The sequence below is a fragment of the Barbus barbus genome, assembly GCF_936440315.1.
Source record: "Barbus barbus genome assembly, chromosome: 25".
Classification (NCBI taxonomy): Eukaryota; Metazoa; Chordata; class Actinopteri; order Cypriniformes; family Cyprinidae; genus Barbus; species Barbus barbus.
Genome location: NC_136753.1, coordinates 22,172,896 through 22,431,855, shown reverse-complemented (window position 1 = coordinate 22,431,855; position 258,960 = coordinate 22,172,896). Strand labels below are relative to the sequence as shown.

The 258,960-nt window shown below is 36.6% G+C and overlaps 8 protein-coding genes, 1 long non-coding RNA gene and 1 pseudogene across 12 annotated transcripts in view; 2 read left to right on the top strand and 8 right to left on the bottom strand.

Annotated features, from left to right (window-relative positions):
* Nucleotides 1–16,793: 16,793 nt before the first annotated feature.
* Nucleotides 16,794–101,900, bottom strand: LOC306844479 (SLIT-ROBO Rho GTPase-activating protein 3). Of its 2 annotated transcripts, XM_079376643.1 has the most exons (22): nucleotides 101,353–101,900; nucleotides 79,609–79,786; nucleotides 67,473–67,635; nucleotides 60,009–60,071; nucleotides 52,153–52,338; nucleotides 49,142–49,270; nucleotides 46,617–46,838; nucleotides 45,822–45,923; nucleotides 42,968–43,165; nucleotides 42,334–42,418; nucleotides 39,275–39,302; nucleotides 37,521–37,623; nucleotides 35,840–35,900; nucleotides 35,106–35,183; nucleotides 34,134–34,268; nucleotides 32,919–33,024; nucleotides 32,015–32,242; nucleotides 30,690–30,763; nucleotides 27,154–27,334; nucleotides 24,860–25,009; nucleotides 23,020–23,329; nucleotides 16,794–19,979 (listed from the first exon to the last, which is right to left on the bottom strand). In XM_079376643.1, exons 1-22 carry the CDS (start codon nucleotides 101,417–101,419, stop codon nucleotides 19,542–19,544), a joined length of 3,285 nt encoding a protein of 1,094 aa, XP_079232769.1. In that variant the 5' UTR covers nucleotides 101,420–101,900; the 3' UTR covers nucleotides 16,794–19,541. The 2 variants fall into 2 exon arrangements, with proteins under 2 accessions (XP_079232769.1, XP_079232770.1); XM_079376644.1 differs by lacking the exons at nucleotides 16,794–19,979; nucleotides 23,020–23,329; nucleotides 24,860–25,009; ... (1 more) ...; nucleotides 30,690–30,763; nucleotides 32,015–32,242 and adding an exon at nucleotides 32,373–32,460 and having other exon boundaries at nucleotides 101,353–101,539.
* Nucleotides 101,901–103,006: 1,106 nt separating this feature from the next.
* LOC306845368 lies at nucleotides 103,007–108,115 on the bottom strand. The gene is made up of 3 exons (XR_013781983.1): nucleotides 107,902–108,115; nucleotides 105,418–105,507; nucleotides 103,007–104,949 (listed from the first exon to the last, which is right to left on the bottom strand). It is a non-coding gene; the product is annotated as an uncharacterized lncRNA (long non-coding RNA).
* Nucleotides 108,116–108,321: 206 nt separating this feature from the next.
* Nucleotides 108,322–116,637, top strand: LOC306845283 (MTRF1L release factor glutamine methyltransferase-like; annotated as a pseudogene). Its single transcript has 9 exons — nucleotides 108,322–108,354; nucleotides 108,408–108,644; nucleotides 108,972–109,041; nucleotides 109,856–109,949; nucleotides 110,088–110,244; nucleotides 114,263–114,368; nucleotides 114,470–114,564; nucleotides 115,310–115,420; nucleotides 116,589–116,637. The product of its transcript is annotated as an MTRF1L release factor glutamine methyltransferase-like (transcript).
* An 878-nt stretch (nucleotides 116,638–117,515) lies between these two features.
* LOC306845367 (cytokine-inducible SH2-containing protein-like) lies at nucleotides 117,516–121,447 on the bottom strand. The gene is made up of 3 exons (XM_079378126.1): nucleotides 120,851–121,447; nucleotides 120,113–120,267; nucleotides 117,516–119,622 (listed from the first exon to the last, which is right to left on the bottom strand). Exons 1-3 carry the CDS (start codon nucleotides 120,868–120,870, stop codon nucleotides 119,132–119,134), a joined length of 666 nt encoding a protein of 221 aa, XP_079234252.1. The 5' UTR covers nucleotides 120,871–121,447; the 3' UTR covers nucleotides 117,516–119,131.
* Nucleotides 121,448–121,883: 436 nt separating this feature from the next.
* Nucleotides 121,884–141,936, bottom strand: LOC306845366 (twinfilin-2-like; the record flags this gene model as incomplete). The annotated part of the gene is given in 9 exon segments (XM_079378125.1): nucleotides 121,884–123,217; nucleotides 124,132–124,253; nucleotides 124,349–124,499; nucleotides 125,130–125,255; nucleotides 126,110–126,116; nucleotides 126,118–126,227; nucleotides 126,795–126,890; nucleotides 131,172–131,350; nucleotides 141,840–141,936. Coding segments are annotated over 9 exon segments (1,056 nt in total). The 3' UTR covers nucleotides 121,884–123,049.
* Nucleotides 141,937–144,180: 2,244 nt separating this feature from the next.
* On the bottom strand, nucleotides 144,181–150,166 carry LOC306845384 (WD repeat-containing protein 82). Its single transcript, XM_079378160.1, has 9 exons — nucleotides 149,761–150,166; nucleotides 149,003–149,100; nucleotides 148,360–148,426; nucleotides 148,172–148,271; nucleotides 147,973–148,089; nucleotides 147,738–147,893; nucleotides 147,576–147,645; nucleotides 147,358–147,500; nucleotides 144,181–145,383 (listed from the first exon to the last, which is right to left on the bottom strand). The coding sequence occupies exons 1-9, from the start codon at nucleotides 149,919–149,921 to the stop codon at nucleotides 145,354–145,356; spliced, it is 942 nt and encodes a 313-aa protein (XP_079234286.1). The 5' UTR covers nucleotides 149,922–150,166; the 3' UTR covers nucleotides 144,181–145,353.
* A 1,336-nt stretch (nucleotides 150,167–151,502) lies between these two features.
* On the bottom strand, nucleotides 151,503–155,063 carry LOC306844978 (ciliogenesis and planar polarity effector 2). The gene is made up of 5 exons (XM_079377448.1): nucleotides 154,844–155,063; nucleotides 154,544–154,696; nucleotides 152,832–152,956; nucleotides 152,265–152,401; nucleotides 151,503–151,949 (listed from the first exon to the last, which is right to left on the bottom strand). Exons 1-5 carry the CDS (start codon nucleotides 154,947–154,949, stop codon nucleotides 151,712–151,714), a joined length of 759 nt encoding a protein of 252 aa, XP_079233574.1. The 5' UTR covers nucleotides 154,950–155,063; the 3' UTR covers nucleotides 151,503–151,711.
* A 161-nt stretch (nucleotides 155,064–155,224) lies between these two features.
* LOC306844745 (calcium-dependent secretion activator 1-like) lies at nucleotides 155,225–229,406 on the bottom strand. 2 transcript variants are annotated; one of them, XM_079377109.1, is made up of 30 exons: nucleotides 228,829–229,406; nucleotides 208,459–208,572; nucleotides 204,906–205,238; nucleotides 194,660–194,740; nucleotides 194,095–194,328; nucleotides 193,070–193,191; nucleotides 187,397–187,508; nucleotides 185,450–185,589; nucleotides 184,679–184,745; nucleotides 184,353–184,461; nucleotides 183,923–184,135; nucleotides 178,025–178,161; nucleotides 177,749–177,936; nucleotides 175,481–175,582; nucleotides 174,654–174,717; nucleotides 174,310–174,433; nucleotides 171,347–171,379; nucleotides 169,324–169,430; nucleotides 168,794–168,823; nucleotides 166,329–166,485; nucleotides 166,037–166,178; nucleotides 164,895–165,056; nucleotides 162,597–162,752; nucleotides 162,321–162,468; nucleotides 161,816–161,890; nucleotides 161,630–161,713; nucleotides 161,390–161,422; nucleotides 161,190–161,297; nucleotides 157,784–157,888; nucleotides 155,225–156,542 (listed from the first exon to the last, which is right to left on the bottom strand). In XM_079377109.1, exons 1-30 carry the CDS (start codon nucleotides 229,165–229,167, stop codon nucleotides 156,366–156,368), a joined length of 3,996 nt encoding a protein of 1,331 aa, XP_079233235.1. In that variant the 5' UTR covers nucleotides 229,168–229,406; the 3' UTR covers nucleotides 155,225–156,365. The 2 variants fall into 2 exon arrangements, with proteins under 2 accessions (XP_079233235.1, XP_079233236.1); XM_079377110.1 differs by lacking the exon at nucleotides 168,794–168,823 and having other exon boundaries at nucleotides 228,829–229,405.
* A 12,151-nt stretch (nucleotides 229,407–241,557) lies between these two features.
* Nucleotides 241,558–245,767, top strand: LOC306845396 (synaptoporin-like; the record flags this gene model as incomplete). Its single annotated transcript, XM_079378172.1, has 5 exons — nucleotides 241,558–241,581; nucleotides 243,087–243,205; nucleotides 244,052–244,250; nucleotides 244,399–244,590; nucleotides 245,450–245,767. 5 exons carry the CDS (start codon nucleotides 241,558–241,560, stop codon nucleotides 245,765–245,767), a joined length of 852 nt encoding a protein of 283 aa, XP_079234298.1.
* An 11,711-nt stretch (nucleotides 245,768–257,478) lies between these two features.
* Nucleotides 257,479–258,960, bottom strand: part of LOC306845235 (green-sensitive opsin-4) — a 2,757-nt gene continuing 1,275 nt past the window's right edge. The window contains exons 3-5 of the mRNA XM_079377918.1: nucleotides 258,667–258,832; nucleotides 258,336–258,575; nucleotides 257,479–258,218 (exon numbers count right to left, since the gene is read on the bottom strand). Coding sequence (XP_079234044.1) covers nucleotides 258,105–258,218; nucleotides 258,336–258,575; nucleotides 258,667–258,832 — 520 coding nt within the window. The 3' untranslated portion in view covers nucleotides 257,479–258,104. The remainder of the gene's footprint in view (nucleotides 258,219–258,335; nucleotides 258,576–258,666; nucleotides 258,833–258,960) is intronic.

Below are 258,960 nucleotides of genomic sequence, written 5' to 3'. Positions count from 1 at the left end.
TTCAGCTGCAAAATATACATCAAACTAAGGTACTACACAGCAACTATATTACAGACAACATATATCAAATCTTAAAATCAAATCATTTTCTGCAAGCCTAAAATGTAAGTAACAGTTTTCATGGGTTTTTTGAACTCGGTTAATTGATTATCTCATGTATGTCTTAAATGAACTTTAAAATGTCAAGTAGTTTACCTGTGGCTCCAGATTAGTCAGCACATTTATTACCAAAGATGGCAGAGTTCAAGTTGCAGATTTCTGCAGCAACATTGAGATGAATGGGAATGATAACAGATTGCTTTCTCCACGTATCATAGATTTCTGGCATGAAATACAAAAAGGTTCAGGTTACTAATCATAACAACAAAAACAAAATAAATAAAACTGGCAAATGGTCTAATAATATTAAAGGGGACCTATTATGCAAAAATCACTTTTATAAGCTGTTTGAACACAGTTGTGTGGTCGCAGTGTGTGAAAACAACCAGCCTATAATGTTAAAAAATCCACCAACTCATTTTTTTTAATAAAACCAATAAGTCATAAACAGTCTCTCGAAACAAGCTGTTTCAGATTCTACCTCTGTGCACGTCACCGAGGGGAAAAAGTCCCGCCCATTTGTGATGCTCTCTACCCTATTCGCATAAACACAGTGCTGAGTGAGAAGATGCGGTCCGCCATTACTGGAGTTATTTACAATGTCAGCGCCAAAGAGGTTTTACAAGTGTTGTGCTTTGGGATTCACTAATGAACATAGGAGTCGCCATAATCTCCCCTCATCTGAGCCGAGGACACTGTGGTTAAATTTCATATTCGAAGGAAATATCCCGGAAAAATCGGTAACATTCCCTAAATGTTTAGGAATTAATATCAACGCTTCGTGCACGAACGTCAGCTGCAAAGTAAGTATCACGCCTTTGTTTTCCAAATTTCTGAAAGAGCTGCTTGGCACTCTGTAAAGCTTTTTGCTAAAGCTATCATTGTCTCTTTTGTGTATTCGCTGATGCTGCCTTCAAGTGCTATCAGAATGATCGTGAATAGGAATGTGGTAGTTAAAAGTTGCATATGAAAGCAATGTGAGTCGATCGCTTGAAGTTGTCGAGCTCATAATCAGAAGTGGGACTTATAAAGTTTGTGATAGCATGAGACCAGCTATGTTGTTATTTTTATCCCGCCGTGCTCCCTGTTTGTGTTATTCATAAACGTGAATTTATTATGCACAGTACAATCAGATGACTGACTTTGAAGCGGAGTATGTTTTCTGTAAAGATAACAGGCTTGTACTAATAGTGGAATGTTTATTTGCCAAGGCTAGCACTGCTAATGCGGAGCTGGAGTTCTCTATCTGTCGGTCACTACGAGTTATCTCGTGACGACATTAGGGGATTCACCTGGGAGCCCCAATCACCTCTGATAAGAGAAAAAGCCAATGAAATTGGCTAGTGGATTTTGCATACCTGAGCCACTCCCCATACATACGGGTATAAAAGGGCAACAGGTGCATCCACTCATCAGATTTTTGTTTCGGAACCGAGTGGATGAGAAGAGTGCTGATCTCCACGAAGCCTTTCCACCTCTTTATTTTGTTCCCGGTTGGCGTTACGGTGCAATCAGCAGAGTCCCTCGCAGCAGCGATTCCCCTGGGCACTTCAACTGAAAGAGTAAATTCTAAAAGAGCAAATCACGGACAGCTCGCATCTTTTTCAAGATGCCATTACGTCCGTGTCCTCTTGGTTGGACGGGACGCGGCAGACTTGAGTGGCCTGCCATAGGCTGTGGTAGACACCATCACTCAGGCTAGAACTCCCTCAATGAGGCAAGCCTACGCACTGAAGTGGAGTCTGTTCGCGACTTGGTGTTCTTCTCTTCACCCTTAGTGCCCTTCTGGGATCTCTCTGTGGTCCTCGCTGGACTTCAGAGGGGTCCCTTTGAGCCGCTGGACTCAGTGGAGCTGACGTTCCTGTCTGCTAAGACAGCGCTCCTGACCGCGCTCACTTCCATCAAGAGGGTCGGGAGTCCAGTCATATGTAGTACTGCCCCAGGCCTAGGTCAGTTCATATCAGTGTCTCCACATGTTACCTCCCTTCGGGCAGGATGTGGCCTCCGTAGCACCCTTCTCCAGAAGGCTCGCTTCCCTGTCGTTACTGCCAAGCTGTAACAACAAATAGAAAAGACTTGAAGCATTCTTTCTTGAAGGTCGAAATCCCTTCAAAATTCTTGGGGAAAGGAACAGCGGCTTGGCTATCTCCAGCAGCGATGTACTTACCTGCGGGTACCAAGGTCAGTGAATTTGCGCTGGGAAGGTTGCGACTTTTTGCATGGCATTTGTCTGGCACGCACTAGCTTGTCAACATCTGCATATCATAAGGTTGTGACGGGGTTCAGGTTGTGGCGCTTTCCATAGACCCCTAATGTCATCACGACATAACTCGTAGTGACCGACAGATAGGGAACGTCTCGGTTACGTACGTAACCCTCATTCCTTGATGGAGGGAACGGAGACATTATGTCCCCATGCCACAATCTTGAATCATCGCTGGTTGCCAGGGACACATTCTCGGCTCCTCAGCGTAAAACCTGATGAGTGGATGCACCTGTCACCCTTTTATACCCGTATGCACAGGGAGTGGCTCAGGTATGCAAAATGCTCTAGCCAATTTCATTGGCGTTTTCTCTTATCAGAGGTGATTGGGGCTCCCAGGTGAATCCTCTAATGTCATCACGACATAACGGCTGTGTGCAAATTCAGGGTCTGCATCCTTCGGAGTACTCATTTGAAGGATGTTACGTCACAGCGCCGCGACGAAGGCTGTCCAAATTCGTAGGATCCTTCAAATGCGGCCCACAAATACGTCCTCCTTTTCCCCGAATTGGAAGGATGGGTGTGGTGGATCCTTTCCCGTCCTACCTATCCCATAATTCTTTTCGGCAGAGCGTAATGGCGGACGAAGCGAGCGGTAGCGGAGTGGGAGAGGAGTTTCTCTGACAAAACAAGCTAAAGTTTATGCTTCGGCTCAATGCATTTGTAGGAGAAATTAGTAGAATACTTAAAAACAAATAAAAATAGGCTATAATGGCTTACCTGGATGTGACTGTCTTGTAGTCTGATATAAAAAACTCTCCGACAACGAGCAAAGAAAGTATTTAATTTATTTAATTGCTTTATTTCTTCCAAAAGAATTAAAATGAGGAGAATAACTCTTTGTTTGTCCATTTTCCCGCTTCTTGCTTGGCGCTGTCACGGTTGCTAGGCGACAGGATATGAGCAACGGGTAAGGGAGGGAACTGAAAGAAGGGTAGGCTGTCCAAATTCACAAACACCGACTTCCGGGTTTTGCGGACGTCGGAGGATCCCTCCTCCTTCAACCGGGTAGGAAGGATCCTAAGGAGGATGCAGACCCTGAATTTGGACACAGCCAACGTCCCCGTTCCCTCCATCAGGGAAATGGGACATTCTTGAAGCTCCATCCTCTTCTCCGGGAGCAACAGCTCACTGGCATTTAAAGCAACACACTCAAATCAGCGCGTTTTGGCTCACACCCTAAAACTGGTCATTTTAACAAGCTGTAAAAAAGTTCTGTGGGGTATATTGAGCTAAAACTTCACATATACGCTCTGGGGACATCAGAGATTTATTTTACATCTTGTAAAAAGGAGCATAGTAGGTCCCCTATAATCTTTCATGCCCTATTACATACTGGGAATAATGTGAATGAGACTTTATTTTTAAGCATTTCTTTAGAGTAAAAGCAAGTAATACCGTGCTCATAAGTAATAACAATTCATAAGTGTTTGTGGAAGACGGTTCGGCCTTTACAGTTCTGTAGCTCTTCTTTTATCCATTCATGCAAACAGAAAACAAAGTCATCTCTGGCTTCTCCACAAGCTCTTAACCTCCAGGACACAGACTTTTAAATATACAATTGGATGTTAAGTGAGCAATTAAACTATTGCTTAACCTTACCCCCACATTTATTTCAACTAATTGTAGAATAATAGAGTCATTAATCCGGTAGGAAATCATTAGCATTCCTAAAAAGCAGTAAAGGTTGTCAGATATGTATTTGTAAGGAGGAAAACAACAGAATTTCTCTGACTGAATCCAGTACAGAAGCGCATAGACAACGATAAACTGTTATTCAAGCAAAACATTAATTCACTGTATTTGAATATGAAAGCATTTGTATGACACAAGTTCTTGTCTGTTTGATCGCACTATCACATCATGTGCTATAGATAGTGCCATCAAACAATGGGAACGCATTTCAGTGGCGTTTATTTGAAGGACAAGGGGCAACAGGAAATGACCAGATCTGCAGTCATATGTTCCCTGTCAGTTCCTTACTGGTTATGTACATGAAGACATTTGAGCCCCACTTATAAAATTCTTAAATGTCAAGTCAATGAGCACAGCGTTTGTTGTAATCTTACTTTTTAAAGACTCCAACAGAGAGATCAGCTTAATACGACAAACCATTAGGTGAGTCATCCATTTGCATTACCAACTGTTCCAGGTTTTCTCCACAGACCGAAGGCTATATAGCAAGGCTAAATGCAAGCACACTCTTTTCCTCTGGCTCACTTTCACTCTCTAGTCCATTTCATCCTCACCGGTTTAAGTGGCACAGTACAAGGGCACACGTTTTGTTACTAACTAAATGTTAACATGCAACATTTCAAAGATGCAGAGGAAAAAATCACAAGGATTATATCTATTAAATATCCAAAACATGTTTTGTTTTCCTCATTCAGGCTCACAGTGTGCTCTCCCATGAATTTTCATTAGCTGCAAACGTATGTAATTTGGCTCCCTGGAGCAGCTTATACGTACAATTTGCAATAGCTAAGATCCAATGTCCTCTGGTACTTATTTGTAAACATGGGCAGCATCACCAATGCGGCTGGCAACATTTCCTGGCCTGCAACAAAATTTTAGGGCTGCAGAGAAAATATTTTGTTGTTTTCCACCATTCAAAAATTCGCATTTGAATTATGAATAAAATTTAATATTTATATCTGTGCCTTTTTGTTCTTAAAATGGCAGAAAACCCCACAGCTCAGATCCAAAAACCAAGTCAAATAGAAATAAAAATAAATAGTGAGCACAAATATTTGCAAAAATAATAGATTTTTTATTTAGGCTACACTGAATTATGTTTATTGATATTTCTCAGTACTGAATACCATATTTTTCTCTCACATCGCCCACACTGTACTTTGGGATTGCCTTCTCCACAAAGGAGGAATAAAGTCAACATCATTAAAATGATGTTTGAAATGATTTTACTTTGTACTGTTAAGAATTACGATACTTAAGAAATAGGATATTTAATATACAGTAGGAAGGGACTTTATTATATCAAACAGTATAGAGGGGAAGAGGTGAAAAATAAGAGGCATTGGTGACATTAAGGGAAAAATTCTGACGAAATAGTACAACCTTATATTTCTGATGAGTCAAATGAAACTAGCAATTTATTAAGAAAGTAAATGGGGTCATTTACGATTTCACAGAAATACTTTTGCGTTAACTACCTCCATACATTCCGTCATGTCTTCTTAGGGCTGATCATCACCTTCAATCAACAACAAAAAAAAAAAAAAAAAGAAGAGGGAAACCCTTCCTCCTGAAGCTCAATACTCGTCAATTTTTCCAAAGCCTGATTCCTGTTTACTGTAGTGCATTGCTCTCTGTCACCCCTCAACTCCTTTAGCCAGAGCCTAGCATTTAAGAACAGATTACCACTGGATTATGGGTATGGTCCAAAGTGCTTTCTCTGCTCCCAGAGCACGTCCCTATAGCCCCTGATGCCCACTCAGAGAGCATTTCTTGGACAGCTGGGCTACGGCTGACTGTGTTCTCCCCTGGAGAGAAATTTTCAGAATTAAAGTCTTGCTGTCTTCAGACTTCACCAGCAAAGACAGACTGTTTGTGACAAGTAAACTCAATGGCCCTTTCAGAACTGCACAGTTTTAAAAAACAAATTCTTATTGGAACCGGCTTTGCAGACTGGGGAATGTTTGGTATCACCTGCTATGAAACTTTGCTCTTGGTAGACATAAGTGCATAGTTCTGGAAGGGTGCAAAGTACAGACATAGTGTTTCCTTTTACGGGCTAAAATACACTGCAATTAAACCCCTCAGCAGGTGCTAATTTGCCTCTCGGGTTTACACTGACATTTAACACAGTTCAGGGGTATAAAAAGGACAGAAAATGGTTGGGTACTGTGTCATAAATGTACTTAAATGTCAAAGTGTCTAGGCAACAACATACTTGAGTGAAAGTATTTTTTCCCCCCACATTTAATTGTACTCAAATACGAAAGTTTTTTCTTAGTTTTATGAATAGACTGTTAGATGGAAGATTTTCACATAACTGATGTTTAAGATGTTTAATTTCTGCCTTTATTGTGATATAAAGCAAAGTGGGAGAGAGAGGGGCAACAGGATTAGGAAACGTTTGCGAGCCGAGACTCAAACTCGGGACGCCAGAGGTGCAACAGCGCTACATGTCAATGAGGCTATTGGTGCCGACATAACTTTGATGTTTAAACAAACTTTTTGAAGTGTTCTGACTGTGTAAGGGTACTTATTTGAAATAAATCTTTAAATTTTGTAGATATTAATATTTGTTGGACTTTTTAATTTTATGACTAAAAATGCATTCCCATCAAGTTCCCCTATAGCTATAACATTTTACACTGAAGCAGAATGTTTTGCTATCAGGAAGTTTATATTTTATTTATAATTTCTTATATACATATATAACACATTATATATGATAAACACATATGTTGGCTTTGTGGGATTTAAGTGATGACCTGCAAAATATGTAAATGACATTTTAAATGACATTAAGGTCTAAAGAGAGTAAGTTAAACTGAGTTAAAATAGTACTTAGTTAAAGATAATGACGAAGCATCAAGTACGGACAAGCAAGGTCTTTCAAAATGCTGTCCAGTAACAGGGTCTCGGCTGTCTGAAATCAAACCACCACTCAAAGTATCTGATCATCATTGATATACACTCTTCCTGGAATCTGCTACCTGTATCTGGTGTGTGATCTGTCTCTGGATTTGGGCTCTGTAATGAGGTGCTGTATTGATCTGTTGAGTGCATGTGGAATACAACGCAGTGAGCCATCTGCCTAACTGCACTAATTCAGACTGATTGCTCCAACATTAGCACAAAGCACAAGCAAGCATATAGGAGCCGTTACCATGGTAGCAGCATTGTGACAGCATCACAACTTCCTGCATTGGAAATAACAGGTATATGTTGGTAATAACTAACATTATTAGTTATAATTTCTCCCAAAAATAAAAATTCTGTCATCATTTACACACCATCATGTTGTTCAAAATCTGCATCATTTTCTTTGCTCTGTGAAAATTAAAAAAGCCATACAACACATTTTAGAAACATTTGAATTATTTTGACTCTCTAGCTGATTAGAGGTTAAATAAAAATGACATTTAACTCTATAATGCAACTGAAACTACTGTAACTGTACTGCACAACAGAAATGACATCTTTGTGATAGCTTCATAGGTCTATGAGAACAATTATAGAACATTTGAAAATCCATTTTCCATGCATTTTGAACCACTTGAAATGTGGCAATATATGAAAAAAAATAAAAATCATTCATTCCTGATTTGCCTCAGTAAAGATGAACAAGAGAGGCAATAATCAACGGCCCTCCAGAGAGCAGACAGTGGAAACACTAGACCAAGAGACTTCCATTACGTGATTATAGCAATATTTTGGGAAAAGAAAAAAGTTCTGATCACATGTGACTCTCACTGAGTTATTTTATAGTGAAGAGTTGGACTGGTGAATAATAATAAATCAATTCACAACTCTACTTACACTGTATCTCACACTGATCTGAGTTCACATGCATACAAAGACAATCCATCCATCATTTCTGTTATCTCAGCTCCACTTTTTCCAGCAAAAACACATTTACAAACTTTTTGCATGTTATTTTTGAGTGGTTTGTTTTGTCTCAACACAAGCGAGTTATTAGTTAACATACATTTCATAGTTGTCCTACACAATAAATCAATGCATCAATGCAGAATTAATGTTAAAGTGTTGTCTGAATTCGGTCTGGATTCCACATTTCTCCTGCATTCCACTTCTTTTCTTCTCTTTTTTGTTTCTTGCCCTTCTCTGAACTTGGAATCTAAAGATGTAGCCAGATCCCATAGACATGACACAGATGTCAACAGACAAAAATGAAGAGATTTCTAAATCAACTCTTTCTCTGAAACAGGTTCTCTTCTAAAGGCCCTGGCTTATCTAAAAGAAAGCAGCTCCTATTAGAAGACAATGGTTCAGTAGCAGTTTTGGGGAGTAACTAGTTTTATGTAACAGAATTACGTAATTTAATTACAAAATAAATGTAACTGTAAGTTGTCACAGTTACTGAGAAAAAATGTGTAATTAAATTACAGTTCAAATGAAAATTCTGTAAATAACTACTCACCCTCATGACATTCCAAACCTGTAAGACCTTTGTTCATCTTCAGAACACAAATTAAGATATTCTTGATGAAATCCAAGCGCTCTCTGACCCTGCATAGACAGCCATGTAAGTGAAATGATCCCAGACCAAGAAACTAAGGACATTGGTAAAATAGTCCATGTGACATCAGTGGTTCAACCGTAATTTTACAAAGCTGCGAGAATACTTTTTTGTGCACAAAGAAAACAAAAATAACTTTATTCAACAATTCTTCTCCAAATCACGTCTTCCGCCATCTCAGCGGATTTCATCAAAAATATCTTAATTTGTGTTCCGAAGATGAACGAAAGTCTTAGAACGATGTGACGGTGAGACAGGGAGTCCCCAACAACAGGTTGACATGCATGCAAGGTCAAAAAACACTTTCATTGTCTTATAATATGCATTTATTTTTACCTTACTTTCTCAACGACTCCCAAACGATTCGCTCAACGATTCATTAATCTGTGGTGATTGGTCCAATTGGTCTCATTTTCATTTCATCAAGCCTGTAATGCCTGGTTTGTGAGGGCAGTGCTGCTTTGTGTACAGTGTTACAGAGGAAACCGATATTTTTACCGGTCCAAAAGCAGCACCTAGTGGCAAAGAATGAATTTGCATTTTCATTCAGACCAACGCGAAAAGACGTGTTCTATACAGCCCCACAGATCACAGAATCTTTAAACTGATAAATGCTATGCTACTGGAAACATGCTATGCATTATCATACTGGAACTAAAACTATTTACACCTGACTGGTAATTAAGCATCTGGAGAAATTATAGACTCTCTTTCTCCCAAACAAACAAGATACACCGTCCAGCACATACAGCTATAATTTAACCTTCCCTCGGATTTCATGTTATTTCTCCTTAATATTGAGCAAACAGATTATAACGATAGTGAATTATGCAATTCTGATGGCAATTTTCCTCAAGGGTTTTCCATTAGCACAGTAACTGCCAGAAGTTCATTTGCCCCAATAAAGTAAAAATGAGAGAAGAGAGTGAAAGAAATTATCATAACATTTCCTGTTCTAACATAAACACTAACAATTAATTTTAATTAAGGTGAATGTGCTCATTTGCATGCTTAACACTGCAAAGTAAAAGCCAAATTAGAGAAACTTACACAACATCCTTTTTCATGATTATATAGGCCTATGTAATTCTTCTGTCTGTTGTAGTTCTACACAAGATAAATATTGTGGATTTAAATCAGGCCATCATCATGATTATTGATAGAATAATAGTAGTAAATAATTATAGTAATAGAGCATTTTCAAAGGGGTTTCTCTGCTTATGACATGCGAAGCCAACTTATTGAACTAAAGTACCGCCTCTGATATTATATATATCCCAAAAGAAAAGAAATCCATACCATCAGAGGAATTATGAAACTATGTACAAGAGTTTACAATGCAAGCATGATGAAAAAATAAACTCAACTTCATGTATCCTTGACCTAAAGAAATTGGTCAGTCACATAACAGGCTTTCCTCTACAAACAAAAACCATATGAAAGGAACACAGAGTGGATTCAGATTTTTATTTTTTTTTTATTGTCATGACAACACACACAAAAAATTAGAACTCAGTAGAATGATACATTTTATTTTAGCCATAACAACTATCATTCTGTCCATAATTCATAAACAATCATTCATTTGACCTGTTTTATTCAAATAATGAAAAAAATTCCGTTACGTTCACTGGCCTTGGTACACAACAATTGTTCCACAATCTAAAAGCTGGTTTGTTTTACGGAGCAAGGATCCAGTCAAAATGTTTACAGAAGCTGCTCTGAATTCATGTTGTCATAGCATTATCATCCCTAGAATCTTGGTTTCATACCAGCCTTTATTATTGATTCTGAGCAGAGTTAAAGCTGTCAGGTCTGATATAGGCGTAACACTCAATATGTCAGGAGGAGGAGAAGTGGGAATGACACCTGAAGTTTATCCATCCCCTGTTCTTTTACCACTCTTTCCTGAAGCCAATCTGGTCACCCAGAGACCTGTTTCATTCTGTTTTGTCTGATTTCTTCACACACACACACACACACACACACACACATGTTGGGTTTCCATGTTTTATGGGGACATCCCATAGGCGTAATGGTTGTTATACTGTACAATCTGTATGTGCTATTGCCCTACACCAACCCTACACCTAAACTTAGCCCTCACAGGAAACATGCTGCATTTTTAGATTTTCAAAAAACTTTATGCTGTATGATTTATAAGCTTGTTTCCTCATGGGGACCAAAAAATGTCCCCACAAGATTAAGATTTACTGGTATTACTATCCTTGTGGGGACATTTGGTCCCCAGGACGTGATGAATACCAGGTGCACACACACACACACACACACACACACACACACACACACACACACACACACACACACACACACGTCTAATGCTCATTAAGGCTGCATTTATTTATTCCAAAATACAGTAAAACAGTAATATTCAGAAATTCAGAAATATTATATATTAAAAGGCAATTTGTGCTGGTAAAGTAAAAAATTTCAGCCGCTATTATTCCAGTCTTCAGTGTCACATGATCCTTAAAAAATAATTTTAATTAGTGCTGTCAAACAATTATTTGCATCCAAAATAAAAGTTTTTGTTTACATAGTATATGTGTATGTTCTGTGTATATTTATTGTGTATATATAAATATACACATAAATACACACACATTCAGTATATATATTTAAAATATTTACATATATTTACATGTCAATATTTATATTCATATAATTTATATTATAAATAAATATATTTAATAAACAACATATTTTCTTATTAAATATATGCATGCATGTGTGTATTTATATATACATAATAAATATACACAGCACACATACATTATGTAAACAAAAGCTTTTATTTTGAATGTGATTAATCGTTTGACAGCACTAATTTTAATATGATGAAACATTTCTTAATAACTGAGCACCAAATTGGGCTACTGAAGATTCAGCTTTGCCATTACAGGAATAAATTAAATATATATTAAAATAATATTAAAATAGAAAACAGTTTCTTTAAATTGTAATAATATTTCTTGATAGTACTGTTTTTAACTGTAGCCTATTTTTGATCAAATAAATGCAGCCTTTTTGAGCATAATTGTTTTTTTTTTAAACATTTTTTTTTAAATGCACCAAAGCGTCAATATGTGACGACTTGGGATGAGACCGGGTTGTTAGAGGATATTCAAAACTCAAACGTAGAAAACAACTTTAACTTTGCAGCCAAACGTATCTCATTAAACTTCTAATTGATGCTTTTTATTCCTTGTTTCATAAAAAAGCATCTACAGCATACTTAAGGCTGTATAAGCCTCTACTATTCTTTACTGGTGCTGTGTGTTGATCTTGAATGCCAGTTTCATGTTGTTTTGAAAGGTTCTTGGTGGCTTTGAACATTTATCCACTCAACCAAGTCCTGCTGTCATAACACTTCATACTTCACAATCACAAGAACAGAGAAGAAATGCTTTTATTTTTATAAGAGGATCGAGTGCAAGGCAGCAACATGAGGAGGAAAACCTAAACATATATATCCTAGGAGATAAATGCTTGATCTATTCTTAAACATTAGAGAAACAGTCCATACTCTAATCCATTACAAAAAAAAGTCATTACAAACACTAGCTATTGTATGTGCTCACTGACAATGTTATGTGATATAATAAAGTTAGATTATTTAATGATATGTAATGAATGTCTAATAAATGTAATGTTAAATGACCTTTTGACTACACGTTTAACAGTGTAAAATACACCAAAACGTTTTTATTTGAATCGCTAGCAATAAAATGTGTGACATGTTATGAAATGTCCTCTTAATGTTCTCAAAACACGGGAGAGGGAAGCATGTTGGGATTAAGCAATAAATCAAGTGACTAAAATGAGAGAGGGGGATAATACTTTTCATGTTTACGTCTTGTTCATTAAGAGTCCCTCAGGTGTAACAAATGGGATTTAGTTTATCTACACTCCACGCCTGATTGGCTGCCTATATTGTGTGTAGCATTATGACAAATTAATAATTGATTTGCGAATATCTTGCTATTTCACTCAGGGAAAATTCAAAATGCACTTTGAATTGAGAAAGGAAATGATTTTCCTTTATTGTCTCTTTTTAGACCACCGTTGGTGTCACAAATAAACCAAAATGTACTATATTTCTTAGACTTCATTATCTTTCGACTGCCAGAGGCCAGGGCCCGTCTTCTCCTGCCATCTAGTGGTCAGAGATAGTACTGCAACTGCAGGTATCCTACACTGATACAGGCGCACTGTACATTCTAGAAAATAGAGGAATCTTCCGAAAACAGGCCACATTTTACCCCTAAAATGAAAAGAAAAATAATGAATCATACATTAATAAATAACTAGGTACCGAAAATTACGTCGTTAATTTCTTGCATTTTGTATCATTATGCAATGACAATCATAATCAAGTAAATTATTAAATACAATTAATAATAACAATAATGTTTATTTATTTGTTTGGTCCAGTAATAATATTTATAAGTATGCGCTTTTATTGATTTGGGGCTGAAATTTAATCTTAATAATGGAAGTGAGAGTTAATAACACAGTAATTTGTAGCATTATGAACACAGATTATATGAAATGGGCTTCAGCTAAAAAGAAAAATGACCAAATTCAAAAATTACTAATTTTTCACATTTTGTAATTATTTAATGACAATTATGCTCACATAATTAAATTAAATGTAAAATTCAATATTAATATGAAAATAATAGTATTATCTATAACATAATATATACACTAAATATTATAAATACACACACATTGTAATAATACTAATAACAAGTTGTTGTTAATAATAATAATAATTAATAATTAATTTCTTGCTATATATATATATATATATATATATATACATAGTGCCCTCCATACGTATTGGAACGGTAAAAATTAAATTGCTCTGTTGGCTGTGGAGTCAAGACATTTGCAAATATGATTAAAAGATGAATATGAGACAAAACTACAGAATGTCACATTTTATTATTAGCAGTTTCAACACATACATGTTTTACCAGCTAAGAAGTTCAGCACTTTTAGAGTTCATCCCACTCATTGATGTGAGCATAAGTATTGGGACAGTTGAACATAAGGCAGATATAAAAGATTAAAAGCTATTAGTTGCAGATCCCTTGCGCACAATCACAGCAGTGAGTCTGTGACCCAGAGACATCACCAGACTCTTGGTCTCATCCTTTGAAATACTTTTCCCAGCCTTTAATGCAGCCAATTCCAATTGTTTCTTGTTTTGGAGAGTTTCTGTCTTTACTCTCCTCTTCAGCTGGTGAAATTCATGTTCAATCAGATTTAAATCTGGAGATTGACTTGGGCAATCTAAGACTTTCTGTTTCTTTGCCCTTATAAATTCCTTGACTGAACTGGCAGGGTGTTTTGGGTCATTGTCCTGATGCAATATGAAGCACTTCCCAATGAATCTGGTGTCATTTTCTTGAATATTGGTAGGCAAGATGGTTTTGTACCCTTCCAAATTCATTCTGCTACTGTCATCATACATTAAGTCATCAGTAATTTGTGAGGGTCCTGAGGACAGTAGATTGTCAGAGCATCACCCCAGCTTTCTGGAAGTTGTTGGTGATTTTACAGACACGTCTTTTAGGGTTCATTTTCACAGCTTTTATGATTTGTCTGTCATCAACTACTGTTGTTTTCTCAGCCGATCAGGTAGTTGTTGGTTGCTGGTGTCACTGGTGGTTTCCAAACTCTTGATTTCTCCATGCCCTTTGTTTTTGCTAGAGCTCTAACTGACTTCCTCTTTTCTTTTAGCATCCAAATTGCTTGCTTTTCTCTCAAAGTCAGCTCCCTAATCTTAATCCTGGTTTGTGTGTGTCATCATCGAATGCAAGATTCAGAATACAGAAGTAATGGATATAACTGATACGACACATTCCCTGCTTTTAATATCTGAAGAATTAATGCAACAGGACCCAGCTGATCACTTAGAAAAATCTGTGAGGCAACTGTTCCAATACTTATGCTCACATCAGATAGGGGGATGAAAAGTGCTGAACTTCTTAGCTGGTAAAACATCCATGTGTTGAATCACCCAATAATAAAACGTGACATTCTGTAGTTTTGTCTCATATTCATCTTTTAATCATATTTGTAATTGTCTTGACTCCACAGCCAACAGATCAATTTTGTCTTTACCGTTCCAATACTTTTGTAGGGTACTGTATATATATATATACACACACACACACACACACACACACACACACACACACACACACACAGAGATACATACATACATACATAGACACACCTGCACACACACACACATTTTAATAGTAATATTAATAATAACAACTATTATTATTATTATTTGAATTTTTTTACAAGTCCAGTAATAAAATGTTTTCATTTGTAATATTTTTATTTCTGTGTTTTAATGATTTTGGGCTGAATTTTATTTACATTAATGTAAGTTTTAAAGTGAGAGTTGTGAATAATGTGTAGTATTATGAACACAAGCTTTACCTAACACAAGCTTCAGCCAATCCACTTCATCTCAAAATTAAAAAAAGACAACAACTTAATGTAAGGTCAAAAAAAAAAATTGTATTTATTTGGATTTAAGAATGGTTCACATCCAAACAGTGGGATGGTGTACGATAACATCACAGGGGGGTAAATCCAACCATTCAAACACTCATTTGAGAACAGCATCACTAGACAAAAAGTGTTTAGAGGAGGAAAAAAACCCAAACGACAGTTTTCACAACCCACTACTACAGACAGACGGCACTTTTTTCCTGTGGAACACTGTGTCCAGAGAAGGAGAAAGCCTATATTTTCTGTTATCTTAGCATACGTACAATACACGCCCAATGTAGCATACATTCCCAAAACATACTTCCAGTAACATCACATACAGTCTATTAAGTACAGGGATGCACCAAGTGCCTTAGTAATCGTGCAAGTACCATACAACATCCTATTATCAGACCAACACGGCCTTAAATACTGCAATGCATTAGCTTGGGTAGAAGATTTAACTTAACAGCAAAAGTATACGCTTTTCACAGCACAGCCTTGAGTTCACTGGCAGAGGAGAGATGAGAGACACAACCATGACTATTTGAGTATGTTATGGATGGCAGTTTCTGTAAACTTGATATCATTTATTATCAAACATCGGCTCGTTACATAAGCGGCGGCGCTACTATACAGTATGTACTAGACGAGCTGTACAACAGATATATGAGAACATAATGCGCTGACTTTCCCGAGCAGAAGTCTGATACCCAAGTATTCAAATGCATGAAACTCATGACACTCAAAGGCATGATTACAGCATGAGTAAAGACAGTGTATGGTTGTGGGTTTCTCAACGTACACTGATTTACGTGATCCTTTGGTGCATGGCTGCTAGTGCAAGCTAGAGTTAAAGAATGACACTAAGACAAGATATGCTGTGGTAGAACATATGAGAAACAGAGAGAAATGTGGTTACATTTGTAACAGCTTCATGTCTGCCAACTGTTTTTATTTTCTCCTGCTTATTCTACACCAGCACTGACCAACAGAGGGAGGTTGTGAGCAGGGACAGGCCATTTAAGGCCACCAGAGGGCAGTATTTTATTTGTCTTAGCCCTTATGCATAAAGAATGCTTATCTATCACACTAAACAAAACTGAACTGGTAATGCAAGGGCTTTTATTAATACATTTCCATGACCTGTATGTCAGTTATGATTACTGGATGTGAATTTATCTTGGTATATTTGAGGATTATTATTATATTAATAATAAAATATATATTTTTGTAATTTTATTTTTTCCTGATATTCTGTAACCGTTAATTTTCTATGGACTTGGGAACCCTTTACTGCAAATGACCCAAAACAGTCTGTTTTATACACTGAATTATGAATAGCAGTTTTATACATAATTTCTTTACTGTAAATAAATGTAAGCCCTCATCCATCCAGGTCTATGTAAAAGTATAAATTTTCTATATAATTTTATTGCTAGCCAATTAATTACTTTCAAGCTGAGAACAACTAGAAAAACTCATACAGTACATTTATTCACTACAGAAATTGACTTTGGACGCCTGGAAATCTAAATTTTCTACAACCATGGAAACGCTTTACTTCAAATCGCAGAAAAATGACCCAAAACAGTCTGTTTTATACATTGAATTATGAATTGCTATATTATGCCTGCTTTTTTTTCTTCTTTTTTTTTTACTGTAAACAGAATTAAGCCTTCATCCATCCAAATGCAATTATGCAGAAGTGTCATGGCTGAATTCAAATGAACGTCCAGAAATAGATATGTGCCCTAGTAATAGCGAATAATAGTCTTTATGCATATGTTAAAATGATGCCAATGTGGAAGTGGTACGGTAAGAGACATTATAAACAAAATTAGAATCGCTTCCTGAGATGAGCCAAATCCTCACAGCTAGACCCAGTTTCAAATCGCTCCCTTGTGGCTAAAGGCTAACGTATTTTAGGACATTGTGCGTTGTATCTAGGGAAAGGCACCACTATCAGTCTTTGAACAGTGTTGCTTGGTAAAGAGAAGCACGTGCAAGTCAGTCTCCCTCACATGCGGACAACAGGCCCATGCTACTACAAAGCTGAGGAATTCAGACAGAAGCTAATTACCAGTCATTGCCAAGTAATTCAAGATGGCAGTAACAGTACATGGAGTCTCAGAAGAGATTTTACATTTTTTATGCCCCAAATGCAAGCGTAAATCAGTACGGCACCAGCGAGAAACGTCAAACTAACGGAGAGAGATGATGTAACAGCTCAAGCATGACATCAAATGCAAATCTAGAGATATTTCTAGATTAAAAATTGTGCGTAGTAAGAGTACTGTTTTCTTAGGAGAACCTTTTTTTTTCCTTACACAAGCTTTCACATACCGTCGTTCTGATTGGACTATGCGTGAAGTGGCAAATCCTAAGGCAAACCGCAAAAGTAAAATCGGTGAAGAAGATGAGATTAAAGCTTTGGGCTCAGTGTGTTTAAGTGGATATCTAGGTCAGTCGGGCAAATTTTGTACACGGCTGGATATTCCCTCTTCAAGCACCGCTCAGGGAGGAGGGGTAACGCTGAAGATGAACCAGAGATGATATGACAGATTGGGGGCAGTGGAGTTTCTCTTGTTGGAGCTGGTTACTCTAGGCTATTGAATATTTAGATGTGGAGGAGGGATCTGTACCTCACCGCAGAGAGTGGGGCATGGATTTACAAATGCATCATTCATTGCACTAGAAAATATGCTTTACTTTGCATTCTGTATCTACCAAAAACCAAGACTTTTTGGTGAATCTAACAAAAATATGTCCCAAGACCAAAAGAAAAAAATATATGAAAATATATTTTGAAGAAAAAACAAGTCATTTTAGGATATTTTTGTATATTTATATATTTTTTTGTATTATGATATTATCACGTAGAATACGGAAGGAGGGATCTGTCAATTTACAAATGTATCTAGGAAATATCATATATTTGACATACACAAGTTTTTGGGTGAATCTCACAAAAATATGTCCGGCTCATCATAACCCCCCCCCCCCCCCCCCCCCAAATATGAAAATATATTACGCATGAGAAAATGAGTCCTGTTTTTAGAATTTTCCCTGTTATGATATTATTGTCATGACAATAGATTACATTTTTTATTTGGACAAATTTTCATCAAAAGTCCTGGGCACATTTGGTGCGATTCATCCTTTTACTTGGGTTGCTTGTGTGTCATCTGGTTATTTTACTAAGTATTAATATTCATATATTCAGAGTATATATGGAATACAAGTCCAAAGCAGGACTATTTGAAATATGTAAATGACGGATGCTTACAATAACATGGAGCTCATTGGAATGCCTTAAAGCCACGCAACTTTATAAGAATGAAGCATTTACATGTGTAAATTAGAAATGATGAACTGCTTTTTCTATTAGGAAGCTGATGTGATCCAAAAAACACAGAAGAAAAAAGTAGAGCACTCTCCCAACTAATATTAATATTAATGGCTCAGACTATTGATTCATTATTTGTTTGCGTCTTGATTGTAAATGTTTTTGATAAAAGCCATTCTAGTCTCCCTGCCTGTTCTGTCCTCGGCTGTACAAGATTAACACTTAAAAAAAGAATCTATCCAAAATTTATATACAAGTAAAACTACATTTTACCACAGGTTTCTTACAATTAGTTGGTATATTGGTTTTCTGCATCTCATATATGTATACAGCTTGGCTATGTTGTTACTTAGATGTATATCGCTTATTCTACAAACGAAAGGCATTACAAGTTCAAGTACAGTATATCTCTATTTACAACAGCTCAAAGGTAGCTGGCCGTGTTAGACAGTCTTTGAGTGACCGTTTGGTTCTATCATATGTACAGTCCAGTTCTGGAGGGCGGGACTTATCACTAATTTTAAAACAGTCCTCCAATGAGAGTTTACTCATTCATTAATAACAGAACTCTTCTGGCCAACCAGTGCAGAGAGAAACAAATGCAAACCACTCGTTTGATCTTGCTCTAAATAAAAATGTGGCCAAGAAGGACAAGTTAATAGTAATTCTGAGGTAAACTTAATAATAATAAAAAAAAAAGAGGAATTTTTTTTTTTTCAACCTTCTTTTTATCATAGCATGAAATTTACCCTGGAATTGCCTTTTTCCCTTTTTCCCTCTTTTTTTTCACAGAGAGGACAGGAAATGATGGGAAGAATGGAATGGAATGGGAAAATCACCTGAGCCAGACTCAACTCACATAATCCGCAACCAGGCTCAACACGTCAAACCACTAGGCCACAGCTCAGCTGCATTTCTAGAACTCTCAAAGGCTCAAAAACATTAATTCAGAAACGAAATATAGCACTCCTGAACTTCCTTCCTGGAATGAGCATCTTGCCCTGGGTAGCCCTCACCAGCGCAGGTAGCTACACCGCACCACGGGCCTGCTGCTGCTGCTACATGGTCCCGGGTTTCTCACCAGAGTTGGCGGAGGAAGCTGCAGCGCTGCTCGCGTTGTTTGGAAAGATCTTCTCTGTGGGGGTCACGGCAGGGCTTCCCACCCCAGAGGAGCTGGAGCTGCTGGAGCGGTGCTGCGTGGGCGGGGGTCGCACGGGTCTCATAGGTGGAGGTCTGAGCTGGGCTCCGGCAAATCTGGCGGACAGCGTAGGTTTAAAGGTGGTCATCATCTCCGTAGTGGAGCTGCTGCTGCGTCTCAGGGCCGCGTCCGGGTCTCGGATCATGATGGTGTGTAAGGGGCTCGCTGGCTCTGAGCTCACAGGGTTCTTGAGCGGTTCTAACGTATCCAGAACAACGTCGGGAGCTTGTTTGGCCGTGTTTTGGCGTTCCAATTCACGGAGCTCATGAAGTGCAGTGTTCATTGTCTTCTCAATATCCTGTAACAAAAAAATGTTATTGACTTTTTGCTGAAAAAGAAATGAAGTTTATTTGCAAAAACAGTTTTTTTTTAATTTTCAAAAATCATGTTTTTTTATTATGTTTCATTGTGTTAGTTAGCTGTTTTTTAAATTTAAAATTATTTTTAACCAAGTTAACCTAACCTTTAAGTTATTTTTAACCTAGTCAAAATAACCCAATTGCCGTCTGATTGAGATTAACTGGAATGCACAATGAAAAAACATGATTTCTGAGAATTGTTAAAAAGCGGAGTTATCTAATGAACTCTTCAAATGAATGACGAAATATTGAATGAATTTAGATATTTTTCATTTTATTCTAAAATGTCATTAAATTTAAGTCGAAAAGAACATTTAAAAAGACCAAATGTTCATGCATTTTATTCACAACCTATTTTAAGGATTTAGCAACATTGTTTACATTAAAATTGTTTTAAAAGAAAATGACAAAATACTGACTGAATTTAGTAATTCTTCATTTAACTCTAAAATGGCATCTAATTTTAGTCAACAAAAAATAACATGAAAATTCTATGTTCAAGCATTTGATTCATAACAATTAAATGTTTTATTATTATTATTTACAATTTTTGTCAACAGTGTTTTAAAATCATTTATAATCATTACAATGGAAATATTTCTTGATATGAAACCCCATGTTGTCTAATTTTGATGATGAGAAACTGAAAAGATTTATATACAGTATATTCATGAAAAATTGTTTTTTTTTTTGTCATTATGCTGAAAATAGCTCTCGGTGCTTCATTAACTGGACTCATTTGTCTTAAGTATTGCTAATATAACAAGATTAAGCATTAGGGATGTGTTTAAGTCCACTAGCACCCCTAATAATGATGATGTGAGAAAATGATCGATAAGTTCAATTTGTCGGTTTCTGCACAGAAAGTATTTACAGAGCTCTATAACCTTAGAAATCTCTCATCTTTCCTGGAAATTCACAGAGGCAGATTATGTTTGATATACACACAGTGTCGCTGCCATCCTGATAGACTATAAACTCCCTGCTTTCCCGTTCTCTTTCAAGACTGTCCTCTGTCTCCCAGCTGAGCATGCCATAAAAATGTTATGTTCAAAAGATAAAAGGCTCATGAAGACACACACTCACACACACACAAAAAGTACCTTGCAAGGTCTCATTACTGAGCAGATGTCATCAATAACCCCCCACACCCCCCTAAACACATTTACACACATTTCCCAAACTGCACATCAAGCAGTAATGTAAATCAGATCATGCAGTCTGCGCTTATAATGCATTATCAATATACAAAACAACACATTTCTGTCCAACAATATCAATCATACCTCCGTTTTGATGTCTGTATTCACATAAGCCATTTTCTTTTCATTAGGTGAGTGTAGACACAAAGGGGTCATTACAAAAGATCGTTAACTGTTCCGTGTGTCACAGACTTCATTATTTAACCGTGTGCAAATGAAACGCATGGATCAGTGCCAGCCCATCCAGTTCATGCTGATATCTGCTTTAGTGCCAGCTCTTTGTTTCTGCTGGACTAACTCTTGCCAGCTTCTTCAGCCTCACAGAATTCTAGGCTAATTGAAAGGCTCAAGAGAAAAACCAAAAAGCTTTCATGACTACAACTTAAAAGACATTTTGAATCCTTCTGAGCTTTGATTTATAAGGGTACAAAATATAAGAATATTTGATCTCAGCAATAGCAAACTTTGTTTAAAATAATTATATATCTAAATCACAGTGATTTAATTAGATTACGATAATTAATATAAATATATTTTATGGCTTTTTAGAATAATTAGTGGTGATTGCTTACAATTTTTTTTGCCAAAAACTTTGCGGTGTAAGCCTTGACTTGTATGATCTTATATGCTCAAGTAGTGGAATTGAGAAGAGGTGCTATTACTTTTGTAAGCAATTGAAAGCACCATTTTCTCTCAGTTTACAGTAGTTTTCATAATGTTTTCACATAATTTGAAAAAAGAAAAGAAAATAATAATTAAGTGTTTTTAAATACTTTAATTGTATCTACAATTTATCTCATATTTTATCATTTGAAACTAAATAAATAAATAAAAATGGCACTGATTGGATATTTTTATTATACAATGACGTTCATTAATTTTCAAAAATACAGTAAATATGTAATATTGTGAAATATTATTACAAATTAAAATAACTTTTTTCTTTACAAATATATTTTAAAATGTCATTGATTTCTATGATGTAAAAGCTGAATTGTCAGTCGTTTCTCCAGGTTACAGTGTTCATTTCTAATATAATATATTTCTAATAAACATTTCCAGTTAATATCAGTGTTGAAAATGGTCGAAGCATCTAGTTCAGTATTTGAAAACTATTCTAGTTCCACAAATATATGAAGCAGCACAACTGTTTTCAACATTGATAAGAAGACATGTTTCTGGAGCAGAAAATCAGCATATCAGAATGATTTCTGAAGGATCATGTAGAGACTGGAGTAATGATGCTTTAAATTCAGCTTTGCCTTCACAGGAGTAAATTACATATATTGAGATAGAAAAAAATGCAATCAGACTATCAGTCCATGCTAAATACAGAAATGTATTATTACAAGTAAAAGCAACATTTTTGCCTGATGAATTTCAGTGGACCGAAACGTTGCTTTTACTTGTAATAATGCATTTCTATATTTAGCATGGACTGATAGTGTGAGGGATTGCATTTTTTATATTTTGGATTCGACAGTGTTGTTGGACTATTTTTCCTACGTGTTTTCCTATCGTTTTCTCAGGTGTGCTGAGTTTGTGTTGACTGATATATTCAGATAGAAAAAGTTATTTTAAATTGTAATAACATTTAACAATATTACTATTTTTACTGTACTTTGATCAAATAAATACAGTCTCGGTGAGTATAACAGACTTCTTTCAAAAATCTTTATGGCTTCAAAATTTTGACCACCTGTGTATACACACACACACACACACACACACACACACACACACACACACACACACACACACACACACATACACACACCTCTGCTAAAGCCTCAGCCTCCAAGGACTTGTGGTCTCCTAGGCTGCTGTGTCTTGTTGTTCCTGGCACAGGCCTTAGTGGGTGACCCTCAGGATAGACCTTTCGCTCAGGGAAGTTAATGCTGCCTGCACTGCCAAAGGTTCCTAAACGTCTCTTCTCAGGACTCTCTATGTGGCCTCTACTGACTGCCACCTTGTGGGGGCTGCTGGGGCAGGCGGCGGCCCGTGGCGGTGTGTCTCGGGGAGGACTGTGAGAGTCAGTGCCAGTGCGGCGCCGAGGAATGGCAGATCCATCCGAACGCAACCTAACCCTGCATAAACACACAACGAGATGGTAATAATCTTAAATCCAGTCCGTCAATGTTTTTGACTCAAAGCAGAATGCAAATAGAATAAAAAAAGTTCTTAATTATTTGTGCCACAAACAAGATGAGTAAGTAAACAAGCTGCGAGGAGAAACAGGACAAGATTAAACGCTTTAATTCAGATCATTAATTTTTCTTGAGGATGAAAATACAGTTGGGCAAAAAAAGTATTTAGTCAGCCACCAATTGTGCAAGTTCTTCCACTTAAAAAGATGAGAGAGGCCTGTAATTTTCATCATAGGTACACTTCAACTATGAGAGACAGAATGGGGGGAAAGAATCCAGGAAATCACATTGTCTGATTTTTAAAGAATTTATTTGCAAATTATGGTGGAAAATAAGTATTTGGTCAATAAGAAAAAAAATGTTCAACTCAATACTTTGTTATATACCCTTTGTTGGCAATGACAGAGGTCAAATGTTTTCTGTAAGTCTTCACAAGGTTTTCACACACTGTTGCTGGTATTTTGTCCCATTCCTCCATGCAGATCTCCTCTAGAGCAGTGATGTTTTGGGGCTGTCGCTGGGTAACACGGACTTTCAACTCCCTCCAAAGATTTTCTATGGGGTTGACTGGCTAGGCCACTCCAGGACCTTGAAATGCTTCTTACGAAGCCACTCCTTCGTTGCCCGGGCGGTGTGTTTGGGATCATCGTCATGCTGAAAGACCCAGCCACGTTTCATCTTCAATGCCCTTGCTGACGGAAGGAGGTTTTCACTCAAAATCTCAGGATACATGGCCCCATGATACATGTTATCTGATGGTAGCCTTTGTTACTTTGGTCCCAGCTCTCTGCAGGTCATTCACTAGGTCCCCCGTGTGGTTCTGGGATTTTTGCTCACCGTTCTTGTGATCATTTTGACCCCACGGGGTGAGATCTTGCGTGGAGCCCCAGATCGAGGGAGATTATCAGTGGTTTTGTATGTCTTCCATTTTCTAATAATTGCTCCCACTGTTGATTTCTTCACACCAAGCTGCTTGCCTATTGCAGATTCAGTCTTCCCAGCCTGGTGCAGATCTACAATTTTGTTTCTGGTGTCCTTCGACAGCTCTTTAGTCTTGGCCATAGTGGAGTTTGGAGTGTGACTGTTTGAGGTTGTGGACAGGTGTCTTTTATACTGATAACGAGTTCAAACAGGTGCCATTAATACAGGTAACGAGTGGAGGACAGAGGAGCCTCTTAAAGAAGAAGTTACAGGTCTGTGAGAGCCAGAAATCTTGCTTGTTTGTAGGTGACCAAATACTTATTTTACAGAGGAATTGACCAATTAATTCATTAAAAATCCTACAATGTGATTTCCTGGATTCTTTCCCCCCATTCTGTATCTCATAGTTGAAGTGTACCTATGATGAAAATTACAGGCCTCTCTCATCTTTTTAAGTGGGAGAACTTGCACAATTGGTGACTAAATACTTTTTTGCCCAACTGTAAGTGGAAAAAATACAAGTAGAATTCTGCATAATCAGCCACTGACCGGCCCATGACCCCGCCAAAGTTGTAATCAGGCGAAGGTTCACACGGGGACTGCAGATCGTTTTTGGATGAGGCTTTATCATCCAGTAAAGGTCCGCTGCTGGCCTCGCTGTCAGCCTTCTGACTCAGACTATCAGAAAATGCGTCATCCCTAAAGAGATAGAGACAAAAATCCTTCCGGTTACTCTGATGGTCTATGAAGGATTCCAAGTGGTGCAATTTGAGCTGATTTAAATGAAAAAAAAATAAATAAATAGACCAAAATAATTAAAAGCTATTATTTAAAAGAACAATAAAAACACTTAATTAGCAAGGAGAACAGAAAAAGGTAAAAAAAAACAATTCAAACTACGGTGAAGTAGACTAAAAATGGTAGGTAATTGTTATTGTCTTTAATAAAAACATACTAGTTTGTCTTACAGTAAAAACAGTAATATTGTAAAATATATGACAATTTACTGTAATTTATAATTTAATGCAATTTATTCCTGTGACGGTAATGCTGATTTTTTTTTGTAGTCATTACTGCAGTTTTCAGTGTCACATGATCCTTTAGAAATCATTCTAATGTGCCAATTTGGTGCTCTAGAAACATTTCTTATTATTACCAATGTTGGAAAAAGTTGTGCTGTTTAATATTTTTGTTAACATGATGATAGAATTTAATGTATCCTTCCTGAAAAAAGTATTAATTTCTTTCTAAAAGACCCCAAACTTTTGAGGAGCGTCTCACTGCAACCTACAAGATCCAGGGGGTGTGGTTTGATCCAGATCCAACTCCTCCCAACTTACATATAGCTAAACCTATCCATCTCCACCCCCTGATCCCTAAACCCACCCCATCTCCACCCCTAAACCTACCAATCTCCACCCCCTAGATGTGGATCCAACCACGCCCCCTGGATCTTGTGGACTGCAGCAAGCCCTACTTGAAATTTTTGAACAGTAGTCCATATTATTATGTTCACCAGCTAAGCTGTCACACACAGCAGCATATCCATGTACATAAAGCTGGCAATGAAAGAGGCTTCTAGTTTCTCTGCATTACTCTCACTTCACGTCTCATTCCCAGAGCCCTGACCAAGCAAACATCCACTGATCACAGTTTCACAGCATGTTCTCGGGCTGCTTTTACAGTTCTCTTGGGAGACGACAACAGAAGGTGTTTGGTAATCTGAAGCTGTTGAACGTCACATTCATTGGGAAAAAAAAGGCTCAGAAAAAATCTACAGCCCAAATGTTTCATTATGCAATCTTTCAGCAATTCATTTTTCTCAGTGCTTTTTGAACACACTAAATGGACTGAAGTACGTGCTTGTTGGGCCTTAATTTCAAAACCATTGCCATTAAGAGGAAGCTGATCCTCTCTAACGGCTTCTATTCTTCTGATATGGCCTTCCACTAGATGTTTGAACATGGATTCGGAAATTTCCTCGTATTCAAACATGCAGTTTGCAACCCACATAATCTCAAACTTTATATACCCTTAATTTTTTAAAGTAGTTAAGTAGTAGTTAATCATTAGATGATTAAAAATATAATTTTTTATATGCTTATGTCATATATAAATAATTTTGGGGTTTAAATTACAGCACAAATAATTACTGTTATACAAGATTTTGGTCATTCCGACCATCCTCTTTTCATTTTAGCAACCTCAATTTTCCTTATTTGCTGCTGTCAAATTTTGCAATATTAGGAACGGAGCTTGGACCGACACTTTTAATAATCTCATTCATCAAACTGATACCGGTTAGACCATACAAAGGGATAATGAGCATGTCATCATTTTAGTAATTACTGAAACAGTAGTAGGACAGTTAATATCAGTTTATGACATAAATATGATCAACTCAAGGACGCTGCAATTAACTTTTTTCACTTTCATATCATTTCAAGACCTCATAAAGCAGTAACAGAGGAGCAGAAAGCCCCTGAACACTTGATCGGCTTACTTTCAACTCACTTTAACCTCAGTGAAGTACGTCAAAATTCCTTGCCAAAGACATAAGGGCATTCTTTAACTGCCACTCAGTGCTGTTAAATTTTAATTAAAGTCTAAAGTGTTAATGGAGGGAACTATTTGATTCTCACTTGAGCTATTAAGGTATGAACTCAGGCCAGATGGCCTGGTTGATTAGTCATATAACCCAGAGGGCAAGATTTTCACAAGGCAACATGAATTGAACTGTTCTGTGACTAGGTCCAGGGACATAAAAATAAGCATATACATACATATTCATTTCATACATTTGAAAAAAAAAAAACAATACAATATTTTATTAAGATACTTACAAGTCTTGTACTACTATATACTGGTGAGGTATGAGGCCGTCAACCCCGTTGTGTCTGCCCTCCCACCAGTCCTCAGATGCACGATGATACAACAAAAGGGATGCACCTTTTTTGAAGGACAGCTCTCGAGGAGTCCGACCCATGTAATCAAACTTTGCAATGGCTTCGATCTGCTCCACCTCTGTGTATGAGAGAGAGAGAGAGGAACAGGGAAAGTAGCGCTCATTAACATGTTTGCACAGAGAATTAAGTCAACAAATTTTCAGAGAGCTTCAAAGCACTGCAACAGACTGAAAATCTGTCATGCTCCCAGCTGGTTCTCAGCAAAAACATACACACTCACACCGTGTCTTGGCCAGGCACGATATGACAAGTTTACAGCGACAAGCAATTTGTCTGTCCAAACTAAACGCAAAACTGCTGCATGACACACGAACGTATTAGATGTTTAATGTACAATTATGTGAGGTAAGATTTTGGAGCAATGATATTTCATAGTGGGTGAACTGGACTGTAGAAATACAAACCAATTGCTTTTATACACAAAAAGTACTGCAAAGTCCATCGCTTGTCATAATTCTCTGAAAACAATAAAGCAAAGCAAAAACAAAAGAAAACAAAAAAACTATGCAAAATGTAATTTTAATACACAAAAGTCCATAGATGAATTGTCACAATTCACAAAACAACACAAAACAAAAGCAAGCCAAACAAAAACAAAACAAAAGCAATCAAAACAAAAGCAAAGCATAACAAAATCAAACAAAACAACAAAAAACAAACTTAGTTTTGAACAAAGCACAACAAAAAATAAAACAACTTAGTCTTTGAACAAAAAACAAACAAACATGAATCCCTGCAATGCAATATTTCCGACTTCTGTATTGAAGAAACACACTGCATTCAGTGTGGTCAAGTGTACAAACACGGTTCATTTATTTTTAGGGCAAAATGACAGATGTGACTGATCAGTCAACAACAAGAAAAAACACTGTTCAACAACATAGCTTAGAAAAACAGGCTTGTGCACAGCATGTCAATACAGGATCTATTTGACAAATAAACGCACATATGTTTATTTGTCAAATAGATCCTGTATTCAATATCATACAGACACACATTCATCAGAGTTTGGTCTTACACATCAGGATATGATCTCATCCTTTACCCCATCAGGACTACAAAGAAACAGGCATGTTTTTAATATAGATGGGCTGCTAAAAATGCACAGTGGACTTTATCCGATCCGATCAAATCTGCCACCCAGCTTCCATTTAACGTGACCACTGCCATCGCATGACCACAAATCAGTTCACGCTTCACCCCCCCAGACGCTGCCAGGGGCAAACAGACAGTGGGGTCATTCAGGGTTAAGGAGATATACAGAGCAAATCAGCGCTTGGCAGGAAATCTCCAAGTTGACTAGAAGAAACTAATCAGTTTCATTAGGGTCTCCACCCAGGGGTGAAATTAAATACAGGCATGCCACAGAAGTGGAAGGAAAGAGGAAGAATGGCAATGGAGAGACAGAGAAAATCAGCCTTTGCAATTCTGTATTCATCTGATTGTTTCCATTGTGACTGCACCTGATTGGCTGGATTGAAGGCTCAGAATCTGATTGCGATATCTCAGCATGCGCCGAGGGTAATGGGGAAGTTGCGATAGCGCTGTTTTGGAGCTAAAGCATGTGACTTCAAATGGTCCTGAAGTCATGCATAAGGCAGGTTGTGGCTGATGAGCTCCTGAGGGAAGGCTGATTCCAGATCAGAGCACCAGACAGATCAAAACAGAATGTCAGTGCGGATCACAAACATATACATAAGCATACACAGCATGCGATTTAGCCAGTCACATACTGTTTAAAGCAGTTTATAGAGCTATAAGTGTGTAAATGAATATAAGTAGCTAACACGAGAAACATCGAACATTCAAGCTAAAAACTGTAGCAGCTGCTCTTAATTTAAAAATAAAGGAATAGCTTGCTAGGTCTGAATATTTACCATTTTAAAGATTTGTCAAATATACTGCAGCAGTCATTTCATGTAAAACTTTAAATGGAAAAATAATGAGTGCAGCTTTCAAGAGAAAAACAAACTATATTCTATTTTAGTGTTAAAAAGGACCCACTCTTTACCCATTAGTTGAGAGCAGAACCATTTTAGTGAAACTGAAAAAAACTAATTCTTGAATGAGCAGCGAGCTGTATGCGAGAGATGGTATCAGCGATGTGGCTGGTGTTTGGGGTTAGCGAGCGAGAGCAGCTCCATCAATCAGTAAATGAAGGGAGCGAGCACAGGAAGCCCCGTGAGACCTGTTTACTCACCCTGAACAAAGAGCGTGCAAGAGAGGGGGAGAGAAGAAAACAAAGTGATAAAAGGAAAAGGAGGAGGCAATTAAGCAGAGAAAACCAAGGCCTGGAAGAGAGAGATGAAGTGCAAAGATTGCTGAAACTGGGCCGAAGGAGATATTTCCGTCTGTGTCTTCATTTAATATAGCAACAGAAACATCGCTAGACTATGCTATCATTTACATGTGAGAAATGAAGAGGGTGAAGGGTGAGAGAGGAAGGGAGAAAAGAAAAAAAAAAACAGAGAACGACATTTTCAAGACCTGGAACCTCATATAACAGCTTGAATCTGTGCTGCCAGGTTTCAATTTGAGATCATCTTTCTTATCTCCTCTTGGCTTACCAGCCAATAAGGATGCACACTGCTGAAAGGGCACTACTCTGATTGGCTGAGCTAAATGTCAATTATGACATCCACCAAACAACACAACCTGGTGTGTATGAAGCATTTCTTTCAATTGTTCATATAAAAAAAATATACAAACCTTCTTAAAGAACTAAATACAATTTGCCTCAGTTATTAAAAAATATATATTTAAACATGACTTGCTTTCAGAGAATATATCATATATTAAGTATTTTTTTTAAATGCTAAAACATTATTGCCACCGAGGTGAGAACAATAATCCTATTGTAATATCTAACATTTTGCTTTAAGGATGGTTAGATATTTTCTGGAAAACACAACAAATACTGAAAGATGTTTTGCAGCACAGTCAAAGTCTCATATTGGCTGTGATTGTATGAATAATATTTTTTTGTGGAAACTGTTTAGATCAAACTGAATATGACCCAGATGTTTCAATGCCAGCTTTAACATCTGATGTCAATTATGTGGTTGACATCCATGTGCGCACACACATATATACACACACAAGCCAGAAAGGTCAGCCAAAGCACAACACAGCAATGCTAATGAACACATAATCTTCAAAATGCACAAGGCAGAGCAATTTCTCAGTTTTTTAAAGAAGCAATATGTGGACATTTTGATTCCTTTCAACCCCAAAGGCTAGCATAAACATCTGACTGCATTTCTGTTGGTTAAGCAAACAAAAAAAACTTAAATGCTGATTTTTGCTTCTGGTCATTTGTGGTCTACTTTACAATACAATACACAGCATCCTGCCATAAGAGACAATGATATGAGCATGCAAAAAGCACTGAATGAATGCATAAATGTCTGTACCATCATCGCTTGTGTGTGGTTCGGTGCAGTTGTCTGTTTCATCAATGGTGCCTGGTTCACTGTGAGGACTGTCACTGTGTGAATATACACACATAAACAAACACAAAGAGATAGAGATGTTTAAAAACAGAGTAAAACACAATAAATGCACACATAATAATGCAAGCATAAAACAAAAACAAAAAAACATGGCAATTACAGTTCTGCAATACCACGCAAACAGTAACCAATCCAATATCAGAGACTCATGAAACAGCAAGCATTGTGGATTAAAATCCACAAGTCACATATTTATTTCATGGGACTTAAAGCAATATGCCACAAGAGACTGTGTGTTTTGTTGGTCTTACCATGGTTAAGAGTCATTAGGCTTGACGTACGAGTAAAAACTGGGTAACAAACAGCATTATGAGGCTTATTGCTTTTGAAAAAAGCATGTTTCATGAATACACTATCACGCAAAAGGCTGGGGTCAATAAGGTTAAAAAAATTATACTTTTATTTAGCAAGAATGCATTCTACTTTTATCTCAAATAAATACTGTTTGAATTGTCTATTTATCAAAGAATGCTAAAAAATATCATAGTTTCCAGCAGAAAAACAGTGCTCAGCATTGATAACAATAGTGTTTCTTAAGCACCAAATCAGCATTTTAGGATCATTTCTGAAGGATCATGTGACACTGAAGACTGGAGAAATGGCTGCTGGAAATTCAGTTTTGCCATGACAGGAATGAATAACATTTTTAAAATATATGAAAACAGAAAGCAGTTATTTTAAACTATAACATATTTAACATCTAACATATTAGAAAATATTTCACAATGTTTTTGATTAAATAAGTGCAGCCTTGGTGAGCATAATCTAATTAATCAGAATCTAATTTTAAAAAATACCGTGCATATATAAAAAAGAAACATCTGACCCCAAACTTTTCAATGGTGCTGTGTTTACATTTATTACTAATACTAACCAAAGCAAACCATTTCCATCCACTACCTTAGAATACCATGTAATTCATGGTATATTAATATTGTAATCATTTAGAACAATATTATATCTCAAAGAACTGTGTGGTATTTTCTTCTCATACCAACACTAGATCATGGTCCCACTAAAAATGTTTAAAGCCAAAACTATCTTTCTTATAAGTAGAAATATTTCTTTTAGCTATAGGTTACAAAAAAGTTACTCAACTTTATATGACCTGAGTGCTAAACTCCCCATTCATAGCACTGAGCTCAGTTTAAGCCACAGCTGGCTCTAACGGAGGAATTATGACATTCTTTAATAACATCAAAATCCAGCTAAAGTCTAGAGCTCACCAGTACTCCTCTCCTCCAGTCATGCATTTCTCATAGACAGGACCGTCCAGCTCACGCAGGCTGGGGAAGATGACCTCTTGGTGGATGATGATGGTCTTGATGACCTCATTAACATGAGCCTGACAGGCCACAGGGTCCTGACCCTCCGGGATGGGCATCAGAGTGGGTCCAAAACAGATGGCAAGGTTATATGGGTCCATCATGTTCTCATCACTGTACTGGGACAGACTAGAGATGAAGAGAGGGTGAAAAAGTTCTTAGAGGTGATGTAATGCTGCAGGACTTACAAACTTTCAAAAACTTTCTTATTCCTGCTGTCTGTTTCAATATATTAATTCATAACTTTGTCGCAGAGAATTCATCTTCATGTACAGTGTATTATCTTTCAGCTCATCTCTCATTGGGAAGTCTCTTGACTGCAGAAGTGAAGTTCAAATGAGTCAGAACTGCAAGCATCGAGAGCAAATGAAAGGGGGAAAGAAGTCAGAGGGAAAACTCATGATGTGAAATCAAATTCTTTGTTCGGTCTGGGGGAGGGTGAGAACAGGAAGCATCAATAAAAAGCCAGGAGAACAGGACAGGTATAGTACAGTACAGACTGATGGGTTTCTTCTGGCGTAAATATCCTCTAAAGCACTCCTTGACAGACATGGTCATAAATTAGACAAGAATTGTGGGGGCTGTTGAATAGCTTTGTAAATATAATGAATGTCTTTGCTTGTGACTGCTGCTATTCATATAAATGGTGATTTACTAGGAGATTTACAGTTTGAAAACAGAGATACTGGGAAGGCAGTGTGGTAAAATTACACATTAGCCTTCCACTTTTGAGCATGTCTCGTGTGTGACTGCAGGTCAAATAAAGTATGCCACAAAAAAACAGTTGGTAAAAAATAAAACTTACTGATTTAGAAAAGCAAACAGGTATCGCATGACAATGATGATGGTACGAGGAAGGGTAACGATGATCTGCTGGATGTGGTGGGCTCTTTCCGCAGATGATTCAAGCTCTGAAGCAAGAAATCGACAAACAAACTTTTAAACAAATTTAAATATGCATACAACTGTTGGTAAGACTGATTCCTTTTTTTGAAAGAAGACTCAACAAAGCTGCATTAATTTGATCAAAAATACAGTAAAAAACGGTAATATTTTGAAATATTTTTTATAATTTAAATTGTTTTCTATTTAAATATATACTAGCAATGAATGCAATGTATTCCTTTGATGACAATGCTGAATTTTCAGCAGCCATTACTTATTAGCCATTATCATATTAATATGCTGATTTGGTGCTCAGAAAACATTTCTGATTATTAATGTTGAAAACAGTCGTGCTGCTTATTTTGTAAAAACGATTCTTTGATTAAAAGAAAGTTCAAACAAACATTATTTATTTGAATCCAATGTTCTGTAACATTAGAAATGGCTTTACTGTAACTTTTAAACATTTTAATGCAGTCTTGCTGAATAAAAACATTAATTTAAAATGCTTAATTGTTTTTTGAATGCTTTACTTTTTACGTTTTCTTGCCAGACATTTTTTCCCAAAAACAAAATATGTGACCCTGGACCACAAAACAAATCATAAGGGTAAATTTTTTGTTATTTGGGATTTGTATATCACCTGAATGCTGAATAAATAAGCTTTCCATTGATGTATGGTTTGTTATGATAGGACAATATTTGGCCGAGATACAACTATTTGAATATCTGGAATCTGAGGGTGCAAAAAAATCTAAATATTGACAAAATCATCTTTAAAGTTGTCCAAATGAAGTTCTTAGCAATGCATATTACATATTAATAAATATCTTCATGGAACACGATCTTTACTTAATGTCCTAATGATTTTTGGCATAAAAGAAAAATCTATAATTTTGACCCATACAATGTATTTTTGGCTATTTCTACAAATATACCCCAGCGACTTAAAGAGTGGTTTTGTGGTCCAGGGTCACATATAAGAAACTAACAAATTGCTTTATACTGTAAAATTGCTAAGATGAAGCCAAGCACCAGTAGGAACAAAACAAATAACAGTAATCTATGGAGTAATATCAGGTTTAATCACTCCAGTGACATTTCGACCTATCCTGCAGCTGAATGAAACACTCACTGATGGTGGAGATCAAATCCAGGAAGCGCTCCTTGGGGAAAATAGGGTTCTCCAGCCCTCTGAAATACAGCTTGAGAACGCCAGCCACAGAGTTGATGTCATGATCGCTCTGATCATCAACCAGTGGGTCCTCACCTGAAATAAATGGTGGAAAAATAGTGATTATAGGAGAAAAACGCACACACAAACTCCTAATACATAATAATGAGTAATAACGTAAAGTAAGTGTGTACAAAATGGGGATTTGCCTCTTTCTGCTGCTTAGTTCCCTAAGCTTAACAAGAACACAGATTCAGGCACTAGCAGGCATCTAAGTATACTTGCTTGGATGCTGATGATTCAATTACCTTTGACACAATAACAAGGTTGCATATTAAAACGTAGCTATTTATCAACAACTGTATAACACCTAATGACTGATATCCTTATGGTATCATTTTTTTTGTTTATCTTGCATCACTTTTGTAGCTGAAATATGCACTCTTCATCTATATCTGATGAATTGAGTTGCTTAAAAAGACATGACGTCAATTCCAGTAAAAGATTATCTGACCAGTTACTCTGGCTGTCCAATCTCTGTATTACTATTTTCAGAATTGCATTTGTATTTGTATTTACTATACTATTTCTGGGAATTTCTGGGTAGTGAATGTTTCAGTGCAAATGGAATGATTTTGACGATGGAATAGCTTTAGAAATGGCTTATATAATTTGATGCATCATTTATCAATATCAAAACCAGGCAGATGATTGTTTATATCTGCAAACATGAGCTAAATGTAGAATCAAGTTGTTTCACAGGAAAGCTTTTCTAAATTGAAATCCAGCCACCAAATTTTATTTTCTGATGTTATTTACACCCTCTGCTCAGCAATGATGATCTGATGTGCGGAAGAAACATATTCACAGTTTGGAAAGTACATAAACAAAAATAACTGAAAAATAATTACAGTTGATCTCTAGGGGCCTAACCTCTTTCAAATGAATTTTTAATATCGTTGACTTCCACCTGAGATCCAGGAACTCGGAATATGCCTTGTTGTTGCAGCCCTGGCAGAGGAAAATAAAAAGAAACATGAGTCGAAAACTTGTCAAGGCATGATACTGCATTATTTCCAACTCAAAACAAGATGCGCACAGGAGGAAATGCAACATTTCCATCTACGGGGTTCTTTATTTTTGGCACATATGAGTTTTGCCAAAGAAGTTGCAATCATTTTCAAGATTTCATTGGATGCCGAGGGAACGCCTGTGATATTAATGCAATAATCTCAAAGAAAGTGTGGATTAGGTTCTTGTTAACAACCTTTGAGCCAGCAGATAGAATAAGAGTTTATAGCATTGTTATTTTCTGCCTTGACATCTATAAAAATGTATAGTCTCTAGCAGAACAATAAATCATCAATCCACTGCATAGTTATCAGCCAGACCGATGTCATTCTCTAAATTCACTGACTTCAGCTTTACCCTGACAGATGGACTTTATATGGAACTATTTCCAAAGTATCACGGGATCACTTAAACTTACAACAGATGAGTCCTTATTCAAATTAGCATCTGTGTCTCTTTCTGGTTGAGTATGTCGAGCGCTCTCCGAATGATAAGGGGATGTGTTGTTTTTGGAGAGCTCTCTAATGGTTTCCAGTAGCTCCTGAGTCAGCATGTTTATCTGCAATTGATTAGTGACCTTTCCTTGAACCGCTTACCATATAGATTAATGTATCGAATACAGCTCTCCACCACCAGAGGAATGGGTTGACCCGAGTCCTGAAAGACAACAATCATTACAAAACGGCACCAGTTTTAAAGCTGTGGCTGAGATTTAAAGGGACAGTTCACCAAAAAAATGACAAGTCTGCTCAACCAAACCTGGCTTTCTTCTTCTGGGAAACAAAAAAGGAGATATTTTGAAGTTTTGTCCAAGTCAAAGTAAAACAAAATTGGACTCAATTAACTTTAATTGTATGGACAAAGACCATTTTTCTAAATATTTTCTTTAGGGATTCTGAAAAAGAAAGTAAGTCATACAGGTTTGGAGCATCGTTAGGGTGAGTAAATGATTACAGAATTGTCATTTTTGGGTGATCTGTGCCTTTAAAGGTGCACCTGCTCATTTTTCTCTCATTAAAAAGTAAACAAAAAGTACTTAAAGTAGTATAAAATTATGAAATGGTATACAATCATGTTTAATATCATGTACACTCCAAATAAATCTAATAAAACCTGTTGTATCTAACATGGAGCTGGTCGCATCCATGCTGAGATCACATGAACCGCTAAAAATGACTTGCTTTATCTCTGTAATCCATATTATTGGATATGTTTTCTTGTGGAATATGAATTTGAAGAATTAAACCAGCTTTTTCTAGGCCACTATTGTGACTGGAGTTTTATCTCTTGTAAGTATAAATTATTTTAATTTTATTGTACTAATTTTATAACTAAACAAATTTTTTTAACATATGTGTGTATCATTAGATGCAAAACGTTTTAAAATGGGAAAAGCTGCTTGGTGCACCTTTAAATAACATTTTTCTAAATACTTTAAAAACAGGGAATATATACACAAAACTACAAAAAAATAAAAGTCTTTTTTTCATTGTTTTAGTAGAAAATAAAGCAAAGCATTAAGCATGTCTGTCCTCAAGGGCATAAGACAATAGAAAAAGTTCAGCCAAGGCTGCCAGTAGCAACTCATCTGAAGTTCGCTACAGAAAGCTTGTTAGAATTTCTCTTTGAACTCTTGTGGAAAGCAGCACTGACATGTCATTTGTCTAAGCAAATGTATTACAGTCTTATCTGAAAGGTAAAGACAGTCCATGCCTGGCCCTATTCTACAGTACCTGATTGCGGGTACGAGCATTCCGTCTTCCCCTAGGACACAAAGCAGCATAGAGCAGAGCAGAGGAGTGAAAGAGGTGAGAAAATCACAGTTAGAGAGGAAGGGACGACAGAATCGCCACGAAGACGACAGTGCCGTGGTGGTGACTGGGTGGAATAGCATTAGGGCGGCTGCTGGAATGGCTTGAGATGCAGTAAAGGGAAGCATGTGGAGAACGTGATACCCTTCGTTTAATTTTCTCTGCAATTTATGTCTTTTTAAACAAAATACTTTAAATCTAAGTGGTAATCGACCACTTAATTACATAAATGAAGCATTATGGCAGTTCCTTACAAACTAATGGGCCCTGCTGAGTCTATTTAGGCAGGAGGGCATCAGCTGCCACCCTTATCATCTGCATCATCGCCACCTGGCGAAGGACGGGAAATTAACAGAAGCAAACAGAGGGAGTGAGCGCATGAGTCAGTGAGGAAAAAAACAGACAGAGCTTCAGCCATCCCTCCAGCCCATCAGGGGGCGCTGTTAGCTCCAAAGTCAGTGGGTACCTTAATGAAACTCTCCATATTGCCGTTAAACAGCTTATGGTTATAGATGGAACGAGGCCTTGGTTTCCGCAATTTCTGTGGTTTCGGGGGAAGGGTTGGGGGTCTAAGGAATGGAGATGGTTAGATGGAACAAAAAACATACACAAAACACCCTCTGAATGACATTCTATACCAAAAACCTTAAAACCTACACGGCAAACCCTTTCCCATCTACTCAACTCTTACTTATGTCTCAGCGGAGGAAACAGCCGATAATGAGGGGTTTAAATAAGCAACAGGCATTAATTGTTGTTCTTTAAAAGATCGTAATTACATCCTAATGCTTTTGACCTCAAATTAACCGATAACAACTGCAGGGAGTTTTCTATTCCCTATAGGAGCACTGAATCAGGCCCTTATTGAAACATTTAGCTATGGAAACATAATTGCTGTTGTGACAGACCGGTAAATGCAACCAAAATCAAACATGACATGGCTCTGTACTTTGGTGGTTACCTGAGGGCACAATCTCAAGCTGTAGTTTATATTTGCTTACATGATTAATCATTAACAGATATGGGCAAGTTGGATGTTTTCAAAAATATTATATAGATATTTTGTCATAGAGCTTGAACAAATACCATTTCTCTTTATTATTTGGGCCTTAAACATATTCTATGCATCTACGTAAATGAAAACGCTTCTAGCTACACTTGCATAATTTCATACCAACATATGCATTGGTTAAGCGTTCACAGCTGTATTTGTGGAACAGTGTTTAATTTTAAATTTTAAATAAAGGGCATATGATTATCAATGGCAACACTGGTAGATGTCCTCCAACTGAGAGATCAGAAGAGGCCTGCATCTGTTTACCAGGAAGGCTCTATTCTCAGCATTGTCAGAGGACATTCTGGATAACCCAGCATGAGCTGAGCCCCTGCCAGTGACAGCTTGAGGACAAGTCCCCTTTTGACCGTCATGCAATATCAAAAAAGTTTTATTTGTCCTCTCTTGCTTTTACCCTGGCCTGCTAAGTGTTTTAGAGGTTGTTTTAGCAGCTGATCATGCAGAAAATGGAGTGTAAAATCATCTTTTAGTCTAAAAATGCCACAACAATGATTTGCGACTGTGGTAAAATAACTTTTCCATTAAAAACAATAATCATGGATATGGATAATGGATATGGATGAGAGGTATAGCACGGACTGAATCTTATTCTTAATGACTCAATGGCTAAACAACTGCAGTTTTCTTTAGAGACTCTTTATTTATTTTATTTAGGTAAAAGTATATCTTCACTCTTTAAAATAAAGGTTTCAAAAGGGTGTTTTCACATCTACAATCTTAACATTGAAGGTTCCAAATGGGGGGTTTCATAGTAATGTCACATAAGAACCACTCTGGGTTCCCCAAAGAACCTTTCAGTGAACAGCTCTTAGAAAGAACATTTTGTGCCATAGAAAGGTTCCATGGATGTCAACGGTTTTCAAGGAATCATAGATGGGAATAATGCACCTTTGTTTTTAAAAGTATACTACAGAAGAAAAGTCCTGCAAAGAACCTTACAGTGAACAGTTCCTCAAATAACCTTTGTTTCCTACTGTGAAGAACATGTTAAAAATCTACAGAACCATTTACCATTATAAAGGGCATTTATGCAATGGAAAGGTTCCATGGATGGTAAAGTTTCTTCATGGAACCACAAATGCCAATTAAGAACCTTTATTTTGTTTTTGAAAATGTGAATTACATCATCAGAAGAACTTTCTTACCTTGTAGTTCCACATTCAGCTCTTTCTCCTAAAAAAGAGAGTGGAAAGAGGGAGGAGTTAGAAATGCCATTATTAGCATGATCTCATGTACTGGGTTCTAAAGCTCGGTCAGAGCCTACTGAGGGCTATCGTGAGAGTGGCCAGTGCTATTGAAGACGAGATGAATGGGTGAGCAGCCACACAGAGCTTGAGACAAAGAGGAGCGCTGGTCACCGTAGAAACCTCGGAAAGGGCCCTGCGGGGTGTCAGACGGTCACAGAAGGAACTAAAGGGGCTAAATGAGTGAGTGTATGTGTTTGTATTTGTGGGTATGAGGGTGTGTAAGAGTGGGTGTGCATCAAGGGATTCATTTCACACTGGTGACACTGAGCGATGTCTGTGACGGCTCACTAGGTTCTTTGTCCCAATGTCCAGTGCACTGAAAAGGGTTCCGTGGTATCGCCATCATACAAACAATGAAAATATAAATAGAATGGTCAAAAATAAAAAATTATAATGCAAGAATGTTTCCAAATTATTCAAATGTCAGTTTCCGTTTTCAATTTTAAATTAAATAGTAATAATAATAATTGATAAAAAAAGGATAAAACAATCAGGAGTGACAATAATGCAAGAATTAAAACTATCACACTAAACTATCAAACTACTTAAATATTAGTTTCGGATTTCAATTTCAAAAAAAAAAAAAAAAGTCCAATCAAATATATTTTTGTTTTGTTTGATTTGTTGTTGGGTTGATGCCAGGACGTTTCTTAGGTGTAAACAACTGGGTGGTTGTTAAGCATTTGCTATTTTTTGCTATATCATATCTCTATCACACTGTAGTGCCTAGACAAGGCTTGTTTCTCTCCTTTGTAGGTATAGGATTTTGTTTTGTTTTTTTAGCTTGTGAAATCTGACTTCTGAAAATATGAAAGCACACCTCTGCTCAAGCTCCATAATTTATGTCAACAAATTATTGTGGAAAACCAAAAATATTGGTTGATTGCTGTGATCATGATGCTAAGCACACAAATGTTTAAAAACACATAAAACAAATGCAATAAAAAAAGAATTCTGTTGAAAAAGTAGAAAAAATAACAAAAAAGTCCCCACATTATCTCTAGAGCACCTGCCAATAACGCAGACCAAGTTTTTCCAATTCTGAATCAGCATGTAATGAGGAGGAACCACTAATGTTTCTACATGGGTACTTCAGAGATGTGAAGTGGGCCCTCAAATCATTTCATTTCACTAAATCTGCAAATCAAATGGAGTGGTTCCCATGTGCCTTTGCTATGCCCTCTAAAATCATTCCAAAAACTGAAAGGCTTTTGTCTTGCCAGCTGAGGAGTTAAAAAAGAGACTAGAATCCGTTCCAATCATGCTTCTGGATAGTGGTTTGGGAGAATCTGGTTTACACACAGAACATTTGCAAATCGAGACAGTTATTCTTCTACATAACTCATTTAAATACGCGTCAGCATTTAAACTAGGTTGCTGGTGACATGGCAACCCTTGATAACATTAATGGAGAGAATTAGATGTGCCAAGCTAATTGGCTTCATGGATGGAGGATCAATTAGGTGAATAATTTAAAAACATGGGCGGTACCTGCTGCAACCATATGTGACAAACTCATGTATATGCACTAACGCACACACCTTGGCTAGCTTCGAGTGTCTGGTTTTACTGAGACGATAAGGTGACGTGTTATTGAGCACACAGTCTGGTGAGGGGAAGAGGGCAGGACTGGTCAGCGATCATATACATGGGTGGCCGCTGGACTCAGCTGGGGCGTCCCACAGTGTGCCGTCATTAGATTATGAGCTGCCGCACAGGCAGCTGCCAAATTCCCCCCCGGTGCCACTAGCTGATTGATTGGGCGCAAACTGCCCGTAACCGAAGTGACAAGAGGCCTTATGGGAGATGCGGCCATGAAAGCAGGGTCTTTCTTATCATCTGACAACAAAAGGCCTGATACCTAAAGGAATATTCAAGGTAAATTTCAACTACAGTTCTATGGATGGCATCTGTGTCCCTCAGTTGGTAAAAACAAAGCATGTTCACACTAATACATGTAGAATGGCAGCCTAGCTTTTTTGTTTTGTTAAATCACTTAAATTGATAATTTATACCCCAAAACACTGTCATAGCTTAACAACATTTCAGTCTTTCTTCAGGCATTTCCTTCAAAAAGGTCTTTAACTACAACATTATTATTTGCCTGAAGAAAGTCTTTGGCATTATCTAAAAAGTCTACAAAATATACAACAGTGTGTGGGACTTTTTGTCACAGTATTAGATGTGTCGGTACAGTGCAAAAGTAACTGGGTTTGTGTTTTAGCTAGTTGTGATATCAGTTGAAAGATTGGATATAACTTTGCACAGAAGGGTTAATAAGCAATCATAATTTTGTGTTATGGTCATATTTTAAATGTTTAATCCCCATTTGTATTAACAAACTGAAGGATAACTCAAAAATATTGTCTATGGTAATTCACAGTGTAATATAGATGTGGAACATACTGTAAACATTAGGCTGAAAATGACCCTCTATATTGCTTAAACAGAGCTATAGCTCTATATAGCTCTATACCCAAAGATAGATGACAGTGAAAATCTGAGATTTTTTTATGAACAAAAATTGACATTAGCTTAAATACAATATATTTTTTTCTATATATAAAATGTCATTAATTAAATATCCCAGACTGTCATGGAAGAATGACAAAGAAAATATCATATCTTTGTAGCTTATTTATGTCACTAATCAAATTGGTGGCACTGACCATATTAAAACATGATCATCAGTTCTACACAAACTTATGGAGTTTGTGCCAGTTCTGCCAGCTTTAAATTAGACAAGACAACACAAAATAGAAGAATTTTCACTAGTGGTCTTAAACTTTTAGTTTAGATACATTCATTATACAAACTTTCTGAGCTTGCAATGAAGCGACAACTTTCAATTTTATATCCAACAATGACCAAAGTCGCAATTAGATGCCAGAGGCTTAGCTGATGCCCAGAATTTCTAGAGAGCAGAGAGAAACTTATTTAATAAACAGATAACTCACCTTCCCCCAGAGTCTGTTTCAGCAGGTCATGCTTGGCCTGCAGCTTAATGATGAGGTTACTGCCGTTCAGGTACTCCTTGAATTTCTGCGACACAGATGAAGGTGTCAGTGAGCTAATGATTTTAATAGGATGTGATTAAAACAGGGGAGTGATGTGTGCTGTGGGCAACAAAGAACAGATTACACTGTACTTTGCACACCGCAAATTCAATCTGTTCCAATAGGAGGATTTAATTTCCGTCTCATGGGCCTTGTCACGAATGTTTTGCGGATTTGTGCGTGATGACTGAGTTTGGACAGACAGATAGGACAGGCTGAGTAGACTCTGATATCAGTGTTTGCAGAGACGATTGTGATGAGAACCATGTATTAAAAGATCTACTGATATTCCAGAGAACCAGGACTTCATCTTTATTTTTAAATGGAAGATGCCAGGTTTTGCCATTTTATGTCCAAAATACCTAATAATTAGGAGTGAAAATCGAATAAAACTTGAATTCATTACATATGCTGATTAAATAATTCACAATTCATTTTATATGCCATTCACTAAAAGTCATTTAAAATTGGACTAATAATAATAACAGTACTTGTGGTCCCAGTGCTTATGGTCTGAGAAAATAAGGCCACTCACAGTGAAGTAGAAGACTTCCGTCTCCTGCTGATTGGCTCGTCTCTTAGCAATGTTTAATTTGCTCATGTAACTCTCAGAAGCCACGGATTTGATGGACTCCGTGGATCGGCTGTGCTGGAAGGCATCTGATACATCAAAGTCCTCCACTGTCAGCATGTCTTGTAAGGTCTGCATGGTGGCATCCAGGGTCTTGCGCACCTAATTAAACATAGCAGGGACTCAGTAAGGTGAAAGAGAGGTGAGTATGAACTTAGGGAATATAAATTGCGTAAGATTTACTCTACCGATCAAAGTTTAGGGTAATTTTTAAAAGAAATGTATACTTTCTTTCATCAAGGATATTTAAAATTGTTTTTGATGGCAAGCATAGAAGACCTACGGACCCAAAACTTTTGAACAGTAGTGTATATTTCTAGACATCTGACAGTGATGTAACTTAAAGGGAAGTGGAATTTGTTGAAATTTTGAGAATGACTTGTGTTAGTCTTAGAAGCATCGGTTAGAATAAGTTTAAAATTACACCCAAATCGGTTATGATTCACACCATATGCCATCCAGCAAAAGTGTATTCATAAATTTGAAGCAGTCATGAAGTAATACATGAAAATCGGTTTCTGTCTCAGAGTAAAAAATAAAAAGGCAGTTATGACAGTCTAAAATAGGAAAGGAAGATATATGAAGCCACATTTTTTCCCTAAAGTGAAAACTGGCTTCCATAATTATATTACACTTTTGTATACACACTAAATATTGTTATAATATAAAACATATATAAATATAATATTTTATATATATATATATATATATATATATATATATATATATATATACATACATATATTTTTAACACACACAAATGATGTTAAAATGTTTTTGTAATATAATGTTAGCAGGGAAAGGAAAAAATAAATACTGGCCTGACATCATAAACAAAAAATCTTTATTGTTAAACCCTGGAATATACTGTGGGCACTTTCACAATACTTTAAAAACAAAATTTTCTGTGCACAGTGTATTTGAAAAAAACACTTATTGTTTGCAATAACAGGTATGCGCTCTGTGATATATTCAAACCCACAATATGAGCTTAAGAATATTGAGAGACTCAAAAAAATGGATTAAACTGCCAAATAAAAGTATTTGTGCAGTACACTAGTTCAGAAAACAAATCACTGGAAGAAAAAAAGTGTAAAATGAGCTTCAGCTACCATCTATGTGTCACTATGATACATATACGGCCACAGTCTTAAACGTGTTGCTGCTTACTTGAATGCTTATTACCTCAAAAATGAGCAATAAAGAAAAGATCTCAACCTATTTAACCTATTTTAAAGATATATTTAACCAATATAGCCAAACCACAAGTGATATTTGTATATATACTGTAGTGCTGTATGCAGCTCTGAGACTTCCTAAACCTTTATACTGGTTTTTGACCCTGGGACTATGATTCACTCACACCAATGTATGAAATCAAGGATCATCTGAATGCTGTAGTGACTAGTGTGTGAATTGGCCCCAGGCCCTCACAGATTAATGTGGCACATTCCCTATATGACACAAAATCATCAATTACAAGCTGGTTATGAGACACAAAGTGATAAGGGTGAGATGAAATCATCAATACGCACAGACGAGAGCTATTACAAAGTCCATTGGCACCTGCATACACTTAGTTGGTCGGTGAGTTGTGTTCGGCTCTCCCAATACAAAGAATTACCCTCACAAAGACCAAACATGGAGATAACCATACCAAAATATACAGTACACACACCATTAACAGATGAGAATGCTAAAAATAAACTCTCAGTTCCCAAGAAATATGGACTAAATTGCAACGAATTTGATTGCTAGGCTGAAGTATTCTCTGGAGCACTTTAAAAATGGTTCTAAAGAAAGTATGTGAGTAAAGCCAAGGGCTGTTTGAGTGATAAAGACTCGTGTGTGAGAGGCAGTTGGGCTTTCTGCAGAGTGATGAGTCACACTAAACAAGCTGATGAATCTTTACACCGAGCAGGTGTAAATAAAACTCAATAGTTTCCAAAGCATGTGGTTGCAAGAGAGGGACCTGTATAGCATACAGATCTGATGTTACAGTCAACAGGAAACAGAGTGTGCAACCTATTTTACTTCTATAACATGACGTTGTGCTTGAAGTGGAGAGATTGAAAAATATAACAATACATTCATATACAATATAGTGTTCAGGAATTTCACATGTGTGAGAAGTACTTCCCCACACAGATTTCGCAACAGGTTCAGGTTGGTCAAACAAATTTGCTACACTGACTATCAGAACCCTTTTTTTCCCCCAACAGAATTTCGTTAATGTGACATTAACTGATGAATCAAAATTTTTGGTTTGTTTTAGCAAAGAGCTAGACAAGGTCATCTGACTGACACTGTAAATCAACTAGTTCTTTTGTGTTTGGTTTAAATCTGAAATCAGATATAACTTTGAGAACAAAGTAGATTATACAGCTGTTTTCTAACAAGCTCTGAATATCTCTCAAGATTCAAAGCCTTGAACCACAAAAGCTGTGAATCAAACAACTAGATTTCACTGAAGCATTTAGTACAGCTGCTTGGTGCCGTATCGGTAAAGTTACCGTACCGTAACTGTTTCCCAGCACACTGATAAAGACCTGCACATTCTGACTTTTTGGAAATTGGATAAAACCAGTCAAACAGATTGGAGCTAGCGATTATTTTAGTATGAAATATGCATCACAGTCAGTGAATGGTTTTTGGTTGTGGCATCTGAGGCTGAGACTAAATAATTATTTCTGAGAGGTGGATAGCATGATAATGGCCATGATAAAATGTTTCATGTAGTAGCTGTGATGATTCTTACCTCCTCATTCTCAATCTTGAGCGTGGCCAAGCGGGACTGCAGCTGGTGGTAACGCATCAGAAGTTCGGTCTGGACGGGCTGCTGGGCACTCACCTGGCACACCTGAGACACACAAAACAAAACACAAAGCCATTTATCTCTGTCATGATCAGTGTTGGGGGCAAGTTACTTTAAAAAGTAATGCATTACAAAATTGCGCTACTCCATAAAAAAGTAACTGTGTTAGTTACTTTTTTATGGAAAGTAATGGATTACATTACTTTAGCGCTACTTTTTGTCACCTCAGCTGCACTTGCTTATTTATTGTAAATAACAAAAAAAACAAAAGTTATAAGTAACTTGTGTTACTTATCTGAAAAGTTAACTGTTACTTTACTAGTTATTTGGAAAAAAGTAATTTTGACATATCTTAGATTTCAATAAACATTTAGTAGGCCAATATTATTATTCTTGAAAGGACAGTTCAGTGAAAAAGTTTAATTCTGTCATTGCTTACTCTCTGTCTTTCCAAACCCCAATAATGACTTAAATTTTGTCTGTTTTTTTACACAAAGCTAATGTATAACTTGCAAATTTAAGTGATATGAACCACTTTAATGGAACTTTTACAGTATTTTTTTTGGATTACATTTCATTATATTGAAAAGGGTGACAAAGATAATCTTTAAAAATCAACTTTTGTGCTCCACAGTCATACAGTTTGGAGCAACTTGAAGGTGAATAATAACAGAACTTTATTTTTGGTTGAACAGTTACAATAATAAGATATCATTGGGTAAGTTGAAGGCTATATACCTCATCTCCCATGTGCGGCAGAAACTCAAAGCGCATGGGTGGGCAAAAGACTTGATTATACATGTCCATGATCTTGTGCTTGTCGCTACGAGGGTCCAGGTTGTCCACAGCGTTCTCTATGATGTCCAGACCCTCATGGCGAGAGGTCTCCAGGTTATACTCAGCAGACAGATATGTCCTTAATGTACGTGCCAAGCTAGCATGATACCCGAGGTCACAGCACTGTAGAAAGAAGAAAAATGAAGGATGAGAGATAAAATCTCTCACGGCAAGCCTGAATGACATTTAGAAGAACACAAATCCAATCTTTCTTTCTGTGAAGACAGTATAAATGAAATTTTATTTGCTAAAATGTTTCCATGGTGATGCCTATTTTTAGTCATGAGATTTCACATTTCACTCTAACAGGACGAACTGTAAGACAGGTAGCATCTCTTGTGTCTCTATTAAAATGACATGATCTAAATGAGTGAATTTCATCCAGCAGAGAATCGAGATTGTCAGTATCTATAATTAGAAGAACAAGCGCAGTGGGATATCAGCTAATTAGTTTAAACGTGCAACAAATGTGCGACTAACCTCTTTTAGCAATGTGGAGCAAGTTTAAATTTGCTTGAGGGAAACTTTAAACCTCTATGAGTCATTGCGTCAAGGCAGTTATCGCTCTATTGGACTGTAAATCCATATATTATGCTTTAAAGGGTTTGAGTGCAAACACTAGACAGTCATAGCCTGTGGCACAATCTATTTAGCATTACAAAAGCCACAGGAGAGGAGGTGTACAATGGTAAAAATATAGCACTGTAATAGTTCCAAGTTTAGATTCTATATTTACACATTCTTGGTCCAATAACAGCACTGGTTTAAATTCTTGGCATTTTCTAATAATCACAGATCATTAGAAGTAAATCCATACTATTTTACATTATTTACAGTGTCAATTGGTAATACTGAAACCACTATTTGCCCTAAGACTAATATACTTCAATCTAAAGCAGAAAACCACTACTTAACTTCTACTGTGTATTGGGGTTAGCAAGGGTTGCCATGACCGAAATGTTTGAATAATACCTTCGGTTCACTGTCAGTCTCTCTGAAAACTATCAAACATGACAGACCTGCCCTACTTCTGACCCTGCACTATTAAAAGTAAAAGGTTTTTCTTACACAGAATTATTTTTAACTGTATGGTTGTAGACTTGGAAATGAAAAAAATGGGATGTTCAAAAGCGAAAAAAACTAAACAAAAATGTATTTCATCTGTTGAACACAAAAGGAGACATTTTTAGGTCCAAACAATGAAAGTCACTGGTGTTTAATGTAGTTTTGGACCAAATGACTAAAAATGTATTCTCTGTGTTCACCAGAGAAACAAAACGATTACAGGGTAAGTGATGATAAATGATAACAAAACATATTTGGGGTGAACTATCCCTTTAAACAGATGAAATGCAAAGCCTTCCTAGTTTCTTTAAAGCACCAGTACCATGGGTTGTGGCACTTTCTGATTTTTTGGAACAGCTAGCAAACCGTAAATTTCTGGTACAAGGTAGCCTGGCGTCCTACTGTAATTCACCACGGCAGGCCACAAGTACCACATGAATTTCTATATACCCAATGGTGAGTGTGGGTGTTTTGTGAGTTTTGGTTTGGTGGTTTCTACCAATTAGTGGTTTTAAAGGTAAACCTATGTCAACAACCTAACTGAAAGACCTTTACAGAGTTCTTCCAGCTTCAACCTGTTAACTGTCTTAGGGATTTACATCTGTTTCTATATAAAATACATTCAGACAGTATAGAAAATTATTGTCCAATGCAACATTCCCTAACAAAACAGCTGCTACATAGATATGCAAACAGTATGCGACTGCAGTTTATGTTTTCTTAAATTGCTTCAGGATATCAGGGCGTACTGACGGACAGCAATGTGACACTCTTTGCATCTCTCAGCAAAAATAACAGAGGTTCGGTTTATCTACAGTGTGCGTACTAATGCTAACACAACAGAGACAGCAGAGGCGAGCCAGCAGGGGAAATATTTCAGTATACCTCACATCACCGATCCAGTCTCAGCTGATTTTTGATAGGATGATACCCATGCAGTAAAATTGCAATAAAAGGGTTTATGTGCAATTAAGCTAGTAATTCCATTTTCTTGTTATAAATCTGACAAAAAATATTCTGGTTTGGCAGAATAATAGTTTTAATCTTTCATTGTGAAGCCGAATGAAGCTGCAAAACAGATTAGAAGGTTACAGTAATGGTGATTAATAATTCAATAAAAACACAAATACCAGAGGGAGATGGGAATAAAATCAGAACACAAATCCAATTCACTAAAAATGACATTCTAGCAAATGCAAAGCAAACATTTCGAGAAACGAAATGAGGCAAACCATATTAACAAGAAGACACTTCACCCTCAATGCAAAGAGAAACAGATGGAGCCGAGCCCTCATCGGTTCAACTGTTTAAATCACAGCTGATACACACAAACAAACGCATGCCTCATTGTGCATACTCACATCAATCATATCCGAAACATCGTGGATGTAATATTTCGCCACGACGGCGTTGGTGGCTGCCAGGTTCAATAAATAGTCGTTGCGGGCTTTTGTGCATTTCAGTTTGTTCTCAGAGTACTTGGCTTGCCTCTGGAAAAGGGAAACAAAATGGAGAAGAAATCAGATAATATAATAAATAGCTGTTTCACTGATAGAGGCGATTGGATCTCTTCTCAGTCTTGCTTTACCTGGGAGTCGAACCCATGACCTTGGGGTTGCTAGCTTAGATAGTTATTGAGATACTATGAGTTACTGAGTAACTGAGTTACTGAGATATAAGCCTTGTGACAACTTTCCCTTGAGGAAACCAGCCCCAGTATATTTCAAAAATTATTAGCACATAGTTTATTCAAAGAGATAACAGAACATATATTTTGGAGTGTACAGAGATAATAATTCACACTACACTTAAACAAAATCTTTAAAAAAATGTAAATTTAAAGTGTACCATATAGTTAAAAGCTGTGAATAAGCAGTCTACAACGTTTAAGTTTATGTAAATTGCATAGAACAACAAACTGATCATTTAAAAAATGCAAATTTGGAGAGCATGAATAATAATATATATCATATGAGAGTTTTCTGTGATTGAAACAAGACACAGAGACTCATCTGCTTGTGAGCTCCAGCTGGGTCCTGCTGAATTTTTCATCAAAAAGCTTGAGCACTCAAAGCAGACAGCTGCTCTAGTATCATTAATAACAGCTGACTGCTACATAATTGTATTGACAAAACAAAATCCTTAAATGAAGAACAAACACCAGTGATTAGTACATGTGAGTTCAAACGCTTGAGTACTGATCACATGAGCCGAGTCCGATGTCGATTAAACAATCACTGTTATGAAAAGCAAGTACGATGGAAACAATATATAAGCTGACCATTATTTAAACTTAAGGATGTTGGCAATCAAATATAGTCTCAGTTCCTTTTGACTTTCATTGTATTTTTTGTCAGGGGGAACCAATGGGAATGGGAACCGAAACTGTTTGGTTACAAACATTCTTCAAAATATCTTCCATTATGATCCACAGAAGACAGAAAGTCATTGAGATTTGAAATTGGCATTATGTTAACAAAATTTTCATTTTTGAGCAGACAAATCAGTTTTTACAGCACAAATCATAGTTCAAATGAGGCTTTTTAATCATTGTGTCACAGAATTATAGCGATTAGCTGGGTGTGAATAATAGCAGTCTCTTTTAAAGTTGAAAGATTACCAGCATATAAACTGAATAAATTATTAGTGTATTTTTTTGTCACCCTTATTACGTTTGTAATATTCACCTTTAATCTAAAATTAGGGCTGCACAATTCTGACAAAATTCATAATTGTCATTTATTCTAATCTACTGTACTAACTGAATACAATTGGAAGAGCAATTCAAAACGTATTTTTACATGATCAAACTACACATTAGTAACTAATCGTCCACTAAGGCCATTGAGGCTTGCAGGTGTGCTAAAATCACGTCGAAGTCTGCTTCCCTGCAGAATCAGGTCAGGCTGCAGAGAAACACAGAGCATCCATGGCTACCATGGTTATAAATAGTGTGAGGCTGAGTGGCTTTCATGCCAACATCTCTACGCATTGCAGCCTGAAAGGGGAGGAAGGGAGGGAGAGAGAGAGAGAGAGAACAGCAGAGAGAGAGAGAAAGAGACACAAAGAGCAAAAGTGAGAGAGCGTGCAAGCTGGTTAGTAAAGGAAACAGAATTCATTCACATGAAAACTGCCTTGTGTGAAATGCACAATATTTATAGATTTTTTTTGTATGGTCCCACAGTCACTATGAGTTAGCTTCCTGTAAATTCATAGATCCAGCTATGAATTAGCATGGATTAGATGATTTACAGCTGAAGTCACTGACCTGAAATGCTGAATCTGGTTTGTGTGAGTAGTCAGCCATTCAGTCTCCAGGCTGTCTACAGTCTCACTGGCCTCATTGTCCATTCTTAGATAAAGCTCAGCCCGCATTCATTTTTATAAACCCATCCATCAGATTCATTCAAACGTAAGTGCCTGCACTGCTTTAAAGAGCCGATGAGAAGGTAACTAATAGGAAGGCAGCATTGCTAGTAGGAGAACAAAATGTTGCTATAATGATAGGGCTCCAGAATTTGAGGAAAAAAAAAAAATTGGGATTTTTCCAAATAAAGATTTAAAATGTGATTTAAAAAAAGATAGACTATAGTAATAAGCAAATTATTATTATTACTATTCTTACTATTATTATTTATTATTATTATTATCATCATTAAATAAAAACTGAAAAATCTGAATTATTACTATTGTAATATTTCACAGGAACAAAGTGTGTATTTAAGGAAAAAAATAATACAATTATTATTGTTATGTATAATTTTCTTAACTTTTTGAAAAAAGACTATTTATAAGTGCTTCTCATTACAAGTTTGGGAATATGGTTAGCACATATGGCATTTTTGAATACATATTATAAGCAACCCAAACTTAGAGCACTTGAAGAGATGAGTTTGTATTGAACAGCATATACTGTCAATCGAAACTCAGGGTTTGTATTCGGAAGTGTTCTGGTTTGATCCTCGCAACGAGGCATCAACATCAACACTTAACCAAGAACAAGGGCACTTAACTCAAGTTTCCTCCAGGTGGATTGTCTAATAAGAGTACTGAAAGTAGCTTTGGATAAAAAAGACATTGGTCATGATGATGCAATATTGACTTTCACTTCCTTCCACGGTGGCTTTCGAAGGAAGTCAAGGAGCAACAAAGGGCTAGCTTTATCCTCCATTGTGTACAGATAATATACACCACTTGAAATAACATAATCTTTCTCTTAAAGGGTCAGAATCCTGCTTGAGAGTGTCAGGAGAAGGAATGAATGTGATTCTAGGCTGCAACGGCCCTTTGGTTTAATAAAAGCAGGGTAGCATTATGAGTCACTCTGCCGAGCATTATGAGCTCGGCTGCTAGCTCACCAAAGTAATCTCACCTTCTCCTTCATCTTCTCAATCTTCCTGACCGAGCTGCGGCGCTGGGGTCGGTCCTCGTGGCGCAGGAGGTTGACATTGAGGTCTCCAGATTTGCTAAACTGCTTCTCTTCTTGTTTCTCTGCCTCCTTCAGTTTGTTTTCTGCACTGATGCTCTCCGTGTGGTACATGTGATATGTCTTCATCACCTGTAGGATGATATAAAACACTATGAAGAAGAAATAATTACACCACTGGCTATTGGCATCAGTGACATCAAAAACTGTTATAATACTGAAAGCACAAATTAGATCTATGATTTTATATATATTTATATATACACAGTGCCTTTCATACGTATTGGAACAGTAAAGACAAAATTGCTCTGTTGGCTGTGGAGTCAAGACATTTGCAAATATGATTAAAAGATGAATATGAGACAAAACTACAGAATGTCACATTTTATTATTAGCCGTTTCAACACATACATGTTTTACCAAATAAAAAGAACAGCACTTTTAGAGTTCATCCCACTCATTGATGTGAGCATAAGTATTGGGACAGTTGAACATAAGGCTGATATAAAAGATGAAAAGCTATAATTTTTTTGCAGATCCCTTGCGCACAATCACAACAGTGAGTCTGTGACCCATAGACATCACCAGACTCTTGGTCTCATCCTTTGAAATACTTTTCCCAGCCTTTAATGCAGCTAATTCCAATTGTTTCTTGTTTTGGGGAGTTTCTGTCTTTACTCTCCTCTTCATCTGGTGAAATTCATGTTCAATCGGATTTAAATCTGGAGATTGACTTGGGCAATCTAATACTTTCCATTTCTTTGCCCTTATAAATTCCTTGACTGAACTGGCAGGGTGTTTTGGGTCATTGTCCTGATGCAATATGAAGCACTTCCCAATGAATCTGGTGTCATTTTCTTGAATATTGGTAGGCAAGATGGTTTTGTACCCTTCCAAATTCATTCTGCTACTGTCATCATACATTACGTCATCAGTAAAGTTGAGAGGGCCTGTTCCAGAGGCAGCCATGCATGCCCATGCCACGACACCACCTCCACCATGCTTTACAGATGAGGCTGTATGCTTGGGATCAGTGCAGTTCCCTTTTTTTCTCCACATTTTTGCTTTCCCATCACTTAGATAAAGGTTCATCTTTGTCTCATCGGTCCATAAACAGTTCCAAAACTCTTCTGGCTCACCTTTGTGCTTTTTTGCAAACTCTAATCTTGCCTTTCTATTTTTGGTGCTGGTCAGAGGTTTGCATCTTGCTGTGTAGCATCTGTAATTCTGTGTCAAAGTCTCCTGAGGACAGTAGATTGTCAGCGCATCACCCCAGCTTTCTGGAAGTTGTTGGTGATTTTACAGACATGTCTTTTAGGGTTCATTTTCACAGCTTTTATGATTTGTCTGTCATCAACTACTGTTGTTTTCTCAGCTGATCAGGTAGTTGTTGGTTGCTGGTGTCACTGGTGGTTTCCAAACTCTTGATTTCTCCATGCCCCCTAACCCTAACCCTACTGTATTTATGATCACATAAACACAGACTTGGAGGAGAGTATTAACTTTGCACATTAAACCGGGACAGAAGAAAGTAACAAACCCTGAAAAAGCGTATACACTTCCAGTTTATGTGGGACAAAATCCTAAATTATCCTAGAATGCTTCCAATTTTCATAAAAATGTAAATGAGAATATGTACTGCAGAAACAACCCAAATGCTTTAAATGTCAAACAACAAAATGAAACATTTCATAAATGTTATTCTCACATTTACTCAAAATGAAGACATTCATTGTTTTCCTTGGTGAAACAAAACAACTCAATCCTGAAACTTTCTTGAAATTATCTCAAAACTAGTTTAATTCCAGAGAAGCCACGCAGGTCGAGAAAGAACAGTTGTATTCCCGTCAGCTCTACAGAGCAGATCACCTCATGAATATGCATAGGAGTATGGACTTGGCAGCAGAAGTACCATAGTCCTGCCTCTTTCCACCAAGTCCAAGCTTTCCATTCAAGCCCGGGATGACAGAGACTGAAGGAGGGGCGATCTAAGGACAATGAGATTCTGAAGGAAGTGTGTATGAAACACAAAGCTGATTCAAACAAAACCGCATGTTTTGCTGACTCCGACGACGGAGTTCTCTGTATGACTGAGGTGTTTGCAACGATGCAAACTGTTTTACCTCATGTCTGATTGGTGTGACCCAGTCTGCTATTCATCCCCATTATCCTCTCTGCTCAAACAATAGAGCAGAGCAAGTGAAAGGGGAGGGGGGTTCTCTGCGCCACTGCCCGGCTTTATTCCGCTCCTTATAGCTGGCAGATGCTGGTCTGATGGTGTTTTCAATAAAATGCTTATTAAATCAGCCAGCCTGCAGGCGTCCACTGACTGCTCATCTGCACTGACCCTGACATTAATGTACATACACTCAGCTATTTCACTCTAACTTTACGCCCACATATCATCTGATCATTCCAGAGGAGGTCATCAAGTGCGTCCGCACGATGGCACTGTGCATGCTTTTAGTGCTGCTTCCTGTGATTTAATGTGTCTGCGCTACTACAATATGAAATTAGGTGGCAAAAATAATTGTCTGTGACCGGGCTGTTCCCTGTTGTCCATTATTTGGACAAAGAGCTAGTCCTGTCTCAAATTTGCAGCATTGAAAGTTAACATACAAGAGAGGAAATGTTTATCCAAAATTCCTGACATTATTTACACCCTGATGTCATTCACAACCTACAAAATTTTCTTTCTTTCAAGTCTTGTGAATGGTAGTAGTAATCAAAAAATGCAAATTCAGTGCATCATTTACTGAATTTAGTAGCTGATTAAAACAACTATTACGATGACCAATTATGTGTACATGTATTACCCAAAAATACAATTTCAGTGCATTAAAAATGTTATGAAATATGAACTTTACCAAAATAAAAAATAAAATCAATAAGGAATTAAAATCAGAGCAAATATTTACAATCTTTTTACTGATAATCTTATGGATGTACATAAACTTGGATAGAAGAAAATATTTGACAAAAGTTACCTTTTAGCAATATACACTACTTTTCAAAAGTTTTGAGGCCTGTAAAGTTTCTTAAGCTCAACAAGGCTGCATTTATTTAAACAAAAACAAAAACAGTAATATTGTGAAGCAATATCACAATTTAAAACAACTGCTTTCTTTTTTAGTATATTTTAAAAATGCTATTTATTCCTGTGATGGCAAATCTAAATTTTCAGCAACCATTTTTCCAGACTTTAGTGTCATATGATCCTTTGGAAATCATTCTAATATTCTGATTTGGTGCTCAAGAATCATTTCTTTTAATTATCAATGTTGATTAGTTTTACGGCTTAATAGTTTTGTGGAAACAATTATACTTTTTCAGTATTCTTCGATGAATAGAAACTTTTGAGCTGTAGTTTATGTAAAATTAATACCTTTATGAAAAAGATCAACTGTTTCATAAAACATGGACCATTTAATCACAAATATACTTCAAAATATTGGCATGCACAAGGTGAAGCCATGCTAATTTCAATACAGCTACATCATCAGCCTTGTTCTTCGAACTAATATAACATGCTCCAGTCATTAAACTCTACACAGGATCCAGGCCCAGTGTCCCTAGTATTCCCTGATGAAAAAAGCTGTTTCCTCAAGCTCATTAGGAAGAGGATGCAAAGGATGTTTCTTAGAGAAGTGCAAGCTGTGTCTGGCTCCAGGACAGATCACCAGCTCTTTTAACAGGGTCTAGTAAATATACACAGATGTGTGAAATGTCTTCAAGCTAACCGATTCTTAGATGGTGTACTCACATGCGGTTGTGTAAATGATGTAGCCATTACAAGTTTGATGGAGGGCAAAATGTGGTGCTAGAATCTGCAGTATGCATGTTTGAAGAAACCATTAAAACCGCCTTCTATGCGGCATGCTACATGTCAAATATTATAGTGTGCTACATACAAACCTTGCACACATCAGCATATATGTAAAATAACCAAATAATATATCTTAGAACCGATCATCAGAATTTAATAATGTTTTTTATAATTTTCAATGACAAAACAGGCTAAACTGAATATGACTGCAACACTCAAATTGGCACTTATTCTTAAATATGCATGCAGGCTGAAAGTATGAATAAAAATACTGTGCTGGTGAGTAAATGTGACAGGAACTATGTACTCCAGTGCAGGAGAAAATGTAGGTTAGCAGTCAGCTCCTCTCAAAGCTGTCACCCATCAGCTCATGCCCCTCAAAGAGAACACAGCAAAGGAACATGTTTACAAGCAGGTTTGATGGACATGGTTGGCAAACCTCCAGCATCAAAATTGTATTTACAGGCATGTTGAGGTGAGATGACCTCAGCTGTAGAGAGCAATGTTTACCCAAGATTAACATTAGATACAGTACTGGGATCTCTTTAAACACGTGTAATTAGAAAAAATATTTAAATAAAATGTAAAAAAAAAGTCTCATACAAATTATTTTAATAGGACAGTAAATTCTGCTCTGCAACAACCCTGATGAAAATGTGTAGCTTGCAAAATAACCATGTGTAAAATCAGTGTAATTACCACATGTAAACCCATGGATAAATCCGTATGGATTCATCAGATTAAATATGGTTACTATAAAAAATTGTATGGTATATTTTATGAAAAACAGTAGGTTAAAGCAACCCTGATTTTCAGCTTACATTTATATGTATATATATATATATATATATATATATATATATATATATATATATAGAGAGAGAGAGAGAGAGAGAGAGAGAGAGAGATACAGAGAGAATTTTATAAAAATATAAATCCTTTAGTTGTGATTAAATTGCAATTTTTAATAAAACATTACTTTTAAGCAAATTCATCAGGACATATTTCACCAAATAAAGCAAAATAATAAAATCGAATAAAATGTAATTAAAATAAATAACAACTGAAATCAATTGTTTTATAAAAAAGTAATATATTTCCCTTAAACTAAAAACACTAGTTTACATTTTACAACATGAAGTACAGTCTCACCATTCTTAGGTTAAAAAACTGACAAAACATTTATGCTCACATCTAGCATCACTGCCTTGAGGTTGTGGCCTGGGTTTGTCCAAGAGCTGTGCAATGCTAGTTTTTCTTTCCCTTTGCTAAGCCGCATTAGCTCAGTATTTGAGCATTAGCCAGAAACCTTAAACTAACTTGCAATGATTTATATAAAACTTCCATCTCCACAGAAACCGCCCAGAGCACGTCTGCATGCTTCTGTACTGCGGTACACACCCTAACTGCTACAATTTCAACTTCTTGAACAATGAAGAAATTTTTGAAACATTCCAGGTAACTATTTACCTGTCAATCGGCCAAAACAGACTGTCTTTTGTAAGACCTTGTGATAGAAAAGGACTGGCTAAATGGGCAGCACAGACTCATTCATCATATCCTGATGATCTCTTTAAGACCCTGATGAGTCAGATGACCATGAGAATGAATGACAACCTTTTTCAGATTGTAAAAGAACAGAAATGAAAGGAAGAACTTTAATTTCTTCAATCAATATAAAGGTTTGTCTTGTTTACCATACCATAACAGAGGACAGAGCTGCAAGCTGACTGAATAAAAGAAACAGCATCCTAGATTTTGAAGGCCTGCAATTCCAGCTTGTCTTTCATAAAATTACATAATTACATAAAATTAAGTCACATGTCTATGTCTTTAGGAAGGGGCTCTCAAAGTCAACACCCAAATATTATGCATAGAAGCATGTGTAATAGAGCTTCAAGTGCAGTCATGCAAGGACACTAAATACTAATTTCCTTAAAGCTGAAGAATTTATAATAAGCCATTTTGCCATCATTCAGAAAAAGGATTACTGTTCTCAAACACAATACACAGCCAATATTTTGATGTACTTCAGCTCTCATTTGTTACAAGCCTGTTCCCTGGCAAAAGTTGCTGAGCTTTCACCTTCCACAAACTGTGTGCAAAATTCACAGTACTTTCCATTACTGTGGAACATAGAATACAAGACACTAGGTGAATAGGGTAAAATTGTAACTACTAGATATCACCATACTTCTTCCAGCTGATTAATCACAATACATTAAAACAACTGTTTTGTATTACAATTTTTCTGAAATGTTATATTTAAATACCCAAATGAGGCATTGTATGATTAAATATGCACTCATCTGCACACATTTCTAGAACGGAAATCTAAACATTAGATCAAGCCAGGTTAAAATGAAAAAGTCTTGTTTTTATTGCTTGTTGTTTTATTGACATGAGGGAGTTAAAGGTTTTACACAGGGGATTTTAAGTATCTCTTTTTATCACTCCATAAATCAGAACATACTGTCAACAGTTAAAAAAAAGGAATATAAATGCTATATAAATCAGGCGAATGATATATAAACAAAGTACTCTGCACAAACCTTACATTTGGGTGTATGTTCTGTACTGAAGTGGAGATTTCACTCACTTTGAGAAAACAACATTTAAAAGATATATTTAATTGATAAGTACACACGTAAATAGACAGTAAACACTTAAAATGTGTATTTTGGATGTTTTCTTTCCACTAGTCTGAAAGATGACAGATATGTTATAGAAGCAAAATAGCACAAAATATTAAAATTGACCAGTGTGCGAAAATACAGAGGTTTTGCCTGTAGCGCCTTGCTTTAATACCCAAGAAAGAAAACCAAGAAGCATTGATCATCCTAATTCACAAGCACATTGCAAAACCAATGCAGAAATTTCGCAAATATAATACAAACACCCACATTTCTTTGTCTATTTAGCAGAAAAATGACATACTAAATCTTTTGTGACCACAATGATGCATAACGTGATAATTTAATAAATTCCCTCTTTCTGCAGGGATTTGGTATCATGACAGGCTTAATTTGAGGAAAAAAGAGGAAAGAGGAAGGATGGCAGGGAAAGGATAATGATCCTCTCCCATGTCTTCTCCAGCGATACATTACACTCCCTGTCAGTGACCTTGAAACACATCAGCATCAGAGCGCCAGATCCCAAAACGCATATGTGTGCGTTTCAACAATTTAAAGGAAGGAACAGTGTTTTCCTGATTCATAAGCTTCATATTTGTGCTCGTAGGGATTTATGAATGGCTTAGGACTGTGTTTTATAGTTTCAGATCTTTATGTTCGGTTTTGACACTAAAATTTACAGCCGTAGTCAAGAAATGACACAACAGGAGAATGATCATATAGTGCAGCTAGTTTTATCTAGAGATACGGGTGAGAAATTTTACTATGCCACCTGCATAAAGATGCAAAGAGGACATCTGGAATAGCTCGAGGAACTGTAAAGAACCTCCCTCTGATGTCCTGTCATGGGTGACAACATTAATCTCATCCTGCTCCTCTGCAGAAGTAGGTTGGATTTCATCCAGGCAGAAAAACTGAGAGGCCTAAAGAAAGTACCTGCATCTTGGTTGATGTAAGAGAAACTATAGCAATGGAATCAAAGAAGGATTTCGGCTCCTAATGACCCAGATTCTGAAGCAATATGGAAGTGATTAAAATCATACAACGTCACAGGCGTCTCTATCAATCTACTATTTTCCCATCACTAGCACTATCGCGAATAGTACCACTTTTATTATTCCCTTGATTCAGTTTCCCATCCTTTAATAGAAAACTATGTGAAGCAACATTTTCTTTCTTCTCCAAACTGTCGCACAGCCAAACTGTTTTTGTTCTTAGCCAGAGAGTCAGTGTTTCCATGGTGCATGGCAGGACACAGCAGTTGAGAGCTCCATTCAGAGGGAGAGCGAGAAAAATAGAGAAGGAAAAATAAAGAGAGAGAGATTAAGAGACATTATACTCACAGTGTACAGCTCGTTTGTCACTTTCACCAGCTCCTCGTGCATCTGAATGCCAATTTCTTTACTCTGCAACACACACACAAATAAAAAAAACGGGTCACAAATTAATCAAACTCTAAACTCTACACTATAGATTAGAATATATTCAAAAACAACAATATAAAAGTAAAGAAACATCTAGAAACATTAAAAACCTCATTTGCTAGACACCTACTGTAGTATTACTCATTCAGTTCCATTTATAACTTTACAACCCCATGTTTTTTGACGGTGTCATATGAAAGATGTTGTTTTCCCATTTTGAATATGTGGCACAAATATCAGCTCTTTTTTATAACCTGCCAAGCATCACAAACATACTTGACCGACATCCATAATTCAAGCTAACAGGGCAAATAAAAGCAATTTTTTATTAAATTTTTTTACGGTTGTGCTTGAAAGTGTTCAGAATAACATACTTTCACACTACTCTAATAGTATTTCTGCAGTAGGCTATGCGGTATACTGTTTGCAGTAAGAATTTTTTATGCATGGAATATTCAGATGAAAAACCTACTAGTGTAGACTATAGCCTGAATTTCCATTCCAAGTGAAGCAAATGAACTGAAAGTAATATTAGCTGCAATTATTTTTTTTTACCATTTTCTTCACATTTCTGTTGTTTCAATAAACAATATTTGCTTAAAACATGCAAAATAATAAGTTTAAAATAACAAGTAGCATACTACTGTTTAAACATTTTTTTCAGCAGCTTGGTTTCACAGATGGCTATATTTATGGTTTCTGTACTCGCTGATTAAATTTTCACTGGTTAATTGGATGTTCTATCATCATCGAGCTGGTGGCTTCATGTTTCTCACTGCTGTATGGTGACCACACAATATTGCTGCAAAATGCCAAAAAGGCTCATGTTTTCAATCGATCGATCATTTGATACAATGCTTTTTACATAACCTCTGCAGCATTTTTGTAAACAGAGGTTCAGACAGGGACCAGGCTGATTTAGATACTCTGACTGTGACACTGAAAACTGCTTATGCATTCCAGTGGTAAAATAATAATTTAATAATGCTATAAACAAGTTAACGGGAAAGAAAACAACTCTAGAGGAGAAAAACATTTTGTACCTCCTCCCACACAGCATAGCTGCTCCTGCTTACATGCACACGTACACCCTGCTGCCGTGTGAGCCGAGAGAATTCACTGCTTTTAACTCTAAAGTCAGTGACACAATCTGGCAGAAACTGGAGGGCAAGAACTCCAGAAAAGCTGGAAATTGTTCACTGCAAGCACATTTTTTTTCATTGAGCACAAAGACAGAGACCGGCCTAGATAGACACATTCATTCAGACACAAAAAAACGTCTGGTAAAACCCCCATGGAGACAGAATCTGCAGGTACGAGCATCACCTTTCCTGTCAACAGGTCAAAAGCTGTGTGTAGAAATGGTGCATTTCTCTAATAATAATAAAAAACAAATCTGATGACGAAACAATGCATAATAAAAAGAAAATAAAACAAAATGATATGAAAAAGCACATGAACTGATTTTTCTAAAGTAACATCTGTGCAAGAACAGTGTTGACAAACTAAAACTATTAAAAATTGATTTCGGGAATTGAAATAAAGCTGAACAAATACTAATATTAGTTGAAAAAATTAGAAACGTTGCCTTGGCAGGTAACTGAATTAAGTAGTACAATTACTAAATAACTTAAATAAAAATAACCAGGTATATTGGACAAAACACAAAAGCACATAACGAAATTACTAATACTGTAATACACCACACACTAATGGAATGAAACATTTTGTGATATTTTGATGCAATAAAGAGCTGTCATACTTAAAAAAAAAAATAGCTTGATCCCAGTCTGTCTGAATGAATTACCCCAGTATCCCTCCAGTGCCCTTTTATGTTCGTAAAGCATAATGGACCATAATTCCCAGCGATCAATAAAGGCTACAGCATGTGTATAGTTAGGCCTGTGCTTAGGGATCAAAAATAATCTCTCTCTACACATGAATGTGTACATACACATACACACTTATCCCTGCAACCAATTTACACATCTAATCATCCATGCTAATGGGATAAGCACCTCACAATATTTCATGCATATGTGTTGATTTTGTTTTTAGGAAACATGTAGACTCAATACAGCACAAAATCTGATGAAAGAGATGAAATGCCTGATTGAAAAAATGTTGTCAAGAAAATCGTATAAACACACAATAGCTGCTTAAGAGACCAAGTACAGAACTGCAAAAAATAATATGGACAGTATAGCTCAGATTTTTTTTTTTTTTTTTTTTGAGAATTTGATGAGAAATATTTAAATTAGAAATATATATATATATATATATATATATATATATATATATATATATATATATATATATAGTGGTGTGAAAAAGAACCACAGTGAGAGCCATTATCCACACATGGAGAAAACATGGAACAGTGGTGAATTTTCCCAGGAGTGGCCGGCCGACCAAAATTACCCCAAGAGCGCAGCGACGACTCATCCAAGAGGTCACTACAAGATTCAAGATTCAAGAGTTTTATTTGTCACATACACAATTATACAGAGTATAACGAGCAGTGAAATGTAGGTCAGGTCCGCTCCAAGGACAGTGCAATTATAAAGAATACAAATATTAAGAAGAAGTACAAACATAAAATAAAATAAAAGATAAGATAAAATAAGATAAGATAAGATAAGATAAAAAAATATAAATATAAATGTGCAGGTCAGTATGTTGTTGACAAATAGTAATGAGAGGAATGTGCAAAAAATAATGTGCAAAAAGTTGTACAGGGTATTTGAATAGCAGCAATATGAGGTAGAGAAAAATTATGAATAGCTTATTGATATATGATATTTACATGGAGAAAAATTATGAATAACTTATTGATATGGTGATATTACATGGAGTCAAGTGATATTATGACACAGAGTTAGAGTTTAGGAGCCTGATGGCCTGGGGGAAGAAGCTCCTCCTAAGTCTCTCAGTTTTTGCCATCAGGCTACGGAAGCGCTTACCAGATGGAAGCAAAGTGAATAGATGGTTACCAGGGTGATTCGAGTCCTTGAGTCCTATTTTTGCAGCGTTTGAGGTAGATGTCCTGCAGAGAGGGGAGAGCAGACCCAGAGATGCGCTCAGCTAAGCGCACAACTCTCTGTAGTGCTTTGCAGTCCTGATTGGAGCTGTTTCCATACCACACTGAGATGCACTGAGTCAATACACTTTCAATACAGACCCCACAACAACATGCAGGCCTCACTTGCCTCAGTTAAAGTCAGTGTTCATGACTCCTCCATAAGAAAGAGACTGGGCAAAAATGGCCTGCATGGCAGAGTTCCAAGACGAAAACCGCTGCTGAGCAAAAAGAACATAAAGGCTCGTCTCAGTTTTGCCAGAAAATATCTTGATGATCCCCAAGACTTTTGGGAAAATACTCTGTGGACTGACGAGACAAAAGTTGAACTTTTTGGAAGGTGTGTGTCCCATTACATCTGGCATAAAAGTAACACAGCATTTCAGAAAAAGAAGAGTTTTGCTGCTTCAGGACCTGGAAGACTTGCTGTGATAAATGGAACCATGAATTCAGCTGTCTACCAAGAAAATCCTGAAGGACAACGTCCGGCCATCTGTTCGTGACCTCAAGCTGAAGCGAACTTGGGTTCTGCAGCAGGACAATGATCCAAAACACACCAGCAAATCCACCTCTGAACGGCTGAAGAAAAACAAAATTAAGACTTTTTGGAGTGGCCTAGTCAAAGTCCTGACCTGAATCCTATTGAGATGCTGTGGCATGAGCTTAAAAAGCTGGTTCATGCTCGAAAACCCTCCAATGTGGCTGAATTGAAACAATTCTGCCAAGATGAGTGGGCCAAAATTCCTCCACAGCGCTGTAACAGACTCATTGCAAGTTATCGCAAACGCTTGATTGCAGTTGTTGCTGCTAAGGGTGGCCCAACCAGGTTTAGGGGGCAAGCACTTTTTCACACAGGGCCATGTGGGTTTGGATTTTGTTTTCCCTTCATAATAAAAAACTTCATTCAAAAACTGCATGTTGTGTTATCTTTGATTAATATTTAAATTTGTTTGATGATCTGAAACATTAAAGTGTGACATGCAAAAAAATAATAAATCAGGAAGGGGGCCAGTTTTTCACACCACTGTGTATATAAAACTAAAATTAAGGATTTGCAACACGTGACATTATTAGTGTTTTTAAAGGTTCATAAGTAGGATTGTTAATAAATATTAGTTTTTAATAGTGCTGTCAAACGATTAATCACGATTAATTGCATCCAAAATAAATGTTTCGTTACATAATATGTGTGTACTGTGTATATTTATTATGTATATATAAATACACACACATACAGTATATATTTTGAAAATATTTGCATGTATATATTTATATTCATATAATTTATTATATATAAATATATTTAATATATAAACGTAACATATTTTTCTTAAATATATACATGCACGGTTGTGTATTTATATATATATACACATAATAAATATACACAGTACAGACACATATACTCTGTGAACAAAAACTTTTATTTTGGATGCGATTAATCACGATTAATCATTTGACAGCACTAGTTTTTAAACATAAATAAAATAAAATAAAAATAAAATTTATATCAATACCAAATAAATAAATAAATGCCTTGGTCATGTGTTGAGTGAAAAAAAAATGACATGAAATTATTACCATGGGAAAATAAAAGACAGGACATTACATCTTGTAAGATAATGAGGTGTTGCCTTTTTCTTTATCTTCTCACAAACCCACTGCAAATTCAGGCTTTTGCTGAGCCAAAACAGGCATTATTAAACGGCCCCTGGGGATTGAGGATCAGTATTACTGCATACATCACATTCTCAGGGGAGAATATATGGCAACAGCTCTCAGTGGAAACCTCTGATGCAATATTATGAAAGAGCTAAAGCCACTGACACACTGCAGTCTCTTGCTGCTGCGTACACTAGCGAAAGACTGTTCAAAATGCTGTCAAGCTACAGTACATGTTTCCCAGCTGTCTTTGCTGCTCATTCATCCTCATCCGACCCACCAGCAGAGCGTTCCGCTGACCTCAGGTGTGCGTTTCTCATCTCTCTGTGTGCTGGAATCCTCTGACGTAGACAAAACTGCTGTCAGCGTTTACTAACTGCTACTGAACGTCCTAAACACGTAATTAAAGAAAAAGTTCAAATGAGAGCTTAAGGATGTAAGGAAGGCTATTCATTATCATACCAGACAGCAGACTCCTGTTGCTAGACTGGTGATTCTCAACTACTTTGCTTTTTACACTGGACATCAAGGAGTGAGCCAACTGTACATGAGCACCAAAAGTAATCAAAAATGTCCTTTAAAATCAGTTTTATGAACTGTGAATATGTTTTATTGCCCCAGTGTTGCAAAGAACTTTTTAAATTTGGTTCATTTTAACAAGAGTTGATTCATTCATGAACAAATATTGTATTATTGTACATTTGTAATATTGTATGTTAATTTTGTGAATACACTCATGAACCGGAGTACAGTTTTGTTCTCATGTGTCAACATGTATAGAATGACTATAAAAATAACTGAACTGAAGTGAAATGACTCTTTTGAGCCCTTCATTTTAATGAATCGTTTAAAAAGACTTGTGTTGAAAAGTGTTTAAGAGTTTCGATTTTTATAATAGTTTTACCAGTTATAATAGTTTGACACTAGAAATGCAATTTAAAGGGTTCTTCATTTTATATCCACATATTAATAAAATTTATGATTATTGGTGATAACATTTAACAAAAATATAAAAAATAATTAATGGTGTTCATATTTTTGTAATACAGCAAGTTATTCTTGCTCTCTGTATACTACATTAAAACATTAGATGAGAGATCTGAAATGTAAAAAGCAAAATGGACATTCTAACTGTCTAAAATCCCGAAATAAATCAAAACTGAATTAAACTATATTGTAATCTGAATCAGATAACAAATTAGAAGCGAATTAGAATCAAATCACCAAATCTGTAAAGATAAGCAGTCCTGCTTATAAATATGAGCCTGTCACATCACTGCAGCATTCATGCATGCATTCATACAGAGTAAGGTATTTTAGGTGACCTTGAGTACACTCACTGCAAGCAATTAACAGTTTCCCAGGGTGCTCTAGGTGTGTTTTATTGGTTCACAGTCACCTCACTGAACCACTCTCCTATGAATGGCGGCTGGAAGCAGAGGGCCTCACCTACAGGAAAAGCAGCCAGGTGTAAACACGCTAGTAGTGTTTGGATTACACCACAGGAATCCAGGCTATGTGTTGACAGCGTTCCAACTCATATAGTCCAGACCCCATAAGTCACACCACAGAGAATACAGCCAGTGGCGGCACTCCTCGCCACAGTATGACTTTAACTCTGAGAGGATGTGCATAAATAGGCTGTAGACACACTGAGAGACAGCATGTGCGTTTAGACATGCACATTCATTTTGTTGCATACCATCCGTACACACCGTCTGCAAGCATTTAAAATCAGCCTAAAATTGGTACAGCTAAAACAAGAAAGCAGGAGGTAGACGATGCTGTGCTAAGAAAAATGTCTGCCAAGAAATTGCATGCAAATGTATGAAGTCAACTGGCTGTGTGAAAGAATACATAATAATTTTGGAGTGGCTGTTATGATTTTCAACATTTGGAAAGGTTCAATGTTTCCTATGGAAGATTTGCGCAATTCAGACTTTTTTTATATAACACTTTTTTCGCAATACCTAGAAAACATGAAGTCATAATTGTGAGATATAAACTCAGAAATGTGAGATTTAAATTTGCAATTCTGAGAAAAAAGTAGGCATTATGAGATATAAGCTTGCAAATGTGAGAAAAAAGTCAGAAATGTGAGATAAAAAGTCGCCTTTTTATTTTTTTATTCTGTTGTGGAAACAAGAAACAGTGAGATGTAACAAAACAAAAAATTACGAGATGTAAACTCAGATTTCAGAGAAAAGTCACAATTGTGTGATATAAATTAGGAATTGCAGGAATTAGGACATTTTTCTCAGAATTGCAAGAAAATTGCCAGAAATGTTAAATAAAAAGTCAAAATTGCATGGTGGGAACAAGCTTTCATAGTCTCCAGTAGGTTTCTGCTAGAAAACATTTTGTGCAGTCCTAAAAGTCACAATAGACCTAAAAAATAAATAACATGGATGTATACAAATTTATACACAATTAAAATATGCCCACAATACTGAATCCCACAATGCAATGCATTTTATAGATTTTTAATCCAATTTTGTATTAAAAAAATGTCTTGGCACTTAAAAGTCTGATCAAATAATGAGTATTAACACAGAGGTTTCTGTAAGCTAAAAGTGGACATGAGATTATAATTGTATTTAAATGGATGTGAGAAGAAAAAGAAGGATGTCAAAGCTACAGACCTTTTTGAAGAGCCGGATGACGTCCTCGCTGATCTGAGCCAGGCGAACAATGACATTGTTCATGTAGATGTCGTTAAGTGTGGCATGATCTCTGCTTTCTCTTCGAGTCTGGTTCAAAACCAGATACCAGCAGTTTACTGAAGAGAGGAGGTGTTGTTCTTTCCTGGAAGGAGAGAGAAAGATATAATAAATGTTAAATACTGTGCTAAGTTTGCTTGATTGCACTGAAATGTTTGGCTTGTTCTCCATATAACATATCGTCTTCCCATAATTGTCAGATTTTCAGACGAAATTTACAAAAAGATGAATATTTTGAAGAATGTTGGTAACCAAACAGTTGACGGTAGCCATTGACTTACATAGTACGGGAAAAAATACTATGGACGTTTTTCAAAAATATCTTCTTTTGTGCGAAACAGAAGAAAGAACCTCATACAGGTTTGGAACAACTTGAGGGTGAGTAAATAATAACAGAATTTGCATTATTGGGTGAACTATCCCTTTAAGTCTCCAATACCACACGTACAGTACTCGGCACCTGACAGTAAACTGATCACTTAATACCTTAACACGGCTAAAAATAATGACGCTGAGACAGAAATCGTCCTAGCTTGAACTTAATCAGCTTTTGGGACCATAAGCTTGTGTTCTGTGCTAACCCTTCACTTCTTTTCTTAGTCCTATCTTCTTAACCAATCAACAAGCTGAAGAACGGAGAATGCAGAAATAAATAACTGAGAGTTGAGAGTACTGAAAGCCGAGAGATAGCAGGATGAGGCTTTGGATAAACGACACAAGGAGCAAAGGCAATTACTTCAGAGAGTATTTGGACTAAGGGGAGAACATCAAAGTGTGGCCTCTTGCAAGAGTTAGTGAAATGCTAATCGCTGCTAATGAGGAACGTATATCTCCCTGCTGCATGTGGCGAACGTTATTAGCCCTGTAATCTGCCCTCAAATGAGGATATACAGTAAACAAAGAAGCATATGCCAACCACTAGCCTATTAATGCTGATTTTTGGGAGCTTGACAAGCTTACCAAAAACAAACTAGCATAGCTTAATATATAGAGACATCTGTAAGTATTCTGCAAGATGATTTCCCCCAAAAATGTAATTTGTTTGGACATCCTGTTTGAAAGCAGACATTATTATTTTTCTTTTCGGTGATGACAACGGTGCACTTCTTCTTTAAGAAGCCACCAAATCTAAGTTTTAAAAAATGACTTTTGTTGGTGTAACCTAGTGTAGTCGAAGTTGATACAGACATATTAAATAATATTTTGACTTGTATTAAGCAGTTCATTTGACTTCACACCGAACACATTTTTAGGTTACTTTTAAAAAAAACAACTCAGCATATTAGAATGATTTCTGAAGGCTCATGTGACACTGAAGACTGGAGTAATGATCATGAAAATGCAGCTTTGCCATCACAGAAATAAATTACATTTTAAAATATAAAAAAATAGTAAACAGTTAGTTTGAACTGGAATAATATTTCAGAATTTTACTGCATGATCACCATTGATTATACTGCATGTGGTATTTAAATTAATTTATAAAAAATTCCGTGATGTTACCATACTAAATACAATTAAGTATTACCATAGCATAAGTCCAAGAAACATGGTAAAACAAGGTACAAGGCATTTAATTAGTGCCAGCCCTAGAGATCTGTATTTAAAGATTAAAATTTGCTGGTTTGGAAATAAACTGATCCACCATGCTGTGGAGTCTCAGTAAAAAGATATGAGAATGTCATATGACTTGCAAAAATGAATAAGTAGCACTGTCTGTTCATGCATAGATTCCTCTTAAATATTAACTTTATATGCAGAAGATATGAACTGCATTTACAAGAATGAGGAAGAGGAAGAGGAAGGAGTGTGATGCAATGTGCCAGATCACACATATACCGCAGTAAGGCCCACCAAGAGAGCTCAAAGTGTGGCTGTGCAAAATGATCAAAGATATATATATTTTTTTGCCCCTGCTTTTGAAACTGGCAATTGTAGCACTAGGCCATAGGCTAGATCTCTACAATAGATTAGATACTGCCTTATTTCATCCAAAACTGCGGAAAGACATTCTTTGGCCCTTTTCTTTTATTCTCATTTACAATTTTTTTCAATATTCAGAAAATAGATCAAAAGCACTGCTCCGACTCTACAATCAAGGCCTGAAAAAAGGATCATATGATTCATAATCACATTTCTCCAATTGCTTTTTTCAATGTCCATGGTCCACAATCCATACAAAGAGCCAAAGATCACATAAAACTCTAAATGTAATTTCAAAGGCTTTGAAACAAGGGTGCAATGTTCTGTGGCTCTCACATACTTATGTTTTCTTTATGCTATGTGTAGTTAAAATGAGACAATGCACATCCAGCTAACGTTGGAGATCAAAAACTGGTTGTAAATCTGCTTGTTCCATTTACAAAAAAAGTAAATACCGAAACATTATTTTCCCGATGCTACTAAAACAGTTCTGTTAAAATTAATGATTCCAAAAGATTAATGAATCAGTCTGCTCATAAGTTTGTATGAATAAGTTACTTGAGTTACAGAACTCTTTTACTGAATTAAACAAGTCATTATATTCATCATGTTCTCAAAAGTACTACAAGAATCATACATATAGTTAGGAATCAGAATTATTCGATTCTAATGTCTGCAATGAACACAAACTCAAATACAACTACAGAAGCACAAATTTGTGCACCTTTACAGAAATTCTGACCACATGTACAATTTCTTTCTTATGTAACCATGTATCTGCCGATGAAAAGCCATTTTCAGCTTATAAATATATAGTCAGCTGTTTTAACACACAACAGCCGCCTTGGGACAACTATACACCGTGCTGTGCTGTGATTGTTTGTGACAGGAGACAGGGGCTTCTGAAATTTGGTGATATCCTTTTTGTGGGCCGCTTCAGTCCTCAGAAAGCCTCTGGCACAATAACAATATTTAAATAAAATTCTTATCATAGCTTAGCTGTAAACACTTGCTTTTGATGTTCAATAACAACTGCAAAAAAAGAGTTTGCTTCAAAATACCTGTTTGTATTTTTTTCAGTATTTAAGGATTTTCTTAAATTAAGTGCATCTGAGTTGAGTGAGTTCATGGTTTTGTTTTATTGTTTTATTTGTTTTATTAGTTTTTTTTTCCAGAATTTTTAAGTTGCATGCATTTGTTTAATCATTTTGTACATTTGTAGGACATTCAAAAGCGTAGCAAATAAAAAATTTCCACCCTCGTGTCCCACTGAAGAAAGAACAACATGAAAGTGAGTAATGTCAAAATGTTCATTTTTAGGTGAATGATTCCTACAAATGAAAGCAATTGAAAACGAAAAGATATGTATCTCATTGTTTCACATCACTCTAGATGCAAAATCTACCAGGTTTATTGCAGTTCCTCACACATAAATACAAACACACATGATAAGCAGCTTCAATCGAGCGCATGGCTGCCATTGATCCACAAAATGGACTGATCCTCAGAGGTTTCCAGTCAGAACTGAGCATCATGTTGTTGTTAATCTCCACATATCGGATCCTTGTAAACAACTCTCTCAAACCCTCTCGGACTTCAGTACTTCACAGCTTGGCAGCCTGGTGAGTCAGGATTAAAAAAAGGAGAAATAACCGAGTGTGAATGAGTAAGTATGGTTTCTGTGGCAGTACCATCACACTATCATGGTACCGCCACAGTACCTTTTTTTCGAAAGTGATATGTTTGTTTAATTAATCTGTGTGAAGTACAAGTTTATATTTGTATTACTACAAATTATATTGAGCAGAAGCATGCAATTATGCATATGTAACATGTACATGACTACAGACCTGTGGCCCTAACGTCTGTGGCCATGAAATCATTTGAAAGACTGGTTTTGGCTTATCTGAAGGACATCACTGGACCCCCTGCAGTTTGCCTACAGAGCAAACAGGTCTGTGGATGATGCAGTCAACATGGGACTGCACTTCATCCTGCAGCATCTGGACAGACCAGGGACTTATGTGAGGATCCTGTTTGTGGATTTCAGCTCCGCTTTTAACACCATCATCACAGACACCCTTCAGAATAAACTGACACAGCTCTCCGTCCCCACCTCCGTCTGTCAGTGGATCAACAGCTTCCTGATAGACAGGCAGCAGTTAGTAACTTGGTAAATTCACATCCAACACCTGCACCATCAGCACTGGAGCTCCTCAGTTTTGAGCGAGATGCTAATGGTCTAATCCGATTCAATGATCTATCCTAAACTAAGCTAAAAGTTCTACCGCCAGACCCGGAGATCGGCTGAAAGGATTCAAAAACTGTAAAACTCAACTTTTTAACTCTTGGGGACTTGGCAAATGAGCCTATTTCCAAAAAAAGTGGAGTGTTCCTTTAACCTTTAAGGCTATGCAAGAGATCTAAAGATCTCTAATCCTATGCTAAGAAGCAATAAGCAGTTATCCGTATTGTACTCAAAAACACCCACGCAGAGTATGAGTGGGGTTCAAAATCACTTCACACTTAGCTTCATTATAGCAACACAAGCCATAAAACCCAATCATACAATCACACTCACCGCCTGCCACAATATTCATTCAAGAAAGTGTTTTTTATGTGCCAAGCCCGATACAGCTTTATCAAAGAGCTTTTAATCCAGTCTGGGGTGGCTTGCTCAAGCTTATCTCCTGACAGAAAAACAGAGGAAGGAATCAAGTGCCAAATCAGGAACCGTAGTGGAAACAGAAAATGGTGCACAATCTCCCCAGTTCAAATGTATTTCCGCCTTTTAAGTAAGCTTCAATAAATTACAATTGCATATTTTTCACCACACCCCCCAACACATCAATAACACCCCACCACCCCACCCCAGTCCTCAAACACGCAAAATGAGGCTACCAATGATTGCTCCCAGCTGTAGATCCATGAGAGCACTGGAAAAGAGAGAGAGGAGAAAATTTCATCTGAGCACTGACTGGTAGGACAAGGATTAACTCAAAAGCTCATTGCTGATGATTCTGACCTCATTAATCTTACATTATAAGCCATATGCAGGGCACCAAAGGATCTGAACAGAATGTGTTCGACCAGCCTTGAACGTTTAATTTGGACTAGACTTTAAAGGAATAGTGAATTCTGTCATCTTTTATTCTCCCTCATGTCATTCCAAACCTGTATGACTCTCTTTCTTCTGTCAAGACACACAAGGTAAAATTTTTGAAGAATATTCTGGCCACTTTTCAATATATATTTTTTTTATACATAATGAAAGTGTGCGAGGACTGAGTCCATCAAAATCCAAAACAATAACAAATCATGCTATATATACACACTTCTGTCATGACAACTCTCGGAGGGATTGGCATGGTAATGTACATGACAATGTTAATGTATTTGGTCATGGCAGAATAGATCTGCTACGCTACTGCCAATATATCCTGTTGTGAGCATGTAAGGAATACTGATGCTGCAAATATAACATACATGAAATAACTCCCTATAGCATACATGAATCACCTCGTAGCAGATCTATACAGGTGGAGCTGGGGAAGGTGGAGGGGTTTCTTAAGCACGCTGCAACTGCAACTGCTAGTCATATATCTGAATGTTGAGCAGCGAGCTTATTGGCTACTGATACAGGAGAGAACCAATCAGCTGTGCCATGTGATAATGATATCATTAGGTCAGATTGAGTTAGACCTCTAGGACAAGTGTCATCTAGTGTTTCATGCCAGAACTCTGTATATATGTGTGTGTGTGTGTGTGTGTGTATAGCTTTGTGTGACAAACAGACCAAAACTGAAGTCATTATTCATGGAAATCATTTGTTTTTTCAGTGGAATTTGTGAATTCAGTTCACAAAATCAGTCTGCAAGATCTGTGCTTAATTGGATTACTACTATTTTCAAGTATAACTTGGATTACCCAGACAGAATTGTTATACTGTAAAAAAATTCACCTATTCTATTATGTTAATGTGTTATAAATCTTGCTGTGAGTGATTCATCCATCCAATGTACATTTTTTACTTTATAATTTTTCATCTTAAATGTCAGAACTTGATCTAGCTCAAGTTCACATTACTTTTTGAGTGCAACGCTCACATCACAAAATCCAATCAACAACCCATGGATAGAATCAAGTCCAGCCCAACATTTTTTGTTTTTTTAGTAATCTTTGCACTCATATGCACATCACAACATGGAAGAAAAATCATGTCGCTACTTCCGAAGCATCGCAACTTTAATAGGCCACTGGAGGGAAACATAATTGTGAATATCTTACAGTCTGTTGGCTATGCACAACTACAGCATAACTTAAAAAACAGCATATGCATTATATGAACAAATTTTATTGTGCTTTATGAGTTCTGGCATCCTTTTTGAAACTTGAAAGCACTAGTAATTGCACGGAAAAGACCAGTAAATTATTCTCGTTTTGCGCTCTACAGATGAAAGAAAGTCACACGAGTTCGGATAGCCATGCGTATGAGTAAATGATTTTTCATATTTGGATGAACTAATCCTTTAATGTCCAAGTCTGAGAGATTCACTTTCCCAGCACACACAATCCCAAGGGCTTTGGCACGCTCTCTGAGAGGCTTGGCAGTGAGTGAATGAAGGCCGGAGGTGGAAGGCAGGTGCTGCCGTGCGAGGAGCGGAATGCAGCAGGAACGTACCGCAGGGCAGTTTGATTTCAGGCTCCTGTCCAATAAGCTGCAGCAAATGTAGCCTGCATGCTGCCACATCTAACAGAGCTGCATCTCACCCCAAAATCTCATCACTTTCTTACATTACTCTAATACTAACCAAAACACATCTTTAAAGGCAGCTATAAATTAATAAATAGAGGCAAGAGTGAAGACCAACCAGTAAAATAACGTCTCCATTGATGGTCTGCCATACAAGGTTTGACGACTGTAGCAATGGTAAAAAAAAGTCCTGGCAGACTATGGGCACTGCTTTGTCCCACAGACAAGTGCATGAAATCCATGTATAACTTATAACAATCTGTATGGATTTATATATTAATGAGGTTATGAATTAATACTGAATGAATAAATGCCACATCACTATGATCAGCATGTATAAGATATTTAATATAAATTACTTATGGGTTAATATGTTGTACGGATTAATAGACAGGCTATAGTGAATCACATTACATGAGATCTGTGTAAATTAGAACTGATTAAACAGCTAGGGAACATCCTTAACCATAAATATCAGTGACCACATTTACATGCCCTTAATTTTAATATTCCTGTTTATATGCTCAGTAGACTTTGGAATACTTAGATATGCATTCATGTTCCTCTACAGGAAGTACTGAAGACATCCTCTCTGGTTATTAATTACATTTCATTTTAGTAATTTAGAATAGTAATTTAAATCAACTCACTGAATTCTTCTTATTCATGTCACCGCAACAGCAGCAGTATTATTTTCATATTATTGAGATATTATTACTTTTATTAATATTTAGAATTTGTTTATATATATATTTATTTTTTTCTTGTATTTTTTGTCCATATGGTTTTTGTTCACTTTTATTTCAGTTGTCAGTTAGCTAAAATAAAATATTTATGTTTTTATTTTTTTGTTGTATTTATGTTTTTGTAAAATAAAAATAGTTGACATAACAAAATTCTGATTAATGTAGCAATATCCACATGCATGTAAATTTCACTGAAACATATGGCAGAAATAGACCTAATTGATAATGGAAGATAGTGGATGTTTCATACACATAAATGTCTTTTCAACTTTTCTTTAGGTCGATTCATTGTGCTTTGTCTTAAGCAAATTGTAAATTGAAATATTCGCTTTGTGAATGCATGCAAACATCAAAAGCTGGATGCCCTCGATTGCATGCCTTTCCAATTCTTGGCATTAAAAATCTGTGTGGGCACTGGGTTTTTAGTCATTTCAACCTAGCAAAACAACCTAGTGGTCACAGTTTAAATTACTTTCCATCAGCCAAGCCACCCTGCAAAATACAGTGGTGTGAAAAAGTGTTGGCCCCCTTCCTGATTTTTTATTTTTTTGCATGTTTGTCACACTTTAATGTTTCAGATCATCAAACAAATTTAAATATTAATCAAAGATAACACAAGTAAACACAACATGCAGTTTTTAAATTAAGGGGTTTTTTTATGAAGGGAAAACAAAATCCAAACCCACATGGCCCTGTGTGAAAAAGTGTTTGCCCCCCGAAAACATGGAACAGTGGTGAACCTTCCCAGGAGTGGCCGGCCAACTAAAATTACCCCAAGAGCGCAGCGACGACTCATCCAAGAGGTCACAAAAGACCCCACAACAACATCTAAAGAACTGCAGGCCTCACTTGCCTCAGTTAAAGTCAGTGCTCATGACTCCTCCATAAGAAAGAGACTGGGCAAAAATGGCCTGCATGGCAGAGTTCCAAGACGAAAACCGCTGCTGAGCGAAAAGAACATAAAGGCTCGTCTCAGTTTTGCCAGAAAACATCTTGAAGATCCCCAAGACTTTTGGGAAAATACTCTGTGGACTGACGAGACAAAAGTTTAACTTTTTGGAAGGTGTGTGTCCCATTACATCTGGCGTAAAAGTAACACAGCATTTCAGAAAAAGAACATCATACCAACAGTAAAATATGGTGGTGGTAGTGTGATGGTCTGGGGCTGTTTTGCAGCTTCAGGACCTGGAAGACTTGCTGTGATAAATGGAACCATGAATTCAGCTGTCTACCAAAAAATCCTGAAGGACAATGTCCGGCCATCTGTTCGTGACATCAAGCTGAAGTGAACTTGGGTTCTGCAGCAGGACAATGATCCAAAACACATCAGCAAATCCACCTCTGAATGGCTGAAGAAAAACTAAATGAAGACTTTGGAGTGGCCTAGTCAAAGTACTGACCTGAATCCTATTGAGATGCTGAAAAACTGCATGTTGTGTTTACTTGTTTTATCTTTGATTAATATTTTAATTTATTTGATGATCTGAAACATTAAAGTGTGACAAACATGCAAAAAAAAAAAAAAATCAGGAAGGGGGCCAACACTTTTTCACACCACTGTATATGCAGAAGCCTTGACCCTCATTCACGTATACCTTAGAAGTAATCTATGGCTGCTTTAATGCACAGAGACAGAGCTGAACTGCAGAGCAGATTGGATTAGTATTCAGGTACTGTGTGTTGCAAGTCTCAGTCAGCACCAATACGTATCAAATAAGACTGCAGTAACAACACATGCAGGCCAGGGAACAAGGCAAGATAAGAACGGGAAATAGGGTGAAAATAAAGCTAAACGTGTGCAAACACACACAAGCACACAGACTTTGTGTTTTGACTGGTAAAGCCCAGCGTGGATGACAAGTCTGCTTTGTGGAGATAGGAAAAGGTATTTATTGACTTGAGACACAAGGCCACAAACGGCCATTAGCTACACTATTGTATACACCTTCTTATCACCTCTACACACGTCATGATCTGTCTAGAACTACATAAGTTGAAGATAGCTGAGGTTATTTTATGCAGGGATTTTTACCTTTATAAATAAAGAGACAAAAAGGCAAGTGCAGATTGAATAACTTAATATGTTTAATCTTGCAAAACCTGTAAAATCTTACTTGTCTATGCATAAAGTTAATAAAGAAATTTACTGAAGGATATATTGTAGCTGCATTTGGTTGCTGTGGGCAGTTAAAGAAGAGGAAGACATAATTGTATATACAGTATTTTATTTATTTCACAGCGCTCCTGAATGGAATACTTGAGTGACTCTCAGGCAGTCGTTTTCTTATGTAGTTTGCATTAAATTGAACAAAAGTGACAGTAAAGACATTTTTTCTACTCTCTACTTTTCTACTTTCTTGAAAAAAGGTGTCATGGTTTCCACATAAATACTAAGCAGCAAAACAGTTTTCATAATCGATAAAAGATATGTTAATTGAGCACCAAATCAGCATATTAGATTTCTGAAAGATCATGTGACACTGAGGCCTGGAGCAATGGCTACTGAAAATTCAGATTTGCCAACACAGAAATAAATTCCATTTTATAATAAAATAGTTATTTTAAATACTATTTTAGAATATTATGGTTTTTACTATGTTTCTGTTCTAATAAATGTAGCCTAAGTGAGCATATGACCTTTTAAAACATTTATTTATTTAAAAAAATTTAAAAAGAAAGTGCAGGAGTCTATCTCTCCACTGAAAAGACAAAAGTTTGTTGTCTATGCATGCAATTGTTTGTGTCTGCATTTGTGTGTACTTGTTTCTTAGCATGAGTCAGCTGATCTTGCTGTGAGGCTTGCATCAGCAAAACTAGAACCCAAAAGCTGACAAAATATCTGAGAAAATAGGAAGGGAAAAAAATGAAGTACAAAAACAGAAACAACTATAGAGCATGTCAAGGCCAGACGCAGGGCCAGGAGAGCAGCAGCCATTGGCGCTGCCGTTCCTCATTGTTGTCTGCAGTAATGTAGTCAATGGTGCAGTGAGACAGGCCCCAGGAGCAAGCAGCAGACGGCCCTCCTCCACCAGCTGCTATTAATTAAACCCTGCCAATCCTACTGCAATACACTCGCAAAACAAACTTACCAACAGTACATTCGTAACGTCAAACTCCAAATATCTAAAAGAGGTTTTCACCTCTTAAAATTGATATATTCACTTTTGTCCTATTCCCATTATCTCAAGCGCTCAGAACGCATTTCTTTAGGCATATTAGAGCTAGCATTGGTAAGAGCCTTTATTTTTCACAGCCCACTATGACCAATTGAGGTCTTGTTAGCAGAAGTTTTACTGCAGACACAGAATCCAATGTTGGCTTGATGCCACATGAGCCAATAATCACCCACTGATCTCATGCACGCAAGTGAAAACAGTAGCTTTACACTGCATTACTGAAACGTTTTTACAACATAAATATATTATGGCTTTCTAAGCTGAATTAGTTACTATTGCCATTATGGTCAACTGATCAACATATGTATTCTATAAAATGCTGTTCATTCTGCATAGACTTAAAGGAATAGTTCCCACAAATTCTGTTATCATTCTATGGAACACAAAAGAAGATATTTTGTACAATGTTTCAACTGTTTTTGCCCAAATATTGAAAGTCAATGGAGTCCAAAACACCACTAGACACCACTGACATTTTGACACAATATTATTTTGTGTTGCATAGAAGATTTATAGGTTTGGAACAACATGAGCATAAATAAATGACAGAATTCAAAATTTTGCATGAACTATCCCTTTAAATTTGAAAGAGCAAAAGGCTTGTCTGATAAGGAGAGTTGCTCAGGTAGTTGGGTTAGCAAAGGGTCAATTAGTCTAGAAATTGGAGGAATTAAATGACTACCCTGGAATAGCATGAAGCAAAAGTAAGTTCTCTTTTGAGGGAACACTTAATTCAAAAGGCTATTTAATTTAAATGAATAGCCAAAGATAACATCCTAATGCGTAAAAAGCTACGGGCATTTAACAACTTCTTAAAGCTCTGTGGAAAGTAGGGAACGAGGAGCAGCCCTTGTCTGAAGGATGATTATATCCAGCAGCAGGAGAGAGATTTCAAATTCACCAGCAGCTATTTCTGCTCTGATAGAAGGAGCACTGAGACAAATGGTGAAACAGACGGAGAAGTGAAGAGGAGACATAATCTGGCATGCACGATTAAAGGAACAGTTCACCAAAAACTGAGAGTTCTGTCATCATGTACTTACAATCATAATGTTTGAAATCTGTATGTTGCCATTTTTTCCATCAAGGACCAAATGGGTATTTCATTATAGAAATGTATGCAGCAATTTTTAATACAACAGTAGTTGACGGTGACCACAACTTTTAAGCCCAAAAAGGAACAAAATTCTTCATAGAAGTATCACAGAAGTAGTCCATATTTGTTAGCTATATTCTAAAGCCGTACAATATATTTATGTGAGAAACAGGTTGAAATTTAAGTCTTAATTTTTTACTAATCACATCTGTAGTGTTTTTGGCAAAAGCTGCTAAATGTTTTATCAGGCATTTCTACTTTTGTGTTGTCTAAGGAGGAAAAAAAAGGAAAATAATGACAGAATGACAGAATTTTTATTTCTTGGGTGAACTATTCACACTTGCACACATAAATAAAGCCTCACCTCGGGCCACGAATCTTTGATGAGAACCTTTCAGCCAGTTTCTCCAGACTGCGAGAATACTCCAGTTGAATCTCAGCTTTGCGCCGAAAAAACTCCTGCAGGTCCTGCAACAGCTGGATCCGAGCCTCTGATTGCTGCTCCAGGCACTTGAACTGCTCCACCAACTGATTGCGGATCTCTGAGCAACAAAGAACACATAAACACATTAGTTTGACTCAGCACAATTCTGGACAAATGCATATACAAAGCTAGTTCAGATGTACTTTCTCTTCACAAATAGGCCGAATCCACAATTTAATCCATACAGCTACTGACTAAAGAATTTCCATGATTATTCCAGTCCTTTGTGACTACTGGTAACAAATTTTGGGAGCTTTTGTATTCCTTACACACATGGAACAATCATTTAAGTTGCTCGCAAAACTTTGCACTGTGTGCGTGGCCAGAATATATTCCATCATCCCAGAGTATATATCCATCCAATTTAGATACTTAGGAAAACAATCTACCTCTTAATAGGAAATCTGTGTGCAAACTGGTAAAGGGAAATGGAGAAATATATATTTAGCAAATCAAGTCCAACCCGTGCTTTGACCTTTAATAAAAAATGGATGAGACTGTAATTCACACTTGTTTCGTCATGATCTAAGCTTTAGACTATAGCTGTACAGCTGTTCCTTACCAAACAAGAATGTGTGAGGATGGTAAGAATTTTGAAGTAGTCACCCAACAACAAAGCTCTCATATATATAAAACATTCTTTATATATAGTCGATGTATTTACATATACATAGTCGACTGTGTAATGATAGATAATGATAGATAAAATGACAGAGAACGACAGACAGACAGACAGATAGATAAATGGATAGATAGATAGAACATTTTAAAGCAGTTAGTTAAACTGCTCAAAGTAATTAATCCAAAAGTTTCTCAAATAAGAATTAATGAAAAAGGTTACAGTCACCTTCTTAGCACTTTCTGTTATTCAGAGAAACTGATATTTAAGAACAAAGCCTGTTTTCACAGGAGTGAAACAGAGTCCCTGTGTTCTTGAACTAACAAGCTGTTCCCTCAGTTCTGAGAGAAAGAAAATCAAGAATTATACTAACACAACAGCAAAGAACAAGTAGGTTGTACAGTAAGGCGCATCCCTTGAGCAGCCAGCTTTTACAGTGCTAAAGTGAAGCTTCTTTCATGTGTCATTTCAAAGAGGCCTCTATTGCTTCAAAGACTTCCTTTGAGGAAATATTTCATTCTTTGAATTTCCAGCACTAAGGTTAACAGAACAATTAGACAAAAAAAATTTAGCTTGATGAAGTAAACCAAGCCTGACACAGAGAAAGCTTGAAATCAAACACATCATTAAGGTAGACAGCTTTCCTGGAAATAAAACAAATCCACTGCAATATTGACTGACTTGAGTAAAGCTGCTCAGGTCGAAAATTGTGATCTGCTGCTAACACGAAGCAACACATCAGCGCTAACCCAGTCAAGTTGTCAAGTGTGTCAGATAAGTGCTTTCTGCAGGCTTTTTCACATATACAACAACACTTCTGAGCTACAAGAGAAGAATGAACCATTACATTCAACAGCAAAGACTGGTGTTGAAATGGGAGGGCGTTCTGTTTTCCTGTGATATTGTGCTGCGATGGTGAGCCACAGTGGAGAATTACAATCTTCGGTTAACCACCGAACCTGAATCTTCCTTTAGAAGTGAGACTACCGCCTGCTGGCACTATTTGTGGTAAAACCCATGTGGGCCCTATTTAGAGGTAGCTTACATACTGAAGAAAAAACTCTAGCGTGTTGATACCATTCTCACAGGCTCCTTGAAAACTTCTGCTTTTCCTGTTTTTCATTCTTTCTCACTGCTTTTTCACAGTTTTTCTCAGCGTGCATTCATGTGACAAAACAAGAGAGCCTAGAGGAACGCCCCAGAAACATCTGACACCGTTTCGCATGAATGGCAGGCAGGACTTTTTTGAAAATGCTCTCGTAAAAGGAGCGGCTTTAAAAACCTGCAGCAGTGCGAGAGCTGAAAAATAGGTCATGTTGTAAGCGAGCTTCTTGCGGAGACCCTGAGCAATCACAGAATTATTCACAAGAAAGAGGATTCCAAGCGCGCTGTGGCTTCACTTGATGTCTGGAACTCATAGCTGCTCTTGGAGGAGGAATGCTGTGAATTTTGGCCTGATGTCCCTTCAGCCCCTGTATAAATCTGTAAACTGGTTACTTTAGTAGCACGGAATTACTTAACAGAAGGATTTCTCCTCAATACCCTCATCTGATGAGACCAAACTCTGTCACAACCTCTGCTTGTGGATAGAATCAGCAAATAGCTAAATGATTGTGTCACACGATGGTCGACTCACCCCTGAATTACACTTTAAAATCAAACACACGAGTTAAGACCATCTGATTTCAATGAAAATAAATAGCCTGTCTCTCATATTAGCATGCCGTGATGACTAAGCCATCTGAATAAATAGAGATGATGGATCCCTATTATAGAGCATGTGAAAAGTAGGGTCAAGAGCCAAATATACACAAAAGTTCATCTAATTATACAGGCAACTAGCTTAACCTTTAATTTAAAGGATTTCTAACAGATACTATCTATCAAGATACAAGATCAATTATCTTATACTATAATTATCAATTATCTTATATACTGTGCGTCATTTGCTTCCCCTCCCCCCAAACCATTGCCATCTGAGCCTTGGGTCCGTTTGTCTATATGGAGGAACTTGAAATAGAGTATTATAGAGATTCCTGAAATGTTCTTTGTAATTAAATTTCACAAGACGTGCCCTCTGTAGGTGTTGGTCTAGAACTGTGGTTCTCAAATTGTGGTCTCCAGAAACCTTGGTGGTCTGTACAAATCTGTCATGTTAACCAAGGCTGCATTAATTTGATCAAAAATACAGTAAAACAGTAATATTATGAAATACAATTTAAAATAACTTGCCTATTTTAATACATTTAAAAATGTCATTTATTTCTGTGGTGGCAAAGCTGAATTTTCTTTACTTTCACATTTGATCAGTTTAACGCATCCTTGCTGAATAAGGTCATTCATTAAAAAAATCTTTGAGCAGAAACTTTTGAACAGTAATGTTGGAAAAAGCACAAACACTCGGCTGAGTAATCAACTCAATTAATTAACTGATTGCGTAACATAATTTGTGGTAAAGTTTTTTAATTGTCTCATTTCAAAGATGTAATTCTGTGCATTAGTATTTAGTCTCAGTTGGAGAACAGTCACAATCTCATTTCAATTAAATAAGAACAAAACAGCAGTCTGGAAGAATTAGGGGTAATGTGTACACCAATTAAACTGCAGGTAATTTGTTCTGAAGTAGTTTGTATTTTCTCCCAGATTTGAGGAGTTATGTGATCCAAAATCTTTCAGAAAGCTCCCTGGATTTCTGCAGAATTTGAACACCCACCATTCACAGTTCATTCAGTCTGTTCGTTTATTAAATATCATGGCTAATTTGATCATGCTTTCAGCTGCCATCAAAGACTGCAGTTTCCTGAGCTCTGTTTAACACATTTTACCACGCTGAAATCCATTCAGCAGTTTTTCTCCAAAAATCATCACAGAAAATGTTAAAAAGGTCTGCAGAATCCATCTGGGAACAATAAAACTGTTAGTCCCTCAGTCGTCTGAATAGCACAACATGAGCTTTAAAGTTTCTGATGAAAATGTGAGTAGTGTTTTCTCATGCATATGCAAGAGTCCCACATTTGATGGTTTAGCACATTGCAATGCAGTTTCTAGGTTGTTCTAGCAACCATCCAGATTAGAAGACCCTATGAGACACACAAGTCAAACGATTCCATCCACAATAATATCATATCCCATTTTAAAGTCTCGCTTAGAAAAGCAGCAGCACAATCTTAAAACAGTAAAGTTAGGCCAAGTTTTGTTGTGCTTATGAGAAACTTTTTCAAAATATAGCATCATCTGACTAAACCCTCACAGCCTCAACAAGCTAAATTCTTCCACGCACCATTTGCACAAGAGTTCATTGAATTCACTTCTTTACAGTGGTAAACTGGAGACTCAGGCCCTTTTCAAGCAAAATAAATCAATACCAAATGGTTCCACCAAGTAATAAGCACTTAGAGTTTTATTGCAACACAATACCAGTGATGTGGACTTCATATGACATTGAAAGCTCTCCGTTCTCTGGTCTTTGCATGTATAATGCACTTATATTCCCAGACAAGCCCGTCTTTGAGTCTCTGCTGCCTTCTAACCCTCGCTGTCTCCAAATTATTCCACTAGTGGATTTGTGTATTATTAGATTCGATTAAAGAGTATCTATCTTTTTATCGTGGGTTCTACTCATCCATAAATCTCTCAGTCTCTCGCTCATTACACACATTAATAATTCTCTTTAGATACTAGGGCTGCAACGATTAGTCGACATTATCGACAACGTCGACAATAAAAAATTGTCGACAAATATTTTTGTTATCGAGTAGTCGTTTGATCTCATATGAGCTAATGTAACAACCTGCAATACTGCGGTTTGACCAGTGTGGCGCTGTAGTGCAAGACTGTAGTTCAGCCCTCCTGGATGCAATTCAAGAGAAGACACACACAGCGCTTCCGAACATGAGCGCGTTTGGATGAATATGTGAATATGCATATATAGTGCGTGCTTTCCTCTCAGTAATGAAATAAACAGAACCAAAAAATGACAGCAGTGTGAAAGCAACAGTTAACAATGCATCTGATTACAACGATGTGGATGCTTGCACGAGCTCTGCAGTAAAGTCCGGTCACATCATGTTTATTTATATAGTACTTTATGCAATAGATAGCCTCAATTCAAGCAGCTTAACGGTATTAAACATGAAAAACCAGAGCCAGTGTCGCTTTCAGTTAGAATTACAACTTGATTTTCTGTTATAAAGCTGCTCTCCAGTGTGGAGCTAGCTACTGATAAAATATTTTTATTAGTGGGAAAAAAATAATTTCATTAAAGTGATAGTTTGGTTTACAGAGATCAAAGCTTGATCTAGCTCAGGACCGTTTTAGTTATCATAACCATATAAGGTATCTGAAGACATTATGTTGTGAATAAGATAGTTTATCCAAAGCGTCTCATCGCTTACCTGTATTTTGTTTTGTTTTTATCAATATGACTTACAAAAGGAGATGTTAGGCAGAATGAGGTGTCATTCAGTTACTTATTGATGTAGCTAATTAAATGGTGAGAGAGTGTCTCTATCTGTCATCTATTTGTATAAAGAATCGGTAACACTTTACAATAAGGTATCATTTGTTAACATTAGTTAATGTATTAATTAACATCAATGAACAATGCATTTATTCCATTTATGTATTAATCTTTGTTAATGTTGGTTAATACAAATACAGTCGTTCATTGTTTGTTCATGTTAGTGCACAGTGCATTTACCAATGTTAAAAACACAACTTGTGAATTTTATAAATGTATTAGTAAATGCTGAAATTAACATTAGCTAAGATTAACAAATGCTGTAGAAGTATTGTTCATTCTTAGTTCATGTTAACTAATGAACCTTATGTATAACTTAATATTTTAACCAATTGAAAAAGCTGAATAATCAATAAAAGTCTACTGATTAATGAGTGAAATAATCGATGATTAGTCGATTAATCGGTCCAATAATCGTTAGATTAATCGATTATCAAAATAATCGTTTATTGCAGCCCTATTAGATACACAGTGACTCAGACACTGTTGGGTTAGTGAGACACTCTCTGTGCTGGAAAAGGGCAAACACTAGCCTTGGACAAAGAGAGGAGTGAAATGTAGTCACAGGAAATATTTCAGATGATAGAAAAGGGTGTTGTTTACCGATTGTCTGTTTGTCAAAAAGCATGTAAAGGCATGATTCATTGGTATAGGCTACTTCTAAAACATTAAAAGAATAGTTCTCCCAAAAATGACATTTTTGTCATCATTTACTCGCCCTCATGTTGTTCCAAACCTATATGAGTTTCTTTCTTCTGCTGAACACAAAAGAAGATATTTTGAAGAATGTCTGTAACCAAACAGTGGCTGATTGCCATTGACTTCCATAGTATTTTTCTAGATACTATGATAGTCAATGGCTACAAGCAACTTTCTGGTTACCAACATTCTTCAAAATATCTTCTTTCTTTTCTAAGGTCTTCAAAGCTTCAAATTATACTCCACCACAGATGAGCACAGATGAACGAGTCCGTTTTTTGTAATCTTAAAAACTAAATTGAATAACCTGCTCTTATGTTGAAACAATTTTTTTAGATAGATAACAAACATGTATTTAGGAAGTGTTCTCCATCCAATCAATTCCCAATGGATAAAATCAAGCCCCCATCCTACATTTTTTCTCACTGAATATCCTGTTTTACTAGGAAATATATCACATTATTAAAGTAAAATGGATTGCTACGCGTATAAACTTAATGTCTGATTTTCAATGTTTCTTTAATTAAACATTTTGTGTTCCCAATCTTGAATATCACAGCATAGCATTACCACAGTGTGTCACAGGCTCATAGCATCATTTTGGTCTTAAATGTTATAAAGTCTTCTCTGAGGTTAATAGATTTCAAGAACCTCTGACTCATAACCAGGGGCACAGCCCATTTAAATAATTCATTTAAGCAAAGACACCTTGGAAAATCTGTAATCCATATTTTTCAGCAATTTTCCACCAATGCATTATACATGTAGCTTGTAGCAAACAGTGGCTGAATCAGCATCTTTTCCAATCACTGCTAACTGCTCACCAATAGGAGTCCAAACACAGAATGTATGAGTTATGCAGGGGTCATTTTCAACCAATATTTAAATCTTTGACGTGTTCTCTTTCCCTTCCCCGTTCCCTTTCTTTCTCTCTCGCTCCACCTCTCAGCACCCCTTTTCTCCAGCCATCTGTACAGCAAGTCCACTGCAGCAGTTTTGCAGAATTCACACCGAAGGTTACATAACACACACCGCAGGCAATTAACTTCAAACTGAATCTGATAAAGCCCCCCATCGGTTCTATTAAGGCCCTATTCATTAATGACAGCAAACCTGACCTTATGAGCCCATTAGTTAACTTATTAACCCATAAGAAAAGGTGAGAACAGACGTATGGTGCAAGATATGGATCTTTCTTGTGGAAAATGTCCAGCACTCTAGAGAACAAGAACTATGGGTGACATTTGAGCTTTAAACCTTCTTGGACTTCGCAGTCCATCATCAGCCAAACAGAACTCTTAGAGTCACTTTAAAAGGCCACAGATTTATGTTTATAATGGACTGATATACATTATATTTGGCTGTCATGGCATTTATATGATGCCATTTGCCCCATAATGCCTTGGATCATTTATGTGGCTTTTATTCTTTGATGGGTGGTTATATGAGGGCAGACTGCTAGATCATAACTATCATGTTTTCATGGAGTATAGAATCAGAAAGACAATTACAATGCAAAAAAAAAAAAAAGCTAATATGAAAATATTTTTTAATCACAAAGCTGAATTTTCAGCATCATTACTCCAGTCTTCAGGGTCACATGATCCTTCAGAAACCATTCTGATATGTTGATTTGGTGCACAAGAAACAGATGTGCTGCTTAATATTTTTTTGGAAACCATGATATATTCTTTGATTCTGAGAGTCTTTGCGGAGTTCAAAAGATCAGCATCAATTTGAATTAGAAATCTTTTGCAATATTACATATGAGTTTACTGTCATTATTTATCAATGTAATGCACCTTTGCTGAATATTTATTCATTTCTGTAAATAAATAAATAAATAAATAAACTTACTGACACCAAACGTTTGAACGGTATGTATCTAGAGAATATTGAATATATTAAGAATGTACAGACAGACATTACAATTTTGGATGATATCAATAAACCAACAATAATTTTCATAACAGATAAATGGCTGATAATACAATTCTATACCATTTTGTCTAAATAAATAGTAATAATAATAAAATCACTTAATATCGGTGTAAACATCTCTGAGAACCTGACTTGGACTACACACATCCAAACACAGGTTAAGAAAGCCAGGCAAAGACTGTACCATCTGCGACAGCTGAGGAAATTCAGGGTCTCACCAGCAATCCTGAAAACTTTCTATTCAGGGACCATAGAAAGTGTATTGGCTCAGTGCATCTCAGTGTGGTATGGAAACAGCTCCAATCAGGACTGCAAAGCACTATGGAGAGTTGTGCGCTTAGCTGAGCGCATCTCAGGGTCTGCTCTCCCCTCTCTGCAGGACATCTACCTCAAACGCTGCAAAAATAGAGCTCTCAAAATCATCAAGGACTCTAATCACCCTGGTAACCGTCTATTCACTTTGCTTCCATCTGGTAAGCGCTTCCGTAGCCTGATGGCAAAAACTGAGAGACTTAGGAGGAGCTTCTTCCCCCAGGCCATCAGGCTCCTAAACTCTAACTCTGTGTCATAACATCACTTGACTCCATGTTAACATCACTATATCAATAAGCTATTCATATTTTTTTCTACCTCATATGCTGCCATTTAAATACCCTGTACAAAATTTTTGGCACATTCTTTTGCACATTCCTGTTATATTACTATTTATGTCAACAACATACTGATCTTTTATTTTATCCTTTTTATTTTTTTCTACTTTTCTCTTTCTTAATAATTGTCTATACAATTGCACTGTCCTTGGAGCGGACCTGACTTACATTTCACTGCTGGTTATACTATATATAATTATATAATAATTATATAATTATATATAATTGTGTATGTGACGAATAAAAATCTTGAATCTTGAATCTTAATACAGGTAAAACCATGCATCGCAACATGAAAACATAATTCCTTCTCACTTATTAACTAACTATTAACTATGACTTTTGCCTCAGTAAACTCTTAATTTGCAGCTTATTAATAGTTAGTAAGGTTGTTGTTAAATTTAGGTTTGATTAAGGGATCTAAAATATGGTCACACAGAATAAGGCATTAATATGTGCTCAATAACAATAAACAGCCAATATGCTACTAATATGCATACTAATAAGCAAGTTAATAGTGAGAATTGGTCCTTAAACTAAGGTGCTACCAAAGATTATATTTAACAGTAATATTAAATTGATAGATGATGGCAAAAATTAAATGTTGATAAAATTATGGAAGTTATTTCAAAATTATCATCATCAACAACAACAGAAAAAGATAAACGCACATACACACAATACACACTCACTCAATTTTATAATTCCTGATCAAAGCCAATTAGTCTCACACAAGCTTTAGGTTGCCTGCCCTATTCAGAACATGAACGCGTGCAACTGTCTTCCTAACTCCACATGGAAAGTCTATTTAACATCTGCACGCCACGGCTGATGCAGAGAGCCTAGGACATCAATTAACTGAAATTGGGTACATGAGACAATACTGCAGCAATATCGCTGTCCAGGAAGAGGATAATGTAATTCTGTTCTTTTTGTCCAAGCAGACAAATCCAAAACACACACTAAATACATGAACACACACAAAAACACATGCACGCACACAAACAAACACACACACAAACACCAGCTTCCCATCTATTTAACGCATTGATTTCTCCTCCCTAGCTGAAGTATTACCATCAGCATCCTGTGTCTATGTTACATGATCTGGCTTCTTTAGAGAACTCGAGACATGTCCCTTTTAGAGCTGGGCCTTCAATCACAGCTGTCTCCATGCCAGTCCCACTCACAGAGAAAAATGACTGTACACTGTCTCTACGGCAACGCACGGGGTATTCTCCTGGGAAAAGGCCTGAGGAGAGATGGAGGGCACCGAGATGTTGACACGTGCACATTTACACAAGGCAACATGACAAGACAATCATCTGACCTCTTTTGTGGCATACATTTTTAGCCTTTTTCCCGCTGGCTATACAAAATGTCAAAATTGCAGTGCTCATTTGTATTTATGTCAGTTGCTGGTTAAGAGCATCTGGGTAAAGACAAAGAACTTGAACAACAATGGCCATCGACACAAATCTAGATCCTTTTATGTTGGGTATGATGCAACGAATTCGAGAATTTTATTATTCAGTTAAAACTTTAATAACCAGGTATAAGGCGCTTTCACTAATAAAGGATTTTAAAGCATGAGAACAGTAAACCAAGACAGGTTGTAAATACTGAATTACTCACACGTCAATACAATTCAATTCAACACATTCCTATCTGTTAACAGTGTTATTCAGAGCAGTGTTGTTTTTATTATTTTGAACCAGTTTTTATTTTAGATTTTCCATTTTCATATTTGTGACTATATAGCTTTTATTTTTTATTTTTAGTTTCAAGTGGCAATTAGCTGAAATAAATGTAAAACAATATATATATATCCCATTTTATGTCAATTAACATTTATTTTATTTAAAGTAATAAAAATTAATTTTTAATGATTTTTAGTTTTAGTTAACTATAATAACCCTGATTCAGAGATGCTAAATAACCTTGTCACAGAAAACAATAGAGAAAATGCGATAAAAAAGAGAGATGATATATATACATATACGTGAGGAATATATGAGTTTTATTATGGTCCTAGTAACCAGAAATAACCCGTTGCTTTTGGTACCAGTGTAAGTGAATGGTTTAAAACAGTAGTTTTCAACTGGTGGGTAGTGGGAAAAAAAGTAAAAAAAATTAAAACATAATTCTGCATAACTAAGATATTAATTTTTAAAAATATATTTTGTTACAATTACTAATATTAAAATAATAATAAATATAAAAACAATACATATCAAATCAAATTATGCAGATGCCAACATGGTTGCCCTCATCCTTAAATCATGAGAAAAACAAGCCAAGGTAAAAGAACATAAGACCCTAAATAAATTAAATGTAAATTCACTAGCATTTTGCTTCTGTACAGTGAAATAAATCTGGGACCTGCAGCAAACCCCAGCTGAGACACTCTGGTTTAAATCATTCACAACAGTAAGGTCTGGAGAAGGACAGAATTCCTATGTAGCATGACATATGCTGGTAACAGGCAGTCTAGCACAGTGGGACAATTTCACCACAATGGAATGATTCAGGATACGATTAATATGTTCTTCATAATGACTACCTCAGAGATTCCAGAAAGCTGCAATGTAAAAATTGCCTCCTAGCTACATCAGCCTGGCTTTATATTATCAACAGATCTACAAAAAGGAACAGAGAGGTTGATTCACAAATTGCCTTACAAAATGAGCTTGCCAAAAAAATTCAGCAATGAACTTTAACTTAAACTAAAATGTGCTGCCATGTTGGTCGATAGATACATTTAAAAACTAAAACAGTCCAGTCAATAATGCTACTGAGGAGAAAGAAGAAAGCTGTAATTAAAATGAGTATCAGCAACACTCACGCTGGGCATCAGCTACTTTTTAAGTTCCATGACATGCAACTCTGCTTTAGTTGACATTAATGAGCTCCAATTAATGATGCATACGTGCTGCTTGCCATTCATCACACAAGATTTTTTATATAGGCCTTATAAATGTCATGAGAGTTACAAAGTACTTCAGCTTGACGGTATGAATTGCCATTCTCTTCAACAAAAACGCAGCCTAGATAATCTGCTAAATATCCTCATTTTATTTAAATCATATTTTCCTCCATCGAACACTAATAGAAATCAGTACATTTAGATTTTTGGGGTGATTTTTCCTGTGAACTGTTGCTTCAGCATTAAACACACTGAAATAAAACCGAAAAATCAACAATATAAAAAAATACAACAAAAAATAATGCCTTTGCTGCTGTTTACTGTCTTTTATTAATTATGCCCACTATCAATGTACACTTGATGAAATGAGCTCTACTATGTAAATTGCCCAATTAACCTTCTGGCATCATTTTTACTGTTGCCTTCCATGTACATTTTGATTACTTTTTTTGCAATACCAATGTGTTCATTCAATGGAAACCTAAAAATGAAAGTGAGTTGTCATACAATATAAAAAATATTTTGATGCTCTAAATAAGCTTTGCTCCAAGAACTTTCTCCAAGGTCATCTGCCTGTAATGATAGGTTTTCTGTTAAACGGATTTCAACTGGAAGCTATAGATAGCCTTGAAGAAGACAGACAACCCCTGCAATTGGCTTTCTTCATTCGAAAGATCATCCAGACTGCAGTAAGTCAATAGTGTCGATAGAGTCAGTAGGTGTCTGAATAGTGATGGTAAGCAGTCTGAAAGAAGTTCAGTCTGCCATTAAGAAACCTTTTTTTTTTTTGACACAGCAAAACCAACTAAGCATAAACCAAAGAAAAAACCCATCCTTTAGCAGTAACCATAACAAGAAAAAAGCCCACAAAATCTCTGTAAGCAAGCTAGTCTAGTTTATTAATAGGGAAACTCAAATGACACAACTGACAGCTATGTGTATTTATCCAGTCCCATCTAGTCAGCTATAAACTCAGTTTACACAATTAGCATCCATTATAGTTCCATTATATCTACCTTCAGGCTGTGTAGAGCTTATCAGTAATAATTTGGAACCCTGTTTTCTAGTGAACAGAGTGATATAAAGAGTGATATAAAGAAGAGCTGATAAAATAAAAATAAAAAATGTAAAAACTGTAACTTGAATGCATGGAAGTCGCTTTGGATAAAGCCACTGCTGAGGTTTTAAAACACCGCCTGGCGCCAAGGACCCCTGCCAAAAACACAAACCACCTGCTCTCTCCCCTTAACTCAGATCACAGAGGAAGAAACTCATGGAAAATGACAGAAGGAGAAACCAAAAAGGCCTAAAAACAAAGCTCAGATCACATGACCAACACATATTACCACGATCAGTGGTTTAAAGGAGGAGTGAAAGAAGTAAATGGGGGGAAAAAAAACTTGAGCACTTGGGTTTCTTGTCATGAGGCTTGAGCTTTATCAATGCAACTATGAAAAGAAGGCCTGAATATGGTCATGCCAGACTCAGACAGCACACCCACAGACCACCCACAGTCTGTTCCCAACCATCTGATGCATACTGAACACAAAAATGGCAAGAACTGTCTGAAAATTTGCAGTTTCATTTTGGATTGCTTAATGCAACTTTTTGGAGTTGGAGTGTTTACAAGGTCAACACAATGTGCAAATCTTTGAAACATACCAAGATTTGTTGGCACTAGGAAGCAAACTAAATTTCCACAACTAAAATTGCATAACTGCACATTGTGTTTTCTAAGTTGCCTTTTTAAATTAGTACTTTTGATAGCAAAGTCAACACAAATGTCAATTTTTTTCTTAAGCCTTAACTATTTTAGATAAACCATGAAAGGTACCAAAACAAAAGCAAACCATGGTTTTTCACTTTGTATGTGCAGTACAAGTTTTAAAAAATGCACTAGATTGTCAACAATCCAAACTCTTAAAACTACAGAGTATCTTCCTGCCATTCAAATGCTACACACATACTATAGAGAAACTTTATTAACAGTCGCGAAGCAAGTTTCAAACCAAACGAAGCAGCTACTATAAAGTATTCAGCATTCAATTTCAAATGTAGTGACTGAGACATATGCAAAATAAACCACTACCAATAACGTTCTGTCCTGGGGTGTAACAGGAGGCATTTGGGCAGTCCTGCCCCGCTGCCCAAAAAAGAGGCAATGGGAAGCTGGCAGACCCTCACTGCCAAACCCTGACCCATTACATAACACACTCCCTGTACAGACACTCTGATTATGACAAGACTGAAAAGGAGAGAGGACAAGCAGGAAACAGTCCTCATCCACCCTCCCCATCCTTCGTTCCTCTGCGTGAGGGGAAAGACTAAAAAATCTAATTCTACAGCTCCAGCTATTTCTCCACTTGGAGGCTCTCTATTTAAATGCAAATAAAGCTGTGTGGCAGCTGAACAGCTTGGACGGAGGTGAAGCGCACAACCCCCTGGTCCTTCTGGGGCCCTTAACCCGGCAGTCATCCGCTGGGTCTTAAAACTATTTATTCATAAGCAACCAGCTGATCAGAAATTAAGTGTCTCAGACAATTTAAAAAATAAATAAATAAAAAACTTGAGTAGTTGATCCATAATGTGTCCATCTCATTTTTTAATCCATATCAAGATGTTGGGTTATAATTTGCAAAATGTACACATTAGATCCCTCAAAGTCACCATTTCCCTTTTTGACATTTTAATCACCTTTTTTGTCTTCGCTAGGTCATTTTAATTGCTCCTGCAGTGTGACGAATGAATTTTGAAGTACAAATATCCCAAAGTCCCTCAATTCAAAGGTCATAAAAGCTGTAATGAATAATAATTATAAAAGAAAAACTGTTTTAAAACTGCAGGACATATCAACTTCGCAACAGTATTTTATGTCAACTACCCATATATATAATAAGAATAAAATTAAAAACTTTAAGAATAAATTTTTGTCAGGTAACCTAAAAAAATTTATTATTTATTATGCTATTAATATTAATTTTATTATTATTAAATATACAAACATCATTTGAAAATAGATAAGAAATATCATATTAAATCATTTAATTGTAGAGAGTAACTATTTTTAAAAAAACAATTTTTAGATATTATGAATCGGCCTATAATATGAAACATAATTAGGTTACAAAATGAAAGTCATTTTCAAAATTAAATAAATACATACATACACCGGTTAGTGTTGTTTTTGTCTAGTGGACATCCTTGCACAAGGCTTTGATTGAATATTAGTTGCTATGGCAATAGTCACTGTCTGTTTGCATTGAGAGTGAATGGGAAAGGCAATCTATGAATCACATGACTGTGGGGCACTAAGCAGCCCTGCACAAACTATTGAGTGGTGTGTTCATCTGTGAGTGCGTTTGTGTGTGGTAGAACCATGAATCACTGCCGGCCACTTGGCCTGGACCACATTAACCTGTCATTTACATTCCTGCTGTGTGATGTATGGTCAAATGGGGTCTATAGCTAAGTTCTGGAGCAGGTAGACCAATTTACAAGCCTCATATGATGAAAAGAATTTAAAACAAAAGGGAAAGAAAAAAAGACACTCGGGCACAGATGTTTTCCAGTTGTGTTACAATAACAAGACTAGGTGTACTTTATCTAAAGTTTTTCTTGTATTTCTGAAGCATTCAATGATTCGCTTTAAAGCATTGTCGCCACAGTCATACCATTCAGAGAATCTATCTGTCGGTCTTTGACTACTGTGTCATATCTCACATTCTTTGAGCATCTTGCCATAACAAATCATCAGTGCTGGGGAAAGTTACTTTTAAAAGTAATGCATTACGATATTGTGTTAAAAAAAAAGTAAAAAAGTAACTAATTATATTACTTTTATGGAAAGTAATGCGTTACGTTAGTTTTGAGTTACTTTTGTCTTACTTTTTAAATATATGATTGTTTTTAATACAAGAAGTTCTAATTATAGCAAATGTAAAAGCCCTTTCACACCAAAAAGTTTAATGAATAAACCTCAGGCTGAAGTAAAAGTAAATTCACGTCTGTAAAGTAGAATGCAGGAGAAGAGGGTTCAACACTCTTCAGCAATAAAAAAAACAATGAAGCACAATTGTTAGTTTGTCTAAAGTCATTTTTGCTTATTAGTATGGTTGAACTGGATCATCAGAGGTCAGCAGCAAAGGCATTGGTTAATAAAATGGGATTAGATACATTTGTGTTGTTTAATATATTTAATTATTGCAGGTTTGCATCATATTCTGAGTTTGCATTTCACTGTTTTAATTCATTTTGATGAATACTAAAAGTTGGCGGACAAATCTTTTTTTTTCTTAGTAAAGAGGGTAACAAGCAAGTCACTTACACTGTAAAAAACAAAACAAAAAATACAGCTTCAGCAGATTTTTGAGTTTTCTCAACTTCTTGTTTTAAGTTAATACAACAAAAGTTGAGAAATTTCCTAAAAAATAAGTTGAGTCAACTCAGAAATCTGCTGAAGCTGGTACCCTTAAACTTTTAAGTTGGCTCAACTTTTTTTTTTTTTACAGTGTAGGTGAAGATAAAACTGTTTGATCAAGTTAAACCTGTTTTTTTGTAAGTACATACCCCATTTTCTTTCAAACTCTTTTTCTTTTGAGCTCTTTTGAATGACTAGAACAAAAAGAAATCTGAGAAAACCTCAGACAAAGAGCTAAACATTAAACAAAAAACTGGTAGAACTTGTTGCATATAATTTTCCGCATACAAAAGAAACCAGCTTTATTACATTTCAGAATATAATTTATTTACATAATTAAATTCCATAATATAGCTGGGTGTCGTGCTAGACTAAACTAGCCTATAAGTTTTTTAAAAAAAGTGTCTTTACTTATCAATAAATGCAAGGGTAAAAAAATAAGAATAATAATTGGCTACAGTATGACTAAAAAACTGTGCTGTATAAAAACATGCATTTACACAATACATTTACAATTATTGGCTTTCCTGTAGCTCAAATAGTAGAGCATGGCGCTAGCAACGCCAAGGTCATGGGTTCGATTGCCAGGGAACGCAAGATCTGATAAAATGTAAAAATTGTAACTTGAATGCAATGTAAGTCGCTTTGGATAAAAGCGTCTTCTAAATGCATAAATGTAAATGTAAATCTTCTAAGAGATTTTACAAGGAGCAAAATAGTCAAAACTGTCATTCCAAATCAGTATGATTTTCTTTTCTACATATTACAAAAGTAAGTGTTTAGCAAAATATCCAAGCTGTCTTTTTTCATACAATAAAATAGACAGTAACCAGGGACTGTTAACTTGTGCAAATTAGTTCTTTGTGGTCACCAGACACATGAGAACCAATAGCATTTGAAGTCACGTATGTTGAATCTGGCGTGAAGTATCTCAAGGCTCCAATTGTCTGCAAACATGAATGTGATTTTGGGATGAAAGATTTTCAGCAAATACATTCCACACAGAAAGCTCTTCTTATATGGCTTCGGAAGACTTGGATTATAGTGTGCAACAGCTATTTTCCTGATGCTTTTTCGCCACTTTTTGTCCATTTTGGGGCTTAGAAGTCCAAATCACCATCCACTTTCTAAGAACAGCTAGAACCTCGGACATTCTGTCCTATCATGTCTTTGTGAAGAAAGAAAATCATAGAGTTGGAACAACAGCCTAAGATGATGGGAAAGAATTTTCATTTTGCGTGAGTCATTCCTTCAAAGAGCTTTGTCAACACAGTTATTAATATTAGAACTATTTAGTGTCTTTTTATTGTTTTGGGTCTAAACTTATTTTACTATAGTTTGATCTTTGGTCTGGATGAGTGAAATAATTTGATTGTTGAATACATGTAAATAGCACATTTAGAGTATTTGCATTTGACCCTCTTCTGTACTGATCTCGACAGCTTGAAAGGCTCCTGTGAATTTCAAAACTTTAATTATGCAATTTGCATGTGCATGTGTCAGGGGCGCAATGCTTCTGTTTAATTCAGCAAGATTCCACTTGGAAAACATGCATGAGCAGGGAGTAGGCGGGTTTATGCTAATTTACTCTCAGATGCTCATAAGGATTGTTTATCATCTTAACAGGGGATTTCACAGGCATGCATATTATGCTAGTCTTTTGCGCAGTGATTGGTTTGCGGTGGTTAGGTCTCTTTAGGGCTGTTTCAGGAAGCTCATAATGAAATGTAGATTTAAATCACTTCTGTCACAGTGTGAGTTAATGCTACCTGGCTGGATTCATACGCTAGAGACGGAAGTTATCAGGATGATTTGGTGATTACTGTTCTGTTATTCACATGGTGATTTGACTGTGTAGTATGCATTGATGATGACTATAATTGGATTGAATATCATTACTGATATGACATCATGAAAGATCACTGAAATGTGTCGTTAGTATTTGCGGCCCTTGGGGTTACACAGGTTTCTCTTAAAAGGTTTGCTGCAAAAAAATTAAATTCTGTTATAATTTAGTGAAGTGAAGTGACATACAGCCAAGTATGGTGGCCCATACTCGGAATTCGTGCCCTGCATTTAACCCATCCAACGTGCACACACACAGCAGTGAACAGACACACACCGTGAACACACACCCGGAGCAGTGGGCAGCCATTAATGCTGAGGCGCCCGGGGAGCAGTTGGGGGTTCGGTGCCTTGCTCAAGGGCACCTCAGTCGTGGTATTGAGGGTGGAGAGAGCACTGGACATTCACTCCCCCCACCTACAATCCCTGCCGGCCCGAGACTCGAACCCGCAACCTTTGGATTCTCTAACCATTGGGCCAGATATTTACTCACTCATGTGATAAATTTCAGCCTTATTCACTAATTTGGATTAATAATAAAAAAAAAATTTTTTAATTATACAATTTAAAACAACGATTTTGAATATATTTTAAAATGCTGTTTATTTCTGTGATGGCAAAGTTGAATTTTCATCAGCCATTACTAATATTCAATCATTCTAAAATACTGATGTGGTGCTCTATTATTACTAGAATGATTTCTGAAGGATCATGTGACACTGAAGACTGGAATAATGTAGTAATCTTTCAAAAGATTAACCCACAAAGTTTAAACAACTCCACCTCTTTCTTTTTTACACATTCTCTTTTTTTGTACTTGAATTTGCTTTACCCTTCATCTTTTCAATCTTCATTCTTACATAATTCATTGTGCCTTCAATTATTCACAACAAAAGTTGCTTAGCTGTTCCCAACCTCCTTTTCGTACATTATGTAGGTGAAATGTTCTGTGACGATTATATATATGCGGCCCTTCACCAGCTCACGTCTCTGAATTTCCACCTAACATGTTTTACTTCCCCACCATTCTCTAGGGTTTACGTCAAAAGAGAGGTGCCAGACAGTAGGGCAGTTAGTGTTAATGGCTGCAGAGCTGCTGACAAATGGCACCATCTGAATATGTCACTATTGTTTCGCATTTAGTTTTATTAGTGAAAATGGTGATTTGATAGTGGATATATGGAAATTTATAGTCTCATTTGCACCAAACACTTTACTGATTGTTACAAAGAAATGTAGCAATATAACTTAAGCTAGTTGACCACATCAAGATTATATTGCTATTGTTTTTTATCCATTCAATCTGCTATGGCAAATTGCTGTGGTTACAGGAAATCAAAGGGTCGCCAGCAGCTAACAGAGCCCCAACATGAGTCTGTGTCATGGGAGTCCATCTGGCATTAACAAGCCACTCTGTGTCATTCATTGCTTGCTGCTCAAAAGGCTAATGATTGACGATAAAGCTCATTACTATTCCAGACTACATCTCCCTTGTGTAACCACCAGATCTGCACTTGACAAAGACTGACTATGGTTTGTGACCTTCTGAATTCAAAGATCACCACACTACATGCATTACCAAAACCAAATACGGTATCAAACCAATACCTGGAACGAAATGAAATGCTTCATAAGAAATAATGTATAAAATAGAGCATTTTGTAGATCATATTAATATTAGTAATGTATTATAAAAAACATTATAATATGTTAAAATATTAAAATAAATATTAACAACTATTTAATAAAAATATATTAAATATATTAAATTATATCGTTTCATAATAATCATCATTACTATTAAATTAAAATATATTGCTACAACTAATATTAGCAAGTCCAGCTGGATTTATGTATATTCTGGCATTTTCTAAATTCTTTGGTACAATTTGGGCTGGTCCACATTTTAATGTTAATGGCATTTTTTCAAAAAGAGAGTGGCAGTATTATAGATCACAACAGTTATGTAAATCCAAAGTATGGGACGGGCCCCTCTGTGCTTTAGAGACATGTGGCCTTCCCAAACATTGAGGGGCAAGACTCTCTTTTAACAAAAGCTACTCAAGCGAGAATCACATCAGAGACATTTAGTGTGAAGGGTTTCTTGAGTAGAGGAACAGACTTTGTAAATCCCACCAGATTCAGTGTGCATCACATTACACTTAATCCCTGCAATTCAGGACAGCCAGTTTTAAATGCTAAATATTAATAAAGAAAACTGGGAGAAATCACCAAACCCCGCTCTGGTGCATAAGCAAACCCATTTTAAATGGATGCGACTGGTAAAGTGTTTGTACTATTAACCATTAATAATTAATGACTATTCTCAGTTATTATTCACCCTTTCTCTGGGGTTTACAAATAATCCAGGCATTCGTTTCAATGGCCAGAGTCCTTTGAACCTTCAACGTCATTGTCAAGTAGCCAATCAATGAACTGCTTCTGCAACGCCCTATCAGACTAAACCTAGCTAGTTTCTAAACATTGAAAAGCTCAGTCTGACAAACAACAAATATACACTACAGACACTAAAATGCTTTGTGAATGGACACATTTAGTCAAAACAAAAACTGTCATTCAAGTCCATTGAGGGGGAAAATATATTGTAAACAGAGGGGTACAATATATAACTGGGCATCTTGTTCACAACAACAGACCACCAACTAAAACATCCTCACTTGATCACTAGAATGCTTGTCTTTACATACATAGTGACTATAGATCTTTGTTTATTCCCCCTCAATACAAGATCGGCCAATAAAGTCCAGTAAACTGTAAACAAAGGAGAAGAATTATCCAAACTCGCTGGTCGCCTTGAAGTTCCACCCATCTGTGCAGAGAGCGTGACACTACAATACACCATTCTACCCAGCAACAAAAACCCTCACACAAGCTTCTCGTTTCCACCAAAGCACAATATGGGTGCACAAACACTTAATGTGCAGACCATTAATAGCTGGAATTTATGTGCAACAGCGCATGAGTCACTGCAATAAAACACATTTGAATATATCAAACCATTCCTGTGGCTGCACGACACCCTGTGTCAACAGAATCAAAGTTACTAATGTTGTTATTGTTGGACACATTTTTGACATGAGGAAGGGACAGATGGCTACAAAGCAGCAAGGACATCCCACCCATCTATTGCACAATGCAACTTCAGCCAAACAAACACAAAATCAAAGACTGGGGTAAGAAGAACTGGCAGCAAGAAGCCCGAATGAGATGCAATCAGGTTTTGATGCACAAATGCCAAACCATTATATGGATGTTATTGTGGTCCTGTTTATGAGACACAAGTATCAATGCCAATTGCTACTAATAACATTACTTATCTCATTATGTATTACGTATCTCATTACTAACCAGTCAGAATGGCTACTTTAGAGTAAAATCAAAAATGCTACAAATGAAACTCACACTAGTTTCTAACGTGCTAGTGTGTAATAAATAAGTACTAGCTAAGTCAATCCTGCTAACTATTGGGGTAGTAAGTAGTTAATAAATATCCAATACACTAATACTAAAAGAATAGTTACTACGATTGACAACACCACAACTGGAACAACATACAGTACTAGTTGGAAGTGAATAGTTGATGTCAGAACCAAAGATGCAAAAATGTGTTACCAGTAACAATGGACTAGTTACACATCACTGTTGGAACAGTTAGGCTTTGTCTAGTAGCTAGCTACTAGTATGTAATGAAGAAAGTACTAACTGTGGCAACTCGCATCTAAGTAATGGTTTAATAAATAAATACTAGTTAAATTAAAAACATGGATGAGTACTGGTGACATAAAATAGCTACTATTTTTAATGAATAAACGTTACAGTGACTTAATTTTGCGCACAATCGTGCAAAACAATGTAATCTTTGTTTATTTAGATAAGCAGGTTATGAATCGGATCAATATAAACATCTAAGTATCTCTCTACAGGCCAAGTGAAATGATGTTCATGCAAACTCCTCAGATCGATTCATTAAAAGGCAAGCATACAAACCTTTCACTTGCGTTTCATACTCCGCAATGATCTCCTTGTCCTTCTTGATCTTCGTCTGAGATGACATTTTTCTTGAGGTATAAATGTAGAATCCAGTGATATGTTGAGCCTTGCGCGCGAGCTCCCGACTCTCACAGTTTACAGCTTTTCCCCCCTTCTTCCTCACCAGTACCTATCAGAAGTGTCCTTCAATTTACATCTGCTGGTAATCCTGATACTTTCCCCTTGGGAAAGAAGAAGCACAAGGGCAGCTGGAAGCACCCCGGGCACACCTGCACTTTCTCAGATCCGATCCCTCGCGTTCAGAAGAGCTGCTGGGCTCGGGGAGAGGCTGCTCCTCCTTGCTCAAGATCTGCCATCTGAAGTGACTGAAGAAAATGCAATTCCTGCCTACAAGAAGAGGTTTCGGTATGAACGATGCGGCGTTGCTTCTGTGCCCATGCCGTTTATGTGGTCCTCAGGTCCGCGTGCTCTGGAAGGAAGAGTTGGGAGATGGCATAATCTGAGCTTGATTGGGCTCCGTTGCATTAGAATCTCAGCAGCAAAGCAAAGAACAGAATAGCGCCCGAGCGTCGTATGAGACTCCTCCTATTGTCGAATTCACTCCCTCAACCAATCCAATCAGTTCCATATGCACCCCTCCCAGGCATCACACACACACACACACACACACACACTCTCTCTCACACACACACATTCGTTTACACTTCCATTCGTTAAAGCCAATGTGTTTAGCTCAAGGTATCATTTTCCTCAGCGGTATCAATGTGTTTGTTTTTTGTCCCATTTCTCATAGCTATTAAATAAAATATGCTATAGCCTACAAACAATAGATTACATAAGGCTGTGGAGACCCAGACCAACACTTGAGACAGTTAGGCCTACCTGTTAGTACATGCATCATTATTACAAAATAAACCATGTCAGGGTGATCAAAGTGATTTTGTATAACCCTGAAGGAGGTTTATTTTGCAATAACTAAGCAGACTGTACACTAATCTTACTACTTAACAAACAAATAAATACATGGACATAACAATGATTTGAGTTAAAAAATGTCAAATAAATGTAAACTTTTACTATGTGAAAGGAATGAGGAACACTAAACTCAACCTATTGAGGTTTAGTTTAGAAATTGACCAGCTGTATTTTATCCTATTTATACAGTTAGCAAGAAAAATTGAATTGCATTGACAATACTGATAAGACTTTTCATACCTTACTTGTAGAGGCCACAGAGAGATTTAACGTGACCACAACCATACAGGAAACAGTTGCTGCATGGTGGTCATATGCTGGAATACTGCAACTGACCAATGAAAATGCATCATAATGAGATGCATCACAAACACACACAAATGAAAGGAAGAGATATTAGTCAGTCTAGGTCACTACATAGCATTGCATTTGTCAGTTTAGTCAGGAACATGGTTAAAAGGGTAGTTACCTGGAAAACTGGGAATGGAGGCTCAAAGCACATTTCTAAACCATGTGACACACATACATTCATTCCTGTCCTGTAATTCATGAGGAAAATGTGAGGTCTAAAACTAAGGATGAATAACTGATGGTTGCATACAATATTGTTTCAAATGAAATAAGAAACAGCACAGATGTTCAATTCACACTCAAGTTTTTTTTAATTTTTTTTATTCTGTGGGTGTTTCATAATTAGTTTGATTTGCATAATATAGCAGGATGTGTTAAAATGTGTATTAATTTAACATCCAATTTGTTTTGCATCTAAGACCTTGAGTGCTCAAGATGAATTTAGAATGTCCAAAACCAATGAGCATTTGACACGAGCTTTGTTCATTCAGGTGTCAGAGATGTTCAAAATTTGATGTTCTGAGAACTGAGACAGTGGCCTGACAGTTCCTGTCAGCGTGGTGTTTAAACCTGCGGTTTTAGAGACCCACATCATAGCTCTGTCATCATGTCCTTTTATCTGCAATCTTGCAGTGCAGAAGAAAAGCTCTTAGTGAAATGGTTCGTGGTCTGAGTGACACTGCAAAACACTATAAGATGTGAGATTAGAATTCAATGACAAAATCAATAGCTAAATGGGCATCCGAGCTATCCTATACATTAACACAGCATTTTCACTAAAACAGATAGTGAGAAATACATAGGACCTCACCTATAGAGTGTCATTTCTTTCAGAAATAGCAGTGTCTGCAGTGTGCTGCATTATTCTGTGGTATATTTATAGATGTGGGTTGTGCATTTCACTACCATACCGTAACAATGTCACTGATCTATTCCACACAAGCAAACTTTAGAGTTTCTGTAACCAACCAGCACGGGCGTCTTGAGCAGTGTTTAATATACAAGACTTGACCTTTTCAAAGTGCACTTTCACAAGCTTACCTCAGGAATTTATAATGGGCTATGCAAACAGAGGGGTGAGAGGATTACATTTCTGATGTGAAAACAGAATTTTTATGATTATGATATCCAGTCTTCAGGTGGACTTAATTATTGATCTTTCAATGATTCATAATCAATGCCACCATACGTTTGGTCACAACTTTGTTTTTTGAAGCATCAAGGAAGCCAAGTAATGGCAAGCAGGGCTTTAAAACATCCAGAACTGAATTAAAAATGCCTTTTAAATTCTAAATCAGTATCTAAATTTTAATTACTGCAAACAAACCTATTTTAAACACATCAAAACCACTAAAGTTCGATAGAATGATAGATAGAATGAACAATAGATTGATAGATAACTAGAATGACAGACAGGTAGATTGAATGAACAATCAATAGAATGAACTATATAACAAACGATAGATAGCTAGAATTAGAAAGACAGAAAGAAAGACAGATGATAGTTACATAGACAAAGAATGAATGATAAAATGATGGAATGAACGATATATATCTAGAACATAGACAAAAAGAAAGACAGAAATTTAGATATATAATAGACAACAGACAGACAGATACAACAAACAATGCTAGAAAGATAGACAGAACAAATGGCAGATTGCTAAAATGACAGGCAGACAGAAAAACAGGTAGACTGAATGAATGATATACTGATCAAACCATATATTTACAAATGACAGATTGCTAAAACAACAGACGGGTAGACTGAACAGTCAACAGAACAAACAAACGTTAGAACGATAGATAGATAGATAGATTCAAAGGAAAGCAATTCTTAAATTTTGAATTTCATTCATATACCAAAGTGAAGGAGGCTCTGAGGAACATTTTATAGAACATCATCGGCTATATTGGGGCAATGAAGATGCCTACAGGGGCACAAGAATGTATTGTACCATTTTTTTGTTGTTGTTGTTGTTTTCATGGCAAAAAATTGCAAGCAATTTACCAAGCTCTGTGCCCCTCCTCTCGCTTCTTCAATTCTAGGCATTTCACTCAGGGGGCAGCAGCCTGGGAAACTATGACTTCAGTGTTTTTGAGGGACAAAGCAGCATTGTGAGGTTCTTCTCAGTATTTCAGCTTGAAGAATTACGGAGAGAGAAAGAGAGCTTCCTCCGGGAGGCTCAGAACACCAGAATGAGTCACTGCTGAGAATATATGTGCCATAGAGGACGCTGTCTGGACCACTGCCAGGGTATTAGACCACTGAAGATGAATGAAATTTGAACAAGTTGAGAAGCTGGAAAAATGTTTGTATATACAGTTTTATGTTTTCTTTCGATTGCATGGCCAATATCTGATGCTACATATTTATTTTACGGAAATTAGAGGATTAAGATGAAATCTTATAATCACTCATAATCACTGCAACATATACTCAGTGAAACAAGACAAAATCCTACAGAAATGTTGCTATATATAACCACAGCTACAACCAAAATATAATGCCAAGAGCAGGTTAAAAATCCTAAATATGTCCTGCATATATTTCCCATTCTTTTATCATTCACATCTGGCACTCAGCTGCAGTGGGCTATTCCCTGTCATTGTGAAATTAATCCAGGTTAGATTATTTCTGTCATACTTGCAATAGAGAAAAATATTATGCAGTTTAAAATCAGTTTAACATTCTGGCATTGACATAAATGTAAATAATGATGTAAAAGAACTAACATTATCTTTTCCTTTTGGTGTTTTGCCACTTGTTTTATTAGGAGACATTTAGAAGGATGGGGAAATGGCCAACTCTTCCTTTCTAAAGCTCTAGAAAAAAAAGAGAATGGGTTAGGTAATTTGTTTTAAATATAATACCATTTTATATTCATGTTTTTTTTTTATCTAAACAAAAAGCAATGTGAAACGTGAAACACTTTCTGCTCACAAGACCCTATCAGGATGCTGCATTGTGCATTTTATCTAGTTGGTTTAGCATAGATCGTGTGAAAGATAGAAGGAAAGTGAGAAAGAAAAACAGCACAAGAGGAAGATAGATTGATAGATAGAACGAGAGATGTGTTGGAGGCGTTTAGTGATGCCCACAGTATCAGATATGGCATATATTCAAACAGATATGCCACAACCAACACAGCATGTTTACAAGTTTTTACAAAATATTTAAACACAAAAATGTATTTTTTGGACCGTCAAAGTTAACAGCTGCCAACAGCTCTGGAACAATACATTGCCAATAAATTTACACTGAATTGGATTTATGAAATTACATTTACGTTACTGTAATATGGGTTGAAAAAAACTAAATCAGTATTTTTATATGCATAATATTTTAAATGTTGCCTTGGCTTCAGTACAGTAACAATATAAAAATAAAAACAATTATTTAATTTCGCAAACAACATTTCTTTATAATACCATGCTTTTTCTCACAGTATAAATGGGTCTTTAATGCATAAAAATAAATAATTATCTTTGTATTTTAGAAAGGGGGTCTCTCGCAAGAAAATCATCATATGTCGGGACCCTTGGCATCAAAAAACTTTAATAAAACATTGCTTTAAAATACTTTGCACTCTCCACAGTGGTTAAGGTTATGATTAACTTCATGATGATCACTTAGGTCTGACAAACAGTAGCATTTGTGGTAGTTTCTTTAAATGGTTAATTGTCTGAGTTTAACTGTAGTATCACAGGCCATGAAACCAGTGCAGTCTTACTTTTCCTGGCAGGCATTACCAGTCTCCCTTAATTACACACATGCCGTGAGCTATTATCACAAATTTGCTTCGAGGACAAAAAAAAATAAAAAAAATTCTAAAAAGCTACAGGTTTCTGTTTTTTCTCACTACACATCACTTCTACAATCTCATTTTTATTGTCTCATGCCTCTTTGTTCATATAAGGAGAGACATTCTGACAGACAATGTTTCGGGGGAAAGACAGGACTTACAGTTAAATCATGTGTAGTGCTGCTCAAAAATAGACTGAGGCAACACTCACTGCAACCCCTGCTGCACACAATAACAATCAGTCCCATCTGGCTGACAGCACCAGTCCTCCATTCCCCCAATCCAGTCTTCCAGTCTCCCCTCACGTGATCTCTGCAGCTCTCTCTTCTCTAACTCAGACTGCAGACAACAAGTCCTTTCAAAACTTCTGTCATTGAAGTTTGTGTTGTCACAATACTGGACAATATGCATAAACTAAAATTTGAGCTCTGAGATGTGCATAAACAATTTAACCAATAGCCAAATAACATAGTTGCTATGTGGAAGTTATTATGAAAGTAAGTGAAATTAATCAGGAAAAGAGGCACATTTGGAAAAGAGGCATAGATGTTTCTAGTAATTCAAAAAACATGTTATTCCATCAATAATTTAATTTTTTTGACATATTACACATAAAATCGAGGGGGATCTTTAGACCTGTTGTACCCTAAGTAGGAATTCATGGACTTTAAGTGGTTTTCAGTTTGTTAAATTAAGTTTATTATATGATATGTAATTAAAACCTAATATTTAGCACATTTAAAAGTGAAGTAATGGACTTGCGCTCTCTAGTGGTCATTTCAGATCACACAGTTCGGGGTAAAGCGTAAAATTATATTCAGTTTAACACATTTAATTACAGAGTGTAGCATGAACATAATAGACAAAATATTGAAATTATTGTCCCTTTCGTTAGGTTGCCGCATTATTCTATTACGGCTTTTATTTTGAAATCTGTAAAAGCATCGATGCGCACAAGTGACAGGAAGTCCGCTTCATGTACACGAATCGGTTCATTCGAACAGTTCAAGCACTAGTTCAAGAAATGATTCGTGTACACTTTTACTTCATTGCAGTGGAACCCGACAGCCATTCCAATAAAGTCGTTTTTAGCGAGATAATGTTGTTCATTAAAATATTTTTTCGCCCCATCAAACAAATATTAGTAGTCTATGCTTCAAGTGCACTTACCATCAGCTCACTACGAAACGGACAGGTCTGAGCCTTCTCAGGGTAGAGAATTAGTGTGCCTTATTTCATAAATTAGCATGCAAATTTCCTTTGCCTATTAAATCTTAATAAAGAAAGATGTCCTGTTGAAGTATGTGGAATTTATGGTATATTATAACAGCCCATATAAAACGTGACTTAAAGCTGCTGTACCAGATGTGAAGGAGATTTATGCGTGCTTCAAATGTGTCGACCAAAAAAGCACCTGTTTATTGTCGATCCTAACTCTTCTAGAAGCCTATCTTTTCCTCCTAGTTTTTAGTCTCGTCGTTGAGAATTGGCGTCTGTAGTGATAACCGGTTTCCAGGTCACAGGACGAAAGAGTATTGTAAACTGTAACGCATTAATTTAATTAATGAGTGAAACAAGGCCGCTCCGGTTTGTAAGTGAATCATTCAAAAGAATCATTTTGTCAAAGTGATTCAAATGATCCGACTCATAAGATCGATTCGGACATTCGGTACACATGGCATCTGATGTTACTTGGCTCAAAACATGCAAGTTACATAATTTCTTCAGACAGTTATTCCACGAATGTTATAGCAGCGCAACGTGTATTATTAGCTCGATTATCTTACAGTACAGAACGATAATGTTCAAGATATTTTGGTTTCTCAATCGATTAATGCACAGACACAGTGGAGTGTCAAAACAGAGAGTAAGTGTCTAATCTCTTATGTATTTAAATTACAGTCACTCTAATCAAATAAGCGAAACCTGAGAAATATACATTTTTATGACTACGGCACTTGCTATGTGTGTGTGTTTATTTTGGTTGTATTTCAGAGTGTTGTAACTGTGGTCAAGTGCACCAGAGGGCGCTGTTGCTCCTTCAGCAGACTGCAGTATCACAGCAGACTGTGGGCTCAACACTTCACACTGCACGGCATTTCAGAGCCTGTTCTCTCTAGCCAGTACATCATATCTCATGTACTAGGCGAAAAAACTGTGAGTTTCTGTCTCATCAAGTTTTGATATAGTGTAAAAGTTCCCTAAAACATTTATTTGTATATGAATAGAGAGAGAGATACATATATAGATTTTATTTTGTTTTGATACCAATACAACTAAAATTTTATTGTACAACTAAAAAAAAAGTGCAGGCGTTTAGTGTGTGTAAAATAATCATTTATTAGAATTAACATTTTAAAAAGAAAGTTAAGTACTTTAAGAAATTAGTTTTAAATTCACTCCCATTCCTTCCTCTTCACAAAATCAAAGGAATACCTATTTCCCTTTCCATGACACTGTGTCCTTGTCTTTCTTTGTTGAAAGCTGGAATGTGTGCAGAGGAAAAGGCTGCGAGAGAAAGAGTGTGGGAATTATGCTCCAAACGCCTCACAAGGTACTACATTTCACTACAACTTTACTGAGTTTTTAATGATTAAGACCCTGTACACACACGTGAAGGGCTTCACAGAACTTCATTAAAATTATTTTGAATTTAGTTATTTTAAACTGTTATTTGTTATTCATTTATTCTCTTTAGATGAACACTAAACCATTTCCGAGGACTTTTAACTTCCACCCACTCATCATTTCTTATTTATGTTTAGCGAAGGACAAAACTAGTGTTCAATCAGTATGTAACTAAAGCATATATGCAAATAATAAAATGAAATACAAACAAAATTGGTAACATTTTACAATAAGGACACAATAGTTAAGGTTAGTTTCTGCATGAACTAGCAATAAATAATACTTTAGTTATAGTATTTAACAATACAGATGTTGGTTAGTTAGTTCATGTTAGCTTAAATAATATTAACAGATACATCTTGATTTTAATAATGCGTTATTACACGTTGAAATTAACATTACCTAAAATTAAGAAATGCTTTAGAAGTATTTTAAATTTTTAGTTCATTTTAACTGATGTAGTTAACTAATGTTAGCAACTACAAGATTGTTACCACAAGATTGTATAAATTAAATTAAGAAAAAATTAGATGTAAACAAAATTGAACAAGTACATTAACACATTTAATACATTTCCTAAAATTCCCAAAACAAAAGAAAATGTTTAGTATTTCACTCTAGATTTGGGACTGATATAATGTAGTTAAAAAGTACTGTTGCCTATTCACGAAAAAGACCAGAAATACTAGAAGATAGATTGCCTATTGACCTTTGTCGATGTGTTTTTTTTTTTTTTTCAGGATGCCTGTACAGTATGTGATTGAGGAATGGAACTTCAGAGACCTGACCCTGAAGATGAAGCCTCCCGTGTTCATACCTCGTCCTGAAACAGAGGTGAAAAACTTCAGTGACCTAGTGTCCGAATTTTACAACAGACTGAGAGTGGACTTCAAATGGACGTGAATTTTTGGATAAACACTGACTGTGTTTACATGTATTTCCGTTTGGACCTGCTGGTTTGTGTGCGTGTAGGAGCTGGTTAGTCTGGTTCTGGAGGACCTCCGGTTGATACGGGGGGAATCGCACACGATTGATTTACGATGTCTGGAGGTGGGCTGTGGATCTGGAGCCATCTCTCTTAGTTTACTACGCAGCATTCCACAGGTTTGCAATCAGTGTCTTTTTTTCTAATTATTTATCTTGCTCTTCCGAGTAACGTAGCGTGTCATCTGTAACATCTGTACTGCTGTCTGAGTGGGAGAAGAGGGTTGCATTGACAATCCAACACAATGGGCAGCACATTGAACACATTTTATAAGTGGTCAGAAACTTGTAAATAACTCATGAACGAATAAAGTTACGTTGAAACCAAGCACACCATTGTTTTTCTTGTGACATTACCAATAAGTTTGATGTGTCACATGGCCCTCTTCCTATTGAAAAAACAAAAGTTGTATCCAAGATGGCCGACTTCTAAAAGGCCACCATGGTCACCACCCATCTTGAGGAGTTTGCCCCCTCACATATACTAATGTGCCACAAACAGGACTTTAATATCACCAACCATTCCCATGTTATTACGGTGTATCCATATAAATGGCCCACCCTGTATATATACAGGTCCTTCTCAAAAAAAAAAAAATCGCATATTGTGATAAAGTTAATTATTTTCTGTAATGTACTGATAAACATTAGACTTTCATATATTTTAGATTCATTACAACACAACTGAAGTAGTTCAAGCCTTTTATTGTTTTAATATTGATGATTTTGGCATACAGCTCATGAAAACCCAAAATTCCTATCTCAAAAAATTAGCATATTTCATCCGACCAATAAAAGAATGGCCATTATGTTCATTTATGCACTCAATACTTGGTCGGGAATCCTTTTGCAGAAATGACTGCTTCAATGCGGCGTGGCATGGAGGCAATCAGCCTGTGGCACTGCTGAGGTGTTATGGAGGCCCAGGATGCTTCGATAGCGGCCTTAAGCTCATCCAGAGTGTTGGGTCTTGCGTCTCTCAACTTTCTCTTCACAATATCCCACAGATTCTCTATGGGGTTCAGGTCAGGAGAGTTGGCAGGCCAATTGAGCACAGTAATACCATGGTCAGTAAACCATTTACCAGTGGTTTTGGCACTGTGAGCAGGTGCCAGGTCGTGCTGAAAAATGAAATCTTCATCTCCATAAAGCTTTTCAGCAGATGGAAGCATGAAGTGCTCCAAAATCTCCTGATAGCTAGCTGCATTGACCCTGCCCTTGATAAAACACAGTGGACCAACACCAGCATCACTGACTGTGGGTACTTGACACTGGACTTCAGGCATTTTGGCATTTCCCTCTCCCCAGTCTTCCTCCAGACTCTGGCACCTTGATTTCCGAATGACATGCAAAATTTGTTTTCATCCGAAAAAAGTACTTTGGACCACTGAGCAACAGTCCAGTGCTGCTTCTCTGTAGCCCAGGTCAGGCGCTTCTGCCACTGTTTCTGGTTCAAAAGTGGCTTGACCTGGGGAATGCGGCACCTGTAGCCCATTTCCTGCACACGCCTGTACACGGTGGCTCTGGATGTTTCTACTCCAGACTCAGTCCACTGCTTCCGCAGGTCCCCCAAGGTCTGGAATCGGTCCTTCTCCACAATCTTCCTCAGGGTCCGGTCACCTCTTCTCGTTGTGCTGTGTTTTCTGCCACACTTTTTCCTTCCCACAGACTTCCCACTGAGGTGCCTTGATACAGCACTCTGGGAACAGCCTATTCGTTCAGAAATTTCTTTCTGTGTCTTACCCTCTTGCTTGAGGGTGTCAATGATGGCCTTCTGGACAGCAGTCAGGTCAGCAGTCTTACCCATGATTGCGGTTTTGAGTAATGAACCAGGCTGGGAGTTTTTAAAAGCCTCGGGAATCTTTTGCAGGTGTTTAGAGTTAATTAGTTGATTCAGATGATTAGGTTAATAGCTCGTTTAGAGAACCTTTTCATGATATGCTAATTTTTTGAGATAGGAATTTTGGGTTTTCATGAGCTGTATGCCAAAATCATCAATATTAAAACAATAAAAGGCTTGAACTACTTCAGTTGTGTTGTAATGAATCTAAAATATATGAAAGTCTAATGTTTATCAGTACATTACAGAAAATAATGAACTTTATCACAATATGCTAATTTTTTGAGAAGGACCTGTATAATATAATGCAGCTGTGACTATTCACATAATAACAATAATGTAATTAAAAAAAATGAAGCTTCAGGGTCATGTTGTGCTTTCGCATGAATAGTTGTGGCTCTAAACAAAAAGTAACATGACATTTGGGTCATCACATTGAGTATTTCCTTTAATAAAGGTTATCAAATGGTTCTCAGGAATAAGCTATCGAGATCTATTACATACTTAACATGAAATTTAATTTTTATGAGAACCATGACATGTAATTTTTAAGATTCAAATGATAATGAATTTAGATGCAACACAAACCTGCTAGTGTATCGCTAAACTGTTTAATCATCTGAATTCAGTTAGCCTTTCTATGCAGAATGTGCTATTTGTGTGTTCGTCTTCATCTTGAATCTAGCCTGACAGATTTTAATAAATGAAGGTTAAGGTTCATTTGACAAAAGCTGACGGAATGGAAATATTTCTTAGAGAAAGTGTCTTTTTCTCTCTCTTTCTCTTTAAGAAATGCCATAGGGAAATTAAAGCCAGGTCAAGACTAAATGTGTGTTGCATGTGTAATTTTGATTCTTTGTTAGTTTCTGTTTAGTATATAGAGAGGAACTGCAGCATGAGGGAGTGACTGGCATCTTTGATTGTCCCATTTCCTTGATTTTCTCTCTGTTTGTTATGACTGGCCGAAGTGAAAAGCGCATTAGTCACAAGCAGACCTGCACGTAATCCACAGCTCCGAATTCCACGGAAAGCTCCACAGATTCTGTAAAACTTGAATGTCAGTCATTCAAAATGCATCCCATGCTCCTTGTATGTTTATTTACTAAATATTGTGGCTAAATATCATCATGCTTTCAGATGCCAGTAATAAGCTCCGTTGTCCATATTCCAATACATGCCACAAAATTTCCGCCCACAATCCGTGAAGAAACTAAAAAGAGTTCAGAGACTCATTGTGGACCTTATCATAACATTCACAATTGATTTAGCATTAGCGTGACTGGAGCGCTGGTAGATAATCGAGACGGTTCAGCCCATATCCTAGAAGGGCCTCTAAGGTAGTGACATGGAAATGTTCTGCTAATTCCAGGGATTTATCAGGCTTTTCCTGTTAAAGCTTGTGCCTCTCTTCCCACTAGATGGCATTAAAAACAGCCCTCCTCAATGCTAAACATCAGATTTTTAACTCTCTGTGTCCTACCCACATTACTATTATTAGATTCTGAGATGAACTTGTTTGCTCTTTAAACTCTGCACTTCACTGACCGCATAAATGCAGGTACTTCTACTGAAATGTTAGTTAAAAGTAAGTGTTGTTTTGGGTAACAAGAGCTGTGTTTATTGAGCTAGCAGGCATAAATGGAGGCTTTTCAGGAGATTCATGGATCATTGACACTTATGTATGTTTTGACAGCCAATTGTATGCGTCATATACTGTACGTGTGAATACAGTATACATGCATGAGAAAATACTATCTTACTACTGTATGTACATATAAATAGCACCTGATACAGTTTAAACTATATATATATATAATATTTACACTACTGTTCAAAATTTTTGAGAAGTAGTTTTAAGAATCTGTTATTTATTTGATCAAAATATAGTAAAAACTGTAATATTGTGAAATATTTTTACAATTTAAAATAGCTTTTCATTTCATAAAATTAAAAAATTGAATTTATTTCTGTGATGGCAAAACTGAATTTTCAATAGCCATTATTCCAGTCTTCAGTGATCCTTCAGAAATCATTCTAATATGCTGATCAAGAAACATTGGTTATTATTTTTTATTATTGAAAACAGGTGTGTGTGTGTATATATATATATATATATATATATATATATATATATATATATATATATATATGTATATATGTAGGCACAACTACTGAAAATATCCCAGATACTACATATTACATTCATATAATTATTTTCTTATCTGGTCAATATTGTTGTTTAGTTTAAATGCTTTTAATTTCCAGTGCAAATATATATTTTGCATATGACAGCGAGAAAACAAAATGTGTTTTGTATTCCCAGATACAGATGCGATACTGAGCAAATGCAACCCCATTGACTTTCTAGTCAGCAACCCTCCCTACTTGCTCAGTCAGGACATGGAGACTTTACAAACAGAGATACTCAGGTTAGGCCAACATGCAGACACGCTCAAAATGTGCTTTAACCTTTGACGTGCATATTTGAGAACCTGTAACCTTTTAACCGTCCCCACCTCTTCCCTTGAAGGTTTGAAGACCACAGCGCATTGGACGGGGGTTTGGACGGGCTGTCTGTGATTCACCCGATTCTGGCTCTGAGCTCGAACTCTTAACTCAGCGAGGGTAAGAAGTGTGTGTTTGTCTAAAACAATTATATGTGGTCTGGCTGAGCGACTGGTTCTCTTTGAATATTCTTGTGTGAGTAGCCTTTTAGCCAAATGCAGTATAAATAGTATGGCATAATCGCGCTAAGAAGCTTTCCCAGCATATCTTAAATGCTTCAGGGAATCAAGTGCTACACAGTTCTCTGTAGTTCAGTAGATAACAGTATTCCAGTGATCAGAACGTTCTCCCAGTACTCTTCCCGCCCTCATCACTCACAAGACACACACGTGCACATACACATACACATACACACATGCATACACAATAACAAATAACACAATTAGCTTTTAGTGATGAGAGTTGCAAAACTTGTGTAAGGTGATCATATTCCATGCCCGTAAAATGACAAATTTAATGAGCATTTCACCGAACAGATGAGTGATAAACTTGTAATCGCCTGAGAGCATTGCACATGTCGTTTTTCTAGTCAGTGAACATCAAATGGTCTATATAGGGTTTGAGATTTTCTTGGGTGTCTTATTATTTGCCCCCTCAAGACATGTTTCTTTCATAGAAAGGACACATGCTGTCCTTTCATAGATACCGAGAACCTCTGTTGAATGGGGTTGTATCCGAGCATTAGCTTTCAGATTCTCCGTCTCAGATGTATGACTAATGGCTTACGAGATTGTTTACTTGGTAAAACTTCTTCTCCACCCAATCTTTTCCTCTCTTCCGCTTTTAAATGCCTTTGCCTGCCCAGGCGCGTTTACCTCGAGGTTGCCCCATGCCATCCTCCAGTCATTCAGCAGCTGATAGAGGAGATGTGGGCAGGGTTGCTTTATCTGGAAACCCACTGTGACCTCACCAACAGGTCAGGTTCCTCTGTTAACGTGACCTGCTCTTTGTTTTGTTGATGTTTTATTCATTTCAGTGAAGTTTTGCTACAAATGCCCGTCAAATGTTGGGAAAAAATATTTGGGCGTAATACATTTTCATTCCATGAATTTTTGTTCCTAGACAGAGTGCATGTTACAGTGTGAGTATGAGTAATATGGAATTATTTGCTCAACAGCAAATAAGAGGGGGGAAAAAACCTAGAAAATTCAGTGCATATTAAAATTATTTCAAGGCACAGAAAATTTTCAAAGAATTAAAAATCGTAAAGAATTTCTGTAGTGAATAAATTTTTAGTCATACATAAGTGAAAAAAAAAAAAATATATATATATATATATAAATATATATATATATATACACACACACATAAAATAAGAAAAATATATATTTTTTATTTACACGTAAAAAAGAATAAAAAAAAATTAAAATATAATATAATAAAAAAAAATTAATTAATAAAAAAAAAAAAATATATATATATATACTTACACACAATACATTTTTTAATATATCTAAAAAAAACATATATATATATATATAATATGTACATACAGTATAAATGAATATTTGTGTGTGTGTGTGTGTGTGTGTATTACAGTGTGTATAATTTTATTTTATGAGAATGAAAATATTTGTTTTGTTGCTTCCTTAATTGTTGTTTGCAAGTGTCTGACAAATGTGTGGGAAAAATATTTGGAAATAATACATTTTCATTCCGTGAATGTTTGTTCCTAGACAGAGTCCATGTTACAGTGTGATTACATGAGTAACGTGTAATTTCTTGCTCAATAGCAAATATGTACTTTGGCATTTGTCTTTCATGGAATGTTTTAATAATAATAATAATGTTATTATTCCCATGAGAAAAAAACCTTGAAATTTCATATTATGTTAAAATTCTGATTTCAAATATAATATATATAATAAATGTGTGAGCTTTTGTCCAAGTCATGCTTGATCATCACTCTATTATTTGTTGTAATTTTCCATATCTCATTAAAAAAAAAAAAAACAGCCTGTAAATGAAACTGATGCAACCTTAGTAGGCAAATATATTACCCTGTTATCTATGGGTGCCAAGTCAGCAGTATTACATGTTTATAGTATACTGGTAAACATACTGTTATTCTTTGTATTTTATAGGCCACGATTTTGCATTTTACAGAAGAAAGGAGAGGATAGACAGGCATAAAGACGATCATTTTGTATAACACCAGGCTAGGTAGAGCTAGAGACTTCACCATTAGCAGTTGGCCATTAAAAAATGCCTTCAACCAAACTGCATACGGCACACTGCCAGTCTCCTTGCCATCCTGCCAGTTCCCAGCATGCACTGACTTAAAGACCTGCCAATCCTACCGAGAAACTCCTTCCTGAAAGCCGGCAACCTCAGGTTTCTATTTGTTTTGTGCTGTAATCTACTGTTGTTATAGTTTCTATGTTAACTTTCCTTTTAATTGGTGAGCGTGTGTGTGTGTGTTGCTGTGGTTTGTTGTGGTGAGATTGCATTGATTGTGAGTATGTGCTCAGCATGCAAGTGTCAGGGTGCAGTAGGCTGAAGGTAATTACTGAGGCCTTTTCTAAGAACTCCCCCTCCCAGTCCTGCGCTAGTCTCTCCCTGGAAGTAATGCGCTCATTCTGCGAAACAGCTGGCCCATTGCCGCTAGCTTGCTTGCTCAGCTAGCCCACAACGACAGACAGACAACCCGACATGCTCCGCTACCGCAATGTGTACAAGTAAACACAAATTCTGTCTGTTCTAGTCTGCTAATGAGTGTAACAGAATTTGACACACACTGCATCTTTTCTGTTTCTGTAATGTGTATTAGAACACAAAGTCTAAAAATAAAATGTATTTATTTACTGTTCTTGTAGCCATGTAATGCTATAGTAAAAAATAATAATACCTTTGTTTTAGGCTTCTAAATTAATATTTGCATCTGTAGTAACAGTTTAGACTGGAATCTTATTAATTAGATAATTAAATAAGTACCTTTTCCAGAGTAATTGTTAAAATAGATCTCATTGATAACCTTCAATACTGTTTTCACATGTATTTTTTTTTTTTTTGCATATAAAAGTTATTTACATATTTATGTCACCAACAAATTTATGTAAGCTTGCGCAGCAATGAGATCGAGTTTCAGAAAAAGCTCTGCTTCGGTTTCTGGGAAATTCTAATCACGGTGCGAATGATTCACTATGGGGAAAATAGGATGAATAAACACTGTTTCTATGTTCCTGTATACATCTTTCATTTTTCATTATTAATATTCTCTTGTGCTTGTTCATCCCACAGCTTTCTTTTCAATACATTCATTTCAGCACACCTAAAAAAGGAGGCATTTCTTAATGCCTCTGCAAAAGCTTGATGGTACAATGTATTGATGAAAATATTTCTTAATTTCTAAAATGCAAATGGAAAATTTTTTAAAATCCCTTGTTAAATCTATGAATTAAAACACCAAAAATTACATGCAAAACCTCAAAAAGTGCTACATTATTTTAAAATAATTTAGCAATTCATATTCACTAAAAATAAAATATTTTTAAAATCCCTTTATTATTAAATGTATAAAATATCCCTTTTAAATTAACTGATCTTTCCTGGACATCAGCTGTAAAACAATTATGGCCCTTGGTCAGAATAATCTTGTATAACACACATTTTGTCCTGAGATGATTAACTAAATTGCAAAGCAATTTCATGCACATTTGTTCATCTAATAATCCTATTATTCTGAGATTACAATTTTGAATGACCTCGTTTGATAGTTTTACTGGAAGGCCAGTATGTAGAAGAGATCGGAATCTGATTGTTTGATTCTCTGTAACACTTCTGCATTCTGGATGTTTCATTCTGCAAAAAAAGGTTTTCTTTTTCTAGTTACACAGCATCTGCCCTCATCATTTTTTCCCATGCCATGCATTTTACATAATTACACTCTTCTATAAATATTTTTTAGAATTATTCTCAGAAGTGGCAAAAGATACCAATCTAATGACAAAATACTGCATAAAACATTATGACTTCAAGTAAATTTGATTATCACTTTTATTACAAAATGAAGGATTGTTCATCCATAAATACATACAAACTCCACATTGTGGGCATAGAAAAAAAATGTAAATCTTGATTAAAATTGTTACAAAAAAAAAAAAAAAACCTTTCACTGCATTTCACTTTCAAGGAAAGAAACAATTCCAGTCAAGGCAGCGCAGTGACTAAGCTCGCCTTTATAGAATGCTGAAGACCAAGCTACGCATGTGCTTCTCGTGAGCTCAGAGTTTCAGACAAGCTGTGTGTTCTCAATTCTAACCGTTCCTAAAGAGGTCACGTGACCTGTACAAAAGTTTCACGAACATTAAATTCATCTCAGACCCCAAGCCTGTGGTTTAACCGCTCACACTTTTAACAGTATGACACAAAGGTTGAGTCACCTGCTTCTTCACGAGTCAATTTCTGGACATGGGTTGACTCAGTCCCACTTGGGTATATCTATCTTTCTATGAAGACAGACTTGCTGACCATCAAAAACTTGCTCCAGAAACAAGAGTCACTCTTCAAGTGGTTAACACTGCTTTTTGACCCAAACCTCAGATTGGGGCTGTGCATTTAACTTGCTGCCTTCAAAACATCAGCATCCAGCTCGTGATTGGCCGTAGTGTGCATTTCCATGGCGAAGTCAAAGCTGGAAAGGGTAATCCTGAAGATACTGCAGTAACAGTCTCGGTAGAGGCAGGCTCTCTGTGCAAGTGGTGTGTTTGTTGATTACTAAGCGAGTGAGATGTTGCAAAGAAGGAAAGGCTTGAGGACGATGCATCGGCCGTTTGAGTTTTAGCAACACCGCACATTCCTTGGGGGCCGGCGAAGTTACGTGATCCGACTCCTCAGTCTTTTCCTCCTCCCCTTTGTTCCTGGAGCTCACGTAGTGCTGTACGAGGCTGGGGACATCTGGGAAGGACTGCAGGCGAGATTTGGCTGGGGAACTGGAGTCCAGACGGAAACGTCCAAGACTGTACTCGATACGAACGTTCGTGGGCCCGCGACCAGTTTTAACAGACAGTGTCAACATATAGAGAGGGTGGCTGCTGTCCCGTATAAGGAAAGTACCCTCCGTGGCCCCCTGTAGGACAGAGTGGGCCTCACTGGCAGAGATGGCACCCCAGTACCAACCTGGAAAAAATGGGAGGGATTATTAAAATGAGTTGTTATTGGAGACTTTATATGAAATAAAGGGATGAAAATAGTATAAAAAAAAAAATCACAAGAGGTCATTCTACAAAACAGGTGCCTTTAGAGGCCTTTAAAAATTATTCTTTTTTTTAGCACGTTTCAAATTCTCACTGTTGTATATGTATTTTAAATACAAATTTTAAATTAAGCTAAAAAGTTCCTTACTGAAAGAAAATATTCTATCCCTAAATGAAAAGTAATAATTTACCTTTTAACTGTAGCTTAATGTAACACATGATTAAACACTTTATTTAAAAAAAAAAAAAAAAAAATGGAAAAAGCATGTTTTATAGAATGACCCTTGATTTATGGATTTGCAGATATATAAATGAATGAATGCAATGAATTGCCATTTTGTTCTAGAAATAATAATAATAATAGTTGTTGTTTGTTATTATTATAGTTGTAACATTTTAAATGTGTATTCTACCTGAGGAATCCAGATAGGAGAAATTACTGGAGATAGATCTTAAATCTTTGCTGGGGTCCCATAAGGTAACAGTTGCATGGATGCAGCGAGGAGAGGACAAAGTCACCACCGGAAACCTGACCATTGGATTGGCGGTATCTTGCAAATGAGCAGGCCTGGAAAAAAATTATGAAACAATTTTAAGTATTTAAAAGGTTGCAATCATCTTAAAATTAAAACTTATTAAAACATGATGGCATGTGATTTTTTTTTTTTTTGTCTTGGCACCAAACACTATCTGTTCAAATATGCACAGAAATACACATTTAGAAGAAATTGCTTATTCAGCTTTTTCATTTAGTTAAACTTAATGTTAATTCTTAACCAGTTCACAGAGGCATAATAAATAACTGCGAAAGAGACCCAAAAAGAAAGTTGTTTTTTTTCCTGCTATTAATGCCACATATCATATTTTGTTAATACATATAATATAAAGAAAATCAAGATCAATCATTAGGTTGAATTATTGCGAAAAGATATGAACCTCCCTAATGTAAAAAAAAAAAAAACACTTTTTAACAATCTACATATATTTACTTTGTTACTTTAAAAATTATTATTATTATGGAGTCCATTTGTCTTTCACACAATGCTTTGCGTCAACAAGAAGAATGTGTGGTATTTTGTTAATGAACTATTAGCTGCTAAGATAGTAATGTTGTTATGGTAATTTAATAAATACAGGTCGCTAAAACTCACCCTTGAACGCACAGAATCATTGTGAAGATATCTGCCGGATTCCTTAAAGTTTCTTTGTTCCTGAGGTTTTTTCTCGGACTCTTCTTGCGGGACGGCAGACAGTTCAGAGATATTTCTCAAGCATATGAAGGTTGTCGAACAGCTTCAGGACTCTGTCGCCGACTGTCATAATAAGTGCGCGACTTGTCTGCGGGTTTGTTTAACAAACTACACGGACATGGTTCTCGAAAACGAGCGGTGTTTCTTTGCAGCTCGTGTCCTAAAACTGAACAAGAAGCGGAACACTGCAGGATTTGGCTTGCTCACTTCGTCTGACTTCCTAGAATCGGTTTTCTGAGAAACCCCCCCCCCCCCACCATGTTTATCGCCTCTGACGCCATCGGCAGCACAGCTCTGTGAAACCCACAGAATCAATCCCCTCTTCTTTGTCATTCAAGCATACAGCAGTCTCGTGAGTAATGCACTAGCACAGGGATGGTCTTTGAATGACTCATTTGGGAGTTTTATTATGGTGATGGCGGTAATTGCTTCCTGGTGTTTGAGGATGAAAACGGCGTTTCTCGTGAAACCGCATGTCTGGCGTTCCAAGAACTTTCCAGGAAAACTGAGCGCCTGCCCTGCTTTAAGCCAATCAGGTCCCTCCCCTTCGTCGAGGCCCCGCCTCCCTCTTGCTAATCATCGAATTAACCATTTATGTACTGCTGAAATCAGTTTCTGAATAAAGACGAATCCTCTTGGGACCCAGGCAAACATTACTCGTAAATTTGAAATTTAAACAATTGATGATTAGGCCTTCGCATTGAAAGATTGTGATATTTTGTGCACATTATATACATTTTAACGGTTTAATCATGCTTATGCATTTTGTTTAGTGTTTCTGACGGAGTTTATTCTAAACGCGTTTTTACTGCCATCTAGAGGCTATCAGGTGTATCCCATATACAGATTAGCAGGAATGCCCCTTTTGCTGTTGTGATTTTACCTTATACTTTATGAACAGATCTTGATTCACCAAATAATAATGACCACCAAACACTCACTGAATGTTGTTTTTATTTATGCAACAGTATGTTCATAAACAATACAAGAGAGGGCTGTAGATTTTAGATTACAGTTTATTTTGATTAATTAAAATCATCTTGTGAATGACCTTTCAATCTAGTCACTGACCAACCAACAAACACACACACACAAAAAGAGCCATGTCAATGTAGTCAATTGGAACCATAATACCCATAAATGAAATACATGTGATTTTGTTTTGATACAACTTTACATTATTTGTTAGTTGCTGAATTACTCACTCAATTGGACATTCATATTCTCAATGCTGGAAAAATATTGATGTACAAAAATGTTTTATTTGGAAATGCTCTGATTAATAACAGAAGCTTGTTCACAAAACTGTGTTTGACAGTGAATACTGTGGATCATGATGTAAGTCGCTGACTGAAGATATGAGACATGTTTTAAAAAAAAACAACTGTAACTATAAAACATAAAAATGATCATATTATATTTTTAAAAATATGAATCCTGAAATGAATCTGAATAACATGTCTAAATCTGAACCTTTTAACATATCAGATTCTTGCTACATATCTGTTACTTAACCAACTGACTAGCTCTCACGTAGCCAAGTATAACATTCTGCCTGCGTGTCACATTTGGCTCTGGTGTGAATGTGTATGTATGAGTGTATCTTCTTCAATGAAATGGCTATAGGTTCTGTAGGACTTGTGACTGCTTCAGTTTTAGAAAAGCTTCTTGGATAAAACTTAATTTCAGTTTTAGAAAACATATTTAAAATATGAGCAATCTTTCACAATCATGCTTAAAATTAGTTGAGTTTTGAGTGCATATGTATATATATGAGATGGTGTAACCATAAAAATATGCTCAGAAAATGTACAGATCAAATAAATTCCTGAGTTTTTCTCTTAAATATGCGCACATTAACACACCAAATGGAAAAAAAACACCTAATAACATTAAGTAAAAAGAAATATAAGCCAAAGAAAGTAAAAACAAAACAACAACAATTTGAATTAACAACAACTGAGCACAGTATTCCGATTTTTCCTTCACACTTTCTGCAGGGTGAACAATTTACCCTGCAAACAGGCATAAAAGGGAACTGTAGAACATGTGGGGTACAACTGAAGTTCATTTCTCTCTTCTTCTTGCATTCTGTTCTTCCTAGCTGTTGCCACCGTTCTCTCCACCTCCCTTGATTAGACGTTTGTTTCCCCTCTTCCCAGCAGGGCCACGAGGTTTGGCGAATGCTTGCTTGTGGGCATGCTGCTTAGGATGGACCTCATCATACAGATACTCCTCTGTCAGCTCCTCTCCACTATCTATCTCCAACTAAAATGAACAAGGACACATTTACAAACACAAAGATTTAGAAAAATCTGTTTGGTTAGCTTTGTATCGCATAGAATATAACTGCATATAAAGTGTCTCCCATTCATTAAAGTCAACATGAGAAGACATTTACAACACGTTTCATTCCATATTGTAACATATTACTGAATAGAACAAGAAATTGAGTAAAAACAATACATATAAATGCAATGAATACAAGAAAAATCCTCTGCAGTGAATGAGTGCCATCAGAATGATAGCCAAAACAGTTGATAAAAACATCACTATAATCCACAAGACTCCAGTCCATCAATTAATGGCTTGTGAAGTGAAAAGCTGCATGCTTATAATAAACAAATCCATCATCAAGACGTTTTTATCATTAAACCACTGTTTCTTGATAAAATATGAGTCCTCTATTCATTATTTGCTTTCTACAGTGAAAAAGTAAAATATACACAGATCAACTGTTCGGAAAGCAGTCCAAAACAGTTTTAAATGGATATCAGTGGATTTTGAAAGATGGACATTTTCACTTGAAAAGCATTATTATATAGATTATAGACTCATAGTTTGGCCAGAAGCAAAGGTTTAAGTTAAAAACATCCTGATTCATTTGTTTCTTTAAAAAAATGCAGCTTTTCACTTCACAAGACATTAACCGACTCATGTGATGTGATGTTTTTATCAGCTGTTTGAACTCTCATTCTGACGGCACCCATTCACTGCAGAGGATTCATTGGTAAGCAAGTGATGTAATGATCAATTTCTCCAAATCTGTTCAGAAACAAAATTCGTCCAGATCTTGGTTGGAGTAAATAGGTATGAGTTTAATTTCATGCTGACTTTAAATGAAGTTCTGGGCTTGTAACTCTCACGCTGGCAGAAAAACAAGCCACAAAATGTGTTTTTACCTTTTTAGCCACTTCTAGGTGGAAGTCCCTCTCTACTTCTTCCAAAAGTCGACTCTTACAGCTGGAATACAGCATCCTTTCCTTGATGCTGCAGCTGTATCCTGGCATGGAGTATATGAACACTATGGAGAGTGATAGAGGAGGACATGAATAGTTGGCATAACTGTAATACATAACTTTAATCAATGAGATATGTGTTAGGAATGGAGTGACTAACCCACAGACTCGAGGTAGTCTCCCTCATGCGAATGTTTGTAGAGGAAGAAGTGGTATCTGGGTGTATCAAGGGGAATCCGGCAGGGTAGGTCACGGATATCTGTTGGGCTGGTGTGCACGAGTTCAATTGCCTCCTTCTCTGTATCTAGCTTCTATATATAGAAAACAAAAATGTAACATTTCTAGTCAGTTTGGTATCTGGTAGGAACATATATATTGGTATCAAGAAAGTATCTGGTAAGAACATACACTATATTGCCAAAAGTATTGGGTCACCCCCTTCTAATGAACAGGTTTGACTACTTTAATCATTTCTATGAGTACAAATCTTAATGTTTAAGCATATAATGATATTCTAGGGAACTGTGTCCTAATTTTATAGCAACCGTTTGGACAGAACCCTTTTCTATTCTAACATGACAGTGCCTCTGTGTATAAGGCAAGGTTCAAAAAGGCATGATTAATTCAGTCAGTGTGGAAGAACTTGACTGGTCTGCATAAAGTAAAGTCCTAATCCCAGCTGAACACCTCTGGTGTGACTTTAAATGCAAACCTTGAGCCAAAAACTCATCACCAAACACCAATGACTTGTATATGGGTACAGTCATTTTAGACACTTTCAAAACTGTTGCAAAAGAGATGGAAATAGAGTTTTTAAATACGTGAATTATGCTTCCATCTTTGTTGCCACAGTTTTGGAAGTGCCTTCTTCTGTTCATTAGAAGGGGGTGACCCAATTCTTTTGGCAATATAGTGTATAAATGTGTATGTCTGTGTCGTACTAGTTGAATGTAGTTGATGCGTCTCTCTGCGAGCTGCTGTAGAGCACGCTTAGCCTCGGCCTGTAACGGGAAGGCAAGACCCTGTAGAGTCTGATGTTTGGGGTCCACACTGATCTCAGTTTTCACCTGCAGATAGAGACACAACCAGTTAGTCAACAATTCCACCACTGTACATTATGACCAAAACAATTCCTGTCATTCTAAACATTTTCCCAAACAATTCCAATTAGCTACCCTGGCCATGGAAGATTTATTATATGCCAGCTCTGTTGTTTGGATAAATCTGTTTATGCAGGTGAGAGATGGTGGATAAGTGTTAATATGCTGGATGAGTGTATGGGCCATATGGGTGGATCACTTGAAACCTATTAAGAGCATGTCCACTCCATATTTGGCTCCAAAACCATACATATATGCATACATATGTGATTCTGGACCACAAAACCAGTCATAAGAGTACATTTTTTTAAGCTGATATTTATACATCATCTGAAAGCCGAATAAATAAGCTTTCCATTGATGTTAGGATGGGGCAATATTTGTCCGAGATACAACTATTAGAAAATCTGGAATCTGAGGGTGCAAAAAAATCTAAATATTGAGAAAATCGCCTTTAAAGTTGTCTAAATGAAGTTCTTAGCAATGCACATTACTAATCAAAAATGATATATTTACAGTAGGAAATTTACAAAATAACTCCACATTTTGACCCATACAATGTATTTTTGGCTATTGCTACAAATATACCCCAGCGACTTAAGACTGGTTTTGTGGTCCAGGGTCACATATATGTAAAGAAAAAGAAAAAAATAGCACACATACACACAATACTATGTTTTATACTTAAACTAACTACAGTACTCACCTGTTTAACTCTGCCCTGCAACCACAAAGATTGAACATAGAATGTATTAAAACAAAGAGCTGAATTAATTCAGGGATCTATACTATAATTATGCTTTTTTTAAACAGAACTCTACAGCCTTTTCTGACCTCTGTGATTTTGATTCGCTGTAGCTCTTGTTCAGCTGCTGTCAGGGGTGCTGGTGCAGAACATGAAGTCACATGTCTCAGGTAACCCTGAAGACAAACGTCCTCCTGGTGATGTGAAAAAAGTGTGTTAAATTGTGATTAATTAATAATCAACCAAAACTGATATTTAAGTTAATTATTGAATTATAGATTGGCTTTCCAAACAACCTGAAATAGCCCTTTCAAAATGTAAAAATTATAAATACACTCTCAACTAAATATACAACTTCCTCCCATAAAACTACAAATGTGTTTGTTCAATATTTTATGTGTATGTACAGTATATATTTAGCCCTTTCTGTGTTGACCATGACTGGTAATCATTTCCAAGAACACTGCCAACAGCCCCAAGTGTCCAGTTACTAAATTAAGAAACATGGTGGTCCACTCTGTAAACTTTTTCAACCGTAAATAATCCAGCATCAGGGTATTTGACTGACAGTTGAAGGCAGATGGCAGGTGGACCGAGTCCATTCATCAGCACGTCTCTCATTATAACTTCATTAGTCCTTCACAGAGGCGAAAATGTAAAGATTTAATCTAATATTTAAAATCATAGATAAAGCGAATGTAAAAAGTATAGACAAAACTACTGACCAATTTTACTACCAGAAAATAATCTTCAGCTAGTACCTCAACTGTGCCGAACATTTCATCTTTGACGTGTCCACCACCAAACTCTTTCTTAACCGTGGCACGAGTGGCAGCGTACAGCATCTTATGCCGGACCTGTAGCAAAAGACAAATTATCACTTTATTAAATAAATAAACAGTAACCAAATTAAAAACTCACAGCTCTAACGACAATGGTCTGTTACAGTTTTCCACAATTATCACATGTGACCACATCGCCTGCGACGACGATCATCGTGTCAGGACCGCTTCCCACGTATCGACGAGGACACGACAGTTTCAGTAGACTTTTTGCTTTAAACGAATGGTTATTGTCATGGTGTAAAGAACAGAAACTGCTCTTTGTTAATAATTGGAATCTTTTCTGGGAGCGTCCTAGGCTTTCCCGTGCTGATGGCCTGCACCCCAGCAGAGTCGGAGCGGAAACTCCTGTCGGACAACATCTCCAGGACGCTACGCTCCATCTGACTAGTAAGCCAATTCTCAAATAACTGCTGTGATGACTTTTGTTCTACCCACTTAAATGATAGAAGTACTTGCGTTGTCCAATCTATACAGACTGTGTCTGTTCCCCAAATAGCGAGGTCAAAATATAAATTTAATGCAGGATCTAGAAAAAATCTGATCGTGATTAAACCAGGAAAACGTAAAATAAATGAACAAAAACAATTTTTAAAGCTTGGGCTCCTAAACATTAGATCACTCGCACCCAAAGCAGTTATTGTAAATGAAATGATCACAGGTAATAATTTTGATGTACTCTGCCTGACTGAAACCTGGCTTAAACCAAATGAATATTTTGGTCTAAATGAGTCTACTCCACCAAGCTACTGTTATAAACATGAGCCCCATCAGACTGGTCGTGGCGGCGGTGTGGCAACAATATATAGTGATATATGTTACTCAGAAAACAGGATACAGGAGGTTTAACGCATTCAAAATACTTCTGCTTAATGTTACACTGTTAGATATGCAAAATAAATCTCTCCTATCTCTTGCTTTGGCTACTGTGTATAGACAGGGCCATATACAGATTTCCTAAAAGAATTAGCAGATTTCCTCTCAGATCTATTGGTTAATGTTGATAAAGTGCTAATTGTCGGAGATTTTAACATTCACGTTGATAATACAAATGATGCGTTAGGACTTGCGTTTACTGACCTAATAAACTCTTTTGGAGTCAAGCAAAACGTCACCGGGCCCACTCATCGTTTTAATCATACGCTAGATTTAATTATATCGCATGGAATTGATCTTACCGATATAGATATCGTACCTCAAAGTGATGATGTTACTGATCATTTCCTTGTATCGTGCATGCTGCGTATTACTGATATTAATTATATGGCTCCGCGTTATCGTCCGGGCAGAACTATTGTTCCAGCCACCAAAGACAGATTCACAAATAACCTGCCTGATTTATCTCAACTGCTCTGTGTACCCATAAATACACATGAACTAGACGAAATGACTAGCAACATGGGCACTATCTTCTCTAATACATTAGAAGCTGTTGCCCCCCTCAAATTGAAAAAGGTTAGAAAAAAACGTACCGCGCCATGGTACAACAGTTATACCCATTCTCTCAAGAAAGAAACTCGTAATCTTGAGCGCAAATGGAGGAAAACAACCTTGGAAGTTTTTAGAATTGCGTGGAAAAACAGTATGTCCAGCTATAGACAGGCTCTAAAAGCTGCCAGGGCAGAGCATATCCGCAAACTCATAGATAATAACCAAAACAACGCAAAGTTCTTATTTAGCACAGTGGCTAGATTAACAAATAAACGCACGCCACCCGATCTAAATATTCCCTCACAGTTTAATAGTAATGACTTTATGAATTTCTTTAATGATAAAATAGATAACATCAGAAATACAATAACAAATGTATATTCTACTGCGTCTAGTATTTCAGCTTCATTCATCGCACCCAAAGAAAAACGGCAGTGCTTTACAACTATAGGACAGGAAGAGCTAAATAAACTTATCAGTGCATCTAAACCAACAACATGTTTATTAGATCCTGTACCCACTAAACTACTGAAAGAGTTGTTACCTGTAGCAGAAGAACCACTTATTAACTCATCGTTATCTTTAGGTCATGTCCCAAAACCATTCAAGCTGGCGGTTATTAAGCCTCTTATTAAGAAACCACAACTAGATTCTAATGAACTGGCAAATTACAGACCCATTTCAAATCTTCTGTTTGTCTAAAATTTTAGAAAAAGATGTGTCTGCACAATTGTGCTCCTTCTTGCAAAAAAAAAATATCTCTATGATATCTCTATTCAGTCAGGTTTCAGGCCTCACCATAGTACAGAAACTGCACTTGTTAAAATTACAAATGACTTGCTTCTTGCTTCAGACCAAGGATGCATCTCATTGCTAGTATTACTTGATCTTAGTGCTGCGTTCGACACTATAGACCATGACATACTCATAGATCGATTACAAAACTATACTGATATTCAAGGGCAGGCTTTAAGATGGTTTAGATCCTATCTGTCCGATCGCTACCACTTTGTTCATTTAAATGGGGAGTCATCTCAATTATCACCAGTAAAGTATGGAGTACCACAAGGATCTGTCCTAGGTCCTCTGCTATTTTCAATATACATGTTGCCCCTTGGTAGTATTATTAGATTATTATATTATTATAATAATACGGGATTAGTTTTTATTGTTCTGCTGATGATAATTTCCTCCTATTAAATTCAGATAAGACAGAGATATTACTTATTGGACCAGTATATTGGAACAGTACACAAAATCTCTTGGATTACAATGTGCAACTAGACGGATGTACTGTTACGTCCTCTAAAGTCAAAAATCTGTGTGTTATATTAGACAGCAACTTGTCCTTTGAAAATAATTTCCCATGTTACAAAAACAGCATTCTTCCATTTTAGAAACATTGCCAAGCTTCGCTACCTGTTTCTGATGCAGAAAAGCTAGTTCATGCATTCATGACCTCTAGACTGGACTATTGTAATGCACTGCTAGGTGGTTGACCTGCATCTTCAATAAACAAGCTACAGATAGTCCAAAATGCAGCGGCTAGAGTTCTTACCAGGTCCAGAAAATATGATCATATTACCCCAATTTTACAGTCTCTGCACTTGCTACCTATTAAACTCCGTATCATTTACAAAATATTATTACTTGCCTATAAGGCCCTAAATGGTTTAGCTCCTGCGTACCTAACTTGTCTTCTACCACGCTACAATCCAACCCGCTCACTAAGGTCGCAAAACTCTGGACTTTTGGTAGTACTTAGGATGACAAAGTCCACTAAAGGAGGTAGAGCTTTTTCACATTTGTCTCCCAAATTCTGGAATAGCCTTTCTGATAACGTTCAGGGTTCAGGCACACTCTATCTGTTTAAATCTAGATTAAAGACACATCTCTTTAGCCAAGCATTCACATAATGCATCTTATAATCTTGTACTGCAGTTATATCTGATCAAATGTACATTATTATTATTCTTTAGCTTGGGTTGAACAAATCATTTTTGCTTAGATGGAACAGCAGATACGCTAATTATGTCTCTATTTGTTTCTCTGTTGCTGCCACGGGATTAACATCCCGTGGTAACTAGGAATTACAGAAGCTTCAGCCTGGATCCAACCCTTAAATGATCTGAGATGACCGAGCACCTGAGAAAAGATGATGCCAACTCCTCAGAGGACCTCAGAGGATGCCAAAGCTCAGACAACATACAGAATTACCAAATTTTGTGGAATAAATATATTGTGGAAACTTAATTTCCTGTAGAGCTGCTTTGCAACGATTTGTATCGTAAAAAGCACTATACAAATAAAACTTGAACTTGAACATTTACGGCCAGGGCATTGTACTGTGATTTCTAAGATGCACTGAGTGTTTTAATACATGATACAGATGCAGTTGCTAGTGTGTTCTGATTGGTTGCTAGGAGGTTGCTTAAAGTCCAAAGAACCCTGTTTTGACAAGCATGCAAATAAGATTTTTCTATTTAAATATAATAAAGGTCTTTTTTGATGACCAAATGCTAATGGTCTAATCCGATTCAATGATCTATGCTAAGCCTAGCTAAAAGTGCTACCGCCAGACCCTGAGATCGGCTGAATGGATTCAAAAACGGTAAAACTCAACTGTTTCACTCTTGGGGAGTTGAGTCTATTTCCAAAAAAAGTGGAGTGTTCCTTTAAGCCTGTAAATCTGTTTTGGGGAGTTGTAAAATGAGCCGATTTCCAAAAAAAGTGGAGTGTTCCTTTAAGCCTGTAAATCTTTTTTTGTTTTATCTGGAACCTTAAGAGCGCATGTTTCTTTGAACAATTGAATAAGCTGTTTGCTAATCAAGCTTCGCATCGTCATGCTTGGATGTTAAAACTTACAGGAGACTGGTCAGGTGACCAGGAGATGAAGAGCCACTCATAGCCTTGAGCGTTCTTGGTGTCCAACCGGTATAGAATGTAACAGGGCTCGTGAGGGTCCAGCAGGGGGAGCAGGAAGTGGTCATAGTCTTTGTCCCAGCTCTGATGTGGCTCTCTGTATGCCCCCAGCACCAGCTGCTCTAAAACACACATAAAAAAGCTCTCTCGTTACAATCCTGGTGCAACCAACATCGCACACAACAATCCCAAAAATCAGTTGCGTAATTTTATATTGCATCACGTAGATCAATTTAAATGTGTTTACAAGGCTAGGCTTGGGTAATGGCCTCCTGCTGATAACAAATAAGTGAAATATTATCCATTATCTACGTCCTGCTATAAAAAGAGCATGAGAAACCTTGTATCTCACACCCAATATAGCACAAGCTGTTTAGTTCACCTAGAGACACGTACACAATAATACACATAAATTCAACCTTCAGTTATTTAAATATTAAACAAGCCAATACTGAGGGATGTCTGATAACACAATATATTCTTGTATATCTCATCTTTATTGACCTGAAATATATTTAGTGTATCTTACATATGCAAACATGCGTTTTGTTTTTAATAAAATTGATCATTGGAAAATTGGTCGCTTTGATATGGCTAAATATTATATTCAGAATAGAATAGAATACCTTATAGAACAATTATAATATATGCAGCATTATAGATTATGCAACCACAATGTAGTATAAAAAACTATGATTGACAACTTGCCACATCTCTGAAAGTCCACTATTATTAAAAGCAAAAATGCATAAGCGATTGTTTCGAGATGGGCGGAAAAATTATATTTCAGCACTTTTCTGTCCTCTTCTTTCGAGAACCTTTGCATTGACTTGCACATCTTTTGTGATAGAAATAATATGAGGGTAGAAAAAATAGTTCTTACTGCATACACAGTATGATAGTATTTTGAACACAATTTCCATTGCAATGTGTGTGAATATATCATAAAAGTATTAAAGGCATAACAAAGTTACAAAAGCATTAGAGTTCCATTCAGAACAATAACAATCAGGCGTGAGTTTTAAGGGCCTTTCGCTATAAAAATGTAAAGTGCCATCATAAAGTACTCATCACTACCACTCATCACAACAGTTCTAAGAAGCGATTCATATTTATGAGGCTGGGCTTTATAAATTCTCTGTACAGTGACAGTGTACCTTATAATGCAGACCACTGTGATCTTTCTATCATTTTCAATTTTCTCCTGACTGCATTCACTCGTCAGATAGTTAATCAACCCAAGAACGCATGAAAAACAGGACAGCATATATCACTGATGTAAGCACATTAAACATTACAGATGTCACACCTGATCCTACTGGTTCTTCATGTCCTTGGTCTATTGTCTCAGTTTACAAACTTCACACTGATCACATCACACTCAAGCGCATGTAATTTGCTTCCTGACACGTACAAACCAGAACACCCTCTGTAACCACTGTAATGAAGCACTGGAAGGCTTTCTTCTTTCTTCCCAACCGCTTTACCATTCCTTGTGAACAGTGTGCTGTGCTGGTGCACGTCCTCCAGAGCCCCACCCTCTGCTTTTAGGCATCAACACTCAGATTAACAGCTATGGTTCTCAGTATTCATATCTTATCACATCAATAATCTATTTACCAGTAAATTTGCCCACTTCCCTCCCCACTGTCCTCAGCTTTTCTTTGTGCACAAAGACGCTAACCTAATGGTTGCTGCTGATTTTAATTAAAAGTATTGAGAATATTCACATTTTAAATGTAAGTATTTTTATTTTGAATTTAAAACGGTTAAAAAAAGGTTTTGAATTCTGTTGGACATAAAAAAATATATAGATATATATATTTTTTATACAGATATAAACATATATTTGGGTGAATGTTATGTAAAACAGTTCATCCCAAAATCAAAGACAAAAATATGAAATTACATTTTGCACAAAGAAAATTAAGTATATTTTAGGACTATAAATTTTTCTTGACAATTACTGCACTGCATCCATATATAAGTTTATATAGTAATATTTCCCGTTATTCTCAACGGTACAATTGTCTTTAGATTGTGAAATGTTAGAATGGTATTTATTTGTGTGTGTGTGTGTGTGTCCTATATATATATATATATATATATATATATATATATATATATATATACACATATATATATATATATATATATATATATATATATATATATATATATATATATATATATATATATATATATATATATATACATATATATATATATATATATATATATAAACACAAAAGTAATATATATATATATATATATATATATGTAAAAACTGAATATGAAAATATTAAAAATTGATGATAATGATAACAAATGTTTCTTGGGCACCAGATCAACACTGAAAAAATTACTAAACTAATTTTACAAACAAATTATTTGAGCTGCATTTAAATAAAAATATGTTGAAAGCTAGTCAACTACATTTTTTATATTTATTTATATTTATATTTACATTTTATACATTTAAATATTTAAATGTAGCTAAAATAAATTGATTGCAACCACTTACCTTAAATTTTTTATTTTTTTTTTGTAAATTCAATGAACCATTTTTTTCAGTGAACATATTAGAATGGTTTCTGATTGTGTGACACTGAAGACTGGGAAAATGCTGAAAATTCATCTTTGCAATTACAGGAATAGATTACTGTGACCACCCCACATATAGTTTGGGTCACAAATTCAATTATTTGTATATATTTCATTTTTATTTATGTTTATTTTTATTTATATGTATATATAAGTTATATTTAAATTACTTAAATGTATTATAATGAGTTTACACTGAACAGTTCAGCAGCATTTTCTGAATTCTGAGTGTCAGTTGAGAGAGTTGAGTTACCGTGATGACTGCAGCGCATCCTCAGACAACAAAGAAGACCGTGAAAGCAACCTCCTGTCTCTCTCATTTACTACTAAGGTTAGTTAAATTAATTAAATGCCATATCAAACTGTAATTTACATGCTTTAATGCACAAAGAACTGGTTTCAACTGATTAGTTTGTCATGTATTCACCTGAGTAATTTATGTGTACAATTACTTACCCGAGTTGTTTACCTGAGACACTAATTCAGCTAGTTTTGTATAAGAATTAGAACATTTCTGTACATATGGTTAAGTTTTCATTTCGTTATTTGTTTATTCATTTATTTATTGTGATTTGATTTAAGTATCTATACGGTGTGTATTATTTTTTCCAACATGTTTATGAATTACTTTGTGATTCAAAGTGTCTTACTGACTCTGAAATACAAATGTGTATGCGTATTAAAAGACAACAAAGAGGACCGTGAAAGCAACCACTAACTCTTGTCTTTCTCATTTACTACTAAGCTGATTACTGCTTACTACTGTCTTCCCGATTGCCCGGGACCTGTAACAGATTTTTGGGGGCTCGTCCAGGATCAGCGCTACTCTGAAGACGCCTGGTCCAGTGATTTTGAACCGAGGGACAGCAAAGCACATTCCTCAGGAAGACAGCAACGTGTGTGTGCGAGTCTAAGGGGAGCAGGTGACCTGCATCATCCTGACCAAGAGCATCACCACATAACCAGATCTACCTGAAAGTGCATCATGTCCGATGAAGAAAGAAATAGGCTTATCTGGAACATCAAGAAGAAGGTCTACACTTTGAACGCAGGTGAACTCTTCCAGTTGGCAAAAGACATTCACCCAGCACCAGATGCAGATGTTACACCATTAAAGGATGGTGACGAAGAGAGCTACATTAATTACATTGTCACTTACATGCATAGTTGTGAATTATCTAGACTACCTGACCAAGGGATAACTGTCTTAATGAATTTAAATGAATGCATTGATGAAATTGTAGAGCAACGTGCTATTAGGACTGAAAAGGTTACTCAGCCATCTATTGCACCTCATAACACGGACACATCAGAGAATGAGTACCAGAGAATGTTATCAAACTATGAGGAGTTAGGTAGAAAACGTTTAGCCAGCATTCCAAGGCAGGAATTTAGTGACCACAACACATCTCACTCTGACACCATGGTCTCCATCAGAGACATTGCAATGTTGCAGCGTCGAGACTTCAAGGTCCATGGGGGACAAATAGGAGACAGCGTGTCTGACATAAGATTCAGCAACCTGTGCAAGTAAATTGATGAAGGCATTAAGGAAGGCTACACTGAAAGCGAAATAATTTGAGGGGTGTTCCGCATGATTAAACCTGGAAATATGTTAATAACCAAGGATGACATGACTGTTGCAGAATTGAAGAGTTTCTCCAGTCTCATCTAGGTGAAAGCAGCAGTACTGAACTTTTCCAGGAACTCATGACTGCCAAGCAACATGACCATGAGACACCACAGCAGTTCCTGTACCGCATGATCAGCCTAAAGCAGAAGATACTGTTCTGTTCTAGACAAGTGAATTCATACATTAGATATGACAACCACACAGTTCAGAGTGTATTTATCCATACTGTTTCACAAGGCATCGGCCTAAAACACAGTGACATTCGGCGAGAGTTGAGACCTTTCCTCTTAGATTCCAGTGTCTCTGATGAAACCCTGCTGAGACAAGTAATAAGAATTACAAGTGATGAAAGTGAGAGGCAACGCCGGCTGGGTCAGTCTACTCGCCATAAGGTGGTACATGCACACAGCGCACAGTTTGAGTCTGACAGTGCATGGGGCTAAAGAAATGGCGAGAGTGGATGAGACGACAAAAGACCTTTCAGCAGCTGAGGGTACAAATAGAAGCTTTAACTACTGCAGTGGACTCCTTGAAACAGTCTGGAATGGCAAAATTTCCTAACTCATGGCACGAGTATATTGAGTCACAACCTCAAAGACATCAGCAACCACCTCAACAGCCCACTTTTGACTTTCAGCATCCGACACCATTCCTACCATCTGCCATGCCACTGTACAATCCAGATACACAGGTGAAGTCTCAGACCCAGTATCCATCACAGCATCAATACAGGTCAAGACCCCAAACACAATTCTCTTCAAGTACACGTCCTCTTCAAAGGCAACGACAGTCAAGATGCAACGAATGCATAGATAAAAATGTGACCACTTGCAGCCACTGCTATGCGGAGCAGAGGGACACAGAGCATGAGGTTGCCTTCAGAAATCAAGAAACCAGGGAAATGGGGAACGATCTCTGCAGAGGGACAACCAGTGATCGAAGTAAAGTATCCGTCCCAATATGAAATGTTAAAAGCTCCTACAGCTACTTCGACTTTGTCAAAACAAATCCACAACATTTCATCTCCATAATACAACACCAGTCTAAGCAAATGAGAGTTGCTCAGCTTGTAGGAGAAAAGTGTCTGTTGAAATGTACAATGAATGGTAATCCTGTCAGTGTTTTATTAGACACAGGAGCCCAGGTCAGCATTATGGATTATAATTGGAAAGAAATTTACTTACCTCACACAAAGCTTCGCCCACTCACAGAGATTACTGACCCACAGGAACTGGAGGTCAGAGATGTAAAAAAGGACCTAATACCCTTCCATGGTTGGGTGGAGATTACTCTTAACCTTCTAGGGAATGAAGACCCTAGACTGGCTATACATATTCCTTTTCTGGTAAGCAGGATTGTCTTAGAAAGACCCATTCTGGGGTTTAATGTTGTACAAGAGATTATAAGAGGTGGTGAAAATTGAACTCAAGCCTTGTTCACTCTAACCAACCTCCTCAGCACAGCTATGGAAATTGAAGAAGATAAGGCCAATGCTCTTGTAAATCTCATTCAATACCAGTAGACTTCAAATGAGCTAGATTTGGATATTCAGGTCTCGATAAATGTTGAACCGCAAGATGTTGTTATCCACTCAGGTTGTGTCACTCATGTTAAGTGTCATCAAAGTCTCTTTAAGACAAGTCATGTCACTCGGCGGCCATCTTTGAAACGCCTCTCGGGCATCCAAGAGCAGCTCCTATCACTTTGTATGGGGAAACATCAAATTCTCCAAAACTGTTCACTAAGCTTACGATTAAATTTCATATTTGAAATCACCAATGAAATCAGACAACAACTGTGTCATAAACGTTGTTTCTTTTGCTCAAATAGCGTTATAAAAACCTTATTTCTCAGGCTAGATCAGCCAGTGCGCATGCGCAGTCATGAGTGCGCGTCTCAGAGCGCTGACAGTTTCTATAGCAACCAAGACTTCTAACAGCAGCTGCAGTGACGCGCTGACTTTACAGATTAGCGATTGGCTCTTTCATTCAGAAGGCGGGGCTTCCTGCGATTGAGAGGCCATATTTAGCGTTGGATTTTTCCCCAATCAAAACTATACGAGTGCCACGTCTTGGGTATTCTATAGTCTTTGGTGTCGTGTTCCAAATAACTTCGATGTCACCAGTCCGATGTTGCTGTTCGAACCTGTCATGGAGTGTCCACAGTTGGACCAGCTGATTGTTGCAGAGGGACTTATGAAAATTCAAAATCCACAGAACCCATATGTTCAAATACCTGTTGGCAATCAAACCATGCTTAGCATCAAACTGCCCCGAAAGACCACACTAGGGAGCATTCAGACAGTTGTTGTAATTGAAACTGATCAAGCAGATTTTCAACCTTTGTCTGTGGAAGTAAACAGTATGGACACCCTGACTGGTACCAAGAATGAAGGAAGAAATTCTACAACACTTTGGCACCCTCCAGTTGATTTTAGCCACCTCAGTAAAGCACAGCAAGAGCGGGTAAAAGAATTGCTTTATGAAGAGTCAGCAGCTTTTGCACATGACGATGATGACATTGGATGCATTCCTAGCCTGCAGATGGCAATCACATGAAAGGATGACATACCTGTGCAAAGAACATACGCCTCTGTACCTAAACCACTTTATCAGCAAGTCAAGGAGTACATTCAAGACTTGTCCTGGAAACTGCGTATATTGAAAAGCTGAGCTTTTGAGAACGGTGCCATTGTGGCAAACTTTGTTTTGTGTTTTCATTATTGAATAAAGACACACGAGTCTCCTACGCCAACCTTGTCCTCTTCCTTCCTCACCCCTGGGCTGGGTCTGTATCACAGTGGACCAGAAAAACTTCAGTCTTACTGGGAGAAACAAATATATGTCATTAAAAACTAAATGACAGCCCAGTTTATAGGCTGTTTATATTCACAATACTACACATATCCAACACCAACATGCTTATCATCATTCTACATACCTGCTCTTTTCATACCTTACCAGACACTGACACTAATAAATAACCCAATATTTCCCTATTGAAAGATAAAAAGGAACCAACATACTAATATGGTTATTTATACAATATGTGGAGGCATTAGCTTCTTTGTAGGGGAGAGTGTGACCACCCCACATATAGTCTGGGTCACAAATTCAATTATTTGTATATATTTCATTTTTATTTATGTTTATTTCTATTTATATGTATATATAAGTTTAATTTAAATTACTTAAATGTATGATAATGAGTTTACACTGAACAGTTCAGCAGCATTTTCTGAATTCTGAGTGTCAGTTGAGAGAGTTGAGTTACCGTGATGACTGCAGCGCATCCTCAGACAACAAAGAAGACCGTGAAAGCAACCTCCTGTCTCTCTCATTCACTACTAAGGTTAGTTAAATTAATTAAATGCCATATCAAACTGTAATTTACATGCTTTAATGCACAAAGAACTTGTTTCAACTGATTATTTATTTTATTAATAATTTTAAGATGCTTGTCACACAGAAGTTTGTCATGTATTCACCTTCATGCATTCATGAGTAATTTATGTGTACAATTACTTACCCGAGTTGTTTACCTGAGACACTAATTCAACTAGTTTTGTATAAGAATTAGAGTATTTCTGTACATATGGTTAAGTTTTCATTTTGTTATTTGTTTATTCATTTATTCATTTATTTATTGTGATTTGATTTAAGTATCTATACGGTGTGTATTATTTTTTCCAACATGTTTATGAATTACTTTGTGATTCAAAGTGTCTTACTGACTCTGAAATACAAATGTGTATGCGTATTAATCCATAGGCCTTGACCGTGACGGCACTTGATTATCAAGTTATAAAAGGAGTGTTGTTTCATTTAGTCTTAGCAGTGCAACCAACAACCTTGTCCATGTTGAAAAACACTCTGAGCAATTGAATTCAAAGTCATAGATTGAAATACATAGATTGAATGAACGAATAAATAAATAAAGCAAGCCTGTTGTAGGACCATTTAGATTTTTAAGAAATAATTCAGAAATAATTTAAAATAAGCACATACCATAGTTTTATATAATGTTTATATAGAATGTTTGGTAAATATTTTTTTAATATTTTTGAAAGATGTCTTGTATGCTCATCAAGGCTATATTTGTCAAAATATATGTCAGTAACATTGTGAAATAATATTTTTTTATTTTCTATTTTTAGATATTTTACAATGTAATGTTACAGGTCCCGGGCAATCGGGAAGACTGTAAGCAGTAATCAGCTTAGTAGTAACGTTAAATGAGAGAGACCAGAGTTAGTGGTTGCTTTCACGGTCCTCTTTGTTGTCTTTTAAGACATCTAAAGGTTGTGCAGAGTGATTGAAAGATTTTGAACCTAACTGAAATAAACCTTTAATGAGCACACTGTGAAAAACAGCTAGTACGTCAATAACCAGATCTAGCGCAAACATCATCCACCCACATACACATTACCAGTCCAAATGACCTTGGAGGGGGATTTCCTGATGGTCTTTTACAGCAGCTGCTATTCTGAGGCTGCACACATTCCAGCTATCAGCACAGACACGTACTTTCCATCAGCGTTTTACTCACCCCTTAACAACACACGTACAAAAAGCTGTTTGCACATATGTGCCGATTCAAAAAGACAAACATAAATCTGCCTTCCTCCTGTCTCCCTGACTTCTGTCATACAAATACATTCATTGTAAAGAATATCACACATAAACACAATCTGGCTTAATAACCACACCTGACTGCCTACAACTCAGACCTTTTCCTATCACCATGAGCACAGACAGACAAGCCCTGACCATGTGGTCTGTGCTACCCACCAATAAGGGTTGAGATACACATGTGACTCAGTCACCAGAAAATTCCAAAACTGTAGGGACCTGTTTTATCTTTCCTGAAATATCATCTCTGTGAGACTCAAAGGCACCCTATGAACCCAAAACAATCCAGTCTATTCAAATCCAGACGTCTTCATACACTCCAGGCGTCAACCAGGCAGGAGACGAGCCATATAGCAACAACCAGCCTGACGTTTATACATCTGTGGCTACATTAGGCCGCTGGGTGTTAGAACAACTGGAGCTGTCCATAATGGAATCGAATACAACTATCATGTAGCCTGGACAAATTGTCCAGCATTGCATCAATGTTTTTGAAAGAAAAGGCTGTCAAGGCCATTATTTATTTGATCAAAAATGCAGTTTAAATAATAATGTTGTGAATTATTATTACAATTTAAAATAACTATTTTCTATTTGAATATATTTTAAAATGTAATTTACTCATGTGATGGCAAAGCTGAATTTTCAGCAGTCTTCAGCGGAATTTCTTTCGGAAAAATAATCTTTTTGACCCCAATTTTTGGAATGGTCAAATACTTCTGTTAAAATCACATTTTACTCTGTTTAATTTGACTGGAGTCATGTGGGAATACATGCACGCATCACAAAGTCAGGTTAGGTAATGACAGCATGACTTCACTCAAATGTGATAGCGTTTTGCCCTTTCCTTCCCAGCAACTGGATCTTGTCATTTTGATAGTGAGCTAACATTTCAACAGTACCTGACACTCGGCCTTGTACGCAAATGCACGCTTGCACACACGCACTTTTATTGCAACAGAGAACAGTCCCTCATTCCTGTGACCTCTGCAATCCCTTAAGAACCATTCAGTTTCCACGTCAAATGATGTGTCATCTGACCTACAGCAGCATGTAAACACAGAACCAAAACACATTGTGAAATGTGTTTTGTTACTATTTGCTCATGTCAGGTGACAACTGGATGGTAAAAAAAAACATAAAAAATCCCACCTAAGAACAAACAATAATAAAAAAAAAATTATATAAAATGAAAATTGGAAAATTAGATAATCAATAAGTGTCACTAAATATATATAATGCGACACTATATATCAACTCACAGAATAAATGAACAGTACTTTGTCATATTTCAACTATTTTAAATTAACTTCTCTTTTTTTTTTAAAGCTGCCTTTTTTTGTCCAAGTGTGTTTGTTTTAATCTCACATAAGGAAAAAAATATTCTGGTATATTCATAAAGTTTTGATTTATGACCATTTAACCCTTACATTTGAGGTCAGTTGAGCTCCTAACCATTTAGAAAGTGAAAAATCAAGGCAATTAATTGAGTGAACATTGATCTTCCACTAATAAAAGCACCAAAAAGTACTATGGTACAACCATGTTTTTTGTTTTTTTTGTTTTATGTACCATAGCCATATTATGTGTTTTTTTAGACAGCATACAGTGAATTATTAATTAAAGTTGACCTTGGAGTTCTATGTAAATGCCATGAATATAGTAATCGCTCATTCTATCAGAGTTGTAATACTTTTGAAAAGTTTAATCCCATTAAACCCCTCAGACTCTCTGCTCACTCACCGTCTCTGATCAACACCTGGATGAGGCGGCCAGTTCCACTCCGTGCCCGGGCCAGAAACTCCCTCAGCTTCTCTGTAACCACCAGAGCCAGAAACATGGCGGGTCAGTGTGGTGCCTTCCTACCCGCCAAGGGACCTTCTGAAGTTGGATGAAGCTGGACACAAGTCGGGTCACCTGGACGATCTTCTTTTTACAAATGATCTTCAATCAGTGCCAGAGCTGTGTGTTATATCAGAAAGGATGTAAACGCAGCAGCATAAAGTGAGAGTTTGGTGTTTGAGAGACTGAGTGCTATCCAAGCGAGAGGGCATGTGAGAGCAGCAAATGTGTGAGAGAAGGCTCCTGTAACTAGGACGGGATCGTGTGTGCTTGCAGAAGGAACCCGATCCCTCTTGCCCCAAATTTAGCAGGCACACTGTCTGGCCTCGGGTAACAGCCTGACCATCCCCCAGCACGGCCCCGGGCCAGTTGTTTAAATCTTTTGATATGGATTAGAAAATATTGTATTTAGGATTCAATTCATGCCCCTATACCACAACTAGACTCAAAACTCTTACCACCCTCTTCTGGGCAGGTGAGGAACTGCATTAATGAATGAGGTAGTTTACTATGCTGTTATTAGTCAGCAACTTCCCATCATAACGATTTCACTCACTCATTCATGGAGATACTTTGTTTCTAATATTTTTTATAAATAATGTTCCAGGTTCAGTTCAAGTTAAGCTCTAAATTCTCAATGAGGCAAAATTATTTTCTGTGGTAATCAACAGCTTGATTCTGTCATCCATAAATAAAAACAATACAACACATTTTTGTATGTTTCCTTACACTATTATTACAGTTGCTAATTATTATGTTTAGTTTGATTATTACGATTATGATGAAATAATGACAAAAAAAGCTAAAGGAATGAAACAAAATAAATGAGAACTTTTGATTACATAAACTGTATTCAACAAAAATGTAAATATAAACTGTGTGTAAAAATAGCCTACTTCATTTTGACGGAGGATTTTTTGCAGAATAGTCTAACACCTTGTTCAGGTCCTGTTATTAATAAGCACATACAAACAATATAAACGATGTATCTTTTGATAATTGATGAAAATACAGTTCTTCCTGACTGAAGTAATAAGCGATCAGTGTAGCTTGCAGCCCCCTCTGTTGGTTAAAATATAATCACTACACTACACCTCTGGTGATTGTACTTTTTTTGCAATGTATTTGAAATTGAGGGCTGTTTTGAAAGTTCTGTAAAACAGGGACATTTCAGTACAGTCGGGTTCAAGACAACAAAAACGGGACTGTCTCCGAAAAAATGGTCACCCTAACGTAGGCTAATTTTCTCTGATGGGGAAATTAACTAACGGGTGATTTGGGTGTCTTGTTCGACATATTTATTTTATATAAAGCAACAGAATTATATCACATCCGATGTATTAGCCACAAATCGTGATTCAGGGAGCGTGGTTTGATCCAGATCCAAATCCTCCCACCTTACATATACCTAAACCTACCCATCTCCACCCCCTGATCCCTAAACCCACCCATCTCCACCCCCTGATCGCTAAACCCACCCATCTCCACCCCTAAACCTACCCATCTCCACCCCCTGATCCCTAAACCCACCCATCTCACCCCTAAACCTACCCATCTCCACCCCCTGATCCCTAAACCCACCAATCTCCACCCCTAAACCTACCCATCTCCACCCCCTGATCCCTAAACCCACCCATCTCCACCCCTAAACCTACCCATCTCACCCCTAAACCTACCCATCTCCACCCCCTGATCCCTAAACCCACCCATCTCCACCCCTAAACCTACCCATCTCCACCCCTAAACCTACCCATCTCCACCCCCTGATCCCTAAACCTACCCATCTCCACCCCTAAACCTACCCATATCCACCCCCTGATCCCTAAACCCACCAATCTCCACCCCTAAACCTACCCATCTCCACCCCCTGATCCCTAAACCCACCCATCTCCACCCCTAAACCTACCCATCTCACCCCTAAACCTACCCATCTCCACCCCCTGATCCCTAAACCTACCCATCTCCACCCCCTGATCCCTACACCCACCCATCTCCACCCCTAAACCTACCCATCTCCAACCCCTGATCCCTAAACCCACCCATCTCACCCCTAAACCTACCCATCTCCACCCCCTGATACCTAAACCCACCCATCTCCACCCCCTGATACCTAAACCCACCCATCTCCACCCCCTGATCCCTAAACCCACCCATCTCCACTCCCTAGATGTGGATCCAACCACGCCCCCTGGATCTTGTGGGCCCTGTTTGTGATTCAGCGTGAATTTAAGGCTTTCAGGGTAAGGCTTTCAACACGTTTATTATTATTTTTAATAACGACATGGCCGAACCACAGTCTTGAAAAGCTAAATTCATAGTATGCTTCATAAATGCACACAAATTATATAACAGTTCCACTTTTTGGACAATTTGGCAGATTTAAAGCTGGTGGAAATTTTACCACATCTTTAAAATTTGTATTGGGGAAACAAAGATAAAGCAAAATATTCCTATTTGTGTGTATATTTTCAGTTTAAATAACATTTTAAAATTATATTTTACGACAGATTTCATATAAACTGACTTTCAAATAAAAAAAACAAAATTAAATTCAGTGACTTTAAGGTTCCTACAGTGGTCTTTAAACCTACTGACAACTAACCTGAGAAAAATGAAAACACCCATTTGGATGCAAAGCAGCCTCTTGAAAGATTGAATGAATTGAAGAGAAAACATCTACAATGGCACAATCTTCATTTGAGGCATTGAATTAACATTACCCCCTCTTTTCACTGAAAATCAGCATAAACACAACCTTTTCCTCAATAAGTGCAATGTAACGCGACACAAAATGAAACTCGAGAGAGGGGTGGTCAGTGTGTATATTGGTATGAGATTTGTATTTATAAGCGATTAAAAATATGTCAGTATAGCAAAAGCAAAGTACAAAAAACAAGAAAAAACAAAAACCAGTAAAAGAAAGGCATAAAAGCAATTCGCACTCACAGGTAGAATTGTTGAGCTACACACATCAGCTATGAGCATGTCTGAAAGTCTTCAAAACCACATCTTTGGACAGTTGTATAAACATGTTTAATTTAAAAAATTGTTCCATTGACATTTCTTCAGACTCACAAGATGCTAAACCTACAGGTGCTGAGTTCTGGTAAAATTTGATTAGCTAAGAACACATCTGCAGAAATGTATTACTTCACCTTCCCACACAAGTCAATTTGATCGAGCACCTCGTTACAACCTTATAAACAAAACAGAAAATGTGAACAGATTACTTTACAATGTTTTACAAAAAAAGTTTGAATGATACAGATATAAAATGAACAAAGAAATACAACTTGGCATCAAGGCCAATCTATTTACAGTTCAAAAGTCCGACAGTGAGCAACTCCATGTGTGAAAATCCAAGATAAAGGTGAACGATGCCACCTGCTGGAAGAACACATCTCAGAGTGGCCCATCAGTCATCAATCGTGGGTAACCAGAATGCCTGTGGAGGTGAGATTTTAGCATACATATGAAGTGGTTGTCAAATGGTGCACAGTGACTACTGCAAAATCATAATCTGGCCTGCAGGGGAATATGGCACAGTTTTTAATTGTTCCGAGCACCCATTTCTACATTTAAGGAATAGTTCACCCAAAAATGACTTCAACTTTAGATCAACTTTAGGCCATCCAAGATGTAGATGAGTTTGTTTCTTCTTCTGAACAGATTTGGAGAACTAAATTTTATATCATTAGCTTACCACTGGATCCTCTACAGCAGTGGTTCTCAACTGGTTTAGCTTTGGGACTCATGTTTTCCCATGATCATCAAGGCGAGATATATATATATATATATATAGGGAAAGGGAAGTGGTGTGTGGCCAAGTATGGTGACTCATACTCGGAAATTGTGCTCTGCATTTAACCCATCCAAGTGTACACACAGTAGTGAACATACACCCGGAGCAGTGGGCAGCCAATGCTGCGGCACCTGGGGAGCAGTTGGGGGTTCGGTGCCTTGCTCAAGGGTCTCACCTCAGTCGTGGTATTGAGGGTGGAGAGAGTGTTGGTTGTTCACTCCCCCACCTACAATCCCTGCCGGACCTGAGACTCAAACCCACGACCTTCGGGTTACAAGTCCAACTCTCTATCCATTAGGCCACGACTGCCAAAGTATTTAAAATACAAAGCAAATTTATTTCACAAAAATTAAGTTAAGACTGTTAAGAATATGACTAATAGTGAATAAACAGCTTATAAGGTAAGGCTATTAAATAGCAGTGCCAAACTAGTTTTTGTTAATACAATTATGTTGGAATGAACCACCACAATCGTTTAAACATAAAAAATGATGCAAAGTGAAAATAACATGGTATTTTTGGTTAAATGGAAAAAACTGTTGCCATGGTGAATATACAATACTAACATGAACTGTTAATGAAACGTGGAAACTGCTCCTGAATAGAATGAATATCATAACTTCATGCAAATCCTTCCCAGCTAACACACGCAGTACCAGTTATGTGATTTATCGGTACTGCACTTTTATTTCACGTGTTGCATGCTCGTAGTTTCTGCGCTTTAGTGAAGTGATATACAGCACGGCGCCGCATTCGCGCATGCTTTTGCTTTTCTGAGGTGAGAGACTTTTTATTTCATAAGTTACGAAAATATTGATAGAATAATGACACTGACATAAAGCCTGTCAACATCTCCTCTGACCGCAGATACTGAATCGGGACAGCGTGCTTTTCTCAGGCACTCTTTAAACTGCATCTGACAGAAGTGTCAACAGCTTTCATGCACGTCTTTTAAAATAAAAGTCTCGCTTCAGAAAAACATTTAGAATTACGTTTTTTTTGCTGTTGATGTCGTTTCTTTGGCTGTACACTCCGCAGCCCACTCAGAATGGTCTCGCGACCCACCAGTTGAGAAATACTGCTCTACAGTGTATGGGTGCAAATGTGTTGGTGGATTGTGATGTGAAAGCACTGTGGATGGACTTTTTCACTGGAGGAAGTATTATTATGGATTATAGACTTGCGTTTTGGCCAGAAGGTTAAAGCGAGAATGCCTTTATTGGTTTGTTTCTTACAAACGAGCAGTTTTTATCAATGGACTAGAATCATTACTTTTAGATTATTTTGATGGTTTTATCAACGGTTTGAACGCTCATTCTGACGGCACCATTCACTATAGATGATCAATTTGTGGGCAATGATGTAAAATTTCTCCAAATCCGTTTTGAAGAAGAAACACCCTCAGGTCATTCAAGATGAACAGTAGTTTGAGTAAGTTTTTTAGCAAATCTCCATAAATCCAAACAATAATTTAAAATTACAAAAATGTAAGTATATGATATGTTTCACCAGTGATCTGTGTTTGGGAGGGGGGGGGGTTTGGAGTACACATATTCCATCTGGACAGAGCTATAACAAATATATCAGATTTATTTCTACTTTAAGGTTAACTCTTACCATGTTAGAACAGGCACTGGCAAATGTCATGAATTTGGGGTTAAACTGTAGACAGGTGACTGGACCAGTGTGCTTTCCATCAAGAACTGCTACTTTCATTCCACTCTCAGCATTCCATACATGGATCTTTCCATCTTCTGATCCTGGAAATCATAATGTTGAGACAGGCTCTGTGAACTCCTCTCTAGTCATTTCTGAATCTATTGGTGAAGACTTACCGATCATGATAAACTGAGAGTCTGGCGTGAAAGAGGCCTCCAGAATGACCCCTTTACTGTTGTTATAGCCCTGCAGTGAGGAGGAAAGACTCCATGAGACACACTCTTATCTTAAACACAAACTTTAGCAAAACCCTATTCAAAATGACACTAATTTCTCACCCCAAATGAGTGGAGCACTGCTCCTTTGAAAGCATCCAGCACTCTGAGTGTTCCACCATTGGTGGAGACCAGAATGAGCTTTCCGTCGTTGCTGAACTTGAGACCTGTCCACTCACATGTTCGCTCATATTGCAGTTTAAACGTGGCGAATGGACCCTGAGGAAGGAGGTGATACAAATTTATTAATTTTTACCATTTAAAAGACTGCTTCTAGGATGCAGTTTAATACAATTACCTTATCAAAGGAGCGCAGATCGTAAAGTTTGACCATCTCAGAATTCACTCCCGCAGCAAAAATTAACCCCTCTGGATCAAATGAACACACAGGCTTCCCTTGCAGGTGCATGAGGCCCTGTGAACACAACCAAGATTAAAATCTAGTATATACACTAACAAGAACAACACACTCTAACCCAAAATAAAAAACTACTTACTTGACAGTTAGGTGAGCGAAGGTCCCACAGACGAATAGTTTTATCAAGTGAGCCAGAAATGAATGTGTCATCAACAGGAGACATAGACAGAGCAACAACCCTGAAACAGGATAAAATATCGCCTGTGTTTGTGTATAACTCAAACGCCAATAAACAAGAAAAGAACATTTAATGTCACAAACCCTCACCTCTTATTGTGTCCAGGAAAGTATCGAATGTACTTATTGTCATGTAGGGACAGGTATCGAATAGTATCTGTAGTACCACATTGGTAGTGAGAAGAAAATATCAATATCATCTCAAAGGAAAGCTACAAGGTTTCACTCGTGAATTCATAAAATGTACTGTATATGGTGTCAGATGAACAGGCTCAACCCTGGGCAAGGCAGTAGCCTGTACAGTTAACTCCTTAACAGGGCAGAATAACAGACCCTAAAAACTGTACAAACAACTACCTCAACCCAGAGCAGGCACAGGCAGACACAAACACCAGCAGTAAAGCTTTGAGCAAATCACTTAAACAACATAAAAGATAAACAAAACAAATGATTATAAGTAATAAACTCCTAAATACATAAGAATAACAAATATACATTTAATCTGATTTAATGTGAAGTCATAAAATTGGACATTTAAAAAAATATATATAGAGAAATTGTCTACTTTTAGGTCAAATAAAGCATATCACATATCTGCAGGAAAATGCTGTCTGACTGTGTAACAATAATAATAATAATAATAATAATAATTTGTATCCATAATATGACAAAACCAAACGGAAAAGGAACTGCAATACAACACAATATTCTAAGACTTTATAAAGAGTCGTACCATCAATCTTGTTGGAGCTGTAGACGACAGTGTTGGCGGCATGAGTGTATCTGATGAGATCCACACCATACTTCTTACTGTAAAGCGTCCGTTTGGGTCTGATATAAAGGACAAAATCGGAAATATGTTAATCTGATCGTTTATTTAGATACACGCAATTCTGTGTATTATGAAACACTTAACATTCAAAATAAAATACTAGACTTTACAGTACAGTCACAAGACGGGCTCGGAAGGAGGCGTGGATGCTAACGGTTAACACATTCGACTCATTTCCGCGAATCGGTTCCTTCGAAATATTCGTTTCAAGGTTCCAGTTAAAGATTCGGCGATTCTTTTTTTTACGTTATTTCGTGGTCCTTGGCATCCCAGCGAGGCATATTACTATAAAGCCAAACGGTGTTTATTAAAAAAATAATGTTACAGTGTATTACTTACCGTCATGAGCCAGCGCATAAAATATTAACACTGGGTTTAGTGAGTCAGTGAACCGGCTCAACTGATTCACATAAAAGATTCAACTCAAACGATTCGGAAATCGCTACTGTACATAAACATGCCCAAACCACAATACTCTCTATGAACAGTAAAACTCAAATCTCTTTTCTTATTACTGGGGTAATGTTAACCTTCCACAGCTCCCACAGTAATGTTCCCGTAACAAAGATCAATGTTTTAAAGCCCATTAAGACCAAATCAACACGGGACACCAGCCAGTTATAGGAAAAATCACAATGAGGAATTTATAAGCGACTTACTTTCCCTCCTGGCAGTCGTATAAGACAATCGAATCGTCATCACTACTCGATATTACACTTTCACCATTTGAACTGAAGTCAAAGCAGTTGATTTTGTCCGAATTCTCTCGGAAAACCTTCGCAACCCTGAAACTCCGCAGCACATTGTCCGTGAGCTTCATTGTGGCCTTTCTGCCCGGCCAGGCGCTGGGGATCGTTTAGTTAAAAACAGCGCGTAGATCGGAATCTAATTTATCAGTGCTGTGTGCTGCGAATGTTTTGTAATATTTATTAAAGTGAAAATAGTTTTAGATGTACATTTCGTTAAAAAAGCCCGCCCGACAAAATGAACCGGATTACGAAAAACGAGATGAAGCTAGAGGTAGTAAAGCGGAAACAAAATGGCCACCACACCTGCGGATGTTTCAGAATAAAAGTCCCATGTCGACTTGAGCTGAAAGTGAAATTTGAGGAAAATTTAAGGGCCTTATTTATTGCACACGCGTAATATTAATCTTCCATGACGTCCACTAAAAATAACGGAACGCCTGGTTATTCAGTTTTGATTTGACAGCTGTAATGAGGATCAGGAATTTCACATTAGCTCTCTAGCTGCTGTTGTGTTTATCTGTATTTGTTGCTAGGTTGAGTCTCATATTTTCAACTATGATCAAATCTTACATTTGTAATCAAACAATAGTACATTTAGTTTTCCATCATATTTTTTTGTTGTTGACTTCTATAGAGGGAATTCCTTAACAGACTGTTTCAAGTAAACACAGGGGTGAACAGAGGATGTTATTAACATCCAACAAGATGAATCTGTTCTCTCTCATATATGATACATTCTGCACATTGACATCATAAGAGCCTCACCCCAAACCCCAGAAGCAGCCACTGGTATAAAAGTAAGCATTGCACTGGTCTAAACAATTACACTGCATAAATGAGCATCAAAACTCACCAATTACCAAGCAGACAAAATCTTTTTCAGTGAATTAAAGAGCTGGATTAAGAGCCCTTGTCTTTGTTGCCTTTCCAGCCAAACAAATCTACAATGGCAAGCATTGATTCAAAGGTGAGTTCTGTACAATGTTGTAGACTTTGAATTTGTTCTAACACAACATATGATTACTACGAACTCAATAAGGAACTAACAATGAAAATCTGTTTTTCAAAGGGGGAAATGTGGACTGTTGGAGATATGTATATATTCACAGTGAATGTAAGCGAGTTTGCACCAGAAGAAGTTATTGTAACCTCCACCAATAATTCAATACAAGTCTGTGCAGAAAAGGTAAGCAAAATAAACTCTAACAGCAAGTTTTCTCTCAAATACATTGTCTTTTAAAAAACAAAGAGTGTTTAATATGACTATTTATTTGTGTTTTTACACTGTATCTTTCTCATTGTTATATTCTTTGGTTCTGAAGTTGTATTTGATTTAATTTCCATTTTCCCTCACTGATGAACCAGTTGGCATCAGATGGCACAATTGTGGACACCGTTTGTCAGAAGTGTCAGTTCCCGGCTGATGTGGATCCAATGTCAGTCACATCTTCTCTAGAGAAAGGTGGTTTGTTGAGCATTAAAGCCCAAAAGCACACAGCAAAATGCTCGCCAATCATGGATTCATTCAAAGTGAAAACCTAATGCTTGGATGTATTTTTGAGCATTTTAGAAACTTTAATCTGTTTCCTTCTTCAAATTATTGTGGGTTATTAAACAAAACAATTGTTAACATTTTCATTTGTTTTTATTTTGACATGAATATGTGCACATAATGTTTTTTTGTTGCAAATGAGCAAACTCATTTCATGACATTTTAATATTTTTGTTCACCATTTCTTGACTCACACATATTTGTCACTGACTGAAATGACCAATAAAATTATAGGCATTTAGAAACCATGAATGATTCCATCCATGAATGACCAATCCATGTAAGATTGAACCACAATACACGTAAAAGCTATACAATGATCTCGGAGTCTGTTCCTCTGAGAGCAGCCTGTGTGGAGATGGACACAGATGAAGCAGCCATACAGTCTTGTTGCCACAGGTTTTCTGCAAGGGCATTTAGGAGGGGTGCTACTTCACCAAGCCCCGCACTCACATCACCTCCCACTCGGAAGACCGGAAGACCCCAAACCTCTTGAAAATGTGTTACGTCACTCTCTGTCACGTCTGTGTGCATAAATAAGTCAAATCTGCACAGTTAAGGGCCACGGCAATGTCACATGGCAATACAACATGCTGTTACATCAGAGTAATTTTTTATTTTTTATAATTTTCCATTTTCATTTTTTATTATTTTTTTGGTTTTTAAATATAGGCCTATCTATATAGTTTTCATTCATTTTTATTTCAGTTTCAGATTTATTTATTTTAGTACATCAAATTAAACTAAGTAAAATAAGTTTAAGATTTTGATATTTTATTTCAGTTAATATTTATTTTATTTCAAGTAACACATGCATTCAAATGTAATTGTCAAATAAATGCTCTAAACTGGTAAAGGATACTTGGTGCCAACGACCAATTTAACCACTCGATCTGAAGGTTCTGTGATCCGTGATATCTGATTTGAAAGATCATCAAAGGAGCCACGATCAGTGAAGGAGAAAAGGAAAAGGATGGCATCCACCTGTTCCTTACAGGACTGAAGAGAGAAAAATGACACCCTTAAATATCATACTTTAAAATGATACACCGAAACAGAATTTGTGGGTTAAAGGGACAGTTCACACAAAAATTAAAATGTACTCATCCTCAAGTTGTTCCAAACCTGTACGAGCTTCTTTATTCTGTGAAAGAAAAGAAATGACGAAAGAAGATATTTTAAAGAATGATGGTAACCAAAGTGCTGCTAGTCCCCATTGACTTCAATGGTATTTTTGGTCCATACTATGTCAACTATGACCAGCAACTGTTTGGTTACCAACTTTCTTCAAAATATCTTATTTTATGTTCTACAGAAGAAAGGAATTCATACAGGTTTGGAACAACATGAGGGTGAGTAAATTATGTTTTTTGGGGGTGAGCTATCCCTGGAAATGTAAGTAACTCTGTAATATGATAGAGATGCTCACCGGTAACATATGGTCAAATCTTCGTATTGCACTTTCCCCACAATCCCAAAGCTCAAAGCGGAAAAACAACACACGGCCACTCTCCTTTAGTCTCACAGGCCAGAAGACCACTGTTGTCTCTATGCCTGCAAGAATCACAGGCTATGAAGCAATGGCCACTGATGTTTTTGTTGTTGTTTGTTTAGTTTTTTATTGATCGTATTAAATTAATAGTGACATTTCTTGAATGACGGGTATACTGACACCTATCGGTGTGGATGTAATGAAGCAAACTTCAAAGCTGTTACTAATGCTATTGCATTCAAATAACATATTAGTAATATATTTGTCATCATCCATTGTTAATTTATTCTGCAACTAAATGTGTGTTATAATAGTGTTATGTCAAAGAGTATAGAAGCCCAAGAGGCGAAAAACACCATAGAATAATAGGAGCCAGTCGCGCTTGACCAACTTACAATAACACATTTAAAGTATTATATAAATATATATATTGTATCATACTTAAATATAAAGATTATAGATAGGTCCCCCTCCACCAATTGACTAGACTGCTTCATACTGCTTACTGTTTGCCAAGTAAAAAGATTAAATTACTACAAACCCTTTACTTACCCATATCTATGTTCTATCGTACATTTTCCTGTTAAATATCAGCTGCTTTGTTTAAAAATAACCGTACATTAAAACTGAAATACAGCCTGAACCATGACAACAATAACGTACAAATCACTAGACTAGTGATCAAATCCTTTTAACAGTTTATTTATTTTTTTACAAAACCTTTTGCTTTCTAGAAACCAGTTTCGGTTGAAAATATGTGTTGAAAATAAGTGTTAACATTATAAACACTGAATTAATGGCAACATATAAATTAAATTAATGACAGAAAGAATGTTGGACACTAAATATATAACAGGGATAACATCTTGACAGTAAACTGTTTTCGCAGTATTGTCTTATATTAATGTCCCTTAAAAGGAAGACTGTTTAAAAAAAAACAAAAAAAAAAACACAAGTACACCATAAAAATGACCATAAACAATAAACCAACTACTACTGAAAACACATTGGCCTTAGAAACAGCTCTGGCTGCTTACTGAGACTTATCTGAATATCTCCCCTGTTCATTACTGCATAAAGTTATGAGGATGGGCTCTTTCTAATCAGAAATCTTAATCAAACATAGCTACTAGACTGTTGTTACAGAAACTTCACAAATTTTTTTTTATTTCATGTATGATCATACATGAACTTGACATGCATTACATTTTTTACTGAATACTTGCAACATCAATCATATACAAATATACATATTCAATTTATTCTCAAAGTTTTCGATAAAAACTAGAAAATGTTTTGTCTGAATTATTGGCAGCCAAAAAAAATAAAAAATAAAAAATACTTTCGTGATTGTGTGTGTATGTATCAACGTTTTGTAACAAAAGCCAACTTCTTGGTGTTTTTTTTTTTTTTGCTAAATTTTCTTGTCACAAATTAATGAATTACTGTCACTACATAATTTTAAATATAAAACAGTGGTCAAATATGAAAAATACAATCTCTAAGGTTTCCAATGATATATAGTTTGTCAAGATTAGTTTAGGTTTAGTATAGAATATTACGGCTTTAAATATGTAATGGCTTTGGGCCCACCGGTGGGCCGGTGACACTTAAGGGGTTAATTAATTTTAAATGTGTGGCTTATTTACCTGTGGTCTCATAGTGCATTTTGGGGAAATCGAGGCCAGCGAGACGGGCAGCAAGAGCGCTTTTCCCGACTCCAGTTTTCCCCGAGATGAAGAGCTTGTAGCGAACGATATCCACATTCATTTGAGGAGGCATCACTGGCGCTTCCAAGAGCCCTTCACAGTAGGTTATATAAAAACCACTAGCATTTTATATGTTGGCTGTAACAAATACTTATTTTTGCTGTTCTTTTATTAAACAAGAAATACCTGACTAGTAAGGTAAGAAACATGATGCCTAGTATCCATGGTGATCATCCTTACCAAACTTTCGCCGTCTCCTCTTATGCAGTATCCTGCTGAAAAACTCCCTGCTGTCTGGACAGCGGTGCCAATCCGACACGATTATGGATCCAGGTGGGACAGACATTTTAATTTAGCGAAACCGGATACATTAAGAGACTATTGTGCTTATATATACACTATTGTGGGACATCTGCGCGAGCTGCGAGCGTGAAGCCAACTAGGTTAAACACTGTTTAATAAACAGTATGATAAAACACGTCAAAATAAAAGTCCAGTACGAAAGGTCTAAAATTATGCAACTCAAATTAAGTAAATCAGATTTTTTTTTTAATGATGGGGGTCACTGAATCAACATTCTGAATAAAGATAAAGAAACAAAATCTACAGGTAGCCTATATTAGTACATCATGTTATCTTTATTGAGAGGCCACAGCTCTTGCATATTACAACTGTTGGCTTTGATAAGGCAAACGCAAGAATGAATCCACCAGCTAACTGACACAGAAAAACAAAAAAAGCTTTTGAAGAAGGTGGATCCCACAGGCATGCAGCAATGGCTCAGAATGCAATGTACAGCATCATATATACAAAAACAATAGTGAGACCCCAAAAAATGGCACATAGCAGTTTCAACAGATCTACTAACATAAAGAGAATGGCTTTAATTGGACATACACACTTAAAAAAGAGAGATAGAGAGAGAGAGATCCTCTGTAAAAGTGAAACTGAACCAAAAAATATAGCCATTTGTGTTGTCATTTCTGACATCTAATTAAAAGACGTCTCCAATGAGATATCAAAATGGAGGTATGGCGATATTGCATTTCTAGAATACCAATTCATTTTCATTTTAAGATGCCTGTGAGACAATGCCTTGTTGGATATTTGTGACATAGTGCCACAGAGCCTCGACACAAATAAGGAAAAAATTACAATGGAAGTGTGCAGACACAGAAGACATTTACAGTTATCAGTTTTGAACTTAAATACAGAGATTCATTTTTAGTTTTGAAGCAGTTGGCATCCACTTTAAAAACAGACAAGACAAAGAAAAGGGTCCATACACTCATCTTCACAACAATGTACCATTAATGTATGTAAGAGTACGTCAAAGAAGCGCCATATATGTTATCGCATTGGACAGGGACACACCTAATAATCTCACTCGACATTATCAAACAAATGGTACTCCATATTGCTTAGGAACACAGAAACAAATTCCTCAAATAAATGAGTTGAAAAATTGGTGCTATTTTGTTGTTCTTTATTATGTTATGATACAGCTAAAATTGCCAATCATGGTCTTTGCAACGTTCTTTTTACTCTTTAGTACAATTCTTTGATTTTTATTGTTTTTAACTTCGTTTGTGGGCAATTCGAGCTGATGGGGGGAGATCCTAGAGTGGCTAACTGGGTAATCAGAGTTGATACATGCATCTTACATTATCAGGCTAAGTTTAAAGTGTTGGGGTGGGGTAGGGTAGGGTTGGATAGACTGGTCGGGTTCAGGGTGGTGGGTGGCACCGGATGGCTCGATGCTCTAATCGTCCTCCTCGTCTTCCTCATCGCTGTCCTTCATCGAGATGCCCTGCATGCCCCCTTCTCTGACAGAGGCAGTGGCTTCCTCCAGGGTCAGCCGGTTCCGTACCGTATCGTACCCCTTGCTGTTCAGTGTAGAGTCAAGAACGCCTTGCAGCCTAAAATCTCGGTATTTCTTCTACAAGAATGGGAGATATCAGCAGGCATTATACACACTATCAGACTTCTTTGCCCCTGAATGTTAAAGCTAAATACCTGTCAAAGAAGGCCAGAAAGAATAGCAAGACTAGGGATGCAAGCTATTACAGTTCTGGACAGTACTGATAAATAGCTGATATTAAAATTCTATACTATTTTGTCCCAATTAATTACAATGATAGCCAAACGTTTGGAATAATTAAGATTTTTTGTGTTTTTGAGAGATGTCTCTTATGCTCACCAAGGCTGTATTTATTTGATTATGTAAAAACAGTAATATTGTGAAATTTCAAATAACTATATTCTATTTGAATAGATTTTAAAATGTAATTGTGATGGCAAAGCTGAATTTTCAGCAGCCATTAGTCCAGTCTTTAGTGTTACATAATCCTTCAGAAATTGTTATAATGTGCTTATTTAGAGCTCAAATTATTCATAATGGTTCTTATAATTATTAATGTTGAGATCAGTTTTTGCTGCTTAATATTTTTTTGTGGAAACGGTGATACATTTGTTTCAGGGTTATTTGATGAATAGAAAGCTCATGAACAGCATTTATTTGAAATAGATTTTTTGTAACATTATAAATGTCTTTCTTGTCTTATACGCTTAACACGGTTTCCATAAAAATATTAAGGAGCAAAACTGGTATCAACATTGATACAAAATAAATGTTTCTTGAGCACCAAATCAGCATATTAATGTCTGCTTTACTATCACAGGAATACATTACATTTCAAAATATGTTTAAATAGAAAATAGTTATTTTAAATTTTACCGTATGCTGTAATGCAGCATAAGAGACTTCTTTCAAAACACAATAAAAAATTATTCAAATGTTGCAAGTGAATTTAGGAAGCACAACAATAATGTACAGAATTAAATGTATTTTCATGTTGAGATTTGCAGTGTTATTAAATTATTACTAGCTGAAATTGAGTGTTGGATGACAATTATAAATTAAATATAATCTACATATAAGAATAAAGGAAATTAACTTGCATACTTTAATATCTAATATATATTTAACAGCAAATACCCAACAGACCAATACTGACGAATGAAAGAAACTCAATATGGTACCAATTTTGTGCAACCCTAAGCAAGGTCTAAATCATAGACTAGAATCCAGATACAAGATAGTGTGGTTTTACCCAGACTACAATCGTACCACTACAGTTTCAGCATATAAGCACTTCCATGTAAGTTAGAAAGAAATACCTTTACAATCCTGATGAGGATTTTGAGTTGATAGACATGAAGCTGTTGGTCCATGCGTTCAGTCAGCCAGGTCGCCAGCAGATTCATAGTGGCTGTATACCATTGCTGCAAAGCACAAAAACACAGCATTCTCCAGCAAAACACAGACAGACAAACAAACAAATGCAAGAGACCAGCATGTGTAAACATACATAAGGACATACAGTAACAGCCACACGCAAGTAAACCCACAACACACATATTCATACACGCACACAACTGATACCAACATTTATACAGTCACACTCTCCCTTAAAACCAAGGTTAGTCAGACAAAAATTAATTCAAGAGTCAGAAGTATGACCATCTGAAAAAAAAAACAAATCATGCATTAGGAAATTGCATAATTAATAAAACAAACGTTTAATAAGCCCTACATTTACAGCTTAGCCTGTAACCTAAGGTTCAAACGACTTAATACAAATTTGGTTATCTGAAATAAGCTTGAACAAAGCTCTTTTCTAATCAAAAGTCTTTAGCTTTTGAAAAACTGAACAGATTAAATGCAATGCTTCCCCCTGCCCCTTCACCATTAATCATGCTGAATGTTATAAAACAGCACTTGTGCATGAATGACTGTGAACTTGAAGGTTTAAAAAGCACCACTGAACCCAAAAGCATAAAGAACCCAAGATGCAAACAAAATTAGTGCAGTCACAATCAGAATTCTCAGAAACAAACTCATAAAACGTAAGAATACGGCAGGCAAAGGAGTGTTGTACTGTTATCTTAAACCATATCTACATTATGAAAATCTCATATTCATGCATATTCAGAATCACCTAAATGCGTGTAGTTCAAAGAGAACAGCACATGTGTCGTTCAATGAATGATGTAAACTATCATCTAGAAGAGGAAGTGCTGTATCCTATGTGCACAAATCAATCTGAAGAGTTTTGAAGTGGGCTATTATCAGTTCTCAAGAGGTACAAATAGCCTTTACCATTCAGCCAATCCTTTTATATGTATATATAATTATATTACAAATATGATTTCTCATTATTTGATATGTGATTATGTGAATTAAATCAGATTTCTTGTCGTATTGGGGTCATCTGATGGTTTGATCTGCGATTTCTCTTTACATCTGTCCACTTCAAAGAGGTGGCCGTTCAGAGCGTGCAGTGCATGCAGAGAGTGCAGGTGAGTGTGCAGGGCAGAGAGCTGTGTGTGTGTGTGTGTGTGTGTGTGTGCATGAGGTGGGATTTTTAGGAGGTGGGTCATGCTAGAAGATGTACACAGGAAGATTATTTGATTAGAACTCATGCCACTCGACAGAATGTGATCAAACAGCAGGACATTTAGAGATAAGTTCCACTTTGTCCTAGTAGGAATGCAGAATGAGTCGGGATGCTGTCTTTGGGTTAGGATAACGTGAGTACAAAGTGTTTAGAGAGGGAGAATGTAATGAAAATGACATAACAGACGTACAGAAATGTAGTCGCATGCAACCAAAATCTGTAACACAAGTTGCATAATACAACAAAATCACCACAGTTCCCCGTTCAGACACTACATGATGCTGGAAGAGAGATATTCAGCTTGGAAAATGGAGAGCTTCAGATCCCATTGATGTTCTGGTCCTAAGAAATTAGATTTTTTTTGGCCTATTTTATGCATTTACAAAAGTAATAACTTTCCTCAACAAGACGCAGTGAGACGAGTTACGCACTAAGATGTTAAACTTTCGGTTAGAGGTTTGTTCAAATATTTAATCTTGAATTGGCATGTAAAAGTGACTAATTAGTCTCGTTAATTGTTTTTGACGTACAGCCCTCAGCTGAATATGCCTTTTGACACCTGACCTCATAAGACCACACTGACTGAACCTTCCAAATTTCCACAATTTCAGTCTGTTTGACGCAACTGTCCAAAGCAAGAATTCAGTTAAACAAACAGTGAATCATTACAATCAGAAACATTCATGTTTCTAGCTGCTATTCTTTAATTTGCCAATCAACAGTCATTATATGGCAGCTGTCACCCTAAATCTTACAATTTTAATAATTGCTTTTGATTTCATGCCTCTGAGCCTTTCAGTGATGGTGATTAGTTTGGACAGAAGTCTTGAGAAGACATTTTAATAGGGACAGACTGAAACTATAGAGCAAAAACAGGAGGAGTCATGCCAGATTCATTGTGGGTTTTGAGGTTGGACGTTAAATGCATTACAAACTTAGTGTGGAGAAAAAAAAACAATGCACATAACAAGCATAGAATTTTAAATAAAATAATAAAGGCAGATACAAGCATAAGATGTGTGTGTCACAAATGTTCCAAACACAAGCAAGTAAAGCTGCAAAGTTACGGAATAGACATCCTAACAGTCAAACAGACACTCACACACACACACACACTTTTTTCCACAATATTCTGATACATACAACTCATTAAATTATGGTATGACACACAACTAAATATTCACACACACACACACACACTCATATTTATACAGGAAACAAAATACAGAAAATTAAATAATTATAAAAACACTGACAAACTCTCTCGCGCACACACACACACACACACACACACACGCACATTTGTATCCAAAACAACCACTGGTCCACACATCTGTTACATTCTTATTAAAATATATAAACACACATGTATGCCATTGTGTAACGAAGACACATGTTCACACGATCACAAAGGATTATTTTTCTAAATCGAACAGTGCTCTCTTATACCCTATGCCAGTTGGTATTTAAAAATTAGGGCTGTCAATTGCTTACAAATTTTAATCAAATTACATGCATATCAATATTAATATCAATATACAAAGTGAAATAAAGTGTCCTTTTATGAAAAGCGATGAGGTATTGATTCTTTAAAGTTGCAAAATATAAAACTGATACTATAAGCTTAAATTGCTTTGATGGTTTGAAAATTTGGTATTTAGTAAAATCGGTCCTCTAATTTCTCTGTGCTGATTTGGTGTCAGGGATTTGGTAGTATTTTTTAAAAAATTGTTACGTCACACTTTTCAGGTCTAAATAAAATAGACTCTTTTGAGAGCACTGTTTTATAAATAATCCACTTGGTGACACTTTGCCTCTTAAACAAGAATCTGCTGTGAGCATAAAGTCCAACGCATGTTAGCTAACACAACACCAGAGCACAAAGGTCCAATGCATCGTGGCTAATGAAACACCAGAGCACAGAGAGCTGGAACAGGAAGTCACAGCAATGAGACATTAGGGAGCTGACTGAAAGCTTCATGTCATGATTGGCCTTATGTGTCTGGATGTAAGGTCTCCAGGTTCGGCACTCAAAATGTGACTTATCCCTCGTATGCCCCATTGTTTTGCCACATTTTGGATGGGCCCTCCATTGTTAGGCACGGAGGTTACGGCATCTTACTTACATCAAATAATCTCTCTATATACACCTCCTCATTGACCTTATCTCTCAGAATGTCCTGAGAGTGACGGACAAAGGTCACATAGCCATCCGCAACGTCCATCCCTGGTTTCTGTGGAAGAGGGAAACCAGAAACAGAAAATGTTAGTTTTGTATGAAATAGATTTGAATAGAAAGAATGAATGCTGAATTTTTAATACTCACAGGGACATCCACATATTTTGATGCTGCTTTCACCTGAAATGAATAAAAAGTTTGAATCAAGCAAATCTAAGTTAAATCATTCTCTTCTTAAATATGTTAAAAATATGTTTAACACCTAAAGTAATTTTCAATGCACAGTAAAACTTAGCACCACAAAAATGACAAGATTAAGTGCAAATTACATAAAAAATGTGCACCTTTACAAATTCAGCATGGTTTCATACTAGAGATAATGCTTACCGTGAAGGAGAGGAAGGAGGAGAAGAGAGTTCCCTCATCATACCTGGAGATCTTGGCAAGTACGCTCTCCAGAATGGCCACAAACTGTTCAGGTGGCACAAAACCAATAACTCAATGACAAATAATTCAACAAACGTTATACCAATACAGTACTTCCTTGATGTCAACCATTTTCTCAAAACGTACCTTTGCCACCAAAAGGGAAATCATGTCTTTTACACTCTCTTCAATGAGTTCATCGATTTGAGAGTGGTACTGTTTCTAAAAGGTAAAGACAGATTGAAATACTCAGACAAACTTATACAGTGGATATATAAAGACAGAGAACTCAGCCGTAGCTGTTTAAACCAAAGATAAATCCATACAGAAATAGAAAGCATGGCCAAATTCACATTGAACAAAGTTGCAGTTGCCTATACAACCAAATGACATGCATCCTTGAAAAATGAAATAAAATAATGTCTTTGACCAAACATAAAATTGTACTTAATGGGGATGTGATTATTTTTCACATAATTTTCTTGATGTATTAACATATATTTCTGTGAAAGTATTCTCACAAACATTTGCATAATGTTATTAAATCCCAAATGTATTTATGTAAGTTTCTGGGACTCTTGAGGAGGATGTGAAAGTACCAGTATAGATCAAGCTTTTGTCTATCACAAAAGTCAGAAGTTTTGCCAATTACCTCCTGGCCCAATTCCATGGCACACAGTTTAGCAGACTGGTCCTTGGCATCCACCATCACATTGAACATGGTGCATAAGGACAGTGGGATGCGGAAATCTGTGGAACGGCTGCTTTTGGCCAGCTTAGATTCAAATGCTCCCCTGGTGCTGTTGACGAGCAAAGGGTGTGAAGTAAATGAGTCATCTTGCATGAAATTTCATTCATACTTCAAAGACATACTTTAAAATGTGCATGTATACCATCAATTGTTTTGTTACTAGAGATACTATTTTACCGTTTAACGCTTGTCTCAATCATGTCACTTGACATGAGCTTCATACGGTTATCCAGATGTTTGGCAAACTCTTCTTCTGGCCAATGTAGGTCCCTGATGAAGGTCTGTAGGGCATCCAACTTCCAGAACAGATCTTCTGATGTTCCCGAGCCATTGCTGCCAGGTATAGTAAGATATTAGAGGTCAAAAGTCCCAGATATTCAGGAATTAAGGAAGCTGCAGAGTATCTAAGACTTTAGATTGCTTTATTTTAACCACACACCAACTGGCACTCCCAAAATTTGACCCTCAGAACTGGAAATTTAATTTAAAGGTAACCGCACAATCAGTGCATGGCAAAATAAAAGACAGGTGTTTTTGCAAAACACATCAATAACCTTGCATTGATGCTTGGTTATTAAACCTTATAGGACTGACCTGAATTCATGCATACTTTGCTCTGTCAATTTGCTCTAAAGGAAAAGGGTTTGGGAATGTCATGATGAGAGAAGGCTTGCACAGATACAGTTGCAAACTAACAGATGCTAAGCAAGATGGCGCTTTAATATGAAGCCAATGCTCTTAATGACATCTGTTACCTAGTTGGAGAATCAATACTTTCTTAGAGTTAGTGTTTAATGTTAAAGACGACTCTATATGCAGTGTGATTCTTAAACGGATATAGTTCAGCATAAATGCAAATTCTGTATCATTTATTCACCCTTATATCACTCAAAACCTGACTTCCTTCTTTCTTCCTTGAAACACAGACACTGCACAAAGATATTTTTAAGAATACTTTTGTCCATAAAATTAAAGTCAATGGGGTCCAAAACATTGACTTTCGTTGTATGGACAAAAAATGTTTGGAGATTTTTTTCAAAAAACTTTTTTTTTTTTTTTGTACCACTGAAGATTTGGAATGACATGATTTGAGTAAATCATTTTACACCTTTGGGTGAACTGTATGTTTAAACCAAAATATTAAAGTTGGAAAAGGGCAAGGTCCAGTGCCAAAAATGGAGGAAAGATCAAGCTCTCTCTCATCACCCATTCCCACTGAGACTAAAGGAGCTCCCGAGGTCAAAACACACCATGCAGTCGACTCTGAGGACGCTGCCATCCTGAGTAGAAAGATGTGTCATAAGGGCCAGGGTTAAAGAGTTAAAACATAAGAGTGAATTATGTTGTATGCATGGGGACTGCTGCAATCTTGGAATTGGTTAAGTTCAAGACAAAGTAGAATTGCTTGAAATTCCTTTTTGAAATGGGTATGATTCAGTGATCTTATACTGCAAATGTGATGTTGTTCTACTCTATGTGTTGAAAAGAAGCCCACTCTGATGTTTGAATTCTTTGGGTGTTAGTTTCTACTGCCTTGGATGCCAGCTACACTGAAGTAATATATACTTCAGAGCATCAGCTACCAACGCAATGACAGAGCTACGACCAGGCAGGGAGTTGCACCAACCCACAACCACTGGTAACTTCCACACAAAACAAACCCAATGTTCCTTCATGTTTAGACCACCTTTTTGTCTCAGCTATCCTCCAGAATAATTTTTCTTACCATTGATATCATGATGTTTATACCAGCTCTTTTTAATACCAACAAACCCTAATGTCCCAGCATAATTCATGCAGGCACTTATAGAAAGCACTTGCAAAAGGAATTTATAATATTAGCTAAATATTGACTACAACAGAATTGCTTAGGATACAAACACTAAAGAAACTTTTTGAAATGACTAAATACTGAGGAAAAACTGAAATGAGGAGATAACTTTCAAATTAAAACAAAACTTGTTTTGTTTTTTTGAAAAGTTGTTTTAGTCCATCATTAGTGTTTTATTTATGGTTTTAGTCCAAAATTGGTTGCAATGTGTGTTAACTTTAAGGCCATCTACTTGTTAGTTTGTATGATAGAATTGTATTTGAATACAAAGCATTGGCTTGGCTGTAGGTTTGGGTTGCAATCCAGATCTCACCACCTCAGTCTAACCTCAATGGCATGCACATTGAGGAAAATGAGGAGCTTTTCAGTCTCATTTCAAATAACAGATCACCCTTTGCAGGCTACTTGACATGAGAATGATTCTAGAGGCAAGCCATCTTGCCCTGTAGGTATTGTATATCCAATACAAAGAACACGGAAAGTCTGCTATAGCCATCATTTAAATGTCTTTTAACAATTGACAAGTTTAGCAAACATTTAGCAATTCAATGATACTTAACGGTAAGTTAACTAACCCCAAACATTTTCATGCCAAGAAGACTTTTGAATGCATCAGATCTCAGGTAAATGCATTGAATACACACTCAGAGTCATATATAGCAGCCATCCAAGACGGAGTGGAAAAGCTAGGCATTTGTGGAAGGTTAACAGATAGTCCTGCTACTGGCACGGGAAGATTTGGTACTTTGGGAATTTGGAGGTTCACATTTGGTAGATTCACATTGGGCAGATTACTTGTTAAACTCCTGCAGAAACAGACAAAAAAAGAAACAAAAAAATCCATAACAGTGGCAGTGTGGAATGCTGCAAATAAGCAATGTAAGACATACAGTACAAAAAAGAGAAACTGAGAAATGGAGAAGACCATCTTCACACATAAAGAGCAGACACATAAAAACTGGTCATTAAATGTAGGGAGGGAATCTACAGCACATTTAAACAGAAGACCTGAGTAGAAAGAAACTTGTGGTCAATAATATCGACAACAGCACACTTATATAAAAAGGAAGTAAAAGCAGAATTTTTCCACAGCAAGAACAAATAGAAGCTCCAAAGATCTGAAGACGGTGGTGGGGTTTTAGACATACAAACAGACAACAAACAAAAGAGGAAAACCATACTGACATATAATTCTCAAAGGGCATACGCTTAATTGACAGAAGAGTATTCTGTATTCTGGAATATTTGGGTAGGCAGTATCTTTTCTAAAGATAGCAGGTTATCTAAATATTATTATCTGTTTGCTGGGAACTGGTTCGACATTAAAAATCAACATGCAAACCAAAATCAAGCATGACAGAACAATTGATTAGGACATAAAAAGCATTCTGTTTAAAGCGCACAATATGAGGGTTAGTTCACAAAAAAAAGATGGAAACCTGCAAGACACTGACTGAAGTCTATCCTGATAGATTGTGGACTTGGTGAACTTCCTCTGATGTTTGGCAGCTTTCTCACGTAAGGCATGGTTAAAGAGGTCACTCTTAAAAGAATGAAATTTTTCGCAATGGCGTAAACAAACTTGTTTCGGACTTTACCTGAGAAATCTAACTGGATGCTAAGCAGTTTAATTTGATTAGCTGTATAGTTTTGCAGAGGATATGCCTGTCCCTGCAGTCTCACATATATATACAAGTTGTTTTTTAGATATTTTTTGTGATGTTTTTGTCCTGAAAGGCCCTGGCTCCCGGTCACCGCACACATTGTTGAGGAAGTGGTGTCTTACTTTACAGGCTCCCATGACTCCCGCTCAAATCCCCTGTGAATGGACTGAGCGATGGAGGATTCCATGAGATCCACATATCGCACCACAAGAGGAGCATACAGGTCCTGCAGATGTTTGTGGAACTTTCCATTACACAGGTGATCTTTAAAAACAGAAAAAAATTGTAGGTTATGACAATGCTTTTCAATTATAACTTAATTAGAATGATGACACATTTCAGTAATTTTTGAGAAATGACAATCAGAACTGTTACTATCAGAACTGTTAACCAAATTTTGCAAGAAGTGCTTACAGTCGGTACGGAGGAAATCATTTAGAAGCTGAAAGAGTGGGAAACTGTCCCAGCTCTCGGGAGACTGGATCTCAAGAGCAGCATCCATATCAACTCCATAGAGCGACAGGAAGTTCTCGGCGTGCTCCACCATCAGGTCTGACCACCATGCAAAGGCCTTGATGGTCCAGTAAAGGAAAAAAAGAATGAAAAAAGAAGCAGAGAGTTAGAAAATCACAAGTGTATTGGTTAATCTCAGGCAAGAAAAATATTGTAAACTGATTAAGTGTCTGCCATATGGTATTTCACATAGTCACTATGTAAATCTGCTTCTAAAGTAATGGCTCTTCATTTGACCAGCAAGAGTTCAAATGAAGAAAAGTAATAGTTTTTGGTCTGAATGGTTCATATTTTGCTTAAGCGTTAGAGGTCATTATGTTAATTAACTAAATAGATAAAGCTTTCAAGTAACCAGTTTACAAGGGTTACGGTGATCAGTTTACCATTATGGACTTTAAAACTTACATTAGACCATTTATAAATTTGCAACACAGAAAATTCTACTATATATATAAATTAGGACTCCTTTAATAGGAGGGCCTGACATTCAAGTCTAAAAAAAATAACAATACACCTTAAATCTTGTGTTGCAAATGTGTGCATATTTGTGACCAGAGGTCATTTTTCCTATATCAAGTTAATTCCCAGTGGAGTCAAGATGCCAGAGGAGGTGCAGTTCTCATGCAAGTGAGGTAGAAATCCCTGCATGCTTTTGCCCTCCAAATGGAAGATGTAGTTCAACTGTTCACATCACTGCATCCCTAACCTCGGGATGGGGATGTGTCTTGTGATCATGCAACATTGCCGTCCCTGATACGCCAAAAACTGCAAGCAAGCAGCAGAATTCTTTACTTGGCAATGGATATGGTTTGCCCGAATATTTCTTCTATAATCTCTTAAAGTGACCATAAATTTTGGGCCTGTAGTGGGGTATTGAGCAGGAGTTTCTTAGATCAATCAGGCTTGCTTGCAGTCTTGGCATAAAACACTTTTCTTCTAATTAAAACAACCGACCAGTGATAAACCCATTCAGGGAACTGATCAGCCTTTTTAAGAGGCGTAATCCTTCCCTTTGCTTGCATGCTCTGTCCTTTTTTTACCCCTCTAAACCCACAGCTTCAAAGAGCCTCAAAATATTTCCCCCAAATCCGTTCTGCAACATAGGGATAGCAAGCTCCAAGACCAGACTTACCATAGAACTTACCTGCAGGCTTCATAATTAACACTTGAAAACCTACATTGGTCATAAAGTTGGGACCAACAAACATAGCATTTGCTAGTGTAGCAGGGCAATGCATATGGCTGAGCTTAACCAGACAGACAAGTAGAAAGTGGGGTAGAGAGCGTTAAGAGACGCCAAATCCAAGCAACCCATGAATCCTTCCCCAAGGCCCTTCTTGCTAATCTGTGAGCGCTGGGTAGGTGTTAGCATTAACACCCTTCTTGACTGAATACAGAAATCCTACTGTAGATTAAAACCAGCAAGAGAGGCCCTGGGAAGAAGGCAATGTTATGACATTGGTTTGGTCATTTTAAGGAATTGTGAAGTCCAAGTACACTAGCATAAGGGAACACATCTAACTGGGAAAAGTTAGGGTGACACAACTAGTGTGGCGGGTGGGTAAATGTGAACATTCCCAAGGAAGCAAAGGAATCACTGAGCATTGACCTTGCCAGTCGGGGACACAAGCCTTACAAGTTTGAAGGGAGACTTGACAGGCACAATGCTGAGGAATTAAGACGAACCCATGTCAGATGCGGCATAACATTCCCTCACATTGTGAGGAACGGGACATTACAGGGGAAGGGAACCCTTCATAGCTCATGCACAAGCCAGTATGGGGCTTTTTCACTGCATTCATTTTGACCACATACCTCTTTTCCCTGCAACATCACCATGGAGTGAATGGTGAGGAAAAACATGAACACGTAGAGAGTGATGTATGTGCAAAGTGTTAATGTGTGCACAAAATGTTGATTATAAACAATATTTCCCAAAACATTTGGATAAAAAGTAACAATTGCGAGATTTAATTCAAATGGAAGATATAAAGTTGCAATTACATTTGGTTGAAATGGTTTTCCATATTATAACGTATGATGCCACCAGTTGGGCAGTGAAGCATTGTAGTTTTACAAAGTAAAACTTAACAGTATGATGGTTCTACCATAATGTCTTGCCGCTAAAACTAAAATATTTTGCTCATTTTGTGATTAAGTGTGTGAGGAGGGAGATATTTAAGAATTTCCCAGAAATCCAAGAGACCAACTCTTTATCTCAATTTCATCATGTTCTTTAAGCATCATCTTGCCCCATTCCACCCAGACATAACAGAAAAGCCCTTAACTGCGTGAATCGACATGCTTGAGGGAAAAGGTACACTATGTGATGACAACTTAGGAAAAAAAGAAACATGATACTGTACCGACTGGTCTCCTGTACTTGTGACCGCAGCCTGTTAAGCATATTCAGAAAGATACAGTAAATCTATAAATCTCAGGAAGACCATGGATTACCTAATACTTTAAATTGCATCTCGGAATAAAGCCAATTATGCATTTGTTCTTGGAGTAGTAAATGCTGAAACATGCCAATTATCATAATTACAGCTGAAACCCCAGCTTGGCTCTCTATTCATAAAGCATCTTCAGTTCTGTTTAGTATTAGCCATTCCAAACGAATCTGTCTAACATTCAGAACACAGAGACAATCTGTATTCTGAGGCTTTCTTTAGAGTATAGATCCAGGGAAAGTGGTTTAGAGACCTGGATCTCACGGGAGAGCGAACTCTTGCTGTTCTCTAATTTCCACTAATACAAATTGCATTGTGCAAACTGTAAAGCTGCCTTTTTATTATTAGAGAGGAGCCACTGGTCATTTAAATCAGCCCTATTTTGTACTAAAGAAAAAAGAGAGTGAATGTGGGGGAAATAGAGAGAAAGAGTCCAGACTCACCTCAGCGTGATGGTCCTGGTTCTGATGTAGAACCTCAATGACTAACTCTGCCAGACGGATGACGTGCTCCAGCTTTTTAGCAGGCGTAGCTAGGTTGGCTACATTCTCTGGAGCAGAATGATGCGGAGAAGAGGGACGGTTAATATTACAGTGGTTGATTAATATATTTATTCTATGAATCTCTGATGTCATGAGCACTACAATGCAGTCTGAAGAAGCTAAGGTTATAAATACCTAACTGAGCATGCAGAAATGACAACACTGTTGATGACACTCATAACACTTCAAGAAAAGATGCCTAACTGATGTCAGAAAAAATAATAGACCTTTTTTGGCAATCTCTGAGGCATAAACAAATTGTTTGGCAAGCTTGCAACTAAATTGGGGTTCAAAAGTCTGAGATCACAAGTGGTTCTATTTTGCTTTTTTCATAATTGAAATGTATTGTGTGATTATAAACTATATTAGCAGCATAATAGCTGAAGTAAATAAAAAGTTAACAAATCTGGTATTTTGGTTTGTCTCTTTTTCCCAGCAGCTCTTGAGTTGCATGACTACTTGTATAAATCCTCATAATCATTTTCTCCAGCATGATTTGAGAATGTTTCAAAGAGTACCTTATGCATCAATGTATGCTAAGAGGAAATGCAGTCTTTACAATGACATATTTACATAATAACTTTTCCTAAAGCCTAAAATTTCAACTCCGGGTTTGAATTCTAGATGTTTAATGTGGACACAGACGTTTGGACCCCACTGTAAAAACCTTTATACTAATACTGCATTTTTATGTATCTAGGTAAATTACTAATAATTTGTAGAACTTCTCAATGCTGTCTAGAATTTAAGGCCAACACATGAGAGAAAAAGCAGACCAGATTGTCAGACATATGCAACACTTCAATGAAATGAGGACATCTGGACACACAATAGTGTTTCTGGTTTAACATGTAATCAACTTTTGTCTGAACAAGATGAAATGAGTAAGACAGAAAAAAAAAAGAAAAGCTAAAGAAATGAAATAAAATACTGACCAACTCAGCAATGCTGAGGTCTCCACTAAAGGAGAAAAGAAAATCTTTAATTTATTGACTGAAATGCTACTTCAGTCATGAAGGACATTACTTATTTATCATTTAGTCTGACTCCTTAATCTTGGTGTTTAGAGTGTGAAATGTTCACTTTTATGCCATTGGTTTATCGGTCTGTTAAATTCATGTGTTATTAATGGGGTTGTGGGGCACTGTACTGAAATTTACTACACTGTTAACCATTAATATCTGATAGAAACTCATTCTAACTCTTCCTAATGCCATGATGTCATCAACACAACATGATAAAGTAATCACAATGGATTTAATGATAATCCAAGATTATCATTATCCAAATTTCATACTTTATCTATTTTCAATGTGTCTAAAATGTTCTGGTCATGTCAAGTTTCTAAGACCAGGGCTGGGAATTAAAGAAGCAAAACATCTCTAAAACTAATGAAGATTTAGAGAAGTGGTTCTCAACTGGTGGGTTGTTACACAAAAAACAGTTTGCAGGTTTGCAGCAAAACCAGTTGAGAACTACTTTTTAGAACATCTATGGATGTCAGGATTCAGATATTCTTGAGTTACAATCTTATTCCCAGCACTTCAGCAAGAAACATTTGCAATCATTCTACCCTCACATTTTAACACATTGAAAAGACTGCCACTAAAATATTTGTCAAAGATAGTATTTCTTCTTGTAAATCTGCATAATGTAGCACCATTAGGCAGACTGTTCAGTGCTAAGATGTTCCGTTTCTATGTCCAAAGTCATAATATAACACAAAATAAGTTTTTACCCAAATTTTGTGTATATTTTTATAAAAGAATACTATCTTCACAAAAAAAGTATCACACAAGGGAAATCCTTGTGTCGTGGAGTGTACAGGACTTTCAGACTAAATACATTTTCCTTGTAATTGTGTCATGTGCATGTGCCAGGATGTGTTGAAGGGGACAGGGGATGACGTCAAACATAGCTTCACCTGGATCCTTCTGATCCTTTAGAGTTTTCTCAACTTGAGAGAGAGAGAGAGAGAGAGAGAGAGAAAGAAAGAAAAAGAGAGTCAGAGCAATATAAAGAGAGGGAGAAATAAGGGAGAAAGAGAAGGGAGAATTGGGGGAGGAAAAATAATTATTCCTCAAGGTGGCATGTTTTAGCCCAAAGTTGGTGCAGCATCCCTGGTAATTTCACTCTTGGTCGCTCTCCAGAGAATTATTGAGTATTTGATATAGAATAATAATTTTAAAAAACAATGGCAAACAAACACACATGTAGATATTTACCTGGAACGACAAGAACAAAAACACATAGCAAAGTAGCAACTGAACGACATACTGAACGACATAAGAGACAATAGCCATTGTTCAGTCGCATGACAAATCGAACACAGTTGTTGTAATCACGAACAAGACAAACTTGTGATGTTGGAACATATAAGTCATAGCTCGTACAAGTGTGCTAACTCCTGCTCTCCCCGAAGCTCAGGCACCTGTTGATGTGTCTGGAACCCCCCAGTGAAACCACCTACCACACCACAGTAACAATATACACTCAGACAAAGTAAAATAGCAAGCAAAGTAAAAATGCATTCAATTCACAAACATGAGCTTCAACCAAAAACAAACAAGAGGAAGCTGAACGGATGCATCAGTCATGTCGTATTACAAACAGATGGAAATCTCTGCCAAAGGAATTGGAATCAGAACGTTACGTATCGTTCTCTACTCAGTGTCTGTCGTCTGTGTGAAAATGGCAAAACAAAAAAGTTCCAAAAAGGATGTGACATGGAGGACTGAGTTGATGAAAGAGAGGTAAAGAATGAGGGGTGAGGAGTTGTTACTCACGGATGGTTAAATCCATCACTTGTGTAGCCAAGGAGTAGACAGGATGATCATACATTTCCCTCTTTTTTCCTAAAGAAAAAGAGGATTCCGGCATGCAAGAGTTTGGGGTCAGAGGAAAGGGGGTCAAGGGTTGAATATGGTGAAGGGATGTTTTGTGTTAAGGGAAGTTCTATTCAAGAAATCAGTTTTTGGAAAAGTTTGGATAATACAAAATTATTTGATGGTTAAAACCCTTAAACCACAATCACCCTTAAATTCTCACTTTGAGACAGTAAAAATGAGGAACAAAGTGGAAGTGGAAAGCTTTTAAAGGTGTGCCACTGTTCAAACGTTTGGGGCCAGTAAGTTTGTTTTTTTTAAGAAATTCATGCTTTTATTTAGTAAGGATGCATTAAATTGGTCAAAAGTGTCAGGTGTTTTTTTTTTTTTTTTTTTTTAAATAAACTGTTCTTTCGATCCTCTGAAAATTGTTTTCAACAATAATATCCAAATCAGCATATTTAAAGGATTTCTGAAGGATCATGTGACACAGAGGTCAGCTTTACTATTACAGGAATAAATTACTAAATAAATTCTATTTTATTATTACTGAATAAATAGATTTTAAAATATCTTAAAAGAGTTATTTTAAATTAAAATAGCCTTTCACAATATTACTGTTTTTGAATCAAGTAAATGAAGCCTTGATAAGAGACCTAAAAAAGTTCAATCATACCGACCCCAGAGTTCTGAACAGTAGTGTATTGTTCACCCAAAAATGAAAATTCTGTTATTTGAAACACATACAGTAATTTTCTTTCTTCCATGGATTTAATTGACATTAAATCGACTGATTTGTATGCTACTTTTACTGTGTTTTTGTACTTTTCAAACCTTTTCAGAGCAGCCAGACAATTTTGTTGTATGGAAAAGAGCTGCTTAGACAGTCAGCAAAATATCTTCTTTTGTGTTCCACTAAAGAAAAGAAAACAATATGCATTTCAAACAACAAATCTGAGTAACTGATGACAGAATCATATTTGGGTGAGCTGTTGTGTCAAGGATATTGCACCAATTTCATGAGGGAACAAGCAGCCAAGGCCTTGATACTGTGTTCTAAAAGCAACAGAACCATTTGATGTAGTAGAGGGTATTCATTCAGAAAGATGATTTCAAACATCTAAACACAAACATCCTCCTCAAAACCAGCCCATAATGCCTTCAACTCCTCTTCAAATAGACACCTCTCCTTATTGCCCATCTTTTGCTTCTTAGTAATCCTCTTTCACGCTTGTTGCCCAACCTGGCATTGTTTCATGAATGCTTCCCTCTTCATCTCACTCCTCTTTCCCTCAACCTGTTTTTCTCTAATGGGCTCGTCCTCCCTTCTACCGCTCCTTCCCACATACTTAATTTATTTCACCGCAAAATCCGTCCCCATTCCTGCATCCCTCTCTGACTCATTTTCCTTGTTCCTTTTCCTCCTCCGTAACCATTTCTCTACCCTGATGTCATTTATCATCCTGATCTGAGCCATAATAATAGAAAAGAGAATGTGTGGAGAGGATCTGAAAAATGTGTCCAATAGTCTGTTATCGCAGGAGATAGGAAATGGTAAGAAGCTCTTCTTTGTGTGGATTTGAATGCATTTTTACACACAAGTCCACAAAAGGAGAATGGACAAGAGTACATTTAAACTTTTCTTGAAAAGAAAGAGAGAAACAAAAGCAGTAATCGCTTTAGAATAAACAAGTATATTATTCCAAACAAGACAGATGCTGTGAAATTCAAGAATGTAGCCTGGTGGTAAAAAAAAAAAAAAAAAAGCCCATGTATATTGTTACTTGCAAACAACCAAAATACATTTTCAGTTTAATCAAAAGCTTTAGTTACCCAAACCTAAATTTCTTTTCCTCTCACAAACTGAAAGCAGAAGAACAGATTATTTACTCAAAGCACATTATTCAAATGTAGACCACAGTTTATGCATTAAATTGATTCAAATGGATGGAAGCAGAGTAAAAAAAAAGTAAGTACAAAAGTTCCCTTCTGGTTGAAATCATAGCATGGTTAAGTGCTTTAAAACCATAATGCTGTGAAAGAAGAGGGCAATGCAAGTCACCTTCCACTCTGGCGTAGTCAGTGATGCGCTGGTAGTTAATTTGAGCTGCTTGCTCTAAGCATTTACGAATGACAGCCTTGACTTCCTCTTGTGGGACTGGGGTCACAATGTCCTTCATAAGCACCTGTGAAACAGCACAAATCCAAATTCTAGTGACAAAAATTTTGTTGTCCTGGTATGAATGAGTCATACTTTTTTTAACTTTTTTTTTTTTTTTTATGTGAAATGATGCATGGCATAACAAGTAAACAGAGACAGGCGGTACTGAACAAAATACCATCAATTGCTTCTCTTTTCCTTCTATTGCTGCTACTCTGAATCAATATAAGCAATGTTGTCATTACCCTCTCCAGCAAAGACAAAGTGGCTTTCAATGCTCCCTCAGGGCGACCGAATGGAAAGCAATACCTACAACAACAAAAATGACATAGTGATTGTAGAAAATCCTATACAATTATATTTTTGCATGTAATGTTCAGAAAACAACAGAAAGGACTACACCAGCGGTTCTCAACTGGTGGGTCGAGACCCAAAAATGGGTTATGGACAGCAAGGAAAAAAACACAATGCTAAATGTGAATAATACAATGTTAATAAAATGCAACCCTTTTAAAGAAAAGAGAAAATGCTTCTCATATCTTTTATGACTGACGTCAATAAATTCAAAATCTTCAATATGTTTCTCCAAATGAAGCCACAAACAAAACCGTACAAGGTAAAAGAGCAAAATGAAAGCAAAATGAAAACACATCCAAGTGTCTTGTTTGATTTGCACAGGCTATAATTTGAGCTCTGTTGGTGAAATCACATTGATATGTTTATGCACCTAATGGCTGTGCACTCCTCATATTCAGCCTAATATAATATTTGGCTCAGCATTTGTTCTATGCATTAAGCTGATAAATCACCTCTGCTGTTGTTTATGCATTTACAAAACCATCGGTTTCCCTACCAGGCTTAATAATTTACACATTGTTGAGCCTATGCAGTCCATGGTGATATATTTTTTACTGTATAATTTTAACATTTTTGTCTAGTTCTGTAGACTAAAAATTTGAATGAGGTGTTGGATAGCCACCCAGTGTCCAGTATAAGATCAAAAGAACCGCTGATGTCCGCAGTCTTTCTGCTTGTGAAATGTTCAATAAAAGTCTTACATCTACATACTCACCTAAAGTTTGTGATCTGATTCTCCAGAAGGATACGTAATCGCTCTTTGATTTCCTCAAAGCGTTCTTTTTCCTCCACCGTTACTGTTCCAAGACCATCAGGCCTATTTTACAAGCAAAACATGCCATTACTTGCAAATTGATTAGGAAGAAAGATCAATTTTGAGTCAAGAGGAAAGTGATACAAATCAAAAGAAACTCTTGAACCGGTGTATTTATTATTGCAACAACTAATTATAATACTACATCATTGCTTTTTAAAGTCCTGCATATTTTCAGAGAAAGCTAATCAAGCCACATTAACATTTCAGTATGCAGTATATCACACTTGTAACAATAAAACATGGGCCTGGCACACCGAGTCCAGAAAGAACATCTAACCAGAAGCAATGTCTGGCTTTCTTAAATCTAATACACTGGCTAAAAATGTATTTGTACCCAGCAGATGGGACCCTGTTGTGATACTCTTGGGGCACATTGTTTCCAACCCATTTTTTTATTTACAGCTATCGATGTTACAATACTCCACTTGGGCATCATATTGCATTAAAATGTATTTAATACACACTCAGCTGCAGCACAATAATAAATATACTTTGAACAAGCCAGTGGGAAGAGAAACCTAAACTAAACAAGGCTTGAATTAAATGAATTTAAAAATGATCCTATTTATTTTCTTACAGGATCTTGGTCTTATTGTGAGAGGAAATATATCATGCTGACTTTAAAGGACTAGTTCACCCAAAAACATAAGAGATTTATAGTTCTTTTTTTTGTTGTCACTGTTGGAGTTAATGCGCTTTTCTCCTATTATGGGAGGAGCTTCCTGTTTGGAAGATTCCCCTTAAAAAGACTGTTATGCTACAAATAAAAAGTTGTGCTACAAATAATCCTTATCTGTCAGTTTGACTGCTTAATTCATTTTTCTTCATGTTCTGTTTTCAAACATCAGAAGAATAAGACAATGCTTGGTATTTTAATGTGATATGATATAACAAGAATATCTATGGCAAGAGCTCCCTTCAGTCCACTGCATTCTTTTCTTCCTAAATATTTTCATTTTATTTTTGCTTTCTATTCTACTGTAACAGAATGAAAAATATACTGCGAATTTGTGGTCAGCTCTCCGATTTAATTTATGATACATTGCATGTGATACATTCCACGTATTATTCTTTTCACACAGATGCTTTAAAATGTTATTGTCTTTCCTTTTCACTTTTAATTCCTATTAGCTATTTTAAGTTGAATTTTTTTAAAGCAGGTAAATACAATATTTGTTATCTGTCAACATGATGGAAATCACTTTGAAATATTATTAATAATATATTCCAGTTAATGAACATTTTTGATTAATGCAATGCATCTGTCTGTAACAATGCTGTGGAAATAATCAAGCTTTCGGGGTTATTCACGGTCTGTTGAAAGAAATGTATTAATGTTTTTACACTTTTAAATTGACATTTTATGTTTATTGCTTGAAGGGTGAGTAGAATAATGTAAGTTCATTGAACCCTGTTTTTAAAAATACTTATTATTGTGGTCATAGAGCAAACATTTGACTGATTGGTCATAGTGTAACAAATGTTACTCCTATAATTTGTGCAAAGCATCATGGAGTGTAGGAAAAGGGATATTAAAAAAAAACCTTGTCATTTGACTTTGGAATAAAAATGAATGAATAATTATTTTTCTTTTTTGGGTGAATAAAATAGACAATTAGATAAGCTAAGCTGTTTAACCCATTTCATTCTACTACTGTACAGTGTAGAATATGATGCTGTTTATATGAACATATCCTTGACAAGCCCTCTTACCTTGTGCTTTCAGGGGTCAGCTGTGTTTTACATTTCCTCTTTTTTTTAGACTCCTTTTTCCCTCCTGACTTTGAGCCAGCCCCCTGTAACTCAGACCCCTTCTGACTATCAGGAACATGTAATGAATGAGCAACACAATGAGATTTGGAAAGTAAAATAACAAAAAAAAGGAGAATGGAAAGTGTAGTGGCTGAAAGAATACTGCTGAGGTTTGAAAAGTGGAAAAGAAATGAAAAATGATTGAGAACAAAAGACATAACAAATCAAACAAAATTTGGCAAAATTATAAAGAACAATAACAGGAAAAAATATAACTAAAGCAAAAGTGCAAAAATATGTTGATGACTTGCAAAGAACCCTTGGTTCTCCACCCTCGTTCCTGCTTCCATGATCCGTATCTCTCCCAACATTTAATATCCAAGTAATGCAGTGCATCCATATGCAGGGCTGTACCTGTTGCCGTGAACATGGGAGGCACAAAATGCGAAGCTGTAGTGTAGCAGTGTCGGGTCGATCATGTGCCCGGCATCTGCCCTCTCCAGAAGGTCAGCAAGATAACACAGATGTCTGTGACATCCTCTCACCCCGTTTCGAGCGCAATATTCATCCAGAACAAACACCTGACCCGGGCTAAACCATCCCTACAATTCCAACAAATGGGTAGACAGTTTGGAAATGTTGCATATAGTTGCTTTGCATTGCATTGTCAGCAGACAAAAAAACACTTACCAGACATGCAAAGTTGTCATTTAGCCTGTGGTCCAACGTGAGCCTCTGCACCATCTCGAACAACAAGGCATGATCAAAGCTACATGGGTTAGCTGAGATAAACTCATCCATGCCGTGCTTCTGTGCCCTGTCAGCATCTATTCCAGCCATTCGTGGGAGAGGAAGAGAGACGGGGTGGGTTCAAGGGAGAGGAAATTAGCAAACAGCACGGAGAATGATTTGTTCTCCTCCCACCACAAAACTAAACACCTATAATGAGTATCCTATGGCAAATCAAGGACATTGAGCTTTCACATTGTCAACTTGCAGCAAAAGTCAAGCAGAGTTCAATCGGACCTAGCAAATGTGGAACTGAGTGATAACCCTCAGCTCACATTCAGTCTGGACGTGCATGCATGAGCTGATCTGGGCGTGGTCTCTTCCTGTTCTCTCAATCAAATGTTTTTCACGTAAAAGCCACCGATGGCTTTGAGGAAATGGCGCAATTCCAAATGATGAATTTTCATATATTTTCTTTCTCATGAATACAATAGATTCTGCCATTCGCAATTGGTTAATGTCACTCATTTCGAGAGAGAAGATGGATTGTGTGCTCGTAAAAATACTAATGCCAAAAAAATAAAAAATTAGGGGTGATATGTTAGCCATTTTTGTTTTAATTAACAAACATGGAATTTTCTACTGTAATTTAATAATGCATCTGCAACGACTAAGTCTCTACTCATCTTTAAGATGATACTGAAAGACCCATGAAATGGCTTGGCAAGCACAGTTTTCTTTTTCTTTTTCATACAGCATATTTTTGGTCCATTTTCCATTAAAAGAAAAACAACTAAAACAAGTGATTTGTTTTAACATTTGCATATAAACTACCATTTAAAAGTTTGGGGTAAAGTTAATTTTTTTGGAAGAAGTTTCTTAAACTACATTTATTTGATCAAAACTGCTATAAAAACAGCAATATTGAGAAAATTATAACAATTTAAAATAACCATTTTCAATTTTAATATATTTGAAATGTAATTTATTCCTGTCATGGGAAAGCTGAATTTTCAGCATCATTACTTCAGTCTTCAGTGTCACATGATCTTTCAGAAATCATTCTGATATTCTGATTTGCTGCTCAAGAGACAGTTGTGTTGCTTAATATTTTTGAAGAAACTGTGATACATTTTTACAGGGTTTCTTTGATGTAAGTTAAAACCAACATAATTTATTTTGAACAGTAGTTACAGTACAATATTCATGGGGTTTTTAATATGTTCAATGTTATATGCTAAATGGAATCAAAATCAACTAAATTGTCTATGCATTTTTCTAAAGTCCTATGCGCATATCTTTGTTGGAGAAAGTAGTACAAGAAAAGTTATTCCTAAAAAACTGGCCCCTTGATGAATTACTTTATTAGCAACAGAATGATAGAATCTAAATCTGTGTAGTGATGAGCGTGCTCTAATGAGAGAAAATATGAAGAAAGAATGTGCATCGTGTTACACCAGTGGTTAGGATGTGTGTCTAGATAACACCAATGATCTCACACCGTTTTTTGTGAAGACATATGGCTAAAAATAAAGTGCTTAATCTAGTGGAGGACAAATAAATACTATCCGGATCTGCTTAATTAGAGGAACTTGGATCAAGTTATGTTATCCTTTGGCTGAGTAAAGCATTGCTACAATTATAAAGACATAGACTAAACTAAAAGAGAAGACAAAAAAGAAAGAATAGAGGCACAGGAAAAGACACAGGATTGTAGGAATGAAGAACTCACTGAGGAAATGAGTTAGATAGAGGATAGACAACGAACAAACTGAATGGGCTGAGAAAAGATAAACATCAGAAACTAAGCAACTCAGGATGATAAAGAAATGAGAAAAAGGAAGTGTAAAAATATATAACAGACTATTTGAGTTATATGAACCATGGAACTGTAGGGAAGAAATAAGAAAAGACGTCCTAATTACAGGGTAAACCTATGGGATTTAAGGATTTATTCATTTGCATTTTTACATTTCATAATTATACATTAATTAAAATAATACTTCTTCATTCCACATAGTTTTGAATCGGCTTATGCACAAACTGTTGTGCTGCATTCAAATAAGGCTAGGACTTATGGGGATGCTAATAAGCTAGGAACCATTATTAATATTATTTTACAGCTATAAACAAAATTCTAATGGTTGAATGTGATATTTCATTGAAAATGGATGTCTTTTACATGCAGGAACACAGTGAGACACTCCACTGTGCTTTTCAATTTCATGCAATAAAAGGAAAGAGGAAGAAAAAAAATTGCAGTAACATTTTCCGCTTGCCTATCCATTAGCATTCCGTATTTTTCTCTTAGCATTTGCAAGTTGACAATACTGGAGAAATGTTCAGTGTGTTCATAAGGGTTGCTGAGCACACTGACAAGCAAGCCACCTCAGTGGCGTGCCGACAGGCTAGCATTACGATTCTAGTGCAGATACACAGCTTTAGCAGGAAGCCAACAGAGGCTACAAAGTAATTAATTCATTCTCTGTAAAGAATGGAGGATAATCAAAAAAGGAAGAAAATGAACTTGTCTTTCCATCAGCATCTGAATGGATAACATGACATCAAAATGCTCACCTACTCAAGCAGTATAAGGGCAAACACAGGTGCAAATAATGAACTATATCTTTGCTAAGTTCTACATTGGGTTTAGGGACTACTTCAAAGAGGCCCATTTCCACCGGACGAAAGATAATTAGGAGTATTTCTAGGTGAGGAGGGATGGCAGTGCCTGCTCCTTCACATTGGCATTCAGAATACTCCACTTACATATTTGCCAACTCTTATGAAGCTCATGTTCAAAAATAAAGAAATTAGTTGAAAGGCAAGTGAACCCTCAAGAGTAAAGTCCAAATAGTCAAAAATTTACAATGCTTCAACTATAGCAGTTACTGTAGACAGAACTGATTGTCAAAATTTGGCTTAGTTATTTATCATGAATGCAAAACTGTCAGTTAAGGTGGCAAAATAAACTCTAAAATTCTCAGAATTGACTCAAAAGATTAGCAATCACATTTTTGGATTATTTTTTAAATGAAATAAAATAGTTGATAACCAATAGAACAAGGCAAACCCTCTTCCATTTTACTCTGAGGGGTCTTGGGATGCCAGTGATGTTTACGTAGAGAAGGCAATTATGCAAATAAATCATAAACCATATTAACTTAGCTAAATGATAAGTACAAACGCACTAATTTACATGCAACCTAAACTGGCAAGAATAATGAAAGTTTGTAGTTTTAACCATCATCAAAAAAGTTCAACGGAAAAGTAAAATAATCTACTTTGGTCTAAAGCATGAGGAGTGAGATTAGAAAAGAGGAGAAAAAGAACGAGAGAAAAAGGATAAAGAGAGTACGTTGCATTGGTCAGATAATGGTTTTAGGATTATCTGACTGGTGCTAGCTAACAGGTTAGCACTTACCCTTGAGTCCAGCTAGAAGACAGCAGGGTAAGAAGGGACAAACCAGAATAACATAAAGACTAGCAACAAGGCTGAAGGAAAAAGCAGACACGAAAACCCTGACTCCACTACAGCTGCAGGACTAAAGAAGGGTACAAGCAAAGCATGAACGAAGAAAAAACACAACGTAAAATACAACGACCTGTATTCAACATGATAGTGCAGTTTGAACTGGTGGGTGGTCAGATTGAGTAGTGAAAGAAAGAAAGAAAGAAAGAAAGAAAGAAAGAAATAAAGAAAGAAAGAAAGAAAGAAAGAAAGAAAGAAAGAAAGAAAGAAAGAAAGAAAGAAAGAAAGAAAGAAAAGACTATATTTTGGTGTATTACGTTGTGCTCTGCTGCAGCTGATTTTGACAGGATTCTCACAGGTGCACTGGATTGCCAAACACTGATACAATATAAATTACTAGAACATTTACTAACACTGTACTGGCAAATACACTTACCTTCAGACATATATTTGAATGCTGGTCAAATGTGTATTTGATGCCAGTATCAGCTTCTAAATTCATTCTATGAAGGTACTGCCCCAATAAACAAGTGAGCAAAAAAACTGCTCAGAGAATAAATCCAGTAACCATTTAAAGTTCAAAATGAAAGCTATAAAAATAATTCAGGCTGTCAGCCTACTTTAGAATATCACAGCTTTCAAAGTACAAAAACACTGGTAACACTTTGCAATAAAGTTCTATATGTTTAAATTAGCTAACATGAAATAACATTTTCAGTACATGCAGTTTCAGAATGTATAGGTTTATTGTCTACATATACAAATACATTTTAAGGGTTGTGTAAATTAACATTAGTAATGTATTATGAATGAACATGAATTATTGATATATTAACATGTATGACCAAATTCCTAGATTAATAACCATGAAAATTAATATTTCCAAGTGAACCATGTAGTAAAGTGTTACCAAATCAAAAATACTCAGGGATTGCACTGCCCTTTAAATAGTAACTTAATTATTGTATGTTATTATCATACTTTGTTATCAATCAGAGTAAATCATGTATATTTAATATATAAAATGCTGTTATCAGAACCTTCATAGTATTCTAGAATCTGCAAAACCTTCTGCAGCAAAGGGATGTTTGCACGTGGGTGTGTGTATTGCATGGTTTATATTCCACTACTCTGTGCCATTCAAGACCACCTGGGGTGTGTTAAGGTGGAGGGTGAAACATTTACACGGTGTAATAATGTTTCAGAAGGGAGAGGGTCTGTCTTATAGTGAGAAAACTGAATGGCATCTGAACTTGTGAGGGAATCATCTGACCACAAGAAACATTCACAAACAGGACAAATAAATCAATGGAAAAACAACACAGAAAAACACTCTACCTTTAGATTTTGTACATGTGGTTAAAACGTGAGCTATATTTCATTGATCTTATTTGAACAGTGTATCAATTCCCTTAAGACAGATTTTGTGATATAAGACATTGCTATGGACAGATGCTGAAGTAGATGCACACCAAAAGACAAGGTTCTGAATAGCAGGATCTATTATTATTTTGATGCTTCAAAGTGATTTGATATTAGTGTGAAATTTTTTTTTAACTTTAACAGGTGTTTAAATTGTTGGTGAGAATATTTAGCAGAATCTTATTTTAATAAAAGGTGTTAATAAAGCTTTAAAGGGACAGTTCACTCAAAAATGATCATTCTGTCATTATTTACTGATTCTCATGTCATTTCAACCCCCCAGAACTTACTTTCTTCTGTGGAACACAAAAGGACTCAATATGAAAACTGATGACCAATGGACAGAGTTCAAGCTTCCATAAATCATTAAGTCTTCTGAAGACATATAAATGTAAAATGTATGTGTTCTACAGAAGAAAGTAAGTCAAATGGTTCTGAAACAACATGAGGGTGAGTAAAAGATGTCATAATGTTCATTTTTGGGTTAACTATATCTTTAAAGATAGAAGCTGGTATTGGTTGACCACTTTAAATTATTTAAGCTATTTTAAATGAGCTGAAAAGCCTTACACGTGGATACTAAAGCTAGTCAGGAGTGCGTAAGGACAGTAAAAAAGACATGGACATTAAAATAAACACATTTTTCCACTCTACACACTCGAGCTTACCTTTTCCTGCTACTTGTGCAGTATGCTGAGAGTGCAAGGTAACATTACTATGACATATTGAGCAACTAATTGAACAACCTGAATTAATTTATTATATTAGTCTGTGCTATCTACTGTACTTTGGACTGAAATGGCGTGTTGTCATGGCGAACACTGTCACTTTATGTGAGTGGTTGTGGGGCATATATTATATTAACAACCCTTGCTATGTATTTAATTTACTCGCCATCTCAGCTTCAGTAAATTTTTGTCCTGACTGACATTGTGTTGAAATGCTTTACTGGTAAGTTTACTTACAGAACTGAGAGATGGGAGCATCCATCTGTGCCGCAGCTCCGCTCTTAGAATTCAGTTTCTGGACCTGGGTAGGCGGGACGGGTTTGTGTGATTGGCCAGTAGCTCGATACATGGCCTGCACCCATAGGATGCGGTCCTGCTCATCATCACTGGCAAAGATCACAGTGTCACCCTCCTTCACTGCATTGAAGAAAGCCCGGCCTCCATCCAGACCTGTACACACAGACATAAAAGAAGTCAACTTCAAGTAAATTCAGGTTGGTGAATACACCTAAAATGCATTTTTGCTGCGTTACAAACTAAAAAACCAAAGATGTAGTTTATTACATTAACTACGGACATGTTCCACTAACGTCTGGCAACCAGAAAGTGAGAATAGTTTCATGAAAGTCTGGTACATAAGAGTAATCTGTGACTGTGGGAGCATTACCTGGCTGTGGGTCAGTGTAGTCCACAGTATAGCCATCTAACTGCAGCAGCTCCTGTGGTTCTGACTTCTTCTCTCGATAGCTGCACACGGCAAAGGTATACTGACTCACCTGTAGGAGAAAGAGAAACAAATAGTATTAAAATGCTTAATGTGCCATATGTAGCCCATTAGATTCTCTGGGTTAAATCTGTTTCATATGCGCTACTTTGGTTGTACATGGTTCATTAAGGCCCTGATGAAGGCACTTCTAATTGAAGCCGAATCCAAACTTTGTTACATTCATCATATTTTTCACTCATTCAGTTTAAATATATAAAAAGATATACCTGGACCAAGACAAAGAAGCGCTTCTTCCAGCGTTTCCAAACATTTTTGCCAACAGCCCATAAATACCTAAAAGAATAATCAGTATTTTACTTCAACTCATACATACTCTCATACACTACCGTTCGAATATTTGGGTTCAGTAAGTTTTTTAATACTTTTATTCAGCAAGGATGCATTCATTTTTTTTAAAGTGACAGTAAAGATATTTATAAGGTTACAAAAGTTTTTATTTTAAATAAATTATGCTCTTTTGAACTGTCTATTAATAAAAGAATCATGAAATAATATATAATAGTTTCCACAACAGCAATACTGTTTAATTTCAATATTGATAATAACAAATGTTTCTTGAGCACCAAACCAGCATTTTGACTGATTTCTGAAGGATCATGTTATACTAAAGACTGGAATTATAGCTGCTGAAAATTCAGCTTTTTTTTTACCACAGGAATCAATTACATTTTAAAATACATTAAAATAGAAAATACATATTTTAATTGTAGTAACATTTCACAGTATTTATTTGGTGTTACTGTATTTTTATCAAATAAATGCAACCTTGGTAAACATAAGAAACTTTAAAAAGCATAAAAATCTTACTGACCACAAGAGCAACATAGTGAGTACATAGTACATACAGAGTACATAGTGTTACATTATTTCATTAAATAAAAAATGTTATGTATGGATGATACTGTTTTGAAATGCAATCTCCAAATGAACTGAGGACTTTTATAAATCAGTATTCCTGTCCCCACAAAACCCCTTACCCACAAGCCTTCATGTTCTGAGGTTTGTCCATGCGCACGGCAAGTTTGATCTTCAGATCGTGATCAGGACAGGCCTTGGTCACACTCATCTTGTGGAGCTCTGCCTGCTTTGGGCTGTTTGGAGTTGGGTGAAGAACCACCTAATCATTTAACACGAGAGAATCATGATTATTAGTCCATCTGATCATAATTCCGAACACCAGACTGAGCAACCACAGAGTGAGAAACAAAGCTATCACCATTAATAAGAACAGCACATCCAAAATTAAACTTCTGTAATTATTTACTCTATCAAATGCTGTATGACCTTCTTTCAGGACACAACTTCCATTTTTGGTGAGCTATCCCTTTAGCATGTAATCCTATAGCTAATGTCTGCCCTAGAAACTCTTAAGACATTTTCACACATGAAGCACTCAGCAAACGGATAAACAGGTTGTGTGGGTGTGGGAAAATATCCCTGAGTCTGGGTGTGAGCTGATAATGACATATTACTTTGCCAGTCAGCGTTTTCAGAGAAATTCTCAGCATTCAATTAATTTCGGCTCATGTGGCTGTGTACTAAGAGTTAGACTGTACAGCTCTTCTCTTGGCACCTTATCAGAGAAGAGCCAGTCTCTATCGTATTCTCTCCTGTGCTTTTTAGTCTCTCTTTTCTCTCTCTGATAAGTTGGCATAATTTATTTCTTAGCTAGAGTTAAAAGCTTAGAGATGCCTGTCTACTTTAGTCTTGATGGAGACACATTTTTTAAACCCTGTATCAATCCAGCATCCGTCAAGGTCAAAAAGCATGTTAACAATGTCATAATCAGAGGACCTCAGAGTCCTTGAATGTAGAATGTTTTTTAGATTCCAATTCGTGAATTCTAATTAAGGTTGAAGACAAGATGGAGAATTGCAATTTGAATTTGGATAAACATGTGCATTTAAAAAGAAATGACATTCCTTTAGGTTTTAATAATAATATATGCACACACTACTGTTCAAAAGTTTATGGTCGGAAAGATCTTTCAAATGTTTTTGAAAGAAGTCTCTAATGATCAACAGGGCTGCATTTATTTGATCAAAGATGAATTTTCAGTAGCTATTACCCCAGTCTTCAGTGTCACATGATTCATGAGAAATCATTCTAATATGCTGCTGAAACATTCTTATAATTATGAATTTAATATTAATGCTACTCAATATTTTGGTGCAAACCATGATACAAGATTATATTATGAATAGAATGTTTAAAAGAACATCCTTTATTTCAAACAGAAATACATGTATTTACTATCACACTTGATCAATTTAATGCATTTTTTTAATCCTGTTGACCCCAACCTTTTGAACTGTATTGCATGTCTCTTTTTTATTTTTTATTATTAATTCTATGAATCATGGTAGAAGAGCATTTCCTACGCTATAACTGAGTACACTATAATTTACTCAATATGTCATATAACAATTAGATTCAAATTTGATATTGCTTATTTTGTATAACATTATCTGATAAATATAGGCATTTGTGATGCCTGTGTTTAAACAGCACTGCACTTATCATAGCCTAATTAATAAACAAGCATAATTAGCCAAAAATAAATAACAAATCAAAATCCAGAGGGGTGTGGTCAATTCATTTAAAATTCTAACTCGTTAAAAGGAAGCCTGTTTTGTTCTTTGGGAATATAACCTTTAAATGAAAAACAAATATTCACTGTAGAAACAGAACAGGGATCTGCTTCTTGTCGTGCTTCTTGTTTCTTTACAGGGATTTTCAAGACTGGAGATTCTTTTTTTAGCCACAGGCATCAATCAGGAGGAGAATGAGACAAAAGGAGAATTATAAAGTAAGACATCACTTCTACAACGCCATAACAACCTCAAATAATCCTCAAACTCCAAAAAACCAAACAGGACGACTGATGTCCAAAGCCACAAGTAAGAAAAGAAGGATCGAGTTACCCGGCCCAGCTCCTTGTCCTCCAGGGCCAAGACCCCTGTGCTCTCTGTGAAGAGCTTCACTTTGACCGCTGGCAGAGGGTGTGTAGTGGTGAAGTCTCCTTGGGTTCCCCAACTGAGAACACACATACACACAAACTCCATTGATGTCCTTGATTTTAGGCTTCTATTTACTCTCTATACTCATTTTCTTCATTCTCACACACAAACAGTACAACCACCAATGTGTTACTTCAAGGGCTCTTGCGCCTGCTGAACAACCACCTTTAAGATGTGTAGGAATGCTAACATATGGCTTTCTCCAGGTATCATAGATCTTGGCACTCGTCTGCTCATTATTACTTTATCACTGTGTAACCGCTATGCACAGGGACATCTCGCAACCCTTGTTTTCATTTTATTACTTTGATCAGTAAGAAAAACAATCTCCGCCGTCCTATTCAGCTATATGGCAGGGCTGATGAAATCGTTCGTTAACAAATCATTTGATAAGGTCGTAAAAATCTCATACTGAATGTCAAGTGCATGAGAGACAGAGCAGTGGATGAAGTGTATCGTCTGATGTTTTTGTACATTCACGCTTTCAGCCGAGGATATTCTCTGGTGATTACTGGTACGAGATTCTCTGACACAACGGACAAGTCTGGCATTTGGAAAATAAATAAATAAATAACCTAAAAGAAGATTTCAAAAGTGCACATTCAGAGTCCACCATTATTTACTCTTTCTGTACCCATGCATTATTATAGTCCAGTGTCGTGTAGCAGACCTGAGGAAAAGTGCTTTTGGTTTTTTTGTCTAAAACCCTGTAATGATGTAATTGTTTCTTACAAACAAAGAGAATTTCACTTCACAAAACATTAATTGATGGACTGGATTACTTGTGGATTATTGTGATGTTTTTAGAAGCTGTTTGGACTCTCATTCTGACGGCACCCATTCAACACTGAGGATCACTGGTGAGAAAGTTATGCAATGTTAAATTTCTACAAATCTGCTCTGATGAATAAAGAAACTCATCTACATATTGGATAACCTGAGGGTGAATACATTTTCAGCATTTTTTTTTTTTTTTTTTTTTTTTGGGGGGCTATTCTTAACACTAGCAAACATTCTGGAGCATATTAACTAACTTATTCATATAAGGGGGCATTCATATGGGGGCAGTTGTGGCATAATGGACAGAAAGTCGGAGTCCGGCAGGGATTGTAGGTGGGGGGAGTGAATGTCCAGCGCTTTCTCCACCCTCAATACCACGACTGAGGTGAGACCCTTGAGCAAGGCACCGAACCCCCAACTGCTCCCGGGCGCTGCAGCATAAATGGCTGCCCACTGCTCTGTGTGTGTGTTCACTACTGTGTGTGTGTGCACTTGGATGGGTTAAATGCAGAGCACAAATTCCAAGTATGGGTCACCATACTTGGCCACATGTCACTTCACTTTCACTTTAACTTATAGTTGTTATATAACTTATATCCAATTTACTCAGGAAGAATTTGCTTTCTTTACTTTTAGCTAAACTTTTCCCAGATTTCCCCCAATTTACAGTCAAATTCATGCTACTCTTTAGCATGTCAATGAAGCAAAAGAAACCATAGTTTAAACTTTATCTGCTAGTGTCAATTATTACTATTATTTTTAAGCTTTATGTACTATTATTTTTCATCCTAATTTATCTGTGGAAGCACTGCATCCTTTAATTCCTTGTAGAAAATGCCGCTGTTACAGTCCCACTATGCTTACCTCCTCTTTATGGCCACTAATCCATATGTATGTTGTGTAAAGCCTTCATAAAGGGAGAAATATAATAACTGTGCAGCTCTGCTATCTTCAACTTGTGTATAGGAGATCACACTCTAGCGGGTCTCAGCGAGAATAAGAACAGACTATAACTCACAGATGTGCTTTAAGCAATCAGTATTGATATTATAAATAATAAATGCACAAAATCTCAGAACAATATGATGCAACAATATAGAAACGTACACCTAGGAAATCGTAGATACACTCTCTCCTGCACACTCACATAGAGTGAGGGGTAGAGTTGGCCTAGTAAAACCGAAACACGTGACATGATCTGCTGCCGTGGAAACAGGCTGCATGTTTCAGAGGCAGCAGACAAATAAGACAGAAAGAAAAAGAGGGAGAGCGAAAAAGAGATGGAACGGAAAAGAGGGCAAAAAGAGAAAGCTAGCGCAAGAGGGAAAAAACTGCTATGTGTGTGGTGGGAAGTGTGATTTATCACTTGGAGAAGTGACAAATGTAGATTGAGCGAAGGGTGAACACAATCGTCAATTTGTTTGATGAACACCAGGGGGCGATAAACATATCATAACGACTGGGCGATTGAGAATGGATCGAGTCTATTAGCAAAAACTCTTTTATTTGCAAACGCGTGATTAATATGTGATAATTTGCATGTGAAAATATGAGCTTGAGGCAAATGTGCTGGCCAAATGTTTGCCGCTACATTTTTCTAAGGGCCTACAAGGGATATTACATATTTCATATCACAAATGGAGGAATTCACGAGGAATGAATTGCACCCTCTGATAATTTTCACATACTGTCTGTGTTGCTGTAGCAAAAGATGCACTTAAAGAACTATGGAAATTACTGTAGGTAATGATGCAAATACATTCAAAAATCGATGCTGATGCAATTTTACTTTCTGCAGACAGTAACAGTGCAATTGTGAACGAGGCGCAATCAATATAGATAATTTACTGTATAAAGAAAAGAGACGTTACAAAGACTTAATTTAAATACAATGGAGCGCTATTCTGAATGTAGCTTCTGGTTGACAGGTGGCTAGTAAATAAGAATAAGGATTTTGCACTGATAAATCGCAAATAATAGCGAAGTCTTATGTTAATGAACGAAAGATGTTTCGTTTCTGGTTGAGTCTATGTAAGGTTTCCATGGATATGGATGGGTTAGCATTCTAACAGTGCTAACGGCAAGTGTCAGTGAGGTTGCTGACACTGCACAAGGCCATGCATGGCTGAACTGTGGATGTATGTGTGAAGGCGCCTTTGGGACAGTCCAAGATATGTTTATTCTTGGGCAGCTGACTGAATAACATTTTCGAAGTGCATCTGAATGTCAAATTTCCTTTGCTCGTCGATTCTGCTGTCTCTTTCGCTATCTCGTCCTCCTCTTAATCTCTCTCCTTCAGCATGTCTGTTTGATGTGACACATTCTCGTGTGTCCATTAGCGCTGTTATGCTTTGCCAAAATGAGACGATTCTCTCTGTTTCCAACCGCCAGTGACAGCATGAATACATGAATATAGACTGAGTTCTGTGACTCATAATCATAAGGCTTTTATAAGAGCTAAGTGCTTTACAGTTGAAAGAAGAACAGAGAGAGAGCGGGAAGCAAAATTTAAGTCACAAAAAGAGGAAAAGAATGGAACAGAATCAAGGATAGAGAATAAAGAGGAGCTTTGATATGGGAAAGGAAGTAGAGCTGGGCGATATACAGAATATTCGCAATCAATGTACAATTTTGCTGGTGGCATAAAAAGAAACAATGTTGTGAATGTGTGATGTGCTGATTGCAACATCGACACTGTTATTAAATTGAACTGAATCAACACTGGAGCTAAAAAACGACACTACTGTCTTCAGTAGAATAAACTTTGCACAGTAATTGAACTGAACTGACCGGAGCTGAATAATGACAAAATTTGGATTTGCATTATTTATTCTGTTATTTTCCATTTTTAATGGTGAAATGTTTTTTGAAACAATGTCTATTGTATAAAGCATTATACAAATTAAGGTGACTTGACTTGAATGTTTTAATAGCATCTTTGATTTGAACTTCAATAGCAAAAAAATTGTTGGTAAGTTTGATTCACTTCAGTTCAAATGAATCAGTTTCAAAACTCTGATTCAATGATTCATTTGCATCAGCACTTAAAATGGTATTTTTCAAATAATTAAAAAAATGTAAATAATGAAATATAACTAAAAAAAGTGTTATAAAGGTATCATTTAATAACTGAAATAATATTAAAATATATGTAGGTATCTATTAGTGTTATATATATTACTATTTAAAGGCACTGGTGCAAAATAAATAACTCTTTCTTGTGATCACACAATGAAAAGCAATGTGGAAAACATGTTCAAGATTTATACTGTCAAAAAATACTGAGATTTGATTTATTTATCCTTTCCTCTTTTTTGGCTTTATAGGCCTATTGAATAGTTTTTTTTTTTTTTTTTTTTTTGCTATACTGCACAGCCCTTGAAGGAAAGCATAGAAAGGAGGAAGGTATAAAACAGGTGGAAGAAAATGTCCTTGAAGACAATGCTTCACTGTAGGTTTTCCTCATTTGTTGAGCAAGAAGATGACCTTGTATATGAAGCAGATTTTACTCCTGTCAAAGCCATGCTACATAGTGTGTATGTGCACATTCTCACACATACACACACATGTGAAGGTTGGTGTGTGTGATGATAGAATCTAAATGCTAATTCTCACGTGACGTCATTATTCTTCGGGAGCGCTGGAGGCTCTCTGTCTCTCTTTCTCCTTTCCTTCTCCCCCTCCGCTGGGATACGTGCTTCTAATCAGTTTCTCCACAGCTGATTACTTTTCTGAGGGGACATGGAGGCTGTGTCTCATATTCTCTGATTCTTTCTCGCTCTCTCTTGCTCTACCATGCTCCCTCTCACTCTTTAGCTCGTTATAAATTGGCATCTGATCCAATGATGGAACATAGGGCCCAAAAATAGCACCATGTCATGTGCTCATCCCTTGAGTAACTGCCTCTGGCCAAATAAGAGAGTTGGAGGACACAGCACCTGAAACTGCACTGCCGTTAGAAAAATATCCCATATTATGAATGTAATGCATGCTGAGGATGTAAAAGATTGTATATTCTATCATCGTAACATGTCTAATTTTATGGAAAATCTACCAATCCATAGGAAATCTATAGATAAATAAAATGTAGCTTATTATTAGCAATAGAATGATTTTATTAATGGATAATATGAATTTTGAGTAAACATTTGATAAAATAAGTATTTGTATACATTTTGATGTTACATCAGACGCCTTCCACATTGCTCTCCAGATGTCAGCATTATACACTGAAATACCCATATCTACATAAAATTACACATATTTTAAAGCATTTTAACACGTGAATGTGAAACTATAAAAATATACACTAATGTTCAAAAGTTTGGAATCACTAAAATTTTTGTTTAAAGAAATTAAAACTTTTGTTCAGTAAGGGTGCAATAAATTAATCAAAAGTGACAGTTAAGACATTAATGTTACAAAATATTTCAATTTTAAATAAATGCTGTTTTTGTGAACCTTCTGGCTGCTCAAAATGTAGCTGTGCCATCACATTTATAAATTATAGTTTAAAATATATTGCAATAGAATTAATTTGTAATTTTAAATTTAATGTGTAATACTTTTAACAATATTACTGTTTTTACTATATTTTTGATTACAGAGATGCAGCTTTGGTGAGCATAAGGGACAAAAATCTTACCAACCCCAAACCTTTGAATGGTACTGTAGATGCTAATTTTGATACTCAAAATCATTTGAATCTTAAAGTCCATTCAAAATGAGCCATTAAAAGGTATTTGCAGTAAAAAAATATATATATATAAGTAAGAGAAAATTAAGAAAGTGGCCTACGTGGGTTTGGAGGCCTCAGCCTGGTCCGTCTGTAGCTTCTCTCCACCTTCCACCTCCATTGTGCAGTACACAATGCGGTTGGGAGCCAGCGACTTCAACCCCTGAACCTCCATAATCACCACCTACACAAAAGAAACATTTGGTTGTATTTTATGTGAAGGTATAGTATGTTTTGTAATGCTCAGATAAGCAATTAAACTTTCCCTTAAATGCTGTTTTATTTCATTAGCGGCCAATCAGGATCCACTCAACTTCTTGACCACATTATCAACTTTTATTAGTATTCAACTTTCTTGTTCTTGACACTCATTGAATAAGCACTGTTTACATCTGGAGTGAAAATCAATCCACACACCCAGAGCATCTATAAAATCCAGCAGCTCGTAGCTCCCCAAAACAAAATAGACTCCAAAGACAGAAGCCAGGCTATCAAATCCATAAAACACTGCTCTGTCAGCCTCTGTGACTACTAAAGCCATGCCACGTTATAATCAACCGCCCTGAAAACGAGCTAGCTCAAGATAGTATAATTATAGCAAAACCTGAGACTTGAGAGGGGAGATTTCTCAGAGGCATTCGATATTCTCGGGAATCATTTATCAAAAATGCAGTATAACCTTTTTTTAATATGCTGCAGCCCTTTCTGTCTGCAGTCTATCTATAATTTATGCGATAGCAAGGGCTGGAATCTCAGTAAAGATTAAAATCTCATAGACGCATGTGTTAAACTAACACTGCAGCTGCTAATGTTGCTAAATTTATCATTACTCCTCATTTAAATTCTATATTAAAACTAAGGACTGTCTATTACTTCGAAATTATGAGAGGCAAACCCTTAGACTCCCGAAAGATATTTAAATGTCACAGACTTCACCAAAGAAAGTCAAATGCATGGAAGCCTTGAGCAGGGCCACAACTAAAAATCACCCTCTCTCCCCTAGGCCCGATGAGAAGGCATACTATGTGAACCATGGCCTTGAGCACAAAACTAAACTACACTGCCTGAAGGCTAGAACAGTTCTTACCTCAAGTGTGAAAGACAGCACAACATCAGACTTGGACAGCTGGTTTTCATCTTCCTGTCCCATATCAATGATGGAGGTGTTGTGTCCCCTCTTTAGCTTCTGCAGTTTGAACTCTCCTCCCTTTGAAACCGGCATGCTCTCCAGGTTAGCCATCAGCTGGTTGACTGAGCTCTTCAGCTCCTCGATATACATAGCCTCCATCTCCTTCGACACAAACTTGGGGAATTTGCCAGCCTGAATTTTTTTTAAGAAATAGCAAAGATGAAAATTTGAATATTTTTAATTATTCCGATTAACAATTTAAAAATATCACTGATGTCAACATTGTTAAAAACTAGTATTTTGTCAGCTTGTATGAAAGAAGGCTTAACTGAACTTCATTCAAAATGTCAACTTGACCCAAAAGATATTCATTATGGAACAAGTCCTTCTTGGCAAAATTCTAAAGTGAATGTGGGTGCATAAACTGAATTGGATGAGTTGCAATGGAATGGATGCCAGTTCTGTTTACAGCACGTCTGGAGCATCTCTGTTCACGTGCAAGTGATCAAATGATGAGACTTACCCGGGCAATCTGATCAGCCATCTGCAGACGCCCATCCAGTTCTCTCCTGATCTGAGCTGCTTGCTCATCCAGATTATCCAACTGCAACCACACACACACACACACAAAGTAATATTGGTTACCATCAGCCCTCAAACCTCCACACACCAATACCAACCTATGCGACTCCAGAAGGCAGCTAATCAAGTCTGACCCCTTTTACAGCTTTCCTGCACCACATGTGTGGCATAACTGGGGTCACCAGGGGTCAGATTGAAAAGGTAAATGGCCACACATCCTGTAAGTAGAAATACAACTGTTCCTTATTACTCTAAGGCCTGGTTTCATAGACTTGGTTTAGCCTAAACCAGGATTAGGCCATAATTAGGACATTTATGTAATTTTTATAAACATGCCTTAGAAAAAAGCATTATTAGTGTGCATCTTAAAATAAAACAAAGGCACTGACATGTTTTAAGACCAGAAGTTTCTTTCAGCTGAAACGGCTCAGATTTACATTTTAGTCTAGGACTAGGCTTAAGCCTTGTCTGTGAAACCGGGGGAAGTGATTAAAACAGATAAAAGTCACTTTCATTAATTTGAATTAAGGTGACATAATAAAATATGAATATTGCTTTTTATTAAAACTTAATATTTATAAACAGTAATAAGAAATATTCCATTGGGAACTGACTAAAATAATTTTAATATGATTTATCAAAATTATTAAAACTAAAATAAAAACAAAATAAAAAAAAAACCTTAATGGCAAAAATAACAAAAGCACATAAAATTAATAAAACTTGAAAATGATAACTGACGATATTAAAATTAAAAGCTAACAATATTAATACATACTTAATATTAGTATATATTTTACTATTAATATTTTCAATACTAAAATAACACTGATCCTTTGTTCATTTGTGAAATAAAAATGTAATAATGAACAGTTGCATTTCTCCTTTCAAGATGCGAGTGACCTTTTCATTAAGTGATTAAAATGATAAAAATATTTTTCATTCACCAAAATAAAGCTGAAATAAAATAAAATAATAGATTAAAGAGTATAAATGTTGCTTTGACAACTAACTGAAATAAGTTGAAGATGAAGTATTAAAATTACTGTAATATTCACTAAGTGACTAAAGGAAAAGTTCATTTAACATGTCACAATGAATTTTTAATTCATACTTTTCACTTTTACTTACTGATGTACGCCAAAATGTATATCTTTATATATTTCTTGTACTCAAATCCAACAGAATTCTGTGACCCACACACAGCATCAATAAAAAAGTCTAATATATTCCATCTGTAACCAGTTTTTGCACTGTTCAAATATACAGCCCCTCATACATAAATACATGGCTATAAATCCTGTTCTAAAGCATAAACTATATCACACCCACAAGGCCCCTGGGAAGATGGAAAACCCCTATGGAGAGGAAAAATCTGATGTGCTGGAATAGGAAATAATCTCTTCACCCCTGATAACTCTGTTGCACATGTGTGGGCGTGCGAGTGTGTCACTGTCTGTTTGTGTGTTATGACATCTGAAGCCTCCCCATCCAAAGCCATCACTTCCTGTCTATGTCACTCTCCTGCTCCTGTCCTCACAGAATCCACTGGCGACAGCACCAAGGCAACCCTTGCCATGGCGACAGTCAGTCTGGAGTGGGAAACCCTGTCACAAGGGGCAGAGTTGAGTCCTCGTCCCAAGTGCCCTGTCTATCTTCTGCCCTGCTCTCCAGAGGCTGTCTTCTAATTAAGCATGGCTCAGCAAATACAGGATCCCTCTGTGTGTGCATTTGTACTAGAGCGGCCCCTGGAATAGAAGAAGTGCATATTTGGAGCAGAATTCTCCGCCGCATTGTGTTCGACTAAAAGCTTTTGTTTAAATTATTGATCATAACTCCTTTGGTCTTCAAAAGTCTGCATATAGGTTTCTCTGAAGCTAAAAATGCCAGAGTGAACTTTGATGGCACATTGGGAGGACTGCAATGACCTAATGACCTGTTTCATGATCGCATTGTTCTCCAGGCTGGCTCGGGGGAGAGTAGTTGCGGAAGGGCGTGCCATAATTTTTTGGAAACCGGCAACCTCTGCTCTCGGTTTATGCAAAATGAGCATCTCTCTGTGGTTCTCAAGCATTTCATGCATGCCGCTAACAAATAAGCCATTGTAAATAATTTACAGGAGACATCCGTAAACACGACTGAAATGCTGGTCAGGTAGATCCAAGTACAAACAAGGTGGTAAAGCTCAATTTCCATCATTTATTCTGCACGCTTCTCTTCTGTTCTCTTTCATCAAAAGCCTAGTCTTAATAATAGATGTCAAACACAACATGGAGGTTGGGTGTAGGTTCATCATTAGTTTGTTTACCTTAGTTCTTCATTTAGTAGCTGTAACTCTGGTGTAAAGGCCATGTTATTGGCATGTGTTTAACATTAACTCATACGTTGTGTGACATTTCACATCAAAGCGTATTAAAGCAACAAGCCATGGGAAGTCATGCATTATATTGATTTTACACTAATAAAAGGGTGTTGTTAAAGCAGTCATCCTTAACCTTGCTAAAAACACTGTAATGAACAGACTCAAGTGGATTATTACTTTTATATAAAAATCAGTATAAAATGCATTAATGTTTTATAAATTCACGTGGGGTACAGTAATAAATCACAAAAACAATTCTTGTACCAAATAATGCAGTTGTCTCTTGAACCAATTCAAATTCAATAAAATAAAATAAATTCAAACATAGATTCCTTAAAGAAAAGAATAAAATAAAATAAATTCAAGGGGGTACTTATACACTGTAAAAAAATAATCGTAAAAAAACGGTCAAATGACTGGCAGCTACGGCTGCCAAACAAAAACCGTAAAATTAAGGTAATATATCTTAATTCAAACAAGGAAAAACCTGTAAAATAACAGGTTTTTTTTCTAAAACTTTTAATGAAAAAATCTGTAAAATGATAGTTTTTGCACTTTATTGGAATTAAGATATTTTTCATTTATTTTACGGTTTTTGTTTGGCAGCCGTAGCTGCCAGTCATTTGACGGTTTTTTTACGATTATTTTTTTTACAGTGTATACACTAGTCTTGTGCTTAAATCCTCCATTATGGACAGTAAGCCAAATATGTTTACCTTTCACTTACATGAAAATGTATGGATTGTTTATGGAAGGGATGTTTTATGGGAGGTTTAGCAGAAAGAGGTAAATACTTTCTGAAGGCACTGTAATTAATTAGAAAGCTCTCTTTGCTCTTGTTATTCTCTGTTGCAAGCAGTAAACAGAAAATTCCAGGCATGGTATAATCACCAACTCCAGACAATGAAATATAATCTTCAGCATTTGACTGCTGTTTGTTTAGTTTGGACTCTTTAATTCAAAAGACACTATAAATCCCTGTTGGCTTTACGTACAGCAGCCAGCGTAGCAGGCACAGGGTTCGAACGGTAATGTTTGCTTCAGTGCTGTGATATGATGGAGTTAGACGGCATCTCAGCAGAGGGAGCTCCCGACAGCTGTTGCCCCGATTCCTCGGTCGGAGCAAGTGAAACTCAGAGACTCACAGCATCAATAATGCATTCACACATTTAGATTTGCTGATGGCAGACTGTGTTCTCAACCTTGCTCGTTTCTTCCTCCTCTCTCTTTCTCGCCGTTTGCTGCTGTCACCACACTCCTTCACAGCATCTCTCTCAACCACCTCTCCACCTGTCTTGATTCTCTCTCTTCCCTTCAAGGCTCCTCTGCTGCATGCGGGAGAGTGTCATCTGTGACATTGTGTGAAGTCATGTGACTAAACCCTACAGCATGACCTTCGGCTGTTCGAAAGTCTGAACATCTTGGCTACTGTATTACTGATCTACTGGCCAATCTGGGAGATAGGAAGTGACAGAGGTTTTGTGTGTGTGTCTTTGAGTGTGTGTGTGCATGGGTGGGGTTAGATTAGAAAACATGTTGTAATGGTCAGCAAAAGCAGGGTATTAAGACACACCAAAGAACTAAAAGAAAGGATTTGTAAGGCCATTTTACACAGTACACTGTTACAAAGGGTCTTCAGTTCATTTTCAATGGGACAGAGGCGGCAGAACGGAGGCGGCACTGAAAGCAACACTGGTTGCCGTGCTTGTTCTAAAAAATCCTGATTCGTTGTGCATGTGGAAAGCTTAAAAAAGAAGACATTTAAAGGTTAAATATATCTTTCCATTGCTTTTATTCACAATAAAACCTTTTTGTTGTCAAAAAATGCTTTTGCTGATTTTTCTGAGCTATATAAATCCTAAAAAACTATTAATATCCAATCTTCTCACCAATTACTGTTATTTAGGCTGATTTTTATTTGTGCTTAGCCTATTTTATGGTAAACATATCATATTTAATGGTCACTAACACAAAGAAATCAGCTAACACAAAGAAATCAGCTACTGTACAAACACGATGCTAGACTAAAAATATTTATGAGGATGATTATTAAGATGATCACTAGCTGACTTTGTTTTAATTCATGTAACAAAATAATGCAAAAACAATGTATTTGAATCCATTTAAAATCTAAAATCGTTTTAGAATTTTTCCAATTTATTTTTATTTTTTTTAGAGTTTAAACAAAATAAATGTATTTTGCTTCATTATAATGAGAGCAATTTAGTTGCAAATTACCTCGTTCATAAATGCACCATGCTTTTGTTTGCTAGCAATGAGCAGTAGTGAGCATCATTTTATTTTTAACCACCTCTCACATGCATGGAAAACAAGAAAGCTGAAAAATACATATAAAAATAATTTTACTGCCTACCATGCACTGTATAAATTGCCCTTAAGACAGAAAGAGAAGTAGCAAGTGAGAGACAGAAAATTTAAGAGACAGGTAGACAGAGATACACTCTTAAATGACTGATGGTTTCCATTTTACTAGTTAAGAGTCAAATATGCCAGAGTTCGTCATGCACTATGAAATAATGAAAGGACAGAACAGCAGAACTGTTCTTTTAAAAAGGGCAGAAGCAGCCACATTCTTTTGAAAGGCTGTTAGGAAAAAAGACAACCAATTATGCACATTATTATATAGAACAAATGCATTGTTTCAGTGCATGATAGCATAAAAATGTGAATGATCATTTGCTGTGTGTGTGTGTGTGTGTGTGCTGTAACCCTGCTGGTTCATTCTGAGCTGTTGATTAGTGGAGCACATAATCAGCTCCTGTCACCGGCAGCAATGAACCAACCTTCTCTCTCTTTCTCTATTTTTGTGTTACTGTTACCAACATACATTAAGAAACAGCTTTTGTTGTTGGGTCAGCTGGACTGATATGGATTGTGTCAACTTTTCTAATTACTCATAAGGAAATGAACAGGAGCTTTAAATGCAAAGCAATGGAGCTGACGAATTAAAGGAGCTTTTAAAGAGAGAGAGAGACAGAGAGGGAGAAAGACAGAGATAAAGGTTGTCTGACAAAGCACAATATCACTGCCAGTTTTCATATGCACACAATAATTACTGTATGTAGGCTTGGCAAAGACAACATACTGCTATTGTAGAAACTTATGTTAAGGTTTTATATATGTGCTGCCAGTGTTCCATCATCTCACATTGGCTCATTTACTGTGAATCAAGCTGTTCTGTTTTATTTTACAATAATATATTATTGCAATATAACATGTTTAATATCTGTATTAAATAATATTTACAAAAATCCTATTGCAATCCTATAGCAATAGCAATGTTGTCTATGAAAAAATGGAAAGAGTTTTTGTTCTCTGTTCAGTTTATGGTTACTGAAAGAGGCATAATGTTCCCACTTTATTTTAAGGTCCAATTTTCGCTATTAAAAAAACATTAACTATAACTTTTGCCTAAATAAACTCCTAATTTGCTGCTTATTAATAGTAAGCTAGTTGTTAAGTTTAGGTATTGGGTAGGGTAGGATTAGGGATGTCGAATATGATCATGCAGAATATGTGCTTTATAAGTACTAATAAACAGCCAAAATGTTATAAATAGGCATGCTAATAAGCAAAGTTAATAGTGAGAATTGGTTCCTATACTAAACTATTACCACTATAACAATGTGAACACCCAATTTTTTGTCCAACCCTAAAAGGATGTTTCAGACTCTAAGATGTCTTGAGAGAAAGATGCAGTCTCCTCAAAAAAAAATTAAATAACTATTTTGGTGAACATTCCTAATTGTTTTCATAACAGAAAATACATATTGCAGAATAAATATTACAATGTCAGTTGTTTTCAATATCATGCATCCTACTACCTAGAGTATCTATCTATCTATCTATTTAGACTGTAAATACCCTCAGACAATTCTTTACATACATTTTTTAAACTGTGAGAGAAGCTAGCATTCAAACCTACACATGTCCCCTAAACAACAAAGAACAGAAAACAATGAGAGAGAAGAAACAGGAAAGGCTGAATGAATCTATTCAGTAATTCAATGAGGAGGCTCTTAAGAGCACCAGAGGTGTGCATCACAGAGAGAATCTATTTGTGACTGGAGGGAGATGAGCATGAATGGACCAGTTTATGAGCTAGCACTAACTACAGCACACAGCACATTCACTGTTTTCTATTATCTCGAAGAGATTTAACTCGACTTAGAAGCGATTCAAGCAATAATATTGAAAAGTAATCCAACGTTACCATTGAAATGCAGTTTTATGTTATCCGTATGACTATTAAAAATGCTGCATTAGAGTAGGATGTGTTGACTTTGCTTTCAGTCGCTATGGCACCAGCAAACACTAAATATTCCATCTCCGTTGCTTTGTTTGCAAATAATATTTGCCGAAACACTCCCGCCATAACTGCCCGCCATGGTTCATTAACCATTGCGTGGCGAAATAATCAGAAAGCAATCCTACACTCATACTCATCCATCTTTATTTGACAGGTTTCCTGTAAAAGGCTTCTGTTTATTAATACACAAATGGCTGATAATAACACACTCTTTGAGATGGTTTAGTACCTATACGTTCAAATGGCCTGGAATATTTGCTGCTGAAATAAGCAGTGAATACATATAGTGGCCCAACTAGCATCAGGTCTAGCATAATTTGTTTGCAGATGACTTGATTTGATGTTCTATTGTTAACGTAATTATATTTTAAAAGTCCAAATACTTTTTGGGCTTGCTGTATGTATGGCTTCAGCTCTGAAAAATGTAAAAACAAAGCCAGAGGAAAGGTTGGCTGTGAAGGTAACGCAATGGATCGTTTGCTTTTAGTTGTGATGATGGGTATGTGTATGTGCAGGGCAGTCAACAGCACAGTTGCTCCAGCTGAATCCACAGAGCACCAGACAATTTTTGCCAATTATGTGTGATTGTGCTTTCATTAAATACACTGCAGGTGGTGTATGAAGCATCTTTTGGCAGCCAAGAGAAAACGCCTCCTACACATGGCTTTGCGACCCACACAACGAGTCCTTCCTAGGATAAAGGGAAAGAGCTAGAGAGAGGTTTTTCGTTACTCTAAAAAAGCTAAATATGCTTGGTTTGATGTGGAGCGGCCTGATTGATTCTTGTTTACTGTGTAAATAAACATGGTAAACACGTTTTTGATACTGACTCGGAAATCCAACCAATTGCCTGCTGTGAGTGCAAGCTGTAACATTTCTGAAATCATCAAAAACATAAGTAACCTTTCACCAAATTAGTTTTTCAAAGCTAGTATAAATCGATGCTGATTGACCAGCTATTGATGATCTCCCAAAGCAATTACAAGGGCTTTTTGATCATAAAAAGCACTGATCTTGCCAACAGGATGATTTGACATCCTAGCCTCTGAGTCATCCCAAATGTGTGGCTGTGATCTATTCAAAGTGAGTTTAAAATAGCTCTTTTAGCTGTGTCATGAGTTCTCCATCTACTCCAGAAAGCTTATATCTTGGAAGCTTCCCTAAAATAATCTTTTATAAGCCAAAATCTTGAAGCTATAGTTTTATGACCCTTTCTTTTTGTATCCATTAAGCCTAACAGTGAAATGTGAAATCATTAAAAAATGTCCTACACTGTTCAAAAGTTTGGGGTCGGTTTTTAATGCTTTTGAAAGAAGTCTCTAATGCTTTCCAAAGCTGCATTTATTTGATTAAAAAGTCATCAAAACAGTAATATTGTGAAATATTATATAACTGTTTCCTATTTTGATGTTTTTAAATGTAATTTATTCCTGTGATAGCTAAGTTTAATTTTCAGCAGCAGTCTTTACTATCGCATGATCTTTTCAGAAATCATATAATCAATGTTGAAAACTGTCATCCTGCTTAATATTTTTGAAAATCATTTCTTTGATGAATAGAAAGTTCAACAGCAATAGATTTTTTTGCTTACTGTCACTTATAATCAACTTAATGCATCCTTGCTGAATAAAGCATTCATTTCTTTCTGCAAAAAAATAAATAAATAAATAAATCTTACCTAACCCAAACTTTTGAAGAATATATATTTGTCCCAAATATACTGTCATAAAAATGCCAGCAGAAGCTTGACAGCCTCTGGTCATTATTGACTTTCATTATATGGAAAACTGCAGCATAAACTTCTTCTCATTCTCCAGAAGAAAGAAAATCACACGGGTTTGAACACGCACACGAGTCTGAGTAAACAATGACAGAGCTTTCAACTATTTCTGTAAGTGTATGTACCATCTGCATTCGACGATATAAAAAAGTGCCCATGAAACTGGCAGAAAATCAGAGGCAAAACATTGTTTGTTTGTCACGGAAACAGTGCTTGCAGGTATACTTGTCACACAGAAATGGTGAAAAATGCTGGTTGTGGGCTTATTTGTCAGCAGATGCAGCAATTTTGCCCCTGCCAGCACTGTGATGTTTTGACTGCTCTGACATGAACGCTGCCAGGACTGAGGAGATTTTATGCTGAACTTCCATCCTACTTGTTCTGCTCCCCTTGCTTGCTGTTTGTCCATCCATCGAAAAGACACGCTTACCAGCTGATATATTAACGATTTCCTACCATCACGTTTCCCTGAAGGCATTTTTCAGTGTGTTATAGATCCCTTAAGTGCTTTCAGCGAATGCCAATTTGGCCATATTTATAAAACTGAGGATGTTTAATTAGGATAAGAAAATAAACTTAGTCTACAAATAAATGTTCTGTAGCATCCCATCTGAGCAATATAAGATCCATTAAGAACAAAATGGACTAACACAGATTTTCTGTCACTTTAGCTGTGTTTTTTGGCTTTCTGAGTGACAAATGTTGGGAGACAGTATGCTAATTCCCCACCCTGAAGTCTGAGCTAGCAGGAAAAGTGGGTTAGCCATCTTCAAAGCACATTTGAAAGACTGAGATTTAATGGCGGAGGCTCAGATGAGATCTCTCTCTCTCAATATAGCTGAGGAAAAAGAGCTAAAATATGAAGACTATAAGCGTCTGCAATTTTTTAAGCCCAGTGCTTTTCATACAGATGTACCTTTTGTCTTAACACCTTTTAAAGTTGCTATCCTGAGGTGATGTGTGTTTTATTCAATGTTAAAAAACATTCTCGTAAACTGTGAAGCGACACATTCGCAATAACTTCCTGTATGCCTAAAGAACGCTGTGAAAACTTCAGAACAAGCCATTTCCATTTCCGTGTGAATACAGGGACACATGCAAATTTTTCTTGATTACTCTCTTCATCCCCAAATGACAGTAATTTCTGTACTTCTAGACAAACATCATAACTGTGCCAGCACTGAAATTCCTGTAAGGAAGGGGAATTTGATTTATTATAAACTCAAGGACAATAAAACCAAAGCACGTCCTTCACTTGAGAAGAACAAATTATTTTAGATCTAAAAATACTATGTTGTTTGAAGTAGTCATGAGGGATCTTTGCCTCACTTAGATCTCGTTACAATGGGGATTTTACCATAATATTACACTGCGAACACTAAAGGGATGTTAACATGACGTGTGTATTTGCATTCAAAGTAGATTGAGTGCAATGGCTTGGAACAGAACGCAAGGGTCTTGATATGCACAACAAGGAGCATCACAACAGCCAAGACATCCTTCTGACGCATCAACCAACAATTAAACAACAGCAGAAGAGGAATGCTAGATCACAACCTGCTTGAATTACTCTTTCATTTCAAGGCAAAACTAATAAAATACAATCCCTAGTTTGTACATACAAGTGTCTGTTCACCCAAAATATTTTATATAACCAAAATGCTGTATCTATCTACTGAGTCAAACAGCTCCTCCCCGTGGAAGTTTCCACCTACCTGGCATGCCTGGTACAACAGCTGGTGCTCAAACTTCTTGATCCCCAGGATCTGCTGGAACATCTCGTAGAGCTGTTCTTTGCTCAGGATGAGCTCGGAAGCAGCGCTGGCTGTCATGCGCTGTTGTGCCTTGCGTGGGTCCTCGTCTCCACGGTAGATGGTGTCAAACTTAGCCATCCAGGAGCTCAGCACAGTCTCCTTGCTCAGACCATCGATCTCTGGCAGGCTCCGGACACGTTTCTCGATATGGCGCTTGAACACCTCGCGACAGTCCAGAGCGGATAAACCTCCTGTTTGGACCATCTTAGCAACACGATCGCTCTTCAGAAAAACCTGCAGTTCACACAGAAAAGGGGAAGGCAAAAAAATTCTAAACATATTCATAATTGGAGTTTTGTGATTTTTAGTCAAGTACATGTGCTATATGCTATCTAAACACTGACTTAAATATACAAATGTAATTTCATTGAATACAATTAAATACAAATATTTATTTAATATTATGGTCCCACTTAATATTAAGTAGCCTTAACTAATATGTACTTACATTTAAATTAATCGTTTGATACAATGCACTTATATACCTGCATGTAATTACATCGGTAATTAATTTCTGTAATAACATTTATAATTACACTTGTTGACCCACCCCTTATATATTAACCCACCCTTAAACCTACCCATACCACCAAACGTGTCCTTAACCTTACCCGTATTCCACCTAAATAGCAGAAAATGTGTTTTGTAATACAATATGAACAAAATAACTACATAGTACATAGTAGTTAAGGCCACCTAATATAAAGTGGGACCAATATGATTCTTTAAATTTAATACTATATAAACGTAACTGAATAACTAAAGACTACTGGCAATTTTTGTTAAAAAATGTCATAGATATTTCCTGTTTAATCTTCCTGTTTCTATAGGACTGTAATTAACATAAGACAGAAAACTGCACTTGTCAAGTCATTTCACTGGACCTTTAAAGGTGAGGAGGTGATAAAACCAGGAAAACAGTTCTGCCCTTCAAAAAGTTTCACTTGGGTGACTTCAAAACATTCACTGTGTTTTCAATCACTCCAGTCTGCTAGAGGAAATTATGCCTCAGTGCTCCTTTAATATTCTATGCTGTGATAGATACAACATCATCTACAGTGATATACTACAGTAATATAACTAACGCCATTAAAGCCATGGAAAGCAATGGTAACTGTAAAATTTCACAGCTTTGAAATGATGGGATCAGTGTGGGCAAAAATGTTGCAGTCCTATGGGCTCTCGCTTTGAATTATTCAGAAGATATTTTCTAATTCAAACCGGAATAACGGGGGAGAACATTCATGATTCTAATCTTTAGTCCAACCGAAATGACTATTGAGTTCCAACTCTTTTCCTATTCGCAATGTTTCAAATCTGGTTTTATAGAAGTGAGAGTAAAACATGATTTATGTTTTTCCCAACAATTGAAGTGCTTGGCAGCTGCTTTTCTTCATTCCATTTAAAAGCCCCTCTATCGTTCTCCGTTCAAGAAGACAAATAGAGCTTTAAATTGCTGTCTGGTCCCAATCTAGACAGCAGTTTACTATGAGCTTCAAACTGATTAGGAAATTTACAGTTCCACAAACAAACCCTGCAATGGCTTTTCTAGTTGGATCATTATGGAAACCTGAGGGGAAAAAATGATCATGTTTCAGAGAAGTATTGCTACAGTCTAAAAAAAAGTTTGTAAAAATAGGGCACAATGTACTGTGTTAATATGCATTTTCCATATTGTTTTTCACAGGTGGTTTACATGTATTACACATATTGTGTTTTAGGGTTAAAGGAAATATCCTGACATAAGATTAGCAGTCTTTTCTGTTTTTCAACGGATTTTATGAAGTGTAGCAGTTCACAGTTTGCCCATTTCATAACTAATTGCCTGTTATATCTGCAAGTTGTAGGCAAGACATACATTTTAATTTACTCAACAGTATATGCTTAGCTATTCATTCTTGCATATGTCTACACACTAGCACTCATACTGTATACAACACTCATGAGAATCTTGTAATTGCTACTGGCTACAAGAAATCATTATTTACATCTTTGGCAATTAAACACAATGCACATGTATTAATGATTTCATATGTGAGGCAGCCTAAAGTATTTTAATAACCACTTTCAGCAATATTGCACAAGTAAATTAGCGTGCACAGAGGCCCAAACCACAGCAACAGGAAATAATGTGATGACCTTACCACAATATTTGAATCCATTAGAATAGCAATCTCTTCACAGAGCATGTGTAAACAGTTGTGTTTTAGCTAAGGAGAGCCGTCCCCCGAAGGGCTATTTACATACTCTCATCTCTATGGTAATTCACTTACAAAGTCATGTCATCCTCGAAATATTTTGTCTAATCTGCAGTGCGGTAACTACAACTGGCTACATAACATTTCAACACACACGGTACAATAATCAACGGGTCATTGTTGTTTGCCATCATTAGCCTGAGCTAATCGCCTGAAGGAGAGGTTAGCATGTCACAACCTAACACGGACAGAGACACCAAACTCATTTTAATTAATTCAGCGCACTATTCTTTAGAGGACAATGTGGTGATTAAATAAAATGTGATCATATTTTAATAGTAAAGCACCTAGATTATTTTTGGCTCCTTATACTTTGTAATAGTATGTTCAGTAAAGATCACAAAAAAGGGGAGTGGTCTGCACTTTTTTAGCCAATCGGAAATCTTGACAATTATACATGCTCTCATATTGTGTAATTAGAATATTTTAATGCACTACTATTCAAATGTTTGGGGTTAGTAAGATTTTTGTAATGTTTCTGTTTCTTATGCTCGCCAAGGCTGTATTTATTCGAATAAAAATGCAGTAAAAACAATAATATTATTAAATATTATTAGTTAAAATAACTGCTTTCTATTTTAATGTATTTTAAAATGTAATTTAATCCATTGAAGGTAAAGCTGAATTTTCAGCAGCCATTACTCCTGTCTTTAGTGTCACATGATCCTTCAGAAATCATTCTAATTTAATAGATTTGGTGATAAAAAAAACAGATTATTATCAATGTTGAAAACAGGTGTGCTGCTCAGCAATGTTATTGAAACCAATAACTTTTTTTCAGGTTTCTTTAATGAATAAAGTTAAAAAGAATATCATTTTTAATGTCTTTACTGTCATCTTTTATCAATTTAATGTATCCTAGTTAAATGAAAGTATTAATTTCTTTAAAACATTACAGCCCATTCACTTTTTAATGCTAGTGAACAAATCATTATAATATCAGTAATATTTGAATAAACATAAAATGTACATTTTACAGTTTAACAGCATTCCTCTTTGACCAATAAGGAAACCACTACATTCTTTTATCTTTGGTCAAATATCAAAGCAAAATATGCTGATAAGTCTGATGCCTAAAAAGTTTAAGTGTAGATGTTAATTAAAGGCTGAGCTTCCAATAATGCCATGAAGTGATTACTTGAGCAATACAAGGGTCAATTTCCGCCATTCATTCTACTGTTGCAATGATACTTCACCTCAAAATAGCTCTGAACTGCATTGATGAAGGCTTCATCTGCCACAATCTGTGTTTCTCCTTTGAGAAAAGACTCGAAGCGGTCCTTAGTGGTCTGCAGCTGCTGCTTGGTGATCTACAAGGAGAAATGAAAAAATAAAACAATGTCAAAATTCAGATTTGTGGTTTGTGGAAAAACCTCAACAATATTTCATAAGACCAATGTATGCGTTTGTAGTTATTACAGATAATGCAATATAAAATTGTTAGCTTTTTAATCAGTGACTCAATCTAAAATGGTCTCAGTTGAATCTGTTATCAGATTTTGCACGCTCAGATATGGATCCAATTCTATTACGGTTCAGGACTAAAGTAAATGATGTTACCACAAAATGTTTAGAGAATTTTCAGAAACAAATGACAAAGCAAAGTGGGTTTCTTTTTTTAGCAGGAGACATTTAATACATCCTTGTTTTTCCCAAAACACTCCCACAAGAACATAGTCTCTTCTCAAGTCTACACTTAAAAATACGCTTTCTGCTTTAAGCTAAAAAAACTCAATCACACACATTCTCTCTATTCTCACAGCCAGATATCTCTAGCTACATCTCTCTCACACTCATTCTCTCACTTGCACGCTCTAATTTTGAACTTTCCCTTTGCAGAAACTGTGTACCTAAATCCTTCATATTTTTTAAATATGTTGATTTTACATGCATAATACATCTTATTACACCGTAAGCCTGCAAACGCTTCTACTTCCTTCTCACTCTCTCTCTCTCTCCTAATGTGATTCATCACTCTCCCTGAATGTCACCAGGGCAGAAGATGACAGAGTGACGAACGAGTAAGCAACAGAACGAGAGAAGTGTTGTGAAGGAGAAAAAGAGCAGACCAAACAGTATCCCCCTCCTCCTCACATAAAGCAAAAGAGCGAAGCACTGACAGTTACAGTGCCACTGTGTTTTATCATGGTGGATATCAACTGGTTTTGCATCAGGGCCCAGATTTTACAGTGGACATAATGTTGCACCCCAACACGATGAATTGTTTATCATATAAATAAAAAGCCACAAAAAAAGATCACTCAGTCAAAAATGAAAATTCTGTCATGTTTTTGTATGTAGTTATATTTATTAATATATAACTTTATATATTTTAAAATGATGTTGGGAGGAGCTTGAAAATTCACAATGAACTGATATTAAACTACATTATATTATATCATCACTTACATCAAGAGTTGTGTTAAGATTTTTATTTATGATCAAATGTGTTTGGAACAATATAAGGGTGAGTAAATAATGACAGCATTTTCATTTTTTATGAACTATCACTTTAACATTACTATGAACTGCACAACAATTACTACACAACAGGTTGAATAGGAAAATTGTCAATTCTGTAAGTGCATAAACAGTAGTGTGTGATTTATCAGCCTAACACATGGAGCAAACACCGGGCCAAATATTGTATTAGGCTGCTGAATACGAGAAGTGTGCAGCCATTAAGTGCATAAACATATCAATGTGATTTCAGTGCAATTACCAACAAAGGCAATAACGCAAAGCATAAAACACATTGTGACCAACACAAACCATCCCAAATGAATCAGTATTTAATGCAGCCTGGTTTGTGTTTTCTTTTCATTTGTACACACTACATTTGAAATCTACAAATAAAACATAATTATGTATTTTTTCCAAATTTTAAAGGGGCCATATGACACGATTTCATGTTTTACTTTGTCTTTGGAGTGTTACATGCAGTTCGTGCATAGATAAGATCCGTAAAGTCGCAAAGATTAAAGTGTCAAACCCAAAGTGATATTCTTTCTAAAAGTTAAGACTCAACCACACCTTCCTAAAAAGCCTCATTCAAACATGCCCCCACATGTCTACGTCACTGTGTGGGAAGATTTGAATAACACCGCCCAAATGTATACGTAAAGAAAGAAGGAGTAACTTTTCTCACTCTTATATTGTTGTCGCTTTCGCCATGTCATGGAGATGCTGTTAGTTTCCGAATATGGTGAGTGGCGTAACATTTCCGTCACACCATTATTATTTATTCCCATTCTCAGAAGAGGTTTACAAGTAAAACCACTGTTTTATTGTGTAGCATAGTATACATTAGTACCATATGGCTCTCTAGAGTACTTGATCCTGATTGGTCCATCATGGCATTTTATGGTCAAACATTTCGCATAATGACCTTTGAACTGGGTATAGTGTTACGTCTCTGGACGTAAAGTTATTATTTGTATGTATATATTTTTGCATTTATTCGGTGTGATGTATTTCAGTGTTGGTGCATGCTATATTGTGCGCCGTTTCTCTCTCTCCCTCTCTCTTTCTGGCAGTGCTTGATTGGGACCAGCTGCAAGAGATTACGCTGTGAGCGGGAGCGTTTAAATGCTGGGAAGCGGAGCATTGCTGGAGAGCTTCTGTAGTGTGCGCGTCGTGAAGCTCCGCCGCTGGTGTCTCGTCGTTCCGTCTTCTGTCTCCTGCCCCAGACAACGTTGGATTGTGTAGTGTGTTAAACGACGGTGCTGTTGACTTGCCATTAAAATCTAGTGAGTAATTTCCTGAGTTGTGCCGCAGAAACAGCGTTTCCTGCACGGCAAGGACTAAATCATATATTCGTTCTCTGTATCATTTATTCATTTTCTATTAACAATTTAATACATTATTCCTGAAGCAGTAAGTTGGGGATTGCCTTTTATTTTTTTGTAAACTTTGTTTTCTCCTGTTTTGTCTAGCTAGGGAGTTAGGGAAGAATTCTGTATTGATTTTAGTCATTTTCTTTGTTAGGTATTTTAAGTCTAAACCCCTAGTTAGTGCTTTGGTTTGTTATTTTGGCCTGGATCCCCTTCTGAAGAGATGTGCTTCTTGATCCAAGAGATAATAAATTTGTAATCATCCCTGTGTGGTCATTGTGAGCGGACAGGAGAAGAGAAGTGTCGTTGTTTTATCCATTTTTATATTACTCTTGTCACTGGCCTTACCAACCCTAGACTGGTGAGGACGTGACAATTGGGGGCTCGTCCGGGATTTTATACGCTATTCGTTCCTTAACCATTTTTGCTTGGCTGTTTTTGAATTTTCGGTAGGGGAGGAAAATCATATGGTAATCTGGAATTCGATATAATTAAGTTTACTCTCTTGCCCACATTAGAAGAATTTGATAGGTGTAGAAAAAAAGATTTAATTTTAATAGCGGAATTTTACAACTTTACGGTCCCGAAAGAGCAAAAGAAAGAAGTTATTAAGGACCAGTTGTATGGTAAGTTAGTGGAGGCAGGCGTTTTTCCTGGAGGTGTTGAAGCGAGAGGTCCCGAGTCAGAGACTGATGTCTGTCGATGCAGATTCAGTAAGCGATGAAAAGGCTCCTGTGGTAGCAGACCCGATTGTAACTGTTCGTTTAAAGGAATTAGATCTCGCCTTAAAGAAACAGGAGCACGAAACCCAGCTACTCCGATTGAGAGAGATGGAGATAAAGGCAGATCGGGATATAAGACTACGGAAACTAGACCTGGAATCTCGTGAGCACATTCTCACGATTTCCAACATAGCAGTGCTAGTTTAATGTCTTGCATATCCCTCCACTCTTTCTTCTCACATAATAAAAAACTCAAATCAATATTTCATAGGTTTTTATTTATTCATTTGGTAAGTACCAGTGCAATAAACAGAAGAGTTTAAAGTGAGCCAGTGATTGTAAACCCCCTCCTCTTCTAATCATCTTGTCAGAATACATTTAGCATAAATGACTGGTTGATTTTACGTTGTCCCTGACATACCGTATTTTTATCCATATTGTAATGTGTATATATGCATTATTTATGTTTATGTGATAAAAGGCCAATGATGTGCATGAATATATTCCTTTTTTCTAGTTTAAGTCACTGTTTCATCTCACTAAAACATTCAAACCGTTTAAATGTGCTCTATTGCTCTGTCATGCATATGTAATGTCTTGCTAAGCATAGCAAAAAAAAACACAAAGTTTAACAAGATGTTATGTTGCCGTTCGTCTTGAAACCACCAGTGTGACAAAATCTAAAGGAAACAGGGTTTTCTGTGTGCAAGTGTGTAGGAGGAAGGTGGAAAAGTACAAAGTAGCATGTGCCTGTGAGGCATCACAGCACCATCTGTGTGTTCATCTCCCTGCTACTGTCCTCTCTCCTTCACACAGAACAGTTGACTTCATCTGCCTTCTGAACTGTCTGTACAGAGAATACTATAACCCTGAAGAACAGCTTGCAGCCCTCAATATTTCAGAGTATGCTTTTCTCTTTGTTTTTTTCCAGAATAGTTTTTATGAATACAGGCACACAGGAGGTGATGTATGTTAACGCTCTAACTTGACTGCTCTGGAGTGAGTGAGTGTGTGTGTGTGTGTGTGTGTGTGCCGGCACGCTCCATATGATGTGAATATAACATCCATATATATAATGAAGACATTCAAATGCAGGTGTTTAAAGGCCCCATATTCTTTCCTGTGTTGATATATTTCATACTGGAAGAGGAAGCTGAAAATAAGGTACACATCAAAGGGAGGGCACACTGTCTATGAAGAGAAAGATTATACATTTTAAATGCATCAGGTCTGTTAGAAGTTTATTTTGTCAATGTTTTGAAGTACATTAGCATATCTATGGCCTTAAAACTAACAGACATGGACTAAAAACCTCTCAATTTGCAGCACCTTTAATGCTAAAGGAAAAAAACTAAAAAGAAAGAAAGCTAGAAAAGGAATACATTGAAATGATGAACCTGCCCATTACCTTTATATTTATTATCCCACAACTTTAACGTCAGTGTCTAAATAATTATTTTCTTATATATTATATAATTATATAATCTTAAATAATTGTTTTCCTTAATTGAAATAAAACTGAAAACAAAATCTAAATATTGAATGAAAAGCTTAAATTTAAGAACTTAAACAAAAATCAGAAATACTGCCTTGGCAAATAAATTAAATACATTTCTGTTGAAGTATATACAGTACTACTTAAAACTAAACATGAAATTAAAAGTAAAGCAATATAGAAATATCAAAAAAACAAATGGCATATACACTTAGCAAAATTATAAAAAAATCCAAATTTAATTTAAATCTGAAAACTGAAAATATAAAAATAAATGATAATTTAGAACACTGTAAAGGCCCATTCACACAAAAGACGATAACTATAAAGATAATGATAAAGATATAGTTCTAAAGATAAAGTGTCACTCCACAATACAATAGCAAAATATATAAATATGTATAGTATTTTTATGTTACATTAATCAGTGTCTCACACACCTCCCTAAGGAAAGGATATAGACCAGAAGAGATTGCAGTTACAACATATTTAGACAGACTTAATGAAGTTCCAGATCTATACTTGTGCTCTTATTATTTCAGTTATTTTATCTTTAATGTAAATAAACATGTGCAAACAATATACTTGCTCTTGTGAATTTATTTTGATGTTAATTACATTTACTTACAAATTCATCATCATCATGTTGATATGCTATGTTACTATAAAACTTTTACGACAAACATGTCTTCTGATATCTTCAATTGTTGCGTATAGCCTACCGAGCTGCAGCGGACACATATTAAATGACTTCACTTGGACCCATTGTGCCAGCTGTCTCTTTAATACCGCATGGTTTATATACACGTTGCTGCTGGTTGGTCTGACCTTTTTGACACACCCACCAAACAAGAGAAAACGTATCTCAAACCCCGTTGCACACCGTTTCCAGGAAACATGTCGTTCAACCCGGAAACCGTAGCAAAACGTTGGGCACTGGTGTGAGCCTGAACGCGCCCCAGCTGATGAACGATACAAACATTGACACCCAATCAGAATCCATCCTGCTGTAATGAGCTCGAGAATTTAAAACGGCAGACAAGCGTGCGATAGAATAAACAGAAGATATCGTCCGCTGGTGTGGAGACTAATATCTTTATCTTTATAGTTATCTTTAGTTATCTATCATTCTTGGTGTAAACGAGGTTTAACAGTATATAAATAATGCTAAAATAAAGGCTTTATGCATTTTTGTGTTTCGCAGATGTAACACAACATAGAACATCACCATTTTTTGGAATAATTATATCAGGCTGTGAAGCACCCCTATATTTCTCTCTGCTGAGCCCCTAGATACAGGCGTGACCAATATCCATCAGCATTTTAATGGTACCTCCACCCCCATCCAAGATTTCCCATTGATTCCCTCTGGATCCCTCTTATCATGATTGCCCTGTAACAGCCTGATTCATTTGTACATACTCTGGAGCAGTCAAACACATAATTCAACCTCCATACGTCACCACCACGGGAGAATGCAAGTTCATTTTAAATAAGTAAATGCTTCCCTGCAAACAAGCACAACAAACCAGGTGCTCTAAAAAAAAAAAAAAAAACATTTTAACTCACAATTTGATTTTTGTCAGAAAGAAAGAAAGACATGTGCAGCCCTATATTGGACTATGCCAATTTCTGTCTAATTAAAAGGTAGAATAAGAATTTTCCTCCTCTGCAACTGACTAGCAAGAACCAATATATCTAGTCCCATTGTAACATCATGTTTCAATAGGAAATATGTCAACACAGAATGAAAAAAAGTAATTTCTCCAATGAGCAATTCGGTAGAATCACCTAACAAGACAGAAATAAAAGATGGTTCATCTGGGCTTATTGTCTTTTTCAGCTTCAGCTAATCAGACTCGAGACACTGTTTCTTTGGAAATATTATCGTAATGCTTTTTACTTCAACCTCACCTGATGAATCCATTTTCCTGCTATAACATTATCATTTCAGCAGCCGTATCTTATTTATAGAGTCCTTTCCATTTCATTCGTGTGAAAAACAAAAGTGTACATTTTCTTTTATGTGAATGAAGAAACAGCGTAAGAAAATGAAGCACTCGTTCAGTGTGTGTGTGTGTGTGCACACTCAGCAGCAGACTGCAGAGTCGTTAGTAATTATGATAATTGCATGAGTGCAGCAGCTTTTGCTGTGGGCCAGAGATGATGCATGAGAGAGAGAGAGAGAGAGAGAGATAGGAAATATGGATGAGTGATTATAATGTTACTCCACAGAGAGGAAATTTCACGTTTGCTTTCAATCGTTAACATCTTAATTATTTTCATAAAAGAAAAGAAAGTCCAATTAAACCAAATTTCATTCATCTCAAGTTATCTCAATGTAAATTTGTTTTTGGATTTCCTACGTACAAGCTTGGCACCAAAGAAAGGGGTAGATGGGGGGGGGGGGGGGGGGGGGGGGGCAAGTTACATAACTGAATGGGGGAGAGAAAATGGAGGTGTTTGCCAAATTTAGACCCAGACAACTAAATGAAATGGAACAAGAGGCTGAATTTAAATGGAACACACAAAGCAAAATTCAATGTAGCACTCTCAATGTAATCATTTGTAAGTACATTATGTACAACTTAAATGGATCTTCCCTCTTGCTTTCAGAGTTTATCTTACTCAAAGTATTTAAATTATATTAATGCATTTTGATAAGGCTTTTTGATTGAAGCCATTGTACGCTAATTTAAAGAAAAAAGATTAATTAAAAGTTAATTGGCAACATTTATTTTTGAAAGATATTTTTTAAATTAGCCTCTTATGTTCACCAATGTTCACCAATGCTGCATTTAATAATAAACAAATATATTTTAAATGGTTTTCTATTTAATATATTTTAAAACGTAATTCCAGTGCTATAAAAACTTTTCTTATTATTATCAGTGTTGAAAACCGTTGTGCAGCTTAATGTTTTTGTGGAAGCCCCATGATAAATTTTTCAGGGCTCTATGATAAATAATAAGTTCAAAGGAACAGCATTTATTTGAAAAAAAAAAAATCTACATTTTTGTAACAATGTAGAAGTCGTTTGATCAATTTAAGGCATTTTTGCTAAATACAATAATACATGTATGTTGAAAAAAATCCTACGGACCCCAAACTTATGAATAATATTCTACAGTACTTTCAGCGTCTGGAAAGATAACATGTAATTTCCACGTTTAGTTTCCTGTTAGAGAGACAAACTATTGAAAAAAATTATGCATTATTATATTATATTATAAGTTCTAGCTAATAGTCAGTAATATGTATTGCTTTGGGAAGTGGGTATTGGTGTATTGCAAAATATATACTAATTGCCAGTCATTTTCACTCTGCCAATAAATTGAAAAATCCTTTTAACATAATATTAAATAAAAATAATATTTTAAATTGATGACATAAGACATACTTTATCTTATACAATCACATATCTATTATATATGAGGAAAAACTGAAAGAATGAGATTGTGTGGTTAAGCGATACAAATTCTGCACAAACTCATTCTGTTGTACTGATGATGCTATTAGTATGGTGTGCCAATGAGAATATCAACATATCAAATACAAAAGAGGTCGTGCACTCTCTAGCAGAACATGTTTAATGCTTGCTGTACAGTGGATGCAATTAATAATCAGAACAATAAGCAAACAAGCACATAGAAACCATCCACTTACACAGATACACAAAATCCTTGAATAAATGAAAGAAAACAACACCAGTAGCACTGCAGTTACAAATACATGCACAAACACTGAGCAAATGCTGTCAAATAATATGAACCCTCTGAATTCAGGGCTCAATCATCAAAGCTGATTTGGCTTAGGAACATTAGCATCACAAAACTGCCCTAACGAATCATTCCCCAGCTTCACAGGACTCCCTGGAACTGATCTGCCAAAGGTGAACAGAGTGTTCTGCATTGTCCTGCAGCCCAAAACTCTTTTCCTCCTCTCCCCACCATGCCTCCCTTCATGGTATTTTCTATGTTTAGCATGATGCTCAGAGTGCAGAGGGGCTATGAACCCACAAAGCCTGTGCTGAAGATAGCAGCTGGTTAGTTTTGGTGTATGAAGGCAGAGAGACCGGCGCTCTACTGTGCAGTCCCCGCAAGCCCAATATATCCAATTTTAATAATCATGAGAACCAGCATTTAGCATTTCATACGTGCTATTTGAAGGGCTCCATTTTGGATTTAATTTGAATTTGAATCCTTCAGCACTGAACTCCACTTCATCAACCATACTTAAGATGATTATGGTAAGTCGAGTAAAAAACAACAACAATTAAATAGAAGGATGAGGAAAAGGTAAACCCTAAACAGCTGATATTCGTAAAAATAGCTTGGCTGCAAGTGTGACAATGCCGTTGTATGGCAGTGGAATAAACAAAAATTTTGAACAACTTACATTTAAGACATGATATTTCAAGTTACTTTGTTTGGTTTTACTCCAGCAAGGAAAATATTTCCAACCACAGTCCAGTCACAACAAGGCAACACAGACAGGTATTTTGTTCCTGGCTGAATCAGTGTTTTTGAACAAATCAGTTGAGTGAATGAGTCAATGGCTCATTCGTAAAGACAGTCGTTTGTTTCGTCCCTGAATGAATCAGCATTTTGAACGAATCGGTTGAAGGAATATACATGAATATACACTATACACTATGCACTTATACACTTTGTACTTATGCACTATGTACTCAACAATGTAGTGTATGAATTTTATAAAGTTATTTTGTCATTAATAATCAGAATCTGATAGCCCCTCCCCCTTCGTGACGTAATTAAATCTGTTGAGTTCATGAAGTGTTCAACATTCCACACTTTATTTAAGTGCATCATCCGGGTATTTAAAGTTCACTTTTTCTTTTTGGAATTTTCAGTGTGAACGCACTACTAGCACTATTCATACTACAAAACATCATAGAATAGTGCATAAGCATGCAGTTTGGGACACACCCAGTCGCCACCTACTGACGTATGCATGTTACATACAGGAAGAGTTACTGAAAAAATATCCACAGCTAATACAGTTTGTTTCTTATGGCATGTTTTATCATAAGGAATATTATTTAATTAATTTGCTGCTGCTATTGAGTGAATTTAGTATAAATTATGATAAAGTAAACATGAAAAAAAAGAAAATTGTATTTAGCCTACTTTTCAGCAAGGATCATATCTAACTTAGAAAAGCTGTAAAATGTGTTAACGTAAATATTTTTTAATGTGACCTTTTTTGTTTTTTTGCATTTAATTGTTTCATAACCCTGTATTTGCACACATTAAAATCCTTAAAAGTCAGTTTTCTAGATTAAATCTTAAACTTAGTTTGAATGATGGGTAAATATCGCATTCGCTTAAAATTTTAATTTAACATTATAATCAATTTTTAAAAAATATCCTCCAGTAAAGTTGCCCCATTAGGCCTATTGAACAATTTTTAATCTTTTTTTTTCTCTGTATTCACCCACTTGTTCTTGTTCTCTCTAGTGATATAGTATTGTTGTAATTTAAGTCCTGCAAACAATATATAAAACAACAACAGGAAAAAAACAAATGGGCAGTCTGTTGTTTATAGAATTCTTGTATGAAAGCAAAAATGACTTTTAGTAACAACCGCACTGACATTCAATACTACAGCTCTTTTGCTGCCTCGCAAGCACTGTAATAAAATATTCCTTTGTAACAACCCTAAGCATATACAGAACTTTAGCAGAAACATAAAGCTTAAAGCAACAGAAGCTCGTCCGTCTCAGAGCAGTAGTGTTAGAGGAAATGCAAACGGATTACTTTGCATTTGCTTACACAAAACTTCACAACACACCACAATACCTTTTAAAATCTGTTCAATTCAACCCCTGGACCTCATCTGGTATGTGTGTATGTGTATCTTTGTGTGCGAACATTGTCTCTCTAACACTCTATCGGCATATTGACAGCACAATAAGACTGTGTGATGTAGGATTTGGGTGCGGGTGAAGTATCTATCGGCAGAACAGAGTAAACAGAGTATAGCGCTTCAACGGATAAAAAGCGAAGCATTTTAATCACACTTCCAAAAGACAGAGCCCACAGCCAGCCTTTTCTTTGACAGAAGTGCGCTAGGCAAGAAAAAGACATGTTCAGAGTGAGTAAGGGAGTGAAGTAGAGGAAATGATGGGAAAGGCTAAAAGTCTCATGTGATGGAAAGACAGAGAGAGTGCCTTTAGAAGGTTTTGGTGCTTCTATGTGAGCTGAGAGGTATCTAAGTACGAGACAGTGTGTGTGACAAAAAAAAGCTACAGCATGCTCAGTATTAGCGTTAATGGGTGTGTGTCTGTCTCAGAGAAACCTAACATGTGTGTGGGTGAAAGCACTTGCCTGAAACTCCACTAATCTAGCTAAAAATAAGAACTTGTGCCATGTGCCACACAGAGCCTGTAAGATGGCTTCCTCCCGTGAAGAATTAATGCTACTCTGACAGAAAAGATGCAGTCAGTGCAGACAGACTATGACAAAAGCAACATGCGTGTGCCTCCTCATTCTGAATGCAACTTAAAATGCAGTTTCAAACATACCTAATAAAAAACATTACATTAAATATCATTGTGTGTGTGTGTGTGTGTGTGTGTGTTTAAAATGAAGAAATGGTTAGGTTGAGTTACAGAATCAAAAATATCTCTATAATTAAAAATTGTAAAATATTTGTTCAAAAGTGTAAATGTATTTATTACTGAACACACGTTATATGTTTACATAGATGATGAAATGCACATAATTTAAGTATTAATATGTTTTTATTAGTTTTTTCAAGAAATTCTTATATTTAGAGGTAGGGGTAAAGTTAAACACAATCAAAAATATCTATGTAATAATAAAATGTGCCTTACAAATATAAGTATAAGATAAATATAGATTTGTACTTTTCTAAAGTTGTGTACATATAAATGTATTAGTTTTTTTTTCAGATGCTGTCCGTAAGTTCATATTGTTTCATTGTCTGTTTCATCACATACCCAAATACAAAAATGCATGCCTAGATGGTACACCTGATGTACAAATCGAACTGAGAAAAAACTAACAAAAAAACCCCAGATCAACTACTAAGTTATGAAAAGAGTATTTTTCTCCTTTGGCCATGTCTTATATCATCTAGGCCACAAAATGGGCCAAGACTGCATCTATTTCCCCCTTATAGGAAATAATAGGATAAAAGGGGTTAGAGGGAGTTTTCATGCTAAAATGTAATGGATGCTCTCTTCACATGTTCATCGTCGAAATAGAGACCTTGAGAAAAACAGAAGGTCATATCGGCCTGCCAGGAAATAAAGGAAGAGGGAGAGACAGGGAGTGAAAGGAAGGAGTGCTAGTGCCGCTTAATGGATTATAGGATATGGAAAAAGCTGGATGGGAGGGAGGAAAAGAGAGAAAGAGTGTGTGTGTTCTGGTTTGCAAGGGGGAGAGTGGGTGTGAGTGGCAGTGATGGAATGAGAAATTTCTGTCACATGCTTTAGAATAAGGGTCCATGCAGGCAGCTCTCCTAGAGAGACACGGCTGTAGTGCCACAACAACTAGTAGCTACTGCTGTTCATCACACTAGACTGTGACACTATCCTCCTCCTCCACTCCGGCTAATACTACTTCCTTTCATCCAACTCTCCATGCCTCTAGGCGAAAAACCTGCAGACTTATCTAAACTACTGTTCTGGCTCAAGGCTAGTAATAGACCTATATTGGCCAGACTAATTAACTGGCTGTTTTGAGATTATCAGCATCAGACAGCCAATAACTGCTCCCACTTGGCTAATTAACTCTTCCTTGTGTCAGCTGTATCCAAAATCTAGAAACAGCCTTAAAAATTAATAAGGCTTAAACATTTTAATTTAAATATTTTAGTGAATTTTGAGAAAATATCGCAATGTAACTTTACTTAAAACGTGTAAATCAAAGTTTAGAACATTTACAGATAATATAATTTACATGTAAACATCCAACAATTTATAATTAAATAATTTCTTTAAACACTATACAATGTTGCGAATACAACTGTTAGTCACCTTTTTTATTTTGTAATGTTCTTTTTTTCAGCTCTGGATCAAAATAGCATTAGCTGCACATTAAAGCATATTAAAAACATACAAATTAAACACACTCCTTTGCGTGCCAAGGAAAATTAAACATATTAACAGGTAATATAATTTACATGTAAACATCCTACATTTAGAATTAAATAATTTCATTAAATGCTATATGGTGAACACAACTTTAAGTGTCCTTTTTATTTCGTAATGTCCTGTTTTTCAGCTCTGGATAAAAAGTTTAGCTTTGGTTGTACATTAATGTGCGCCAAATCAAAGTTAAAACTAGAAAACTAGAGGCTTGTTATTATTTTTCTCACCCCTAATTGAGCCGTCTATCTTCAAAGTGCACAAATATGAGAAGCCAATTAGTGCTGAATAGAAACATAAATTAAACATAAGTTTTGCCTCTAATTGATCATGGGCAGGACACTTTATTTCTATGAATATTAGAAGTCTCATTAGGAGCTTTATTAGAGATGAAGTAAGTTATCCATTGTTCCTGAAATATAAATGTGACTGCACATTTATGATTAGGTATCATCTTAATTACACCAAAACAAAGACAAATGCACATGTGAGAGCAGAAAACATCACCTTTTATCCCATCTCATCTCTGTTATATAAATGCACTTTATGGTCTCTTATTTAGTCTTAATATTTACAGAAAAGTGCTCCCAATGCTCGAGCAGATGTCCCTCATCTCGCCGTCTTTCTCAGACTTCTCTCGGAGCAACACTTATTTAAATAGCCATGAAAAATCACACATGTACAAACTCAGACTTCCACACATACTGCAAAGCCCCTAAAAATATGAACAAAAAAATCAACACTTTTTCAGCAAAAGCAAACATTTTAAAACACACACTGCTCTGGCTCTTTATAAATGTAAATATACTGTTCCAAAAGTTCAAACACAGCTTTCAAAGTGAGCTTGTTAATGAACATTTTCTGTTGTCCAAATTTAAATTACAATGAAATGACCTCTAAGAGTATTATATTAGTCCTTGTAATATATTATAGTTATTTCTATATTATATTTATATATAATTATTATATATTATTTTATTATTTACTAATTATTATTTATATATATTATCATTCATAAATCTAAATGTATCATTTTAAGACCGCTAGGCTAAATTTACTCCAGAGCTGGGTCATAAGTTAATTAAAGCAGCACTAAAAATAGCCACCATTTATTCCACTATTTAATAATTCACACTCAAATGTGAATGACCTGAAAAGTTTAAGGACCTTCCAGCTGGATGTGTATTATTTCTGACAACATGAATCTGCCAGTCTCTCACGCTCTGTTCCTCTCCTTACCTGTCCCTTTCTCTCAATGTGCTTAATGAAGCGATAAATTCCATCCCTCTCACCCTGTTATATTAATAAGGTAATTTCAGAATCTCCAAATCTCTTCTGAGGAGATCCAGCTCTGGCCTTTCAATCAAACATCCTCTTATCTCCACGGGATCCTCTCCTAACTAACTCCTGCTCCATACAGCTGCCATAACCGCTGCCGTCTCTCAGGCTCTCCTAATCTCCTGTCTGACCTCCACTCTCTTTCTATTATTGTCACATTGCCCTCAACCTGTTCCATTCACTACAGACCCTATGTCTCTCCTCTACCCTTATATATTCCCCTCTCTGTATTATTAAGCATTAGAATTAGAGAGATTACTTTATTTTTTTTATGTTTTTTTTATTATTATTATTTTAAAGAAAACAAATATATTTTTCCATAAGTACTGAAATCTCCATAAACAACCAGCATACTATTTTTGTAATATTTTGTAACATCACTTGGTCCAGTTTCATAAATGGTGCCCTTTAAGTGATTTTTAATAGATTTTTAATGTCTCTGCATTGGCCAAATAGGTCAGAATTCTTTGCTGAGTCAGTCTGAAGACTTTGATGTACTTTCTGCCTGCCAATGGGACGTATGAATCTGAGAGTGTAGTTGAAACAATCTTGTTAAATGCCATATTACCTTCATTGTCAGTTTGTTAGTCTGTCATGCAGGAATGCTACTTTCCTTCTGTTGTTTTTGACAACACTGAGATTTGCTACTGCTGTCTTGCTCTACACTCTTAAAAATAAAGGTGCTTCTAAAGGTTCTTCAAGCGATGCTATAGAATAACCATTTTTGGTTCCACAAAGAACCATTTTATAATCTGAAGAACCTTCTTTCGCCACAAAGGTTCTTCAGATGTTAAGATATAAATATAAATTTGATTTATGGTTGATTTATGAAACCTGGTTACTTCATATTTTGCATTATTCAGAGATTTTCTTAAATATGTTGTTACTATGAAAATCCTCATGAACTTCTTATGGAAATGGATCAAGCAATTTGTTTTGTTAATATTTGATCTTATTAAATTTCCATCAGACAATTTATATAGCTGTCTAGCATCAAAAACATTTTTTTCCCCCCTCTTTTCTGTCTCGTCGTCTCCTCGTTTCATATTTCACACTGACCAGAAGCTCTCTTTTTGCTGACCTGCCTTTCAACATGTGCATGTGGGATTGCGGCAGAGGTTTCATACACACACACATACACATGCACACAATACATGGTGGCAGTGTCGCTCCGTAAAATACCTCAAATGGAAATCAGTGAAGAATGAAACTGAATTTGTGAGCCTGGCAACTCGATACAGGCATGGTAACTTCACACAAAGCTGCTCTGATTTTCCTTCCTTCCAACCCAGTGGGGCTCTCAGACCATAGAGGAGCCCTGTTGGGTCATTCTCGTTGGGTTTGATTGTGCTAAACACAAGGTTTGATTGAGTTCATTCCTAATTCACCCATCTTTCTTGTACTTGCCTCCTGTAATAAATGGAAAAAAAATTCGGTATCTGCTTTTGCAAGCCCTACAGCAATGCAGACATTTAACTAGTTTGTAAAGCATTTTATATGGGACAGGCATTATTTCTCCTAGATAGACGCTATAAACAGACCCTCATTTTAATGCGTGAACATTAGACATTGCATTAATAAAAGGCTCTAGGTGATGCATCTCAATTGAGACCAGCAGTTCAGTATATCTTATTCATAACCCTTTATGTGTGATACAATCCGCACACATTTACTGTTTGCACATACAGTATATTTCCTCATACTGCATATCAAAAAAGCATGGGTTTTAGATTTCAAATACGCATCTACTAAAGGCTTGTACGCAGATAAAAGGCCTAGCTGTGAGTGACAGTATAACACTGCAGTCCCTTTGTGCTGTTTTTCACAAGGTCAACAACCTTTACAAGGTGTGACTGTGAAACACAAACAATAGTCAAGCGAAGCCTGTCAACGTGATATCACACGCAAATGCACACACAAGCAAAAAACAATACAGATGTGCAACCTCAATACTGATGTGTGTATCTTTATCTCAGCATAGAAGCTTTATCCTGACTTAATTTAGGGATGGTAAAAAATAATAAAACAGCTATGACAAGATCTGAAATTTACAACATTTTAATGCAAATATTTATATATTAAATGCAAATGATATATATTTGTATAAAGCATCTGCTAAATTAAAAAATATAAATGTAAATATAAATATTTGTATTCTGCAAGATACAAAGACATTTTCCTCCACCTTTGCTGCTTTGTGCTTTATAATACCAGTTCAATAAACAAGATTCAGCGAGATTCAGAAGCATTAATATTCCATTTCAACTTCCATTTTAGACACAATATAGGCAGTTATTTAGTCTATTTTTTCTTCACCAATGAAAACAGTTATGAGCAAAACTACAGCAGAATACCACTACGAGCAAAACACAGTAGAGATGTTTGTTTTCTTTTCTGAATGAATCAGTTTTGTTTAAATGATTGAGTGAACATCTGCATGACTCACTCATTATTGGTTGGTTCCTAAATAAATCAGCATCTTTTAAGGGATCATTTGAATGACTGATTCAAATGACTCATAAAAACAAACACTGTTGTATTGGTGTAACAATGCAACTTGCAGCTGCTGATAAAAAATTCTAAAATACAAGGGCCAGAACTAACTGTTTAGAATATATCTATTTACTTGTTTGTACATTTATATATGTAGGCCCTTTTTGAAAGCAGATCCTATTATGGGAACAGGTAATTGTGACCCAAAATACCAGGTAATTAGTTAAAATACAGAAAAAGAGAAAGATAAAAAAAAGATAGATAGAGGAGAAAAGGGTTAAAAAAAAAGGAAACCTCATCTGCAGATAAGTTCAGCTGAAATGACCAGCTAAGTAAAAGACAATGAGCCCTTGAAAGCTGTCACTGCTGATGTTATTCTAGGAGGTGTGATCTCTCAGCACGATGTACACACAGGGAAGTATGTACTGATCTAATGAAAATCCTAACACTTCAGTTTATAGGTGCGTCATAAAGCTAGAAGGTCTGGAGTGTGTAGGGGCCTCCAATGTGCCCTTGTTACGAGACCACCTTATCTGCTGAAAAAGGGGGACATCTACCATTTATCAGTGATGAAATCAAACACGGGAAGGATACAGATAATTGAAATTCTATCCTCCCCCAAGGCCTGTGAACAAAACTGCTGAGAGATCTCTATCGTGTGCCTGTATCATCTGGGGTTCAAGCAAGAGCTCTCGGCCCAGACCAGAGGCTCATGAGAGCAGATACAGGGTGAGTACAGGAGACGCTGCTGACAGCATACAAATTAGTCCAAGGAAAAAAACACTGTACAAGTGACCTCCTGGACTTAAACTAGGAAAGAAAATGAAATATGATTCATATAGAAACACTGAGGCTGTCATTAAACATTATTGAATTTTATAATGAACTTGCTGAGCATTGGAAGGCTGAGTAACGAGCAGTTTGCTGAAGAGGTGAGCCACGATAAGTCCTTTAGATGTAAACACTGCATACTTGGATGCTTCAAGGTATTTTGTGAATAAATAAAAATTTCATAAGTTTTGTTATTAGCCAGTAGCTACCCTCAGTGATATCCAGGAGTAGAAACAGATGTAAAATTGACAACAAATTGAATAATAATATACCCAATGTATGCTTTTGATTTATAAGTGAAGGAGAAAAATGTGAAATTCTGGTGAGACAGAATGCATTATATTTTTACAATAGATTATTATGTCCGTTGATATGGCTTTGGTTAGCCTTTAAGGACATTCAGAATGACCTTGCATAATGTTTTGGATAACATTATAATTAGCATTTGCACATGAATCTAATAAAGGACATATACTATGTCCCTGCTTTTACAGTAATACAGGAGAGACCGAAAGCTACTCCATTCACATTAGAAATAATGCATGAAGGAGATTTGATTTTCTTAATGATAGAAAAACTGTGATTACTTAATGAGACATATGCTACAGCCATTACCTTCAATCCCCTGAGCTCCACTGATATCACATTAGCTGAATAAGTACCCTTAAAACTAGTAGTCAAGCTTTCTGCAAATAAAGTAGCACAACCCGAAGAGATTAAAAAACACATTTAATGAATCAAAGTGATGATAATCCAAAATTAATTTGTGAGGATCAAATTTTTGCAGTTTTTTTTTTATTAAATTATATTTTTCACCTAACACTCCAGTCTTTTTTATTTTGTATAAAATAAGCATTAATGTGTACATGTGTGGGTTCATTTTCCATCCATTATCTATATAGGCCTATGTGCGATGATTTTATGTTCAGATTTATATTCAGTGAGTAAAAAGAAAAATGTCATGCTGTCATATATAATAATAATAATTGAATCTTATTAACTTACTGTATGAATTATATTGGAAAAGTTAATCAATCTATGTAGTAGAGTATAGCCGTTTTTAAAAGCCTCTTGTAACTCAGTCTTTTACCATTCACCATACCTCTCAAAGATGTTAGTGCCATCTTAAATTCAGTCAACAAAAACAGAATTAAACCCTTCCTTGGACCGTGCTCTTGATAGATGTCCTTCATGTTGATGATTCCCAAGACTAATTCTGAGTCACTGAAATGATTGACTGCAATGACTCTTTTGAACCTAAAAGACCTGAACAGTGACTCAACTCTGAGAACAGTTGTAATGACCCAAATTCCACCAGCCCTGACTCAACCATCTGAACCAGCATGCATGATCAGAGCTTTGACAAACAGCAGGTACTCCACTGCAATGTTATTGATCAAAGCTTTTACATGTATAATGGGCTGTTTGACCTCACGTGCGGCTGCCTAGCATTGAATAACAATACTGTGGGACAGATGCATTCAGTTTTTCAATGAGGTCTATTGTGTTCACATCTGACTAAGCCATATTGCATAAGCAAATATTGGACTATATGCTGCTACATTGACAATGTTAGATGGCTTTTTATTTAACACATCATGCATGTTCATTATATTTTTTTCTCTTTTCTTCTACTGTGAAAATAACATTAATAAGGTCAAATCCATACAGACAAAAATCTTTGTTCGATTTTCTAAAGCTTTAAGCTTTTTTCTTATTTATTTAAAAGTGTGCAATAGTAAATGTGATTGTCAAAATAAGAATAGACAAAAGAACAGATGTTTTTTTTTCTTTTGTCACTTACTATAGCAGTAACTCTAGCTGTTAACTGTGGTTTCAGAGCATGTTGTAAATAGTCAGGGATCAGCTTGGATCAATAACTGAGGGAAATTGGATGGGACCTCTGAAAGATACCTCTCTGAACAAGGAAACATTTTTATGGTAGGATGGCTATAACAGGTTCCTTTTGTTTCTTCCAGTCTTAAGTTAATTGTATGCAAGTGAAACTCTCAAGGTAGCCTATTTCCAAGTTAGATTTTTTGCCTTTCACTTAGACTTGTTTATTAACAGGCTTTTGAGTAAAATAGCATAATAAAAGAACGCAACGAAACCAAAATATGGTGAAGTGCTTACTTAATCGTGTTTGAATTTACTATGATAAAATAAGATGAAGTATTTCCATAATCAGGTGACATGATAAATACGTTCGTTGTGACCTTCTGAACAGTGCATCCCGCGTTCGCATCTGTTACGCCAAAAGTCACCTTGGAAGATGAATGAGTGGCGCGAGAGATGGCGCAAATGGAACTGAATATCCTATGGCCGCAAGACTGCACACAACCACTGACTTCCAATGCGAACGAGTCACATGACCGTACTACGGCAATGACACCGCTTTATTTTGGTCCATCAGACTCTTGAAGAATATCTATAATTAGAGCTCGTCTCGTGCGGCCGATTTTGACCGAACGTGCACGAATTCCTTCGGGTTTGGGGTCTCGAGCTTAAAAGCAGCCTAAAATGAAGGCTGTGATTTTATAGGTGTCCCATGCAGGATACGGTGATTTTAGAAATGCTCCCTCACTTTAAGAGTAATATCACCTGACATACGCACGGGGTTTCAGTGCCATGTTTGCTGGTGATTACATGACATAAAAGGTGCATTTTAATGCATAACGTTTTTCTCAAGGTGAGATCCGGACACCTCGCGCTCTTACCTTCAGCTGTCGCCTTGCCATGTCGGTCGGCTGCTTGGCGTTGAAAGGATAGGCGATGCATCGCATCACAAAGACATAGAGTTGCAGCTTCTTCTTTCGTTCCTCTTCTTCCCGCTGCAGTTTCTCCACGTCCTCCTTATCCTGCTCGCTGGCGGCCGACGGGCTTGGGCTGGATGGTCGCGCACTGGAGCCTCGGCTGGCGGGCTGGAGCCTATCGGAGCTCTCGCTGGTCCTGCTGGGGGAGATGCGAGAGGATCCGGACTGAGGAGCCATCACCTCTCGGCTTTCCTCCTCCACTATCCCGTCCGATTCCTCTTCGCTGGAGGATGGATCCAACATTTTTGCTCTCTGACGGCGCTCGCCTAACCGTACAAGCGAATTAAACGCACGATGGGATGTTTACGGCGTGGAAACGTATCAGTTTGTTGACTTAGCGTTCGGCATTCAGAGGACTGGTCGACTGGCGGTGAATTTTTAATCTCCTGACACACTTCGGGTGCGGAAGCAGTCACTGCAATCTCTTCACACGGCCAGAGCAAAGAAGCTGCTGCTGCTGCTGCATACGTGTTCCGTGCTGTGCCTCCGTTCGCCAGTCATTTCAAGGGACTCGGGAGGAACGGGGATGGGAGGGGCGCGCGCAATGAAAAGAGCGAATGATGGCCACATCCTGCTGAGTCTCGCGTGAGACGCAGGCGCTGTCCGCGGTGCTGGATGAGCGGGTCATTTCGGTCGCAAAAATGGTGAGGGTAGTTGACACCGAGAATGTGCTGTTATTTAATTTGACCTCTGGCCTTCACTTACAGGGCAGGGACTTGCCGTATTACATCAACATATTTCAAATTAGACGTAGCCTATGCTTTATTTTTTAACTATATTTTTACCAGTCATTATCACAATTGTGAGCTATTTATGTAATTAGTAGGCTAGCCCCAGTGTTGGGGAGTAACTAGTTACATGTAAGTAAATTATGTACGGTGAATTCAGGTAAAATGGGCCACTTTTGTAAAACGTGTAATTTACATACCTAGATGTTTGTTTTGTTTTTTTTAATTTTGTTAACTTTAAGGTCCAGCTATAATATTTAAATTTGAATACAGTTCATATAAGGTGTTACTTGCAAGATACAATATATATCAATAAACATTTTGAGGTCATGTACTCCAGACAAATTTATTTTCTGCTCTGGTAAAGCGGGCCATCCCTTATTTATTAACCATTATTCTGCATCTTAATTAAAAACACAGGAAATATGCACTTATTAGCAGACAAACATATTTATCAACATATTTACCAAATCCAAAAATATATAAACAATATGTTGAGTAAAATAAATCATGTGTAAATCCTCGTCTCAATCAGTGTTGGGTGTAACGCGTTACTAAGTAACGCGTTACTGTAATTAAATTACTTATCCACTGAAAAAGTAAAGTAAGGGATTACTGTTCATTTTTAGGTAATTTAATTACAGTTACTTATAAAGTACTTGCGTTACATACAGTAAATAATTTCAACAGTTCTAAAAGCAATATTGAATTTGAAATCTAAATTTACCGTCTAAAGATATTGAATGCAGCGGCTTTAACCCTCCGCGTGCGGGTGCGTTCACTTTCAGATTTTCCTGATTCACAGAGAAACCTTAAATACTCAAATCAGGGCCGGCACCAAGAGGGGGCATTCGCGGGCAGAGTTACGGTGCCCCCCACTTTCCATCCTCTCCCCTTCTTGCTGAACGTGATCGTTTCGAAAGCGAAAGTGAAACCAGTAAAACAGCGCACATAAGAAAGCGATTGCACGCTTTAGCGAGCGTCAGAAACTGCACGCAATCACAGATTCAAATTAAAAACTAATGTTTCTGATTATGCAATCCGTATGAAACTAAAGCAAGGTACAGTCTTTCCCGTGTCTGAGCTCATTATATGCAGTCACCTGCGCGCATATGCCCTCACCTAGATACAAAAAAAAAAGCAAAATATTAAGAAAAAAAGAAAATCATTTAATATTCATCATTTTTGAAAGAAGACCTGCTATAAGAAATTTACCTCATAAGAACAGCGCGATCTGACATTATTCAGCAGAGAAGATCATTTATGTAATTTATTCTTTCCTACATTAGTTAACGTGTTATTTTGACATAAACCTGTACAGATTTTACTAGATGGGCTTTTCCTGAACATCTTGCCAAACTGAAATGTATTGTTTAACTTTTAAGCCTTTTTGTTATTCAGATATTTTGCAGAGTATTTCTATTTGTTAACCAAAGGTGGTAAAAAATTTTTCATAAAAATGTTTAAGTATTACAGTTGTTTTAAAGCTAAAAGGCTAAACTATTCTATGTTTGACTCGAATTGAAAGAATATAGAGTTTAATTTCTATTAAGGTTTATAGGGATTTTAAGATGTAGCCTAATTAGCGATTTGAATAATTAAGTTACTTATTGAGTAACTAAGTTACTTTTCAGATAGAGTAATTAGTAAAGTAATTTAAATACAATATTGATGAAGTAATTAGTAACTGTAATTAATTACTTTTTGAAAGTAACTTACCCAACACTGGTCTCAATACATGTGTGAAATTCCAAACAATTGAAAGAACATATTGTGTTGACATTAAATTTGATTACGTCTGAATAAGTACTCTACAATATATAAAAAAATATGACTATAACATAAGCAACAACAAATAGTAAAAACAAAATTAATAAGAGGAACATTTGAAATAGTAACCATAAAAATGTTTTTCTGTCTATGTTCTCTAAACACTTTAAATTAACTTTAATTGTGTCCATATTTTAAAGCTCCTTTCTTCACTCCAAAGTTTGAAGTTCATGCCTTGACTTTTCTATTCTCTCTTTCCCTTCTTCAGTCTCTGACTTGAAATTCCTAGTTTACATATTTGATTAACAGTTGAAAACATTAGACATTAAGAAAAGTATATGAATTCAGTTGCATCACTTTAATAAAGTAATTGAAATAGTTATACTACTTATTACATTTTAGATAGGGTAACTTGTAATCTGTAACCATTACATTTCCAAAGTAACTGGCTATCCCTAAAATATAATATATACATAAAATAGCCTATATACGCTATTATGTAATTTTTTTATGCTTTTACTCTGAAAAAATGGTGTTAAAACAATTTTCACTCAGAAATTGCTAGTAAATTTCACAAATAATGACAAAGAATCAGTATCCGTGAATTAAACCTCAATTTTTAAAGACTGGACTAGTAATTTCTTGTAAAACATACTCTAATGATCTGTTTTATTTACAACATAGAACAATATTTTATACTGTTTACACAAAACATAAACAATTTATGAACTATCAAATTAGTATGCTATCCCTAAACACCATAAATTCAAAATCACACTGAAAGTATGGCATTCTATATATATGTACTACTTTGGTTTTAGAGGTATTAAAAGTTTTAAAATTGTGGTTCTTGTGATAACTTTTTTTAATTCATTGGCTGTATTCTAGTCAAAACATGATCATTTGATGTGAATCTGAATCAACCAGAATACTTTACACCAGTGAAGGTGATTTTAAAGATCAGAAAGCCAAAATTAATAAAAATGTATTTATTTATTTATTATTAATCAATATTATTTATTAAGCAGACATGACATTCTCCAGTAGTTGTGCACCGTTGGCTAAATATAGATAGGCCTAAATCTTTAACTTTTTACACCTCAGAGAGACATACAGTCCTCACAAGCTTTGCCATTTAGCAGAAGCTTTTCTATCCAATGCAACTTCCCTTACTATGGCAACAGTCCCTCTGGAGCAACCTGGGGTTAAGTGTTTGACTCAAGGGCACATTGGTGGTAGGGGGTTTTGTTTTTGTAGTTTTTTTCCCACTGAAAGCAACATGTCTTAAGGTCATTTTGGGGACTTTACTGAAGGAGCAGCAAGTCATAGAGCAACAAAATCACAACATAAGGTGTTTCCAATTGTATCCACAAGGGACAAAATCAATAAACAGCAGACACAAAGAAAGAAAATCAGATAAATTATCGTGGCAGCCTGCTCTATCTCAACTATGACATGTTAAACAACATTCACGGTAAAAGATTTAGGATCTGTTGCCTTCCAAAACAAATACATATTTCAGTTAGTGTTTGACAGCACTGAATTTTTTACATTATTGGCTTACATTCTTGCCATCTCGTGACTGTGACAAATTTTATCATCACACACAGCCCTGTAGCAAGAATTAATCCTTGACTAGGTACAGTCACATAGCCATATATCCAAAGGCTTATGTGAATTTTCCTGATGGATAGGGGAAATACACCAATCGTGTTGACTGCATTTTGATCATTTATCAGGATTATTCACCCACTATCAAATCAAAAGTAAAGCTATAGTGCAGATAGACAGTGTTTAACATGACAATTGCATAATAATTATACAGAGAGACTTTTGGACTGGACTTTGGACACTTCATTTTAATAAAAGAAATAATAATGATCAGTGTAAATTTATATATATGGGTGTGTGTAATTTACATTTTAGAGAAAAGCATTCAGTTTACCATAAACCTTGTTTTGCTCATATAATTAAAAAATTCCATTATAAAAACCTATATGAAAAAGTCTTCCGGGTTTTAACATCACAGCTGCATAACTCTATAATAATGTACAACAAAAAGGTTTCAAGCATGAGAAGGTTATAATCATAAAAATTTTGTTTCTGAAATTACTCAGTATTGACAGGAGTAATCTCTTACTGTGTTCATCTATATGTTTTCCTTTCAATGGATCGCTAGCAAATACACCAAAACAAAGATCATTTAGTGAACATATGATTTTGAAAGGTAACATATTCATTATATTCTTTATGTATAATAAATGTCATCATCACACACAGTCCTGTGGCAAGACTTAGTCCCTGGCTATGTGTAGTCATATATCGAACGGCTTATGGGAATTTTCCTGATGGATGGGGAAATGTACTCTAATCATGCTGACTGCATTTTGATCATTTATCAAGATTATTCACTCACTGTGAAATCAAAGTAAAGCAAAAGATAGACAGCATTTAACAAAGACTTCTGGACTCCTCATTCTAAGAAAAAGGATAGTAAAAAAGAAAAAAATATCCTTCATGAAAATTGGCAAACAGAAATACCCTTCAACTGTAACATGCACTGTGTTCTACGGGGCTTGCTGGAGAATTAGCAGTTAAGACTATAAATATAAAGTCCCAATGGTTCAGACTATCACACCAGATGTTCAGTAAAAGTGGTGCTCTCCAAAAACACGTCTGCATGTTCACACATTTGCTAAATATAGCTGTGTTCGGTTTATTTCAGAATAATCACACTCCTCAAATGTGTCGATTAACCTAACTGATATGAAAATATATCCTGCTGCAACAAAAGCAATTATACAGTACACACAACAACCCACTTTTTTAATGTAAGGATAACCTAAATACTCACTCTCTCACTGAATGCTATACATTTAGTAATACTTAAAAAAAAAAAAACTGTTCTCAAACCAAATGACTGCATCGTGTCTGGTTCAGTCAGGAGTTTGTATCATCAGATTATACAGGCCATGAAAGATTCTCTTTGGAGGTCTGCTTTCATGTACTGTAGCACAGATGTTCAGCGTTCCAGACCACAGAAACCACCCCTGGTGTTTCCAGAACAGTGCTGCTATGCTAGCACTTCCTGTTCAGGCTTTCTCCAGTGGATGTTGGCACAAATGGTTCTCCAGATCCCCCACCATTGCTCCATCTGCAGCAGCACTCTCTCTGCATCTTAACCATCAATAATTGATTGAGTTTCTCTCTGCCCTGCTTTACTTCAGCTTCAGTGTATGTTTCGCCATCTCTCTGTTCGCCAACTTGTATGGTAAAGCTAATATTGGCTTGCAGTGTTTTTGGCTTGGAGAGCAAATCCATTTCTGGTGATGTTTTGTATATATTTGTTTTTACAGCATTTATATTATTCTTAAAGTTAGCTCATGCTACTCCATTATATTGTCTAAAGCATTAAACATTTTGAAGACCACACCCTGTATATGTACAGTAATAGGCTATAAATAAAATAAAGTCAAAGAGCTTGTTTTTTATTAATTTGCTGTTTGTGTGCATGTGTTACATGATTTCAAATTAGATATCAAAATCTGACAATATGTCTGTGATTAATTCACAATAGAGGCAGAAGCAGTTCATTTCATTCTTTCCAAATCTTCTCCTGCGAAAAAAGACAAAATGGGTTATTAATAGAATGATTTGAGCTGGCCTTGACCCTGCCATTTTCATATCCTCGCTCCGTTCCTTTTTTCCTCAGTCTACTTTAATGCCATGACAGTTCCATAATTGCTGTATTTCAGGATTCCTACCAACCCTCTTCTCTCTCTCATACTCTCTGTGTATAAAATAATGCTGAACACTCAGAAGTGTCAAACCAAATCAAACCGAGGAGGCACATGACCCATCAGATTTTAGATAGATAGATAGATAGTTCAGTCTCTTAAACAAACCAGTTTTAACTCTTCCATGAAAACAGCACTCGTCAAGCCATTTCATGGTTTCTTTAACTGTCATGGAGTAAAGAACATCTGAAAAAGCTCAGCCTTTCTTCTTGACCATGTGACATTATTAAACTGTGTGTGTGTGTGTGTGTGTGTGTTCAGGGTGTGAAAATACAAGGCAGAGTCATGGGAAAATGAATGGATGTGTGAATATCAGTGGGTCAATGGCAAAGGCTGAGTCTGAGTGCTTACAGACTTGGTTGAAAAGCTCTCTATGCTATTAAAACTGATGAAACAGGACACTTATTTACAAGTATGATGAATGCACCTATTATTCAGTTTCCATGACCACATGTACGTCTGTACAGACTTTTAGATCTATATTCATCAGACCTACAGTATATTCAAGTCCTCAGGTCTTATTGGTCAGAATTAGACCTACTCTAAGTGGAACGACTCACAACAGCCCCTCACTTATGCTTCAGTCATCTTTCAAATCTATATGGTTCATCAAAGATGACACTGATTTGATGAGACCACCTTTACATGCATACTCCCAGGCATCTGTCTTTTACCTCTCTGTACCCTTTTCTAGAACAGAGTCGGGTTTAAGAGGACCATTATTTCTAAATATAGAGCTCTTTAATGCACTGGTCCTTGATCTGGTACAACACCAGACAGAACAGCAGTGACACCAAAGGCTAAATGCACTGTTTTCTTGTTCTAAAGTGAGCCTCATCAGAAGAATGATGATTAGATCACATGATGAATGATCTGTGATTTTCAAACAGGTGTACTTATAAGGATAGTTAACCCAAAAGAATTTAGATATTTTAAAAAATGATAAAAAAAATGTTGTCCATACATTGAAAAGTAAGTAGATCAAAATAAACACTGGACCCAGCAGACTTTCATTTTATGGAAATGACCGTTTTTTCATTTGTAGATGAGCAGGTTCCACCAAGGAGGCCAGCTACTTGGATTCTGCATTATTAAACCAAGTGGAAATTATGATGAAGAAAAGAGCAAAATAAAATGTGTAAGATTTGAGTTAGGCAATTTTTTTAGGATCGTATGGCCACATTAAAGGCTTAACGGCGAGGAAAAACACAGTCAATTACAAATTTTGTATCTGTGCAAAAAAGTTCCCCATGAAGATTTCACTTATGTTCAAATCGGTTATTATTTGAATTCGCTGTGTTGAAGGTAACTTCAACTTCAACTTTTGTTTCATGAACAGTAGGGATTAGTGTATTTCATTCATTAACCGGACCCAAACATATATACCGTATGTTTCAAATGCATTGGCTCAGTTAACATTTATAGTATAGTAATAATAGTAGTGTAGATCTTATTTGCATGTGAAGTGATATTATAAAGCCTCTAAACATAATATAGAACGGTGGTTTTTAATCCTGGTCCTCGGGACCCACTGCTCTGCACATTTTGTATGTCTCCCTTTAACACACCTGATTCAGATCATCAGCTCGTTAGGAGAGAGATCCATGAACTAACTTGAGTGTGTCATATAAGAGAAACATGCAAAATGTGCAGAGCAGTGGGTCCCCAGGACCAGGATTGAAAACCACTGATATAGAAGGTAATATTTGTATTTATTCTGTTCTCTGCACTGGCGTTTAGCACAACCGGACACACTCGCTAGACCGGAAATCCAAGATGGCGGAGATATGCAACTAGCCCATAGACGGTTGCCTGTATTTTGCCTGGGAAATTCAGCTAATGTGACCAAATATGCTTGCCAGCCTTGTATTGCCTACAGTTACATTCACGTCCCGTTCCGTTATTTATTTCGTCTCACAGAACTGAACATATAAAATGTGCATCATCCAGATCCAGATCTCTTTCTTTAACTGGAGCATTCGAGTTCAAAAACTGGAGATCAAAAACTCAAAACAAATGAATTCAAAGCAGCTGTTGATTAGCCTATTCGACTTATGAGAGTCATGTATTAAGTAGGTTGTCAAACACGTTTATTTTTTCAATCTGCTTCAATTAAAAAAAAAAAAAAAAAAAGCTTTGTGAGTCTGTTTTTCATCACCCAGTATGTTTAGTTAAAGTGCCCCTATTATGGATTTTTCCTGCAGTGTGTAATACATCTCCAAGTGAATGAAAACATCCTGCAAAGTTTTAAATCTGAAAGTGCACAGTGTATAAAGTTATTGTCTCCAAAGAAAGAGTGACTCTGAATCATTGAAAGAGTCGTTTTTAAAATGAATCCAAAGCCGTTTCATGTTGACATCAACATGAAACTTTAGCATATTACCCGCCCACTTCTTGGTCTTTTCAGGTTGGTCTGAATGAAAATGCAAATTCAGTCTTTGCCACTAGGTGCTGCTTTTGGAGCTGTAGAAATAGCTGTTTCCTGCCATTACCCATAATAGGGGCACTTTAACTGAGTCATTGTACAATTAGTAATTTCAATCATATTAATAATATTGTTAAATAACTGTATAAAAAAACTCAGGTTTGGTTTGTTGTTGAAATGGCCATACTGATGGGACTGTATAAAGACAAAAGGTTTAAAAACACTGTTTAGATCAGTTTAATTACACTGAAACATGCATTCTGTATGTCTGCTATTTAACAGCATGTAATCAGTCTTTTTCTTTCTTCTTCCTCTTGTACCTAGGCTAGACAGGAACAGGAGAGAAAAAGAAGACAGAAAAAGAGTCATTAAATATGCAGTGAAGAGCAGCAGCACTTCAGGCGTAGTGAAAAACTCACTGCTGTCAGAGCTTCAGACCTGCCATCCACCTGCCAAACACTAACTCCTTCCTTATTCCGAGAGACATACACTGGGATATATGCAAGTATTTGAACACAGGGCGTTTAGATGAACGTACAGTGTTGAGTAGGAAGCTATTATGGTTTTTCTGTCAATTATAAACACAATGCAATTTATCAGTCTTTACCCATTACTCAATCTTGGTGTATCACCTCATAAAAGATTAATACATGGCTGACATGCCTAAAGACACCAAGTGCTTTGATTCACTCAACAGTGCAGCATTGCATACATGTGATAAAGCAAAGCTGCAAAATTACCTGCAATTTTCTCCTTTCAGCAGCATAATAAAACCCTATTGTTGGCTGCATATTATGATACGTCTAATTAGGTACTCTGAAATTCTTTTTGTATTATAAATGTATTCATTTTTCTTCTATGATATTCAGTACAAGCATAATTAATTACATTTAGGCCTACCACATTATCATTTCATAGGAATATTAAAGATAAAGTCTCTGTCTGTGTTGCAGAATTGCTTGCTTGTAAGCTGTTTCTGCTGAATCTCTTTTACTGTAACTATGCAGACCATGATTTAGTTTTGTATCTCCCCAGTGTAGATGAGGAGTTTTCTTGCCAAAGGTTGCCTGCATCATTGCCTCCATTCTGGGACATATATTTGTTGCCTACCTTAATGCAAAAATCCCACTGAACGTGAGCATAGAACTGATAGGAAGACAGAATTAAATTAGCTTTGAGTGGATCCTGGCATTTGAGAGATCTAAAGCAATGAGCCAAAGAGAGAGAGACATTGGGTGGGGGAAAAGAAGGTGGAGAACAAGACAGCTGTGAAATACTGTCATAATTGGGCCCATTTGCTACTGTTTATGACACACGTTTTCATGTCAACATGTTTCATTAAAAATTAACATCGGGGAGGTAATCCTGTAGCTTTTAGCAGAGAAAGCTGACCACAAAAACAGGAAAGATGAGGAAGCCACAGTTCAGGACTTCAAGTTACTTAGTCACTCTTAAAAAATAATTATCACCATTAAAAGTGAAATGTCTCGTTTTTGAGCCCCTAGTGCCCGCATAATGACTGTTAACAGAACTCAGAAAAACAGCAATTGTTAGCATTCAGTGCTGCTGTTTACATGTAGGGCTGGTTTGTGTTGTTTCATGTATCTCTTTTCCTCTCTACATTGTGTATCATCCACTATTAGAAACAACAAAAAAGGAACCATAAGAAACCAAACTTAGAATTATTATTATAACTTAGTGTCCCATCAGAATAATTTTGAAACTGATATTTCAATGTAAAAAGCTTCCATGCATTTGCTTTAAATCTTTGCTTTAAAGGCATTTCAAACACAATAGCCCTCCTAGTGGAGAATTAAAGTAAGAGTACCTCATAATTCAAGAGGCACACACGCAGTGGCGTGCGGGGGTGTTTTAAAATGAGGAGGCAGTTTTGTGTGTGTGTGTGTGTGTGTGTGTGTGTGTGTGTGTATATGCGTGTGTGTGTTACACTTAATGTTGTCACATTTTCCTGGGTAAATAAATATTACATAAAAAGAGAACAAATATAATTATATTTTGTATTTTATTAATATTAATTTTATCTTATCATTTTAATACCAATTATACATTTCATGTTCAGCTGTTCTTTATAATAGTCAACTTATTTTCGGGTCATCACACACATAAGATATATCTTTCATTTCATCACACTGAATGCTCACGCAAAACTGACGCAGTCATCACGTTTTCAGACCATTTCAAGTTTTATTTTGACATGACACAAAGCAGTAATATCCAAGCAGGATTGTTTACTTACTTTATAATTAGTCAATAACGCCATCATTTTCTTCATTCAGGCCGAGAGCTCGCACGAAAACAAGAGGCGGGATTTATCGCAGGAACCAATCACATCCAATCATAACCGATCAAATCCAATTATAGCGCGATGGAGGCATTGCCTCCTCTCACGTGACTTCCCCCCATTCATCTCAATGAGCCAGGGAAAAGTCACTGCACGCTTTAGGATCTCTGTATTAAGTCTATGGACCGCTGTATCTTTACCTGCGGTTGTCGCTGTTGGACAGCGTTACTTTATAAAAAACGAGTGACTTTTAGACTTTTAATGCCATATTTAGTAATATTTATGATTTATGTTTGAGGAGACACTGCCTCCCTTGCCTCTTCGGCCCCTGTAGTCTAGTATTAAGTAAGCCCCTGATTGTAAGAGTGTTTGAAACTGATAAGAATCATGAGTAAAATATTTATACATTTAAAATAACTATGAATTCTGAATGTTTGAATGAGTAGCAGCAGATGGCAGCATTGTATAACAACATAACTACTCAATGAGTATGAATGTGTAAACGCTTGACCAGCTTTCTTTCTTTCTTTCTTTCTTTCTTTCTTTCTTTCTTTCTTTCTTTCTTTCTTTCTACTGCAAATGTGTATTAGTGTTTCATGATTTTTTTTTAATTATCTCACGGCTCTGAAAATGAACATTTTACTGATCAAAGGAACTATTTGGCTCAGATCTTATGAAGCCACCAATACCAGCTTTGTTTGATACATTCAGGGCACTGTTTTTTATTCATGACTTGCATTTATAATAGGACATATAAAAAGACACAAGGTGTCTGCAGGAAAGAAACATGAGACAAACAGTCCACATGTCATTAATGACACCTATGTGTTGTATATATTAATTACACCTATGGGTTGTATTCATTATAATACTTTTATTGTGTCCTTAAAGCTGGCTGGGATGGAGTGACTACAAATATTTCCTACTAAAATAAATAAAACAAAAATAATAATTTTTAATTAAATGTAAGTTAATTTTGATCACAAATGCCATGGTGATTAAATAGCTTATTGGACTGTGATAATTATTCTGCTTGAATCATTCACATTCACAGACCAGATATTTAGTCATCAAGTTGTCAAAAATGTGCAGAGAAAAATTTATTTACCAACAGTTTTGATTCCACTTTAATCATTTGCAATAATAAATGAAAATAGAGGGTCGTTACTGTGGCAGATTTATTGTTTAATCATAATTATTTATGTCCTGCATGCAAAACACTGAGCAAATGGCTGTAATATACCCAATATATCTGTTAAGGATTACGTAATGTGAAGGTGATCTAGATTACTACATTTTTAATTGCATATTTTTCAGTGACTGAGTCTGAGTGTATGTACAGAATATGTGCATATTTACATATACACATGTGCAACAGGTCTGCATTTATATGATCTGCCAGGGTCTATGTGTACTATTATGTGTGCCCCTTATTATGTGTGTGTGTGTGTGTGTGTGTGGCACACAGAGCAGACACACACAGTGCCAGTTTCCCCTGTAGAAGCATCTCCATGGTGTTCACTCACTCAGTATCTCTGGGTTTGACTGGCAGAGGAGCTCAACTCTCCTTCATAGATAGACTCACAGGCTGATGCTTAATCCGTTTCATCAATGTGTATGGTCATATTTGCTCCGGTAAGACCTCTCTTTTTCTAAAACCTTCAAGTATTAGGAATTGTATTTGACCAAAATTTATTGGCACAATCATGCCACTTATTTCAAACACTGCTTAAAGCTAAAATAAAATATGTATTGTTTATTTATTTATTTTTTTAATTATTTGTATCTTTTTTTTTTCATTCAATATTAACCGACTAAAAATGTAATATGATTTGAAAGTATGTCAGTAAGTATTAGCTCATAATTTGACAGTCACAAGATAAAGTGTCTAATTAAAGTAAAGTTTGGACAGTATTTTGTGCAGTTTCTTAGTTGCATTCTCAAATTAGTGTTTAAATGCATGCAAATATGTCTATCAGGAATCATATTTAATTATTAGCTGCTCTCTGGGGTCGCAGCATCGGCTCCCTGTTTGTAGTCTCTCTTGCTTGAATAATTCATCTGCTCTTGTTGAAATGTGCAAAAGATTGATGCCGTTCAGCTCTTTGACAGACTTTAATGATGAATCTGAGCTGAGCTAAATGCGGCATGATTGCATGTTTATATTTGCACGCACTATATATGCATGCATATTTATGTAAATATTAGGTAATTAGTGTGTGTATGTGTGTATATATATGATTGTGTGTGTGTTTCTGGGTGTGCTGGCAACCCCTGGGTAACCTTTGCATAATTCACTGGGTCTCATCAGAGACTTATCAAAGAAGCTACCTATTTTCTTCTTTGCTTCATCTGTTCTGTGTATGCATAGTTAATCTATGTTATATGGGATGTCTGTACATGTGATATTAATTAAATATTCACACATTTCCAAAGCAATTTTCATATAGTCTGGAGAACGAAATAGCATAATACATTTTTAAAAACTCTCCATCCGTCTGTGTCTCTATGTCTTCCTTTGACACACACAGACCCACACACTCATAGCATAAGTATTCCAGACTGTATTTAATTAATATATACAGTGAAGGCATTAAATCTTAATTGAAATGGCCTGCTTCTTTTCACCTGCTGTATCATATTATCAGAAACAGAAAGAGAGGAAGGGACTGGGGAGAGAATAGCGGGAGACTTGGACACATTTCTTATCAAACACCTGTGTCCACAGAGAATAAAGCCGTGGCACTTGTCCAGTAAACCTCCAGCCTTTTCATTCATTATGCCAAACACAAAACCGAACGAGTGAAAAAATATTCAAATCGTGTCAGACAAACGTGGTAGTGCCTGGCATCCAGGTCTACAGTAACTGCAAAGGTTAGTGCACTCAAAAAGCATCTGTGTCTAATTTTGCACGATTAATTGTGCGGCAGTTGGATGAAAGGTCATTTAAATTGACCTTAAATCAGAAAACAGGAGGATAATTAAAACAGAATGTTTTAATGTTCTGTGAGGTTAATTTGTCTTGACTTTGTGTGATGAAGTAAAGATGGAGAGTCAAGAGAACTGATCTTTGTCCTCTCCACATATAGGCTTATATCTTCAGGGCTTTTCACTTATAATTTGCTTTTTTTCTCCTACAGCTTTTTGCTGTTTTAGCATTTGCAACATGTGGGGGATATTCTGGCCAGATAATGGTTAAAGTAGAATGTTTGGACAAAACTCAAAGCAACATCAGCATCAGTTTCAACTACCCATTCCGGTAAATGTTCTTAATTACCACAACACAATATAAGTATTATACTGCATGGTATACTGTAAACATGTATTATCAGTTTATGTAAAAAGACTTGACTTGATATTTTTGAAATAGTTTTTGAAATATTTTTGAAATAAACTTGATAGTTTGAAATATAAAGTCAAACAAATTGACAAATTACAACCTACACAAAGTATTGTGTAATTGTGCAATCAGTAGTCTTTCCTCATTCATTTTTTAAATATAAATACATTGTTTTAATAAAAGTGGTTTAATTTGTGTTATTTTAGTATTTATATTCTATTCTGTATTTATTAATATTTAGAAGTAGTCTTTATTTTATATTTTCAGTTTTTTATTTTAATTTTGGTTTAAGTTTTTGTTTATTTACATTTATATTATTATTAGTTGTAGTTTTGTTAGTGCTGCAACTTATTTCATTTCTAAGGCAACATTTCTAATTTTTGTTGTTTTTCATCTAATAGCCTAGTTATGTATTTTTTTTAATTCTTAAAAAAATTTAACTTTTAATTAATAACGACACCAAAGCTGGTCATCTCATGAAAGCCACCATTTTGAATTCATATGACCAGCCAAATATTATTCCCTTTATTACAGTAACACCCAGGTATTGACTTCACTTGTAGAATAAATTAATCATAGCTGACAACCAAATATGTAAGATGCCATCAGTAATTGTAATTAAACTGATTGACTATTTTCAGAGATATTTCACATATTAGTGGCATCCCATTGTTTTAAAGATTACAAAAAGAAACTGTGCTCGAAACGAAAAGAAGATGCTTGAAACATGTTAAAGGAGCACATTCCTATGTTTCCTCTTCCCAGACTCCAACAGGTACACTTCAGTGCTCCTCTATGTGAAGGAACCAGGACAGAGTATCTCTTTCTTGAAGGGGATTATGCTTCATCTGCACAGTTCTTCGTCACTGTGTCGGTCCTGGCTTTTCTCTATTCCCTTTTGGCCACAGTTGTTTACTTCTTCTACCAGAACAAATATAGAGAGAAGAACAGAGGTCCAGTAGTTGTGAGTGCATTTCAGAATTTCTTTAAGAAGTGTACACTGTAAAAGGAAAAGTCTGAGAGCACATACTGTGCTGAAAAGCTCAATATAACTCAATTGAATCGTCAAGAAATCTTTCTGTTTATACTCTTCTTCTTTTCAATCCCCATAGGATTTCTTGGTGACTTTAGCGTTCTCTAGCCTGTGGCTGGTAAGCTCAATTGCCTGGGCTAAAACTCTGTCTGGGGTGAAGACAGCCACTGATGTGCATCAAATCCTGCTGTTAATGTCTGCTTGCAGAGCCCAGGAGAACTTATGTGAGGTCTTGCAGGAGCCCATCTGGATGAATCTCAACATGTCTGTGGTGAGTAGATTATTTTTACACTGTATTGATATGGGGGAGGAAAAAAATCACATCAATTCATTAGCAATTGACATTTAAAAATATGGGGTCAGTAATAGTTTTATTCTGCAACGATGCTCAAAAAAGACATTCATGATGTTAAAAAATGTTTTTATTTCAAATAAATGCTGTTTTTATGAACTGTCTATTCATCAAAGAATCCTGAAAAAAGTATCATGGATTGCACAAAACTAAAAATTATAGAAATATGAAAATAGATAATAAGCAGTTTTCATCACGGACAATAAAAATAAATGTTTTCATTTTCATCAGCATATTAGAATGATTTCTGAAGCCTCATGTGACACTAAAGACTGCTGAAAACTCAGCTTAGCCATCACAGGAATACATAAAATTTTTCAATATATTAAAATAGCAAACAGTTATTTTAAATTTTATTAACATTTCACAGGATTATTATTTTAACTGGATTTTTAAAGAAAAATTTTTGTACAATGCATGCAGCATTGGTGAACTTGAAAGCCTTTTTTACACAAACACAAAAAAATTTTAACCCTAAACTTTTGAACAGTAGTGTACATTTTTATATGCACGTGGGGTTCATATAATTTGCCACCAACAAGAACTCCACAAAAGCTCAGCAACCACCCTAGAACACCCTACAACCACCCAACACCCTCCTATCAATAACATAGAAGCCATCCACAACAGCCCAGCAACTGCTCTCAGACTTTTTAATGTTTTTACAAATGTCTTAAACCTTCATGTCTTAACAAATTTCTTTTCCTATAGAAATTACCAATTTACAAATAGAAAATGTTATATTCCATAATTCTAATTCCTCCTTGTGTGCTTACAGGCCTTTGGTTTTTTGAACTTCTTCCTTTGGGCTGGTAATATTTGGTTTGCCTACAAAGAGACAGGTTTGCATAAGTCTTTTCAGCGCAATCCCTCCAGAACTCCCTCTGAGAAACGCGGCAGCTTCAGGCAGTACAGTCAAACCAGTTTTGATCAGTCTGGAGCTGGTTTTGGCCAGAGGCTCTACAATCAAGGGAGTTTTGACTTATCAAGTGGAGGCTTCAGCCTACCCCAAACCAATCTAGGACAGCCGATGCTTTACCGACAGGTGGGGAGTCCCACATCCAGAGGCCCTCTCATATTTGTTAATGAGATGTGAGTGTGGAGCAGAGAAAGAAAAGAGAAGAGAAACACTGTTGTTTTCTCAGTCATAACAGATCATTTGCTGTTGTGAATGTGATATTTCTATCATGTGATCTAGAAATTGTGACATTTTTGTAGATATCAGTCTGCATTCTGTTACCACGTCAGATATGGCTCTGTGATATTTCTCATGGCATTTAGCATAGTATGCCTATATTCTAATAGTCTATGTTTTGTGTTTAAATATTTCCTTTTCAAAAAATGCAGTGACAGTACCATGGTAAACACATTGGATCGCAATACTATATAGCCTATATTTAGAAATGCCATTTATTTTTAGCTTTATTTTTTAGCTTTTAGCTTTAATAGTGTCAGAGAAGATATGGTGTTCTTTTTTATGTTTTCTATGTTTTTATGTTCTGCTATGAATAATCATTAATTACCAGTAGACACCTGGGCAAACCAAGTGGCTTGAGTCAGAGAATGGCATGAAACCCTGTGAACCGAGGATGATGTCTAGTCGGAGATCTTTTGAATGAATCATTTTGTCTAACCATACACAGTGTTCAGCGAAATGCATGCTAAAAGATGAGATAAAATCCAATGCAATAAAGTTAGTCTGTTGTTCCAGTTTATTGTAGCATTCAAAATTGTATAAATGTTACTATGTTATACTGATTGCGTCATAAAATTAAGTAATAAAATCATGCTTATTCCTCTAAATGGTTATTGTTTTTATGTATTTCATCATGACAAATGCTACCATTACCAATTCAGATCGTTCTTGGAAAAACAATGAATGTTAAATGAACAATCTTAGTGGAAATTAAAACAAGAAACAGAAACAGCCCTATTTGGGGACTTAAAGTGAATTATCTTTTATTCTATCAGTGCTTGTGCAGTTTCTTTGTTTGTGGCGTCTTTTACAAAAGAGACAACCTCCATGGCTGGAGCTACTTGTTTTCCCCATTAAGCCTTTTAATGAAGGGGTTTAATGGAGCAATTAGGATCTTTTGGCCTGTCAGACTCCTATCAGAGCCATGTGGTTAACATCTCTATATCTGCAGAGTATATCCAGCACTGCAGTGAGGCTAACTGCTTGCAGCTGCCTAGGATCCAAATTGCAGCTTTTAGGTGATCATGAGATTTTGGCCACTGGCATGTTGCTTGTGCCAAATTAAAGGTTACCACTGAGAATCTCTACAGCTGTTCAGTTACAGGCCTTGGACTAAAAGAGTGCAACGAGCATGATTTAAAGAGCTTGGTAGAACAAAGAGAGACATGACAATGGAAAGGCAGTAATGCATATATAATTTTGATTAACAGGTGTCGAACAAGATGTACATTGTAAATATTGTTGGTATTTTTTACAGTATGTAACAGAATTTTGTAATCTGTAAATACTGTGAATACTACATTACAGTGTAAGGCTAGTTATAGGAATAGTTCACCCAAAATAGTTCAAAATTTGATTTAGCATTATATCAGCTGCTCACCAATGGATCCTCTACAGTGAATGGGTGCCGTCAGAATGAAAGCCCAAATATCTGATAAAAACATCACAATAATCCACAAGTAATCCACACAAAACCAAATGAACATTTGTGAAGCGATAAGCTGCATGCTTGTTGCTTCTGGCAAAAATACCAATTAATAATGACTCTTATCCTCCAATGAAAATGTTCATCCCCTGTTCTACTCTACATAAAAATCCAACAACATTTGTTTTGGACTGTTTTTGCTTGTGCTTTATATTTCTCTCCTGATTCAGATGAGACAACTTTTGCACTAGAGAAAGCAATATTATGGATAGAGGACTCGCATTTTAGCTTGAAGCAATGGTTTGAAGTTTAAGATATCTTTATGATCAATGTTGATTACGAAATATGCAGCTTCTTGCTACACAAGACGTTACTGTGATGTTTTTATCAGCTCTCATTCTGGCAGCACCCATTCACTGCAGAGGATCCATTGGTGAGCAACTGATGTAATGCTATATTTTTCCAAATCTGCTTTGTTGAAGAAACAAACACATATACATCTTAGATGACCTAAGGGTGAGTATTTCTTTCTTTTTTATTTTTGTGAAATATTCCTTTCAAGAGTGCTTACATAGTCAGTTAATTACATAATGGCAGAATTAACATCTTACATGGTGACACCATGATGATGTTGCAGTGGCAATTATGTTTTACTCTAGGGGACGCAGTCTAAGCTAATCATAGACTTAGCCGAGCAAATAAAAAGACTTCATTGTGTTTGATATTGAGTTAAATCAACTCTGCTCAGAGTACATATTGTCCCAATCTACAGAGTGTTAAAGTAACACTGAAGTAGAGTTACCTACGGTGGCCGAGAGAGCTCAACGCGATGCAACTTCAGAAAACACATGCAAATAGACAAAACACCAGCAAATCAAGAAAACATCTTCATCATTTTGACAACACATGCGCTGCAAATGCTCACAACACATGCAAATTAATAAACGCTGCAAATCCTCACAACACATGCAAATTAAGAAACGCTACAAATGCTCACAACACATGCAAATTGAGAAACGCTGCAAATGCTCACAACACATGCAAATTGAGAAATGCTGCAAATGCTCACAACACATGCAAATTGAGAAACGCTGCAAATCCTCACAACACATGCAAATTGAGAAACGCTGCAAATCCTCACAACACATGCAAATTGAGAAACGCTGCAAATCCTCACAACACATGCAAATGTCCTTTCTTTCATTAGCCTACTAAAAGGGCCTGAATAAATTTTAAAATATTATTCTTACTGACATTTTTATTTTGACCTGGTTTTAACAATTAATGAAGCATTGCAAATTTATTTTCATTAACCTTGAAATTATATTTAGTTGAGGATAAGTTAGCCATCTTACATAATAACGTTGTAATAATCGTGTAATTTGTCATTATTAATCTAATAATATCCAAAAGACAAAGAAATAAAATAAAAATAAAATAAACAACAACAACAAAAAAACACTCACCTTTCAGTTCACCAACAACTCAACCAATAGCCACTGCACAATAAGCAAATCCCAGCTGATCCGTCACTTTTGGGTCCCCTTGAAACATTTCCATTGTGGTCCATGCAGCACGTTTTTGTGAGGATTTGCAGCGTTTCTTAATTTGCATGTGTTGTGAGGATTTGCAGCGTTTCTCAATTTGCATGTGTTGTGAGCATTTGCAGCGTTTCTCAATTTGCATGTGTTGTGAGCATTTGCAGCGTTTCTCAATTTGCATGTGTTGTGAGCATTTGCAGCGTTTCTCAATTTGCATGTGTTGTGAGCATTTGCAGCGTTTCTCAATTTGCATGTGTTGTGAGGATTTGCAGCGTTTCTCAATTTGCATGTGTTGTGAGCATTTGCAGCGTTTCTTAATTTGCATGTGTTGTGAGGATTTGCAGCGTTTATTAATTTGCATGTGTTGTGAGCATTTGCAGCGCATGTGTTGTCAAAATGATGAAGATGTTTTCTTGATTTGCTGGTGTTTTGTCTATTTGCATGTGTTTTCTGAAGTTGCATCGCGTTGAGCTCTCTCGGCCACCGTAGGCTACCACTGTTGAGGATTATGATAAGTTTTCATGTCTAAAAGCCAGAGCAGTAGTTGTTCATCTTCAACATTAACAACGGGTTTTCTTTTCTAATGCTCACTCATCACTTAATGAATCGCTTAATTATCCCATTAACTTTAACTCTGCTTCAGTGTTACTTTAACACTCTGTAGATAGGGACAATATGTCCTCTGAGCAGAGTTGATTTAACTCTGGGGATTTTGCTGTGTAGGCATAAAGCTACAGCTACATACAGTACATGAGTTTAACTGCAGCCACCACTATCCATACCTAAAGCCACAAATAAATGCTCGTCTTGATTTATAGAAGTAATTATTCCAGTACCTACCATAGTACACAGTGTAGAATTCAAAATTCGCAGACAGAACTGTATGCATTTAACTTTAAAGGAATATCTAAACATTACATAATTGTAGGAAATTCTGTAAATAATTTTCTAAGAAGAAAATATGTTATCATATCATATTTTATTTTATACTCTTATTTCATATTCAATTATGACATTTTCCCTTATAGCAGCCAGATCAAATACAAATACTCACTTTGACCCAAAAAATTACATGTAAAATATGAAAAAACTATCAAATACATGCACACATAATCATCTACACAATGGGGCCAATGCTGTGCATAGCATAGCAGGACGCTGGCATAAATGTGCATCTTTCACAGAAGCAAGATTACTTAAAGCCAACCTTATACTCATGAGGCCTTATGCATACTTCATTGCACAAATTTAAACTTTAACACACTTACTGTCAAGCCATGCATAGTGTGCCTTCTGTCTGAACCGGGCCTTGTTTTCAATTGCCCTAAAGCAACTGCATGTAAGAGACAGATTCATGTAGGCAGCATCTCCATCCTGTAGCACTACTTCAAGGAGAATCATCTCCAAGGCCTCCATGGGTAACTGGAAAGTATTTATAAAATGATTAATCCATTTGCTTGAATGGAATATTACATTGCTGAGTGAGTGAGTAAAGTTATGCGATTTTATTTTGAAACTACTTTACATTTCCTTTTAACAACACACTAAACGGCACTTCAGAATTAAAAATTGTAATTAAACCAATTAGACAAGAGACGTAGCTCGCCTGTACTCACCATGCCGCCAAGAAGAACGTAAATGAAAAAGCACTAGAATCGACGTAATGACTTGACGCCACTAACCAATGAGAAGCATTGTGCAGGCTGCAGCTGGGTGCTTCTCAACAAAACAGCTATTTCAGCTATGACTCGTCTGGACGCCTCTTATTGGCCATTGTCCTCATAAACTCAACAGAATCATGTGTGATTGGTTAAAATTAGTGCTGTCAATCGATTAAAAAAATTAACTAATTAATCACACATTTTTCTAAAATTAATCGTGATTAATCACGCTTAACCCCACCTAACATTCAAGTTTTTAAATAAACAATCTTCAAATGTACAATGTACAAACAACATAAAGATTCTTTAATGATATCTTTTTTATGATTGAAGGCCAGCATCACTGATATCAATACTACTGATGTCTCTATAAAAAAAGAATTTTGGCCCCCTGAATATTTAACCATTGACTGCAGCCATTCAGCATTACAGTATAATTGAGAGCTATCAATTTTAACATTTATTAGATTTAACGTCTAATTTAAGTGAACTTAAAACAATCTTCACATGAACCCATTATAATAAATGACATATTTAGCTAGCTGTGCCCTTCAGCAGAAATATACAGAAAATGAATACTTACCAAACACTAAATTCTAAATTAAATATAGATGAACCCCTTAAAACTATAAAAGTTATTGATTTGCTCTTTTTCTTTTGTTCTTGGATTAATAGACATCACATCAGCTGGTTATTAACTTATTTGCCTGCTATTGCTTTAAAAGCTGCTGCTGCTGAAGGTGACGCGGATCTGACATGCATCTTATTTTCTCACAAATCTCTTTACATTTTCTGACTCACTTCAGGTCTGAAAGTCTCAACTAATGAGCGGATGAGTTGAATTGGGTATTTTAGATGAGGGAGACAGTGCTAGGGTGCCTCAGGACAGTTTTTAAAACCATTTCAGAGACATGTACTTAAATGTGACGCATATATAACATAGGCTATTGCATGCATGCACACAGTTTAAGGCAGCTTTAATCGCCTTTTTGGTAACTTCATGCCTTAACTGACGGCATAACTACGACATTGCATGCACGTAGTTTCTTTCGCTGTATGATATGAAATGATATAGGCTACAGGCACCGGCACCCTTGTGCGTGTATTTGAAGAATGCGCGCTACGAGCACAGTATCTTTTACGCGCTTGTTTGACTCGAGTCTGGCGTGGAGGCGACGTATAGAGCACGTGTCTGAAACTTCTCCCGTTTGATGTGGTCATAAAGACATTCTGCTGCTGCATCTAAATAAACGCAATCCTTTGCAAGAAAAAAGAGACACAGGCAGCAGTTGCGAATGAGGTGGCCAACCCTAGCCCCGCCCCTGCGTTATTTTGCGTTAATATTTTATAACGCGTTAATCTGAAAATAATTAATAGCATGCGTTAACGCGCTAATTTTGACACCACTAGTTAAAATGCGCAGTGAAAATCTCCATGCCAGCCAGCGAAGTTGAGCAAACCCAGATTTTAATTTAGCAGTTGATGTGCCGATCTAATCACACCGGTGTGATCATTTATTAAATATAAAAAATATTATTCGGCTATTTTTTTTTTTCTCCTTTTGGAAGCTGCATTCAAAATCCACTTGCCTCAAAAATATGAGGGGGCACGGTTGAAATCGCGTTCTTGGAGTGGCACTGCTGAGGCACTATTGAGCCTTCAGCTCATCTGGATTGTTGGATTGACTGTTTCTCACGTTTCTCTTGAAAATATCCCATAGATTCCATGTGTGGGTTCAGGTCAGGCATGTTGGCTGGCCAATCAAGCACAGTAATATCATGGTCAGCAAAGCACTTGGAAGTGGTTTTGGCACTGTGGGCAGGTGCTAAAGTCCAGCTGGAAAAGGAAATCAGCATCTCCATAAAGCTTGTCAGCAGATGGAAGCATAAAGTGCTGTAAAATCTCCTGGTAGACGGCTGCATTGACTTTGGGCTTGATAAAACACAATGGACCAACACCAGCAGACGTCACGGCACCCCAAATCATCACTGACTTTGGAAACTTCACACGACTTCAAGCAGCTTGGATTCTGTGCCTCTCCACTCTTCCTCCAGACTCCAGACCTTGATTTCCAAATGAAATGCAAAATTTACTTTTATCTGAAAAGAGGACTTTGGACCACTGAGCAACAGTCCAGTTCTTTTTCTCCTTAGCCCAGGTAAGATGCTTCTGATGATGATGTTTCTGTTTTGAGAAGTGGCTTGGTAGCCCTTTTCCTGAAGACGTCTGAGCGTGGTGACTCTTGATGCACTGACTCCAGCTTCAGTCCTCTCCTTGTGAAGCTCTCCCAAGTGTTTGAATCGGCTTTGCTTGACAGTATTCTCAAGCTTGCGGTCATCCCTGTTGCCTGTGCACATTTTCCTACCCAATTTCTTCCTTCCAGTCAACATTTAATATGCTTTGATACAGCACTCCTTGAACAGCCACCCCTTAATGACCCTCTGTAACTTACCCTCTTTGTGGAGGGTGTCAATGATCTTCTTCTGGACCATTGCCAAGTCAGCAGTATTCCCTATTATTGTGGTTTCAAAGAACAAGAGATACCCAGAATTTATACCGTATGGATGATCATTTATTGAAACTCAAAAGTAAATATTCTAATATTTTGAGATTCTGATTTTTTACTTTCATCAGCTGTAAGCTCTAATCATCAAAATTAAAACAAAAAAACTTTTGAAGTGTTTTATTTTACATGTAATGAATCTAAAATATTTGAAAGTTTAATTTTTTGAAATAAGTTACAAGAAAAAATGAACTTTTTCACCATATTCTAATTTTCTGAGATGCACCTGTACAGTTTAGAACTTAACTTGACTGCTTTATCAGTAAATGACAATTCTTGGCAATGTTCAGCCTCAAATGTTCTACTACTACAATCACCCCATTCTGTTTTTGCTTCCAATAGTGTATTTAAGAGCACGGTATTAGTGTGATTCTTGTCAATCCCAACAGTGGGACATGTTTTCCATCTGCATCCCTCACCATTAGCACGTAATAGCAAGTAATTACTTTGTTTCCACCATGCCACATCACTGGAGAATTGTTTTATATTAGCTGCGATGATTCCTGCGCATGAATATCCAGACTCTGAACATTTTTGTACTTAACAAGCCTGTTGTCATATATTGAAAAATCTATTACAGTTTTTTAGAGAATATATTTGAGAAGTGCAGCTGACGTGATTTTGGGATAATATATACAGGATAATATATATTGGATAATATATACAGATATATAAAAGCCCTGGCAATTGAAGGCACTGTGGGAGAAAATGTGAGATTTACAAATGACATATTCAAATAAGATTTTTACTCCAAGCAAGTGTTCCCTCCAGGGCTGCTTATTGTTTATCTAGCTATTTAATTGTGTACATAATATATACAGAACTTTTGTCTTGGACAGGACTGCATGTAAATGTACTCCATGCTCCATACATGAGGGAGAAACCAATTAGTTTAAACCCATAATTCCTTTAGCAAGAGCAGCCAAGGTAGTGTTCAGTACCACAGTTGGGTGAGCACCTTGCAAATTGGCTTAAGCAGATCTTTGTTTTGTCTTTATCTTGTTGAGTCGTTCCCACTGAGAAGTCAATGCTGTTCTTACTACCAGAGCCTGATCTCGTAATCCTAGAGTTAGTTGTGTTAGGGCTTGATGAGTGACACTTAGACGACATGACTGCAATGTGCAATGAGGACACCAAGGTGCCATGAGGACAAGTTCTGAAGAGATAGAAACAGACAGTGAAAAGGAAAAAATGCATTAACTGTCACGGTGCACACACGAGGGAGGAACCAGGAACACGCAGACGAGGATATAAACTCAAATAATAGTCTTTACTTAACATCAAGGCAGGGCAAGACAAGGCAAGGCAAGGCAGGGCAGGGTAAGACACAGACATCAACAGGAACACCGGGGAGTAACGAGTAGACCAGACGAAGTTTAACTGAACAGACAGAACTATAAATACACACGCAAATCATAGATAATGAGACAAACACGGCTAGACAAGAATTAACTAATGATTACGCTTAACAAGGACAGGAAACAAACCAAATATGGGCACAAGGGGCAGGAACACATGACAGACACACAACAGTTCCCTGACATAACTCCCCCCTCCCGAAAGGCTCGTCCCGAGCCTTAACAGTTCCATCAGGGAGGGGGGGTGGGCGCTCTGGAGGCCTCTCAGGACAGACACGGACCACAGGACGGGGACCTCCAGAGCGGAACAGACAGACAGGACCCATGGCGGAGCAGGGAGCTCAGGAGGCCATGGCAGGTGGTAACTGTGGCCATGGCATCCTTCTTCGGCCCACCCACTCCACCCAGAGCTCTACTACCCCCCCCCAAAATTTCCATGGGGGAATCCAGGGGGTATCAGGAGCCCTCCGGGGCTAGACAGACAAAACACAAGACACGACAGGAAACCCTCCAGGGTCAGACAAACACGACAAGACATCCCACAGGAACCAGAAGCCCTCCTGGGCTGGCTAGGAAGCTGAGTCTTCCTCTGGGCATGACGAGGAGTCAGGGGCCCTCACAGGGTCCCTCAGCGACCTCCTCCACTTCTGCGACAGGGGGGGCAAGCGGCTGCGACTGGCCTCCATGGCCACAACTCAAGGAGCCGCCTGCCCCAGACGAGTCTCCATGGACAAGACAAGACATGACAAAGGTAAGTTTAAAATGTTCCTGTGGGCACAACAAACACAAACACGGCTCTCCTGGCCGTGACATGTGGACTTGATCCACGGAGAGGGTTAGAAACGGCGGCCGGCAGGCTTGAGTCAGCGGCAATCCGGTGGGCTTGAGTCAGCGGCAATCCGGTGGGCTTGAGTCAGCGGCGGACCGGCGGGCATTGAGTCAGAGGCGGACCGGCGGGCATTGAGTCAGAGGCGGACCGGCGGGCATTGAGTCAGAGGCGGACCGGCGGCGTGCACAGGGAAGCCGCGGACGGCGGCGTGAATAGGGGGAGCCGCCGACGGCGGGTTGGCTTTCCCCGCGGACGGCAGCGTTGATCTCCCGCGAACGGCGGGCTCTGTGAAGCCGCCGACGGTGGGTTGGCTTTCCCCACGGACGGCGGACTTGGGTGAACCGCAGGTAGCGGCGTGATCTCCCGCGAACGGCGGGCTCGGTGTGCCGCGGACGGCGGCGTGAACTCCCGCGAACGGCGGGCTCGGTGTGAGCGGCGAGGTTGGGAGCCGCGGACGGCGGCAGATATCTCCTGCGATCGGCGGGTAGGATGAGCCGCGGACAACGGCGAACTTCTCCCGCGAACGGCAGACTGCAGGGCTCGCGGCCAGCGGACTCGCGACACTCGCGGCGATCCCGCCGAACTCCCACGCCGACTTGCAGTGGGCTAAGGCGGGATGTCGAGTGGCGACTTCCATGCCACGAGAGACCGACCAAAAACAGGAACAAACGAAAGACTTTTAAAAAACGGAAAACAAAACGAGGTGAAGGGGCGCCGCTTACTGTTTAGGTCTGGTCTTCTGTCACGGTGCACACACGAGGGAGGAACCAGGAACACGCAGACGAGGATATAAACTCAAATAATAGTCTTTACTTAACATCAAGGCAGGGCAAGACAAGGCAAGGCAAGGCAGGGCAGGGTAAGACACAGACATCAACAGGAACACCGGGGAGTAACGAGTAGACCAGACGAAGTTTAACTGAACAGACAGAACTATAAATACACACGCAAATCATAGATAATGAGACAAACACGGCTAGACAAGAATTAACTAATGATTACGCTTAACAAGGACAGGAAACAAACCAAATATGGGCACAAGGGGCAGGAACACATGACAGACACACAACAGTTCCCTGACATTAACATTATCAACACAAATATTTTAACAGTACTATAAAAGCAAGGCTGGGTATGGTATAGTATATGTGTAAGCAAATTTCTGTTTTTTGCTTGTTGACAGTTGACGATTTATTATCTCCAAGTGTATTCTTGTGCCTTTCAGTCTGACAGATTAGAATGCTACAATAAAGCAAAAAGTAAATGCCTTCATGAAATGCTTACAAATGATACTTAGTGAGTCAAAGGTTAGATAAACAAGCATCCAGTGCACACTGTACCTGTTTGTTGAGCAGCATGGTTGAATAGGCAGCAATGGCCATGAACTGAAAGTTGCAATTGAAAATGATAGCCAAACATGTGCCGTGAGAGTGAATTGTTGATATTGGAGACCATTTGTCATTTTAACAAAGGCAACAGTTGGCTGAAGAGATTCAATTAAGGCATTTTCACCTTTCTCATTGCAGTTTTGCTGCAAGGGCAGCATTTATATAGTGTAAATGTAACATGGTCAAGCTGCTTTAAGCAACACTTGCTTGTTATGCTCTCATAAATGCGCACAGCCTTTCTCAGAATCAGGATTAGTGACTTACTGCCGTGATTACTGACATCATTTTCTGGTTAAGTATGAGAACAGACACCACTGAAAATATAAGACAATTATTGTTTAAAATTCTCTATGAAGACAGAAAGAAAGAAAATGAGACATGTCAAATTAAAATAAGTGAATTAGAAATGTCCATTACACAAGGTTTGATTAATTTAATATTAAAAATACTTAGCAGTATTAACCCACTTGAATGCTTGCTGTATATTTTCCCTGGTTTGAATGCTTGAAAAATCTTTCAAAGAATTTTCCGATTTTGGATTATCCATTTTCTCAAATCATGTAGAGTCAAAATTATAGCCTGTATGAAATTATTCTTATTAGTATACTAAACTGAACTATTTATATATGAACTGTACTATAGACTTGAAAATTATATTATTCATATACTACTTTTGTGGATGCCAAAAGGGTCATTTTTGACACGGATCTAAGGTGTTGGTGATTCTTGTTTATATTTGAGAAAACAAATTCCTGGAATTAGCTGTTAATGTCTGCTCAATTGGGTGTTAGCATCATGGAGGTCACATCAGGATCTTTTGGCAGGATCAGAATTGTATGAAAACTTGGTTATTCATGTTTATTTCATTAAAATAGATCACCCTGCTTCAGTTCACAGTCTAGCACAATTTAGAATAGCTGAATTTACATGCTCACTAAGGTTTTCATAGGGGTTTCATTCTGGATTTCTATACATACATTATAGACCAAATAGTATACTAATACTATTTGGATAGTCTCTCTCAATTTAAAAATATGGTGTTTACTATATTTTTGCTTGTAGTACAGTTAAAATATCACTCTCAGTATCTTATATACAGTATATGGGAGCAAACCAAATATTCTGTCAATTCATTAATAATGGAATCACAAACAGTATTTAATGCCAGTGTTTATTTCTATGTATTTCTTTTTCATTATTTACAAAATAAATATATACATTTTAGGCAAAAGATACAAATGCTAGCCTCCCGGCGCATAAAAATAAAACCACAATTTCAATGTTCACTGATCACCCAATAAATACTTTTAAAGTTTGCACACATCAAATATATGTGTCTTCTGCGTTCACCGAGTTCATTGTGATAGTGAACACAATCAAAAACTAATTCAAATGTCTTTTTTTTCTCCTTTTTTCAGATGCCCAAATTGGTCAATGACTAAAAGAACATAATCTGTGAGAGGTCCAAAAGTCTATGCTGGAGATACAGAGGACACCTCTGTCTTGCTGGTGGACACAGTTGAGGACTCATCATCTCCAAGAGGGTTCTTTCCGCAGAAAAGAGTGGTCAGCATGCAGTTCCGGAACTGTAAAGAACAATGTTTCATTTAGTGTGTTTTTATAGAGATAACATAGAGAGAAGAAGGAGTAGAAATGGAAAGGGATGTCTGGGATATGTAAGACAAGTCTGAGAAATGTTTAACCTGTTTGTTTAGCAGCACATAGATGACAGGGTTATATAAGGCTGAGCTTTTTGAGAAGAAGGCAGGGATAGCCATGAACTGGGCACTGAAAGCTGCTCCCTTGTTAAAGAAGATCCAGGCAGCAACAGTGGCATAAGGGGTCCAAGCCACCAGGAAACCCAACACCATCAGGATGACCATTTTTGTCACTTCTCTCTCAGCTTTCTGGGTAGATGCTGAGTCCTGCTGTTGAGCTGCAGCCTAAGAGAGTAAAATAATCAAGGATGATATAATTTTAACAGTATTCCAGTAACTGGGAATTTATGGGAATGTTTAAATTGACATTTCATACCGCCTTGACTGTGCACACAAGCCGTCCATAGGTGAAGAAGATTACAGTGACTGGCAATATAAAATGACAGACGAACATGTAGATGACATATGATTCATTGTTGTAATCAGGATTCAGGGTGTAGTAGTCTGGTCCACATGAGCACTGCATTCCCTCAGGGATATATCTGTTAAAGAAATGCACCTGATGTTAGGAAATTTCAGTGAGAGTAATCATAAAGTTTTCTCTTTTTTTGTATTTAGGCATGTAAAATCAAGTACATTTAGTTAAAAAGCAGAACAGTTCAGTGTGATA

Excerpts from the sequence above, each read along its gene's own strand:
- LOC306845384 (XM_079378160.1), bottom strand. The coding sequence starts at position 149,921 with ATGAAGCTCACGGACAATGTGCTGCGGAGTTTCAGGGTTGCGAAGGTT. Across the intron at positions 147,501-147,575 it reads CTCTCAGTTTATCATGATCG|GATCAGAAGATGGAAAGATC; the intron begins GTAAGTCTTCAC and ends TATGATTTCCAG. Across the intron at positions 145,384-147,357 it reads CCAGTGCCTGTTCTAACATG|GCATTCTGGTTACCCACGAT; the intron begins GTAAGAGTTAAC and ends TCACCTCCACAG.
- LOC306845367 (XM_079378126.1), bottom strand. The coding sequence starts at position 120,870 with ATGATTCTGTGCGTTCAAGG. Across the intron at positions 120,268-120,850 it reads ATGATTCTGTGCGTTCAAGG|GCCTGCTCATTTGCAAGATA; the intron begins GTGAGTTTTAGC and ends ATTTTTTTCCAG. Across the intron at positions 119,623-120,112 it reads CTCCTATCTGGATTCCTCAG|GTTGGTACTGGGGTGCCATC; the intron begins GTAGAATACACA and ends CATTTTTTCCAG.
- LOC306844745 (XM_079377109.1), bottom strand. The coding sequence starts at position 229,167 with ATGTTGGATCCATCCTCCAGCGAAGAGGAATCGGACGGGATAGTGGAG. Across the intron at positions 184,136-184,352 it reads CTACACTGACCCACAGCCAG|GTCTGGATGGAGGCCGGGCT; the intron begins GTAATGCTCCCA and ends CTGTGTGTACAG. Across the intron at positions 166,486-168,793 it reads CAAGTACAGGAGACCAGTCG|GCCTTTGCATGGTGGTCAGA; the intron begins GTACAGTATCAT and ends TGGACCATCAAG.
- LOC306844479 (XM_079376643.1), bottom strand. The coding sequence starts at position 101,419 with ATGTCATCTCAGACGAAGATCAAGAAGGACAAGGAGATCATTGCGGAG. Across the intron at positions 60,072-67,472 it reads TCATCCGGCTCTTCAAAAAG|AGTAAAGAAATTGGCATTCA; the intron begins GTCTGTAGCTTT and ends TGTGTGTTGCAG. Across the intron at positions 35,901-37,520 it reads ATATGGAGAGTTTCATTAAG|GACTCGGGTCAACCCATTCC; the intron begins GTACCCACTGAC and ends GTTGTCTTTCAG.
- LOC306844978 (XM_079377448.1), bottom strand. The coding sequence starts at position 154,949 with ATGTCTGTCCCACCTGGATCCATAATCGTGTCGGATTGGCACCGCTGT. Across the intron at positions 154,697-154,843 it reads GAGGAGACGGCGAAAGTTTG|GGCTCTTGGAAGCGCCAGTG; the intron begins GTAAGGATGATC and ends CCTACTGTGAAG. Across the intron at positions 151,950-152,264 it reads AAATTGGTCGTTGGCACCAA|ATTTGACTTATTTATGCACA; the intron begins GTATCCTTTACC and ends TTAACTGTGCAG.